This window comes from Candoia aspera, chromosome 2 (genome assembly GCF_035149785.1).
Source record: "Candoia aspera isolate rCanAsp1 chromosome 2, rCanAsp1.hap2, whole genome shotgun sequence".
NCBI classification, from domain to species: Eukaryota; Metazoa; Chordata; class Lepidosauria; order Squamata; family Boidae; genus Candoia; species Candoia aspera.
This window is the reverse complement of record NC_086154.1, coordinates 33,892,755-34,181,112: the sequence shown is the minus strand read 5'-3', so window position 1 is coordinate 34,181,112 and position 288,358 is coordinate 33,892,755. Positions and strand designations below refer to the sequence as shown.

Sequence of the window (288,358 nt, the reverse complement as noted above, 5' to 3'; positions counted from 1 at the left end):
CATCCCCAATAGAACCTAGTTTTTCCCTATTTTGTTTGTTTGTTTGTTTCTTATCAGTAATATACAACAGGGATAGTTTTGGTTTTGTTCATACATCAAATATGCTAAGCCTATTTATCACAATTGTTGCAGATTTCCCTTCTCAAAATGGTGGGAAACAATGTCACCAATTTATAGTAACTAGACCCAGAGGTGGCTGCAAGGCCAGGGACATCTGTGGGAGTGAGGTGGAGTGGGAGAAGAGGTCTGTTAAACAGTGGCTACAACTTTATGATTGAAGCCTGGTGTTGTTCAAAAGGTCACATCTGCCAGCTTGACTTTTTTGATATTTCCCTTTGTTGAGGCCATAAAAATTACATACAGGACTTGCATGTACCCAGGGGTAAGTTAATTAAATTAATCTTTAACTACCTTAATAAGACTGTAGCAGTCTAAAAGCAAGTAAATAAGTAAATAAATCCACAACAATTCCTACTCTAATCCTCATTAAAGCCAAATACTACATCTTTTAAAATCACTAAAAACTAGAGATTTTGCTTTGAAAATAATACATTTTTGCAAAACATCCAGGCACTGTATTTCAAACAATTGTACACCATTTCTAACAATGTGTTTTTAAAGATAAACAAATCAGAAAATCATAAACATGCATGGGAAAAACATATACATTAAAAAAAAACACGATCATAACAATAGCACAGGAGAAAAAAAGACTTATAACAGGATTCTATCCTGACATTTGTAATTCCTGAAGTTTTACAAACAAAAACTTGGAATGGAATGGATCAGGAATGATCCAAATGACATCTAAAATGCATGTGTCTAATGTTATTTATGACTTAAGACCCATTAATTTCACTTGATCTGAAAGTAAGTTGAATTTCAGTAGATTCTCTAAGACTAGATCTATGGGCAGATGAGACTGGTTTTGCAGAGCCATAGCTGGTCTCAGTATATAATTGCTCTACAGTTATTAGTTAAATCAGTAATAATAAAATAGTGCCTGCAAGCCTCAGGCTTCCTCTTTATCAGGACTGTACAAAAACAGCATACAACCCCAAGTTTATAGAATTTTAGTGCTAGTTGACAGCTTCAAACATGCAACAGCCAACAAGCATAGAAATGTTTATCATTCTAGAACAGACTGTCTGGAAGAATGTCTTTCCATTTTTCCAGCACAGTGATTATAAAGCCCATCAGAGTACTTTCAGTGCCCATGAATGTACAGTTGGGCTAGATCACTCTACCAAAGGATGAGATCACTCAGGACACCTGTAGCATTTTTTAAAAAAAAAATCATATTCATAGGCAGGTCTGCTTTCATGAGGAATAGACGCTATTGATGTACCATCTGAAGCTGGAAAACTGCTTTCCTAGTTATTAACATCTGATAATGTTTACACAACTCCCCACCCCAAAAAGAAAAAAAAAATCAATAACAAGAGTGAATGTTATGGAAAAGGGGCTTTCACAAAGCCTGGTACTCATAGAAAAGAATGGTGACCAACTTAATAATCATCAATGGGGGGCACAATAACCGCCCCACTAATTATTGTCCCATTCTCCCCAAGGTTCAGCTGTCCCTTATTCCATAATCCTCAATGAATTTTCATTTTCTAGTTATGATTGGACCATGCAAAAGATAATAAGCATCTACACCACATGCCTTTACATTTTCTATCTTTCTCCTTTCTCCTTTCTCTTTTCTTCTCTGTGCTTTCTAATAGAAAAAAAAACATGAAATAAATCTTTTGTTTATTTGGGCCTGGAACACAGTATGCTGATACAGCAATCTGAGGACCTAGTTCAATGCTGATCTCTAAAATAGGGTTTTCCAAGGCCAGGGAAACCACACTTGGAAATGTAATATATTTTTCAAGACTAATGTCCATTTAATTTACACTACTGAATCTGTGTAGAAAGAGCTAACACTATTGTCTAGCTAGCAATATCGATGCTTTTTTCTTCTTTTTATTTTCCATGTACCTTCATATAGTCACTTGTCTCTGTAGAGGACTCTTATCAAGTTTTATTTTGTCATTTCCTAAGAAGTTCTAGTACTGATTTATCTTCCTTAAATCCCTTTTCAACAGATCTTTGGAATTAAGACAAAGGTTACAACTAAAGGATTAAACCAATAATTTATTTGAGTCTTGGTGTGGATGGGTTGCTTCTTGTTGGTTTGGTCTTTTGCTGATGCCCTCAGTGTTTGAAGATTACCGAGATTCACTTGTGAAGGTTTCCATTGTCTTTTAAATCTTCCAGTGTCTTTTAAATCTCTTCATATCATCTTATCTATATTAAAAAATTAAACTTCCAGGATTTAATAATGATGAAGAATATTCATACTGGAGCTTAAAATGTATGAAGAAATATGTTTTCATTGTAGCCACTGATGGATATTTACAGTAAGTTGTGATTCCCAATTATATGGTTTTAGAACAAACTTCTATTTATCACTTATACTGTACTTTTAAAGAATAAACTTTTTCTTTTTATCTCATTCATCTTCATAACAAACATATTGGATATATAGCTACTATTAAGACTGTTTATTTTGAAATGAATACCCAGGGCTTTGAGGCAGTAGATTATTATTATTATTATTATTATTATTCTCCTCCTCCTCCTCCTCCTCCTCCTCCTCCTCCTCCTCCTCCTCCTCCTCCTCCTCCTCCTCCCTCTCCCTCTCCCTCTCCCTCTCCTTCTTTCATATCCAGATCAAACCTTAAGCTTCCAATATGACACTACCTTCTTGGCTTTGTCATTGGCCAAAAACAAGTCATTTTCAGTGCATACTATTCGTAATAACCGGCAGGTCAGCAGGTGGGCCATATTTAAGTACTAGTGGTTCAATGACTTGAAGGAAAATTCAAAGATCATCTAGTCAAGTCCTTTCTCACCCAATGTAGGAAATCCAGGTCTTCTGCTCCTCTAATAGATAGATACATAGTTTTCCACTCCCTGCTTAAAAATTCTAATGAAGGAAAGTTCACCATTTTCTAAGGCAGATCTTTTTTTGACTATTGAGGTAAAATTTCCTTTCTCATAATTTTCACCTATTGGTCTATGGTCTACAATGTGGAACAAAGCAGATTTATATTATCATTGCAATAATCTTGTCTACAAGCTAAATATGCCCACCTTTCAACCTTTTGTTATATGACCTTTTCTTTTTATTAAGAAATATGACTATAATATTAAAATCTAATACAAACTAAACTTAAAGAAAGAAAAGAAAATATAAAGAAGTAAAAGGTGCAAGGAAAAAGAAAAAAGAGAAAGAGAAAGAGAAGAAAGTGAAAAGTAAGTATATAATAAAGAAAAAGAAAGAATATAAAGAAGTGACTTTCAGCCTTTATCACGAGTATAAACAAATTTAGTAACTCTTCACCTTTTCTAAAGTTACAACATTTATCTCTTCATCCCATATCCCATTTCTTATCTATAAACAAATCCATAAAACATCACTTTTTCAGTCCTGGTATCAGCAGAAAGTCTATAAAGGGTTGCCAGAACTAGCAACATATTTTAACCTTGATCAAATAAACCAACTTTACATTCCTTCTTTTTTACTTCTAACAGTCTTTATCTTTAGTTTGTTCAAATATTGTCATAGGATTTGATTTCTCTTCATTTCTTCTTTGTCTCATTGCACAGAGTTCTTCAAGGATTTAACAAGCCTCTTTTGTAAATCCAGTAGGAAAAAATTGCCCAGATCACTTTCTTGGTTTATCATTTCTATTTCCTTTTTAAATTTTAAAACCTCAGCCAGTTTCTTTTGTAGATCCAGTGAAACAATCCTTTTCCAAGTCATTCTCTTGGCCTATCACTTGTAAATCCACTTTCAATACAATCTCTATCTTGTCAGATAAAATTTGTTCTACAGCTGTCATTTCTTTAATAACATCATTTGGACATAGTCCATCCATAGAAGCAGACATCATTACTGACATTGTTGATATTATGGCTACTCTTTTCTAATCCCTTTCTTCAAAAATATCCTTCCATATTTTTATTGTCAGGCCTGTATCTCTTTACCTAAAATCTTTAATGCCCTCTAGTGTCCAGTTTTTGAAATCATAAAATTATTTATCTATGTTAATCTTGTAAAAACCAAAACAGGATCTATTTATTATTATTCAAATTTAATTACTGCCCATCTCCCCCAAGAGAAGCTGTTTGTACTTTATAATTAATTCCAAAATCTCATTGTAAAAGTTCAAATATTCCAATTTTATCTGGACCCTCAGTCTGTTATAGCTAAGATGAAAATCTTATTTAGCTTTTTGCTGTGTATTTCAGATTCTTTAAATTCTTAAGCTTATGATTAAAATTTTCTTTCATCCAGGATTGAAGGCAGATTCACCTGGCATTTTCAGACTTGTTGGTCCAAAGGTCTCTAATAGCTTAGAAATAGTCAATGAACATTTTTCTAAAGTAATTAGAAAGTGAGGTTTGCAAACTTAGTGTCCTTTAAAAGGCTAATCTGAGAAGTAAGATAGTTCATCCTGTCATCTCCTGGTGCTCAAACCCATGGAAAACCACTGTCCTGTGGTCTCCTCCTGAGGAACAGCCATCCAGAGTACATGTGGTCAATCTCCCATCCTCTTGGAGAGGTTTCAAGGGACCGGTCTACTCACTGGTTCCTTGGTCTTTGCAGCAGTCATCAACTTCTCTTTCTCAGAGCCATCTTCAGTTCGTGAAACCTCCTTCAGAAGCCCCTAATATATGATGTTTTCTTGAGTTTCCCACCATCAATATAGTACTCCAATTTGTTGTTATTCTTCTTTAAAAGAATCCACCACATTGGATTGTTGACTCACATTTTTCTGTGGGTCTAGTACAATTCATACAACCTGAGTCAAGAAAGTCAAATTTCTCCAGAAATTTTCAGAGTTAATAACTAAATAACAATAGTAGAAAGTCTTCAGCAAAGGATTGTTACCTTGTCGTGGTGCTGGAGCTTGAGCACCTCAATGATGCCGTGAGCTAAACCATGAAGGGCCACCCAAGACGGGAAGGTCATGACAGAGAGGTCAGACTAAATGCGATCCCTGGGGAAGGTAATGGCAACCCACCCCAGTATTCTTGCCATAAAAAACTAAATGGATCAGTACAACCAGAGATATGTCGGTATACCATCGGAAGAGGAGACTCCCAGGTCAGAAGATGCTCAAAATGCTACTGGGGAGGAACAGAAGATGAGTTCAACTAGCCCAAGATGTGATGACTCAGCTAGCTCAAAGCTGAAAGGACTGATAGCGGTCGATGGTGCTGGTGGTGAACAGGGAATCCGATGTGTTATCATGGGAATGATAAAAAAAAAAAAGATGGCAAGGATCTCACAGAAGACAAAGTGATCAAAAAAAGGTGGCAAGAATATACGAAAGATATGTATAGGAAGGATAATTATATCAGGGATAGCTTTGACGGTGTGGTCAGTGAGCTAGAGCCAGACACCCTGAAGAGTGAGGTTGAATGGGCCTTAAGAAGCATTGCTAATAACAAGGCAGCAGGAAACGACGGTATCCCAGCTGAACTGTTCAAAATCTTGCAAGATGATGCTGTCAAGGTGATGCATGCTATATGCCAGCAAATTTGGAAAAGACAAGAATGGCCATCAGATTGGAAAAAAAAATCAGCTTATATCCCCATACCAAAAAAGGGAAACACTAAAGAATATTTGAACTATTGAACTGTGGCACTCATTTCACATGCCAGTAAGGTATTGTTCAAGATCCTGCAAGGTAGACTTCAGCAATTCATGGAGTGAGAATTGCCAGATGTACAAACTGGGTTTAGAAAAGGCAGAGGAACTAGGGACCAAATTGCCAATATCCGCTGGATAATGGAAAAAGCCAGGGAGTTTTAGAAAAAACATGTATTTCTGTTTTATTGACTATTCTAAAGCCTTTGACTGTGTGGACCATAACAAATTGTGGCAAGTTCTTAGCGGTATGGGGATACCAAGTCATCTTTTATGCCTCCTGAGGAATCTGTATAACAACCAAGTAGCAACGGTAAGAACAGACCATGGAACAATGGACTGGTTTAAGATTGGGAAAGGAATACGGCAGGGTTGTATACTCTCACCCTACCTGTTCAACCTGTATGCAGAACACATCATGCGACACGCTGGGCTTGAGGAATCCAAGGCTGGAGTTAAAAATCACTGGAAGAAACATTAACTATCTCAGATATGCAGATGATACCACTCTGATGGCTGAAAGCAAAGAGGAACTGAGGAATCTTATGATGAAGCTAAAAGAAGAAAGTGTAAAAGCTGACTTGCAGCTAAACCTCAAAAAAACCAAGATTATGGCAACCAGCTTGATTGATACTTGGCAAATAGAGGGAGAAGACATAATGACAGTGAAAGACTTTGTATTTCTAGGTGCGAAGATTACTGCAGATGCTGACTGCAGTCAGGAAATCAGAAGATGTTTAATCCTTGGGAGAAGAGCAATGACAAATCTCAATAAAATAGTCAAGAGCAGAGACATCACACTGACAACAAAGGTCCGCATAGTTAAAGCAATGGTATTCCCAGTAGTAACATATGGCTGCGAGAGCTGGACCATAAGGAAGGCTGAGAGAAGGAGGATAGATGCTTTGGAACTGTGGTGTTGGAGGACAATTCTGAGAGCGCCTTGGACTGCCAGAAGATCAAACCAGTCCATCCTCCAGGAAATAAAGCCAGACTGCTCACTTGAGGGAATGATATGAAAGGCAAAACTGAAATACTTTGGCCACATAATGAGAAGACAGGACACCCTGGAGAAGATGATGATGCTAGGGAAAGTGGAAGGCAAAAGGAAGAGGGGCGGACCAAGGGCATGATGGATAGACGATATTCTAGAGGTGACGGTTTTGTCCCTGGGGTAGCTGGCAGTGTTGATGACCCACAGGAATCTCTGGTGTGGGCTGGTCCATGAAGTCATGAAGAGTCAGAAGCAACTGAACAAATAAACAACAAAAGAAACTCAGTAGAATGAATATTTCAGCTCAGTAAGATTACCACCTCAGTGAGGTTGTTATAGAAGTTTTTAGAGGGGGAATATTGTTTTCAGAAAATATAAGCCTTGAACAAATGAGAACAACCTAATGAAAATGACTTGGCGTGAAAGCAATGAAACAAGGATTTTAAGAAATAATGTGCTCTTCAAGATCCTGTGAAAGACCAATAATTCTAATAGCTTAAATTCATCATTAGAAAGAAGTCAGGTGGGGACACGGTTAGATCATAGAACAGAAAGAGAGTTAAAAGAGAAAAAGGAGATTGCTAAGTGTCTGACATTTAAAATTGAGGCAGTCATCCAAAGGTAAACCATTTTTGGCCTATGTGGGAGACAGAACAATGAAAGATGTTCTACTGTTACCTCCCCCCCCCCTAACTTTCTGCAGAAATGTCCATGGTAAATTTATTCTCTCTGCTCACTCATTTCAAATCCCCCAAACTGAATGTTACCATTTCAAAGGAAGCACGCACACACACCCACCCTTCCTTCCTTCCTTCCTTCCTTCCTTCCTTCCTGCCTTCCTGCCTTCCTGCCTTCCTGCCTTCCTGCCTTCCTGCCTTCCTGCCTTCCTTCCTATGCTGCCTCTTAGGATTCTAGGAGGATCACAATCACACAGTCATAAAAGTGTTACTTGATGTCAGAATGTTGTTTGGCTTATTTAGCTTCACACTAATATGATTTTACTGAACTTCACATCTTTCATCCACCTTTTAAATGTAGCAATATTTCATAATATAGAATGATAGAATTATTGTTTCACCTCCTCTTCAACAGAATGATGAAGCTCTGATATTTAGGTGGGCATACAGTATATCGATGATTCCATGTCTCAGGCCATTATTTTGCACTGCTGATTGTCACCATATCAGGCACATAGCATTTAAGAAGAAGTGCTCAGGATGTTAGAGGCTGATTACTCATAATGCATCAAAGGAAGTACTCCTTCTCTGTAGCAGCCTTTGCCCTGTGGAATGCCCTCCCCTTAGATCTGGCAGGCCCCTACCCTCCTTGCCTTCCAGAAGGCCTTGAAGAGCTGGATCTTCCCACAAGCACTGGGATAACATGAGGCTGGAGCTCAACAAGTTGGTACATTGATGTGTGGGACAGTATTGCCTGGGAGTTTTTATTGTGGTTGTCTAAGGGCTTTGTTTTGTTTTGATGTTTTTATTGTTTTGTGAGCCACTCAGGATTATGGTTCACAATATGAGTAGCTATATAAGTCAAATAAATAAATGCACAAAATTGATGTTATCCAAAATATGACAGTTTCCTATTTTGTTTTGTTTTTTATATGGGAAAACTATTACCCGAGACAGCCAGTGTGACAGGATTCTTTAACTCTTTCTCTCTTGTCATCTGCTTCCCTCCAACAAGTGAAAATGTATGGATCTCTAACTTGTGCTTCACTTAGTGTCAGCCCTTTGGAGTAGACCAGACTTGAACACCAAAGTCATGAATACTAAAACTACTTTTATTATAGGGTCACAGTAACAGAACCTTGCAACTCTGAATGTGCCTCTCCCCTCCCTGCTTTTATCCTAAAGAGAACTAGGGTGCCTGAGACAATTCCTCAAATTCCATTCTTCCTTTGGGCTGAGATTTCTCTTATATGACAATTGCCTTGGCTGAGGCTTTTCCTCCTTTTCCTCAATGTTATTCTCACATTCATTACACATAGCAAAATGATGGTGGAGCATAGTTTAAGCAGCAACAAGGTAAATGTAAATGTAAGGCAATATGTTGGCATGTAGAACTGGAGCAGCAAGAAGCCTTCCTCTCTTGAAATCACACTGAAGTTTTGTTGAAGGGCTGGTCTCCATGGGAGCACCACAATTACCTGTAATGGGCACATGAATTCAAAGCTTCCACATCAAGGTCCCATCATAAGTGGAGGACTTTGCATCTACTCAAAGGCTTACTGCTGCAGACAGTTGTGGAATTGGGCTCTTCAGCAATATCTTGAGTAAGACTGAACAGGGAAGTGGCTGCTTCTTGCTGCTCACATGTTTCATTAGACATATCTGGACAGGTTGTTGATTATATGCTTTGGTAGGAAATAGTGGGTTTGAGTCTAACATGATATATGGATCAAATAAATGTTGGTAAGGTGCTGCCTATGTTTTGGCCCATTTCTCTATTCCATCACAATGCAGGAACATGCCTTTGATATTCTTGAGGTAATACATTCCAGCTAATTAAACATTTATCATGACTCCTTTTTTTGTTATTATGAATTTTATTAAGTTTGAAAAGAAAGATAAAAGCTATGGGGAAAAAAAAAACTACAAAAAAGAGAATAAAAAATTTAAAAGGTGTGAAAACTCAAAATATATTTTTTTCAACATTATAGAAGGATGTGACTTCCAACTTTTTACAGCAAGGATATACAAAGAATTTCCATAATCAATCTCTTACTCTATATTAAACCAAAATCACATTATTTCTATAAATCATTCCCCTTTAGCACATTATAAAAATCACTAAGTACAGTTACTCCCTCCCCTTATATTAAAATAAAGAAAATAATCATATAAACCTCCTAAACAACTTCCCTCCCAAAAATAACACTTACTTAATTGTCCCCTTCCTACTACTGTTCTATACATTTCTGTCTACTATAATAAAAATCAAACTAAGAAGCACATAAATTGTCTGCCATTATTCTAAATAACACAACAGTTTCAATAATCTTAATAAATACAAAAAAGAAAAGCAATTCAAATCAATGAAATCAAATTCTTAAAACCATCCAAATAAACATTTTAATACCCTAATAATCTTAATCCATATCCTTAGAAGCAAATAACATCAGTCAAACCCTAAAAGGGATCCAGATAAACGTTCTTCAATCCTTATCCCACTTCAAAATAAACCAAAGCGTTTACATATCCTCACAATGTGCACAGAGCTTTTCTCTTAAAAAAAATCAAACAGCCCAACTGCCCCCCTCAAAAATTCCAATGTCTCTTCAGAAAACTTCCCATACATAATGACCCCTTCTTTTTCATGGCATTTCACCAAAAAGTCAATTTTACTTGTTGCTTGCAGATCCCTCTCTCCATTAATTTTTTTCCAACTCCACTATCCAATCTTCATCCAGCATATCAACAGAAATCCCAATCTCATTCTTAGAAGAAACATTTCTGTCACTGTTGAATTCCTCAGTTTCATCTACTACATCCCCAACCAGATGGCACATTTTAGAGCACTTATTTTCCACAATGTCCTGAATGCCTTGTATAAAAGCTTGATAGGAGTCAGAAAAAATCTGTTTAAAATCTTGATGGACGTCAGAAAAAATCTGTTTAAAATCTTGATGGAAGTCAGAAAAAATCTGTTTAAAATCCTCCATGTCTCCTGTAGTAGATTATGGCACCCCCTAGGAGCTTAACCAGTGAAAGTCAAAGGTATAGAAAAGTTCCGAAGTATGTGTACACAAAGTGAAAGTGAGATAAGCAGACAGTTCCCAAGGGAAAATAGAAGCAGAAACTTGAAGGTTTAAATCAGCTGATTCAACATGTAGGAAAATGCCATCTTCAAATTTAATACCAAAATAATAACAGGAAGATAATTGTTTACTCTCAATCCTCCTTTATACTTGGAAGGAAAATGAATTCCAAAACTTAAAAGAGAATTTTTTTGAAAAGTAATCCCAAAAATAATGATAAGCACCAAGACAGCCAGCTTCTCCTTGCTGTAGAAAGCCTCTCTTAGGGTATGCATACTTAAAAATATATAAATTTTCTGATTTAGAAATGGGGTGGCCAGTCTTAGTGTCCCTTTAAGGCTACAGCATGGTTTGGAAAATGATGACGTGCCCGCCTCCCAGCTGGCTCTTGCCAGTTGAATGCGAAATGCTGTTTGTGATCTTCTGGCTGCAAGCAGCAGTCTGGAGGACAGATGGGGTGCTTCCAGGTGTTTTCTTTCATCTGGAGAATACTCCTGGGCTTCAGGAAAACCTGCCTGAGCCTGAAAAAAATTGCTGTGTTGTCAGTTCCTCCTGCTAAGCCTGCGGGCACAATGACTCAGTCTGCCATGTTCCCACTGGAAGTCTCACATTTATCATGACTCCTGATGTTAAATTTTAAAAAAAAATCTCCCATGTGCTTTTCTTGACCTGAATATAAAAGGGAATATTGATGGGCTATCTTCTTCTCTGAACTCAATTATTTGACACATTTTCTGTAGGTACTTTGCTATGTACTGAATATAGCCTTAACAGAGTAGCGTGGACTGAAGGTTAGATGGAGATTTCAAATCATTTCCTCTTATTTCTAGCCTTGTACTGTCTGAAGCCTAGTTGTACTAAATGAATCACAAACGCACAGCTTATTAAGCCTATCAGTCATCCAGATGCCAGGACGTTTTCATGCATTTTCTAAACTGATGTATAACAGAGAAATATTAGTTCATATGCACAATCCCAGTATTTTAATTTATTTATGTATTTACTTATTGCAATACACACTGTGTGTATGTGTGTGTGTGAGAGAGAGAGAGAAGGAGAGGGAGAGAGAGAGAGAGGGAAGGAGTATATATATGGAATATCCTCCATTTTACCAGACTCTGGATGATTCATAATCCAAAAAAACAAAAAAAACAAAACCCATAGGTAAAAACAATCCAGCAAACTCTATAAAACTCCCAAAAATATTCCATTGAAAATCTAAATTAAAAACACAAATTAAAATTGAAGTTTAAGATTAAATATAAACAATAAAATGTAAAAACACTTCAACCTCAACCATAAGGCAGCCTGCCAAATAACCTGTTAAAGCTCAAACTCCTAGCAGAAAAAAAGCATCTTCCTAAAATATAACCATGTGGACCACCGGATGTGAGCTATTCTGTGATAATGGGGAAGCCATGGAGAAGGCCTGTATGTAGGTTCTTGCCCCTTTCACCTCTTGGAAGGGGGAAGAGAAGATCTGGTCCTAGATAGAACACACAGAATGGACAAATTCTGTTAGGAGAAGATGATTCCTAATGGTAAATGGGAGCCAAGCCATCTAGGGCTTTATAGATTACCACCATCATTTTGTCTGGTACTCAGATTTCTGAAAGGACTTATGAGTTCTGAATTGGTGGCTGGTTTGGGTCCTATAGATAATGCTTAATGCTGCCTTATTCAGATAGAATTCAAGCCAGAGAGATATTTGTACAATTTCGAACGATCTGGACTCAGACTTCAGTTTGCCCTACTCTTGTGATGTTTTCCTTGGCTGAACCTAATTTCTTCTGGCTTGGCTGTGGCACAACTCAATTGGAAAAATGTCTATGTTGTGATTTATGGCATTGGAACTCTGCAGGGTTTCATGGTGGGCAGCTTGATTCTCCCTGCCTGAATTGGGAACTCTTTAGTAGATTTCAGGGGCAATCTTATTAGCAAGCTGATCTTAACCTTTTTAGTCAGTTTTATAATTCCATCATCATCATAACTACCGTCATCACCCTGGCTTGATTATCCTGTTTATATAAGCAGCATACAGTGAATTCTTGCCTTACCCAACCTCTGGGCTCAAGGAACTATTGCTCTCCTGAATCACCCCCTCGACCCAGACCCAGACCCAGACACAGACACAGACACAGACACAGACACCTGCAGCCATGTTCAGTACTTGACTATAGAATACCTGATTGTAATACTGTCATGCCATCACCAACCCAGATTTCAAGGGGAAAATCTATGGGAGAAGACTCTTGATAGCCAGGTATTTTCTTTGTATGCTGCCAACTCAAATTGGTTTGCAAAATCAACATATAAATGTTTATCCCTCTTTCTATCTGGAGTGGGAGTGAAGGGATTTTGTTACTTGGGGGATTGAGTCCTGATTAGATAACAGTTCCTACACTATCCTATTGGTTGGTCAGAGAAGCACTGCTTGACTCATGGAGTTCTGAACTGACAGAAGTGAAGGTGTTCAGTCAGCCAATTTCACAGTAAATTTTGTAAGGACTGAGAAAAGGTATGGTGTCATTTCTTCACTGAATATATATACAGTATATAGTCTGATTCTCAGAGACTGCCTGGACAAGTCCCTGCAGTTTTCTTGGCAAGGTTTTTCAGAAGTGGTTTGCCATTACCTCTTTCCTAGGGCCAAGAGAGAGTGACTGGCCCAAGGTCACCCAGCTGGCTTTGTGCCCAAGGCAGGACTAGAACTCATAGTGTCCCAGTTTCTAGCCTGATGCCTTAATCACTGCACCAAACTGGCATGCATATTAACCATACCCTCCCAAGTCCAGAAGGGAGATTCCACAGAAGGTTGTGGAGAATGACAGGGCTAAGATCCTGTCTTAGCCCTGTCATTGGCTAAGGGATGTGGGACTTCCAGATCGAGACAGACAGGCAGGTACTGGCCAATCAACCAGATATCGTGGTAGTAGTCAAGGACCAGAAGAGAGCGGTGGTGATAGATGTAGCAGTGCCAAGTGACAGCAACATCAGGAAGAAGGAGTATAAGAAGCTGGAGAAGTACCAGGGCCTGAAGGAGGAATTAGAAAGGATGTGGAAAGTGAAGGCCAAAGTGGTCTCAGTGGTGGTAGGGGCACTTGGGACTGTGACTCCCAAGCTGGGAGAGTGGCTCCAACAGGAACAACATCAGAGCTCTCTGTCCAGAAGAGTGTAGTGCTAGGAACATCTAAGATATTGCGCAGAACCCTCAAACTCCCGGCCTCTGGTAGAGGACCTGAGGTTGAGGAAGACACATACCACCCATAGGGGTGAGAAGGGAATTTTTTTTTTGTTTATAATTTTGATGTAAGTGAAAGATAAATATGAAAAAGAAAGAAAAAAGAAAGAAAAAGTTCAAGTAGCAGAACAGAAAAAGAAAGGTAGTTAAACAATAATCAGAAAAAAATAAGCAACTTCCAACCTTCTTTTCAACAGTTATAAACAAACTCATGATCCCTCCTCCCTCTTGGTATTACAAAAGTCCCTTTAGCCCCTTATTTAATCCTTTTTCAATCATCACATCCATAAATCACTTCACTTTTTTTTTTCTGTTTTCACCATTTCCATAAAAAGTTTCCAGTCCTTTATAAAAGTACTTACTGTTTTGTCCCTGACCAAACAGGTAGTTTTGTCATTTCTGCCAATTCTGACATCTTCACAATCCATTCTTCCACTGTGAGAATTTCAGTATTTCTCACTGACAATCTGAATAAGCAATTAATCCAGATTGGAACAAATGGAAGGAAAACTCATATATTCTGGTTACCTGTGTATATACAAACCATCAATATTTTTGAAAAATGCTCCAGATTCTTGATCCAAGGCAAACTAGGTATCAATAGGGACCACTTTTGGGAAAAAAGAAACAGGAAAAAAAATGAGAGAATGTATATAAGATGGCTCTTTAAAGGAAGTCCTCTTCATCCCCATATCTAAATTAAGGTTTTCTAAGTGACATATGCTTTTCTAGTATTAATTCATCCCTTTTTCCCAAAGCGCCTTTCAGGAGATAGCATACCCAATTACCTCCAGCTGCTAAGAATTATAGGGACATATATTAATTCATCAACATTTGAACACTATCTTTGATGAAACACAGTTATTGTTTTGTATGAAATAAATTTTTAAGTTTACTTTTGTGAAAGTGTTATTATGTAAGATAGTAGCAGGCATTTATTATTATTTATTTAAAAGGTTTATATGGCCACCCCCTTATACATCACACCTCTGGGCTGCTAACAATAACATACAAATCACAAATCACAAGAAAATTAAAATCATCTCATACAACCAAGACACCATAACATTCCTATCCTAAATATGCATGCTCTGAGCTCAGCTTCCATCCAGGCCCAATGCCTTCTATGGCAAAGGAATGAGGGAATTGGAGTACAATGCATTTGTCAGGTTACATTTTCCTGATATAAGTAATGGAGTTACACTTTTGAATCTGCCTTTATATGGAACACACTGCCTTGTCCTTTCTACAGAGGTCAACATGTTAGCGTAGTAGTGGGCTATGGAAAAGCCTCCAAGTTGCTCACATGAGGGCTTCCACACAGCCTGGATCCTTGCAGAGTCCGGTTCCTGATTATATTAAACACTGGCAGAATTAAAAGTTCTTAGCAGTATGGGAATACCAAGTCATCTTTTATGCCTCCTGAAGAATCTGTATAATGACCAAGTAGCAACAGTAAGAACAGACCACGGAACAACGGACTGGTTTAAGATTGGGAAAGGAGTATGGCAGGGCTGTATACTCTCACCCTACCTATTCAACTTGCATGCAGAACACATCATGCGACATGCTGGACTTGAGGAATCCAAGGCTGGAGTTAAAATCTCTGGAAGAAACATGAACAATCTCAGATATGCAGATGATACCACTTTGATGGCTGAAAGTGAAGAGGAACTGAGGAGCCTTATGATGAAGGTGAAAGAAGAAAGTGCAAAAGCTGGCTTGCAGCTAAACCTCAAAAAAACCAAGATGATGGCAACCAGCTTGATTGATAACTGGCAAATAGAGGGAGAAAATGTAGAAGCAGTGAAAGACTTTGTATTTCTAGGTGCGAAGATTGCTGCAGATGCTAACTGCAGTCAGGACATCAGAAGACGCTTAATCCTTGGGAGAAGAGCAATGACAAATCTCAATAAAATAGTCAAGAGCAGAGACATCACGCGTACAACAAAGGTCTGCATGGTTAAAGCAATGGTGTTCCCTGTAGTAACATATGGCTGCGAGAGCTGGACCATAAGGAAGGCTGAGAGAAGGAAGATAGATGCTTTGGAACTGTGGTGTTGGAGGAAAATTCTGAGAGTGCCTTGGACTGCAAGAAGATCAAAACAGTCCATCCTCCAGGAAATAAAGCCAGACTGCTCACTTGAGGGAATGATATTCAAGGCAAAACTGAAATACTTTGGCCACATAATGAGAAGACAGGACACCCTGGAGAAGATGCTGATGCTAGGGAGAGTGGAGGGCAAAAGGAATAGGGGCCGATGAAGGGCAAGGTGGATGGATGACATTCTAGAGATGACGGACACATCCCTGGGTGAGCTGGGGGTGTTGACTACTGACAGGAAGCTCTGGCGTGGGCTGGTCCATGAAGTCACGAAGAGTCGGAAGCAACTGAACAAATAAACAACAACAAAAAGTATTAAAATACTATCTTCTTACAGACGTGAATGTTTCTCTTAGACATTCTAGACAAAATCTATCTATCGTGTTTACAATGTTGTCTAAAGGAGGCGTGGGAAACCTTTTTAATCTCAGGGTCTGCATAGGCTATGAAGAAAAAAGGGAAGCAGGACAACTACAGCATCCTGACCTCCCTGGAGACATGGTGAAATAAGAAATGAAATGCATGACATCACAGCCAAGTCATGCGCTGTATGAAACATACACTATAACTATTGAAAAGTTTTCTTAATCTTTTCAAACTCAAACTCAAAATTTTCCTCAAAATTACTATAGCTGTTTGTATAAACAGGTTCTCCAAATATTAGGATCAGATTTCCCTGGTGACATTTTATGACACTCTATAAATGTGGAGACTTCACCTGAAATTACCTTATTATCTTTAAAGTATTTTTCATTTTCTTTAGCCTGGGAAATCAACTATCTGAATCCACCACATATTTCCTTTTCTCTTTGCTGGGGACGGTTTAGTGTTCTCTCCTCTCTCAAGCGCTCTGTAGAGACGGCTTCTTAATATGAATCTTACATTGCCCTCAGGAACTCTTGGTTTTGCAGAGCAATTCTACAGGAGAGGGAGAAGGAAATACTCATATTATTAGTTCACATCAGCAAGATACAAGGTTAAAGGGGGTGGAAATTTTTTTCCCTTCTAGTTGCCTTCATCCTTAATTGTCCCAATAATAGGAAAATAAATTATGCTTGCTTTCTGGTTAGCATTCTTGGAAAGGGAACATTCTTGGAAAGGGAACATTCTGAATTCTGTAGATTCCTATGTTAAGATGGGGGAAATTACAAATGTCATTGTTGGGGAGACTTTCTGTGATAAAAATGAATGTTTTGCCTAGAATGATGTTTTTGTTTCAGACAATACCAGTTCTGACAACTGATGCACCGTTTACACCATGGCAAAAAGATATATCTAAACTTGTATGGCAAGGGAAAAAAAACACAATTTAAAAATAAGGTGTTACAAGAGTCAAAGGAAAAGGAGGATTGGATTTAGCTGATTTGAAATTGTATTTGGCAGCTTGCTGTTTGGTTTGGATGAAAGAGTGGGTGCTGCTGAGAAATAGAAGGCTTTTGGAGTTAGAAGGACATGACCTGAGATTTGGGTGGCATGGATATCTGTGATATGGTAAAGTTAAGGTTAATGTATATTTTAAGAATCACTATGTTAGACGTGCCATATTGAGAATATGGAATAGATACAAACCCAGGTTGTGCCCAAAAACACCTTTGTGGCTCTCAGCACGAGAAGCACTTTACATACGAGAAATAATAGGAAAATACAAATGGCAAACATACCGTGAGATACTAGAATTCTGTCAAGAGGAATACAAAATAAAATCAAAAGAGCAACTGATGGCAGAGGGACATAATTGTCAATGGTTTTCCTATTTACAGTTATCAGAAAGATTCAAAGTAGAAAAATGTATTTATGGTACTGAATATTCTAAGACTGACTTGCTAAAATGTATAAACTTTTACTGAAATTTGAAACAAGCAGAACAAGTGAAAGAATGTATGATAAAGTGGGCTAAAATGTTTGGTTATAATACACAGATGGAACAATGGGAAAATATGTGGTTGAAAGGACTGAAATTTACACTATGTTATAATCTTAAAGAGAATTTTTATTAAATGATGACCATTGGTATAAGTCACCAGAAAAATTATGGAACACTGTTTTTATATATGATTACTGCAGCAATATTATTGTATGCACAAAGATGGAAAGATTTGGCAATACCTATGACAGAGAAATGGTTGGTAAGGATGACAGACATTGCTGAAATGGCCTTGATTAGAGAAAAGACAACATCTAGGTTTAGTAGTGACTAGAAACCCCTTATGGACTTTTTGCACTAAAAAAAATGAACTTATGATTTACAATTTTGATGATTAGGTAGGATAGATTACTGAAAGAAGAGACTCACAATTTAACTTTAGAGAGAGAGAGGTCAATTTATAATTGTACTTATACCTGCTGTAAAGAAGATCGTAAGCCACTTCTTTATATCATTTTTCTTTCTTTTCCATTTTTCTTCTATTTTTTTTCTTTTCTTGTTTTCTTTTTGCTCTTTAGCTTTCTCTTTTATTTCTTCCTTTTTCTTTTTTCTTTCTTACTTTATTTTAGTTTGTATTAATTTTTACTCTTGTTTTTAAAACTTTCAGTAAGATTATATTTAAGAAAAAAGAATGCTGCAGATTCCAAGGTTCTCCATGTGTGCTTTGCTGGTACATTGATGGAATAATGTATACATGCCCTTTTTTGCTCCTTTGTTTGCCTCAATTCTGACAATGGACTTGGACATCTTCTTAAAGGCTGTGGGATTTTATCCTTTCTTTTTAATATTCTGCTGGTAAGTTAATCAGAGTCTACAGAGTTGGCAGCTTGTTATCTAAACATTCTTAGATGTTTTCAGTAAGCAAGCAGCTGTTTGCAAGAAGCAATTAAGCTTAACCATTGAAATTATTTGGGGTATGATGGCAGTGATGGAGATGGTGATGGATAATAGAAACTGCCTAAGAACAAATCCAATATTTCCTTTATCTAGCTCAGTATTGGTTGTGGAGTCCTTGGTGCTCTCTAACCTTGGTTGCTTGCTTGCAGATGTTTCATTACCTGACTAGGTAACATCACCAATGACACTGATGACATTACCTAGTTGGGTAATGAAACATCTGGAAGCAAATAACCAAGCTCAGAGAGCACCAATGACCCCACAGTTCAACCCTGAGCTACAGGTATCCTCTTCGGTATTTATTTTGAGTGGCCTTGGCTCTCCAGAGGCTTAAATTTTCCTGAGAAGAGGAAACTTTTCTCCCACCCAGTTGCTAGCCTAAAATAAAAAAGCTATACTTTTTAGATTGCCTTGGTTCTACTGGACAGAAATTTCCTAGAATTACCAGTACAACCCTATTGCATGCAATTCTGTTTGTTCTCTCTTAACAGAACGTGTTTTTACAAAGAAAACTATGGAAGTAGTGGTGGGAAAAGGTGGGAGAATTACAAAAAAGGACAGCATTGTCTCTGGACCTCCTCAAAATAGGGCAGGGTGATTCTGAGTAAAACCTCTCTGAGAAAGTCCTCATCATTCAGAAAGCTGCTCTTTATCAATCCCTTCTTTGTAACTTGGTGTGTAAATGTAGAGAAGTGTGACAAAAGAGAACAGACTAGAGAGGCCTTGAGCTGAGCTTGACATGCCAGAGTAAAATGAGAAAGGTGATATTAGGCAACTCCTAATGCCCAAACCTCCCCCTGGTTTAGGACCATCACCCTCCTTACCTTTTTTCATTTTTTCATTTCCTCTGTTTTATAGGAGTTTTAGGAATATTTTAGGCCAAGCATGGATGAATTAAGTCAAGGGCAGATTGATGACTGTGGCCACTGTGCCTTGTGCTGAGTGGTGGGCGTTTAAGCCCCAAAGTCAATCAAAAAAAAAAAAAGGGGAAAGTCAGAGATGTTAGAAAGTGAGAAACTGAGAATGTAACTCAGAAGCAACTCCTTTTGACAGAGCAGAATAGCGATATGGGGAGGAAAGTGGGGAGAAGCCAGCAAATGTGAATCCAGGCTGCTTTCGCTGTGGGTTCAAACTGGGATCTTCATAGTGTTTGAGAACATTTAAACAAACTAGAAATGCTAGAAGGAGTAATAATAATGTGAAAAGGTACTGTCATGTTTAGACTCTTCCTGTCTTTCTCCAGCTTAAGGAAAAACACACATGCGTATACACACGCACAAATAAATTGTCTTTAAAAAGTTTCCCAAATAAGTTATTTTTCCCTGCCTAGCAGGCAAAGGAGGCTAATGTCTCCCTGCTGAAAGCATTAACTGATTGCATTGTTGCTTGAGCACAGCAGCTGTCCTTACACATTTAGACTCCCAGTGACAACAAAATTAAGGCAGCTTTCCCTCCTGTTAGGCAATAAAATTATTTTCTGAACTTCTCAGAGAACTAAGGACACTTTAGAGTTTTGGGGAAGCCTAGGTACAGGAGATGACTGAAGAAAATTAACCCCGGAGCAGACAAGGAAAAGGTCAGCTCTGTTGTTAATTTTTATTTTACAGATTTAGAAAAAGGCTGGAATACTAAGAAGACATTAGTGTACTCCATGCAGTCCTTGATTATGTTGTAATTATCTGATATAGACAGACATACAAATATATTCTGAGCCAAATGGGAATGGTGTATTTCTTTTTCCATTCTGCAAAAATATTGCTTATTTATTTATTTGGTCAGATACAGAAACGAAAGAATTACATGAATTGCATGGCCACAAATTCAGAACTCCCCCTGAAAACCCTCTTTTCAAGATTATTTCAAATCTTCATTCCATAAAATCCACATGATTATTGAAATTCAATTAAGTCCAATTTTGTTCTTTATTTTAGCAAAAAAACATATTTTTTCCAAACTAGATTAAAATAAATATTTTGTCTGAGACCCTGCATTATGTACATCTTGCCATTAAAATGAGTTCTAGTAATTTAGAATACTGAAGATCAAATATTTGGATGTTGTTTGTTTCTGAGTTATAGAAATTCTTTCTCCTACCAACATAAATCTAATCATGTCTATATTTATAATATTTTAATCATTACCTGACTAGGTAACACCATCAGTGCGAGCGAGTGTGAGGTTTGCTCCCTGTTTATATACAGTAGCTTGCCGTGCCAGTGTTGATGGGGGTGTGGTTTTCTCCTAGGTAGTTCCTTCATTAGGGTATTGTCTTCTGTTTGATTTAATCTGCTTGATTGAATAAAATATTATTCAAGGGCAAGCTACTGTATATAAGCAGGGAGCAAACCTCACACCCACTCACACTGATGATGTTACTACTTGGGTAATTAAACTTCTGCAAGCAAACAACCAAGCTCAGAGAGCACCAAGGACTCCAAAGCTAGTAGGGTTTACCAGTTGGATGGGAAATCTAAGGTCTATAGATGACAATGATGATGATGATGATGATGATGATGATGATATCTGGGAAAGGCAATGACAAACCACTTCCATATTATTGTCAAGAAAGCTACATAGATACTAGTTTCAGAATCTTCAAATAAGTAGCATAGTGCAAAAAGAAGTGCACAAACAAAGGGGAATACTTGAAGAGTTGGCTGAATTTGAAAATCTTATAACATGTAATTCAGAACATCTGCTGAGTCTTATTTATAAATTGCTGGTAAAGTAGGACTCAGCACTGGAACAAGTCAAAGACTACATGATTAAATGGATGCAGAATGCAAAGACAGTAAAGATATGCAATAATGGGTATTTCAATGGAAGAAAAACTTTAAACTTATTTTAAATATTACTTTTAGAGAAAATTGCTATTAGGTTTTTTTATTGTGGTTATATCTCTCCAATCCTGATTGTTAAATGGATAATTCATTCTGTAAAAATAGCTGGAAATGTAATAAGCAGTTTGGATAATTTATTCATATTTGGTGGCAATATTGTAAAGCTTGACAATTTTGGGAAATGGTTCATATTACAATAAAACAAATCTTAAAAGATGAATTCCCATTTTAACATCTGATATGCTTATTACATTTTACTAAAACATATATTCCTTCAAAGTTTGCTGAATTAGCTCTGGATATGCTAACTGCTGCAAATTATTATGGTTGATTGCACAGTCAGCCAGATGTTTAGACTGGATTTGGCATTTTTGTCCACCTATGAGTCTTTCTCAAGGGCCTGGGATAGGCAGATGTCGTTGTATAGAAATAATGTTAAAGGTATCACTGCAAGATGTAAGCTGTTCCAAGTAAAGCTGCCTTTTGTAATTGACTGTTGGTGATTTTGTCAATGTTGATGGTGTTCAAGTGGTTCTCCAGATGTTTAGGAATTGCACCCAAGGTGCCTATTACTATTAGTACTATCTTTGCTTTCTTTTGCCACAGTTGTTCTACTTCTGTCTGCAGGTCTTTATGTTGTTGTTGTTGTTGTTGTTATCATTATTATTTACTGGAAAAGTAATTTGATTCCCTCAACTGAAGAATTGCTAATTAAATTGTGAAAGTGTTTTTCAATATTCAGAATAACTTTGCATTTTCAAAATAAATCCAACAAAGACTTTGGTTCAAACTGGAAACTATTTCTAGATTACAGCTTAATATGTGGATTTGTACTATACCAAGTGGTGTGCTGGAGCTAGCTCATACCAGCTCACAACAGCCAATTGTGAACATCAATGCCTAGCGTGCCACAGAGACGTTCTTCCAGGCATAATTCAAGGTCCTGGTGTTTACCTTTAAAACCCTTCATGGCTTAGGCCAAGTTACTTACAGAATCTGTCCAGGTGGTAGTTAATTCCTTTTTAAGAATGGCAGGAGTCCTTCCATCTCTTAAGGAGGTGGTGGTGTACCCTCCCCTTATTCTGGACAATTTTCATCCAGTTTCCAACATTTCCTTTTTAAGGAAGGAGCTGCAGTTTCAGAGGACCCTGGAAGAAGCAGATTATCTAGACCTCTTTCAGTCAGGGTTCAGGCCTGAGTATGGGACTGATAGTACTGATACAGCATTAATCACACTCTTGGATGATCTCTAGCAGGAGCAGGATTGGGATGGAGCATCCATCCTTGCTCTTGACCTCTTAGTGGCATTCAGTACCATTGATCATGGTATCCTTTTGGATCAGTTCTGGGAGTTGGGGTGGATGGCACAGTGTTGTGCTGGTTCTCTTCTCACAACACTGACTACATCAAAAAGTTGGGGTTTTCCATGCATATATATTCTATATTTCAATTTTAAAGGTTATGTAAATCAGAATAGACTTTAAATAATATATCTTGAATTTACTGTAGTTTATAATCTTAGCAATTTGTACTGCATTGACCATTGTTCTTATTATTCATGCTTAGCTTAATGCTTAATAGTGATTTTTAGCATTTTAAAATAATATATTCAGTTACTCATAATTAACTGATATTACCTGGGAAAATTATGATCTCCATAAAATATATTAATCTCTTCTCTGTTAACTTGTAGTTTCTTCTTTTATCCCTTTTTCTTGTTCCTTTTTAAATGTTGCTTATGTGTCTTCTTTAAAAATAGTACGGAAGGAAGGAAGGAAGGAGGGAGGGAAGAAAGGAAGGAAGGAAGGAAGGAAGGAAGGAAGGAAGGAAGGAAGGAAGGAAGGAAGGAAGGAAGGATCTTATTCATGAAGCCACCAGAAGTTAAAAGAAGGATTTTTTTTATTTTTCACTAAAATCATCATCATCATCATCATCATCAGACAGACAGACAGACAAACAGACAAAAACCATTCTGCTGCTTACAAGAAAATAACTAATGTTAAAAATCAACATTGACTCTTCCTCAAAATACTTCTTTCATAGAATGTAGGGAGATTTATTTTCGGTTAATCCTAAGAAGCTGTCTTAATGAAAAATGAGGGTTGCATGCATAATATTTTGACAATCTTATTATAACATAGGTTGCAACAACATAATTCTGAAAAAAGATTATTTGCAGCCCTGTCTGCAGAATTATATTCTCCAATGTATTATTATAACTTTTATTCTTTATTGTGCAGAAGCTTTCCTGTCTAATTTCTCAGTTTGTACTTGTACTGGAAGAGAAACTTAAAGACACAGCTTCTAAGCAGATAAAAGTGGGTTAAAAGAAAATGTCACTATACAAACAAGAAATTGCAAGCATTATTTAAGTGATTTAATATTTTTACAACTTGCATGAGTGTTCATCTTTAGGAAATGACATACAGTAAACATATTTGTACTTCTCTTGTCTAGTTCTCTCAATAAGGTACTGTAATTTAACTAGAGTTTTCAAAATGTAATAGAGACAATTATTTTCTAAAACATAGAAAATACACAGAATTGTTCTATTCTGCTGTATATGAAAATGTGTATTAGTAGCACTGATGCAGCAAATACAAAACTGGTTATTATGTAAAATGCACATAACACTAAAAGTAATCAGCGCTTATTAGCCATGCTAAAAGAATATTATACTAAAAATATGCTATTTTTTTCTGTTAAGATTTATGTGAAGTCTGTTTTCATGGAAGAAAGAACGTATTTCAGTACTTGGCAAAACTGGTATTATTTATCAGATATGGATTTTTTTTAATGAAACCATCTATGGTTCTAAAATATTATTCACACAAAAAGGTACTGGTTTTTCATTTTATGATAGAAGAAAAATTCCTCTAATAATTTATTCATCCAGTGACAATCATAATTTTCTAACCAGAATAAGCTGGAATATACAATATCTGGGGTACTTTTAAAAGAAATGTGCCACAAAGATGCAAATAATCAAACCTTAACTTTTACTTAATGTTCTTTCTCCCCCACTCCCCTTTCCACAATCACTTCAGTTCAGAGGCTCCTAAGTGTTTTATTCACCCTAATAAAAATATATATTAAAAAAAAAAAAAGGAAAGGCTCTAATGATGGGAAAGGTGGAAGGGAAGAGAAGAGGATGACCAGCAACAAGGTAGATGGACTCAGTTACAATGGCAATGAATGCACCATTGGGAGACTTGAAAGAACAGGTTAGGGATAGGTCATTATGGAGAAGATCTATGTGATTGTTAACAGTAAAAAATGGTTTGATGGCACATAATCAATCAATCAGTCAGTCAGTCAATCAATCAATCAATCAATCAATCAATCAAAGATGTAATAGAGGGGCATAAAATGGTGAAGGAGGAGTTGATACGCTTTTTCTGTCTCTCAAATATTAGAATCTAGGTTCATTCAATGAAAATGAGTGGTGTAAGATTTAGTACAGACAAAAGGATATCAAAAGGGTGCCCACTTTCCCTCACAGAAGAAAGATATGAATATCACATTATGTCATGCCTCAGGTTATAGGGTTTTACATGACTTTTATCCCACCCCCCACCCCTGGTGTGAAATTTCCAGTTACACTGACCACTTGGATGTTCACCAGGTAGTTCCTGCCTCCTGGTGGACAGTGTAACTTTAGGCAGTACCATGGAATTCTATCAAAAGATGATGAAAGGTTGAAGTAGTTTTTATTATATTAGACAATGTCTTTGTCATTATAGCTCTGTCTTGGCTCCCATGCTAACATCCACGGAAAACCTCTGGGTGGGATCATTTGCAGCTTTGATGCTAGATGCCACCAATATGCTATCAATATTCCACAAAGTATTTAACAAAATTTCTTCTTTCTTGCAAGCTCAGGTTCAGATATCTCCAGGCCTCCATGTATCTCTGTGTCATAAAGAACTGCATGTAGAAGAATAAGGTGAAACTAGTCAGAAGAAATAGAGCAGTACTGATTTTTGGAACTGGATTGAAGGATGCAGGATATATATTTTACATGTTCTGGATGGAGCAGTACTCCCCATCAAGAATAGTTTTACAGTCTGGGAGTCCCCTTGAATTCACCACTGACACTGAAAAGCCACACCATATCAATCACAAGGAGTATTTCTGCTTTCCTACATAAAGGAGAGAGAATTGCCTTCCGCAATTCATGTGTCTGTTAGCTCAAGGGTGGATTATCACAATATGGAGTGGCCCTTTAAAATGATTCAGAAAATGCAGCTGGCCCCAAATGTGGCAGCAGAGTTGATAGGTAGATTCTCTCTCAGAACCTAATTTACCAAGGTGTGCTGAAACATCTTCACTGCTTATTAGCTGCTTTCTAGGTCCAATTCAAAGTGTTCATAAAGGTACTTAAAGTCTTACTTTAGGCCTAATCACATACAGAATCTATACCCCTGTATAGTCTTCTGTGCACTCTGAAGTCATGAATGGGGCATCTTTGATGCATCTCACTATGCATGCATTTAACATCAACACTGCATTCATTTTTTTTTTCCCATGTTGGGACCCGCACTGCTAGTGTGATCTGAATCTGAAGGATAAATATTGAGATTCGTGAACAAAGTCAGTTGAATGCTACAGGCCTTTTAATGCTTTTGTTGTCATTTTAATATTTTTTCTTATAGATATTTAGTACAGAACCATAAAGGGAGTGGGTAATGTTTTAAGTGTTTAAACAAATTAAAATAAATGGCTCCATAAAACCTCCAGGAAGCAGGATCCTGGACTAGGTAAATCTGTGGTTTGAGGTCCTCTAATGTACAGTGTTCTTCACCATTCTGATGCTTGGAACAAAATTCCAGTGTTAACTATACAGTGCTCCTACTTGGCCAGCTCAGTTGGACCATCTTCTGGCAGAATTGATCCAGAACAACAGATTAAAGTGGCTTTCCGGCATTAAAGTAATTCCTTATTAGCATGTATTACAGAAGGGATCTTTTGTATACCTGACAAATAAACATGTTCTGAGAAATCGTGGTAGACTTACCAATATGGTAATAGGATTTTACTGGCTGGTACCTCAGTGATCAAATGGCCCTCATTCATTATGTTAGTTGCTCCATTTGCCTACCACCTGGAGAAGGAACGCACTCAGTATTATAATATGTCCCTGGCAAACTCCTTTGTAATACAGATCTAAGAGGCATCTGTTCTACTGTGAATAATATAGGAGCTCTTATTAAAGACTGGACACATGTTGAAGATTTGATTTAAAACCAACAGGAAGACTTGGTCTGGGATATTTAAATGATATTAAATTCCAGGCTATGTATCAGTATAGTTTGGCGAGCCTATGAATCAATAAATGTTGGCAGTTTTATTTGGTTTAAGGAATGGACTGATACAAAATGACCAAAACATGGTTAATGCCTTTAATTTAAGAGAAAATCATGTCTCTGTGTGTAAGCAATAGTCCATGCTTTTTTTTTTGTATATTGTCTCTTTGAAGTTATATTAAAATGCTTTCTAAACAGTTATTAGAGTAGAGAATACATTGTCATTTTTTTTAATCCTCAGGATAACTGTAAAAGTCACTTCTATATTTATAGAAGAGATATTCTAGTAGCTGGCTCTGTGTAGAGAGAGGAATGAGAGATAATGCTTGAAAATGATTGGGAGCCCCTACATATGAGTTCCATGCCAGAGATAAATTAGATAAATTATTATGTTGGGACTTAGCTACAAATGTCTGCTGCTATATGCTGTCTAATAATTCAACTCCATTTCTTTGATTTTCCTTCACAGGGAGAGAGAGATAATGAATAATTTACTATGTGCATTTGTATACTCAGCTTCTAAAATAAATATTTTTACTTACTGGATTTTTCTTCCTCCAACTAAGCAAGAATATGCATTGCCTCCATGAACACTTAAATATGTGAGGAGTTGATAGAGTTAGTTATTTCTGTGGCAGTCCCATCAGGACCCTGTGACAATAATAGCATCATCAAAGTAGTGGAAAAGAAGTAAATGGTTCAATCTTGCAAGTCTTAGTTATCTCTAAGATAATTGGCCTGTAAGCATAGTACAGAAAATTGCTTTAGTTTGCTAAGTTTTATCATGGAAAGGGTTATATATCTGGGTCACAGCAGATGCAGAAGTTCTGAAATCCAGTTTCTAGCAACTACAGTTACTAAAGGGTGTTTGCTGGGCTGGAAAAGACCTTTTGTATGGGTCTGTGAATAGATGCTGCCCATAAGAGGGCACACTACAGAGCTATGGCTGAGGTTCCAAGGGCTTCTGGTTAGAGAAATGACTTGTGGATAAATGCATTTTTTTTATCTACTCCATCTGAAATTGACCCAAAGTCAACCTATTCCATCTCTGAGGCTAAGCGGCTTGTTTATATATGGGAATCGGACCCATCATCAAAATACATTTAAAGAATTACTATGTCTCCAAATATTCCAACAAATGAACTTAAGCAAGTGCTAAAAATTGGAAGGGAGGGAGGGAGAGAGGAAGGAAGGGTTTAGGTCATAAGATTAACACCTACCTTGTGGATTTCACAGGATCAGAGAATGTAAAAGTTTGAAGGGATCTTGGAGATCATCTCTGACCTACCTGGTGGAAAAATCCACTATAAGAACTAGCAGATTGTCATCCAGGATCAGGCCCTGCAAGTCTGGAAACCTCAGGAAACAAGAACCATGTGGATTTCTGGAAAATATCTTTATTGCTAGTATGTGACAGAATCTTGAGAGCCTATCAAGATAGTTCGGCACAATTTATACTTGGTGTAATTAAGGTAGAATTACCCTGAGTCTCTTTCTCATTCTTCCCTCCTACCCTGGTCTCAGAAATCTCTTCTGCAAATGGCCCTGTTTCCTCCCTTAATTGTCTTGCTGCCTGTTCAGGGTTTCCAAGGTCTGGTAAGCATTCTATCACATCTAGCCACTGTTTAAATGTCTCTTGCAAAGAAGAGTCCACCATCTCCTGAAACAATCTGTCCCACTGTTGAATGCTTCTTACCATTAGGAGATTTCCTTTTTTCAGTGTATATTCCACACATTATATTATATAAAAATCTTGTATACTGCAAATTCTACAGGATGTACAAAAATTAACATTTTTGGATCTTGTCTGGCTATGGAAAGTTGCCATTGATCTGAAACAATGACATATGAGATGTGTACTTGCAGTAATGCATAAAAATTATTGCATTGGAAGATAGAGGAATATGTTCAAATGACCCTCAAACTTCATAATTATGCTGGCCTAAGCTGTTTTAAACTTTTGCAGGTCCCAAATATGACATACACTTCTTTTTTCTTTATTCTCAGAATAGTCCTTTGGTTGTTGATTCAACTAGTTATGTGGAAATAGCATTCATTAAGGTGGACATTTGGCTGGACCGGATCTTCTTGTTAACCATAGTAAAACAGATGTTATTCCCCTGCACCTCTCTTGACCTTGAGCTATTGGTATGAAGTCCCAGTGCCCTCCTTTTGGCAGTTAAAAAAAGATGTAGGTAAAGCTGACATACATCTGGTTGTTGAAGCTTAGCAATATTCTTCTCAATTTTTTTTCCTACATGCTGAACAAATGTGAGAAGTGCTAACTTGAATGTAAGTTCTATTAACTATGGTGGTTTTCCTTGTTTTAAGAGTTGAGTAATCCACTGAACTGATCCAATGAAATAAACCAGATATTTTATTTCATAAATATCTGCTTCTTAACTGGATTCCATGTTATTCAACGCTCTTCAGCCAAGAAGTTATTGCTTCAGAAAAAGAGTGGATCAGAGAATTTCATTGATTATTTATAAAATGTGATGGACGCCTACCACTGATTTTGTTCTTGGCAGTCCTGTTCAGGGCTGCAACTAGAAGGGGGCAACTGGGCCACGTGCCCGGGCGCAACGCTGGTGGGGTGCCAAAATGAGTTCTGGGGGGCGCCAAAATGGGTGCGGAATCCATGTTTGCCCTGGGTGACACAGACCCTAGTTGCGGCCCTGGTCCTGTCCACCATAAGATAGGGCAGGGAAGAGAACAGTAGGGACTAAACATAGTGATTCAGTTTTGTTTGCATTCTTCCAAGAACACTATGTGAAGATTCTGGAGACAACAATGTATAGCTGGGCTTCAGGTACTGTAACAAGTAGAGTAGTAAGTCATGCAATATTTAGGATGCTTTTGCTGCTTCCTTCTGTGTGTTTTCCTCTTGCAATCTGTGGTCAAAAACTGGAATACAAAACAATAACATTTCTTCACTCAGTAGACTGGTCTAATTCAGGTCATTTTTGTCAATAAAGAAAGGAGTCAATCACTCCTGAAGGCAGTTTCTTTTTACATACCACTGAGCAGCAGGCTGGCAGTCATAGTGTAGCTCAGGAACCTCATCTAATCAACAGGCTCTACAATGCTGATTTCACTTTAGAAATTGTGAAGGATAAGAATGTGCCATTAGATAATCCAGTCATCTTTGGCATCATATTTGCTGAGGGAAGTGCAATAATTATGTAGTTTGAAATGCCAGGAGAATGCATCCTGAATGTAGCCTAGCAGAGACATTAAACATTCAAATCTTGTGTTGTAAACAACTGACTTCTACTGGAGTAGGGATGGTTATATTACTAAGTAGAGGGATTTGTTATGAAGGAATCTTTCTTTAAGGACAAGCCCTGGTCTTGGAATCGATTATTTCAGTCAAATGGGAGGAGGGCAAAAATAGGTTAGCAGTTTTCTATTCAGAGACGCAGTCTCCTCACAATTCATCACAGCTCAGGATCTAATTCTTTGCTAACAAACAGGTTAGAAAGGTTAGCACAAATTAGAACTTCTTAGGCATATGGGACTGGTTCTTTCATTGCTGCAACTATGTAGTCAATCTGGCAGAAAAGGGTTTGTTTTAGAACGGCCCCCTTGGACCCCAGACACAAATAATGCACAAAGGTCACTTCATTTCTCCCTGGCCCCAAAATGCAGAAAATGGCTCACTTGTGAAATAACATGTGGGGATGAGTTGTGAGAACATTGATACATGAAATTTCAAGCAGAGTAATATTCCATGGACAAAAATAAGCCTTTTGTAACAAGGAGCTTCTCATAATTACTGAAGCACTCTCTTGGTCCTCCCTTTCCATAGGCCCACACAATCCAGACTGCAAAAATCCAGACGACCCGTACATGGCAGGAAACATACAGAAAACTCTTTGTTCCTATCTACTTGTTGTTTCAAGTTTTGCAACCCAAATATGGCAGCAATACTGTCGCTAAACATTTTCTTCCACATCACACAGTGTCTACAACATTTAATTTTCAAAAATACTCTACCCCTAGATGCCCTCCAGGTGTGTTTTAATGGCAATCTCCATGAATCCTAGTGAGCAATTCTGGGATCTGTAGTCACTGGAGAGGAGAAAGCTATTCTGAGAAGACCAGTGGTATGTTTGTGTGTGTGTATTTTTGTCAGTACACTCCAATATGCCCACAAACAAAGGGAACTGTCTTTTATCTTTTTCCTTCATAATGATAATGCGACATCATTATGTAGGTTCTCCCCAGAGCACTATGTAGCCCACTTAGATTATGTAAAGGAGCTAGACTGCTAATGAGAAATCAGATGAATCAGAGCAACGCTTTAAAAGTGTGGTGAAATGGGGGAAGTCAGAATTAAGAGACAACTGGACTAAATCTGAATGCTTTCCCAAATACTATTACCTGTCAAGGTCTAACCTGACTGATATATGGAAGGGATTTTGGGTCCAATGTCCCCTAGCTCCATATAAAGAAACATGTGGAAAAGGGTTTCAAAAATTCAAAATCATTCTAATCTATCTATTTTCTGTTTTGCAATTCTCAACCCATATTCCAGCCTTTAAAAACCTTTGAAAGATAGCCTTCCCATCTCAATAGCATCCAGTGTTTCATTAGCTCTTGCAAAAGTTCATTAGCCTCAGCATAACTAAAAATCCATGGCAAGATCATTGTGGATTGATTAGATTCATGTCAACTTTACTCTACTGATGAAAGCTCAGAACCAAAGAAAACCAGCTTGTTGAACACTGATCTCCAGAGGGAATGTGGTATGTTGTGAACTGGCATTTCTTCATTCTGAAGTGACCTTGACATGGATTTTAAAGTACGATAAAAAGTTACACCAGAAATGCCCCAAGCACCTTCTGGAAGTCATGTGAGACTTCTTCTACCCTTTCCCAATGGAGGTGAAACTTAGAGCAGAGTTAATCCAGATACAGTTAGCTCTTCAGTTCCAGTGATGATGAAGCTAAAATGAGGCTACTGAGCAATGAGGAGAAGCATCGTTTGACCAAGAAATTCGAACAACAAGAAAATATATTGCAGAGGGGGATCTGCACAGGCAAAATACCCAAACAACTCAATAATGTCTATGAATGTTTAATGCATGCAGAACGTTAAGTATCTGCTTCAGGTGAAAGAACTGAATTGAATACGTAAAAAAGTGATGACTTGCTGGCTGGAAAAAGGAAGCTGTAGAGATTTTCACAGTGCAACATTTTGCTGCAACTCACTTCTCTGTCAGATCATCCCTTCCTGCAGGGTATGCTTTATGGTGCCGTACATAAAGATGGGTGGAACGTTGATCGAATTGTCACAGTGCCATCTTGACATTTTTAACCATATCCTGCAGATGTCACTGCCCTCTATAAGACATTAAAGACCTGGCTTATCTCTGAAGCACTGAGGCTAAATGGTTGGATGAGCTCCATAGGTTAGCTGTTTGTATGTCTGTAAGATGGAAGGGATTTTATTTATTTATTTTATTTATTTATTTTTTATTTGGATCCTTGTCCCATTGTCCACTGATTGTTACTGCAGTTGTTTTTAATGCGTTTGCCTTGTTGTTTTTCCTTTATTACTGTTAGTCACCTACAGTCACAGCAGCCAGATGGGTAGATGTAAAGATAGACCATTTAAATAAATAAACACATAATTCTTTTCATATTCCAGTAATTTTATTTTAGTCTCTTCCCTAAATGACCATAATTTCCTCCAATTCTGTGAGACAGTTGAACTTCAGATTAAAAAACAAAAGAGAGAATTCAATGTCACATTAATCTTTGTGGCTTCAATGCATCTAGAAATCCATACGATGGTTTTAAGAAAAAGAAACCACTTATGTGCATCCAAAGCAATAATATATAATTCTGCAGCTTTCTTGCTGCTGTCAACTGGCACTGTTGGTAAGAAGAAAAGTCAGTGTTTTAGAGGCTTTCCTTTTGGGATTGATGGACAGACAACTGGAAAAAAAGTCATGGAACTTTGTTTTTATATATGATAACTGTTTTATATATGATCACTGTTTTTATATATGATAACTTTGTTTTTATATATGATAACTGCAGCAAGATTATTAGAAGCTCAAAAGTGGAAAGACTCAGCACTATAATGGAGGAATGGTTGGTGAAGATGATGTAACTTGCAGAAATGACCAAACTGACTTCCTTGATTAAAGACAACATCTATTTTTATTGCTGACTGGAAACCCCTATAGATTTCTTGCATGAAACAGAAAAAAAAAAAAAAGATCTTATGATTTATGACTTTGATGATTAGAAAAAATAGAAAAAAAGAAAAAAAAGTAGAGCTTTTCTTTTTGTAACCATAGAGTAAAAGGTAATTTTGTAATTGTACTTATATTTGCTGCAAAGAAAATCAGAAGCTACTTCTGTTTATTTTCATTCTTTCTGTTTGCACCTTTTGTCTTTTCCTTTCTTTCCTTTCCTATGTTAGCTCTTGTTAGTTTTTTATCTTCTTTTCAAAACTTTTAATGAAAAAAATATACAAAAAAGAAGATAAGTCAGTGTTTTAAAAAGTAGCTTGTTTCAATAGCTGCAGGGGCTGAAGTAATAAAAATTGCTGTCAGTGATTCTTTCATACATACTGTTTGTAAACGTCATTATTTGGACAGTAACTGATATATAAGTGTAATTTTATGCTCTCCCTTGTTGGAATGTTTTAACAGTGCACTGTCATGCATTTTACAATCTGCTGTGAGCTGCTGCAGTTTCAGTGGTATACAACAAATAAATACTGAAATACATAGAATAAATAAGAATACTGCCAGAGTCTTTGGCAGCTATCTAAAGTGAAAGCGAGTCTTTTCCAAGCAAAATTATCACATGGTCTCTTAAACAAGATTTATTGAGATGGATCTGGTGGGGTTCAAAGAGTTCCAGCAGCTGAACTATTTACAATTTGATTATGATGATGATGATGTGTCATCAAGTCAGTGTTATCTGTTAGGGACCACATAGATTTTTTCCAGGATATTCTGTTCCCAACATAGTCCTTCAAGTCTTCTCACAGTGAACCAATCACTATTGTAATTGAGTCCATCCACTTTGCTGCTGGTTGTTCTCCTCCCAGCATTAGAACCTTCTCTAGAGAGCATTATGTCTTTGCATAATGTGTCTAAGGTATAATTTGAACCTGGTCCGCTGTGCCTCAAGTGAGAACTCTGAGCTGATTTGTTTGATGAACATATTTCTTTGTTTTATTGGCTCTCCATGGTATTCTCAGGAGTTTTCTTCAACACCAAAGTTCAAAAGCATCAATACTCTTTCTATCCTGCTTCTTCAAAGTCCAGCTTTCCCATATCATAGGGAAAACCACTGCCTGCACAATTCTGATCGTTGTAGATATGAAAAAAATCATTGCATCTGAATATCTTTTCCAAGACCTTCATGGCTACTCCATCAAGTGCTAGCCTGTGGCATATTTATTGATATCTGGTTGTTTGAACACTGTGTTAGCAATGAAGAAATCATTGGATTGGCAGAAACTGAAAAGTTATCCTGCTTCATTTTAGTTTCCTAAGCCATACAGCTCAATTCCATTTTCCTCCTTAGGATTTCCAACTTTTGCATTGCAATCTCCAACCATATGCAACACATCTTGCTTTCAGGTTCTGTTGATTTCAGATTGAATTTCATCATAAAACTCATCAATCTCCTCTTCCTCTGCCTCAGTGGTTGGAGCATAAACTTAAATCATCGTGTTAAAGGGTTATCCACAAAGTCCAATTGATATTATTTGATCATTGGTTACATTGTACCCTAGAGCTGGTCTTGCTGTATCCTTCCTAACTTTGAAAACAACACTGTTCCTTCTTTGTTTTTCATATCTTGTGTAGTAAACAGCATGATCTTCTGACTGAAAGTATTCAATTCCAACCCATCTCAATCTGCTGACACCTAAGATCAAATCATTGGAGAAAGACGTTATGCTTGGAATGGTCAGTGGCCAAAGACGACGAGGACACCAAAGAAAGTGCTGGTTGGATGTAATCAGAGCAGACACAGGCCAAAATATAAAGCGACTGAAAGAAGCTGTACAAGATCGGAAATCACGGAGAGAGCTGGCTTATGGAATCACCAAGGGTCAGATACGACTGAATGGATGATTCGATTCGAAGATGTCTATGTGTAGTCAATTCATTGCAGCTTTGACTGTGCTGAGCTTTCCTATGTTCATGCTTCTTACATTAGCTGTTCCCATTCTAATTCTGTCCTTGTGGTTTCAGCTTTTCTTTTTCTTCATGGAAATATTGTCAGCACTTAGATGTCCTGAAGGCTTTAATCTAGCCATGTTATAAACATCATTAACACCAAAAAGATTGTCAGCTTTTCCTCAGTAGTGTGTAGCATCATCTGTCACTTTATCATCAGTCATTATATATTTTCTATCCATGTGGTTTTCTTGGTAAAAATACAGAAGTGGTTTCCTATTGCCTTCTCCCACACAGGATGAATTGATGCCATTGCCACTGCCACTAAAGATGCCTCCGGCATCTTCCTATATCACTGCTGCCCAATATAGGTGCCTGCTTGCTTTAGTTGGGCAGCTGAGATGGCCTTTACACCTTGGGTGACCCTACTGGGAATATATACTTTCAGTGCACACTCCTGATGTTCTTCACTCATACCTTTTAGGGGGAGATGGGCGGTGATGGAAATGTGAATAATAAATAAATATATAAATACCTCTCAGGAACAATCCCCCTCTCACACAATGAGGCAGCAGAGCAGGACTTGTGTGTGTGTGGGTTCAATTAGAACCAATGTATCTTTATGTACATTCAGGAAAAAGTTTTCTAATTCTATGTCTACCAACTTTCTGATGAAATTTCAAGGAGGCAGGCTTCTTCACTGATAATGGGGACATTTGCAGCTGGTTATTGACATAACAGTCTCTTAACTCTCTAATCAGTCTGAAGACCTAACTCTTACAAATACAATGTTCAAGAATATATTCATATTTCTCAGAAGAATCTTCTGAAGTATGTCAGTAGGGTCGGGAATTTAATATAAATCCCAAAGAGAAATAACAACAACAACTTTACTAGGAACAGCTTACATCCTGTGACGATACCTTTAATGTTATTAAACAACATCTGCCTATCCCAGGTCCTTGGGAAGGATTTGACAGGTGGACAAAAATGCCAAATCCAGTCTAAACATCTGGCTGACTGTGTGATCAACCATAATAATTCTCCTATATAAGTCTCCTAAATGTATTATTTCAGTAATGAATCCATTCTTGCAGACCTTGTTTCAATATTCTTGCCATGTGAAACAAAGTCTTCTTAGCAATGACATCTTGGCTATGAGTCCATTCTGGCATCCTCATTTTTTGTCTCTAAATCCTCAGGTTCTTTTTTGGAAGGTCCTTGCTGATTTAGTATCATGTTTATCTAAGTTGTTTTATTCTGGTTTTAATTACTCTAGATTGTATTTGTAATATTGTACCTGTTTGGGGTTTTGCTTTGTTGGTACTTAGAGACTATGAAATGATATATTATAGTCATATAAATGTTATTAATACATAAATAACCTGAGTCTTATGTCTGCTCACAAGCAACATTTCCAATGGTCTTTCAGAGGAACTGTAGTATACTGAGTTGTACTGTATGTCTGGAAGTTTGCATGTAAAATAGAACTATTTCTTTCTAAACTTCATTGAGAATCAGAGCAATTTGTCCAAGGTGTGATTTTTAGATTAAGTGTTCACCTTGGAGCTGATCACATGCAAACTCTAGTGAATGTACATTTTGGGGAGTATTGTATATAACTGATCTGCAGTAGGGTGGAAAGTTGGAAGGAAGGAAGAAATTGTGGTATGTTTGTCTCCTGATATCCTTGGGCGACTCCTTGACCCTCTTCTGAGTTTGACCACATACAGTCTAATGGGAGAATTAGCACCTGCTAACTCCAAGGTTGGCAAAGATAGGAACATCCAAAACCTTCCTGGGTAATACAGGATTGCGAACAACCTATCAATAAGCAAGTTTTATCTATGAAAACTCTACACGTTGTACAGCAAATAGCACTTGACCAGAAGTAAGTAACTATTTTGGCCATCTCAAGGAGATAGTTCCAAATATATTTCTTAACACTTTTTTTTTGGGGGGGGGGGAGGTTGCTGTAAATGAAATGCATATTCATTCGTGTCCTGCCTAAAGATGATGTCTTTTTATTAGTGTGAATGCTACACACAGTTCAGGAGGACTGAAGTTATACGCTAGAAGTTATACTTGTACAGATTTCTCTGAACTGTTTCTTTCTACCTCTAGTGAGTTTTCATATCATAAAGTAGCCATCCAAGGAAGCAGAGCAAAGCTGGAGCTTCAGTCTATAGAGAAAGTATGTTCTTTGTGGGCTTCATTATTTATGCCAAAGAATACCAAATACATGAAACCAGCCCCAGCAGCAATTTTTGCCTGTAAAGGCAATGAGAGGTGAAGCTTCAGGCCTGGCAGCTTGGTGAGACAGCCAGAGGCACCCCAGACCCTTGGGGAAAAGAGGGTTACCCATGCTCAAATACAGTCAAAAGTGCCCGAAGAAGCCCTGTGGCAGATAGGCAGATGTTGATAACTATGGAGAGAAGGAACATATGTTGAGGAAGCCAGCCAAGCTGTAAGGTGGATTTGGGATAATAATTCCATACATACATTTGACAGCAGAAAACATTCAGCATGAAATACATATGGAGCCTGCAGAAAAAAGTGTGTACCTTGGATGCTTGGACACTTTGCTCCTAAAATAACTTGTACAAAAAATGTCTACATATTTCTACTTATTTGTTCCCTGTTTAAAACCTCAGTGTTTAAGCTGACCCAAGAATATGTGACAAGGACAAGCACAAGTATCGTCTGTGGATCTGAAAGTTCAATGATAAGGCAAGGATGGTCTGATTTTTTTTTAACATGTAGACTGTCTCTTCTGTAAAAATTTCAACCAAAGTAATTAGCCAGATACTATTTTTTTTTTCCTAGAAGGGGCTCAACTGAGAAAATAACACAGCCATCTATGCCTCACTCTGTTAAAGTTTTGAAAAACAGCATTATTTTGAATAGAAAGTAAATAGATTTCAAGAACTTGTGTCATCAGTGTAAGAAGGAGATATTCCCCCAGTGATGGCAATTAGTCAAGATAAATAATTGATGATAAATTAAATCAAGAATAAGAGTTCACAATTACAACTTCAAATATATAATGAGAAAAAAAAAGGTACTTGGTTGAATATAGTGTGCAGGAAACTATAGTAGACAAGAACACAAAACTTGACAAAACAGTGGGGGAAGGATTGGGTGGTGTATGTATACACTTTAGAAGAAGGTTTAAAGCATATTGCTTCATCAAGGCCTTCTAATGTGTCAGTGTTTTAATATTAAGCCTTCATTATTTTAGTTTTTAGTGTTTTATATTTGTTTTTAATGATGTTTATTGTTTTTCTTGCATTTTGGTAAGCCATGCATGACTATTAGAGGAATGGGTGGCATATACTTTTTTCTAAATACATACTCTAAATAAATCTCATGATGATAAGTATTTGACCTACTGTTTGTATAATTAAGGTCTTTATAAAGTGCATTTCTGCATCCTGATCCTATGTCACATTAATTCTTATTCTACAATAGTAAACATGACGCAGATGAGACAAATGATAATTATTCAATAATAGTAATAATAATATAGGATATTATTCCAGATCTTGAATCAAATAGATTTCAGAATTCACAATTAAGTCTATAAATTTTCCCATTAACAGACTTCCATATATGTTTGTCTATATGACACATTCAGATTACAGAAACCTGAAATTGTTTTTGGCAAGCTATATTGTGAATTTAAGCAGCTTGCTCTTTCTCTACATTACAAGGCATTCCATATTTCTGACTCTTCAAACTTGGTGGGATTCAGTTAGCACATTTTTCAAATGCTAACTACCATAGAATATTAACTAATAATGATGCTTTTAGAAGACTATCAGAGCTATACATCTCTCCAGTAATTTATTTGTATCCAAATCAGGTATGCAAAGCTGCTTTTACTAAAGCAGTAGGCTTATGCTTCTGTCAACACTGAGATACTAATTCTTAAAATTAACTGATTCTTGTTTTAATATATCTTGTTTCCTCTAGAATTAGAGGCATGAAGTTCTAAAACTTCAAATGCAGACAACCAAGTGATTTGATCCTCCCTGTTGTTGGAGGCAATAAGAAAAATGTCATTTCAAAACTATGCATGGGAAGATATATGCTGGCATGCCTTTGCTCCTGTCCTTACACATGATGTGGAGGCCATTTCTTCATATAGGCAACATTTTTTTTATATCAAAACCTTAAACAATATCAGATACCTATGCTTCCATTTAGCATTCAGTTTCATAATCCTAACTCACATCCTTCAGTTGTTATGAAAGTCACTGCCAAGAATTCAGCTCAAGTGTTTTTTTCAAGGGCATTTTTCTAATGTCTTGAATTGGCTATAAAAACCCTTATTCTGCTTTCTTTCTTCTGTTTCACATGTGAGTATCACCACAGGTTTACAAAATCCATGTGATTTCTCTTTTTGGTGGGGTAATACGCTGCACATTCTTGAAAGAGATAAATAAAATGGGTCATAGACTAAAAGCTCTTAATGTCTTCCTTTGTCTTCCCTCTAATCACTGTTTGACCATGTCCTTTTTAGAGATGTGAGAAATCTTTTGTTCTAGCTCATTCTCCAAAATGGAGGCAGCTGTTTATTTTCCAAAGAAACTGTCATTCAACACCCTTATTATTTTTGTGTGATGGTGGGGAAGATTAATAAAAAAAACATGAACTTCACTGCAGGTGCTCTCCTTAGCTAGAAGTAATGTTTCTGTGAATTCTCAGCTTCATTTTCTGCCAAAGATCACTGGGTCATGGTATTCTCTGCCTCTCTTCCAGTTCTGGGAGACTGATTCCTGAGGAACAAGAGCAGATGGACGCCAGAATAATTGCCCGAACTGCATTGGACTACTGGCTAATGCTGTGCCTTTTCTACTGATCAAACAAAAGATAACAGAGTCAGAAGCTGGATTTTCTGCTGAATCCTTTACTGAAACTTCTAGAAGAGCTAATTTCAGGGAGACTGTAAGGATTACAATATATGCAGGCATGTTTAATCAACAAATGATAGCAATAATGCAGTTCACTACAGGTCATGTTCTGTGCTTAAAAGGCTAATAGTACTCTGTAAATACTAGACTAGACCTGTGCAAATCCACACAATGTGGTTCAAAATGGAGAGGCAAGATTGGGAGAGACCTTGCCTCTCCATTTTGGATCCCAAATCCAGAGTTTTCATTAGAATTTGTGATTCAAGGTTCAAAGACAAATCATTTTGATTTGATCTGATTCAAGGTTCAGGATGATAAAATATTTGTCTGCAGATTATAATAGGGAAACATCAAAAGTCTTACAGCTATTTCATTTTTTTGGCAGAATGAAATAGAAATTGCAGTAATGGAAGACTTTTTAGAGGATAAACCAGTTTCAGTTTGAAATCTTTAAAGATTCTACTGTAATAAATTTTAAAGTATTTCCTCTGCAACTGGGAGCATTTACTGAGGTGGGAATGGGGCAAAAAGTTCAAGATGGCAGTCACCACCATATGTGATGAGCATCTATCACCACTAAGCTGACACCCATTTATTCCTAGTTGAGAAACTTATATCTGCCACAATTATGCAGAATTTGTAAAAACAACCCAAGAGTCTCCTATTGGACTGGTCAGCCTTGAGCCCACATTGTGAGTGCTGAGAGCTAAGTTGAATTCCAGTCTTGTTGGCAGGGCCAGGACAGAAGTCTAACATTTCATTAGCATAAGAGAAAACAGAAGTTTAAGTCCCTACCCCCACCCCCCGGCTGCAGGTAAGAAGCTGAGTGCCGAGAAAATGATTGAAGCATAAAGTTCTGTTACCCCAAAAGAGCTCTAACAGGCAGGAAGTTATATGAGGTGACAAAAGTCATTGTTTGGGTAATCATATCATTGTAAGAGAGCCCATCAGACCATCAACTCTTCCCCGACATTTTCTGTATGTACCCTATACTGTCTGTATAGAGTCAGGTTGGCCTAGTGGTTAAAGGCGCCAGGCTGGAAACTGGGAAACAGTGAGTTCAAGACCTGCCTTATACACAAATACAACTGGGTGACTCTCATTCAGTCCTTGGAAGAACCACTGACAAAAATGCTGCCAAGAAGACGTGGCCTTATCCAGGCAGTCGCCACGAGCCAAGACTGACTCGAAGGCACAGATATACACAATCAAAGCCTCACCAACATTTTTATGTTTGCTGCATGTGCGGCATATGTAAAAAAGGGGCAAGTCTTTGATCACATAGTTGCAGCTGTCGTCTTGATATGTTTAATATTTGATAGAGGTCAAAATATATACTGTATATTGTTTTCTGGTAACCCTTAATGGACTTTTGCTGTCTAGGACTGAATGATGAGGCTTTAAGAATTTGTTTATAGATAAGAGATGAAATATGGGAAGAAGAGACCATTTGTGGTAGTATCAGAGAAGGTGATAAGTCACTGAAATTGTTTGTACTTGTTGTGATGAAGGGGGAAGTCATTTCTTTACATATTTCTTTTCTTTTCTTTTTCTTTACTATATTCCTATTTCTTTCCTTCTTTTCTGTTTTTCTTTATATTTTCTTTTCTGCGCTTTCTATCCCTTTTTTCATTCTTTTATACTTTTTTTAAGTTTGTATTAGTCTTTTATCTTTGTAACTGAAAACTTTAATAAAAGTAATACAAACTACCCAAAGTTGGTGGAATAACTACTTGCCATTTGAGATAATTAACAAATGTGAAATATAGTTTAAATCCTAAATTTAGATTAATATTTTTTTTAAAAAAAGAAATAAATTCCAAAACTCCTACCACAAATGCTGGGTCAATCCATACATGACTCCAACCTATATCCGTCATTGCCCTCATGACTACAGCCCTCAGAATCCCCAAATTGTTTCATACTGAAAATTTCTGGGACTATAAAATGATGTATTGCTAGTATACTGTATATCACTGAAAAGATTGTCAAAAATGTATAATGAGACTTTTACAATTTTTTTTGTTGGAAATGGAACAAGAGGGGACTTTTTATCATCTTCGGTGGAGATATAAAAAAGCTAAAAATATTTGGACTCAAATACATATATTAATCCAGAAGATTTTAAAAAATAATATACAATTGAAACCAGAGACATTTCGTTTGGGACTGATGGGTAAATAATTGGAAAAATCTCTTGGAGCTTTGTTTTTATATATCATAACTGCAGAGACATTTATATGCTCAAAGGTGGAAAGACTCGATGTTACCTACAATGGAAGGATGGATGGTAAAGTTGATAGAGTTGGCTGAGATGGGAAAATGGACAGCTTTGATTAGAGAAAAGACACTGACTAATTCTATGGCAAATTGGAAGCCCCTTTGGGACTTTTTGTGTGAAACAGAAAAGAATGAAATTATGATATACAGATTCAATGATTAATAATATTAGTTGACAATAGAAAAAATGGATCTTATGTTGTAACCTTAGAGTAAGAGTTCAATGTAAGTTTTACTTTTAATTGTTGTAAAAGGAGTTGGGAGTCATTCCTCTTTCTACTTCAATTCTCTTCTCCTTTTTTTCCCTGCACTTCTGTTCTCTTTTTCTTTATTAGTTTCTGTTAGATTTAATCAATTTGTTTTAAACTTCAGCAAAGGATCGTTACCTTTTCATGGTGCTGGAGCTGGAGCACCTCAGTGACGCCATGAGCTGAACTGTGAAGGGCCACCCAAGATGGGAAGGTCATGACAGAGTGGTCAGACTAAATGCAATCCATGGGGAAGGTAATGGCAACCCACCCCAGTATTCTTGCCGTGAAAACTAAATGGATCAGTACAACCAGAGATATGTCGGTATACCATGGGAAGATGAGACCCCCAGGTCGGAAGATGGTCAAAATGCTACAGGGGATGAGTTCAACTAGCCCCAGATGGGATGACGCAGCTAGCTCAAAGCCGAAAGGACAGCTAGTGGCCGATGGTGCTGGTGGTGAACGGCGAATCCGATGTTCTAAGGATCAACACACCATTGGAACCTGGAATGTAAGATCTATGAGCCAGGGCAAACTGGATGTGGTTATTGGTGAGATGTCAAGGTTAAAGATAGACATTCTGAGCATCAGTGAACTGAAATGGACTGGAATGGGCCACTTCACATCAGATGACCACCAGATCTACTACTGTGAACAAGAGGACCACAGAAGAAATGGAGTGGCCTTCATAATTAATAGTAAAGTGGCTAAAGCAGCACTTGGATACAATGCAAAAAATGATAGAATGATCTCAATTCGAATTCAGGGCAAGCCATCAAACATCACAGTGATCCAAATATACACCCCAACCACAGATGCTGAAGAAGCTGAAGTAGAGCAGTTCTATGAGGATCTGCAGCACCTACTGGACAACACGCCTAAAAGAGATGTTATTTTCATCACGGGAGACTGGAATGCTAAGGTGGGCAGTCAAATGACACCTGGAATTACAGGTAAGCATGGCCTGGGTGAACAAAACGTAGCAGGACATAGGCTGATAGAATTTTGCCAAGACAACTCACTCTGCATAACAAACACTCTCTTCCAACAACCTAAGAGATGGCTTTATACATGGACTTCACCAGATGGACAACACCAAAATCAGATTGACTACATCCTTTGCAGCCAAAGGTGGCGGACATCTATACAGTCAGTAAAAACAAGACCTGGAGCTGACTGTAGTTCCGATCACGAACTACTTCTTGCACAATTTAGGATCAGACTAAAGAGATCAGGGAAGACCCACAGATCAGCTAGATATGAGCTCACTAATATTCCTAAGGAATATGCAGTGGATGTGAAGAATTGATTTAAGGGACTGGATGTAGTAGATAGGGTCCCGGAAGAACTATGGACAGAAGTTTGCAACATTGTTCAGGAAGCGGCAACAAAATACATCCCAAAGAAAGAGAAAAACAAGAAGGCAAAATGGCTGTCTGCTGAGACTCTAGAAGTAGCCCAAGAAAGAAGGAAAGCAAAAGGCAACAGTGATAGGGGGAGATGTGCCCAATTAAATGCAAAATTCCAGAGGTTAGCCAGAAGAGGTAAGGAATTATTTTTAAACCGGCAATGCATGTTTAAATGGAAATGAAAGAAGACAATAGAATAGGAAGGACAAGAGACCTCTTCCAGAAAATTAGAAACATTGGAGGTAAATTCCAGGCAAAAATGGGTATGATCAAAAACAAAGATGGCAAGGACCTAACAGAAGAAGAAGAGATCAAGAAAAGGTGGCAAGAATATACAGAAGACATGTATAGGAAGGATAACAATATCGGGGATAGCTTTGACGGTGTGGTCAATGAGCTAGAGCCAGACATCCTGAAGTGTGAGGTTGAATGGGCCTTAAGAAGCATTGCTAATAACAAGGCAGCAGGAGACGACAGCATCCCAGCTGAACTGTCCAAAATCTTGCAAGATGATGCTGTCAAGGTAATGCATGCTATATGCCAGCAAATTTGGAAAACACAAGAATGGCCATCAGATTGGAAAAAATCAACTTATATCCCAATACCAAAAAAGGGAAACACTAAAGAATGTTCAAACAGTGGCACTCATTTCACATGCCAGTAAGGTAATGCTCAAGATCCTGCAAGGGAGACTTCAGCAATTCATGGCGCGAGAATTGCCAGATGTACAAGCTGGGTTTAGAAAAGGCAGAGGAACTCGGGACCAAATTGCCAATATCCTCTGGATAATGGAAAAAGCCAGGGAGTTTCAGAAAATCATCTATTTCTGTTTTATTGACTATCCTAAAGCCTTTGACTGTGTGGACCAGAACAAATTGTGGCAAGTTCTTAGTGGTATGGGGATACCAAGTCATCTTGTCTGCCTCCTGAAGAATCTGTATAACGACCAAGTAGCAACAGTAAGAACAGACCACGGAACAACGGACTGGTTTAAGATTGGGAGAGGAGTACGGCAGGGCTGTATACTCTCACCCTACCTGTTCAACTTGTACACAGAACACATCATGAGACATGGTGGGCTTGAGGAATTCAAGGCTGGAGTTAAAACTTGCTGGAAGAAACATTAACAATCTCAGATATGCAGATGATACCACTCCGATGGCTGAAAGCGAAGAGGAACTGAGGAGCCTTATGATGAAGGTGAAAGAAGAAAGTGCAAAAGCTGGCTTACAGCTAAACCTCAAGAAAACCAAGATTATGGCAACCAGCTTGATTGATAACTGGCAAATAGAGGGAGAAAATGTAGAAGCAGTGAAAGACTTTGTATTTCTAGGTGCGAAGATTACTGCAGATGCTGACTGCAGTCAGGACATCAGAAGACGCTTAATCCTTGGGAGAAGAGCAATGACAAATCTTGATAAAATAGTCAAGAGCAGAGACCTCACACTGACAACAAAGGTCCTCATAGTTAAAGCAATGGTGTTCCCTGTAGTAACATATGGCTGTGAGAGCTGGACCATAAGGAAGGCTGAGCGAAGGAAGATAGATGCTTTTGAACTGTGACGTTGGAGGAAAATTCTGAGAGTGCCTTGGACTGCAGGAAGATCAAACCAGTCCATCCTCCTGGAAATAAAGCCAGACTGCTCACTTGAGGGAATGATATTCAAGGCAAAAATGAAATACTTTGGCCACATAATGAGGAGACAGGACACCCTGGAGAAGAAGATGATCCTAGGGAAAGTGGAAGGCAAAAGGAAGAGGGGCCGACCAAGGGCAAGCTTAATAGCTGATGTTCTGGAGGTGACGGACGCGTCCCTGGGGGAGCTGGGGGTGTTGACGACTGATAGGAAACTCTGGCGTGGGCTGGTCCATGAAGTCATGAAGAGTCGGAAGTGACTGAAGAAATAAACAACAACAAATTTGTTTTAAATTTAATAAAGTTATTATAAAAAAAAGTCTGGAACCATAAGATGAAGTTTGGGAGTTGCATGCAGGTGGACAATCCCATGTTAGTGTATTAATCCCTGTAAGTAGCTGAATGAAGGCAGCATGGCTGATGGTAAAATGAAACTTCAATATGTACAAATTTATTGTCGTACAGTTCTTTTTGAATTGAAGTTGAGTCTGTCGATGATTTCTATGGATTTTTAAATGTTTTCTGCTTTTCAGCCAGAATGTGGTGATTTTGGCTTGATTATATTTACTTCTATAGAATGCTAGCTTTCTTTCCACTTTTCTGATTGAAGTATAAGTTTGCTAATTCTTCATTTTAAGCATATGGCTTGCTGACTCCTGGCTCTTGGCTAACCTGTGAGCTGCAACGGTGTGGTCAGACATATGCTTTTCCTGCCTTCTGTTCACATGCCCATTTGCTATTTGCACATCTGACAGGTGCCTTTGGTGCTTGAGGTCATGTGCTTGAGATAATGTTTCTCTGTGACACAGAAAAACATGTTGCTTGTAAATCTAGACTTGTATGTATGTGTATATATCTATATCTACTTATATCACCACTTATTCAAGGCCTGAATCACTCAGTAAGACAAGAGGTTCCATCAGATTTCCATGTTCCAAAATAAAGAGGGAAACAAATAGCTCATTTCTTTTCATGTTTAGGAAAAATGGAAGGAGATATATGTATCTGATAGAGGCTGAGGTTTAGAGGAGTTTGTTGGCTCTGTGAACTATTAGATTACTTAAAACTGTTGCAGTTGATTGGGTATCTAGATTATATATCCCTGTGTGGTAAATGATAAAGCTTAGATCAAAGCAGGAAAACAATCTCAGACATGTGTACTGGGTTGAAAATCTTTTATCTTTCTAGAACCCTTTGTCATGTCTATGTGTTTGTGAGTGTTTTATGGGGGATTTGGGGAGAGTGAATGGTATTGCAGCTTGCCATAGATTAATTCCTGTGGTTGCATTTTGTAGAAACACAGAATTATGATGGGCTATTGATTGCATATCTACTGTGCTTGTCTGGTGGCAAAGTGTTGTGAGACAGAGACAGTCAGTTTGAAAAGCCTTGACTACATTATCTTAATATCAACCTCCATCAAAAGTCATTAGCATCTACACTTCTCATTCCCTTGTCCCTCCCTCTAGAACAGTATTTTTCAACCTAAGCAGCTTTAAAATGTGTGGACTTCAACACCCAGAATTCTCCAGACTGCATGCTGGCTGGGGAATTCTGGGAGTTGAAGGCCACACATCTTAAGCTGCTGAGGTTGAGAAACACTGCTCTAAAAATTAGTGGAGAGAAGCAGGGAATCAATGTATCAAGAATTTCAAGGCAGAGCTTGGAAAGACATATCATAGCCTTTAGAGCCCTTTTAAACAGTCTGAACTAAATGGATCAACAATCTTATTTGGTGAAAGTTTCCTGGATGCTTAGCACTGGATGTAACCTGAGATAGGAGAATAATGAATCAATTCCTCGTTTATCAGTTGCGAAATTGGAGAGGTCTATTACCTTTCCTTCAGTGACAATTCAAAACAATGATAATTTCTTGAAGATTCTCATCCAATTGTTCTATAGATCTCTTAAATCAGAGCAAATTCACCTTAAGTATAACAGTATGTACACTTCCCTGAGAATCATTTCAAAATCTGATGACAAGATATGTATATTGTGTCAGGGCACTTTCACACTGTAGCCAATCCCACAAAAGATGTCTGAAGATGAACACCATTGCCGTCTCTTCTGCTGAACTCAAAAGGCTGAGAACAAGTAACCAAGAATCACTATCACTATCCCCCCTTGAGTTGCTCCAGTACCTACTTCTCCATACAAAAGGAAAATAAAATAGATTGCTTGCACATATCCCTGCCACTCATGTCCTTATATTGTGCTCTGTGCACTTCTCTTATTTTATAGAAAAGAAAAGAAAAGAAAAGAAAAGAAAAGAAAAGAAAAGAAAAGAAAAGAAATCTGGATCTTATGAAGGGGAGCTGCAGAGCCATGAGGCCAACCTTTTCATCTGAAAGATCTGCTACAGTGTCTGAAGACAAGGAGCTGGGACTGAGTCAAGAGTTCCTGTAAATGGGGAAATGGAATTCCCACAAGCTGTGCAGAATTTAAAAAAAAAAAAAAATCAGGGAAAAGACTAGGTTTATTGCAGTTTCAATTACAATGTAATAAACCACGATATTGATGTTGATTTATATCTTGCATTTTTATATTTATGTTGTTGTTGTTTATTCGTTTAGTCGCTTCCGACTCTTCGTGACTTCATGGACCAGCCCACGCCAGAGCTTCCTGTCGGTCGTCAACACACCCAGCTCCCCCAGGGACGAGTCCGTCACCTCTAGAATATCATCCATCCATCTTGCCCTTGGTCGGCCCCTCTTCCTTTTGCCTTCCACTCTCCCTAGCATCAGCATCTTCTCCAGGGTGTCCTGTCTTCTCATGATGTGGCCAAAGTATTTCAGTTTTGCCTTTAATATCATTCCCTCAAGTGAGCAGTCTGGCTTTATTTCCTGGAGGATGGACTGGTTGGATCTTCTTGCAGTCCAAGGCACTCTCAGAATTTTCCTCCAACACCACAGTTCAAAAGCATCGATCTTCCTTCGCTCAGCCTTCCTTATGGTCCAGCTCTCGCAGCCATATGTTACTACAGGGAACACCATTGCTTTAACTATGCGGGCCTTTGTTGTCAGTGTGATGTCTCTGCTCTTAACGATTTTATCAAGATTTGTCATTGCTCTTCTCCCAAGGATTAAGCGTCTTCTGATTTCCTGACTGCAGTCAGCATCTGCAGTAATCTTTGCACCTAGGAATACAAAGTCTTTCACTGCTTCTACATTTTCTCCCTCTATTTGCCAGTTATCAATCAAGCTGGTTGCCATAATCTTGGTTTTTTTGAGGTTTAGCTGCAAACCAGCTTTTGCACTTTCTTCTTTCACCTTCATCATAAGGCTCCTCAGTTCCTCTTCACTTTCAGCCATCAAAGTGGTATCATCTGCATATCTGAGATTGTTAATGTTTCTTCCAGAGATTTTAACTCCAGCCTTGGATTCCTCAAGGCCAGCGTGTCGCATGATGTGTTCTGCATACAAGTTGAATAGGTAGGGTGAGAGTATACAGCCCTGCCGTACTCCTTTCCCAATCTTAAACCAGTCTGTTGTTCCGTGGTCTGTTCTTACTGTTGCTACTTGGTCGTTATACAGATTCTTCAGGAGGCATACAAGATGACTTGGTATCCCCATACCACTAAGAACTTGCCACAATTTGTTATGGTCCACACAGTCAAAGGCTTTAGAATAGTCAATAAAACAGAAATAGATGTTTTTCTGAAACTCCCTGGCTTTTTCCATTATCCAGCGGATATTGGCAATTTGGTCTCTAGTTCCTCTGCCTTTTCTAAACCCAGCTTGTACATCTGACAATTCTCGCTCCATGAACTGCTGAAGTCTACCTTGCAGGATCTTGAGCATTACCTTACTGGCATGTGAAATGAGTGCCACTGTTCGATAGTTTGAACATTCTTTAGTGTTTCCCTTTTTTGGTATGGGGATATAAGTTGATTTTTTCCAGTCTGATGGCCATTCTTGTGTTTTCCAAATTTGCTGGCATATAGCATGCATTACCTTGACAGCATCATCTTGCAAGATTTTGAACAGTTCAGCTGGGATGCCGTCATCTCCTGTTGCCTTGTTATTAGCAATGCTTCTTAAGGCCCACTCAACCTCACTCTTCAGGATGTCTGGCTCTAGCTCACCGACCACACTGTCAAAGCTATCCCCGATATTGTTATCCTTCCTATACAGGTTTTCTGTATATTCTTGCCACCTTTTCTTGATCTCTTCTTCTTCTGTTAGGTCCTTGCCATCTTTGTTTTTGATCATACCCATTTTTGCCTGGAATTTACCTCCAATGTTTCTAATTTTCTGGAAGAGGTCTCTTGTCCTTCCTATTCTATTGTCTTCTTCCACTTCCGCGCATTGCTTGTTTAAAAATAATTCCTTATCTCTTCTGGCTAACCTCTGGAATTTTGCATTTAATTGGGCATATCTCCCCCTATCACTGTTGTCTTTTGCTTTCCTTCTTTCTTGGGCTACTTCTAGTGTCTCAGCAGACAGCCATTTTGCCTTCTTGGTTTTCTCTTTCTTTGGGATGTATTTTGTTGCCGCCTCCTGAACAATGCTGCCAACTTCTGTCCAGAGTTCTTCCGGGACCCTATCTACTAAGTCCAGTCCCTTAAATCTATTCTTCACCTCCACTGCATATTCCTTAGGAATATTAGTGAGCTCATATCTAGCTGATCTGTGGGTCTTCCCTAAACTCTTTAGTCTGATCCTAAATTGTGCAAGAAGAAGTTCGTGATCTGAACTACAGTCAGCTCCAGGCCTTGTTTTTACCGACTGTACAGATGTCCGCCACCTTTGGCTGCAAAGGATGTAATCAATCTGATTTCGGTGTTGTCCATCTGGTGAAGTCCATGTATAAAGCCGTCTCTTAGGTTGTTGGAAGAGAGTGTTTGTTATGCAGAGTGAATTGTCTTGGCAAAATTCTATCAGCCTGTGTCCTGCTTCGTTTTGTTCTCCCAGGCCATACTTACCTGTAATTCGAGGTGTCATTTGACTGCCCACCTTAGCATTCCAGTCTCCTGTGATGAAAATAACATCTCTTTTAGGCGTGTTGTCCAGTAGGTGCTGCAGATCCTCATAGAACTGCTCTACTTCAGCTTCTTCAGCATTTGTGGTTGGGGCGTATATTTGGATCACTGTGATGTTAGATGGCTTGCCCTGAATTCGAATTGAGATCATTCTATCATTTTTTGGGTTGTATCCAAGCACTGCTTTAGCCACTTGACTATTAATTATGAAGGCTACTCCATTTCTTCTGTGGTCCTCTTGTCCGCAGTAGTAGATCTGGTGGTCATTTGATGTGAAGTGGCCCATTCCAGTCCATTTCAGTTCACTGACGCCTAGAATGTCTATCTTTAATCTTGACATCTCACCAATAACCACATCCAATTTGCCCTGGCTCATAGATCTTACATTCCAGGTTCCAATGGTGTGTTGATCCTTAGAACATCGGATTCGCCGTTCACCACCAGCACCGTCGGCCGCTAGCCGTCCTTTCGGCTTTGAGCTAGCTGCGTCATCACGTCTGGGGCTAGTTGAGCTCATCCTCTGTTCCTCCCCAGTAGCATTTTGACCATCTTCCGACCTGGGGGTCTCATCTTCCGATGGTATACCGACATATCTCTGGTTGTACTGATCCATTTAGTTTTCACGGCAAGAATACTGAGGTGGGTTGCCATTACCTTCCCCAGGGATCGCATTTAGTCTGACCTCTCTGTCATGACCTTCCCGTCTTGGGTGGCCCTTCACGGTTTAGCTCATGGCATCATTGAGGTGCTCAAGCTCCAGCACCACGACAAGGTAACGATCCTTTGCTGAAGTTATATTTATGTATTTATATTTATATTGTATTTATTTTAATGATATTTTAATCTTTGATTTTTAACTGTTTGTAAACCGTCCAGAGTCGTCGTAATACAAGATGGGCAGGGAAGAAATATGATAAATAAATTAAATAAATAAATAACATCATGAAGGTCTGAAGCTGGTTTAGAAATTGTGTAGGATCCTCATTTGACAGTATCTCAATAAAACCCTTTAGGTGGGGTCAATCATATATTTGAAAACTTTCAGATGAGTTTTTAACCATCTGTCATCTTTCTGCTTATTCTAGGAAACTGATTCTCCCTGCATGCCAACAGGATATTTCCACAAACTAAGTTAGAACCCAAGCTAAACTGGGAAAAAAACATCCTGGAAGAAGAGAGTGGCAACAATTTCTGTATTGCTGCCAAAAAATTAACATGGATATGGCCATGAAATCATCAGGAAATGATTTCAATTTAGTTGTGACTTTACTTTTTAATGTCTCTGAGTTTGGGGGGCAGGGGGGAACTGCTGTTTCTTGTGGAAATCTTGCATATTTGTCATAGTTAAACAAGCCCTCTTTCCCAACAGCAGGGCTCATACCAAAATACTGATCTGTTGGATCATCAAGATAACACTTTTTCAATTATGCATTCCATATGTACAATTCTTGAATCAAAAGAAGAAAAATCAATTGTTACAATAACATATACAAAAGTTTATAAAACCCATTTAATTTTTTGTTTATTCATTCAGTTGCTTCCGACTCTTTGTGACTTCATGGACCAGCCCACGCCACAGCTTCCTGTCGGTCATCAACACCCCCAGCTGCCCCAGGGATGAGTCCATCGCCTCTAGAATATCATCCATCCATCCTGCCCTTGGTCGGCCCCTCTTCCTTTTGCCTTCCACTCTTCCTAGAATCATCTTTTTCTCCATGGTGTCCTGTCTTCTCATTATGTGGCCAAAGTATTTCAGTTTTACCTTTAATATCATTCCCTCAAGTGAGCAGTCTGGCTTTATTTCCTGGAGGATGGACTGGTTTGATCTTCTGGCAGTCCAAGGCACTCTCAGAATTTTCCTCCAACACCACAGTTCAAAAGCATCGATCTTCCTTCTCTCAGCCTTCCTTATGGTCCAGCTCTCGCAGCCATATGTTACTTGGGGAACACCATTGCTTTAACTATGCGGACATTTGTTGTCAGTGTGATGTCTCCGCTCTTAACTATTTTATCAAGATTTGTCATTGCTCTTCTCCCAAGAATTAAGCGTCTTCTGATTTCCTGACTGCAGTCAGCATCTGCAGTAATCTTTGCACCTAGAAATACAAAGTCTTTCACTGCTTCTACATTTTCTCCCTCTATTTGCCAGTTATCAATCAAGCTGGTTGCCATAATCTTGGTTTTTTTGAGGTTTAGCTGCAAGCCAGCTTTTGCACTTTCTTCTTTCACCTTCATCATAAGGCTCCTCAGTTCCTCTTCGCTTTCAGCCATCAGAGTGGTATCATCTGCATATCTGAGATTGTTCATGTTTCTTCCAGAGATTTTAACTCCAGCCTTGGATTCCTCAAGCCCACCATGTTGCATGATGTGTTCTGCTACAAGTTGAGTAGGTAGGGTGAGAGTATACAGCCCTGCCATACTCCTTTCCCAATCTTAAACCAGTCTGTTGTTCCGTGGTCTGTTCTTACTGTTGCTACTTGGTGGTTATACAGATTCTTCAGGAGGCATACAAGATGACGTGGTATCCCCATACCGCTAAGAACTTGCCACAATTTGTTATGGTCCACACAGTCAAAGGCTTTAGAATAGTCAATAAAACAGAAAGATATGTTCTTCTGAAACTCCCTGGCTTTTTCCATTATCCAGAGGATATTGCCAATTTGGTCCCTAGTTCCTCTGCCTTTTTTAAACCCAGCTTGTACATCTGGCAATTCTCACTCCATGAATTGCTGAAGTCTACCTTGCAGGATCTTGAGCATTACCTTACTGCCATGTGACATGAGTGCCACTGTTCGATAGTTTGAACATTCTTTAGTGTTCCCCTTTTTTGGTATGGGGATATAAGTTGATTTTTTTCCAATCTGATGGCCATTCTTGTGTTTTCCAAATTTGCTGGCATATAGCATGCATTACCTTGACAGGGTCATCTCGCAAGATTTTGAACAGTTCAGCTGGGATGCCGTCATCTCCTGCTGCCTTGTTATTAGCAATGCTTCTTAAGGCCCATTCAACCTCACACTTCAGGATGTCTGGCTCTAGCTCATTGACCACACCGTCAAAGCTATCCCCAATATTGTTATCCTTCCTATACAGGTATTCTGTATATTCCTGCCACCTTTTCTTGATCTCTTCTTCTTCTGTTAGGTCCTTGCCATCTTTGTTTTATGATCATACCCATTTTTGCCTGGAATTTACCACCAATGTTTCTAATTTTCTGGAGGACATCTCTTGTCCTTCCTATTCTATTGTCTTCTTCCACTTCCATGCATTGCTTGTTTAAAAATAATTCATTATCTCTTCTGGCTAACCTCTGGAATTTTGCATTTAATTGGGCATATCTCCCCCTATCACTGTTGCCTTTTGCTTTCCTTCTTTCTTGGGCTACTTCTAGTGTCTCAGCAGACAGCCACTTTGCCTTCTTGGTTTTCTCTTTCTTTGGGATGTATTTTGTTGCTGCCTCCTGAACAATGTTGTAAACTTCTGTCCAGAGTTCTTCCGGGACCCTATCTACTAAGTCCCGTCTCTTAAATCGATTCTTCACCTCCACTGCATATTCCTTAGGGATATTAGTGAGCTCATATCTAGCTGATCTGTGGGTCTTCCCTGATCTCTTTAGTCTGATCCTAAATTGTGCAAGAAGAAGTTCATGATCTGAACTACAGTGAAATCCAGGTCTTGTTTTTACTGACTGTATAGATGTCCGCCACCTTTGGCTGCAACGGATGTAGTCAATCTGATTTCGGTGTTGTCCATCTGGTGAAGTCCATGTATAAAGCCGTCTCTTAGGTTGTTGGAAGAGAGTGTTTGTTATGCAGAGTGAGTTGTCTTGGCAAAATTCTATCAGCCTATGTCCTGCTTCATTTTGTTCACCCAGGCCATGCTTACCTGTGATTCCAGGTGTCATTTGACTGCCCACCTTAGCATTCCAATCTCCTGTGATGAAAATAACATCTCTTTTAGGCATGTTGTCCAGTAGGTGCTGCAGACCCTCATAGAACTGCTCTACTTCAGCTTCTTCAGTATCTGTGGTTGGGGCGTATATTTGGATCACTGTGATGTTTGATGGCTTGCCCTGAATTCGAATAGAGATCATTCTATCGTTTTTTGGATTGTATCCAAGCACTGCTTTAGCCACTTGACTATTAATTATGAAGGCTACTCCATTTCTTCTGTGGTCCTCTTGTCCACAGTAGTAGATCTGGTGGTCATTTGATGTGAAGTGGCCCATTCCAGTCCATTTCAGTTCACTGATGCCCAGAATGTCTATCTTTAACCTTGGCATCTCACCAATAACCACATCCAGTTTGCCCTGGTTCATAGATCTTACATTCTAGGTTCCAATCGTGTTTTGATCCTTAGAACATTGGATTCGCCTTTCACCACCAGCACCGTCGGCCGCTACCTGTCCTTTCGGCTTTGAGCTAGCTGCGTCATCACGTCTGGGGCTAGTTGAACTCATACTCTGTCCCTCCCCAGTAGCATTTTGACCATCTTCCGACCTGGGGGTCTCATCTTCCCATGGTATACCAACATATCTCTGGTTGTACTGATCCAGTTTTCATGGCAAGAATACTGGGGTGGGTTGCCATTACCTTCCCCAGGGATCGCATTTAGTCTGACCTCTCTGTCATGACCTTCCCGTCTTGGGTGGCCCTTCACGGTTTAGCTCATGGCATCATTGAGGTGCTCAAGCTTCAGCACCACAGCAAGGTAACAATCCTTTGCTGGAGATTTAATTTTTAGATCATGAATGTATATGATAAAAAAGACAGCATCTTTTCATATGGGATAACAGTCCTGCAACAATACATTACTTAAACTGCCCCGTTAAAAAAAAAAAAAACATTATAAATTATATTTGTAAAATACAGGTTTTGTGTTACATTCTAAAAATGCAGATTTCTGTCCTTCTGTAAAGATTTCAAATTTTCTTGGCAACATATTTAGTTGTTTGATCTCCGAGTTTTCCATACAAAACTTTGCCCATTAGTATTATTATTTGTTCTTTAAGCTGAATTATAGTATTGGAATAAAATTCATGTCCTTTGTATGATGTTTTTTTCTGCTGATCCAAGATATTGCTATAAAAAGGAAAAATGGTAAAGAAATGTTTTTATTAAATTTGAAAATGCAATAAATATTGATTTCATTTCAGACTGGTTCTGACAACATTGTACATCACAAGCAATTGGAAACTTTTCTGATATTGGTCAGGACTGGTGATTCTTAATATTTGGCATGTTTATGATACATAAAACAAACACTGCAATACAATCTAGTGTACTTTTTTTTAACTATTGCTATTTAACTCACAGAGATATTAAAAGCACAGATTTTCAATATGCTGTTGTTCGGTTTCAGTATAATCTTACATATGTCCACTCAAAAGACCTCAGACTGTCCTAGGAAACAAGGCAGAGGATTACAGCCTGAATTATATTTACATTTTAAAGGGCAGTTCATTATATTTTCTTCGTAGCTTCTATTTTCAGAGATAACAGATGAAACTGATATATGGAGGTGAAAGGAAACGTCCAATATTTCTGGCTGCTTATTGCTTTGTTCTTAAAAGTCCAGCGCCCGCTTACTGACTCCTTTCAGTCAAAAGTATCCAGCAGAATTGAAAATATAAATCAGAATTATAATTTTATTTGTGATTATGTCACCAACTGAAGGACAGGTGTGCATCCCCTTGGAGCTTAAACCTAGAGAGAGGGAGGGGGAGGGAGGGAGAGAAAAAAACATTGAAATTCATGAAGTAGAAGTATTGTTTCTGGTCTCAAAGAGATTCATACATATATTTTAAATGGCATGGGTTTTGACTCATTTAAGTTGCTATTGTTTTAAAGAGAATAAAAACCTCTTCCTAGCCAAGCGAAACATATATACTGTGACTGTATTTCAAGGAGTTTTATACTTACAGCTCTATAGTTATATTTAGAGACCACTTGAGAAGTTCAACCCACAGTCCAATAAAGAATATGGTGTCTAAATTCCAATCCAAATACCAGCTGAATGGCCCAAAAAGACCCATATGTGTTTGCTTGGCAATGAAATTTGAAAGGAAATCTATGCTGTCAAAATGTGGATAGGACTACTGGACTAGGGAAAAGGGCTACAGATTTCCTTGTTGCCACCTAATTGTCATATTTTTGCAGCTCAGTTCTAGTACCTCTTGGTTCAGGATCATGTGGAATACATGTGAAAATTAATTCGGGACAGACTTCTGCTTTGTACATGCAGTTACCAATCATAAAATGACATCACAGGCATGATATCAGAGGAGCTGGCCCTCTCATCTTTAAGCATATAGGGAATTTCACCTTTATTTATAGTGAAATCTTTATTTATATACAATTTTTGTATATTGTCCCAATCACTGGGATTCTGTATGATGCACACCAAAGAAAATCAGAGAATAAAAATGTAATCAGTCATAATGAAGATGGTTCTTATCATGAGAGAATTCTTGAATGGTGGAGAACCAAAAAGTTATTCTGTTCTGCTCTGTCAGGTTTTTCTCTAGCCCTTGGGAACCCCTTGAATAAAACTTGCGTATAACAGGGAAACACATCAAATGTTCCATTGTGTCTTAGATCTGCCACTCTTCTTCTTATTCCATTTTTCTTTCTACTGTCCTTCTAGTTCTCCCTGTTTATCAGACAATAACCCTGATGATCCTTTAGCATCTCTTATTACTAATACCTCTTCATGGAATTTCATAGTCTCAATATTTATTTTTTGTTGCATCTTATTAATCCATTTCCAGTTCTTATCTTACTGTTCATTCTCTTGCTCCCATATCCTCTGCCCTTCCCACTTAGGTCAACCGTGAGATACCTGTTGTAGGTCCAAATGTGGATGATTTTTTATATCAGCAGACATTCTGCCTTTCTCCATGGTGGGATCCATGTTATGGAACAAATTGCAGCTTGGGTTTATTAAGGAGGAAGCGAAAAATACACTTTTTCACTCTTTTTATGCCTTAATGCTTTAATGCTTCAAGTTTATTATTGTGGTTTTTAGAGCAGCCTTTCTCAACCTTCTGACCCTGGAGGAACCCTTGAAATATTTTGGGGGCCTCAGGAAACCCCTGCACAATCAAGCTCAAATATAGGCCAGAAGTTACGAAATTATTTTATTTGTTTCATGTGTAGGCCTGTATACTGTATATGCATTAACAGTGTTCTTAAATTAAAAATAAAGAATGAAACCTGCTTCTTTAATGTGAAGTTGCCCAAATTTTAAATAAATTTTTAAATAAATTGTGATCTCCCAGGGAACCCCCAGTGACCTCTTGCGGAACTCTAAGGTTCCACAGAACCCTGGTTGAGAAACCATGTTTTAGAGGTTTTTATCTGTAGCTTTTAAGTACTATTTTTAAATCACTGTAGTTTATCAAGTTACTTAGAGCCATGGATGACATGTCAGTTCTCCAGATCACTCGTTCATTCTTGCCTTTTTTTTTTTTTTGTTCTCCAATGTTTCTCTTGGATTTTAAAAATCATATGTTGCCTCTTTTTCACTCAGTGGCTGCACATTCACTAGGAATGCTCTTTTCAGCCTTACAAATGTTTTTCAATGGAAGTTAGCTCACAAATGTCATTACAGTAAACACACATAGACATACATACCAAGCCTTCACTAGCAATGTTTTTTTTTTCCCTCCCCTCCCCTTTTGTCTTTCATTTTCAGCTGATTGTGAGCCTGTAGGCAGGGATATTATATAGTTTAGCCTATCTATCGCACTTGGTATATTTTAAGCATTTCTAAAATAGTAGATAATGAGGATTATTGTGCTGAAGACTGATTTCAGTGCAGTACAAATTTCCTCACAGCTGCATGTTTCATTTACATCAGCAAACTGCAGAGCTTTACATCCCAACCACCCAGGAAATCCAAATGCACTATTTTAATATATCAGTTGCTTTTCCTTTTCCTAACCAAGAGATGGTCCCTACATTCAATTAGCTGCTTACTTAGATGCTGTCAAAAGTCCCTCCAGCATTTGTTTTTTCCGGAATTCAAGGTCTATAGCATCTTTTTGGAGGGAGGGGAGAGAACTCACTCGACTGGGTTGGAATTCTAATTTCTTCACTGCTGCTTCCATCTCCTCCATCACTTACAGTTCTTATTTCAATGAGGTAATCTCCTTCAAAAGGCACCAGCAGCTCAGCAGATGTTATGTTTGTCGTTAGGATATAAGTGATGCTTTGTCCATTCTGCCTGTACAAAATCTAAGTATAAAAGGAGAGAAGGGCAGAGCTTGTTATATATGTCCCTTTTTGTTTTTGTAGGGTTTTCATTTTTCATTTATTTATTTATTTAACTTTACAAAACAATATTATTGAAACAAACAGCAAATTTCCAAGTACCCTCTGGGCTCGTTCTGGGGGAAAATAAAATGTTCTGCTCCTGTTGCTTATAAGTGCTCTCTATGGAGACTTATCCTATGAAGTCAACGTGGCGATAAGGACCTGTTCAGAGTGCCTGCCTCTTGTTCATCCAGTAGCACATCTGTTTACATTGGCATCACAAGCCACCACAAGTATAAGAAGGTAACAATAGTCCACTGTTTGGACCATGCAGATTTGGCACATTTTGAATACATGCTCTGGACATCACAGGAATCACCAATCACAACATGTTGGGAGTGTCTCTCCTTTTTCTTTTTGTAAGTGAAAAGTTTTTCTCTTCCCAGTGACTCAGTTACAGATCACCCCGTTTCCACTCTTAAAACTTTCTCCACACTAGACTGATGTTTTCCCACTCCCATGCGTGTATGTGAAGTGGATCAGTGCCTGGATGAGCATGACTGTGTTTTTTTGGTATGTACTGTATTTGTATGTAAGTGGAAAATATACTAATAGTGAAAGCCAAAGTGAAGGTAGTGAAGGTAGCATTATCCCCGAAGAGCAAATTCTCTATCAAGCAATAGGGCTATTTTTGTTTTATGCAGATTTATAAGAGCCACCTCTGATCTGGAAAGTGTCATGGTTTAGTCACCCATTTAGCTCATTAAGAACTAGGATGTTTCGCTAATGTGAGCAACAGCATATGACAGCTTTCTCCAATTATGACATGCTCCAACCCTGTGAACAACAGTCACACTGACCAGAGAATTCTGGGAGTTAGGCTATCCAGATTAATGGTACCCCGGTTTGAGAAGGCTGTGGTATTATGTCTGAGTGATGCTGTAAAATGGGATAGCATATTTTGATGTATCTGTGGGTGATTTTCTGCGCAGCCCAGATTTTAACAACCACAACAAGGAAAAAGCTCCTCCCTCCTCCTTTTTTCTCAATTAGATTCTTCTAATTAATAAATTTTGGGGGGATGGTAAACCAGGAATGCAACTTTATGTGAACAGTATATTCACACAATACAGTTGCATGGATGTTTGACACCTGACACCTAGTTGCATCATCAGCAAAGTAAACCAGGAAGCCTGAAGTCTGTTGTCTTCTGGGAATGGGGTGCAACCAAAGATTTTTTTTTTTTTCTGTTCCCAATCTAATTTGTGATCTGTTATCTCCTTTGGGACTCAAGCTTCCATAAGCTTGGTTTCCTCCAGGTATGTTGAGACTACAATTCCTAGAATTCTGGGCCAGCATGGGTAGTTCCACCACATCTGAATGGTGTCAGGTTGGGAAAGGCTGCTCTGCATAGAGACTTTTGAGCAACATTTGCATTTTGAAACAATAGCTTTTTGTTATCACTATTTCATAAACTATGTTTTCTTTGACCATTAATACCTCACTTCGATATAGATTTTTGCATTGACAAAATTTATTTATTTGAAGTGCCTGGATTATAAACCAGCCAAATGCTGTTGTGTAACTTCATAAATTTCATACCACATGCTCCAAATATCAATATGTTACTATGTCCCCCGATGGGAGGAGATGGGCGGGGACAAATTGGATAAATAAATAAATTAATAAAAAAATAAAAAAAATAAAAAAATGTAATAAGCAACCTTTTTTAAAAATTTAGATCAAAATAATTAGAAGAGAGAGAGAGAGAGGAGTATTCAAAGTACCACTACTCATGTAACATTTACTGGGATCTTCATGACAAACTTACCTTGTAGCCTAGGACATCAGACTCATTTTCCATCGTTTTCACATGATCCCAGTTCAAGCATATTTTTGAATTGGTCAATTGCCAGACTTCATTTGCTGGGCACTGACTTGGAGCTATGATAAAAAGATAAACACAATATTCATGAAATACTCATTTTTTTCAGATAGTAACTGATGAACGGTTGACACAATCACTGCAAAATCATCTGAGTTACAGTAAACCCAGTCACTCTCTGAAGGCTTTAATTTGCAATTGTCTTATGCTATGCAAGGTGTTCCTAGTCCTATTCAGAACTGGGGAACATACCGTTGATATGAAAATTGCATAAAGATATGTGAACAATTGTCATTATTGCCCACAGTTCGGCAATTATTTCTTTTAGTACACATATGTTGGGTTTCATTAAGAGATTCACATACCTTTTCACTTTCAGTACATATCAGGCCAGAGGTTATTGCTGGTGCTGACCTGCTTTAATGGGGAAAGGGTTCCACTCTCATTCATGGCTTTTCACTCACTGTGTTGAACCTCATAGCATTTATTCTTGCTTGGACATAAACGCTTGCAGATGACAGCATCTCCTGACTGTCCCAGGAGAATGAGGTTGCCAGCATAGGTCATAAAGGCAAGATAAAATTATTCAAGAAGCTGGGCAATTCCCACTGGGCACTCTGTGGATTTAACTAGGTCTGTTTTAGGACACCACAAGTAAGATGTTGATTCAATATTAACTTTCCTAGGAGATATTAATTCATTTCTGATACTTGGATGTTATTGAACTTTATTCATGCATGGCTTGATCCTATGCCCCTGTGTTACCCGATTGAAAATAAAAACAATTGCATCTCTGCAAATAATTAACCAGGAGAAAACAAACATGAGCTGTACACTACTGAAGAAACTATCATATAATCTTAACAGATCTAAGGAGTATTGCTTCCTGCCAATCCATGCAGCTGGGAAACTGAGGAGGAAAACAATTTAAAATGACTGCCAGCTCTGGCTGTTGTTTCCATGGTCAGTATTTGGAATGTAAATGAAGGAAGGGGAACTTGTTTATTTATTTATATTGTTATGGTGTATAGGAAACTGTGACTTCTAGAAATGCTGATAGTATGGTACAGCAGTGTAGGTAGCAGCCAGGAAGTCTCCTACAGATGGATATCAGTTGAAATGAAGAGGCTTTTTAATAAGCCTGCATGGTCTGATATTGAGCCAGAGCCTAGCAAAGTCTTCCCGTATCTACTTACTCCCAAACTGTCAGAATGCTAGTTTTCTTATGCAGCCACATCTGCCTTTTCTTGGGATCTAGTCCAAGATAAATTGATGCTAGATTTTTATTTAAACATTTGTACCAACAATTGAAATCAGAATAGCATGTCTTTTTGTAAATTTATGGATATTTCTATTATAAATATATTTGGACCATTCTGTACATACTCCTAAGTTTAGGTTTTCTGAAAAGCCTATAGAATTGGATAAGACAAAATTAGCCAAAATGGCCATTAAAACAATTCCTTTTTGTCCATTTGAAGACTGACCACAAGTTCACAGCTGGAAAAAAGAAGGAAGGAAGGAAGGAAGGAAGGAAGGAAGGAAGGAAGGAAGGAAGGAAGGAAGGAAAGGGTGTATAACTAGTTTTTAAAGAATATTGTCCCAAATTGTATAATACATAGTTTGTACATGGTTTTTTTTTCCCTGAAGGATAGAATTGACTGACAGGATAAATATTTCAGATTTATGAATCTCATAGTAGATATCTTGGCACAGGATGGCTGCTTGTACATTATTTAAACAAAGAAAATGCAGTTTTATACACAGTTACACAAAATTGTGTGCACACACATAGACACTCACCCACAGAGAGAGAGATGTATACATGTGTGTGGAAGCATGAACATATCTATTTATCTATCTAACAAATTTTGAAATACTTTAATTAAAATAATGTAAAAAATTAGACCACGGACTGTGACCAAGTTGTTTCTGTGGGTGCCATTCAGCTATAGTTTATGGGTAAAGCTCCTGTTTGCCATTTTATATTCTTAACTGCAGTTGGATCAGACAGTCACTCATTCATTCATTCATTCATTCATTCATTCATTTTTCAGATTTTATCACCACCCATCTCCCCTGAAAAGGGGGAGGACACACAGCCACCCTGTTCAGGCACAATCTCAGCCAATAACAATGTTCCCATGAAACCCCTATCTGAATTATTTAAAACTTTCCTACCTGGATCTGAGTAATATTCACTTCTTCTTTCAACATAAGTACCCTTTTAACCCAGTCCTCAGCACTCCCAATCTCCATCATTTGGAAGAAATGTGGAGTCTTTGCACACTGAACATCTCATATAGAACCCTGTATGCAATAAATATTTTTGGTTGCATAGAAGATCCTATATAACTGCATATAACTGCTCCTGCTCTGCTGTTAACTGCAGTTGACAAGTTACATATGAATCCACAAATATTTCAGAACATTTATCATCATCATCATCATCATCATCATCATCTAGCTTTGACTGATGATGATTCACACTTCTGTATCCTTCATTAAAATATAATAGATTCAGCCTTAATGTAAAACTTGTTTTTTGACATTCTTTTTTATCCTCTCTTTTTATATCATTTTTTTAAAAAAGTTATTTCCATGGGATAGATGGAACAGTAGATAGATAGGGATAATCTATTCCTGTTGCTAATCTATTTTTATGTGTAAGAATGAGGTAATTTTGCTGATATGATTCAGAGATTGTCTGGAGACATTGTTATGGATCCAGAAGTTCAGAAATCAGACCAGGTTGCAATGTTGTTGATTTTCATATACATAGTGTCTCAATAAAGTCCCCAAAGAGAAAAAGGAGATATATATCATAATCCAATCTTAGTTGTTCTGTTAGTATTTTATCCATCTAAAATCAGGAATAAATAATAAGCAACTTTAAATGAAGTGCAGAACCACTGAAGTCATTTTCCCATAATATATTTTCAGATATATGGCCAAGATTCTGCATATCTGAAAATACATTTAATATGCGTCTGCCTTAATGTGGTACCTGACTAATATCTTGGGACTACAGTGATCATGCAATCTATGAATTCTTGGACATGTAGCCTCAACACATCCAGCGAACATCGGCTTGAAGAATAGTAATATACATAATTTCAACTTGGATATGCAAAATAGGATTCTTTTAGTTTAGGGCCCTATGAAGAATTTTTCAGACATAAGGATGTTTCTGTTGCCTTAAGAGTATTGGGTAGTTACTTCTGTATAGTAAGGGATTGGTTCAATCTATAATCTTTACCCCACTCTCTTTTTGATGTGCACTAAGTTGAAGAGTATTTATAAGGACTCAGCATGCATTAAAAATAAAGAACCAGAAAGCACCCTTTACCTTTGTATTAGAGGCCATCTTTCCACACGTAACCTAAAAAGGAGAAAGAGTTAAAAAGAAAAAGGGCAAGGTGATATTCCAGTGAGTTAACCATATTTATTGGGGGCCAGTCTCATAACCTAAAGAAGATTATGAATGAACAAGATAAACAGTAGCTGTATCAACTTCAGATAAATGGGAGATAAATGGAAGCAACACTTCTTTTTTTCTTTACAGAGGACTGTAAACAACATTCCAGCTTTCATGCATGTCCAATTCTCCTTAATCAAAGAGGGAATCTGAGTGTGAAAATGTTTGCATTATGAAACTTTGATCTTTCTGTCAGAGTTTTTTAGTTTCCTCAGTTTAGACTGTTTACAGAATATCCCAGTTCAACCACAATGTGATTTTTCTTGGGTATCAGTACATTTTACCTGTCAGCCACTTGAGGTTGTCCTGACCAGGAAACAGGCTCTACAGGAAAAGTATGTCTAACAGAACTGAGCAAGTCTGCTTGTGTTTTTCTTCCTCTCCCTCTTACACCCCAGTGAGGCATGGAGGAGCCAGCCTGAGTCTCTTCCTACCTCCTTTCCCAGGACTCAAGGAAAGCTTCGGCCCTTTTTTGTTTTGGTAAAGGCTTCTGAATATTTCCCTCAAGGACATCTCCATGGCTCTCTAGACTATCTTAGACTACTACTACTACTACTACTACTACTACTATTATTATTATTATTATTATTATTATTTTTTTTAGCCACCCAACTCCCAGTGATTCTGGATACTTTACAAATTGTTAAAAACATTTAAAAATGAACAACAACAACAACAACAACAGGAACAAAGATGGCAGAGAAAACAAACCCAGATGGGAACAAAGAAAAAGAAGAAAAGGGGGCATCAATTATCCTCTCCAAAGGCCTGGGCAAAGACCCAGGTCTTCAGGGCCCTTCGAAACACCAGTAGGGTGGGGGCCATTTGAATCTCAGGGAAAACCTCATTCTGGAGGGTAAGCATTGCTGCAGATAAGGTGTACTTCTGGGGATAGACAACTTTGTTTAATTGAAGGAACCTGGAGCATGCCAACCCTGCAAGATCAAAGTGGCCAGGCAGATACTATGGGACACATGTGGTCCCTCAAGCAACCAGGACCTACACCATGTAGGGCTTTATAGGTAGCAATCAACACCTTGAATTGCACCTGGAAACAAAATATATGGGCATATCAAGGCATGCCCATCACCATCCAAGCTGCTGCATTCTGGACCAGTTGAAGCTTCTGGGTGGTTTTCAAGGGTAGCCCCATGTAGAGTGTGTGGCAGTAGTCAAACTCTGTGGTGACCAGGGCATGAATGACTGACTGAAGGGCCCACCAATCCAGGAAAAGATGCAACTGGCACACCAGATGAAGCTGGGCAAAGGTCTTCCTGGCCACAGCTGCCACCTGCTCATCAAGCAGAGCTGTGAGTCCAGGAAGACCCCAAAATTGCACATCACCCTTGAATGGGTAAGTGCTACCCTGTCCAAGGACAAAGTTCTAAATTTTGAAAGTACATCTTATGCCAGTGAAAATAGAAATGGATTCATTAATGCTGTAAAAGAGTCTGGCAAATAATGCCCCAAAGCCACCTGAAATGAATGCATTTAAGCATACCTAATTCCTTTATAGATGGTGGATTTCTCATAGTGTGTTATAATGAAATAGCAACACTCATTTTCTCCTAATACTTTTATCAATGAGAAAATAAGCACATGCCCAAAGGCCAAAGCAAACAAAAAGAGGACTATGCTTCTTTTTCTTTATCATATTATTGTTAGATGCTGAAATTTCAAATGTTACAAGCACACTTTTTAAACAAAAGGTTGGCAGAAATTCCAGCTGTAAATGTGATCAAGCCTTCAGAATGGCAAAAGGACCATTTCCTTTTTTTAGAAGATTTTGTTAAGAATTTTATTTCTATTCCCAAATTATACACTGTATGGAACTTGGTGTGAATAAAACATTAAAGTGTTGATTTATTTGGCTTTTTGTAAAGTAGAAATGTGCAACCAAGGCATCTGCAGAACCTAATGGTCTTGGTCACAACGAAGAAATGAGCTTTATGACTCAGGCTCCACCCCTCACCCCTCTGTGCAACATCAAAGTATAAATATTAAAAGGGGTGGAGCTTGTATAATGATGTCACACTGCTAGTTTCATTATTTGCCCTCCCCCCAGGGACACGCATTTACTGTCCTTGTACTGTCTCATTGTGAACTTGTTAAAAAAGTAAATGCCCAAGAGATAGGTGAAATAAGAGGCAGGAAAGTTTCATTTAAGAATATTGACCCCCACACAAATATATTTCATAATCCATGGAATACAAGCATTACCTGGAAGAAAAGAAGCTGTTTTTGATTTTAATCATTCATTATAATTTAGAATCCATGTCATGGCTTGCTTTTCAGATAATGTTGTGGATGCTCTTATACTAGATTGAAAGGGTTCTTCCTTTACTTTGAATCAAACACATTGTGCTTTTCAGTCATTGGTAGCTGAAGATACTCACGTGATTTTTTTGTAGTTACATTCACTGGAACACTGGATGGTCCAGTTCCAGCTGTGTTGTAAGCCCTCACTGTGGCAAAGTACATGGTATTGGCCTTAAGGTTGGTCATGTTTTTTGCTGTCATGTTGCCACTGACTCTAATTTTACCAGTTGTTGAGTCCTTCGAATCATCCATCCAATATAAGACCTAAAATTTAATAACAGAGACAGGATTTTTCTCCCTCAGTTATGACAAGAAAAGTTGAAAAATAAAGCTTCAGAAGGGACAAATAATTTTATAAATGTCACCAAGATATAAAACCAGTAGCATGCATTACATATTACAGTAAATATAAAATACATGTAGGCACACAAATTAATAATTTCCTTTTTTAGACATCAAAATGTGATTTTTTTAAATCCATGCAGTTCTAATTAAATAGCTACTTAGACCTTTCTCTGAGCTCTAACAAATGTTTGATGAAGACTAGCTAGTAGTCTATGAACTATATTAGCTATACTAACAACAAAGTCATTTTCCAAGTGTGATTTATTCACACAAAGTAGGAGATAGCAGCCAATTTGGCAGAACCCCAAATTTTGAAGAACTAAAATTAGGAAAATTAGGAAAAATATCCTAGCAGACGACTGACAGACATAAGATCCCAAAATACTACTGAGGTCTAACCCTGGAATGGCAGCTCAATCTTGCAGAGGAAAATAACAGAAAATAATTCTTTATAGCTATCATTCAACCTAGATATCTATAGAAATTATGCCTTTAGCGAGATGCAGCAGATTTAAAGATGTGTAGTTATTACTTTGTTATCTGTCGTCCTTCTGCTGTTAAGTACAGGGTCAACTTGTTAGAATAACAGTTCTAATCTTGGCATCTCTCATATATCAGAGTGCTATGCTGCATTTCAGAGGATACAACTGTAGTGTCTTCACACTTTGAATGATACCTATGTTTCCAGTCTTGCTATTTTGCATCCTTAATCAGTTGTACAATAATTCTTCTCTGTATCTGGCATGCGCATGTTCACATTGCCTTTAATCAACATTCTATGTAAGTTCTATATAACCCTGTAGCCTTTGTTTTTAGCATTTCTGTGTGCAAGAAACTAATCACTCACTGTGAAGCTTTGAAACAATTAAGTGATTGTTGGATCTTCTCCAGTTATTGGTGAATTTTCTGGGTAAAATTTTCACCACAGTACTTAATGGAGTAAGCTATATGGCTTGCCAGTTTGCTACTGGAGATAAATGTCTTAAACCTGGGTGCCATCTTCCTTATATCTTTTTTCCTTTTCCATATTTATTCATTACCAGAGGCCCTTCTAGAGATTCCTCTCCTGGGGCCTAGCAGGCAGTAATGGAGAGTAGTACCTTTTCAGTGGTAGTGCCCCAACTATTGATGCCTTCCAGTTCCTAATACCTAATCCTATATTCCGTTTTTAGGTGTTTGGTCCATAATCCAGTTTTTTAATTTCCTCCCTCCCTCCCTCCCTTCCTTCCTTTTTCCAAAAAAGGGATATAATTGTTTTAAAAGTAGTGTTCTACATATAATGGCATAATGAGATGGAAATGACTTAAGCTGAAGAAAGGGTCACTAGCTGTCAAAAGTGAAACTCAGATGGTGAAAAAAGCACACTAGAGCTAGAGCAAAGAACACATGTGAAATTAGTGAACAAAGTTATTTTAGAGAATAGCAGATGGGTACAGAGGGGAAGCATATATTTTGGCTAGGGATATCTAATAGGCTTTTAGCAACAACACCTCATAGCCAAGAATCCTTCCAGTATGTTTGGTCCATGCAAGAGGGTTCCAAGAGACTCCCACTTCAGAAGATGAGAAGCTTTGTACTGAAATGCCAGCTGGTGCTATCTGGGGCTCTAGGAAAAAGAAGAGGCCCAGCAAACCTTGTTACTTAATGTTTTAGCAGACTATTCCTGAAAACATTGTGAACACAGTTGCATAGTTGTTAAGATGAAAGATAGAAGAAACTGCACCATAGGTCTGAAATAATAAGATTTATAATTTAATCTGTAAAAAATTATGTCTTAATTCAAAGACTTCCTATAAGTATTAAACCACCCCAACCTCATGCTCATGTTGCACCAAATATATTACTGACAGCATTTCATATGGGTTTCCAAATTCGGTTTCAGATGACATAAATAGATAGAAACAGTGAGATATGTAGTATTTTACTTACCATCCTCTCCAGAGTACACAAGAAATACTGGGCTCAGGGTGCCTATTCCTTCATGATTAAATACACTCACTTTTACTTCAAAGGGAAATAGTGGTGGGATGCTTTCATTTCTGTAGACATATTTGGATGCCTCCACTGAAGTCACCACTGCTTTAGTCCAGCTCAAGGAGCCAAGGGGCCGAAACTTAATAAGGTATCCAAAACCTTCCCCATTTTGTAGTTCTTCAGGAATTGACTGCAAGAAGCATAATAATCACTTCTAGCCACTGTACCTGCTCTCATCATCCCATCAATATATTTTAGGTGTATTGACTTGGTTGACTGGACCTTGAAGAGAAAATGTTTGTTCCACCAGTCAACTTAATATTGAAAATAACAATTAAAAGAAAAATCTATTGAGACAATCAATTTAGAGACAAAAGACATAATCAGCAACATTAAAATTATATACTTAAAAGAGAGAGAGAGAGAGAGAGAGAGAGAGAGAAGGGTCAATGGAAAAAATAACCATAATATGAACCAAAGCAATTAAGATCTGAACCAGCATTTCTTTATTAAAATAACCCATAACAGTGATCACTGGGCTCCCAGCCAAACTGACTGAAAGACCCAAAAATAGATTGACAAAGGATAATATAGGAGATAGAAAAAGTACATCAACAGTCCTGAATAACTAATTACATTGCATAGAGAAGGGAAACAACAACAACAACAACAAAAAACCTCTATATCAGCAATAAGGTAGTCAACCAGACCCAGCCTTGGCACTTTGGTCTTGTCATCAAGATCTAAATTCCTTTGTATTTTAGAATAAGGTGACCCTTTTCCATACTTCTCGCTAAAATGTAAGTCCACACCTTATTATCCACTTTCTACCTCATTACCCTGGGTCACCTTAAACTGAATTCCATTATCAAAGGGCATCCTGATTCCCAACCACTTTCTTAGTTCTACACAATCTTCTATCAACACAGAAGATCAACACAGATTTAAAACTCTGATTAAAAATCAGTCTTAACTAAGAAAACCAACTTTTAAAGAATTTTAACTTTTAAACTCAAAAGAAGACTGTCATTATTATCTCAGATTCAGATTGACTTTTCTCCCCTTTCTTTTCAACACACACTTTGCAATCTTAAGCAATTAGCTTTGAAATCTTACAATGGAAGAGAAAAAAATGCTGCAGCTGAGGTATGCACTGACTGCATGAGAACACTTTTCTACCATATAACACAAGATCCTTGAAAGATCCTATCTCGTCTAGATGAGGAACAACAGGCTTCAGCTGAACCCTGGTAAGATGGAGTGGCTGTGGGTTGGGGGTTCCTTTTTATCTGGGAATTTATCATCTTTGGTTCTGGATGGGGTTGCACTACCCCAGACAAACCTGGTGCAGAACCTGGGGGTCTTCTGGACTCACGGCTCCTGCTCAAAGACCAGGTGGCAGTCTTGGCCAGGAGGGCCTTTGCTCAACTTCATGTTGTGTGCCAGTTACACCCTTTCAGAAGGCCCTTTGGATCAGGAGGCCCTTTGTTCGGTCACTCATACCCTAGTCATTTCCCAATAGACTATTACAATGTGATACATGGGGCTACCTTGAAGAGTATTCAGAAGCTACAGCTGGTTCCCCAAGAATGAGACATGTAACACCTTTGCTGCGAAAACTGTATTGGGTGCCAGTTTGCTTCTGGGTCCAATTCAAGGTGTTGGTTATTAAAGCCCGATATGGCATGGGTCCAGGTTACCTGAGAGACCATCTCATCCCCATTACATCAACCCATCCCACCTGGTCAGGCAGAGAGGGCATGTTACGGACCCCGTCCATGACAGACTGTCGATTGGCATGGCCCAGCCCTGCCAATAAGGGTGACTACCTTATTGCTGATATAGAGGTTTTTTGTTGTTGTTGTTGTTGTTTCCCTTCTCTATGCAATGTGGAACACTCTTCCCCCAGAGGTGAGGCAGGCCCCCACTCTTGTGGCCTTCCAGAAAGGGGTGAAGACCTGGCTCTGGCATCTTAAGTGGGACAGGAGAGGGGTAATAAATCCTGGTGGTAGTTAGTGCCTTGAAGATGCCCCCATGAATTACATGAATTTAATTAAGAACTTTTTAACATCCCCATCTTTGATTTTATATTTATATTGCTATTTAAGAATACTGTTTTTATTGTATTTTAACCTGTATTTATTTTAGTTTTATTGTAAACCACCCAGAGTCACTCTTGAGTGAGATGGGCAGTGATGAAATTTGAAATATAAATAAATAAATATAAATAAAACATGTTTATTTTATAAGAAATGGGTGGGTAATAGAATTCAGATTGGTACTAGCTCAGGCCTGAATCTGCTTAGGTTTTTTTAGATCATTCAAGGTCAGCTAGCTTCTGTGACAATCGGCATCTAAGTAATTATGAATTCTGCTGTCTGAGTCTTATGGAATTAAAAAAAAATTATAAGTACCAATGTTTAGTTTATTTATATCCATAATTTATTAGATTTTTTTTTTTTTTTAGTTTCTTAGACTTGAAATATTAACTGGTAGATGATGGATGGCCAGAAAATGAGTGTGTGAATGGGTATTGTTTACATAATTTACATTGTTTCTGATGATCCTGTAATCTCAGATTTAATCAGCTGGCTATTGCATTCATCACAGTAAAGCAGGATTATGATGTTGTGTTGTGTTAGCTAGTTCCTAGAAGTAAAAGCTTCATGTCAAATTAAAATTAATTTGGAGCCTCTGGGGAACTTGGATGTTCTCTATTTTATTTTTTCTTCTTCTTCCTGGTATAAAGAAGAGAGAGATTATGAAAGGATGACTGCAGTGTATGGTGGCAAACACATTTTAAAAGCCATTATTTACTGCATAATGTGCTGTTATTTTTGGGTCTGTAGTTTATATTCATTTACATTAAAAAGTTTGGAAATGGTGGAAGGTAAGAAGAAGTATTTTATATACATAAAATCTCCTGGCACACCACGTATCCATTTTCTTTCTAATGAACCAAAATGCCCATTTTGTTCTGAGTTTTTCTTTCTTTTTTCCTGGCATTACGCACAGAAAGCAACTGTCAGCTGTCAAGTCAATGGGAATAAAGGATTAGCACACTTTATGTGTTCCTTGTCACATGCTGACAGAGGAACATTTTTTCTCAGAAAGTTGGGTGTCATGCAGCTGTTTCTTAAAATAATACAGCTGAAATGTTACATTGGACTTATGCCATAGCTATAGTTTAAAAATAAATAAAACAAAATGAAATAAATTCTTCCTTCTCACTTGAAGCATATAATGCGTAGACTCATTTCACACATACATACCAACGATACGTTCATAGTTTATTTATTTATTGCATCACAACACCCAAAGCAACTCTCAGCAGTTTAGAATACAGTTAAAAACAAAGCATACCATAAAAATTTAGAAAAACAGAAATAGTAATCTATAATGATATAACAATATACACCCTGAGGTACAAACCCAAACTCAATGCCCAAAATCATTAAGCCCTATGGTAAAGCTGTCTTCATAGCCTTTCAGAAAAATTCCAAACTGGGTGCCAACTGAACCTTGGGGTGAAGCTGTTCCACAAGTTGGATATCACCACAGAAAAACATTTCAGAGATCCACTCCTCTTACCTCACATATGTGGGAACCTTGAACATCCCACCAGGATGTGCAAACAAGATTGGCCAGTTCTAACCTTTGCATGTGGTCCATTGTTCATGGTATTGAATGCTGCCAAGCATTCAAGTAGCATGTGGAGGGGACATACTCCCTATATCAGGTCCTTATAAAAGAGTAATCAATGCCAATAAACATATCTACTTTCTGTAGTGTTTCTGGAAAAATCATTTATCCTAGTTTTTTAGTTTTCTGCACTTTATTCAGTCTGACTGGTTTTTAAATCGGAATGTTGTTCACATCGAATGGAGAGGATGCATGATAATGAAACAAAGATTTCTGCCAATCAGTTTGTAATGGAATTTAATCCTTCTGCAAAGTAGCCCTTACATGAAGACCTAGCTCTCCAGAGAAATCTATACTGTTGGGAAAGTTGAAAGGAAAGAGAAGAAAAAGATGCCTAGCAGCAAGGTGGATGGACTGAATTACAATGGCAATGGATGCACTGTTGGAAGACCTAAAGGATCTGAAGGATCAGACTGGAGACAGATCATCCTGGAGAAAACCTGTATGTGTGGTTGCTAATAATCAAATTAGCCCTGGGGAAATTGACATTATGAAGCTTATTAAAAGAAATATACAATGTAGGCTTTTAATTATTTTGCCAGTACAAATGTAAAGTTTCTAGACCTTTGGAAGCAGTGGGAACAATATGTTTTTCTGCCTGATTTTCTTTTGGAACTGCAAAAAATGGGGAAAAATGGAACACATATAAAATTTAATGTTTTGTATCCTTTACAGATATAAAATGGGTTATTCCTGAACCCATCATCCAAAAATCCATAACACCTTCACCTTACCAGGATTCATTCTCCTTTTATTGGCCCTTGTCCAGAAAACATTACTTTTCACTTTTATTTCTATGTTTTTATTGTTATCCATGTACATGGAGATTGACGGAATGTAAAATATCAGATCCCTGTCCTAAGAAGCATATTTAACACAGGGAAAAATTGAGCAGAATAATGAAGGCAAAAGTAGATGAGAAAATAATATGTAGTTATTTCAATTGTTGTTGTTCATAATTACATACTTAATCATAGTAGGTGGGGGTAAGGAACTGTCAGTCTCAAATTGCTGCTGAAATATAACTCCTAGCAGATCCATCCAGGATGACCAAAGTTGAGAGAGGTTTGGTATCATAATTTGTTTACTTTATTATGATTGATTTTTTGTTGTTTATTCGTTTAGTCGCTTCCGACTCTTCGTGACTTCATGGACCAGCCCACGCCAGAGCTTCCTGTCGGTCGTCAACACCCCCAGCTCCCTCAGGGACGAGTCCGTCACCTCTAGAATATCATCCATCCACCTTGCCCTTGGTCGGCCCCTCTTCCTTTTGCCCTCCACTCTCCCGAGCATCAGCATCTTCTCCAAGGTGTCCTGTCTTCTCATTATGTGGCCAAAGTATTTCAGTTTGGCCTTTAATATCATTCCCTCAAGTGAGCAGTCTGGCTTTATTTCCTGGAGGATGGACTGGTTTGATCTTCTTGCAGTCCAAGGCACTCTCAGAATTTTCCTCCAACACCACAGTTCAAAAGCATCGATCTTCCTTCGCTCAGCCTTTCTTATGGTCCAGCTCTCGCAGCCATATGTTACTACGGGGAACACCATTGCTTTAACTATGCGGGCCTTTGTTGTCAGTGTGATGTCTCTGCTCTTAACTATTTTATCGAGATTTGTCATTGCTCTTCTTCCAAGGATTAAGCGTCTTCTGATTTCCTGACTGCAGTCAGCATCTGCAGTAATCTTCGCACCTAGGAATACAAAGTCTTTCACTGCTTCTACATTTTCTCCCTCTATTTGCCAGTTATCAATCAAGCTGGTTGCCATAATCTTGGTTTTTTGGAGGTTTAGCTGCAAACCAGCTTTTGCACTTTCTTCTTTCACCTTCATCATAAGGCTCCTCAGTTCCTCTTCGCTTTCAGCCATCAAAGTGGTATCATCTGCATATCTGAGATTGTTAATGTTTCTTCCAGAGATTTTAACTCCAGCCTTGGATTCCTCAAGGCCAGCTTGTCGCATGATGTGTTCTGCATACAAGTTGAATAGGTAGGGTGAGAGGATACAGCCCTGCCGTACTCCTTTCCCAATCGTAAACCAGTCTGTTGTTCCGTGATCTGTTCTTACTGTTGCTACTTGGTCGTTATACAGATTCTTCAGGAGGCAGACAAGATGACTTGGTATCCCCATGCCACTAAGAACTTGCCACAATTTGTTATGGTCCACACAGTCAAAGGGTTTAGAATAGTCAATAAAACAGAAATAGATGTTTTTCTGAAACTCCCTGGCTTTTTCCATTATCCAGCGGATATTGGCAATTTGGTCTCTAGTTCCTCTGCCTTTTCTAAACCCAGCTTGTACATCTGGCAATTCTCGCTCCATGAACTGCTGAAGTCTACCTTGCAGGATCTTGAGCATTACCTTACTGGCATGTGAAATGAGTGCCACTGTTCGATAGTTTGAACATTCTTTAGTGTTTCCCTTTTTTGGTATGGGGATATAAGTTGATTTTTTCCAGTCTGATGGCCATTCTTGTGTTTTCCAAATTTGCTGGCATATAGCATGCATTACCTTGACAGCATCATCTTGCAAGATTTTGAACAGTTCAGCTGGGATGCCGTCGTCTCCTGCTGCCTTGTTATTAGCAATGCTTCTTAAGGCCCACTCAACCTCACTCTTCAGGATGTCTGGCTCTAGCTCACTGACCACACCGTCAAAGCTATCCCCGATATTGTTATCCTTCCTATACAGGTCTTCTGTATATTCTTGCCACCTTTTCTTGATCTCTTCTTCTTCTGTTAGGTCCTTGCCATCTTTGTTTTTGATCATACCCATTTTTGCTTGGAATTTACCTCCAATGTTTCTAATTTTCTGGAAGAGGTCTCTTGTCCTTCCTATTCTATTGTCTTCTTCCACTTCCACGCATTGCTTGTTTAAAAATAATTCCTTATCTCTTCTGGCTAACCTCTGGAATTTTGCATTTAATTGGGCATATCTCCCCCTATCACTGTTGCCTTTTGCTTTCCTTCTTTCTTGGGCTACTTCTAGTGTCTCAGCAGACAGCCATTTTGCCTTCTTGGTTTTCTCTTTCTTTGGGATGTATTTTGTTGCTGCCTCCTGAACAATGCTGCCAACTTCTGTCCAGAGTTCTTCCGGGACCCTATCTACTAAGTCCAGTCCCTTAAATCTATTCTTCACCTCCACTGCATATTCCTTAGGAATATTAGTGAGCTCATATCTAGCTGATCTGTGGGTCTTCCCTAATCTCTTTAGTCTGATCCTAAATTGTGCAAGAAGAAGTTTGTGATCTGAACTACAGTCAGCTCCAGGCCTTGTTTTTACCGACTGTACAGATGTCCGCCACCTTTGGCTGCAAAGGATGTAATCAATCTGATTTCGGTGTTGTCCATCTGGTGAAGTCCATGTATAAAGCCGTCTCTTAGGTTGTTGGAAGAGAGTGTTTGTTATGCAGAGTGAATTGTCTTGGCAAAATTCTATCAGCCTATGTCCTGCTTCATTTTGTTCTCCCAGGCCATACTTACCTGTAATTCGAGGTGTCATTTGACTGCCCACCTTAGCATTCCAGTCTCCTGTGATGAAAATAACATCTCTTTTAGGCGTGTTGTCCAGTAGGTGCTGCAGATCCTCATAGAACTGCTCTACTTCAGCTTCTTCAGCATTTGTGGTTGGGGCGTATATTTGGATCACTGTGATGTTAGATGGCTTGCCCTGAATTCGAATTGAGATCATTCTGTCGTTTTTTGGGTTGTATCCAAGCACTGCTTTAGCCACTTTACTATTAATTATGAAGGCTACTCCATTTCTTCTGTGGTCCTCTTGTCCACAGTAGTAGATCTGGTGGTCATTTGATGTGAAGTGGCCCATTCCAGTCCATTTCAGTTCACTGACGCCCAGAATGTCTATCTTTAATCTTGACATCTCACCAATAACCACATCCAATTTGCCCTGGCTCATAGATCTTACATTCCAGGTTCCAATGGTGTGTTGATCCTTAGAACATCGGATTCGCCGTTCACCACCAGCACCGTCGGCCGCTAGCCGTCCTTTCGGCTTTGAGCTAGCTGCGTCATCACGTCTGGGGCTAGTTGAGCTCATCCTCTGTTCCTCCCCAGTAGCATTTTGACCATCTTCCGACCTGGGGGTCTCACCTTCCGATGGTATACCGACATATCTCTGGTTGTACTGATCCATTTAGTTTTCACGGCAAGAATACTGGGGTGGGTTGCCATTACCTTCCCCAGGGATCGCATTTAGTCTGACCTCTCTGTCATGACCTTCCCGTCTTGGGTGGCCCTTCACGGTTTAGCTCATGGCATCATTGAGGTGCTCAAGCTCCAGCACCACGACAAGGTAACGATCCTTTGCTGAAGATTATGATTGATTAGGTGCCATAAAGTTGATGTTAACTCTTAGGGACAGCATAGATGGACCTTCAACCAGAATGATCTAACCCCAGCCTGGCCCTTCAGGTCCTCCAATTTAAACTAAATGACATTTCAATAGAAAGTAACTTTGAACAGCAACTGCAGATCCTGTATACAGTTTAAAAAAATATGAATCAGTAAAATCTATAACACAATGTTGCTCTGAGATAAACTAACAACAATCATTGCAAGCACTTTTCTCAAGGAGGGATTTGTTCATATCAGTTCCAGCTGTGTCAGGGCTGCTTCTGAGACAGAAACAAAGTCCTAGAAAGGCCCTTAAACAATTTTTCCCCTAAAAAGTTTTAACACATGGTGACCACAACAGAAGTGAAAAAGAGGCAGAAAAGTGAGTGTGGGTAAGTTCCTCAATTCTGTTCTCAGTGGACATTTTTTTTTAATGTCAATAGCATTAAATTTTAGCAAAATTGGGAAATATCAAGAGAGTAACTATCTGGCTCAACTGTATTGTGCAACTGTATATGTACAGACAGTAAGTATTCAGCTGGTAGCACTATTTAAAAGCAAGCTTGAAAACTAAACCCATAGATTCTATAGAGAACATGTACTATGCAGTTGCAGAGATGATTATTCCTGTTTTGCTGGAAGTAGTCCATACCGACCATTATATAATGCAAGAGAATTGCTTATTTGACTTTGGCAGGCAAGATTCAGCAGTGAGATATTGAAGCATGAGCTTGTGGATGGCATGTTCCTCCTAAACTATTTTTTTATCTTCAGATGTGATACAGAACACTGTCCCATTAGTAGTGAAAAAGCCAAATCTAATTATGAGTCTAGTCAGCATATAAAAGGAGTAAGAGGCAACATTGGATCTTAGGCATGGAAAGACTTTGGGTTATCCTTGCTGTGGTGTTTCTTCACTGTCCTCCAAAGTCACTGTTAGCTAGAAATCAATGTTGATTTCACTGGAACTTACTCGTAATATAAATAAACGTAAATAAACCTAAATTGGAGTCTTATGTATGAATTATCTATTTGCCAGCTAAACATTCATACATTGGTACTTGATACTGTAAGGCCTAATCCTTTTTCATGTATGACAAGATATAACTTACCAGCATTATATTCCAAAATATAAAGGGTGGAAGGACTGATAAGCAAATAAAACTGTGTAAAGTGTTTCATGCAGAAAACACTCAGATTGGAATGTTAAGCTGCCTTCTGCATAATAATGATAAGAGGGCTATATATGACTTCCAAATATCTTTACAACATTTCTCTCAGTTTACTCTTTTAAATTGCTAGCCAGGGCACAACAAAGTGATTTTGTTAGAGCTGTTTTATAGGTTCCATTCATTATCTTGAAGAATTGAGATTGATTTACAAATTACCTCCCATGTGATGACAAGTTCAGCTCGGCTTCCTCCACCTCCACTCACATTTGTGGGTACCACTGTAGGAACTGACAGAAATAAACACACACACACACACACAACAGGCATTTATATATATATTTTAAAAAATCTGTCATATGCATGCATGGCTTTGTGAAAGGAAGGGAATAATGTGACATTCAAAGTCACAGAGAGATTTACATCACCATAGCTACAGCTATGGGAAAAGAGTAATAGGTTACTGAATTCCATTACTCTCTGGCCTACTGTGTTCTTATTTGAACTGACCATGACTATATCTACATAACATGTAGAAATTGTATGTTGAGTCTGAGAGGGGGATTATTCTGGTAGTTTAGCTTGGTCAAGATTTGGGGCTTGGGTCTGACATACACTGGGATAGCAGTTCCCAGAAACTCCAGCCAGCTGTCATTGTGATATAACTAATGTCTCTGTCATAGATCATCTCACTGAAATCAATTGGAAGCAATAGACATCCAGAGGTGACTTCTGGATAGGCTGGAATCTTGTACCCACTTACTTGAACTCATGGGATTTACTTTTAAGTAGATATATCTGTTACCACCAATGCCACAAAATTATCCACATCACGAGCAACTGGATACCTTATACTTCTTGTATAGTAATGCCTCAATATATCTTTACTTCCAATCTACAGTATTGGCAAGAAACATAACCTTTTCATTTTTGACAAATTTTTGATTTCTTTTACTGCTGTATATTCTTTATTCATGAAAATAAATTTATATCTTATTTTTGGATGGAAATATGTTGCCAGATTTTCTTGTTATCAATAACTTTGAGTGAATTGCTTTGGAGTTGCCAAACATAGGAAAGGGGAATGGGATGATTAACTAAAATGAATTAAAATGAGACTTTTAAGCCAAACACAGCTAACATTCCACTGTCCAATGAACTAGTTAATGCTCAATTAGAGCTTGCGTTAAATAAGTTAAGTATTCACTGTTTTTGCATGGAAAATAAATTTATACCACTGCTCAGCAAAACCTCAACTGGGTCATAGTTGAGAATCAGAAGAAAATTTACAGTTAACTGCACAATTAATTCTTACTTGCATTTTAATGAAATGAGTAGGGCTCATTTGCTTCTAGAAAAACTATCAATGTGCGATCAGGTTTTAGTTGGCAATGTAGACCTTATGAGACAGACTCTCCATTCCCCCTTTTATTACCATTTGTCACACCTGTTGCTCTGAGGCTGACTTTAATTAGCAATCTAACTATTTAGCAGAGAGCTACAAAACAAAATTGCTTCCCTATTGTTTTGGAACAGTTATATAGCTAAAGTGGGTAGGGTTTATCCAAATCTCCAGGTCCTGCACAGTATATGAAAGCCGCTATTTTATTTCTGTATCTTCCATACTGTAGATTTCAACACTCCAACAAAGGAGATAACTAACATGAATAAAGCTGTTCATTAAAGGTAATTTAATTTTTTTTTTAAAAAAACTATTCCTTTCTGCTTTCTCTTTAGAATTTTTCAGCATATAAAATACTCTAAGTAGCATAAAAAGGAAAAACATTGAGATAGTTTCTATTTAACACATTGAAACTATTAATTATATGCTGAGAGTATTAAGCTTTCTGAATATTTGGGATGTATTCAGTATTGGTAATCAAGGATGAGATGGATTCCCCCTCTCTGATAAAATATACTGCTGTAGGGCAAATTTGATGGATGCTCAGGTTCAGAGGAAGGAAGGACAAGAAGGGTAAGTCCAATAACAGATAAAATTACTTATTTAGTTTGCAGTTATGATTAAAGAATCAGCAGAACCACAGATATACCCTTAATTGATGTTAAAAAAATGAAATAGGGTGGAGTGACTTTTATATTTGTTTGTAGAATCCAATTTATTTATTTATTTATTTCATTATTTCATTTATATAGCTACCCATCACAGCCAAGTGACTCTAGGTGTCTCACACAAGAAGACATAAAAACACAATGATATAGGAAGAAAACCATTTGATCACAATAAATTGTCGTAATTCCATACATTGCTGGGCTCAGTTAATAACCTGGCCTCAATGCCTGAGGGAGAAACCAGGTCTTCAAGGCTTTCTGGAAGGCAAACAAGACTGGGGTGATCCAGATCTCAGGAGGAGATGTTATTCAATTGGGTAAGTCCCATGACAGAATAGTCATACTTCCTGTGTTCCACTACTGGACATTGTTTCACACAGGGGACCTAGAGCATGCCTAGCTTGCTAGATATGTTAGGACAGACAGAGAGGTGGTAATGCAAATAATCTGATCCTGTGCCATGTGAATGATTATTTGCCATCAAATCATTTTTTACTCCTAATGACCGCATAGATGATGATCTATTTCTAATTTGGTCTTTCAGGTCTTCCAATGGTGCACTCATCACCACTGTAATTGAATCCTTCCACCTTGCTGCTGGTCATCATCCACCTTTCCCAGCATTAGAGCCTTTTCTATAGAGCTAGATCTTCACATAATGTGTCTGAAGTAGGATAACAGCCTGGTCATCTGAGTTTCAAGTAAGACCTCTGGGTTGACTTGCTCAATGATCCATTTGTTTGTTTTCTTAACTGTTCACATTATTCTTAAGAGTCTTCTCCAACACCAAAGTTCAAAAGAGTCAATATTCTTCCTATCCAGCTTCTTTAAAGTCCAACTCTCTCTTCCATAGAGTGTCACAGGGAATACCATGGCTTGCACAATATTGATTTTTGTAAATATAGAGATAGCATGGCATTTTAATATCTTTTTTAAGGCCTTCATGGCTGCTCTACCAAGTGTAATCTGTAGCATATTTCTTGACTGCTTGTTCCTTTACTGTTGATGGTTGATCCTAAAAGGCAGAAGCTATCCACCACTTTGATAACTTCATTGTCAGTTCTAAGCCTGGTTGTTCTACCTGTTGTCCATCTGGCCTTCTTTATATTTAATTTTAGTCCCATTTTTTTACTGTGCTCCTTGACTTTTATTATTAGGGATTGCAAATCCTTTGCATTTTTGGCTATCAGAGTAGTGTCATGTGCATAGCACAGGTTATTGATGTTTCTTCCTCTAGTTTTAAAACCATTCTCATTTTCTTCCAGTCCAGCTTCCCTTAATATATATTCAGCATATAGGTTGAATAAATAAGGGGGAGTATACAGCCTTGTCACACTCCTTTGCCAATGTGGAGCCAGTCTGCTTCACCATGTTCTGTCCTTATTGTGGCTTCCTGACCTGTACATAAGTTTCTCATGAGGGCAATGAGATGTTCTGGGATTCCCATTCTTCTGAGCCCTTTCCACAGCTTGATATGATTGACACAATGAAAGGCCTTTCTACAATCAATGAAGCAACAAAGGTTATTTTTGGTATTTGTTGGCTTTCTCAATTATCCAGTGGGCATAAGCAATAATGTCTCATGTTCCTTGGCCTTTTCTAAAGCCAGCTTGAAATCTCACATCTCTTTTTCCATGTAGGGCTGTAATCTGCATTGGATGATCCTAAGAATTATTTTGCTAGCATGTGAAATTAAGGATATTGCATGATAATTTGCACACTCTGTTAAGTCTCCTTTTTTTGTATTGGAATGTAGATTGACCTCTTCCAATCTGTTGGCCACTGTGTGGTTCTCCAAATTTGCTGGCGTAGCTTGGTTAGACCCTTGACTGATTCTTCTTCTGTTGCTTGCCATATTTCAGTGGGTATTCCATTAGTTCTGTAGCCTTTGATTTGGTAATGACCAGAGTGGTGATCTAACTTCTTCTTCTAGTAGTAGAGCTGCTAGTTAGTACAGAATATCTTCTAAAGTATATTGGATGTTGAGGTCTTCAGTGTACAGTATTTCAGTATCCTCCTTCCATCTTAGTTTGATCTCCTTTGAATTGGTTACTAACTCTCCATTGGCATCCTTTAGCATACTAATTCCAGGTTAGAGTCTCTTTCTGAGTTCAGAGGTCTTTTGGAAGACTTTCTTTGTTTTTCCACATCTGTTTCCATCTTCAGTGTCTTTATGGATGTTATTGTGATACTGCTTTCTTGTATCTTCTAACAGCTCTCTGAAACAAGTCTACTGGGAGCAGTGCAGCTTGTAAAGCAGTGATATTACATGGGCATACTATGATGAACTCCAAACTGCCCACACCTTTGCATTCTGGACCAGCATGAGTGACCAGGAGCACAGTCCCCTGATCTATGAATGGGCATAATTGACACACAGGATCAAGTTGTGCAAAGACCCTACTGGCCACAACTGCCACCTACTCATTGAGAAAGTAGCCACAAATCTAGAAGGCCCTCCAAATTGGGCACCAGCTCTGTATAAGGGAGTGCTACTCCATCCAGAGCCAAAGGTGATAGATCACCAAAATCAGATGGTCCTAAAACCCACAGCCACTCAGTATTTCTGGGGTTGAGTCAAAGCCTGTTCTTCCCATCTTGTCCCTTCCAGGCACTGGGAAAGAATCTTGACAGCATCACTTAGCCAACCAAGGGCAGTTGAGTGTCATCAGCATACTGAATATATTTAACCTTGTGTCAACAAATGACATCACCGAACAGCTTTATGTAGATGTTAAATAGGAATGGGGAGACAGCAGAACCTGTTGGCACCTCATATTGCAGGGGTCTAGTGCTAGACCTCTCCCTCTACCAACATCGACAGAGCAGCATTGAAGCAAGGAGAATTAGTGTAAAATAGTGGCCTCTATGCCCAAACCTCTAAACAGTCCAAAATAATACCATGACTAATGGTATCAAATCACTGAGAGATTAAGGAGGGCCAGGATGGATGCACTACCCCTGTCCTGAGTCCATCAGAGGAAATCTGTAAGTGCAATCAATGCTATCTTGCAACTATAACCAGGACTGAAACCTCACTGAAAAGGGTCTAGGTAATTCATTTCCTCCAGGGCCCTTTGAACCTGTGATCCTGCCACCTGCTCAACAACCTTCTCCAAAATGGAAAGGTTGGAGACTGGATGAAAGTCACCCCATTCTGTTGGATCTGGTGATGGCTTCTTCAGGAGATGGTGAACCACCACTTTTTTTCAAAGTGAGCAGAACTCTCTAGCTGCCTCTGCCCCTCAGTATCCAGTTTGAAGTCCCCCAGTAGCATAAGTCTGGGAAACTATTAGCAACCCAGCCACATCTTCAAAGAGCTCAGGCAGGGAAGCCACTATGCAGTAGGGAGGCTGCTATAAATGCAGTAGACCCAATTAATCCCTTGAGCCCAAATTCACAAACAGGGTCTCACATCTAGTTATCTCCAAAACAGATATTGGCAGTTTATTTATTTATTAAATCTGTCCCCGCCCATCTCCTCACATCGGGGGACTCTGGGTGGTTTACAATAATCGATTAAAACAACAACCATACAATATAAATAGAATATACAAATATAAAATTACTCCAAGAAATAAATATTAAAAAGGATAAAAAAGTAAAGAAGTCCAAGTGGCAGGAGAATCTGATACAGTCCATACGTGGGAGGAGTGGTCTAAGATAGCAGCCATCCCCACATAGATCTATTCCCCTCTCTGCCCCAAGTGAGGTGGCAGAGCCAGGTCTTCAGACTCCTCTGGAAGGCCAGAAGCAATGGGGCCAGTCTCACCTCTGGGGGCAGCATGTTCCACAGGGCAGGAGCTACTGCAGAGAAGGCCAGCTTCCTGGACCCTGCCAAATGGAATTCCCTTACTGATGGGGTCCACAGCATGCCCTCTCTGCACGATCGGGTGGGATGGGCTGATGTAATGGGGAAGAGGCGGTCCTGCAGGTAACCTGGACCCATGCCATGTGGGGCTTTAAAGGTGATAACTAACACCTGGAATTGGACCCAGAAGCAAACTGGAATCCAATGCAGTTTGCGCAGCAGCGGTGTTACATGTGCCTTTCTAGGTGCACCGAAAACAGCCCATGCAGCTACACTCTGGACCAGCTGAAGCTTCCGGATACTTTTCAAGGGTAGCCCCATGTAGAGCGCATTGCAGTAGTCTATATGGGAGATGACCAGGGCATGAGTGACTGTTTGAAGGGCCTCCTGATCCAGGTAGGGGTGTAACTGGTGTACCACACGTAGCTGCACAAAGGCTCTCCTGGCCACGGCTGCCACCTGCTCTTTGAGCAGGAGCCATGAGTCCAGGAGGACCCCCAGATTACACACCGGATCTGTCTGGGGCAGTGCAACCCCATCCAGAACCAAAGATGACAATGTCCCAATATGGAAGAGCCATTAACCCACAGCCACTCCATCTTACCAGGGTTTAGTTGAAGCCTTCTATTCCCCATCCAGACCCCTACAGCCCCCAGGCACTGTGAGAGGGCAGTCACAGCATCACATACCTCACCCGGGATGGAGGTGTACAATTAAGTATCATCAGCATATTGATGATACCTCATTCTGCGGTGATGGATGATCTTACCCAGTGGTAAGCAATGGCTTCTTGAGGAGGGGGTGCACCAACGCCTCTTTAAAGGCAGCCAGGAACACCCCCTCTCCCAAAGATTTATTAACCATCACCTGGATGCAACCACATGTCACCTCCTGGGCTGCTTTTACCAGCCAGCATGGGCATGGGTCTAGATGACATGTGGTGGCATTTACTGTCCATAGGATCCTGTCCACTTCCTCAGGTCCAACAGGATCAAACTGTTCCCAAATAACTGGGTAAGCTGTTCCCCTGGTATCTCTCTAGACCATGACTCACACCAGGAATCTAACTTGGAGTAGATCCAAGTTATTTTGTCCTGCAGATGCCCAGCAAATTCCACTTCATGGCCCTGTAGGTGGGTCACTGTGCCCACCTTCCCCAGAAGGGATCGAGTGATCTTAAACAGGGCTGTTGGGCAGCATTCTGCAGTTGCAATAAGAGCGGAGAAGTATTGATGCTTCACCGCTTTTATCGCCTAAAGGTAGGCCTTAATAGCAGCTCTAACCTGTGTTTGGTCGAATTCGGTCTTTGTCTTCCTCCAGCAGTGCTGTAGGCATCTCTTAACCCTCTTCAGAACCCTCAACTCCTCCATAAACCACAGGGAGTGCCGGGTTTGATGGGACAAGAGAGGCTGCACAGGTGCGATTTTGTCCAAGTCCCCAGCCACGGCAGTATTCCAGGCCGTGGCTAGGACCTCCTCTGGACCCTCAGGAATAACCCCCAGCTCCCTCTGAAACTCTGTTGGGTCCATCAGTCGCTGGGGTCAGACCAATCAACTGGTTCCAGCCTCCCTGCGCAGCGGGGTGGCACAATAGAATCTCAGGGTCAGCAGGGCGAGGTCTGACCATGACAATGGGGACAGATCTAACTCTCCCCTCAGATCACATTGCCACTGCTTGACAAGAAAACTAAGTCTGGTGTGAGGCCACTGTCTTGAGTCAGGTCCCGAATTATCTGGGACAGACCCATGACCGCCATGGTAGCCATGAACTCCTGAGCTGCCTCCAAGGCCTGCCCAAGGGACAGCAGATTGAAGTCACCTAGAACCATAAGCCTGGGGAACTCCACCACCAGCCCCAAGGTGGCCTCTAGCAGCTCAGGCAGGGAGGTTGCTACACAGCAGGGAGGCTGGTACAGCAGCAATGCTCCCAGCTGTTCTCGGGAACCCAACTTGATGAACAGGGTCTCACAACTGGTCACTTGTGGAGCAGCACTGCTGAAGGCCAACAGAGACTCCCGGATGACAACAGCCATCCCACCTCCCCTGCCCTGGGATCTTGGCTGGTGCCATACCGTAAACCCATCTGGGCACATTTCTGAAAGGGGCAACCCCCCTTCGGGGCCCAGCCAGGTCTTGGTAATACATGCCAGGTCTGCCTCAGTGATCAAATCACATATGAGGGGGGTTTTGTAACTGACCTGGCATTAATAGTAGCTCCAATATCCAGTAACTGCATATTGCAGCTACCAGTTTCTTAGATGATAGTATCCACTTGAATCTCGCTTAGGAGTTGCAGCCGGGTGCCACACTCAGACCCAGATGGGCACATCCCCGCTGTGCCCAAGCAAGTTTCAGTAATGCATACCAAGTCAGCCTTCGTATCCATGATTAAATCAAGGCAAGTTTTATTACAGACTGACAATGCATTAAGCAGAATCAGCAATCAGAGACTGGGGCATAAACACTCCAAACAGCAGGCATAAGGGTTGAACATTTACTGGAATTGGTCATGTTACTGAGCAGTGTGTTAAGAAACTCTTTTAAGTATTTCACATTTCTGAACAAGATGGAAAAGCATGTTGCTGAAATAGAGCCACGGACAGTGTCAGAATAAATTTATATAAATTTTAAATATTTTTCTAAATTTTATAGTTTATACTTTATAGTTATATTTTTATGATGTATTTGTTTTTATGTTTTAATCTCTTGTTATTTTAACTAAATTGTAAACTGCCCAGAGTCGCTTGCGAGATGGCCGGTGTAGAAATATGAGAAATAAATAAACAAACAAATAAATAAATAAATAAATAGATAGACAACTGTCTTCATATACCTATATGTATACATATATACATACAAACAAACACATATATCTTCTGATACAAAACTATGAATAGAAAAGGATGTAATTTTTGCTGTTAATTTGGTAAAAGTTAAAATAACTGGAATGCGTGTGTGCTAAGTTTTAAACTGGGATGCCCGTTTTCTTTTTTTAATCAATGAAGTCTGCACAGCAGCATCCACTGGGGCCACTAAACCAGTTAGTCTGATGAAAGCAGAAGCCCCACCCCTTTTGTGTGTGCATTGCGGTACATCCTAAAGGCACAGAGCTCGTGGGATGATTGCATCACGCTGCCTTTGCCATTTTAATGAAAGCAGCTGGGCCTGAAAATATTCGTGGGTTTGCAACTGAAAAAAAAAGTATTGAAAAGTATGTATAAAAACAATGCACATTTTAGGAAATGTATATGTGAAGATAATTAGGGAAGTCTTAGCATTGTATGCATTCATCAAGTTGCCTGCATGTTAGTATTGTGTAACTATGCTAATAATTTTATACATAACAGTATAAATGTGCTGATTAATATCCAACAGAATTTACTGATTTCCCCTTCCTTCCTTCCTTCCTTCCTTCCTTCCTTCCTTCCTTCCTTCCTTCCTTCCTTCCTTCCTTCCTTCCTTCCTTCCTCAGTACTGTTCTATACATCTGTACAGAACTAAGTTTCAGTGAGTTCAATAAGGCTTAGACCTAGGAAAATGGATATATAATTATACCCTTTAAAAAGAAATGTTTCACTGAAGAGAGATAATAATACCACAAAGCACTTTTCCTTCATGGCTGGATCTAGCAGCAGTTGAGAACCCCCCTCCAATATGTGATAAGTGATCAAAAGAAAAAGAGAGCATTGTCTGACACCTGGGGCATCCTCACCCCCTGCCCTGAATTTTGCCCCCATTATGGAAGATTTTATATTACAGTTTAGCTATTATTAGTCTTAAATTAATGTGAAGTACTTTAGCTGCCAATATTTAGCTGAAAAATGGGGACAGAGGAATATAAAGAAATACCAATAACCTTCAAATCCCTTTATTGTGCTTTGAAGGTTACTGAAAGGTAAGCCATTATGATTTAATGTTATAATGAGTAAAGCTGCATTTTAAGAGTTTCTAAACACATCAAGAATATTTTAAGTAGCTTACGAGATGCTTTAGTTCTTAGTAGCTCAGATGGTGTGCTCGGTTCCCCAATTCCAACACTGTTGGCAGCAACAACTCTAAACTCATATTCAACCCAGGGATTTAAGTCAACCACCGTAGCTGTGTGGGTCTTTCCATTAATCACTTCAGGAACTTAACAAAAACAACAACAAAAACAAAAAGGGTTAGAGACAGAACAACTGAAAACAGCATAGAATGTATATCAGAAATATGTACCTGTTGAAACTGCTTGCCATCCAATTGAAAAAGGGGTCCTTGTCTGAACTGTGTATGTGTGGACAGGACTGTTATTATCTGCTCCTGGTTTCCAATTCAGCACTGCAGTTGTACTAGAAACATGTTCAATACTAACTTCTTTTGGTGGGCCAGGAATTCCTTATTGAAAGAAAAAACCCATGTTATTCTAGCAGAACTGTTTGAAATTCTGTTGCTCTTTAGAGTTTACTGGTGAATTTAGTACTAATTTACCAGATTAAAGGGGATTGTTTGTGATGAGGTATTCCCTTGAACATCTAGTATGTGCCCTAATGGCTAAAATATCTTACATCAACATGTGTAAGACTCATATGTTGATGAAGAACTTATACAGTAGATATAATTTGGAGAGATTCTTTAAAATTGAGGCTTAGGAACTTCCTGATAGTGAGGAAAAACAATAACCAGCATATCTCAAAAGTAGTCATGCTGACTGGGAGGTGTAGTTCAGCTGACTCTGTTGCCAGAAGTTCCCCATCCCTCTCAAAGTCTAAGCTGCACATAGGACTTTTCTCTCCACTTTTTAGGCAATCGCACAAAATGATTCCCTTCTGTCTGTAACTATCAAGTCCCGTAAATGGTCTTATGACTGGAATCAACAGATTATATAAATGAAATAAACACTAAAATCCAAACTTCCATTCCTATTTCACTTTGCTACTTCCAGTTGATATGGAATGAACCAACTATTGCCATATCTGCTAAAATACATGGTATCCTATCTTCTAATAGCTGCCTACAGGATAAATGAATCAATTCCAGCCAACAATGGGAACATGGCAAATTAAGTTTCCAAGATCAAATCTGCCATGCAGCCATTATCAACTGTATTTATGTTCACACCTATTTCACCCCTGGGAGTGGCTTTCTTTCCCAATCATATCTAAACAATCATATCTAAGCCAGGTAAAATCTTAGTTTCCCTTTTCATTCCAGCCTTTATCAACTGATTCAAGATTAAATAGTTCTTGGCTCTAATATTTATAGGTCAGCCTTTAGAACAACATACATTCTCAAAATAAGAGACTGAAAATAGCAGGAGGAAGAAATCATGTTTACTAGTACTTCCATCTGAATTAGTCAATTGCCTATTGAACAAATTTAAGTTTCAAGGGAATATATAATAGTAGGACATATATCTGAATACAGATCTTCAGTTATGCACATTTCATTTAGCCAGCTTTTCTGAAATTTAAGGGTATCACGCTCTTCTATATAGTTAGCTGAATTTTTACAGTTTATAGACTTACCCCTTACAATTATTTCTGCTGATTCTGATAGAATGTCCATCGAGGTTTGCACAGTGCATGTATATTTTCCAGAATGATTTAGTTGAATATTTCTTATCATAAGATCCCCTACAGATTCCTTAGATAAAAAGAACACAAACATCTAATCACACACGATTTATTTCCCATAATAGATTTTTTTTAATTTGCTAAATATTAATAAAGATGCAGTTTTTAAATTGAATTATACATTACTGTTATCCATTTATTTCATTCAGACACTTTTATTACAGCTTTCCACAAATAATGCCAGCACTGGAAGCAAAAACTAAAAGGATGTGGCTATACAAAACAATAAAGTTTCCACTGAGTAGATTTGGGAAACAGATTCAAAACTAAACCGTATGACTTAGAAAAAACATGCCCATGCAGTGTATTTTGGGAACTCAGGATAAATTACAAGCACATACATAGTATAATAAGATTTTATCAAACATGTTTTAGAAGGAGGTGCTCCATTCCTCCTAATGGCGGGACTGAGTCAACTCGTCCTTAGTTGTAGGAAAGAATACTGAGATACCTGGACTGAATATATCCTTGATTACTGCAGCTATTCAGAGACCATGTGCTGGAAATCTCCTCTAGAAATATGATACCAGTAGATGTTTGCAACTATTTTTAATCATAAGTTCTCAGCTGTACATTGGGAGGCAATGCCTTCTTTAAAAGAAGTCATAACAAATCACTTTGAATCTTTGCAAGTTTTCAACTTCTTCCATCGTTACTACTGGCACGCCCTGCCCTTGCCATGGAAAAAAGTAAGTGCTTCTTTAACAGCTCAGTTTCTTAAGGCATCCAAAGCACAGAGAAAGCACAACATTTATAGAAATACTATTTTTTATTATCATTTAGGCCTGGTGATAGATTCAAATAATTATGCAGTGCTAGACTTAATACTAGAAGATAATTGGATAGATGATAGATACCAATCTATACATCTCTCTCAGACATACATATATTTTACAAACAGACATTAAAAAATGTCCCTTTATGTTTTTTTTAACCACAGAGGAAATTTTCAAAACTATTTTTCATGTGATTTCAGAATGAGATGTTTTTAAAAGTGCACACAAACATATATGTACATAAACAATTAAATTAAACTTACGCTTCCAGCTCTTTCAAAATGAGTCATTCTTTTTTTAAAATCAATAAGATCTCCATTGACTGACCATGAAAAGACAACCTCAATGGATGGATCTTTGGATACTTGACAAGGCAGAACAATACTTTCTCCAACAGTAACATCCATATCACAAGGTGGGTTAGTGAAGACAGTTTTTTCTGTAGGACAGAAAAAAGTCCTTCTTGGTTATACATGAAGTATGTATGAGTATCAGTTATTTCAGGAATAACTACAAAGATCCCAAAAGTCTTTTTCCAAAGATACCAGTTCAAAAACCCTTTCAAGTCATTTCAAGCATGCCCTCAACCACTTAATTAACACCTTCTAGTTTACTTAAGAGGCAAGAGAATGAGCGACAGATTTGATTCCTGCCCTTTTTGCTATTGTTGAAATGATTGCCTGATAAATTAGAGATAACAGTTCCCCTGTTATAAGCAGTTTAAGGGAATACAGCTTATGTTGATGAAAGCATTATGCTATCTTGGTAATTCGTATGCATGTAAATAAATTGCACTAGGAAGCCTGGCTACTGTGATAAATACAGTATCAATTATGTGAATTGGTAAGGAAAAAAGAGCCAGGGACAAAAAGGATGAAGGATGTAATAAGAATATAATGGCCATCAATCTGGACAATAGTATAAAGAGAACAGTCCAGTATTTCCAGCTTGAAAGCTTTGAAAACATCTGTTAAAAATGTAGTTACACACCACCCAACCAGCACTTATTTTGGGAAGCTAGCTAAAAAGCATAATGATGTTTTTTTTTTCCTCCAGATATAGGGAAAAGTCTGATTTTGAAAATGAATTGACACTTTGAATCAGACATAAAACTCTCCTGAAAATATGAGAATAGATGCTACCCTTTTGCCCACCCTGACTGACCCTAGATAGAACACTGGAAAACAAACCTTTGTCTGTCTCTTCCTGCTTGTGTGAACCAAAGCTCAGTTGAACAGGCTATTTAAGTTGAAATCAGTTGTATGAAGGCAAGTAACATGCACTTTTAAAAATGTATATAGCTTCTCTGCCTCTTTCTTTCTCTCTGTATTGCAGAATCAGGGTTTCATCTCACCAAGATTAAGGCTTACTCTTTCACATCACAATCCCACTTTATCTCTTTTTACCTCTTTAACTGCCCAGGGTGATCAACAGGTTAGGCTGCATGATCTGAATATGAATTTCCAGCCAATTGTTAGGCATGAATACAAAAAGACACCCCCCCCCAAAAAAAAGTATATAATTTTCCATATGTTTTTCATGCATTTAGTATACATGGATGCTATTATCTGATAGAAATAATTGCAGCATCTGAAATATAATCTCTCATTTTCTTAAGCATACCCACTAAGAGGCTGGGGAAAGGCCTACAAATCAACCTCTGTTTTTGAAGAAAATGGATCTGGAAAAGGGAATCCAGAAAATACCACACACCATTGTTCCATTTTTGTTCTATTATGCTATGCTAAGCAGTTCAACCATGCATTCCATGAAATATGCATTCTTGCAGCCTTAGCAGAATAAAAAGTATCTCTTATGGCAGACTGAAGTAAGGTCTCCCTGGAAATATCAGTCTAACCAGATCACATCAGCTTCTATGGGTGATGCTGAAATGATTGCTTCATTTGACCCAAGCTCTTGTTGTTTATGAGACTTTCTTAAAAATGTCCATGCTGAACTTTTTAAGTGGCTCTTAAAACTTCAATTTTCTCATTAGCTGTCTGTTTTGCTTGTTGTCTGCAGGAATCTATCATGAAGTATAACCTTTTTCCAAAAAGAAGAATAGACAAATACTCCGTGCACTTGAAGTATAGTAGAGATTTATGTCACAAAGGATAAACAGCCCAATGAACAGCAGTAAACATTATATTTGTTTGTTTTTAATTCTGACATTACAGTTGAATACAGTAAAGAAGCAATGAGGCCTGTAATTGAACAGCCAAACCTTCTCCAGAAGGGAACCAAAACAAATGTTCTCTGAAAACACTGTAATTGTGATTTTGTTTATTCCTTTAGTCGCTTCTGACTCTTCGTGACTTCATGGACCAGCCCACGCCAGAGCTTCCTGTCGGTCGTCAACACCCCAAGCTCCCCCAGGGTCCGTCACCTCTAGAATATCATCCATCCAACTTGCCCTTCGCTGGCCCATCTTCCTTTTGCCCTCCACTCTCCCTAGCATCAACATCTTCTCCAGGGTGTCCTGTCTTCTCATTAAGTGGCCAAAGTATTTCATTTTTGCCTTTAATATCATTCCCTCAAGTGAGCAGTCTGGCTTTATTTCCTGGAGGATGGACTGGTATGATCTTCTTGCAGTCCAAGGCACTCAGAATTTTCCTCCAACATCACAGTGCAAAAGCATCAATCTTCCTTCTCTCAGCCTTCCTTATGGTCCAGCTCTCACAGCCATATGTTACTATGGGGAACACCACTGCCTTAACTATACAGACCTTTGTTGTCAGTGTGATGTCTCTGCTCTTAACTATTTTATCGAGATTTGTCATTGCTCTTCTCCCAAGATTAAGCGTCTTCTAATATCCTGACTGCAGTCAGCAGCTGCAGTAATCTTCGCACGTAGAAATACAAAGTCTTTCACTGCTTCTACATTTTCTCCCTCTATTTGCCAGTTATCAATCAAGTTGGTTGCCATAATCTTGGTCTTTTTGAGGTTTAGCTGCAAGCCAGCTCTTGCACTTTCTTCTTTCACCTTCATCATAAGGCTCCTCAGTTCCTCTTCGCTTTCAGCGATCAAAGTGGTATCATCTGCATATCTGAGATTCTTAATGTTTCTTCCAGTGATTTTAACTCCAGCCTTGGATTCCTCAAGCCCAGCATGTCGCATGATGTGTTCCGCATACAAGTTGAATAGGTAGGGTGAGAGTATACAGCCCTGCTGTACTCCTTTCCCAATCTTAAACCAGTCCGTTGTTCCGTGGTCTGTTCTTACTGTCCCTACCTGGTCGTTATACAGATTCTTCAGGAGGCATACAAGATGACTTGGTATCCCCATACCACTAAGAACTTGCCACAATTTGTTATGGTCCACACAGTCAAAGGCTTTAGAATAGTCGATAAAACAGAAATAGATGTTTTTCTGAAACTCCCTGGCTTTTTCAATTATCCAGCGGATATTGGCCATTTGGTCTCTATTTCCTCTGCCTTTTCTAAACCCAGCTTGTACATCTGGCAATTCTCGCTCCATGAACTGCTGAAGTCTACCTTGCAGGATCTTGAGCATTACCTTACTGGCATGTGAAATGAGTGCCACTGTTCAATAGTTTGAACATTCTTTATTGTTTCCCTTTTTTGGTATGGGGATGTAAGTTGATTTTTTCCAGTCTGATGGCCATTCTTGTGTTTTCCAAATTTGCTGGCATATAGATTTTGAACAGTTCAGCTGGGATGCCGTCGTCTCCTGCTGCCTTGTTATTAGCAATGCTTCTTAAGGCCCACTCAACCTCACTCTTCAGGATGTCTGGCTCTAGCTCACTGACCACACCATCAAAGCTATCCCCAATATTGTTATCCTTCCTATACAGGTCTTCTGTATATTCTTGCCACCTTTTCTGGATCTCTTCTTCTTCTGTTAGGTCCTTGCCATCTTTGTTTTTGATCATACCCATTTTTGCCTGGAATTTACCTCCGATGTTTCTAATTTTCTGGAAGAGGTCTCTTGTCCTTCCTATTCTATTGTCTTCTTCCACTTCCGCGCATTGCTTGTTTAAAAATAATTCCTTATCTCTTCTGGCTAACCTCTGGAATTTTGCATTTAATTGGGCATATCTCCCCCTTTCACTGTTGCCTTTTGCTTTCCTTCTTTCTTGGGCTACTTCTAGTGTCTCAGCAGACAGCCATTTTGCCTTCTTGGTTTTCTCTTTTTTTGGGATGTATTTTGTTGCCGCCTCCTGAACAATGTTGCGATGTAATTCCAGGTGTCATTTCACTGCCCACCTTAGCATTCCAGTCTCCCATGATGAAAATAACATCTCATTTAGGCATGTTGTCCAGTAGGTGCTGCAGATCCTCATAGAGCTGCTCTACTTCAGCTTCTTCAGCATCTGTGGCTGGGGCGTATATTTGGATCACTGTGATGTTAGATGGCTTGCCCTGAATTCGAATTGAGATCATTCTATCATTTTTTTGGATTGTATCCGAGCACTGTTTTAGCCACTTGACTATTAATTATGAAGGCTACTCCATTTCTTCTGTGGTCCTCTTGTCCACAGTAGTAGATTTGGTTGTCATTTGATGTGAAGTGGCCCATTCCAGTCCATTTCAGTACACTGATGCCCAAAATGTCTATCTTTAATCTTGACATCTCACCAATAACCACATCCAATTTGCCCTGGCTCATAGATCTTACATTCCAGGTTCCAATGGTGTGTTGATCCTTAGAACATCGGATTCGCCGTTCACCACAAGCACCGTCGGCCGCTAGCCGTCCTTTTGGCTTTGAGCTAGCTGCGTCATCACATCTGGGGCTAGTTGAACTCATCCTCTGTTCCTCCCCAGTAGCATTTTGACCATCTTCTGACCTGGGGGTCTCATCTTCCGATGGTATACCAACATATCTCTGGTTGTCCTGATCCATTTAGTTTTCACAGCAAGAATACCGGGGTGGATTGCCATTATCTTCCCCAGGGATTGCATTTAGTCTGACCTCTCTGTCACAAGCTTCCCGTCTTGGGTGGCCCTTCACGGTTTAGCTCATGGCATCACTGAGGTGCTCAAGCTCCAGCACCACGACAAGGTGATGTGATACCATGTTATTATTTTGATTTTTATTGAAATTTTCAATTGTCAAATTAAGGCTTTCCATTACTTTTAAAAAACATAGTTGTAACACTATATACAGTTAGGATCCATCTCTACTGTAAATAGTAAAATGCTATTTACTAGTAATCACTAAATGCTGGTTGAGATCCAACAAGTACCCTTTAATACACAGATGTAGTACCCTTTAAATATAAATCATCACCATCAACAGGTTGAAACATTCCTTTGCCATATCTCTCTTATATTTCGAAGCTCTCCCAAGTCATCCTAGTGACTTATAAGTATTTCAGGTTATGTACGCTATTTTATATAAAAAGATCTGCAAGCATTTTGTATTCTGAGTGTGTGTGAGTACACTGCATGTATTGCCTAGTTGGTGGGATGGAAGCAATAACAAGGCCTCCCAGCTAGTCTACAGAGGAGAGATTCTAGCTAGGATAGAATAATTTAAACATGCTTAAGGTATGTAAGGTTTGAGTCTGACTCTGACTCTAAACAAGGGGAAATCAAAACCTATGCTGAGCCAGAGGGGGAAAACAAAACTTATCTGGAAGGAACTGGGGAAATAGAAACCAGGAGTGACTCAGCAGAGTGGGAAAATTCAGAGAAGCTGACTGGGCCGAAACCAGAAGGAGGTTTGAGTCCTCCAATCAGTGCTCATGAGAGGAGAGCTGAGATGCAAGCCAAGCAAATGGCAGCCTAATTGGCTACGGAGAAAAAATGGCATGAAAAGGATTGGATAAAAAGGTACCAGCACAAGGAGCAAGCCACCAAAGACAACCGATCCACTGAGCTAACAGCTTCTTCAGGAGAGTCCTTTCTGGAATCCAGAGCCTTGCCTGTAGCTGATGCGGAACCAGTGCCAACTCCTTCCATGAACACAAACTTACCTCCCTTGCATTCAGTTCGTAGCCTCATCTTGCCATTCCAGCCGAGCCCAGCCTTGCCTCCAGATCCGAGCCTTGCCTTGTAGCTTCAGCAGAGTCTTGCCTTGCTTCCATCACCAAGCCTAGCCTCATCTCCTTGCTGTGCCCTTCAATCAAACTTCAAGCATCATTCCTGCAACGCGCCCTAGCCACACCCGGCCTTGCTACTTCATTGCAAGGATTAGCTGAGTTCTGCCTTGCTGTGTTGCCACAAATTCCTTCTACTCCTGATCTTGCAGCCTTGCCTCATTTTCCTCCACTGCCTGGGTGGACTTGATTGAACTGTACTGTCTAACCTATGGACTCTTATCTATTGTAAATAGTTAATTGAAAATAAAGAACTTCCTTTTGTAATCTGCCTGGCCGTCTCTTAGTCCAAACAGGACAGGGTAGAACCAGGCTTATTGTTATGGTATACTAATTAAAATGTGCCAAAAATTGATCAGTATCATGTCCTTACCATTATCAGAGAAATGTTGCTTATGGCATGAACATTTCAAAATCTGAAACCATGATGGGCAGTACAGACAATATTCAAGTCTTCACCTATTGATAACCATGTGTGGAAGATGGTGCCATGGAATGTTAAGATCAAGACTTGACAAATAAAGTGAATGAAAGTAAAATAGACTAGTTATGTGTTTCAATAATTAAGAAAAAGGGAAAAGATATAATGGGACTGAATGACAGTGAACTGATTTTGCAGAGTAAATGAATACATGTATGGAGTTGAAGGTACAAGCTTATTTATAAATAAAAGAGCTAATATGTAACAGAAAGAATGAAATGGTGTCCTCTAGATTGTCAGGAAATATATGAAGTAGGAATTAATTAGTTGGCAATAGTTACATGCTACACTCTGGTAAAAGGTTATGATAATAACCTATGATAAAAAGGTTATGAGAGTCCCCCAAAGGGAGGAGATGGGCAGGGACAAATTGGACAAATAAATAAATAATAATTAAAAAAAAAATCAGGGGTGAGTTTTTGGAAAACTGAACATAATCTGGTGGTGTGATTCTCCATTTCTGGAGGGTTTTAAGAAGAGACTGAACAGCCAGCTCTCAGAAAATGGTGATTACTGAGTATCTGCTTAGAAAAAATAAAAGAACTATTTGTTTTGAATAAATCGTTTACGCATAAGTCTGTCCATGTGTATACATAGCAAAACAAAACAAAAAAAAAACAAAAACCCCTTTGAAATGTATGATTTACCTGATTGTTTAGATGAAACATTGGAAAAAATAATGAAATATGCAAGGGGGTTGAGAGGTTCTGAACATGTAGTCTCAAGAGTGGATACTGGAAAAATTAGACATGAAAGAAAAAAGAAGAATATGAATGAAACAAGGATGAAGCTAGAATGAATGGAGGGAGCAAAATCCTATATTGGGGGGCGGGGGATTAGAAGGTAGATTAATCTCCCAGCAGAATGGATGGAAAGTAGACATATACAGAGAGAAAGATGGTTGGGAGCTGCTCAGAACAGAATGAAAAGAATTATATTACAAATTGTGTCAGAAATCTGCAACATTATGCTATGAGGAAGAATGAAAAAGAATGCTTGGTAGGATAATGAACTCAAAGAGGCTGGGGATATGAAATAGGAAAAAATAAGATATACAAATGCTGGGAGCAAGATAGTGGGTAGCATATGGTCTGTTGTGATGTAAGTTTGTCAAAAGAAGCAAAAGTCGCTGTGTAGAGGAGAATACTTCTGTCCATTTAGCCATATGGAAATAGAATTGAGAATGTTGGGAGAAATATAAATATAATTTGAATGCAGTGAGAATGGGTTACCTAAAAAAATGTCTGTGAGAATACAGGAAAAGATAGGTTTAAGAATGAATGGGTACTGAATGAATGTGAATTGAATTCAGGCATGAGTGAGCAGTATGAAAATAGTATGTTTAGGAAGTTTGGTCACGTAAAGAGAGTAAGTATCAAACCACAAAACAAATATAAGAAGGAAGAGTGAATGAATTGAAAGGAAGGGGAAGACTGAGGAAGTTACAGTTGTGTGGAGCTGATGAGGTCCTGAAAGAGAGGAGTGAATAGTTTAAAAAACAGATTGCTGCGAATGAAGCAGTGTATGGACATTGTGGAATCAAGAGTGCTTTTGCAAGGATAGAAAGGGATAGAGCGGTGGTGTATGTGTAAACTAGATTAAGCTGTATTTCCTTTTCTTTTTCTTGTGCCCATGCCTTCTATTCTTTATATGATGTTGCTTACTTCAAAAAGGAATAGCATAATGGGAATGTATGTATATATGTATACCAACACTTCATTTCTGGTAAAATATTGTTGTGATCAGATGCATGGATTTCTTGTTTCAGTTCAATTTTTCAACTTAGTTCAGTAGAGAATTTCAAAAGATCAGTAAAGAAAGTCTGGTGAGCAGTTGCTTAATTTCAACCACAGTCAGCTTTTATAGACTGGAGTGGGTAGCAATGGAAGTAGGCAAAGCAGTAACATCTCAAGAAAAATGGGTAAGAAAAGTATACAATGATAATTACATTGTTATATATAAAGCACAATAGAAAAACTGAAGTTCTGATTTTTAGGAAAAAATATTGGTGTAACATGTTGAAGAAAAAGTTAGATTTTTCTAACAGGAAAAAAATGATTATAATACCAGACAAAGCACCTGAATGAGAGATAGGTACCCTTTTCATCTTTTATTTATTAGATATATATCATACTTCTCATACAGGAATTCAAGGAGCACACATCCTGCTGTCTCCCAACAACAAAAACCTTGTCATTGTTGGCGATCACTTGTAGCCAAGTAAGATTGGCTTCCAGGATTAAAATCTTAATGGTGGATCTGTAAGTGGCTGTAAAGGCCAATTCTGGATCTGCACACCCTCCCACAATGAGGGCATAAATTTCCAGGTGGAAGACAGTCATGATGAGGATTTGGTTGACATGGCTTCCTCTTAGCTCACTTCTCCCTTTTGCCCTGTACTTGTGCTTCTTCAAAGTCCGTAGTGCCTTTAATAAGGGCTGATCTCCAATTTAAATGCTCATGAGTTAGGACTTCCCTATTCTCAGTGCTGATATTAAACTTTTTAAACTTTTTAAAATTAGCTTTGAGAATGTCTTTGAATCTCTTTTGCTGTCCACCAATATTCCATTTTCCATTCCTAAGTTGGGAGTAAAGTAGCTGCTTTGGAAGACGATGATCAGGCATTCGAACAACATGGCTGGTCCAGCGAAGTTGATGTTGGATGACCATTGTCTCAATGCAGGTGGTCTTCGCTTCTTCCAGTATGCTAACATTAGTCTGCCTATCTTCCCAAGTAATTTGCAGAATTTTACGGAGGCAAAGTTGCTGGAATCTTTCAAGAAGTTGGAGGTGGTATTTGTAGAAAGTCTAAGTTTCACAGACGTACAATAGGGTTGGTAGTACAATGGCTTTGTAAACAAGCATTTTGGTCTCCCTGCGAATGTCCCAATCCTCAAACACTCTGTGCTTCATTCTGGAGAAAGCTACATTCGCAGAGCTTAGAAGATGCTGAATTTCAGTGTCGATATTGGCTTTTATAGATAGATGGCTGCCAAGATAAGGAAAGTGATTGACACCTTCAAGCTGAATTGATGGTGCTGCGGAGGGATTAGTTCGAACTTGCTGGTGAAGCACTTTGGTTTTTTTAATGTTAAGCAAGTGGCTGAGCTTATTGTATGCTTCTGCAAAGATGTTTAGAATAGTCTGAAGATCTTCTGAGTGTGCGCAGACTACATTATCATCAGCATATTGGAGTTCTGTAACAGAGGTTGTAGTTACCTTATTTTTTGCCTTCAGCCTACCAAGATTAAAAAGCTTTCCATCTGTTCAATATATAATTTCTACATCGGTAGGAAGCTTCATTTTTGTAAGACAGCCATCATTGTCTTGAAGAATGTAATCTACAGCCAATCTCTCCTGCAGAGGGCTGATAATTACATTTAAATAATTTGTCCTTAAATCCCATTCTTCATCAGTTATTGTACAATTTAATATCAGAATGCAGAGATATCCATAAAGAAAACCAATTATTTTCTAATGCCAGACAAGATCAGACTGTTGAAAAACTGAAGGTGAGGGATCATCACTTAAGTTGCCCTTCTGTATCTGAGTTTGCTTACACTTGAATAACCTATTCATGGATTCATTACTGGGGACCTAACAAAAGCCATTATAAATGAACTCATGTTACTAGCTCTACAGCTCGCTCGCTCGCTCGCTCTATCTATCTTTACTGTAAGCCATGTAAGATTGTCCCCTTCCTGTTAATAAATAAATAAACACACACACATTAAACCTGTCTACAGTCAGACTTCACCCAGCTCTAGTACAGAGTTCCTGTATGAATATGTTTCTTATGTGTGTGATACAGCACTCAGAAGACTGTCCAAAGATTCTGCATATTGTGGTCATATCAACTGATAAATATCAGAATTAGAAAGTATAATATTGGGAAGGGAAGGGAAGGGAGGAAAGATTTAAAACTCAGAGCATGCTTCAACGCAGTAACCACTGTGTGCTGAAGTCAGAACAAGCAAAACCCGGATTTTAGTTGATCCTCATTCCACTGAGTGACTTTGAGCCAGTCACTCTATCTCAGCCCAACCTACTCACAAGGCTGTTGCTATGGGGAAGAATAAGGGAACAACCACAATGTATACTGCCTTGAGCTCCTGAATGTAAAGTGAGATATAAATCTACTAATACATTAAATAAATAAGTGGCCTTCTGAATATCCACTAGAACATTCCCATAGAGCTTTTTCTTTTATCAAAGTGATTGTGGAAATCTGTGTAGGCAAGAAACTCTTGTTCATAGTATATACTATTCATATTCATATAATTCATATAAAATTCATAGGTATACTAGCAAGGTTTTATTAATTCTAAATTGTTTAATTAATTCAGAAGTTGGTCATCTAGGTATCCTGGTATAAGACTCCTCTCCACAAATTCCATCCCAGAACTCACTGTTCTTATTTCAACTAATCACAATACTTCTGTATTTTTATATATTTATTTTAGTAAAAATGAAAATTATTATAACTATTTATAGTAAGCATTTACAATCCTTAACCTCTCATAACCTTTCCCACCTAAGGTTACAAGTTGCAAACACCTGTGATGGTATCACATTCCTTCCTTGAATTCTATTAGTTACAAAGTCCTTGAGATATGTTGATTTCTTTAGAAGTTAGTCAATCAGCTTTAATTCTTGACCTTTTTCACATTGATTAGAACTTTGGCTTCATGCCAAAGTTCTAATCAATTCCTTGTGGATTGGCCTCTGGTGTTACATATTACAGAAGACACTATGATACATCATGTTGTAGAAGCTTTTTCTGCTTTGAGAGCACAGATGTCTGACTTTACAATTAGGTACATTCTCTTTAAGAGTCATTGCTTGGTAACAATTGGGGCTATTAGTTTTGTAACAATTCCAGATGACCATTTGGGGGACTGAACTACATCAACACGGAGGCAGCTTAGCTTCAAACTGAAAGGCCTCTGATCCATTTACCTCCTGTAATTGAAACCATGGTAGTAGAAATACACAGGTCTACTGTCACTAAATATAGGGACGCGGTGGCGCTGTGGGTTAAACCGCTGAGCTGTCGATCGGAAGGTCGGCGGTTCGAAACCGCGCGGCGGGGTGAGCTCCCGTTGTTAATCCCAGCTCCTGCTCACCTAGCAGTTCAAAAACATGCAAATGTGAGTAGATCAATAGGTACCGCTTTGGCGGGAAGGTAACGGCGTTCCGAGTCGTCATGCTGGCCACATGACCCGGAAGTGTCTATGACAACGCCGGCTCCAAGGCTTAGAAACAGAGATGAGCACCGCCCCCTAGAGTCGGATTCGACTGGACTTTACGTCAAGGGAAACCTTTACCTTTACCTTACTGTCACTAAATAATGTGTTGGATATCTTATAAATGGAAAAGTATGTTTTTAGTTTTGGAGCATTATTCCAATCCTGTATCTTGCAGATTACCAGTTCCCCAGAAGTTGGAATATATTTGTAAAATTCTGCTTTCCTTTAAAAATAAATAGATCTATGCTCATCTTCTCTTGCAGGATGTCCATTTAATAAAGCCTATTTTAGTTGCTGATTGCCACAAGAATGGCATGCATTACACCTTTCCATACAGACTTGTATGTTTTCAACACAGGTCAATACCCATCATCTGCAAATGTCAATTCTTCTATTTGAAACAACAATCTTTTCTGTATAACTTTTGTACAATAAAACTGGAATAACAAATACCTGACCACGATATGTAAGTCCATCTTGACATTTCCTTAAACTGAAAATATGCTTCTATTCCCATATGCCAATTTTATATTTCCTTTAGTTTAGCTGTTTTAACTGGGAGACATTTCCGTGCTGGTCCAAAGCATGGATAAACAGGGAGACTGGAGAAAGACCTGCTCCAGTACCATCATCAAAGCTTTATGGAAAAGTTCTTGAAGAAAAGTTCAGAGATGGTACTAGAAAGTAGGACCCCGGGCTAGAAGGTCTCAAACATGTCACCGTGGAAGAGCAAAGACCTGCTATGAGTAGTCTAGGAAATAATGATGCAGAAAGGGGAACTCTTGGGAGCCTGAATGTTGATGAAGCTTTCCTTGACAAAAGGAACTATCTGTGCTAGGAGAAAATGAACAAGACTGGCATGTGAAATGTATGAAGCATGAATTAAAAAAGCTGGATATCATCGAGAAAGAAATGTCAAGGACCAAAATAGACATCCTTGGTGTCAGTGAGATCAAGTGGACTGGAAATGGCTACTTTCAATCAGATGATTTTACAGGGTAAATGGAAATGCCAACTTCAGAAGAAAATGACAACATCAGAAGAGTACTATTAATTAACAAACAAGAAAATCAGCAAATCATCTGAAAGCTCCTAAATGACAGAATAATGGTTATTTGAACTACTGGATATAACAATTTTCCAAATTTATGCAGCAACAGATGCATCCAAAGAAGAAACAGAACAGTTCTACTCAAGTAGCACTACAACACACACCAAAATGAGATAATATACATCATGGGAGATTTCAGTGCCAAAACTGGAGACTAAGAAGCAGCAGCCAGCAACTGTTGGTAGAGTTGCCTGATGTGGGAAAATGCCCACCTAAATAAGAAACCAAATCATTTGAAGATAGATGCAACAAAGTATCATAAGGCACAAAATTACTGTGATCGCTGGGCTCCTAGCCAAACTACCACCAAAGAGCCCTGAAGCCTACAAGCTCACAGATTATATACCCTCAGAAGATGACACAAAAAATTACAAAGGTAATGCAAATTATTATTGAAGTGCCCCTCCTACATGATGGTTGAAGAGATCATAGCCATCTGGATTTTATGAGCTGGAGTAGTTAAGAAATTGTTTTGGTTTTAATGGGATTTTATTGGAATTTTATAGTGTATTTATTTGAGTTTTTATTGTATATTTATTCTGTGTTGTAAACCGCCTAGAGTCCCTCAGGTTGGAGGAGATGGGCGGTGACAAATTTGATAAATAAATAAATAAATAAATAATATGGGTCAAGAATGCAACATCAGATAAGGAAAGAGGGTGACCTGACTACTAGGTCCATTCTGATACCTCTGAATTCTGCATTTCTAAAGATGGCTTTCTGCCCTCTCTTTCTGATATCAGCACCAACTAAAATAAATAATGCTGTTTTATTATGGTCATCAAGGATATATTTTTAAACAAGCAATGCATGGAAGTGGAAGAAGACAATAGAATAGGAAGGACAAGAGACCTCTTCCAGAAAATTAGAAACATCGGAAGTAAATTCCAGGCAAAAATGGGTATGATCAAAAACAAAGATGGCAAGGACCTAACAGAAGAAGAAGAGATCAGGAAAAGGTGGCAAGAATATACAGAAGACCTGTATAGTAAGGATAACAATATCAGGGATAGCTTTGATGGTGTGGTCAGTGAGCTAGAGCCAGACATCCTGAAGAGTGAGGTTGAGTGGGCCTTAAGAAGCATTGCTAATAACAAGGCAGCAGGAGACGACGGCATCCCAGCTGAACTGATCAAAATTTTGCAAGATGATGCTGTCAAGGTAATGCATGCTATATGCCAGCAAATTTGGAAAACACAGGAATGGCCATCAGATTGGAAAAAAATCAACTTATATCCCCATACCAAAAAAGGGGAATACTAAAGAATGTTCAAACTATCAAACAGTGGCACTCATTTCACATGCCAGTAAGGTAATGCTCAAGATCCTGCAAAGTAGACTTCAGCAATTCATGGTGCGAGAATTGCCAGATGTACAAGCTGGGTTTAGAAAAGGCAGAGGAACTTGGGACCAAATTGCCAATATCTGCTGGATCATGGAAAAAGCCAGGGAGTTTCAGAAAAACATCTATTTCTGTTTTATTGACCATTCTAAAGCCTTTGACTGTGTGGACCATAACAAATTGTGGCAAGTTCTTAGCGGTATGGGGATACCAAGTCATCTTGTATGCCTCCTGAAGAATCTGTATAACAACCAAGTAGCAACAGTAAGAACAGACCACGGAACAACAGACTGGTTTAAGATTGGGAAAGGAGTACGGTGGGCTGTATACTCTCACCCTACCTATTCAACTTGTACACAGAACATGTCATGCGACATGCTGGGCTTGAGGAATCCAAGGCTGGAGTTAAAATCGCTGGAAGAAACATTAACAATCTCAGATATGCAGATGATACCACTTTGATGGCTGAAAGCGAACAGGAACTGAGGAGCCTTATGATGAAGGTGAAAGAAGAAAGTGCAAAAGCTGGCTTGCAGCTAAACCTCAAAAAAACCAAGATTATGGCAACCAGCTTGATTGATACCTGGCAAATAGAGGGAGAAAATGTAGAAGCAGTGAAAGACTTTGTATTCCTAGGTGCAAAGATTACTGCAGATGCTGACTGCAGTCAGGACATCAGAAGACGCTTAATCCTTGGGAGAAGAGCAATGACCAATCTCGATAAAATAGTTAAGAGCAGAGACATCACACTGACAACAAAGGTCCGCATAGTTAAAGCAATGGTGTTCCCAGTAGTAACATATGGCTGCAAGAGCTGGACCATAAGGAAGGCTGAGCGAAGGAAGATCGATGCTTTTGAACTGTGGTGTTGGAGGAAAATTCTGAGAGTGCCTTGGACTGCAAGAAGATCAAACCAGTCCATCCTCCAGGAAATAAAGCCAGACTGCTCACTTGAGGGAATGATATTCAAGGCAAAACTGAAATACTTTGGCCACATAATGAGAAGACAGGACACCCTGGAGAAGATGCTGATGCGAGGGAGAGTGGAAGGCAAAAGGAAGAGGGGCCGACCAAGGGCAAGGTAGATGGATGATATTCTAGAGGTGACGGACTCATCCCTGGGGGAGCTGGGGGTGTTGCACGACAGGAAGCTCTGGCGTGGGCTGGTCCATGGAGTCACGAAGAGGCGGAAGCGACTAAACGAATAAACAACAATTATGGTCATATACTCGATTTCTTTCATACTTTGAGGAAAGATAACAACCTGATTTTTGTTATCTTCCTTCCCTCCAAGGTCATCATTTGCAAGGCCTTTAAAAGCTGGCTTTTCTCTCAGGCATTGGGATAAGGTGAGGCTGGAGCCCAGTGATTGCAACTGTGGACTGGTTGGGGAGCGTTGATTCGGATGCCAGGATTTGTTTTTTTTTTTTTTTTCCTTTTCTTTTTGTATCTTGGTTTTACTATTCTGATGGGTTTTATTATGGTTTCATGAGCTGCCCGGAGTTGTGATACATAAGAAGGGTGGCCGTACGAGTCTTTTAAATAAATGAATAAATTCATTTTCTGCAACACCAAAAAGAATATTGCATTCAGGAAAAATGATACTGACAAAATTTCAACTCTATATGCAGTCAAAATAAAGAACAGATTCCACTTACTAAACTTTATGGAAAAGCAACCATATGAACCATATGAAGAAATGGGGGAAAAAAACATTATCAGTGAAATAGGCAAGAATCTTGTCTGTACAAAAACTCAATGAATACAAGCAAATGGTTGTCAGAAGAAACTATCCAAATTGGTGAACAGAGAAGGAAAGCTGAAGTTAACAGAAATGAAGGTGGTGAAATACAGAATTTCAACATCAAGCTGGAAAAGGCAAAATTACTGGAATGAGCATTGCAAAGAAATAGAAGAAAGACACCCAAAAGGACACACTAGAGAACTTTTTTGCCTAACAAAGAAAACTTGGACACCTTTATTGCATGCAAAGGGACAATAGTGGGAAGAGGTAGGAAAGGATTGAATGATCAGAAGCATTTTTTTTTTTTTAAAAGGAAGGAATACACTGAGGAATGGTATATGACTAATAATGTGATTTAACCATGCACAGAGGTTTGAAAGAGAGCCAGATATATTGGAGGAAGAAGGAGCATGGGCAATGAAACAACTACCCCCCCACCCCCAAAAAGGCTCTGTAAGGCGTGCCATCAGAACTGTTTACATCAGTGCTAACAGCAGCAATTACAAAATGATGGGGCTTCTATGAATGGCCAAAAGATTGGAAAAGGTCAATGTTCATCTCAGTCCCAAAGGAGGAGGATGCAGACAGCTGCTCCAACTATCTCACAATAGCCCTGATATCAGCAAATTTTGTTCCAAATCATACTTTTGGGCCCAATGATGGAAGAAGAGATGTCTGATATATAGGATGGTTTTAGAAGAGGAAGGGGCACTCGAGACCACACTACAAATATTTGATGGATCATAGAACAAGCACAGGAATTTCAAAAGTATGTATATTTGTGCTCATCAGCTATAGCAAAGCCTGCAATGTACATGAAAAACGATGGACATATCTGAAAGAAATGGACATTCCAGAACAGTCGATTTAGTTAATAAAATCACTGTACAACAATGAAGAAGCACCTGTCAGAACAGTTTATGGAGACACAGACTGGTTCAAAATTGAAAAAAGATGTGCTGCAGGGCTGTATTCTATTCCCACTTCTCTTCAATTTATATACAGAGGAAGTTTTGAGAAAACATAACTCCTCTTAACTTAGAGGAATTGGAAATTGGAACAAAAATTGGTGGCAGAAACATTAACAATCTAAGTTATGCAGATCATACCACTCTACTAGCAGAAAATGAAGAAGATATAAAACAACTTATCCTAAAAGTCAAGGCAGAAATGGCTGGATTGCAGCTAAAATTAAAATAAACAAACAAAATTAAAGTAATGATAATAGCTGAAATTGTGACATCAGGATACAAATTGACAAGGAAAAAATTGAATCAGTCCAGAAATTTATTTTCCTTTCTTCCAAAATCAACTGAACAGGAGACCCTGGACCTGAAAATTAAATTTATTATATCACTGGGGCACACTGCAATGACTAGTAAGAAGAAGATCTGAAAAACCAAGGACCTCAGTCTTAAGACTAAATGCAGAATAGTAAATGGTATTGTTTTTCCTATAACTATGGTTATGAAAATTAGGCAACAAGAAAGTACATAGAAGAAAACCAAACTCCTTCAAATTATGGACTTGAAGACAGCTACTGCTCATACCTTGGAGGGCAAAAATAATGAATGAGAGTGCTTTAGGCTTCATCAAGCCAGACATATCACTGGATGATAAAATTACCAAGCTAAGGCTTATTTTGATCATGTCATACAATCAAATTCCTTAGAAAAATCAGTTATACTAAGAATGGTTGGAGGTACTAGGAAATGAGGCCAGCAAAGCATATACTAAATAGATACCATGAAGCAAAATACTGGTTTAAACCAAGGAACATTAAACAAAGCTGTAAAACTTTGGGAAGAATGGAGAAAGCAAACCTATGAAGTCCCTGAAAGTAAAATGTAACTGACAGGGTACATCATGGTGATTGACTCAAATGTCCTGATCTCCCTGGATAGCTTCTTCAACACCTGGTAGAAAGGTTTTATGGTAGATATTTTGTAGAGTTCTTGGTGCTCTCTGATCTTGGTTTTTTGCTTCTAGACATTTCATTACCCAACTAGCTAACATCATAGTTGGGTAATGAAATGTCTAGAAGCAAAAAAAACAAGCTCAGAGAGCACCAAGAACTCCACAGTTCAACCTTGGCTTAATTTCTCAAATTATTTTTTTGTGGTGACCTGCCCAGTCTCACTCTACAGTCTGTTTTTTTTTTTTTTTGTTCTAGCTTTTATGTTTGCCATACATTGGTAGAATTTAGCTAGGAAGCAAGGCATGCATACTCAGGTAATGTCCTTTGGTGGTGCCCTGTTGTTCCAAATTGCCTCTGCCTTTCTAAATCTGATTTTATTTTATAGCTGACAGTATGTGTCCTATGTATGTCACCTATCTGTCTGAGACTCATTTTGTCTGGATTTAATTTGACGTCCTCCTCTGCAGTCTGAAGGAAAGACTGTACTTTCCAATAATTGTTTTTTTTTTTCTGCTTCTGTATCATTTGTCCTTTCTCCAATAATCAGGATATCATTTGCTATTTCCTTTATGGTAGACAAAATTTCAAGTGCCTGGCTGTTTCCTCTGAAATATGCTGGGACATGCTGATTGGAAGAAGTAGCAATTTCTATCAAACAAAAGCTGTAGAGAATGTTGTCTGTTGGCTTGACTTTTTATTCTACTTCACATGCTAGGAGCCATTGCTAACATCACAACAACCGAATATTCAAGCTCTGGAAAGATTGGGCAGGATGTTATGACTACACCTATTAGTTAATCACATCATCTGAAGGCCCAGTTTAATGGCTGGGGGTTATGCATATCTGTAATTTCCTTGAAGGGTTCTTTACTATGAACAGGTTGCTTATCCAGGGAATATTAGATTTTGCTGCTATAAATATATCCCCTTTTTGCAAGCATCTGAGTTCTTTGCAAGAAGAATCATACAATGCTATTGGAACACATTTTCCTCCATGGGAAACACATGGGTGTAATACGGGTCAATTTCTAGTTGCAGTTCACTTTCAGAACATCTTTGGTATAGTCTCCATTGCTCTGGAAGGGAGTTTTCATGCCCTGGAATTTTGTATAATACAGATAAAATTCTGATGCTGTATTCTGATTCATTGCTTGAATAACTGTGTTGCCTAAAAGGACAGATTAATCCCTTTCTTTCACAACTACAATAGAAATCTGTAAGTTTTATTCTTTTTGGGACTTGTAAGTGTCAGATTACATTTCCCTGCTGTCTGCATAATGCTCTTATGGTACATTTTCCAAAGGCAGCTGCTCGACCAAATAATTATGGTAAGGTCTGTTTCATTATTGTGGAATTTATTAAGTCCACTGACAATTATCCCTTCCTGTTAATCCTTGTCAGTTAAAATGATACTGCCAAAAGCAGCTACAACTCTATCACTACAGATTCAAAGATTGAGGAGAGAACCTCAAGAGCCTGGAGGCTCAGGTGGTGTTCTCATCCATCTTGCCACTGAAAGGAGAAATTAAAATATTGCAGATGAATGATTGCCTTCAGTAATGATGTCCGTGGGAGGTATTTGATTTCTGAGCTATGATCCAAGTTATTTGGATGAAAGGCAGCTGGTACAAGATGGGCTGCTCTTTACAAGTGTTTGGGTGAAGTATGGCAAGCTGGATTATCGATTTATTATTACATGTATTCTACTGGCCAACTCTCTAGATGCTATGCAATTAATAGCCTCCTGAAAGCCCCAATACAGCAAAATACAACAACAATCAACAACATCGTGTAACTAAACACTCTATAAATATAACAGATACAAAAAAAATAATAATAATAAAATGGCAGTCTGGGTAGAACCAAAATAAAAATAACCTCTCCCCATTCAAATCAGTAGTCAATCTAGATCAAATCACTTCCCCAAAACCCACTCAAAGAAAATCTATTGACAGCCAATGAAGAAAGTACCTGGTAAACCTCCAGACGCAAAGCCTATCACTAACGGTTGTACCCAGGCCCATGTTTGCCCAGTAGCAGGGATAGGTTACTAAGTGAACAGGGGATGGAAAGAATCACTTTGGAGGAGATGGTCCCTAAGAGCACCTTTAGACCAAACTACAGAGGTCAAAGCCAGAATTTTGAATTGGACTTGGAAGTCTATTGGTGACAAATTCAGCAACTGAAGAACAGGTGTTATATGTTAATAGCAGCTCACCCCATGATAGCTTAAAGGTAAAGGTTTCCCTTGACATTAAGTCCAGCCATGTCTGACTCTAGGGGGTGGTGCTCATCTCCGTTTCAAAGCCAAAGAGCCAGTGTTTGTCCATAGACACTTCCGTGGTCATGTGGCCGGCATGACTAAATGGAATGCCGTTACCTGCCCGCCGAAGCGGTACCTATTAATCTACTCACATTTGCATGTTTTCGAACTGCTAGGTTGGCAGGAGCTGGGACTAGCAACGGGAGCTCACCCCATCACGTGGATTCGAACCGCCAACCTTCCGATCGGCAAGCTCAGCGGTTTAACCCGCAGTCCTGCCAGAAATTGGTGGGAGGGGAAAATAACATAATCATATATCATGAGACAGCAATCAAAGAATATACAGAAATACTGAAGAATATAACATTACCCAAGACAGAAATAAAAAAATATCAACACAAGTAATTAAAATTATAAGAATACAATAAGACAAAGGAAAGGAAGACCTTATGCCACATCTGCCAAGGTCTGCTTTGAAGTCCCAATCCATGTTTTTAATAGTTTATATAATAATAATAATAATAATAGTTATCAGCACACTAGATGCCATTCCAAAAAACCTTGGATTATACTTAGAAAATGTCCTAACAGTGAGACACATACTGAGACGAGGAGTAGTTCTCTAGTGTTTATTACTGCTACACAAACAGAATCCTAACAAACTGAATAAGCGTGGGAAAAACCCAGACATATAAACCCCAAAAGCTAAGGCGGGCCTGATCTGTGTCTCTTTGAATGGCTGCTTAATTCCTCAGTACTACGCATGCGTTTTCCCCCCTGGATAGAGGCCCCCTCCTTCTCACCGTCATTACTCATGACAGAAAATCTGCACATTGACAAAATTTCTATCTGTCAACTACAAAAGGCCACATTGCTTGGACCCGCACATATACTACACTGATAGATTATGACATCCTAGGTTCTTGGGAAGAGCTCAGTTTGAATGAAGGCCAACACCAGCTAAAGAACTGGCAGCTGTGATTTCACATTGTTGTGAATAACAACAACAACAACAATAATAAAATGTGTATGCTGCCCAACTCTCCATGACTTTGGGTGAAATATATAGGCTTTAAACCCTAATTAAGCACACCTGGTTTTTACCAAGGACAACGAGGATCTTGGAATACTTTGCCCTTCTACCAAGAGTGAAACAATTAAGATTAACTTTGAGGATTTCTGCCAAGAATAAGACCATCAAGGCTAAGGAGTCTTCCATATGAAGATGAAAAAGATCATCCTATTCTACACAGGTGTGTCACCAAGGACAGGACAAAACAAAGCATGACCCTTTAATGTTTAGTGTTTTTTGGTCCCAGACCTAAGGTTGATGTTTATTATTTGTCTACGGCCCATTTTGTTTTGTTGATTCTGTTGTTTATTAGATCATTTTAGTCTGGGCTATTTATCTGATTTAATGTTTTTAGCTGTTATGTTTTTTTTCTAGTTTTGTACGCTGCCCAGAGTCCATTGGAGTTGGGCGGCCAAATAATAATAATAATAATAATAATAATAATAATAATAATAATAATAATAAATTGCTTAATTCTGCACTGCATTCTGAACTATTATATGAATATATAAAATCATATAGAGTTCTACATACCATGTACCAAAGAGAAAGAGGTACTCACCGCTATTCAGTTTTTTCTCACCAATCTTCTGGTAGAATCACCACCACTACAATCTCTTTGCCTGTCATCATGGATATATGGCATCTGCCCATATCCTCACCATCAGTTAGCCCAATCTTCCAACCCTGTCCCCATTTAAGCCCAGACCAGCTCACCAACTACCAACACACACACACACACACTTTATTATGGTCACAAACCAGAATACATGCAAATAAAAGCAATTAGTCATAAAATGTAGCATCTACTATCTAATAAAATGTCACTGTACAATACCCTTTATCTGCTTCAGCTGACATCCCTGAAATATATTATACTGCTACAAACATGTGTTGCTAGATAATAAAATTTTGCAACTGGATATGTCAGCTCTGGGTTTTTATCAGACAAAAGATAAAAGATAAGAGATTCACCTGGGCAGCCAGGCTTTTTGTTCAGTAAAGGGATTAATAACCTTGCCCAATTTTTATGTAAAACTTACATCTTAAAATAACATGTTCAATCAGTTCCAGATCAAATGGCCAAAATCTTTGAGTACCTGGTATATAGTTTGATATGACCTCTAGGACTGCCCAGTGGAGGGCATCAAAGCAGAAAATACCCATTGATAACTAGCAAAGGCAAGTGATTTTAAATAGTCTCCTGGGAGGTCAATTACCAAAACACATCTAGCTTGATACTTGGGGAAGGGGTGTTTAGCCTTTTGCGAGAACACCCAGGCAAACTCCCAACACATACAAACCAGCCTTCTACAAGTATTTTAGCTGCCTCTTAACATGGGTCTCTTATCAATAACAAGTATCTAACCCATTCCACTCTGGAGAATCCCCACCTCTGAGCCTTACTCCACTTACTACAATTTCTCACAGGGGATTGCAGAGTCCCTCTCCTCTCATTCAGGGAGGGCTTTATGTTCTCTCTCCATTTCTCATCCAAGGAATCTCTATCACCAAGACCTCTGCCACACCCAGACCTCCTTGGCTTTGCAACTACTGCTGATTTTTTGGAAAGGATTATTTCTATTACTCCCGGAGACCATAGAGTTCCCTCGTTGCAAAAAGCTAAATACAGATAATCTGACAGGTAACTTTCTTTTTGTGGTTCTTGCAAGTGATCAGTCATTTACTTCAAAACCCAAACAACCCTTTCAGAAGAGGCTCAGTTCTTAAGCTAGCTGCCTTCTACTATAAGCAGACTCTATGGTTGATGATCACTGCAGAAATAAGAGCGTCCAGAAAACTAGCAGTGGCAGCAGCATTGGTAAAGTCAGGAAGAAATGGAGAGGGAGGGAGGGGTGAGGAGACAATACATGGTGATGGACAGAAGTGTCTATGAATGTTTGTTCATTTGTGCATCTCCTAACCAAACACTCAGCAGCTAACACATCTTACATGGCTGAGAAGGTTCTTACATGGCTGAATAAGGGATTCCCAAGGGAAACCGAAGCTCAAAATCTTCTTCATCAGTGAAAACTTTGGGGTACTTGGCCAATTACTATCTTCAGCTCCAGCTATCCCAGAGAGGTACTAGGGAGACTTTCAGAGGGGAAGGACTACAGTATATACTACAGAAGCTGGGGAATAGGCAGGAGAACACTGAGCTGTCTGAAGAGCTGCAGAGTAGAGGAACAAAAGACTGAACAGCTGCAGCTATGGTCAAAAGGAGGGATAGGAGTGAGCATGGTTGTGATTGTGTGTGTCAGCCTGCACAGAACAAAATCTTCCATGTTTGCAAGGATGGAAGCCAACCCAGCAGCACTTGCTATACTGACTAAGTAGGAAAGGAGAAAGAAGGCTCATTTCAAAGGATCAGGTTGGTGGGGCTGAGTTCATAGGAAAGCCTGCCTGTCCAGACACCTACTCCAGCATTCCCAGAGCCCATAACCTTGCTCTTTAAGAAAGGCCTCATCAGCTCGAAGATAAGGCCTCCCCCTCTGCCTTCTTTGACTTTGAGTTAACTTCATCCAATGGCAGATATGAATAGAATGCTGCCACTGGAGTTTTCAGTTTCTCCTTCTTTTATCCCCCATTATTAAATTTTCCTTAAAGCACAGGTAGTAAATATTTTTATTCTTATTATTTTATTTTATGTATTTTCTAACAGCCTTGTGTGGCGCAGAGTGGTAGGCGGCAGTATTGCAACCAAAACTCTCCCCACGACCCAAATTTGATCCCAGCAGAAGCTGGATTCTTGGGTAGCCGGCTCAGGTCAACTTCCATCCTTCTGAGGTCGGTAAAATGAGTACCCAGCTTGCTGCGGAAGATGACGACCGGGGAAGGCAATGGCAAACCACCACGTTTTCTTGGTGTTTTCTGCCAAGAAAATGCCACAAAAGCTGTGTCCCCCCAAAGGGTCAGACATGACTCGGTGCTTGCACAGGGGACTTTTCACATTTCTCACCATTTATTTTCTATCCCGCCTTTATTATTTTTATAAATAACTCACGGTGGGGAACATGCCTATTACTCCTTCCTCCTCCTCTTTACCCCACAACAACCACCCTGTGAGGTGAGTTGGGCTGAGAGAGAGTGACTGGCCTGAGGTCACCCAGCTGGCTTTCATGCATAAGGCAGGACTAGAACTCTCAATCTCCTGGTTTCTAGCCCGTTGCCCTAACCACTAGCCCAAACTGGCTCTTCCCCCTCTTTTAGTAAAGTCCAGGACTGACAGGACCCCACTTTTCTCTTTGTGGGATCTGGGCTTCCAGCTCCAGGTACAAATAATCCCTGATTTCCACTCTCCTGGAAACCCAGGTAACATTTGTGACATTTGGGTATCTATTGTTTTGTCATAAAGCAAACTATTAATTATGTCATGATATTCTGATATCTGGAGGGCCTGTTATATTTGTTTTGATTTATCAGCTACTTTGGGCACATCATGGTGAATAAGTATGGATACAGATTAAAAAAAAAACCCAATAAAATTTGAACATGGCCAATTCATAGAAGCTGCTATCCTAACCCACCCCAGACTTCAACTATTTTTCTATGCCATACTCTTCCATTAAGTCAAATGCATCCTTCAGATGAATATATTTGCATAACAGGTTGAACCTGGCTTAGCAGTTACAATGGACAGAGTCACCAGGATTCAAGCTTAACTCGAGGATATCTTCACCCATTTTGGGGTTCAACTGACAGATGAAAACTAGATTTGTACAAGATGCTAGGTTGTTTGTGATTCAGCACATTATATTCTGTGAACAAAACTACCATGCTAAGCTGTAATACGGCTGATTAGTTTGACATAGCATGTAATATGAACACAGTAACTGTATTTCGTTACCCCAGTTTAGTGCATTGTGTGAGCCCAACTTTCCACAAATAATAACTAAAAAGTTCGATTAAGCAACTCAACTTATCACAACTTGATTTGAAATCTAAATTCACACAACAGCATATGTTTTAGCTGTTGAATCAGGTCACTGAGTGGCATATTCATTCTGCTAAATAGGGGCATCTTTGGATCGAAGCAATCATTCCAGTAAAAAGCTTTATGCTTATATATTTATGTTAATATGGTATAAAAATCCTATATAGTGAAAAAAGTCTTAGTGGGTGTCCAAAGTTTTTCAAATATAAGACTTTTCCGTGCCATTAATATGGTTAACAATTGGATGGAATAACTGGCTTGGCCATCATAAAGTTCTTGCTGCAATAACCATTAAGAATCCTGGGAAACTTTTTTTCCTCATGTTAACCTGATGGAAATGTGTTGATAAATCTCCCAGGTTCCATTAGTCATATTCTTTTAAATCACTTCTTATGAGACTGGTTTTAGTGGAATTGGATGTATACATACCAGTAGTGATATGTCACAAAAGAGCATCAAGTCAGTATTTTCAATGATAATTCAGGTAATTAACATGCTAAATACATATATTTCAAATAAACTGGAGGATAGCAGTGATAGAAAAAATAATTTTCAGCAAAAAGCAAACAAACATGACTTGATTGAATGTTGTTTTTCTTGCTATTTAGAATCTTTTCATAAAAAAATCTACCCATCCCTATTAATATAGGGATGGATAGAAGATGTGAATTTCTGATGCCTAGTAGCAACAGGAAACTCTCCTTTTCCCCCATCCATATTCTAAATATGCTACTAGTGTTAACATGACTTGGGTAAACGGTAAACTCCGTTCAGGTTTGGTACACAGAAAAAAAAATGATAAGCTTCAGAGTTCTCTAGTTCTAGATATCTTCTGGTTGGTGGATATCTAGAATATTAAGCAAAAGGGAATAGATCTCTCAGCCTTAAAACCAATGTAACTTGTGTTGAAGGGGGATAGACTTTAGTTCAGTGAGTAAATGAAGCCACTCTATGCCATCTGTTTTCCATTCTTGTGTGGCCTTTTAATTTAATTCTGAGATTTTCCCAAGACTAATCATGCTGCATGAATCTAGAACAATTGCCATTTAGTGGCAGAAACTGGAATTCAAAACAAAGGACAGTCATAAGTTCAAATACTGGTTCCTGGTAAGTGAAAATGGTGGCTGTTCCATGTTTCTCAACTAGCTGTAGATAAACCTCAGAACTTAGCCACATTTATAGTGGGTAAGATGGCATCAGGTGCTGCCTCAGTAACTAGGTTGTTTGGCTAAAACTGTTATATAGAATATGCCAGTGGTCCTTCACTTACTGTTGCCTGAATCTTGATCTTTTTAACAAATACGAATACATCAATGTGTGTCTCTCTGCCTGGCCCATTGAAAAATTAATTTTCCAATGAAATTATCTTCAAATAAATTACTTTTCTCACCTCAATCAGGTAAAATATCCCAGGTTATATTCTAGACAGGTATGATATATGTGCCTGAAAACCTGGAGCTTCAGGAATATACATTTGCATGAACAGTTTTAATTTCTGAGACCGAACAAGGGTTGTATAATCTCTCCATATCTTTCTACCGCTCAGAGCAAAGCAGCCATTTGCTTGACATGTTTCATTATCCAGTCTGAAACCTGGATACTAATTTTGAATTTGTTGTCTACACCTCCCTCTAAGAATGGTATCAAACCACAGGTATTGCCTGTACCTTGGCCAGGCACCCTCTGGATTGCCACAGGCATCTCAGCAGCTTTGTCCCGCTAAGAAACTAAGTTTCAAACCACGTTCACAGAGTACTATATTCTCTGACATCACAGCGTGATTAATCAAATATGCATGTGGATTTCCAATATCCATAAAATGCAAATAAAGACAAGAAAGTACCTTTCACAATCAGGTTTCCTGAATTCCTCGCAACTCCAAATTGATTCATTGCTATGCAGCTGTATACACCTGCATCAGATTTGTTAATATTATATATCTTCAGACTGTTATCTTCTAAGATAAAGATTCTGAAGGGGGAGGGAAAAAATAAACAAAACCATGCAAACCATTTATTAACATGATATTATACTGAAGACTTAACAGCAATAACTGTGATATAATGTTATTTGTAATATTTGGACATTAATCATAGTTGCTGTTGATTACAGCACACTGAGCACATTTCAGCCAAATTTTCATTTCAGGGTATCATTGATCGTTACATTAGATACAGATTAGACACAGCAGAATTTACTAATATTCCATCTTTACAACTAGTCTGCATCTTTCTCTGGTCAATTTATTCCCACAGAGGAAGAAATAAATCCACAATATGAGGTCTAAGTATGGTGTGTTTCTTCATGGAGTAAAATATGTTTTCAGTCTTAGATGGTGAGCTGTTTACAGTATGAGATGATGCAATTCTCAGCAGTCTGAAGAAAAAATATTCATCATGGAGGTGGCTGCATCAAGTCCTAACAGTCAGATAATGAAAGGAATGTAAGCTGATTATTAAAGGAAGGTTAATAAGACACATAGTTATAAATAAACAGTTTAAGGCAGTTTATTATTAGTAGTAGCAGTAGTAATAATCAGCTGAATAAGACAAACATGGATTACATCAAGGCAAGCAAAGATTTTAAAGTTATAATTTTCAATTTTCCTGAATGTGATATAACAAGATTTTTTAAAAAAAAAAAGTTGTTGAAAATGATAATAAAATTTAAGTGAGTATTGTAAAGTGATCACTATCTAGAACACAACACACCAGATATAACAATAATTGAAGAGAGAGAGAAAGAGGGAGAGAAAGAGATTTGCGGGAAAAATACCCAATTAAATTGCGAATCAAAATGATTGCAAATAGACACAACAAAGTACCTTATATTGGCATGCACACCTACAGTGGTCACTGGGCTCCGCATCAAAGGAACACCGAAAAGCCTCAAGACCCACAAGGCTACAGGTTAGGTACCCTCTGGAAATGATACATGGGACTTACAAAAGCAGTGTAAATTATAACTTGACCTTTACTGCATGATTGTAGGATCTGATAACAATATGGGCGACCTTACTATGGGCTGACCTGGAGCCCCTAGAGTCTGCTCTTCTAAAGAGACTTCAAGCCCATCATTTCTCCTAATACTAGCATCTCCTAACATAAACAATGCCATTTATTGTATCCATATATCAACTCCACCACACAGAAAAGACAACAACCTTGTTTTTGTCATCTGTCTCTTTCACCTCCAGGGTTATCAGGCAGCTTCAGTTTGTCTGCTCTGTCTAATATTCACTTCGGTATCATATAAGTAAGGAGAATATTAGTTGCCCGCACAACCCAGGGACAGTAGAATGGAGGAAAAAGAATTGGAAACCATTACAAAACAGAGAGTTCTAACCATCCAAATGGATAGATCTTGCAAAATCATCCCTATAGTTGTTGGAGCATGAGGCAGAATAGAAGGTGAAACAAAATTTTACAAGCACTAAATATTTTAGTCATATCAGCTGTGGATTTACCAAACAACCAAAAAAGGAAAAAAAAAAAGTATTTTGCTGGGCTCATATTATATTTTAAAACATTACTTAGATTATTCCTAAGTTTCTGGATGGAATTCAAATTTCCAAAGGACATCAGTCAAAGATGTGATTCTTTTTCTACTGTGTTTTTCCAATAATATTAATGCAGATATTCAGGTCTGGGAGCAGAAGTGTATTCTTCAGAACATATGTGACAAAAAGCACTATGTCATGGTTTTGTTTCAGGAGAAAACCTATACCAACATCCGGTTAGTTTGTTTGTTTTTACTAGTCATGTATCCTTACAGGGAGCCCTTGCTTAATGACCATTTGTTTATCTATGGTTCGGCAATACGACGGGGCTAAAAGGGTAACTTGCTACCCATCTTTGAAGTTACAACTGTTGCACCACTACCATGGTCAGGTGATCGCAATTTGGGTGCTTGGCAACCAGCTTTCATTTACAACCAGTTGCAGCCTCCTGCGGTCACATGATAGTGATTTGTGACCTTCCCAGCTGGCTTCCGACAAGCCGAATCAAGGGGAGCCATGTGATTCACTTAACAACCACAGTAAAAATGGTCATAAAATCAGGTCCAGTCACATGATGCCTCCCTTAATGACCACAACACTTGGAGACCAAAATTCCAGCCCCAATCGCAGTCATTAAGCGAAGACTACCTGGAGTTCTTTTGCTTATTTATGCAGAATACCAGAAATGCTGCTGTTACAAAGGCACATATACTGGCTCTATGTTCATATTAACTTTGAGTTTGTCACTTCTTCCCCCATGCTTCCCAGTTTCACAAAAAGTAGGTTTCCACTGCTGTGGATCTCTTGATGTATTTCTAGTGGTACCCTCTATATCATATTTTGCAAATGCTATTCTCCTGCTTTCCCACTATGTCCTTAATTAGGATATTTAGGGTTAGTGTACTGGTGCTGCAGAAGGAAAGGAAACCCTATGTTCTTCCAGATTGCAAGATTGCAGCTCCCATCATTTCTTACCACTGGCCATGCTGGTTAATATCACCAGGAGCCACATGCTGCCCATCCTTATGTTGGGGGTTGCATTTTCTCCTTTGTAAAAGTGGATGATTGTTTCCAAGTGTTTTCATCTACATTAATACTTGTCTGAGCTAATTCTTTTCCAACTCTCAAAAGTTGAGGCTTTCGTGACCCAGCTGCTCCCCACTGTTAGTACATTTTAATGTCACCTTTGAGCTTTACTTCTCCAAATAATGAGCCAGAAAGAGCTAATCCCCATATAGGAAAATAAAGAGTGTAATAGTCCCTTAGTTTAAAGCTCCTTTAGATCAGCTCCTGGCTGTACATGATTGTTACCTCAAGGTGAAAAGGTAGAAAGAGAAGAGAAAGAGGACCTCTTGCAACTTTGGCCTGATGACATAGATTCTTTTAAAAAAATACACACATATTTTGTGCTAGAAAAACAACAACATTGTGTTATTCCAAGTGAAAAAGAAAAAGTTCAGTTTTAAAGAATTAATTTAGGTAAGGCTCAGCTGCTATGCTATCTTTTTTATATTTCAATTTTTAACGGTTGGAAATAAATTCAAGTGATGAAAAGAAAAGAATCTGGGCAACATTTTCCTGAAGAAAGAGAAGGAATGGCAAAAAATAAACAAAATAAAAACAACACCCCCCCACCCCCCATAATTACTCTTTGTATAGAACTGCTGTGCCATCTGCAAAGTTCAAGAGCAAACTATGATTTCAGTGGAGCTAAAGATGCTGATTCGGAGTTAATTATCACTGACTTTGTTCAACCAACTGTCAAACACAAGAGAATTATCACACCTGTACTCAGTGTTTGAGGTGATCAGGTATCAAGGTAAAACAGAAACAAACAAAAAAAGGAAAATGCCTTGGGATTTGCTTAGCATGAAGGCACTTTTTTCCTCTCCTCAATTTGTTCCCACTGCTGAATTAGTAGGTTCTTTGTTGGTCTGCCTATATTCAGTTTGAACATCTGTAGCACCATCAACTGAGTTTTAAGACTTCAACAGAGATGGATTTTTTCATAAATGAGAACTGGAGACTGATTCTACATGTGATCAGCTATGCTCCCCCAAATATCTCTATAGAAGAGATTTCTACGGCATAGAAAGACACGTAAGAATGGAGAAATATTGTTATAATTGCATTGCTGCTGAAGTTTTAGAAGCAACCTTTGGTATCTACTGTGACTTTGACAAATAATTTTGATGAAATTCAAATTGGAATGAAGAAGTAAACCAGGTATTTTACATGATTATTCCTGAATGCTCTGTCCTGCTAAGAAAAGCAAAATAGGCTCCTTTGTCTTTCATTCAAACATACATACATATATCAAATTTATATGGCCACCCACCTCATGAAAAAGTAACTCTGGGTGGCATACGATAAATCTATAATACAGTTATTATCAAAAACAATTATTTTTTATATTTTATTTGATATATAAATAAATACATATAAATATAAAATAATACAAAATATTTCAAATTTTATATAAAAACAATTATTCTTCAGAAAAAAATAATTTAATTTCCTTTTCAGGAAATGAACTTAATTTAATTTCCTTTTCAGGGAACTGGTCTGAAAACTGAGTTGGATGGTAGCTAGGTAATCTTTTGGGACTAGTTACTCTGCAGATACAATCGTATGTGTACTGATTTTCATTCATATTTAGTACAGATTAAGTGAATGGGAACTTGGTACCCGCTTGTCCTATTATGGTGGATATTTCTCAGCATACAGCTGGAACAGGGTGAAGTTATGGGCAGGATTATAAAAGAAGTGAGACCTTGCCAAATAATTGATGGGAAGAGGGAACAACTCTCTACAAAGGATATGAAACCATTATCTCTAAAAATAGCAGTGAAAAATCTACCAGCCTGGCACTTTATTAGATAGTGTTATGTAATACCCCATTCTCTGGCAAAGTCTTGAACTGAACAATTTGAAGGAAGGTGAGATAAAAACGTTAATAAACCCTAAGGCATGTAATAATGTCCCTGATCTTTTGTCCCTGATCTATGTCTGAAAAACAAACTCATACAGATATTTTTTAGTCTTAAAAGAAATGGGTTATTTATTTTTTTTAAGTTAAGTCATGAAACCTTTGGAATAATCCCTCTGGTTCTAATGTTTGATTTCCAGTAACAAGGTTTTGTGCTATTCTGGCACAAATAGTGTGTGCAAGAGAAGAAGACAAGCAGAGGTCAGACACTACATAACAAAAAGAACTGTTTTCTACAAGTCAACAGTTAGTGAATGTTCTGGAACTATTATCTTGGAGCTATGTCACAGGGTGAATGAGTTGTGAAGGTTTTATCTAGCTGAGAATTCACTGAGTAACAAATCCAAGTAAAGTTTTGTTGCAGTTTATGGTGCCTCTTGTGTGAAGATTGAATATAGTTAGCACTGGACAATTATATTTTTTAACCTTTTTTTTCCCAAGCAATTATTTCAGATCAATGAAAGAAAATGTCTTTTAGAGATTCTTTCCAAACAGAAGAGAATTTCAGAGGATTTCCCATGAGTGGATCATAGTGGCTTTGCACTTACTTTGCACAAAGTAGGCAGAAAGTATATCTTTTATGTATAGACACACACACACAAACATTACACCTGATTTATACCCTATCTACTTTGCACTTTGGTAATAGTTGGATTTCTCTTTCCTTTGGAGAAATGGTCCACTCACTTTCTCTGCCTATAAATGTGATGTGGACTTTCAAAAGACCATTTCTGTAATCAGCAAAAAATGTAATACTTTTCAACAATGCTGCTAAATAGGTTTCTCTTTGCTGTTTGCTTCTAAATGAATTGGGATTTAGCTGTAAACCAAGTGTTTTCAGACTGTGGGTTAGGACCCTGCAGGATGTCTCATGCAATTTAAAGGGGCTCCTACATCTCTTAAAAACCAATCAGATTTGCACAGGCCAAGTGGGAAGACTGTTAAAACTCTGGATTTTGTTCCTTGCTTTGCTGTGCAAGCACACAGTAGGCAGTTGTGGTTCTACAAAGTATGAGAACCCTTATTATATAGAAACTGAAATTTAATCATTCAAAGTGAATATACAGGTAGTCCTCATTTAGCAACCACAATTGGGACCGGCAACTCTGTGGCTAAGTGACATGGTCACTAAGTGAAAAATAACGTGACCATAACTATGCTTAGGATTTTAGGTCAGTTTTCCTTTTTCCCCACTCCCCCACCTTTTGGAATGCCCACCCTGGTGCTGGGATAATTAACAAGAAGGGAATTAATGTTTATATTCATTGGAGAGGAAGGCACACAAGAGAGTAAGTGGGAACACAATGGAGAATACACATGAAAAGGAATGCACTGGCACTGGCTGTTTGCCTAGCTTACTCTTTTGTAATCCTTTCCTCTTCAATCTCTCTGCTCTGCAAGGATAGGGAGAAAAAAGGGGTCAGCCACAGGACAACACATACTAAATGACTAAAATGGCGAACATGTGACTAAGAGAAAGACACTGTGAAAGTTGTAAATGTGTGCCTTGGTGACACATTTTATTTTTTCAACACTGGTAATTTCAAACAGTCACTGAACAAGGCAGTTGGTAAGCAAGGTCTACCTGTAGTTCTTTCTTCCCAATCCTAATTCCAATTTGTTTTAATTATGAAAGGGTAGAACACAAGTTCATTTATCATTTTATAGAGTCATGGTACTGAAAATAAGGAATGCCTGCTCTAAGTAACAAAGAAGTATGCATACAAACACAGAGAGAATAGAGACACACATTCATAAGAATATTTCAATCATATGCCACTGTATAGTTTTTTTTTTAAAAAAGCATCTGTATCTTGATCATCGGCACATCACTAACATTAGCTGTCCAGAAAGGCATGTGAAGTTAGACCAAAAACCAATTTTCCCAAATAAATTTGTCAGTCTCCATTACATTTTCTAATTGTACCCAGGTACAAAACTTTCATTTTCTTATCTCAGTCCATCTACTCATGCCTATTCAAGACATCTCACAAAAGAGCAATTAACAACCAATTCACACAAAAGTTTTAATTACCTGATATTATTTCTACAATCAGTTGATGAACTTCCATTTGATTTACTATTAGAAGTCAAGTTGAGGAATGATACAAAAATAGCAGGTAATACTATGTATGTTGTTCTAGAGCTGCATAACTGAAGCTAATCCCAGCCTAGATTATTTGATTTAGTCCTTATTACATCCTACTGAAATCATCTTTGCATTTAAACATATAACAATATTATCCAGTTAAGTAGTACAGGTAGTCTTCGACTTACAACTGTTAGTTTAATGATAGTCTGAAATTACACCAACCTTGGAATGGGTGCTTTATGGCCTGTAAAGCACTTCTGAGCTTCGCAAATGTTGCACACCCCCGCCATAGTCATATGATTGCACTTCAGGAGCTTGGCAACCAGCTGGCCTTTACAACTGCTTGCAGTATCCCGTGGTCATATTTTGTGACTTTCTTTGCTGTATTCCAGCAAAAAATACCCATTGGGGAAACTGGATTTGCTTAATGACTATGGTGATTCACTTAATGACCCATGATTCACTTAAAAACCACCATAAAAAAGGTTGTAAAATTGGGTCTAGTCATGTGGTGACTTGACTTAGAACTGTAATGACTTACAATGGAAATTCTGGTCCCAAGTGCAGTCGTATGTCGAGGACTACCTGTACAGCAGAAAGACATCTAGTGTGTTCCATTCTGTTCTGCCCCTCCAATGAACATATAGAAATATTGCATTTTGAGGCCACATACTTGAGAAGATGATAGGACAGCAGCTTCAGGAATACCTTGGAATTCAATCTTGGCCAATTTAAAAATATGAATACTATCACATACCTAATAATATAGACTTTAATGTTATCATGGGGAAATTAATTTCATACTTAGTTCTGTTGCTCTATGTATTTTATTTGGATTTGAGTCCTAGATGACTTGTATGTTTTGTTGTGCATGGCAAGAAGCATTACTAAGTTCAGATTATCTGGGAAAATCTCACATAAGCATAATGTCATTATTATGTGTAACTCTACTGTTAGTTGTCCATGCTTACAGTGGATAGTGAATTGAAGCAGTCTCTTATGAGCCTAAATTAATGCAGTAATTAATGTACTAATTAAATGGTTTACAGATAATTTAAATGGATGTTTGTGACCTTCTGCCTAGGATAAATTACACCTAATCCATCTTTACTTTCTGTTAATGCCTTCTGTCCTATATACAGAACAGCAGGTATACAACAGAAGAAAAATGAACAGACAACTCTCTTGTTGGATCAAGAATGTTATTATTTGCAATGCAGCAACTTTATTTACAGTACATATAAGAAGTGCTGGGAGTACATGAAGGAAATTTAGGTAAGAACACATTTGGAATACTTTGTAAAATTGTAGTTATTACATTTTAAAAAAGGAGATTGTAGAAATGGAAAACATGCAAAAAGGGAACTAGGAATGATGAAAGTTTTTAAACATTTTAGAATAAATAGAAGATATATAAAATCCTGCAAGACATGGAAGATATAGATTTTGTCTGTTTCTCACAATATTAAAACATTAAAGCTAAGTGCAGGGAGATAGAAGACTGATAAACGGAAGTACCTCTTTACACAATTATAATTAATGTGATGATGGTCAACAATTTATTTAATATCTTGATAAATGCTGTGAGAGTGAGAATCAAATCCATCTCCTTGAAGAGTTCATTTCATAACCTGAGCTTTCCCATGCAACCTACTTCAAGCTTTCCCATGGACTTCTGGAACCCTGGACATCTTCAGAAGGGTCTCTTCTACTGATCGATATAACCAGGCAGGTTCATAGCAAGAGTGGTAATCAGGCCTAAGCTACTTAAAGCTTTAAATATCAAGATCAGTGCTTTAAATTGTACATACTAGACAACTTATACCCATTGCAGATCTTTCAGTACAAGTATTGTATGATCCCTGCATCTTTTCAAGGCAGCCCACATAAAGTGCATTGCATTGTAACCAAGCCTGGATAACTGTCGTAAGGGCTTTACAGTGTCACCCTCCATTGATTCCCCATTCACCATCAAAGTGATCTGAGGACATGTTTTTCTGTTCTACTTTCAAACTACACTTTTCCATGTTGTGTCACCTCGAGTGCTCCTATTGATTTTGGAAAGCACAGGTTTTGTAAACTAACTCCAGCAGTTCATTGGCTACTTTACACAGGCAGGAACACTCATTCAGTTGAGTCAATGCTTACCATAGTCCCTAATACCATTTAGAGTTATCACAAATATTATAAAAAAACATCAGAGTTATAAGACCTGTGTTTAAGAAGAAGATTGCTGGTTCACAACACAGCAGACCCAGCTTGGTCAGCCTTCTGCTTCCTCAGTGACTTTAGGCCAATGTCTTTCTATCAGCTCATCCAACTTCAAAGAATAATTGTTCATGGGAAAAATTAAAGGAGTGCTATGTATGCCACCCTGAGCACCTGAAGGAAAGACGGGATATAAACCTAACAAACAGGGCAATAGTTAAAATTATTAATTCACATTGTGTTGTTTACAGGGATTTGTACCTAAAGTTGCTGTTTTGCTACTGGGTAAACCCCAATTTTAAATTATTTTTACAATCTTGAGAAGTGAAAATAGAACTGTAGCAGAACTACAGTGACAGTGCCTATTAGTACAAGACAGTGTTAAATTTCAGCTGGCCAGAGAGGCAGTTAGAAAAAGAAAATGATTCTGCTGAATAGGCTAAAAATTTGCATACATCTCATATCTCAGGACATGATGCAATATGTGATGCCTTGAAGCATGAAGGGAAATCTATGGCTTTGATTTCTGTCATTTCACTTTTTAATCAGAAATAAAGTTGCAGTATTTAATTAAAGTTAGATGATGAAGAATCAATCCCATTGGTCCACTAGTAAGTTACTGTATATTAGTTAATACTAGCATGACATCAAGAGAAGAGATCAATTTGCATTAATTTCGTCTTGACCCTGAAATTTCCAGGGTAACTTGAAGAGTCCTGATTCTAAGCCCAAAGTCCATTTAAATCTATTTTTTTAAAAAAAATCTGGAAATGGAGGAGACATTTCTGCTGAGATGAGAATAGAGTAAGAAGGTCTACTGCTACAAATGTACATGCTACTAGATAAAAAAGGATCAAAAGAGAAAAAGGAATCTCAATAACTCTTTTTTTCTTTTTGCAGATAAGAAAATTGAAAAGAACAACTTAGTTTTAAAAATCCAGTTGTATATTCAGGCACCTCTCTATACCATTTCTTCTCTGTCAAAACTGAAAGCACAATATAGTATGGAAGAAAGCAACATGAAAAAGCCAACCATGCTCTAACAGCAGCAAAAAAAGAGTAACCCTTAGGAGATGGAAAAATACTGTAACTGCAGATATAAAGTTACTGGATTTCAGAGATATGAGATTTAGCCATTTTTGAGAAAATTATATATTCTGCTAATCAGAAATGGCACTTTATCCTTCCCTTTGGAGAAAGTTCTTGGGGAACATTGAAAGCTTCATTTCCCCCTTACAAAATCAGGCAGACTTGGCAGATAGTTGTAATTTCAATTTTTTTAAATGTGTTTACTTGTTGTATGATTTTTTTTCTTTCTTTCTTTTTTGTGGGTGTTCATTTTTATTTTATGTATGACTGTTTCAAAATGAATTAATAAAAACAATTTTACATTTTAAAAAATCCTGGCTCCCAAGCCAAAAAAAAAAAAAAAAAATGGAGAAAGCCAACAAAATGGAAATGAGGAGATTAAGTGTTTATCATCTATCCAATAGCCTTTAGTTGTATTTATAAAGCGTACTAAACTATGTGAAGCCTTTCTGTTATTTTGGTCACATTTGTAATTTTGACTTTACTGCCATTTTAAATATTTCCTGAGATTTTGTAGTGCAACAGTATAAAGTACAATGGCAAAAACAAGCATTGGGTAGCACCATCCATAGAGAAGTGAAAATTCAACTCTGTTTTCCCATGAGTTTTACCTCAGTACATTTTACATTAAGGTTTCTTTTTCTCCAAGGCCAATTAATCATTTGTTATTATGCATAACCATTTGTTTATTCTCTCAACTTTTTCATGATACAAAATCCCAGCATGGTGGGCCTATCAATCAGGCATCTTCTTATGTTAATGAGAACCCAAACTGAATGTTTATTTTAAATTTAAAGATTCCACCCCCTATTTTCATCTTTGTCAGGGCAGGACCAAATACTTGCTGCCAAGGAATGGCAGCAATTGACACCATCTTCTATTCCCCTCAAGCTGACATGCATAACACCCAAGACTTGGTGAAAAACAAAACAAAGCAAAAGTTAACCCAGCAAATGCTTTGCCTCACTCAAGTGGTTTAAACAGGAATGAGACACATCAGTTAACTATCAATCTGTTGTCCTAGCCCGGCACTTAAAATCTATTCTTCCTTATTTGGAATCAAATCACTTCTGTACCCAAATTGCTTCATGGGCCCTTTCCTTATTCTTCTACTTTATAGCCCTCACAGTAGTGAAGCAATCAAATGAAATAATTATATCATTATAAAGCAAGTGAGGAAATAGTATCCTGTCCTGAGGAATGTGGAGCAAATGGGTAGTACTGGTGAATTACTTAAAGGCAGGCTAAGGCCACAATTAGAGGCACATTTTATTTCAATGGATTTACATTCTTCTGGATTTAACCCAGATGCATAGTCTTGGATTATTCATATATATCTTCAGAATATCTGTAATCCTGATATCCCCAGTGAACCTGTTGCCTTTCTGTTCAGACTGAACAAATAAAGCAGCTTCTGGAGAACAAAGTGAAGATTTTCCCAGTCTGCAGAACAGGCAGAACACACAACAGATTTTTTTTTCCCTTTGCTTAGAGGAACAGGCAGTGCTAGAGAAACATAGACTGATGTAAAGACTAAGAGATTCTGGTCCATTTTATCAAGATTTTGAAGGCATTTAGCACATTCTCACATTTGATCTATTATGATGCTATGAAGTCTCTTTTGTACTTCCCAAAATATCCTTCCCTCTGTTGCCAGAGGTTGCCAGATGGGTTCTTTGACACTAAATTTGATTTAGGCTTTTGGTTTGATTTAGGCATAGGAACACTATGGCCCTACTTTTGAAACAGATATGTATATCAGCTGTTTGAAGACAACAGAATTTTAAAATCTCATGTCTGGAACAATCTCCTTCTGTTTGGGCCCTGTCAAGATTTGACATGTAAAGGTTGCAAAACTGCTCACATAAAAAGTAAAATATATAGGCATACCTATATATAGGCATACCTTTTACCTTGCTGTAGAGTTTCAGTGCCTTTTTTCCAACTAATAACAGCCCTGGGAGAGGCATTTGGTTTGCATCCAATGGTTACTTCACCTCCCACATGGACAACTGAAGTTTTTTTCATGGGATGTTTAGAAAAATCAGGAGCTGAAGCTATAAATAAGTAAAAAAAACAACAACAACAACTTTGGAGCTGAGGAGCAAAGCCTGAAGTATGGTCCCATCAAAAGCTAAAGAGAATCCATCTTAACTGCATTAAATCAATACATTTGCAACAACGTGTACATTTCTATAGTTTACACCACATAGGGATGTAGCCCTCACAAACCATCCAAAGATAAGATGCAGTCCTTGACCCCCAAAAGTTACTCATATGTGCTCTATAAACATGTTTTGACACTTCTTAGAAATGGATGGGGCTGCAATCCTACACACATTAACCCTCTAAATTCAGTTAGATTTATTTTTGAATAGGGCAGTACATAATACTTTCTTTTTTCCTTAAGTTATGCATACATTCTTTAAGATTGTCTTCCTAATCAACTTTTAAGAAATTTTACTTGTTTTAAATCTCTGTTGTCCAATTTATTTTTTTCAGCCTTAAACTTACCCATGACTCTTAACTCAGCATTGGAATAAATGGAGTCATATCTGTTTTCTGCAGCACACTGGTAGAGATCGGAATCTGAAATGTTCAGCATACTTATAGTAAAAGTGCCATTTTCAATTTGAATTCTTTCCTTCAAAATAAGAAAGAAACAGTACATAAGCAAATAACTCCAATGTCTGCATTGTTGTTGACAGAGCTTTTATTATATAACATTTGGGGACTGTTGTTAGCAGCCCAGAGTTTGTATGTAAGATGGGCAGCCATATAAATAAATATGGGGGAGATGGGCGGTGATGGAAATTTGAAATATAAATAAATAAATAAATTAAATGAATACATGTTTAAAATGGGAAGAGAAGAAATGAACTCTGCTTGAATGGGAAGGAAGCTGCATTTCAAATTCCCCAACCTCTTGTGAGATACTTTCATAATTTTACATAAATAAATAGTAATTCCTTGTTCTATATTTTCCCCACAAACATTGCTTTTAAACAAATGTAATACCTTCTAGGCAAGATAATATAATGCTTTTAGATTTTATGATTTTATGATTTATAATTTTGCACAGTCTTCGGTGGCATAAATGGAATAAGCAAATCTGAAATGCATGTATTATCATACAATAGGCAAATTAATTCACATGCCACATTTATATCCAACGCATAGATAGGGCAATGGGATTATGCTCCATGAGACTTCTGTATGGAGCATAACCCCATTGCCCAAGCTTAGAAGTCTTTATATATGTAGAAACAACATGCCATCACACGGGGTTCCTAATAATGGGCATTCAGCACATACAGATGAATGTCTTATAGACATCTATTTCAAATGCTTTACTGAATGTTGTTGTTTATTCGTTTAGTCGCTTCCGACTCTTCGTGACTTCATGGACCAGCCCACGCCAGAGCTTCCTGTCGGTCGTCAACACCCCCAGTTCCCCCAGGGACGAGTCCGTCACCTCTAGAATATCATCCATCCATCTTGCCCTTGGTCGGCCCCTCTTCCTTTTGCCTTCCACTCTCCCCAGCATCAGCATCTTCTCCAGGGTGTCCTGTCTTCTCATTATGTGGCCAAAGTATTTCAGTTTTGCCTTTAATATCATTCCCTCAAGTGAGCAGTCTGGCTTGATTTCCTGGAGGATGGACTGGTTTGATCTTCTTGCAGTCCAAGGCACTCTCAGAATTTTCCTCCAACACCACAGTTCAAAAGCATCGATCTTCCTTCTCTCAGCCTTCCTTATGGTCCAGCTCTCGCAGCCATATGTTACTACGGGGAACACCATTGCTTTAACTATACGGACCTTTGTTGTCAGTGTGATGTCTCTGCTCTTAACTATTTTATCGAGATTTGTCATTGCTCTTCTCCCAAGGATTAAGCGTCTTCTGATTTCCTGACTGCAGTCAGCATCTGCAGTAATCTTTGCACCTAGAAATACAAAGTCTTTCACTGCTTCTACATTTTCTCCCTCTATTTGCCAGTTATCAATCAAGCTGGTTGCCATAATCTTGGTTTTTTTGAGGTTTAGCTGCAAACCAGCTTTTGCACTTTCTTCTTTCACCTTCATCATAAGGTTCCTCAGTTCCTCTTCGCTTTCAGCCATCAAAGTGGTATCATCTGCATATCTGAGATTGTTAATGTTTCTTCCAGAGATTTTAACTCCAGCCTTGGATTCCTCAAGCCCAGCTTGTCGCATGATGTGTTCTGCATACAAGTTGAATAGGTAGGGTGAGAGTATACAGCCCTGCCGTACTCCTTTCCCAATCCTAAACCAGTCAGTTGTTCCGTGGTCTGTTCTTACTGTTGCTACTTGGTCGTTATACAGATTCTTCAGGAGGCAGACAAGATGACTTGGTATCCCCATACCGCTAAGAACTTGCCACAAGTACTGAATAGCCAGTAGGAATTGTTGGCTAAAGGTGAAAGAGAGACCTAGCAACTTCTCCCTATTAATATTCTTCACCTATCCCTTCCCATTCAATGAATGAGACTAGATTTCATGTGCAAGATCTCTTGGTGATCATTATATGTGTTCTAATTCTGGGTGTATGAATTATGAGTAAATGTATAATTATTTAAGACAAAATCAACTGCATGAAATCATCATATGCTTTCTGAAGATAGTAGTATCATCAAGGCATTTTTTAAAAATAATTTGCTTAGTACTCCAGATGTCCTTTAGAGAATTATCCCCTTAGAACTGACCCATTCCAATTCTGCTTAGCTTAACATTTAGATGAGAACACTCCCTCAGGTTGCATGGCTGCTACAGAAAAAACTAATTAACATCGCTCTAGTAGTTTTTACTGTTAGAGAACAGGCTATTTACTAAATATCTTCTCCATGCTTTATTCTACCTCCAAGCTTAGAATGTCCTTAGAATGAATTCACCTCTCTCTGTCTCTCTTACACATAGACACATCAAAACATTTAATTCTGGTGTTTAATGTCATATGAAACTCAACCTCCCAGTCTTTGTCAGTTGATTTTTTTTTCAGCTAAATAAGCAATTTGGTGAATAAACATGCACAGATAAAAACAACAGGCCAATGAACAAGTTCAGGATGATCTGAACTGACAAAAGTAGATACATAATAAATCTATAATAAATATTTTATTATACCGTTACTGATAATTGATACCTGAGGGACTGTCTCATCCCCATGACATCAACCCATCCCACACATTAATGCAGAGAGGGCATCTTATGGACCCCATTTGTGAAAGAATTTTGGCTGGCGGAGTCCAGAAAATGGGCCTTCTGTGCTGTGGCACCTGCCCTCTGGAACATCCTGCCACCGGAGGTCAGGCAAGCTCCATCCCTCCTGACCTTTCAGAAGTCCCTGGAGACCAGAGTCTGCCACTGTGCATGGGATGGGGAGTGGGGGAGTCATTCTTGGGGATGGCTGTCACCTTAGAGTGCTCCCCTCATATTTACAATCTTCATAGCCATCTGGATTTTTATTTTTTAAAATTTATATTGCATCATATTGTATTTTAAACTTTATTATGATTATTGTTTTTAATGCTTAATTGATTAATTTATTGTAAACTGCTCAGAGTCCCTCTTTGGGGGGAGATGGGTGGTAGTACAAATTTGAGAAATAAATAAATAAATAGATCTTTAAGCTGCAGGAAAAGATGATAAGGGATTGATCACACATTCATATAATTCTAAAACTTGGGATCACCAAGCAAACTGATCATCAAACAAACTGATTTGTTATAGATTCAAGAGTATATTCCTCTTCAGACACTTAACTTTAGGCTTCAAAATATGGATTAGGCACTGCATAACCCCACCCCCAATATAAATAACTATCAGACATAGTTATTTATCAGGAATCCATGCATTGAGTAGAATAGAGGTGAAGTTTCTATATAGTGCAGAACTCCATGCTTTCAGGAATTCTGGATAGCATAGAAGCCTCTGTAGGACAATGTAGATTAAAGGCCTTCTTCGTGCAGAAATTCATATTTATCATGAAGATACTTACAGGAGAAGCTGTCTTGGTTGTGCTACAATGGAGATGCACTACTTGATCCTTACTTTGCATAATTATTAGTGCATAATTACAAGTGCATAATTATATTAGAAGGCATATAACCACAAATATAATAAGTGCTGATGGTTTAAAAAGCTTTGCAAACCCTGATGGTCTTTTTTGCTACTTAGCTCACCACCAAGCATTGTACATTCTCAATGCTTTTGTTCCATTCTGGAAGAGCTGTAGCAACAAAGAGAAAGTTATTGTAACTATTTTTAGTGTATGTTGTGTTAATGTTTCCTACTACAGATTAAGGTTGCTATGGTAACTAATCATTTTGGCTGGGTGAAGAGGTTGAATTTAATTGTCTCCTTTTCACGTGTTAATGGTTGCATCACCTGGGGGGGAGGAACCTGCCCAGACTTGTTTGTTTCCCTTCTGTGCAGACATGTAGAGAGTCAAGCTGCTCTCACTGAGAGCCAACAGGTTATGTACCCAGTAAACAGCCCAGTAACCCAGTAAAACCCAGAGAGAATAGAGAGATCAGCTCCACACCTCATGCACAATTTAAAGGCAGGTAGCAAAGACCTGTGAAGATTTTCTTTGGAGCCACCTGGAGATTTTCCAGCAACTGCCGGTCTACAGGACAAAGAAGCTAGCTGAGGTGACTTGCAAAAGAAGGAAGAAGCCATGGCTACCTCCCAGCCCTCAGCGATGCCTCTGGAGCGCCTATCAGAAACCAACTATTTGAATTGGGCCCTGAAGATGGAGATGTATCTTCACAGAGAGAATCTTTGGCTGCCAATTGGTGAGCAAACCCCCCAAAATCCCAGTGCTGAATGGCTGAGACAGGATGAGCAGGCTAGAGCCACCATTATCTTGGGAGTTGAGGACAATCAGCTAGTCCACGTGCGAGGCATGCAGTCTGCAAAGCAACTTTGGGACGCTTTGAGAGACTTATATGTAAAGGCAACAGCAGGGAGTAAAGCTACCCTGATGAAAAAGCTGTACAAAGCCTACCTTGCAGGAGGAGATAGCCTTCCTGAGCACCTGCATCATATTCAGCAGCTGTTTGATGAGTTGCAGGAGAGAGGAATGGAATTTACACCTCTCACAAAATCATATATCCTCCTGTCCTCACTAAATGAAACATGGGACACACTGATTTGTACCCTGGAGGCTATGCCTGAAGCAGACCTCACCCCATCGCATGTTACACAGCGCTTACTCGCTGAATGGGAGAAGAGAGAGGAAAGATCCCCCCCCCATCTCTTCTGGAAAGCTGCAATACCAGAAAACAAGGGAAAAGAAGGGAAAGGAAGCTGAGGCCATAGCGCTAGCCAGCCAGCGATGCTTCACTTGTGGTTCAGCTGGACATTTGCAGAAAGACTGCGCCTTGAGACCCAAGAGTAGAAAGACAGAGAAGAAGAACACAAGGACAACACAGAAGAAGGCTCTTCAGACAACCCAAATTGCACAGGTTGCTGAGAAGGGTAATTCTGATGTATGGGTGTTAGATTCTGGGGCCAACTGTCATTTATGTAATTGTAAAAGCTCTTTTGTGTCACTGTCTAAAACTGAAAGACAAAGTGTATCTTTGGCTGATGGGTCTGTGACCAAAATTATGGGACAAGGTGACTTGTATTTATCCTGCTTAGGAGAAACTGTAAAAGGTGTGTTGTATGTGCCAAATTTACAATCAAACGTTTTATCTGTGGCACAATTGGCTGCAACAGGGTATGTCATAACATTTAAGAAAAATGGTTGTGAGATACGTAAAAATGGAAAATTGTGTGCTACTGGTATGTTAAAAGACTCCTTGTACATTGTGCAAAATGCAAGGAAGCCAAGCTGCAAGGCTGCAGTTGGCAACACACCATATCATGACCAATGTGTACACCTGATGCACAGGAGATTTGGTCATGCTAATTTCAAGTAAATAGCACAAATGCCACAGCTGTGTGCTGACCTAAAGATAAAACCCTGTGATAAATACTTAGACTGTGTAGTTTGCAAAGAATGCAAAACACTAAAAGCTCCTGTGAGGAAGCACAGTGACAGAGTTACAACTAGACCTTTGGAAATTGTACACTCTGACATTATTGGTCCTTTTGCTCCAAGTCTTGGACAAGCAAGGTATGCAATGACCATCATTGATGATTTCTCAAGATACACATTTATCTACATCTTAAAACATAAAGATGAGGCATTTGAGAAATTTAAAAGTTTTGTGTCATGGGCAAATGGAAAATTCCCTAGGCCTGTATCTGCACTCCAATGTGACAGAGGAGGAGAATACCTTTCTCACAAATTTAAAAGGTTCCTAGTGAAAAAAGGGATAGAACAAATTCTTTCTAACCCTTACACCCCTCAGCAAACTGGTGTTGCTGAAAGAAAGGGCAGAACCTTGCAAAATGGAATGTTATGCATGCTTAAAGATTCACATTTATCTTTTAAGTATTGGGGAGAGGCCATATCTACTGCCTGTTATGTACAAAACAGATTGTATAACTCTGTGATTCAGGACACTCCATTCCATTTGTGTTATGGTGTGAAACCAAAGGTAAACCATCTTAGAGTGTTTGGTAGCACTGCATGGGTTCACATTCCAAAACAGCAGAGAAGGAAAGGAGGCCCCACAACAAAGAAAGCCATCTTTGTTGGCTATGAACAAAGCCAAAGGAGCTATAGGTTCATAATGGGAGATAAATTGATAATTAGCAAAAGCGCTTCTTTTGCTGAACAAAACTGGGGGAGATTAAACTCTAGCTCTCCAGTTGATCTGACCACCACAAGAGAACAGCAAGGACTTGCTGATGGTGATCTTTTGCCTGATGAAGACATTAAACCAGAAAAGCAAACTGAAGATCTGATGAGACAGATGCTTCTCAGGAAAGTGATAGGAGTCAAAATTTAAGCCCTGTATTACCTCGCAGATCTCAGAGGAGTAATAAAGGCGTTCCTCCATCACGTTTTCAGGCTGAAACAGTAAAGGCTTTTCACATATTCACAGAACCTGAGTCCTTAGAGCAAGTGAATGCTTTACCACCTGAGATTGCACAAAAGTGGCATTCTGCCATGCAACAGGAATTAGCATCCTTGAAAGAAAATAAAACATGGAAACTGGCAAATCTACTTCCCAATGAACGCTGTCTAGGTTGTAGGTGGGTTTTCAAACTGAAAAGGGATGCTGATGGCAAAATCCAAAAATATAAAGCAAGGTTAGTTGCAAAAGGGTTCACTCAAAGGAAAGATTTAGTCTTTGACAAGACTTTTGCACCAGTTACTAAAGGTGAATCAATTAGATTACTGTTAAAAGTTGCTGCACTGAAAGGAATGTCAGTTCACCACTATGACATTCAGACTGCATTTCTCTATGGTGATTTAGACCACAAATTATACATGCAGCAACCCCCTGTCTATGAAAAAGGGGAGAATCTAGTCTGTGAGCTGCAGAAGTCAATCTATGGGTTAAAACAAGCTGCTAGATCCTAGAACCAAAAATTAGATGAAAAACTGCAGAATTTTGGTTTTGAAAAAGGAAAAGCAGATCCATTAGTATATATGAAGAAGGACAAACAAGGCTGTATGTATCTGTGCATTTATGTTGATGATTTGCTGCTGTTCACATCAACAGAAAAACAAAGGCTTGATTTTGAAGCCTGCATGAAAAGCCATTTCACATTAAAAGGCCTTGGAAATATAACAAATAACCTAGGTTTGGAAAAACACAGGAAGAAGGATGGTAGCTTTCTGTTAAACCAAAGGGGAGTGTCATGAGTGAGGATGGCGAGCAGGGGGCTCCCATCCAGGCTGTAAAGTGCATGCATAGTACTGAGGAATTAGGTGGCCATTCAAAGAGACACAGATCAGGCCTGCCTTAGTCTTTGGGGTTTATATGTCTGGGTTTTCCCACGCTTCTTCAGTTTGTTAGGATTCTCTGTTATGTAGCAGTAATAAAACACTAGAGACCTATTCCTTGTCTCAGCGTGGTTCCTGGCTGCTAGGACAGGGAGATAATGTTAAAATAATGTGAATGGAAAGACATACAGAGTTGTCAAAGAAGATTGGTTGCCATCTTAATCTGTAGTATAAAAAGGGGTGTGTTAATGTTTCCTACTACAGATTAAGGTTGCTATGGTAACTAATCATTTTGGCTGGGTGAAGAGGTTGAATTTAATTGTCTCCTTTTCATGTGTTAATGGTTGGATCACCTGGGGGGGAGGAACCTGCCCAGACTTGTTTCTCTTTCTGTTTCTCTTCTGTGCAGACATGTAGAGAGTCAAGCTGCTCTCACTGAGAGCCAAGACTTTTAAATATGTTTTGCTTTCGTTTTGCTTTCTGTAAATAAAAAAATATTTTTATAGAAATGCCTGGTGTGTGTGACTTTTCTGATCTCTCCTGGGCCAAAGGCTTTCCCAGCAATCTGCCAACATGTCCCAAAGTTTTAGCAATGTAACCAATCAAAAACATAAATTGACATTAAAATCTAATAAAAAAGCCATGGCCACATACATTTTAAGGAGGCAATTGGTAATGAAAGTCCACAATTAGAATATAAAAATAGATTCCCCCCCCCCCCTGTGTCTCTTCTAACAATTCTGTCCTTTTTGCAATCTAGTGCATCTATTTCACCCATTATTCCAGCTCTGATCCATTCATCCTAGTCTGAACTATTGAACGCTGGAATTTTGCAAGTGTTCACACATTATGCCAATCAAATTATGTATTTCTTCCTTTTGGTTTAGTGTATTGCATAAACTCAGCTATTGTTTATGTTTTCACATCTTCTGTGTACCTAGTCAGTTGCAGTATATTCAATAAATCATTAATAAACAAACTATGATTTGAAGTGAAATGAGAATCCAGCCATGATATATAATGCTACTTGTTCAGAGTGGCAAATTCAGATAGTTTGTGCTGAGTTCTTTAAAGCAGTCATTACCTCTTTATATTAACCTTTATAATCTCCACTGATGTACAGTATCTTACAGTATATTCATTGAATTCTAAAATGGATTTTTAGTTTCAACTCTCCAATAATTTTAATGAGTTCAAATATTTTCACTCTTGATGATATGCTGAGAGAACTAAAGATTGAAATACTTTCCCCAACTATCACTAGTATTCTGACTGCAACCAAATCTATTTGCTCACCATATGTAAACAGTTGGCCCCGTGCAATATTCCTTCCCTGTACATTTCTTGCAATACATTCATAAGTAACTTCATCTTCCTGTTGAAAATCTGGGATTTCAAGGATTCCCTTGGATGTACTGATTTTTCTGGCCAATGGTATGCCATCAGATCTCTTCCAAGTGATACTGGGAACAGGACTAAATGAACACAGAACATTAGTAAATGTAGGACCAGACACGGTTAAAGCAAAACTATTTATGTAAGATTGCACTCTCTCAAATGGTTGAATTATCAACAGCTAAATATTGAACAAATTCTTTTGAATGAAAGTAAGCTTATCAATGAGTTTTAATAAATGTAGAGATAAAAAATAATTGATGAATGTCTTGAGGAGGAATTATTCTAGGCCTTCTTGGAGAAATTCTAGTGACTATAGAAGCATGCTATGCATATGATGATGAGGATAATCCATCTCTGAACATTGCTTGCTATTCAAAATAGAAGGAAAGTGCTACTGATTTGGCCCCATGCTTGATAAATGTTCCATCCTTTCTTATTTATAAAAGCAGAAGTATTTACAGAAGACCTGGTATTATTATAGCTTGATTTAGATACTGAATTTTGATGCTGTATTTTCTACAGATGCTGGAAAGAAGATCTAGGGTGAAATGTATCTACATTAGCCAACATAATCTTTTGTTCCAAATATGTAACAGATTTGCATCCTAGAATGAACTGATGCTGTGTAAAGTGGATTGTTGCATTCATAGGGGCTGGACTTTTTCTCTTTATTAGATTATAACAAGAACACATTTGATACAATTTGGAAATGAGTGTTTCTGAAGTAAGTGTGCAATCAGGCAGATTGAAATTCAAGTTTTCATCCACAGGACAAGTCTTTCTCCTGTCACCCACTTCAGCCCTCTTTCATGTGCATTCCCCAAACCTGCAGCTTCAAGATTGGGTATTTGAAGATGGTGATACTGTAATGATTGCCTATTCTGACAAACTCAGTCTCACAAGCAGGTGCTTAAGGATAACTGATTTATTGAAAGAATAGTATGCAAATACAAAGAAAGCTGAGAATGAGCAAAAGCGCACCAAATACAAACTAAAAACCCTCGCTTCAAACCCGGTTCCGTCCTCGCTCACGCTTAGCAACCACCCCCTCCCAGGTGTTAGCAACCGTTGCCCACATCAGCCTGAGAAAGTAACCTTGAACACATTCCATAACCCAAACATACATTCCACAGTTACAGTAAGGAGATTACAGCCTGGCACGGCTGGAAATCTCCACCCAGCAAACACGGATCAGGAAAGTGACATGCGAAACGTTACGATGTATTCAGAACATTGGAACGATGAACATGACAGATACCTTCTACTGTTGGATCATTTTGCAACTGTTACGAAACAAAAACCAGGTCTGATGTGTGACCTCTGGTATGTGTCAAGCTCTTAAAAACTTGGGTCAGGTCCATGGTTTCCATGCTGGCCATGAATTTCCCCAGACTCCATGCCATTTAGGGGCAAGTTGAAATTTCCTCAAAATTAAAAGCTTTGAAGACACCACTGCCAACTTAGTGATGGAACTAGCAGCTTAGGCAGGAATGCCACTGCACAGAAGGGAGTCCAATATATCAGGAAGAAATGCAACTACTCCCTCGAGCCCAGCTTCATCCAGAGTGTCTCATACCCAGCTGTCTGAAGCTCATAGCCTCTGAAAACTATTATGTTCCTGTGGATGAAAACTGCCTTCCCACCCCACGCCCCTGCCCTGGGCTTGTGGCTTACATGAAGCATACAACCCAGATGGGCATATTTCCAAGAAGAGAACTCTCTCCTTCAGCCCCACCCAGACCTCAGTTTTATATGCCAGGTTGGTTGCCTTATCCTGCATCATGACCTTAATGGAACTGCCTGTCCCCTCTTTTACCTGTCGGTTCCTCCCACCCTCACTACTCCCCTTCCAGGTCATAGAGTACATCCAGTTATCTCATCCTCACCCTTAGTCCTTATAAAGGTTACCTTTCTCTTTTTGGAATCTTTAAACATCTTTTGCATCTACTGTTGTGGAATTATCAGTGATTTACAACACTTGAAAGGAAGCCCATAATCCTCAACTGCAAATATATTCCCAGCTGCATGTTTATCTTTCCTTAAAACTTTTAAATGAGACTAATTATCCATAAATAGAACTGCTGCAACACAATTTCCCAACTGTAGATTTTAATATAACAATTTAAAATAAATTATTTTTAGATGCTTATAAAATATATTGGGTACTTGATTCATGCAATTGTTTTAAGTATGGAGATGACCCTCTTGAATTTGGACTTTTAAAAAGCCTTGATAAAGTTCCTTATCAAAGGCTCTTGAGTAAAGTTAGCAATCGTGGTTTAAGAAGAGCTGTCTTTTTATGGATTGCTAAAGTACTAAAACAAAAGGAAATAAAAAGCAAAGGAAGAAACAGGCAGTAAGAAATGGAGACCCTCAATGTTTTGTTTTGGGACTGGTCTTTTTAATGTGTTCAAAAATTATCTTAATTTAGGAGTAAACTGGCCAAGTCAGCAGATCATCATCACCATCACCATCACCATCATCGACAAAGATCTGCAAATAAAAGTAGAGCAACTCTAGCAAAAGAAGCAAAGTTAGTACCAATAGTAATAGGTGCCTTGGGTGCAATTCCAAAATATCTGAACACCGTCAGCAGGGACAAAATCACCACCAGTCAATTGCAAAAGGCAGCTTTACTTGGAACAGCTTACATCCTGTAGTGATACCTTTAACATCATTGAAAAACAACATCTACCTATTCCAGATCCTTGGGAAGGACTTGCTAGGTGGAAAAAATGCCAAATCCAGTCTAAAATCATCTGGCTGACTGTGCGACCAATAATAGTAATAATTGATTGTGAATAGCTTGAGAAAGATCTCTTTAAACTGGCTGAATGGTCAAGCAAATGGCAAATATGGTTTAATTTAAACAAGGGGAAAGTGATGGAACTTGGGGGAAAACCAACCCCCATCCTCTAACTTCAGATATACACAGAGTTACAGCATGAACCGTCTATAACTAACCAAAGAAAAGGGTCATAGTGGATAATTCTATGAAAATGTGCAGTAGATTTGAAGAATGTAAGTTCCATACTAGTGATCATTCAGAAAGAAATTATGAATCAAAGAGCCAGCACCGTAATGCCCTTATATACATTTTCTGGTATATCTGCATTTGAAGTATTTGCTACAATGCTGGTTGCTACATTTGAAAAAGGATACAACAGATTTGGAAAAAGTTCAGAAGAGGACAACAAAAATGAACAGCAACTCAAGCGTGAGAAAAACAATTGGAAAGTTTGGGACCTTTAGCTGAGAAAAAGAGTGTTTGAGAGGAAACATAATGAAGATATAAAAAATGATGCAAGGCATGAGGGAAGTCAACAGGGAAAGGTTTTTCCTCTTTCTCTCTCAAAATACTAGAAAACCGATTGGAAGGAAATGTCGAGCAGACAAAAGAAAACATTTCTTTCTAAAGTGCATAATTAATTTGTGGATTTTTTTTAACTGCAAGACATGATGATGGCAACTAGCTTGTTGATTGATTGATTGATTGATTGATCGATTGATTGATTATGTGCCATCAAGTTGTTAGATAGATTTTCTTCATGAAACGAGCTTGTATGGGTTTAAAATTATGATGATGGTGTAACTTAGTTTCAATCTTACTTCCATTTGCAGGGGAACAATAGTAGGAGAGAGGTGTACATTATATGCTCTCTATGAGTACCTGAGCTGTAACGAAAAACAAAGTGTTGAGCTAATAAGAGCTTTGGTTAGATCCAACAGACAATTCATATATTCTGTGTGGAATGAAAGTTTTTTCCATCCAAAGTACCCTATCAAAAAAGTGAGTCATTTTGAGAACCCAGTCATGTGCACAAACAGTGTTAAGGAAATCCTATCTAAGTTCACCATGGATGATCTCATAAAAAAGTAGGGTTGGACTTGATTTGTGCTTAGATGAGGGACTACCAAGAAATCTGGAGCTGTTAACTAGACTGGGTAGTTGGAAAAAAAAAATCTTTCATTTTGCCACCAGGGTGAAAAAAAATAAATCAAGATATCTCTATGTTCACCAGGGACAAAGCTGATTTGAAGGGGAATTTTAGAAATGAATGTGCAGAAAAAGGTTCTATTAAATAAGACTTTCACCCAAGTGAGTGAGTATAGGGCTACAGCCTCATAATGTTAAAAAAAAAAAAAAGGAAAATAGCTTTGTGTAAATTTGCTGCATGGAAGAAGCATAGGAATCAATCCAAGAGGGAGAGGTATACGCAAAATATATAATTCAACAAAGTGATGTACTTTGACTTGAAACAAAACAAAACAAAACAAAGAGTTCTGTGACATTTTAAATGTTTCCAAGTATATTATGGTTTGTGAATTGATGGGCTAAAGCAGGAGTGCCCAACCCAGTCTTGCAGGCCCTCCAAGTCTGCAGGGCTCTTCCAAAAAGTTGCTACTGATTTATCATTTTCATTTGACAGGGAAGGAAATTGCAAAATACAGAGAAGTCATCATATCCACTGAAATTAAACTAAATTATTATTTGTTTCTTTTTGCCCTGTCTTTCACCCCTTTTTGCTGTGTGGCCCCTTCACATGATATACCATTTGAAGATCAGGTGCAGCCTTCAGCCCCAAAACTACTGCACAGCCCCAGGTTGTACCTTGTTTGGTCAGATCCAGTCTGCAGCAGATGGTATTACTCACCCCCACTTCTCATGTGAAATCTTTTTATTGTAAATCTGCTAAGGAGTAAAAAGAGGGAGAGCACAGAAGTCGTGCTGCCTTTAATGGGACCCACTGAAGTACCTGAGAAACCGGAGACCAGTAGAGCTGAAGCTGCATTAAAGATAATCTAACACTAATCCTTTCCCCAGGCAAGAAACAAGAAAGGTGATGCAAAGAAAAAATAGCCTGGAGAAGACCACACAAACAAACTGCTCTCCAACTGATTGCATTTCAGAACAAATACAATATTCCATGTGAGCGGCTTAATACAAATCAAAACATTTGACATAAAAGTGAAAGGAAAGCTGACAATTATAAATTGCACGCCAAAAGCAGAACAGTGACCAGAAGAAAGGCATGGTAGAGAAGGCTGGCCTTGTTTTGCATTTTTAAAAGCTTTTTACCATTGTTATTTATGTCTAGATCAGTGTTTCTCAACCTGGAAACTTTAAGACCTGCAGACTTCAACTCCTAGTATTCCCTAGCCAGAATGGCTGGCTGGGGAATTCTGGAAGTTGAAGTCCATGGCTGGGGAATTCTGGAAGTTGAAGTCCATGGCTGGGGAATTCTGGGAGTTGAAATCCACACAGCTTAAAGTTGCCAAGGTTGAGAAATCCTGGTCTAGATCAGTGGACTTTATACAATAAAATACTTCAGAATGAACAAGGCTATAAATACTTTCTGAGTTCCTGGTAACATCAGAAAGCATAGAACATCAGAAAACATAGATAATATACATTTTTAAATTTATTACGCTACCAGAAGACTGGGAAATATTAATAGTTAACCATTCCATAGGAAGCTGTTGTGCTGCAGCAAATGAAAGCAATCTGCTTGGCCACACTTGAAAGATAGTGAACATTTTGGAACAGCTTTTAACAGAGTTTTGTGTTTATGGTTTACCATTGCTGCAGATGATGTTGTGGAAAGGTATACAATATTGACATTTCAAGACTTCAGTTTGAAAAACAAATATTTCATGATGATGGTGATGATGTTTCTTCCGTTGCTTGGGAACACACCCTTTTTTCCAAAGGAAGTACATGTTCACTGGAAAGCTTTCAGCTTGCACAATTCATATGCTGCCATCTGACATTGTGTCCTGTTTGATTTTAGGATTGGTAAGTACCATTGGCTTTGAGCTGGTTTCAGAAGCCAGTTCATGGGTCTGAGTTTTACTATATTACATGTAGCAAGGCAGATGGACTATATGTAAGAATGTCCCTTTCTCCACTAGGAGCCTGTGTGAAATTTTCCAACTTCCTCAAATGCTCCATTGTGAGAGTTAAGGCCTACTGAGGTTAGAATGGTTCCAACTGTGCATGAATGTGTAACCATTTTTTTTTTTAAGCACTAGATATCAATATGTTTCTGGCCATGATGTGAAGTGTGATTTAGTAGATGAAAAGCATACATGTTTTGTATCTGCAACACTTAAGGATATGCTCTTTTCATTCCTTCTGAGTGCACTTTACATCCTAGTGAAAGCTGTTGCTGGGCTGATGAAGATGCACAAGACTATATTAGATGTAATTTAGATTTTTTTTCCCCTTGAAGTTCAGTTGTTCTCTCTCATTATACCTTCTAGTACTGATAAAAGCCATTATTTTCGGCAGAGTTTTTCATTAGCTTATGCATTTTTAGTGGAGCCTGAGGTTTTAATTACTTACCATAATATGTCTATTTTTAATTTGTAAATGGTTGTTTATGATTTATGATGAGTTGTTTATTATTTTTGTCTCTACTAATGAAATATTATTTTAACTGTTGACAGCCATTTGAACGCTAGCTTCAAAGAGAAAGGTGGAATACAAGTTATTTTAATTTTAAAAAGAAGCCTAAAAGTATGGCATTTTGCTTGAAGAAATGCAAAAAGGAGAGCCAGTTTGGTCTAGTGGTTAAGGCTCCGGGCTAGAAACCAGGAGACTGTGAGCTCTAGTCCCGCCTTAGGCCTGAAAGCCAGATGGGTGACTTTGGGCCAGTCCCTCTCTCTCAGCCCAACTCACCTCACAGGGTTGTTGTTGTGGGGAAAATAGGGGGAGGAAGGAGTATTAGGCTTCTTCCTCAGGCTTTGCTCTGTCCTTGGTCCTTTATAACAGAATATGGTGATGCAGTAAGTGAGAAGTTTGTAGAATGTTGAAAATACACTAATTTGCTATCTTTAACTTTGCCAGTTCAAGGACTACAGACAGCTGTAATAAAAAATTACCCAGTGAATCCCAATTTCTAATGGAAAAAAAAAACACTCCATTCTCCTTAATTGGAAATAACAGGGATTGGAACAGAGACTTATTCATGCAAAATGTGTATTCGGCCACTGAATTCTAAGCAGCCCAGGCCTTCCCTGTCAGTTGCTATTTTTCATTTCTAATGTGGTATCCATACTTTGTTAAGTATGGCTCTAATTGGGACTTTTTCTTCAGACTTCCATCATCTTGGGCTCACTGTGAAATATTTTGTGATCAGGTCAAAGATAAGACATAATTGGAGTAGACATGCTGTAGATTGATAGAGATCATGGATGGCATTTGTGAGAGCATCACAGGCTTTTAAATTGATACTGCATTTTTAGCTATGGGCAAATGTCTCCTGTACATCTGATGTCAAAAGAATAATCCACTTCTTCAGAATTATTGTCTAAAGGTTATTGATGTTTTTGTTACTTGCACAAAAATAAAAAAAGCAAAAAAGCAGAATCCTCATAGAAAATACTTATTTTAGAAGAGAAAGGGAGAATCAGAGGGACTTATTTATTCCATGGAAAAGAACCATTTACTTGTTTTCTAGTCTCTTTTCTCACCTTTTGGGATACTTTGGGAACAAGCAAAAAGTTTTGGCACAAAACTTCAAAATAGAGACAGCATTTCACAAGGAAAGACTCATCTGTCATCTGTCAACACATCAGTTCTAGTTAATTATGACCTGGGTAATGAGGCTGCCCCTTATTTTCTTTCTCCAGACCAAATATTTATATCTATTTCCTCTAGGATATTTACCAATTAGGACTCAGCAACAAAAATCCTTTAACAAGAAAAAACAGACTCCTGTAAAATGAACACATAAAAAATCCATACCCAATGACTGCTTTTGCTACTGTTCACTTTAATAGAAGAGTTGGTGTTTGATGTGATAATTCAAGCACTATGGAAAAATATAAAGTTTGAAATAATGGTAGAATCCATGTGACCTTAGTTTTACAAATATAAATGAGCAAAGGGTCCTTACTCACTTGTGTTTATGGTCCAATAATATAATCAGAAATGTATCCTTTGTATACAGAATCATTTTCTATGTTGTATCCAAGTCAGTGGATTTGATTTCTTGGTGGTTACTAAAATCTTATGAACATGAATAGTAATGATTTAAAAAGGCAAACTGCAATTGGTGCAACCATATTAGAAATAAATAAACAAATAAATAAGTAGTGTGTGTGTATGCAGAATTTAAACTTTGAATTATATTCATAATTTTTAAGAAGGAATTCCAAAAATAATTTTGCAATTAACTGTTTGAATGTAACCTTTTAAATATAAATTTGAATGCTTCAGAAGCATTTGGTTGGACCACCACAAAATGCTCTACATGGAGACAGCCCAGAAGCTGCAGATGGTACTAAATGTAGCAGCAAGATTACGACAGGACATCCCACAAATAGAAAGACACCTATAATAAAGTCACTGCATTCATTGCTAATAGGCTTCCAGACCCAATTCAAAGTGCTGGTGATTACCTTTAAAGCTCTTAAAAAGCTCTGCACTGGGATACATCAGGCAATGCCTCATCAGAACATCAGATCTGTCTGTCTAATCAGATCATCTGGGGAGAGCCTGCTTAAAGCTCCCTCCCCCATGAGGCCATGGAGCATAGGTGAAACAGCAGGCCTTTTCTTTAATAGACCTCTCCTTATAAAATACTTCCCCACCAGAAGTATATGCAGCCCCCACCTTTTTTATTTCAGTGCACTCTTGGTCCCAGTTGATTGCCTGTAAGTCAGACTGTGTGCCTTCCTGGGAATTTATTTGGGGTTTATCTTTGCTTTTTTGCTTTTTTTATCATGATATTGTTCTGATTTACTTATTTATTATTATTAGGTTTTTGCTTTTCTTTTTGTTGATGTTGCATCAACTCGAGACTCAGTGGGGGCCTTGGTTGGGCTCCCATATTATGTGTAGCCAACTCTTGTTATTGGAAGTGGTTTGATTTTCCAGAGAACATTGTGTTATGTTATTAGTCATGACATGCAGACCCTTTGGATTGTGAAATGTTTAGACATAGGAACAGACACTCTGGGTGGTAAAAGTGTAAAACAATAGGTCTGTGTTTCAAGAGTGTTGTTCTTTGGAACAAAACACAGTATTTTATTCTTACCATGAAACAAATGGCATCAGTTCATGAGTTCTGGCACTTCCAGATATGACGACTGGGCTCTTGTTTTGTGATTTGTGATTGTGTTCCTTTTTTACCAATTTTTTCTCAGCCCAGCTAGTACACCAGCAGAGGAAAATCATGCTGCTAATGGTTTAGATTGGGTGGAGGGTGTGAGAGCAGCCAGACAGAAAAAGGTGGCTCTCAGACATGTGCCAGCCACTCAGCCTGCTGATAATTTATTGTGGTTTAGAAAAAATAAAATCAATCAACTTTTGCTGTAAGGTGTTGGATACATCATTCCTATTCACCAAACAATTTCCTTTACAGTGCAGAATACAGGAAGCATCACCGGGCATCCTGATTTCTGTCTCTATTCCTTCCTGTTATGTCAAAATAAAAGGGTTAAGGCTGGAACAGCCAAAGGCCATTCCCTTTGGGGCTGCCCATGCTAATTACCGCTGTATTGTTCCACACCTTTTGGTATATAGATAATGTAAATTCTTGCCTGTTGATCATGCTTGTCTATCCCTGTTTTTAGAGCCAGTTTAGCGTAGTGGTTAAGGTAACAGGTTAGAAACCAGGAGACTGTGAGTTCTAGCCCTGCCTTAGGCATGAATCCAGCTGGGTGACCTTGGGCCAGTCACTGTCTCTCAGCCCTAGGAAGGAGGCAATGGCAAACCGCTTCTGAAATCTTGCCAAGAAAACTGCAAGGAATATTCCAGGCAGTTGCCAGGCATCAAGGATGACTCGTAGGAACAAATATATATAATATATCCCTGTTTTTGCCTACCTTTTATCCAGTTTTTGCTAGTTAAATATTTTTTGTTGAAATTTATTGATGTTTAATAAATAAACATAATGTATTATATATCATATACATACACACATGCATGTATTCTAGCTGATCTGAGTGGCATATACACCTGTTTTGATCTGAATACAGGGACTGACTGGGAGTGTGCTTGGTGGAAACTAACAGGAAATTACTGATAGTGATTTTTCAACATAAAGAAATTAAAAGTAAGGAAATGGGTTGCACAAATGTTATTCTGTCTTTGATTTGTGTGTGCTTTTGTCTGTGTGTATGTATATCTTTGTATAGCAGGAATTATTAATAGTTTTAGTCACTGCTTTCACTAAGTAAATTAAAAAATCCCGAATGGTGCAGATATCATCAGGTCATGATGAATCCTAGCAGAAGTTACAGGAATATCCTCAGGAAGCATAAAGTAAATTTTAAGAGCCCTAATCTTGTCTGAACTGACCACTGATAACCCTTGGTTGTCGGTAATCCTACTACTTTTTTTCTTGAAGTTTTTAAATGCAGTCACTTAAATAAACAGAGCAGGGAAACCCCCTTACTGAGGGTTTTTGCAGCAAATAAAACCCCAACTTTTGAAGTTACTGTTTGCCTTTGGAAAACCTACATATAGTATTTTCGATGAAACCTTTAAATGAATATATTTTGAGTGTTTTTGAAGTAAATAAAATCCTACTGATGGTTTTGTAAATGCTTTTGGCACTTAGCATATGAAAAAAGAACTTCTTAAAATTGTCATGTACCTTTTGAAGACTAAAGTGGCCTTTTTGGGGGGAGATGGGCAATGATGGAAAATTAAAATTTAAATAAAGTAAGTAAATAAATAAATAGCTACTGGTGACCCCATAAATGCACACTGATGTAATCCTAGTGAAAACAGCAACGAAAAGCAGTAGCCACAAAATTTAATTGAACAGAGTGAGCTAGAACTCTAGGCATGCACAGAGTGTATTCTGCAAGATACATGTTTATCAATAGGTAAATTGGGGGGAGGTTATATGTCAAGGCACTTTCTGGTGCAATTAATCTAGGCATGTGCAGAGTAAGATTGGCAGACAAGTCAAAAAATCAAGTTGGGATGGGGAAACACGCTACATCTGTTGCTTGATTTTCTTTTAAAGTAAGTGAGTAACTACCTATAGAAAAATTAGGTAGGGAGATGATTTTTTTTTTAAGAAATGAAAATTTAAACATCCCCCCCACACACAACACACACATATTAATGTTTTCAGAGTCTGGGAATTATCTTAACTGAATATAATGTATGCAGTTTAGCTCTTGTCTTTGCCCTTATTTGTTGGTTGCACACTAAAAGTTTATTTAAGAATTTGAAAAGCCTTCTCTTTTCCCTCTTATGGGATTTTCTGGTAGCTAATTCTAATCTAAGATGATTTTTTTTTCAGTAGTTGAAAATAGAGAGGTGTTCTTATTGCTTTCTATCATGATTTAATTGAATGTTTTCTAAATATTTTACCTCACCCAAGTTTTCTATTATTTGGGTGGTAGACAGTACCCAGCCTAACTGCCATCCCACTCATTCTTGTAATCCTGAGGTGAAAAATAAGGAAGCAGCAGGAAGTCATGAGTACCCACTATTTCCTACAATAATAATACTCTAAATATGTTGTGTTTTGTTACACTGAAACATTCAAACAGGTGTGTAAATTGCAATGATTTGTTCAGAGTTCAAAACAAAAGATGTTTTTGATTTCATGCACACCCTGAATTATTATGATGAATATATAGGAATGATGTATGCATTCTGGGAGACAGTCTATTCAGCGGCAATAAATATAATGTGAACCTCAAAATCTTGCATAGTTTTCATGGTTTGATGCTAATTTGGAAAGTTTCTTAAAAGGACAAAATTAACAATAAAAAACAAATGTGACATCAGTACTGCATGATTATTTGTCACATATGAATGTCCACACTACTTAAATAAATACCACTGGATGTGCACAACCAATATGTTATCGAATCCGAGTGCCATGGCAGTATCATCTGCAAGACAATTTCAACAATTTTAAGGGATACAGGAATTGGTTTTCATGGATAAAGTGGTGAATTGTGGTATGATATAGAGATATTTTCCTCTATAATATTGGCAGAATCCACAGATTAAATGATAGCTAGCAACAGATAAAATGTACTTAGTATTTTTTTTTAAAGAAGAATAGTCTCAGGATTTTGTACCCCTCACCACTTCCATAAAAATGGTCCAGAAAAAAATGCCCTCTCAGTAGTTTCAAGCACCAGAATGTTTTTAAGAAGAAATGGTCTGAACATTTTTTTTTACCTGGGCTTGGTAGTTAGAGGCCCTTAGAAATACACTTTTAGCTCTCAACATTTGGTCTGGTCAGTAATCATATTTAATGATTGCAGAATTGTCCTACAGCAGACATAAGATCTCTGCCCTGTCAACATAGATAAATTGTAATCAATAACCCAGTTTTCCTGTCATATACAAACAGATCTTCTTTCTGGAAATATTTGAGCAATACAGGGCATTTCATACACCTGAGATAGTGATACTATTATACATTTTGTTGAACCTCTGAAATGGCACAACACATGTCATCTGCTGCCTCTGGTTTTTCATTTTTATATGGAGTGTGAATACATGTTTAATACAATTATACATGTAATTGTAGTCGGATCATTATCTCATGTTAGAAACTATATTAGAGTTACTACCTTTTTTCTTTAGTAAGAGATATATCCTGGGGTTGTACATTGCACGGCAGTGTCACCAAAGCGACAGATGCAAACTTTGTGCCATGTTACAGGAAACAACAGATTGTCAGATGTGTTGAGCTTAAAGCTAAGGTTCTCTTGTGCCTTGCATAAATAAGTGGGCTCAGTGCACAAATGTGCATCTTTGTGAAGATAAATCTCGACTTAGTTTGTCTGAAAGCATCAAAGCACAGGGCTGCAGTTGGTACTTTTATTTATATTCTGCAGAACAGACAGCAGGCGTATGGATCCATAAGTTCCCAAATTAAAAGCGAAGAAGAAAAATATTTTCTTCAAAGTGACAAGTTGAGACATACTTGGCATCAATTTCAGTTTGACTGAAACAACACAAGAATCACAAATAAGAAAATAAAACTCTTTCTCAAAATGAAGCCTTGGGCAGAGCATTTCTCAGTCAGTCATATAATATATCACTTAGTCTTTGCAGAACATTTCTTGATAAAATTTAGTTTACAGCTCAGATAATTAAGATCATGCCTGGTTAAACAGATGAGACAAAGAAGAAATCAAAGAGCTACTGCTGCTGCTTTTTTGCATCAAACCGTGACATAAGAAAATAATTACGTCCCAAAAGAGTATAATAATTATGTAGGTCAGTTTTCTATTGACTGCTTTGGCCAAAGACCTACACAATCTCACATACATGTTCTAATTAAAGCAGTAAGACTTACTTTCAAGTAAGGATTGTGGCATTAATGTGACAGCAAATCCAAAGAAAACATCAGTGGTGGCACACATAATATTCTCTTTCAGGTGGAAGCAGTTAAGAAGGCAAAGAAGTAAGGTGTGAGGAAAATAGCAGGCTAGAGGCTGCTGGCTGCAGATCAGACAGGAATGAGTATAACTCCTTGTTAAAAGAGAATATGTGGGCCCAAAAATGGGTAAAACAGTACTGAAAAAGCTCAAAGATGAAGGTTCATATGGGGCAGCTGTTTCAAAGCATAATGGAGTCCAGAAGAAGTGAAGGATTAGTTGGCAATATATCTCTATTTCTATATCTTAAAAAAACAAACAAACAAACAAAAAACTATAAACATAGCAGTGTGATGTGACTGCAAAATGAGCAAATGCAGTCTAATTTCTATATCACAAGAGGTGTGTGTAGGTTTTATGTTTAGTTCTAGGCACCAAAGATTCACATAACCTTGAAAAGATACAGAGAAGGGCAACATGGATGATGAGAAGACTAGAAAGTAACAGCTGTAAAGAGAAATTGAAGTAGCTGTGTATATTTAATTTTAAGAAGAGAAGACTGAGGGATGATATAATAGCATTCTTCAAATATTCAAAAGGCTGCCACCCAGAAAGAAGTCACAACCTATTATCCATAACTCTAGATCGTACGGCAGGAAATAACAGGATTAAGTTAAGGCTGACTCCAGTTGTTAAAAACACAACAACAGTTTGAGGCTGGAAAGCCATCTGTTTGGGATGCTTTGATCTGGAGTCCTGCCTATACAGTAACGGATTGGACCTGGTGGCTTGGGGTGGCTCCTTTCAATTAGATGTTATTATAGAACAGTCAAGATAATCATAGCAATACATTGCCACATTTAATTTTGCATAATTAAAATGGATGGTTGGCAAGCAGAATGAAAGCTATTTAACAGCACAGTGAAACTGAGGTCCTATTTCAAAATGGTCCAGGGGGGAATTGATTATTATGGGTGCAAATAGCAGGAGACAGAGGAGATGTTCTTGTCACTGTCTACCCAATAATGGAAGGAAGTTCCTTGGGATAAACAGAAGAATAATGCAGCACACAATACAGTACACTGAAAAGAATGTTTTAGAAGAGTATTTTACTAAATATTAATATTTGTACAATTTTTGATATTGTTAATATGTTTCCCAGCACTAATTTAACCAAGTGTTTTGACAACAGGGCAGTGGTGTTGAATAATGGTTGGACTTCTAGTTACAATGCATTGTCACTTTGGTATAAAGAATCTGATTCAGTGCCAGTTTTGCAATCTTGAGGACACACCAGATGACTGGTAGATTCTGACTGGTTTTCATGGGACACAGGATGCTGTTCCATCTGACAGTGCAGGGTTCTCTTTATGTTTTGCTGAATAGAACAGAAAGTGAGCATAGGGTAAGTGGTTGACTGAGGAAGAGAAATAATGTCTTTGTGAAGACATTATTTTCTTTTTTCTAATTTATTTATTTTGATATATGCCTTTTGGTGGACCCTATGCAGACATTCCCTGGCACATGATGGGAAGAGCACATGGACATAATCTAATTTCTGTACATTTGCATATTCTGTGTTTCTCTCTGGAAAGAAATCATAAAATGGATGGTTGGCAAGCAGAATGAAAGCTATTTAACAGCACAGTGAAACTGAGGTTCCATTTCAAAATGGTACAGGCGGGAATTGATTATTATGGGTGCAAATAGCAGGAGACATGGGTTTTGGTATCATCAGTATGCTGATGATACTCAATTATACATCTCTATCCTGGGTGAGGTAAGTGATGAAGTGACTGCCCTTTCTCAGTGCCTGGAGGCTGTGATGGTCTGGATGGGGAACAATAGGCTTCAACTGAACCCTGGTAAGATGGAGTGGCTGTGGATTGATGGTGCTTCATCTTCTGGGAAATTGTCATCTTTAGTTCTGGATGGGGTTGCACTACCCCAGACAGACTCAGTGCGTAATCTGGGGGTTCTCCTGGACTCACAACTCCTGAAGAGCAGGTGGCAGTCGTGGCCAGGAGGGCCTTTGCGCAACTTCGGGTTGTATGCCAGTTACGCCTGTTCCTGGATCGAGAAGCCCTCTGAACAGTCACTCACGCCCTGTTTATCTCCCATATAGACTACTGCAATGCACTCTACATGGGGCTACCCTTGAAGAGTATCCGGAAGCTTCAGCTGGTCCAGAATGCAGCCACGCGGGCTATTTTTGGTGCCCCTAGAATGGCACATGTAACACCGTTGCTGCGCGAGCTGCACTGGGTGCCAGTTTGCTTCCGGGTCCAATTCAAGGTATTGGTTATTACCTTTAAAGCCCTACATGGCATGGGGACAGGTTGCCTGAGGGACTGTCTCATCCCCATTACATTGGCCCACCCCACCTGATCATCCAGAGAGGGCATGTTGCGGACCCCGTCTATAAGAGAATTTCATCTGGCGGGGTCCAGGAAACGAGCCTTCTCTGTAATGGCCCCTGCCCTCTGGAACATCTTGCCCCTGGAGGTGAGGCAGGCCCCCTCACTCCTGACCTTCCGGAAGGCCCTGAAGACTTGGTTCTGCCGTCTCGCCTGGGGCGGGAAAGTGAATAACCATTCTTGGGGGTGGCTTGCACCCCAGAGGCCCTCCCACCAGCTTGGAATTTTATACCTTTCTTGGATTCTATTTATTTACTGTATTTTATAATAACTGTTTAATGAGATTTTAATGTTTATATTTCATGCTTGATTTTATTATAAACTGCCCAGAGCCCCTCTTTTGGGGGAGATGGGCAGTGGCTAACTTTGAGCAATAAATATATAAAAAATAAAGTGTGCCTGTCTGTCTTATGGAGGTCTTTAAATAGTAAACCTCCCTTTTCAAGGCTTTGCTAACTAAATTACATGACTGAAAATCATAATGAATAACCAGTTCAAGTTTCCTTAGGTGGGTCAGAGTCCCAGACCTGGGATAATCTCAAATTTTAATTGTGATTTTTGTGGACTATTTCAACAGTTAGTAGTGTCTTTTTTTTTTTTTTTTTCCTTTTTAACTTAAACTCTGCTGTAGTTGTAATATGACTCCATTTTTTCTTCTCGATCCCTACCTGGTCTTTTTTTGGCAGGGAAGAGGCAAGTACTTCACTATAATTGTGCCATCTTCTGTCAAATAGTATAAAAGACAGCAAAAGCTAAATTAGTCCTTCGACCTTCATGTTTTGAAACTAATCCCCCTAAAAGATGATGCACACAATTTGTGTTTCCACCTACAAGAAGAAAAATGAAGATGATCAGAAGGACTTAAGTAACATTTTCTTTGCTGAGGTAACTTTTCCAATTCCTCATCTAAAACATAAAATACTTCCCTTAGGTAAATTGCTTTCTGCTTATTTATTATTCTAATAAGCAGGGTTTTGTTTTTTTCATCAAATGCAAGTGTTCCAAAGCAAATTATTATTTTTTTTTCCAGAGTCCTCAGAGCTTGGCACCCCTAGCTATATGCATTTACAACTCTTTTCATCTTATTGGCTGAGGAAAATGGAAATTTCAGTTTAACATGAGCTGGAAGACTCCAAGTTGGATAAGGGTACCCAAGAAAAATGATAGAATAAAAATGGTATTAAAAAAATGAGGGGTGAGGGACAGAAACGAGAGTTTTCAGATTTGGCAAAAACTATTGAAAAAGGTGGCAGATGGGCAATTTATTTATAAGTGTTTATATTTAAGATTTTCATATGTGACAAAATTGGGCCCACTTCTCTACTGGTAATTTATAGTGTCACCGTGTCATCACTATAATGATATAAGGCCCATCTACACTAGAGATCGATTGTCAAAGTAATGGCTGGGTAACACTACAAGATGCAAAAAGTCATATTTATCTATTGGCCTAACTATGCAATTCATTTTTTCTTCTTTTGGCTTTTCCTCCATAGGTTAGGTATTGAATATTACTTATGAAATAAGGTTTAATGTAAAGGAAATTGCATTAAATTTTCAAAATCTAGTTTAGTTTTAAGTGTATGGGCCCAATATACAAATGAAGAGACAAAGCAATATAGAAAAAGTGCAGTCATTTCATACTGGCTAAGAAGGTTTCCAGAAGCAACTTGACAACTTTGCCAGGCTTTGACACCTAGTATGTTGGGTTGGGAATAAAGGTATTACAACTACTGTGGAGTCTTTGGTGCTCTCTGAGCTTGGTTGCTTGCTTGCAGACATTTCAGTACCCAACTAGGTAAGATCATCAGTGTGAGTGTGAGGTTTGCTTCCTGTTTATGTACAATAGCTTGCCCTGCCAGTGTTGGTGGGGGTATGGTTTTCTCCTTGGTAGTTCCTTGGAAGAACTACTAACTACCTCAAAGGAACGATCAAGGAACTACTAACTACCTTATCCACACACCCACCAACACTGGCAGGGCAAGCTACTGAATATAAACAAGGAAACAAACCCCACACTCACAAGCACTGATGATGTTACCTAGTCAGGTAATGAAATGTCTGCAAGCAAGCTCAGAGAGCACCAAGGACTCCACAGTTCAACCCTGAGATAGATTCTGTTCTATTGGTATTACAAATATCCCACTTTGTGAACCATTTGTCCTTCTAAACAAGCATGAGAGGAGACAGTAGCTTTTTTTTTTTTTTGGAGCACTTTATAGGAATTTTAGTTTGGGGTATAAGTTTGTCATATTTCAACAAAGTGGCCAATATTTTTTAAATTAATCTTTGCAAAAAGCCTTGTACCAGCTAGCTTCATTCTACCTAAATGTACTTGGGTATAATCCTACATACCCAAGTACATTTGGGTAGAATGAAGCTAGCTGGTACAAGGCTTTTTGCATAACATTGAATCATTCCCACATGTATTTTACAACAAAAAAATGAAGTTGATAGCTCTAGAAGTCTTGCAATGCTGAGACTGGCCAGCTAATTTATTTTCCTCCAAAAGTAAAGAAAAAGATTGATGGAGACCAATGGCTATTAGCCTTGATGGCAGGGTGATTACCTCTGAAGGCCATCTGTTGAGAATCTAGGAGGCTTCCTTGTTCAGTTGGCCACTATGAGAACAGATGGACTAGATAAGTAGGACACTGCTTATATTATTATCTTTATGTTTATGTTCTTAAAAGAAGATCCACGTAGCCACCTTATATAACTCAATAATCATTGCACAGCCCATACAACTGTAATTTGCCTAATCTTCTAATGGAGGCATTCTGGAAATGAGAAACTATCTATAGGAGGGAAATATGTCACAAACATGTAATGCAAGTCTTTTAAATCTCATCCTGGAATGACCCCTACTACTGAGTTCCAGGGTGTCTGGATATTAACTGTTCCTCCAAATGGAAAAGGTTCCACCACAGGTATATAATTAAGATGTTGCCACTTGTGTTTGACTTGGGAGATGTTCACTTGCTTATCTTACATTTTGGGAGGAATCAACATGCAGGAGAAGCCCCTTCCCTAGAACTAAGCTTTCAAACAAATGTATCCAGTTTTTCCCTTTAAACGAAATGACCAGCCTCAAGCCATTTTGGAATGTGTGCTGCTAGCACAAATCCAGCATTAGAGTTACAATGAATAAAGGGTTTTAATTTTAATAAAGGCAACAGAGTGAATTGTTGCAGAATAAAATAACTGATATAAGAGGTCTAAGTACAGACAGGAGCTAGCAATCAATAATCAGCACACAAAGAAATGAAAAACAAACCAGAAAACTAAACAATTGAACAAAAAAAGCATTGAAAAGAAGTAAAGCACCTGACATTTCTGCCTATACCTGCCCACCAGCTTTATTCTATGGGCCCCACTTTTCCCTGGGTTTGGCGCAGAAGCCTTGATTTATTGGCCCAATCAGTAAACCTACTTCTACATTTCTTGCCATTCTGAGAACATGCAACTAATAACTGACTAGGAAAAAAAATCCAGCTGCTTCTCACTGGAAGAAGACTGGGGCTTTATAGAGCTATAGAAACCTTAGAGTCACCAGCTAGCCTGTGGCTCTTTATTCATTAGAGAATCAATTCAGCTGGTGAACCCAGCTGGCACTGGCCACAGTGCAAAGAAGAGGAAAACGTTGGTAAGGTATATTAGTTTCCTTCAGTGGGCTGTAAGGAGAGTACATCTCTTTTCATTAAATATTGTTATTGGGGGTGTTTGAGGCCCCAATGTAGCATCACATAGGACTCAGAGGTGTTATTTTTCAGTGCTGGAGTTGGGTTTGTTTGTTTTAAGGTATTGCTGGCATCACCCTGCCCATATTATAGGTATACCTGTTAAGTAATAAATGGAAAATAAGTAGAAAATGGCCTGTCTCCTAAGAAGGAAGTCAACAAAGACACTGACTTAGCCCATTTTTCTTTCAAATGGATAGCTCTGCAGATTAGAAGGAAAAAGCTTGGACAGGTGCTGGATTTCAACATTAAGGATTTACTAAAAAAAAGTGTTTTTTTGTAAACTGTTTTATTGTAAACTGTCCAGAGTTGCTCTTTGACTGAAATGGGCGGTGATGAAATTAGATAGATAGATAGATAGATAGATAGATAGATAGATAGATAGATAGATAGATAGATAGATAGATAGATGGGCAAGATGGCTGGAAAACATCCTTAAATTAGTTATGTTTATAACAAAGTCAATTTTAAAATACTTATTTAATAGTCACTGCCTTTACAGGCAGAAATTACAGAATCTGTAGACTACATGTCATAGTAACTGACATGTATCAACTTTTTATGTTGTTTGATACCAACAGAAATTTGGTTGCAATTTTATTTGTCCTTTGTTATTAAGTAAGGCTAATAATTATGCATTATTTAAAAGCAGGTATCTGATGAGGAATTTTAATATTTTAATCTGATGAATCATATATATTATACTTACCTTGAACAAATCTTTTGAAAGAACTCTTTATATACACAGGCATAAGAGAACAGATATTAAACACATTCTTAAGGGAAAAAATAATCAGCTTTACATAAACTGAACTTTGAAAAATGTAAATGGTTGCAATACTAACATAAGCTTTGAATATTGAAATACCTTCTATGGTTAGGAAGTGTGTGCAAAGGTGTTATGTACATAAACTCATTAGGCTTGTTTATCAGAAAACTGGTGTCAGTTCAGTCAATGCTCAAATGAAAATACCTTGAAATTTAATCTTAAGTATGCAGCCTGAAGACAACTGAACAGGTAAGCAAAGTTTAAACCTGAGTGTTTCATGTCATTTGCACTGCATTTTTTGAAATATTTACATGAACATTAGTATGTGTTTTATTACTATGTCTTCTATAATATTCATTTGTTTGTGAACTTTCCCTAATGGATTTTTGCAGCATTTGGGGATGTTGTATAACATCCCCAAATGCTGGGGTTTGCATATCCTGTGGTGGAGGTAGGAGGTGAATGTTCATATTTTTCAACAATACATGCATGATTGCATACAGAGTCCCATAACATTATACATTATTACATGCAAGTGTGGGGGGAAGTAATCTGCATTGCAAAAGTATGCACTGTGAAAGTCAATTGCATTTTGGTTTGCATATCTGTTTGATAAGTGCAGGTTTGTATTAAAATGTGAAATGAATGAATGTGGATTTCATCCCTAAGACTTTTTACACTTGTCTTTTATAAGGCCATGTGAAAATCCAAGTAAAATAATTTTTGTGACCTGAGTCAGCTTTCACATCCAATGCCCTATTTAGCCATGTGTTTGAGAAACACCCTTATTTTATTACAAAAAAAACATGTTTGTTTTTTTTTAAGAAAAGATGAAAATCCTTACTTTCCAAGGGCAAAACATTCCAGTTGAATGGATGTCCCTTTTGCTGCCTGCATAGTTTCTGGAAAACACACTTCAATCTTTGGTTCATATTCCCCCATCACAGCTGTTGAATACCAAAACAGCTTGCAATCCAGTTGCGCTTCAAACCTACTACAACAAAATAGCAGCATAAAATTAAAAACAAAACAAAACAAAAACCTGTGGCCTTACTTGTTCCCATGGAAACTGACAAGTATCTTCCAGTGAAAGCAGAAGTGGGCCACTATGGAGAACTTCATCATTGTACAATGACTAACATGAATTTCATAAATAAGCTCACAACAGTGAGCTCACCTTTACCTCTTGATCCAGATTATCAAGCGAAGCCAAGCCTTGGCAATTGCTAGAAAGCACCCTGCATTCTGTTCCAATTCATAACATAATACATAAATAAACAAATCTAGTCTTAAAGTCTTGCCAATCAGCCAGAAAAAAAAAAAAAAACATATTAAAAAATATCCTGTCAAGTGCTTTTCTGACTTAATTTTGAAGAAGTCAGAGTTGAATAAACTGATTGATGTTTATAGGAACTGAAGTGAAACAACTCTTATAATGAGCCTAATATAGAAACATATTTGGAGAGCACAAGGTTGGGAGAAAGCTGCTCTGTAGCATGAATTCAGGCAGCTATAGTCATAGTTCCATGCTGGACCATCAAGGGTGAAACAAATTTCTTTAAGATCTTTAGAATGTTAAGCAACTGTCAGGGGCACCATATTGAAATGGCTGACATGAAGGCAAAGCCATTCACAAAATTGGGAACAACCAAGTCAAATGCATTTAATGTCAATTTTAACTAATTAAATGTTGTACAGTAATTCATAAAATGCAGGCATAGACCTTTAAAATAATTAGATTACTTCCCAACACACGTTCTGATCATAATTCTACTAATAAATTTATTTCCTCCTTCCAGTTGTAAAATAAATTTATTACCTGCTCCCAGTTATTAGAAAATGGGTTTTCCTCAACTACAATAGCTTACATTAAATTAAATTTACTAATTGATTCCCCAGTCCAGCATCTATCACCTTTACAATGAATTTTACGATTGATTTTCCAATTGATTTCCCTCCTAATCCAAGAGAAGTCTAAGAAGTTTCAAGGAGAAGTGGGCTGTCCTAGTAAAAGAGCCAGTTTGATCTAGTGGTTAAGGCAATGGGCTAGAAACCAGGAGACTGAGAGTTCTAGTCCTGCCTTAGGCATGAAAGCTGGCTGGGTGACCTTGGGCCAGTCACTCTCTCGCAGCCCAACCTACCTCTCAGGGTTGCTGCTGTGGGGAAAACAGGAGGAGGCAGAAGAATTAGGTATGTTTGCTGCCTTGAGTTATTAATAAAAATAATAAAGGCGGGATAGAAAATAAATAAATAAATAAATAAATAAATAAAGCAAGCAAGCAAGCAAGCAAGCCAGCCAATGAAAGCCAATGAAAGCCAATGAAAGCCAATGAAAGCCAATGAAAGCCAATGAAAGCATATCAGCAGGAATGTCTTTTCTGTTCTGGCCAAAGCATCAAAAAGTGATATACAGTCAGGCCCCCTCACCCCAAAACCTCCCCCCATTCCTCTAGCTAAGACAGGCATACACACAGGCCCAGTTCTCCTTCCTAGGGAAGAAAGACATGTCTGTTCTTCCCAGTGAAAGTGATGATAATCCCTTCATTTCTGCTGCTGTTGGCAGCAATAACACAGCATTTTACTTGTCTTGGCTTTAAGAAACAGGCCTCTTGTTTTTGTCTCCCTGACCATTCTGGTTAAAGAAAACAGAATTGCTTCATTTGCCCTGCCATTTTTATTCCCTTACCCCAGGGTTTCTCAACAAGGGTTCCATGGAACCCCAAGGTTCTGCTGGAGGTCCCTAGGGCTTCCCTGGGAGATCATGATTTATTTAAAAAAATATTTCAAATTCAGGCAACTTCACATTAAAGAGGTAAGTTTCATTCTTTATTTTTAGTTTAAGAACACTGTTAATGCAGATATAGGTATTAAGGAATGCCTATAGGTAAAAGTAAAGGTAAAGGTTTCCCTTGACATTAAGTCCAGTCGTGCCCGACTTTAGGGGGCGGTGCTCATCTCCATTTCAAAGCCGAAGAGCCAGCGTTTGTCCGTAGACATTTCCGTGGTCATGTGGCCGGCATGACTACACAGAACGCTGTTACCTGCCTGCCGAAGCGGTACCTATTAATCTACTCACATTTGCATGTTTTTGAACTGCTAGGTTGGCAGGAGCTGGGACTAGCAATGGGAGCTCACTCTGTCACACGGATTCGAACCGCCGACCTTCCAATTGGCAGGCTCAGCAGCTCAGCGGTTTAACCTGCAGTGCCACCCTTACAATACAGGCCTATACATGTAAAAAATATAATCATTTTGTAACGTGTGGCCTATATCTGAGCCTGAATGTGCAGGGGTTCCCCAAGGCCTGAAAAATATTTCAAGGGTTCCTCCAGGGTCACAAAGTTGAGAAAGTTTGCCTTACATTAAGAAGAGGGAAAACTCTGGCTTCCAACAAAGGCAGGAACTTTGAGACCCTGCATGGAAGACATGAAGCCTATGGGGTTTCATGGGGGAAATGTTGGGGTTTAATGAGGGAAACAGAGACCCCACAGAGAGGGCTGGAAAAAGGCACTGTTGAATGGGCAATGCATAGGCATCTGTAGGAACTACACTGATGACTCACTGATGACAATCAAAAGTCACTTAATTGTGAGATGGGTGGCTATATATAAATGACAAACAAACAAATGAGACTCTCTACTTACACAAATGATTTGGCCACTAGGGAACAAATATTACAGACAAATGCTATCTGTTGTTACCTAAAGAAAATATATACTGGGGAAAGCAAATAATTGAGTGCTGGGTCTGGAGATGTTAACAATGTGAATATTATCCATCTAACAACATAACCTCTAATTTATAATGTAGCCACATTGCTCACATTTTGAAATAGGGGAATCAATGGAGTGATCCAGTCAAGCTTCCATGAAACTGGATCACTTCACAGCCTTACTCTTTAATAGAGGATTCTTGGCATCTTCTCCCAACAGATTTCCAGACTTATTCGGAAGAATAAATGGCACCATATAATTTGAAGCCAGTTGTGAAGTGTGTTCATCTACCATTCATATACCTGTAATTTAAAGGATTCCACAATGTTCCTCACCTATATATCTCATTATGGATATAGCAACCATCCCAAGCTCTATGTTATTTTATTTTTTTAGCATGAGTATAAAAAGCTCTGCATTTTTGTTGGTATTTCATCAGAGCATTTTGTGTACTCTGTTTAGGTCCATGGTTTGGAGGAAGCAATTCATTTGTTAATGGAATTTAGAGCTATGTATTTTCATTTGTGAACATTTAATTAAAAAGCTTCCTTCAAAAAGGAAGCTTCTCGCTCTTCAGAGCCTAAGCTGGATTAGATCTATTTCGATGCATCTTACATCTGAACAACAAATGCCTGTCACATCTGAATTTGAAGATTCTTGAAAGAATTCAGTTAATATGGGAATTAAGATTTGGTTCAGTCTGCTTTTTTCTACTGCAATGAATTTGGGTTATGTGGCATTTTTTCTTTGCATGACAGTTTAAACATGATAGAAGAGAGTTTCAAGGCTGCTATCTAGGATACAGTTAGATGACCCTAGTCTTTTGTTGGTGGCATTGACTGTCAGCCATTCAGGGCTAGTTTAAACTGATGGCTTGGAGCCATATCTACAAAAATATCCCAATATCAACAAAAGTGGCTCCTGTCAATTGTACTTCCCTAGGTACTCTGGGTGCCATCTCCAAGTAACATTAGGTAGGGACCTATGAGAATGAGGTCCTTTTTATTTGTGGGATCTCCCCCTTCTGAATGCCCTCCCTATAAGACCAGTGTGATACTAATTTATTTTTAATTTTATTTATTTATTTATCCGATTTCTATAGCCGTCCTTCTCAGCAAGTGACTCAGAGTGGCTTACAACAATAAAAACTGTTTAATTGAAAACAGTTAAAACTATTTCAATTAAAATAATTAAATTACAAAATGAATATACGTGGCTACCAAGTAAGCAGTGCATAGATGTTAATATAACCAAGAAATGGGACCATTCACACGTTTGGGGCCCCAGACCCGGGCACATAACCAGGTCTTCATGGCCTTATGAAAGGCCAACAGGGTCAGGGACATCCAGACCTCTGTAGGGAGAATATTCCAGAGGGCAGGCCTTTCATCTAAACTAAGACCTTCCTCTTCACCCAAAGTAGGTAGGTAGGTAGGTAGATAGAAGATAGTGTTAGCTTTAATTTTAAGTTCCCATTATGGTAGGATCTCTCTCTCTCTCTTCTCCTATATTGTTAATGAATGTATTTCTTTTATTTTACTGTTTTATTGTTTACTATATCACCTCTAACCCTCCCCCCTGCCCCAGAGAACTCTGGTTATTAGGTTGAAATAGCAGTAGTAATGGCAATAACAACAACAATGATTTGTTCCCAGGATAGGGACTAGCAGTCTAATAAATCTGAGCTGGGATTTCCCTTGATGAGGCACATTGCATCACAGAGACAACACATTTTCCTTATCAAGGCAATGGGATTTACCTCAGTAGTCACTTGATATATCTTGAATCCTCGACCAGTAGTTCTAATACTACTAGCACCCTAAAGTGATCTTTGATGGACCTATTACACTCATGGACTGATTAAAATCTTTTAACCATTTAGATTCTATTCTATTCTATTTATTTATTTATTTATAAATTTATTCACCGCCCATCTCCCCCTCACAGGGGGACTCTGGGAGGCTTACAATAAAACAAGGTTAAAAATTAAAACCATTCCAAATACAATAATACGATAAAATAGAAATATAATAAAATGTAAATGACAAAAGGTTTTAATCAGTCTGTGAGTGTAACAGGCCCCTCAAAGTCACTTAGGGTGCTAGCCATCCCCAGGTATAACTATTCCCCCTCCCATTCCAAGCCTGCTGACAAAACCAGGTCTTTAATCTTTTTCGGAAGTCATTATATCTCTATTTTTATTGTATTATTGTATTTGTAATTGTTCTGAATTTTAATCCTTTTTATTGTAAACCACCCAGAGTCCCCCCAGGTGGGGGAGATGGGTGGTGATAAAGTTTGATAAATAAATAAATAATAGATGGAGGAAGCTTCTGCCTATCTTACTGGAATTATTGGAGCCTATTGGAACTGCTGGAGGAGACATCAGAAGAGGGGAAGCAACCAAGGCAAAGCAGAGTGATGTAGCTACGTTGCTCACAATTTGAAATGGGCAAATCAGTGGAGTGATCCAGTCAAACCTCCATTAAACTGGATCACTTTACAGCCTTACTCTTTAACAGGATTCTTGGCATCTTCTCCCAATAGATTTCCAGACTTATCTGAAAGAATAAATGGCACTATATAATCTGAAGCCAGCTTTGAAGTGTGTTCATCTACCATTCATATATGACCTTGGGAGACAGGAGGAAGAGCTGCAGCTGAGACAACCATCATGCAAAAGGTATCTCAACCCACAGAAGGAAAGAGGGTGTGGAAAGCATCTCAGAGGGGACCCTTCCTAGTTTTCTGGAAAGTAAAAGTAAAGGAGCAGAGAAGCATTTTCAGATTTCCAACATTTGTTACTATAACCTTACAATAAAGGTAGTGCTAGTACTCATGGTTGGTGCTTCTTGTCTGGACTACCTTGAAGGGCTGACAATATCATCCTTTACACATTCACTGAATTCCTTCATTTTACCAACAAAAATTAGATAGGAAGCAAAGATCCATTAAATGGGTAATGCAAATCTACCAACTTTCCTGCAGAGATTGGATACTATTTCAGAAGTAATGTAAATATATTAGGATAATGTTTAAAAAAAAAAATACCATCGCTACGAAGCACAAGTGGTGTAGGTGGCCCCTGCACACTTCGTTTTATTTCTCTGTTTGATACAACACAAGTGCAGATGCCCACATCAGAAGCTTCCACTTTGGCAATATATAGGTTTCCTGTCTCTTGAGAGACAAAGCGACGATCGTCTTCCTGAAGGTATAAGGGGTTATTGTTGAAAATCCAAGCGTATGATAAATCTGGAAAACATCAAACATTTATTGCATATATTTTCCTATCGAAGTTGGGAAAGTTAGCATGTTTAGAACATTTTTTACCACCTTTGCAACAATTGGCAAACGTAGAGAAGGATTGCATCATGAAATGACGTAAAGAATACCAGCTTTTCTTTCCATTTCACCTTATAGCCTCTCACTGCCACAGTTAGTAGGCTGCTATTTGGTTTCACAGACTTGAGGGATATGGGAAGACCCTGGTTTTAAAAATGGACTGTCCTACTACCCAAGGACGATTGGCTCTGGAAAATAGTGCACAGTCTGGAGAGCAGGTGGGGTGGCATATCTGCAAACGCCTACAGTGATCAATAGGTGCTAGGCTGACCTCAGCCCTGTTGGATCACCTTAGTGTAATATTGACCAAAGCTCATGAATGTCATCAGATTGCACCCACAGAAAGACTTGTTGCCTGCTTAAGAAGAAACATCCATTTTAGAGTCAAAAGTAACTCTAAGCTGCCTCAAGTAGAGATTGGGGATTAGTTGAAGGCAACATCATGAGAAGAGCTAATTTAATATAGTGGTTAAAGGTACTGGACTGCAAGCTGATAAGACCATGAGCTTTATTACTGTCTTAAGGACAAAATCCAGCTGGGTGACTTTGGGCCAGTCATTCCATATTAGCTCTAGGAAGAAGACAAGGGCAAACCATTTCCAAAATTCTTGCAAAGAAAACTGCAGGGACTTCTTCATTTAGTCACCAGGAGTCAAGACTGACTGAAAGGCACACAAAACCTAATAATAATAATAATAATAATAATAATAATAATAATAATAATAATAGTGATGATGATGATGATGATGATGATAATGATAATCCTAAATGCATCATAGGGGGAGGGGGAGGTAGTCAGTTTGTGCCGTGTAAGTGGGGAGAGGTACCGAGTATGTTTTCTGAGTTAATCAGAAAAAGCTTTGGCAGGGGGAAAGGAAGTGAAGACTCATGCAGAAAATAGTGTGCAAGATTAATATTTAAGGCCAACATGACTAAAACTGAGATTCATATTTGGACATGTGTCATCTTCTTTCCCTAAAGCTTCTAATTTCCCCCTTGGCTTTGCCCCCTTTATTTGAACTGATGATTTTGTTTTGTCCTGGAGTAGGACTTTGCATGAGATATTGAAATGCTACCACTTCTCACCTGATGCAGTTCTGATGATGGGAAACAAATGCACCTTGGCAGCCGTTAAACAGCATTCCATGGATCAGGAAACCTGATTAGATCTGGCTGCTGTATCTAAATATGGATTCATAGATAGTTGTTCTCCTTTTTTTCAAGCCAGGGAGATATTTAAGCCAATGTACAGTTTTTAAATTCAGAAGAGTCCTAACTCTGGCATGATTTAATGCCTATCCAACAGCTGCTCTTAAAGGGAAATTTCAAGATATTCAATTCAAACAAAAACTTTGCCTCTGTGGTGAAGAAATTATTGAAACATTAAGACATGTTTTGTTATGACTTCCAGGGAAACAATGGTGAACTAAAGACAGTGGAGCTGATGACTATGGCAGAATGAGGAGTCAGTGAATGGACTGGCTTCTCAAAATTCCTCTCTGGATAAGGAGAGGACTCAGGATAGCCCACACATGTTCCATTCAGCAGCTTCTTGTGAGGAGACTGCAAGACAGCAATCTCTAGGGGCTTTAGAGTTCTGGGAGCTGAGGGATTGCCCAAGCCATGGTTGGTGACTTTTAAAAAGACACTGGGTCCACATACTTCCTTTCTTAATCACTTCTGGAAATTGCTTGTTAATGGTTATTTGGCTATTAAGAACCTTCAGAAAGACAAGTTTCATTACACCTGGTGAATTTCAATCTTTGACAAAAGAAGTTTTATGCAAGTTTAAGGACTTAAAAAATTCTTATTTTGGAATAAACAGCAAAAGGATGATTAGAATGCTGCATTTGGAAAGTTATAAATGGACTAAGGGGCCAGACGGATTTGAAATAAGATTTTGAAATTAATTACGAGAATCCTTTCTGTGGGCTGTTTAGAATTATACATACATACATACATACATACATACATGGATTTTGAAATTCAGTATAAGAAACCTTCCCATAAGAAAATGTTGTTGATTCAGAGAAAAACAACAACAACACATAAGATGGGACCTTGAAGGTTGCACACTAAAGGGAACCAGAAAGGACAAGAGACTCAATAATATAGAAGGGACCAAAATAATCTGAATTAGGATGAATTCAAGGATATTTAGCAACAATGGATTCAGAAGTCAAGATTGTCTGCTATCATAGATACATTGGATTTAAAAGAGGTTATAAAAGAGGAAAAAGTTTTATTGGACAAGATGGACTGAAGCTGACTCAAATGTAGATTTAAATATAACAAGTTATAAGAATGATATGGAAAAAGATGTTACACTGGATATACAAATGGAACCAGCTGATGTCTTAATAATTAAAAGTGATTTATAAGTAACAAACAGAAGATGACTTGGACAGCTTTCTTATTTTAGAATTACAAAAGAGATGTCTTAAAATTTTGAAGTTGCGTCTGAGAAGAGATGAAAAGAAAATGAAAAGAACTCAAGTTTTGGGACACTATTTAAAGAGATTAAAGATCAGGATTGTTAAAAGCATAGGGAAGAAATATAAAGTCGGTTTATTTGATCAAGGTTAAAATATATATGTTGTTGTTTCTGGTAACTTTTACTGATTTTTTGCTGACCAGGATGCTTGATGACACTTTAAAGATTTGTTTAGAAACAAGAGATGAGATATGGGAAGAAGAGATAATTTTGTTGCAGTTTTAGAGAAAGTGATTACTGTGTTGAAAGGAAAGGAAAGGAATATAGAGTGGGTTTATCTGATTGAGGTTAAAATATATATGTTGTTATTTCTGGTAACGCTTAATAGACTTTGGCTGACTAGGACTGAATGACGAGGCTTTAAGAATTGTTTATACATAAGAGATGAAATATGGGAAGAAGAGACCATTTGTTGTAGTATCAGAGAAGGTGATAAGTCACTGAAATTGTTTGTACTTATCATGATGAAGGGAAAGTCATGTCTTTATATATCTCTTTTCTTTTTATTACATATATTTTCCTTTTTTTTGTTTTTTTTCTCTGCACTTTTTCTTTTTTTCTTTTTTCTTTTTATATTTTTTTCTTTTTATATATTTTTATATTTTCCTTAGTTTGCAGTAGTTTTCTATCTTTGTATCTTTAAACTTTAATAAAAATTATTATAAAACAAGATTTTGTTTTGTTATATTGTCCTTATTACAAAGACATCCAGTTGCAGATAATAATTCTCCATCTCAGATGTCCAGGCCACCCATATTCACTCTATTTACAATTATTATTGTCTAACCAATGCGATTTTATTTCTCTGAATGTGACTATGTCTTGCTTTACTACCTGTAAATATGTGCACATTCATCATATCAGTTTCATAATTCGTTTTATTATTTTTGTATTTGCTTTCTCAGAAATTGTCATATTTTTTAAATTGTTCAATGATTATAATAAAGTGTATTGATTGATTGATTCATTAATACTGCAAAGAAACTCCAAACCACCTCCATAATGTTACCTTCAAAAATTGTTACCTTTAAAATAAGAACACGTGTGACTAACAGGTTCCATTGCAGGTTCACTGTCGAAAATTATATCTCTCGCTCTCTCGCTCTCTCTCTAGCTCTATCCAAATGTTCAGTAAAAAGAAGTTATCATCTTTTGTCCTTCCCCACTGCTTAGTCAGCAGAAACTATACTGGTATAAAATGGACTGTCCCCATTGCTGATCCTATCCTTCCTCTATTACCTTTGTTTCAGGTCACTGCAGTCACCTAACTTCCCACTAAATTGATGGGCAATAAAGCCCAACAGATTTTGGGTGCCTTGAGGCTGCCCTTGGATGATGTTGGAATACAGGGAAAACTTATTTTAAAAACCAGTATAGCTAAGAATGACTTAAGTGTGCTTGACTTTGTTGGTGATAAGATGGAGGCATAGGAACACAGTAGAAAAGAAGACATTGTCAGAGTAGGTGCAAGTAGGGAAAGGCTGTACATCATGGGTGTCCAACCTTTTGGCTTCCCTGGGCTACATGGAATGAAGAGGAATTGTCTTGGGCCACACATAAAATATATCTGGCGTGGGTTTGGGTTTGTTGTTTATTTGTCTAGTTGCTTCCGACTCTTTGTGACTTCATGGAACAGCCCACGCCAGAGCTTTCTGTCAGTTGTCAACACACCCAGCTCCCCCAAGGTCAAACCTGTCACCTCTAGAATGTCATCCACCCATCTTGCCCTTGGTCGGCCCCTCTTCCTTTTGCCTTCCACTTTCCTCAGCATCTTCTCCAAGGTATCCTGTCTTCTCATTATGTGGCCAGAGTACTTCAGTTTTGCCTTTTGCCTTTCAGTTTTGAAATATAAGCTGGACCGTGCCTTTTAATCCACCCCCAAGACCCCCCACCTTCTCCTGCCCCCTCCCCTGCCAAACTCAGCAGTGTCCCCAAAAAACCCTTGAACCCCTGCCTCCTGATGCACAGGACCACAGCTCCCACCATCCAGATGCAGCCCCCCGTGCGCCCTGCAAGCCACACAGCGGGTGAAGGCTGCCTCCCTCTGAGGATGGTGCAGTGTGATGGACACGGGCTCGAGGGGCCATTGTCAGAGCCCTGCACTCTCCCTCCCATCGGCAAGGGAGGGACATAGGGAGGGTACGCACTCCATCTGCCCCACACCCAGGCCAGCCCCCTGCCTGCATGCCTGCCTTCCTCTTCTCTCCTCTGCTCACTCGGTGATGCCTTGTGTGCACAGGAGAAGGAGGAGCGGCAGCAGCAGCAGGTCCCTGCTGGGGTGGTGGGGGGAGGAGGCTCAGCTGCCCACTGCCAGTCTTCCTTTACCTCCCCTGCTTCTTCTGGGAAGTGGCTTCCTCTGTGCTCTGCTCTCTCTTTTGCTTTCTGCCCCATTTTCCCTTCCCTCTTTTCTCCCTCCTTTTCTTTTTTCCTCCCACTTTCGGGCTGCACTTGGCTCTCGCTCCCAAGCAGCAGTGGCGGGAACAGCAATTCCAACAATAGGTGCTGGTGGTTCAAAAAAAAAATTGCAAAATAATGTTAAAAGTTTACGATTTTGGGGGGGGGGCGCATTACTAGCTGTTCGGGGCCACATGTGGCCTGTGGGCTAGACACGTCTGCTGTACATGGTCAGAATAAATCTCACTACTCAGATGAAGTCCATGTCCACAGGACATTCGCCTATGTGTCCAGTGGGCATTTGCAGATAGAGAAGTATGTGCATTGACTTCCACATGAGCAAAAACTCTGTCTCATCATAGTTCCTTGTACATGCAGAAACTAATGCACATTCAATTATATGTCGAAAGCCACTTTTTTTGTTAAATTAACAGATTTCCTGTGGATTCTGAGATTGTCTGAGCAACATTATATGATATTAGGAACATTCACATGGTGAATGCTTTCAGGTACTCAGACGGCTATTATGAGATACAAATAGACCGTTTTGTTTTATTTCCAAATATATTTATATGTAGGCATTTTACATAGGTTTGCACCAACGTAATCATCAGAAGGTTTGCATGACCTTCTGATGATTTGAGGACCAACTAACCTTTATGCTAACTTTTTTGTGGGCCTCTCCCCTTCTCACCCAGCATGGCTGTCTACTTTAGGCACTGTTACTTCGCCTGCTTCCGGATTTCCCGGCTGCTCTGATCTGTGTGACTCACTGCCCTTCTGTTCTGTGGCTTCTCACCTTCTGTCGTGATTTTCTTTCTTGCTGCCTGGAATCTGACAGCTGATGGTGGAGCTCTCTCATTCACGCTCCAGCAGTGGTAAGAGTGGCATGGAAATTATTATTATTTTAAATAAAGTGCAGTAAATCAGAAGTTTTGAAATCTAGCATCCCTTAATTAAATGTATAATTCATGGGTTTAGAACTTTCTGCCAACAGATTCATTTCCAAACGTTGCCTCTTTTCTTCACCCCAAAACTCCTTGCCATCCTTAATGCCATCCATTTTACAAACATTATTTATGTTTTCAGTTGCAAAACCCATGGGATGATAATGACTCTGTAAACAGCAGCACTTTCTGAGGAACTTTATGCTGACTTCCTATAATATTATGTGACTATAATTAGAACAGCAAGTCACTTGGGACCTATCAAAGTTGTTTTTCTTTTGAAAACACTTGCCTCTCTGTCTAGAAAAGCCCATGTAATACAGTTAATACAAATGTAGCAATAGGATGTTTGTGAAACCATAACTGCAGTATTTTGGCTGAGAGATGTGCCTAACATTCAAAGCGTGGCTTCTCAAAAATGCAAGCAGTGAACTGAGCAAACAAGCAGGAAGAACAAACAAGAATTTGGCAAGGGAATTAGAAAAGGCAGAAGAGATAAGGGAATCAAGAAGGGGAGAGACTGATCATGTGGACTTCCCAGAGTCCTGGACAATGAGCAGTGAGTGGAAACTACCAGGAAATACTTGAGGTTCAAGGTAGATGTTAGGAAGAACATTCTAACTGTAACAGTTGTCAGTGAAACAAATTGCAGCATGACATGATGAGTTCTCCTTCACTAGGGATCTTCACACAGAAGTTGGGTGGTCATTTGTCAGAGATAACTGCAATGGATCTTACACCAATCAGGGGCTTGGATTAGGGTCCCTTCTAGCTCTAAGATTCTAGAATTATAAGGACTCTTGCTTTAATAAGTGAAAGCAGAAACTGATACCAGCAAAGCTAACTGGCTCAGTTCTTCTCACAGTTACTTTTCAAGAGTCTCCCCTCCCTTAACCTGTACTAGTTAATTACCTTTTTCAGATACTCCAGTCAGAGCCAGTAACTTTGGGCTCTTCTGTACTACACAGTAATTTTCAGTTTATCTGTTCAGTTCAAGGTTGTCTTTCATGCTAATTCGGTCTCATTAGACCACTTAAAGGTTTTGGAAGTAGATCCTTCAGAAGATAACTTTTGGTTTTGGTTGCTTTTGGAGCATGAAGCTGGTTTATAGGTTTCTTCTGAAACTGAGAGAGCACAGAGGTCTCCATAAATTTCATAGGCAGAAGACCTGTTTTCCACTTGAAAACAACTTGTAGAGGCAACCCCCCCCCCAACTATTTATATAAGGTGAAACTCATAGAGGCAAAAACAACAACAGCAATCCTATTTATATATTCAGATATGGGTTACCTACCCACTTATTTTTAGAGTATTCAATTGGTTTACATCTGCATTTTGTGAAATTACAGGCAGAGTAGGATTTTGGGAGCTCTTAGCTTTTTCTTTTTGACTAATTGAAGCAAGGCTTGGAAATAGTCCATCGTTCTAGAGCCAAATGTGGAGAGGTTTAGTCATCCTCATTTTGGAAGTCATATTCAAAATAATCCATGTTTGCCAAATTTATTGAATAATTCACCTTACTGTATGAAAAATTGGGAACTTTAATTCAGTCCAAAAACAAAATGTCATATTAATTAGAAAGCATCAGCTATGCAGTACAGTTAGAATTATGAAAAATTGCTTGTGATGTAGTTTTTTTATCCATTATTTGATAATTGTACATTAGATGCATAATCCATCATAGTATAAGTACAGTGATGATATGTACATACATAATAATAGGCTGCCATAGAATTCTATTTTCCCTTTCTTATTCAATGTATCCAAGGCCATGATAAGCTGCTAAAAGTCTCCACTGGAGTCTTAATTATTGTATCTGTATGCAGCTTGCTCTAGATAGATGTATTAAGTTATCATTACACAGCACAGTGGATAGGATGGGATCAGAAGGAAAGAAAACAGCATTTTCTTATAATCCTACCATAAATGAAGAACTGGAGAATATTATATTCATTCTGTGCTTTCATAAGCACATAATTAAAATTTGCCTATTGCTTTATAAACAGGACGGAAAGAACATTGTATGTCTTCACAATGTGGAAATGACCATATTTACTGAATCTGACTGGTTCAGAAAGATGAAAATGTTGTTTGGTTCGTGACTTATTTAAAAAAAAAAAGCATTCAAATTTGCAAACTTCACCATAAACCATGCAGATGGAAGAAAATGAAAAGGACAGATCCAGCCATCGCTATCATAAATCATAGGAGGCATGTTTGTGCCCTAAATTATAATTTGTCCCAAAATCTTATACACATAAACATTCATAGGACTGTCTACACATCTGTTCTTTATGCTGGCAGATACTGAAGAACATCATGCAGAATGCCTTATATTACCTCCATAGTGTGGTGGAGGTACACAGAACAGAACAACTCCTTGTCCTTCTCTGACTGATACAACGCTTCTTGCTTTAGTTTCAAAGTTGTCAAGATCTTTGGGGGGCAGGGGGGAGAGAGAGAGAGAGAGAAGTGTTAGAGGTATCCATTTTGAAACTACAGAGTCAGTGTTGTTTCCCATGCTGAGATGACTCCAGCCTAAGTTTGTGAATGGTGTGCTGTAATATTTTTCATCTTTTGCTTCTTGTGTTCCATATTCTGAAAAGTTATTATCTATTTAGAGGTGGCTGAATTGGATGGCAACAAATTACAGCCTCACATAAATACACTGTGCACTCAGGTGGTATGTGTGGAGATTAGAGCCATGAATTTAAACAGCAGGAAAACATTTTTGTTTCTATGGGAATAAAATATTTTAAAAGCATTTGATTGCATCTCTTCCTCTGCCACTGGTTCTGAAAACTCAGTGGATTTTTCCACTGGGAGATTATTCTATAAAATGGTCCGGTTTCTGTGTGCCTGGATTAGATATGCTAGTGACTTCTTCTATGAACTTCCCACACCTGTCTTATTCCAGAAATCTACAGTACGGGCACAAGATTACTCAGTTCATTCCTAAATGATGTCTATAAGTCCCCAAATTAAACATAAAATCATTTTTAATTAAAATTTAAAATAGCTGAAGAGATTAAAAATCTCAAGAGAGTTCAACCAATATTTTTGCATAAGATCTCATAGCAGATCTTATGGAACATCAAGAGTCAACAGAGGATGGGTTTGAATGCATGAGAGTTCAGGGATGAAATTACCAAAATCTCATGAGATTTGAAAATCTTGGCAAACTTTGGTAATTTTATTTTTTTTCCCAAAAAATAAGTGGGAGTGGCATTCAGCCATTAGAAGATGACATGATGGAATCCGGTACCTGGAAAGTTTGCAGTGTTTTATCCTATCTTCAGTATAGTCAATCAGACTAAAGTGAGGAAGAAGAAAAAAACAACTTTTTTTAATGTAAACCAGGCTAAAGTCCTATATATTAGCACAATATAAGCCACATTTAATTTAGTGGGATTTGCTTCTAATGTCAGCCTAAAAATACACCAAGATTACACTGGAAGCAAAAATATGCTTTTTGTTAGTAAAGTTAGTTTAGTTAGTTAGTTAGTTAGTTAGTCAGTCAGTTTATTGGATTTATAAACTTCCTAATCCAAAAGTACCTCCAGGTAGCATATCAGAAAGTTTAAAACACATTATAAACAAATATAAAGGCAAAGGTAATTACAAAACAATAAAATGGTACCTCAGGGAAATACAAAAAGATTAAAGTATCAGAATCTAATGTGGGTTCATAAGTTGCCCTGACCCCTAGCCTTTTGGAAAGGCCAGGGTTTTAGAACTCTCATAAAAATAGGATTGAGGCTATTCTTAATCTATGACTTAGAATTTATATGCATATTAGAAAATATAGTGAAATGGAATGTACTCTGTTCATTTTTACAATATTTTTAAATTATGATAAGTTAAAACTGTGTCTTCACTCATATCCCATCATGCCGCCGAATGGCCAAATTAATTTTTGGAAAAAATAAAAATACCAAAGTTTACCAAGATTATCAAATCTCATGAGATTTTGGTAATGTCATCCCTGACCTCTCATGCATTCTAACCCATCCTCTGTGGACTCTTGAAGTTCCATAAGATCTGCTATGAGGTCTTATGCAAAAATATTGGTTGAACTCTCTTGAGATTTTTAATCCCTTCAGCTATTTTAAATTTTAATTAAAAATGATTTTATATTTAATTTGGGGACTTATGGACATCATTTAGGAATGAACTGAATAAACCTGTGCCTGTATGATAGATTTCTGGAATAAGACAGGTGTAGGAAGTTAGTCAACTCAACTGCTATCTTAACAAGAAACTAGTGTTTATACATCACTGAAATGTTATAAAGTTCAGATTCAAAATCTTGTTCTAACTCCACATTGTTCTCAACTCTAGTCTCAAAGTAGTGATCAAGTTTTGAATATCTCAGAATATCAAGCAACAAAATGAAAAGTGGGGAGGAAAAAGATTGGCTGAAATTGAGTTTCAAGTTAATCGTTCTTTTAAAATAAAATATGTAGAGGAGATTGCATATGACTAAATTAGACTGTAGTTGTGCAGATTTCAGATTGCACTTGCATATTTTGTTTCTTTGTCTCAGAAATCCTATGGGTAGTTGTAGAGTCAACCTCCATGACTCCATGAGCACATCTATGCAGGGTTGTTAGCTGTTGTTTTGGCAACAGAATGGTTGTAGTTTGCCATTTCCTTCTTCTGGGATATATTTTCAGTTTTCTAATCTAGCCTATGTTCTTAGTATTCCCTGTTCATCTCCCACTGAAATACTAACCAGGCTTGACACTGCTTTAAAAGACTGATAAGTGACATTCCCCTGTGAGAGCTTCCCTTCAGATTTCATTGAAGTGTGGGAAATCAGGGAGGTCTTTGAATGGATGTCCTTATGATTCTACACACATACACAAAAGCCATATGTGCAAGAATACTATACTCCACAAAAAAAAACCTTATCTGAAACAAAATCTTAAACAAATTATTTTTCATCAAATTGACTGAAGACTGGTACAAAAGACAAAATAATTTCTTTGCCCAGCAATAGATCTAAGAGCAACACTAGACCTAAACACAATCTGAAATCTGGCCAGTACCAAGCTGAACCTAGTATCTACCTATTTGTCTATCCATTTAACCATCATCCATGCATCCATCATCCATATATCCATCTCTAGCTAGCTAGCTATCTGATGTATGCTGCCTATCTTAAGTGCATAACTCTGGACAGCAAACAATACATACAAATCAATAACAATCCATGAAAAAATACAGTGGAAGGAAAATGAATGAATAGATAAATACATACATACATACATAAGTGAGGCATCACATAACAATTCTGTAAAACACACAAATGTATTGGGCTCCCCTAATATGCTATACGGAGAAAGGAAGACAACCTTGATGGAAATATGCAGCAATCATTATTTAGGCAAAGGAGTTGAAACATTTTCTGAGTCCAAAAAAATGAGATAACATTTGAAAGTGGCTCAGGAAGACATCTCCTTAATTCACCAAAGTATAAGAAGGAGGAGAAAAGCAATATTCTGTTACTATAGCAATCTCAATAAAAGTAGTTTTAGCCCTACGGTGGAGAGGATTTTCTGGTCTGGTCTGCCTAGTGAGGCTGACACAACTTGGCTCTAACATTTTGGGAGGAAAGCCCAGTTTTAACATCCTTACAGAAGGCCAAGAGTGTCAGGCCCATCCAAATCTCAGAGGGGAGGCTGTTCCTCCTTGGTTCTGCTAAATGACATTATTTAATAAAAGGGACCTGAAGCAGGCCCTCCATGCCAGATCTGGTGAAACAAGAGATAGACAGCCTGCTTGTAACTAAGCTTTAAACCTGGGCTTTAAACCATAAATAAATGAAGGGCTTTAAAGCACTTTGAATTTTACCCAGAAACATACTGGCAGCCAGTGCTGCTTGTGCAGCAGTGGTGTAACATGGGCAAACTTTGAAGCACCCAAAACTGCATTCTGCACCACTGGAAGTTTCTGAGTGTTCTTCAAGGGCAGACCCATTTGAACACATTGCAGTGTTACATGGGAAGTGACTAAAGGATGAGTGACAGTGAGAAGAACCTCCTGGTCTGGCAACTGAGACACAAGCATACCTGTGCAAAGAAGTGTTGGATCAACTGATACACCACCTCAGTCACAAAAGTAATTCTAGGCAGCTAATCTAATTGTAAGCTACAGAGTTCCACATTTCATCTAACAACAGCCCCTCTTACTTCAACTTCATCAAATGGCTCTCCCCCCCACCCCAAAATGTGTCTGTAAGAGGGGTCAAGGGTAGGGTCAAATGACAAGCATTTCAACCATTGCAATGAAAGATCTGCCCCCTTGGTATGCACATTGAGACATCATGTACTTGTACGAAAGGGGCAAAACTTGTGTCAAAATGGTGCAACACTGCTTTTATCACCCCCTCCCCCCCCTCATTTTAGCATCTAATGTATTCAAAGTGTTGTGGAGAATTAAAAAAAAAAGCCTCATTACCTATGACATTGTGATTAGCCAAAGAACTGTATTCATCTGTTTGGGATGCTGGCATATTTTCTTATTGCTCAATATGTCTGCTTTTGTGTTTTGCAGATATTGGGGTGGTGGGGTGAAAAAAATCAGGAGGGTATGTGCAACTGTGCAACTGAAGCTTCCCTCTTTTTTACATGTGTGTGATGCCTGAACACATTTATTTATTTATTCATTCATTCATTCATTCATTCATTCATTCATTCATTCGATTTCTATAGCCGCCCATCTCAGCAAGTGACTCTGGGCAGCTGACAACAATAAAACTATAGAACAATTAAAACAATTACAATTAAAACAATTAAATACAAAATAAGTATAGATGGCTGCTAAGTAAGCAATGTATGGATGTTAATATAACCAACAGATGGGACCATTCACACACTCAGGGTTCCAGATCCAGGCACATAACCTTACAAAAGGCCAACAGGGTCGGGGACATCCTAATTTCTGGAGGGGGAATGTTCCAGAGGGCAGGTGCTACAAAGACAAGTCACATCTTCTAGTTCCTGCCAACTGGCATTCCCTGGCTGACAGGACCCGTAGCATACTCAACCTGCCAGATCAAACTGGACAGGTAGAGACAACTAGGAGAAGATGGTCCCTTAGGTAACCTGGTCCCAAGCCATGAAGGGCTTTAAAGGTGACAACCAGCGCCTTGAATTGCACCCAGAAGCACGCTGGCAACCAGTGCAGCTCACGTAGCAGTGGTGTTACATGTCTCGAGTATCCGACACCATTTACTATCTGTGCAGCTGCATTCTGCACCAGTTGAAGCTTCCAAATGCTCTTCAAGGGCAGCCCCATGTACAGTGCATTACAATAGTCTAGACGGGAGGTCACGAGGGCATGAGTGACTGTGAGCAAAGACTCTTGGTCTAGGAATGGACGCAGCTGGCATACAACCTGAAGGTATGCAAAGGCCCTCCTAGCCACGGCTGCCACCTGCTCTTCCAGCAGGAGCCATGGGTCTATGAGGACTCTCAGATAGTGCACTGGGTCTGTCTGGGGTGGTGCAACACCATCCAGGACCAAAGATGATAAAACCTTCTCACCAGAAGGCCCAAATACCCAAAGCCACTCAGTCTTGCTTGGGCTGAGTCGAAGCCCATTGCATTCCATCCAGGCCCTTACAGCCTCCAGGCACTGGGTCAGGACATCCACAGCATCACTCAGGCGGCCCAGGATTGAGATATAAAGGTGGGTATCATCAGCATATTGATGATACCTCACCCCAAACTGTTGGATCACCTCCCCCAATGGCCTCATGTAGATGTTAAATAGGAGAGGGGAGAGAACTGAGCCCTGAGGCACCCCACAAAGTAGGGGACATGGGCTGGACCTCTCCCTCCCATCAACACTGACTTGGACTGACCCCAGAGGAAGGAGGAGAACCAGCGCAACAGTGTGCTGTCCAGCCCCAACTCCCAAAGCTGGTCCAGGATACCATGATTGAAGGTATCGAAGGCTGCTGAGAGGTCAAGAAGAGTGAGGATGGTCACACTGCCCCCATCCCATTCCCGCCAGAGGTCATCTAAGAGTGTGATCAACACTGTCTCAGTCCCATAACCTGGCCTGAACCCTGACTGAAAAGGGTCCAGATAATGCACTTCATCCAGGGTTGTAACGATTGCCTAAACCCAAATACTCAGTCTCACAAGCTCGGGCTTAAAGATAACTGATTTATTAAAGGAATAGTATGCAAATACAGAGAAAGCTGAGAATGAGCAAAAGCGCGCCAAATACAAACTTAAAAGCCTTGCTTGTGGGCAGGTCCCGCCCGATCGCCCGTCAGGACGCTCCCCCTCCCAGGTGCTGAATGCCGTTAGATGCGCCTGGGAAAGTAACCTTGAACAGGAGCGCAAACCCAAACATGCATTCCAAGCCCTCAAAACAAGGGAGGGCAACAGAATGGAAAAACCCCGGGTGAAGGGATACGGAACAGAGACTGACATGTGAAACGTTACAATGTTAACCAGACATTAGAATGTGAACATGACATATTGCCCCCCCAAAAGACATTAGGGAGCCGGTTTGTCAGGATAGGCAGAGTGAAATTGGGCTACAAGACGAGGAGAATGCACGTCTGGAGCAGCAACCCATTCAGGATGAGGGAAATGTTTCCAGCGGACGAGGTATTGTAGAGTAGAGCGCTGGCGTCTGGAATCGAGAATAGATGCCACCTCGAAGTGTTGCTGGTTGTCGATCATGAGGGGAGGTGGAGGAGTGGGTTGTGGATGCCAACGGTCCGATGACAGGCAGGGTTTGAGTAAGCTGCAATGGAAAACAGGATGTAAACGTTTAAGGTTGTGAGGTAAATCGAGTTTAAACGTAACAGGGTTGAGCTGCGCAACAATTGAAAAAGGACCGACAAATTTAGGAACAAGTTTCTTAGAGGGTTGTGGGGACTTGATAAATTTAGTTGATAAGTAGACTTTATCCCCGACTGCAAAGGATGGTTCTGGGGAACGCTTTGCATCAGCATGGCGTTTATAGGCAGCTTGGGCATGTTGAAGGGCAAGTAGAATATTAGACCATGAGTCCTTGAGAGAGTCCGCCCATCCAGCGAGGGTGGCTGGGAGCGGTTGAGGATGAGGAAGTTCAGGAATGGGAACAAATTCGCGTCCAAAAACTGTTTTAAAGGGAACTTGACCAGTGGTTTGATGAATGGAATTGTTGTAAGCGACCTCAGCAAATGGGAGTAGATCTACCCAGTTGTCTTGCTGGTAGTTAACAAAAGCTCTGAGGTATTGTTCTAAGGTAGAATTAACAGCCTCTGTAGATCCGTCCGTTTCCGGATGCCAAGCAGTAGAAAGTGATTGTTGCGTACCCAGAAGTTTCAAAAATGCGCGCCAAAATTGTGACGTAAATTGTGTGCCTCTGTCACTCACCAAACGGGCGGGGATACCGTGGAGACGGTACACGTGGATGAGGAAGAGGCGTGCCAGCTGTTGCGCGGTAGGGATAGAAGCGCAGGGGATAAAGTGGGCTTGTTTGGAGAAAAAGTCTTTGACGACCCAAATGACAGTTTTGCGTTGACTAGGGGGTAGATCAACGATAAAATCCATGGAGATATCCTGCCAAGGGACCGACGGAGTGGCTACGGGTTGAAGGAGACCCTGGGGTTTGCCCGGTTTGCGCTTTATCGCCGCACATACAGGGCACGCAGTGACATATTCTTTTAAGTCCTTGAGTAAAGTTGGCCACCAGAATTGTCGGCGAACGAGGTGCAAAGTTTTCACGTAGCCGAAATGCCCAGCTAGCTTGTCATCGTGGCAACGTTGTAGTATGGTTTTCCGCATAGCTGCGGGTACATAGAGACGATCGTTGCGCCAGGCAAGATCATCGGTGAAAGTTAACATGTGTCGGTTGGCTTGCAACCAAGTATCCGTTTTAAGGTGGGAGAGCAACTGTTGTTGCAAATCGGAGGGAATTGACAAGGGAGGTGAGCTGCTGGAAGGCGGAGCGACTGGAGGCGGAGTCGGTTGTGCTCGAGTCTGGCTGCGAGTCACTGCTGCCAGACTTAATTGTTTGTCGGTCCAGACGGTGCCTTGGACCGTTGGCCCTGGGCCATCATCTTGGGGTCTGCGCGAGAGTGCATCAGCCAAAAAGTTTTTCTTGCCTGGTATAAATTTAAGAGTGAAGTCAAAGCGGCTGAAGAACTCAGCCCAGCGCAGCTGTTTGGGACTGAGTTTTCGGCTGGTGCTTAGAGCTTCCAGGTTTTTATGGTCAGTCCAGACTTCAAAAGGGTTGGAAGTACCTTCCAGTAGGTGTCGCCACGTCTCTAAAGCCGTTTTTACAGCAAAAGCCTCCTTTTCCCAAACGTGCCAACGTCTCTCTGTTTCAGTGAATTTGCGAGAGAGGTAGGCACAGGGTTTTAAAGCGCCCGATTGGTCAGATTGTAACAAAATTGCTCCTATGGAAAAATCCGAAGCATCGACTTGTACAACGAAGGGTTGAGAGGGGTTTGGATGCTGTAAGATTGGTTCGGTGGTAAAAAGTTGTTTGAGCGTTTGGAACGCTTGCTGACAGGCTGGAGTCCATTTAAGGAGCGCGCCTGGGTTCTTCGAACGTCGCGTATCCCCCTGTCCTTTAGTTTTTAACAGTTCAGTAAGGGGGAGGGCGATTTCTGCAAAATTTTGGGCGAATGCCCGATAGAAATTAGAGAATCCAAGGAAACTTTGTAATTGTCTCCTGGTACGGGGAGGCTCCCATGCTACAATAGCTTCTACTTTTGCAGGGTCCATTTCAATGCCCTGAGCTGAAATTCGGTAGCCTAGGTAATCAATTTGCGATTGATGAAACGCACATTTTGACAGTTTTGCGTACAACTCTGCTTTTTCCAATTTAGCCAGTACCTGACGCACCAAATGGATATGTTCTGACATGGTTTCAGTATAAATCAATACATCATCCAAATATACTAGTACTCCCTTAAATAGGTGGTCATGCAAGACCTCATTGATTAACTGCATAAAAACCCCGGGTGCCCCAGATAAACCGAATGGTAAAACTTTATATTGGAAAGCCCCAAGAGGACAGTTGAACGCTGTTTTCCACTCATCCCCCTCTCTTATGCGAATGCGAAAGTAAGCTTCTCTCAAATCCAGTTTTGAGAAAATTTTACCTCTGGCCAGATGTGATAACATATCTTTGATCAGGGGCAAAGGATATTTATTTAATATTGAGACCGCATTGAGCCCGCGGAAATCGGTACAAAGCCTTAATGACCCATCCTTTTTTGGCCTGAATAGGACAGGAGCTCCTACCGGGGAATTAGCAGGCTCAATGAAACCCCTAGCCAGATTTTTGTCAATGAACTCCCTTAGCGTGGTAAGCTCTTTGGGAGACATGGGGTATATTTTTGGGTGAGGCAATTTTACATTTGGTAAAAACTCAATGGCACAGTCCGTTTTTCGATGGGGTGGCAAGCGATCTGCTTCCTTTTCCCCAAATACTTCAGCAAAATCTTGGTACTGATTGGGTAGCCCCTCAAGAGGTTGAAGTGTTTGTACAGTGGTATACGCTACCCCTCCACCCTCCATGTCCTCCAATAGGTCCTTTTCGGGCACTTTGTAAAATCCATCCGCAAACGTCACAGTTCTATGCAGCCAGTTGATGAAAGGGTTTTGTTGCACAAACCAAGGCATCCCCAAAATTACCAGAGGACCCCCCACTGGAGCTACCACAAATGGCAGCTTTTCCTGATGGGAGCCCATCTGCAAGGCGACCAGTCCCGTGGAAAGATTAACTGCTTTCCCTCCCGCCATAGTTCCATCCAACTGGGTGAAAATCATGGGTCTTGGCAAAGGGAACGTGGGCAGTTCTAGAGCCGCTACGACATCAGGGTGCATTAGAGAACGGGAGCAACCCGAGTCTAGCATGGCCCACACTTCCACCGTTTTGGTTTGTGAGCCCAGCTTAAGTTTAACAGTCAGTGTGGGAAAGTTTCCACTCACCGAATCATGGTTACGCCCGGTTTCTTCCACCTGCCCTAGGGCGCCCTTCAGGGCAGGTGGTAGGCTTTTCCCGCCGGCTGCTCGAATTGCAACTCTTCCTCCTCTTCTCCGAAGGGTAGGTCGGGGGGGTCCAGTTCCGCGAGGGCTGCCTTCAGTTTTCGCGGTGGAGCAGGAGCAGGCGTCTTAATCGCGGGTTTCGTCTGTCGTTCCTCTGGACGGCGTCTCGGGCACGACGTGGCTCGATGCCCTTCTTTTCCACATCGGAGGCACTGACCCTTGGAGAACCGTTGCTCCCTCTCTTCTTCCCAGGGTTTCGGTTTGGGGCGGCTGGCAAGTCCAGATGCGCGTGCTCCTCTAGCGAGACGTGTTTGTCTAAGCTCTTTGGTATGGGCATAGGTTCGTAGGGCATTTTCTGCGCTTCCCGCCAACTGAATCCACCCATATAGCGTTTTGGGATCATCTCTGCCCAGAGCCCATCGAAGGATTTCGGGTTCAAGCCCCTGCTTGAACAATTCGATGATTGTTGGCTCAGACCAGTCTTCCACTTTTCCTGCCAAGGCTTTAAACTCCAACGCATATTTGGCAACTGAGAGGGACCCTTGATAAAGTTTCCGCAGGTCATTTTTAGCCGTTTCTTGAGCTAGGGGGTCTTCGAAATGCTCTTTAAGTGCCCACAAAAATTCATCGAAGTCCTCTAACTCAGTTGCCTCAGCTTGGCATAGTTGCACATACCAATCCGCTGCCCTTCCTCTCAGCTTGTTGGCAATGAAATTGACCTTGCCGTGTTCAGACCGAAAGTTCCGACCCCAATCTTCCATATAATGCTTGGCATTCGTAATAAAGAAGGAGAGCGTTGCGGGATCCCCATCAAACTTCACTCCAAATGGTGGGAAGGTTCTTGCCGGCTCAGCTGGCTGTGGCGGTGCCGCGAATGACAGCGTACGCCGAGCCCCCACAAGTGGTCGATCCCTAGGAGGTCTTGCCTCTCGCTCTCCCCTTTGATGGGCTGATCGAGTCTTACTTCTCCCCCGGGTCGACAGGGTGCTGTGCCTGGGGTACTGTGACGGCTCTTCCTCCCAATCCTCCGGGGTGGGCTCTGCCTCTCTGGGCTGATCCTCTCTGGGTAGATCCTTGAGGATCGTTACTATTAAATCCATTTTATCTTCCAATGCCCTCATACGGGCCGGAGTGACCGGCTCCTCCTGGGGTTGGTTGGTTATCACCACCTTCGGTGACAGAGGGACTTCGTGCTCCCAGGCCAATTGGGGAGACCCCCTCCCCGTGGTTCTTTCCATAACAGATCTCTGTTCACTCCTGAGACTCTCCTGTATGGATGTCAACAGCTCGTCCAATTGGGTATCTCGCAACTCCCGACGTGCTGCTCTTTGCGCTCTCGAGGTTAGCGCTGGTCGGCTTTTGACCACCTCCCGCTCTTCTTCGCCTCCCTCACTTACGCGAAGTTGAGGTTCTGTCATCGCTAGCGTTCCCTCTTATCCAAGGATTGGATGGGGCCAGCGGAAAATGGAAAAAATGATTCTCAGCTTTATGTAACGATTGCCTAAACCCAAATACTCAGTCTCACAAGCTCGGGCTTAAAGATAACTGATTTATTAAAGGAATAGTATGCAAATACAGAGAAAGCTGAGAATGAGCAAAAGCGCGCCAAATACAAACTTAAAAGCCTTGCTTGTGGGCAGGTCCCGCCCGATCGCCCGTCAGGACGCTCCCCCTCCCAGGTGCTGAATGCCGTTAGATGCGCCTGGGAAAGTAACCTTGAACAGGAGCGCAAACCCAAACATGCATTCCAAGCCCTCAAAACAAGGGAGGGCAACAGAATGGAAAAACCCCGGGTGAAGGGATACGGAACAGAGACTGACATGTGAAACGTTACAATGTTAACCAGACATTAGAATGTGAACATGACAAGGGTCCTCTGTAGCTGCCACACAACCACTCTCTCTACAATCTTCCCTAAAAAGGGGAGGTTGGAGACAGGACAGAAACTATCCAGGCTGGTTGGGTCAAGTGATGGCCCCTTTATAGGGTGCACCACTGCCTCCTTAAGAGCCGACGGAACCACCTCCTCTCTCAAGGAGTTGTTAACTACCGCCCAGACCCAATCATGTGCATCATCATGGGCAGCCCTGACCAACCAGGAGGGGCACAGATCTAATACAGAGGTGGCTGAACTAACAGCTGCAAGGGCCCTGTCTACTTCCTCAGGTGCAACCGGCTCAAACCCACCCCAGATAAACCATGCCAGACTTCTCCCCCGTAGCCTCCACTGGCCCTGCCTTAAAGCCGGAGTCCAACGTAGAGCGAATGTGAGTGACTTTACCTGCTAGATGCACAGCATATTCCTTATAGTGACCCTGTAGGTGGAACTCGGTACTACTCCCTCCAAGGAGGGACCAGGTCACCTGAAATAGGGTCGCCAGGCGACAATCTGTGGACACAATAAGAGCGGAGAAATACCAATGTTTCACCGCCCTTACCGCCATGAGGTAGGCTCTAATAGTGGCTCTAGCTTGTGTTCAATTGTCTTCGCTCCCTGTCTTCCTCCAGCAGCATTCCAGACATCTCTTAGCCCTCTTAAGCCCCCTCAGCTCTTCTGTAAACCACAGGGAGCCACAGGGAGCCATGGGCATGGAGAGGCCGCTCAGGTGTGATCCAATCCAAGGCCATGGCCATTCTCTCATTCCATGCAGCCACCAAGGCTTCAGTTGGACTGTGCAGCAAACTTCCCAGAATAACCCCAAGCTCCTTCTGAAACCCTACTGGGTCCATCAGTTGCCTAGGGCAGGCTGATCTAATAGGCTCTGCCTCCCTGCAGAGGGGGGGTTGTGCTAGAGAACTGGAGGATCACCAGGCAGTGATCTGACCATGAAAGGGGAGAAACCAAGATCTCCCCCAATTTCAGAGCACTTTGCCACTGTTCCGACAGAAAAACCAGGCAAATGACCACTATTATGTGTCGGGCCCTGGATGACTTGGGACAGGCCCATGGCCGTCATGGTAACCATGAACTCCCAAGCTACCTCCGCCCCAACCCCTAAGGAAGGCAGGTTAAATCCCCCAGGACCGTAAGCTACAGAGCTACAGAGCCAAGGAGCTCAGGCAGGGAGGTTGCTATACAGCAGGGAGGCTGGTACAATAGCAACAGTCCCAACTGATCCCTCTTAGAGCCCAGCTTAACAAATAGTGTCTCATACCTGGCAATCTGAGGAGCAGCACCCCTGGATGCCTCCCAAGGGTCTTGGATGACCCCCCCACCACCACCCCTACCCTGGGGTCTAGGCTGGTGCCACACCTGGAAACCAGCTGGGCACATTCCAGAAAGGGGGACTCCCCCTTCCTCACTCAGCCAGGTCTCTGTAATATAAACCAGGTCAGCTTTCTCATCCCTGATCAGATCATGGATGCAGATGGCCTTATTACAAACTGCCCTGGCATTCAGTAGCAGCAGCCAACAGTCCAGGGCCTTGAAAGTCTGCCAACCAGGGCCCGGGAGTGAGTCCAAGGGGCTGGAATGTGCCACAGGAACAATATACCTGTAACCCATTCTATGTAAAGGCCTTGCCCCTCGTCTCCTGCCATTTCTCCCTCTACCCATCACTACTGGGATATTATAGCCTGCCCTCATCCCTTCAGAACCCTTCCCCCTCCCCTGTCTATCAACATCCATGCCCAGGCCCATACCCCCACCTCACAACTGTTGGCAGAGTGCTAGGAAAGCATTTGGCCCAGGAGAGAACAGAAAAGTCACACACCAGGCATTTCTATAAAAATACTTTTATTTACAGAAAACAAACATATTTAAAGGCTTCTGCATTCTTACAGGCTCTCAATGAGAGCTGCTTAACTCTCTACATGCCTACACAGAAGGGAAACTGAAACTAAAACAAGTCCTGGCAAGTTCTTTCCCCCCAGGTGCAAAAATTAACATCCGAAAAGGGGACAATTAAATTCAACCTCTTCACCGGGCCAAAATGATTAGTTACCATAGTAACCTTAATCTGTAGTAGAAAACAATATGTTAACAACAACAACATAAAATTCCCAACAAAAGTTCCTTAATACCTGAGGCGCTTCTTCAACATTAGCATTCAGCACCTCAAGTTAATCAAGGGTCACCTCCTTAAGCCCCATCTACCAACCATACCAACCATTCCTTGCCATAAGCCAGTCTCCTCTCACCAGACTGCTCAGGCCCCAATTACACAATCCCTGTGATTCAAAATCCCTCCCAGGTTCTGACCCATAGGCAAGGGACAGAATCCCAGGGAACAAACCTAACCATTCTAATCACAGTTCTTCAATCAGTCCTCTTGGGTCATGATGACTGTCACTTAGAAATAGTTCTAAGTTCTAAGAAATATGCGGATAGTTATTAACAACTCTCTGCCAAGGAGGAAGCAAAATGGCTGCCCACCCCTGTGGGGGAAGAAATTGCAGCTGAAGGCCCCCAGCAGTTGCAACCAGCCTGGTCCAGCTCTGCCTCCACCATAGCAAAATCCCTCATCTCCACATGGCTGCAATAGAAAAAGGCAGCCCTCATCCACACTCCGGCAGCCTCGTCCTCCTGGCCTCCTGGCTCTTCAGCACAGTCCCTCCTGCAGGCCAGTAGGGGCTTCCTCCATCTTCCGTGCCAGCTTCCTTCCCTCCACCATGTTGTCAATTAACGTAAAAAGCCTGAAGCACTTCCTGAGCGAGGCTGCCAATCCACATTCCTGGCGGTTCTGCAATCCAGCTGCCACCAGCTCTTAACCCCAATGCCAGTTCTCCAAGCCACGATCCAGCTGTGGATCCAGGTAAGAGAATGGTCCCTGGAGGCCACACACAATCCTGTTTCAAGCTGCCAAACAACCCAGCAAGAATTAAAAGCTGCATGGGCCAGATGGAAAACCAGTCCAGTTTGTTCCGATCGAGGGACAAACCCAAGGGACTCCTCCACCATAAAGACCAAATAACTGATTCTCTAACCCTCCACAACATACTAAAATCCTTCAACAAATCGTTCCCATTCTGGACACAGATGCTAACTCGGCGCCATCTTAAAAAAAATGTTAAAAGGGGTGAGGGTTTGACTCTGTAGTTGCATCCACCATCTTGACTTGCCTTTGGATATCAGTTGCTGGCTTCTGTGTGTGACTCGATATGCCCAACATGTTTGCCTAGGCTAAGATGGGTCTGGTTAGTTGGCTTCAGTGTGCTGTACAAGCCCACCATTCTCTTGTATGAAGAAGATCATTCCATTAAGCCATAATAGGGCATTTGGGCATATAATGCTTTGTGAACAAAACCACTGTTGTTGTTGTTTTCAAATTCAGGTGTAATGTTTTGCATGTTGTTCAAACCTACCCTAGTTTTAGGAAGATTTATTTATTTATTTTTATGTTCAAGATTTATAAGGCCTCCTAATTTGAGCAATGTGACTCTGACCAGTGTATAGTGTGAAAAACAACAAATCAAGAAAGAAAAAAAACTGCTATATAACAATAAAGAAATGCAAAATATAAATACAAAATATAATGTTCTCAGAACAACTGGTTAACTAGGGTTGGAACAGGATGCTGTCCCCAATGAACTGCTCCACTGATAAGCAAGTTTCTTCTTTTATATTAATATTGTCATTAGGTCCTTTTATCACCCCATGTGTGTTTGTGTGTATGGGTGTGTGCATTTGCGCTAGAGCTAGGCATTTTGGATGCATGGATTGACAGTTCATTGGGAATAACATAGTCCTGTATCCCTCCCTTTTACTTTGATATGTTTAACTTTTGGGCGCTTCTTATCACCCCAGTCAATTTCAGAAAAACAATGTAGACATACATGAAACCCTATAAGGCTTGCATTGATTCACACTGTATATGAATTAGTACTTTCTGTCACCTAATGCCATAATTTAACATGACATAATCTAATGAAGGCTCCCCCCCACCCCCGCCATCATCAAGAGCAAAGCAGAGGTCAAGTGTTCAACATGGGCTGTATTTGCTAATAGACATTTTAGTCACAGCAGCTTCATTTCACAGATGGCATATTCACTGTGTTTCCTGCAGAAACCTATGAATAAATTATCACCTGACTTGCCTTAATTCTCCTTTTCCTTCCCCTGCCAGCATTTGTCTTCCTTTGTGAGCATGGGTGTCCCTCAGGCTGCATTTTGCTATGGGCTGCAATTTCCTTCCAATTTCCTTTCCACAGCCCCCTCCCCATCACTCCTCATTCCTCATTGCTTTCTGGAAAATAACTATCGGCAGGCTGCAACTAATCAGTCAAATCTGGAATGATATCATGTTGACTGAGCAGAGTCCTCAGGTGTACTTTTGATCCTTCTGAGAATGGCATGGAAAAGCTGGACTCAGCTGCATCTGGTGGCAAGTCATCACCATCTGCAGGAACCATTCACAGACCACAGCAAGCCCAAGATATGCTTGTGGCAAGGAAAACATATGTTCCCCTGTGTTAACCAAATTAGATTATCTCAAGAACATCACCAATATATACTGAACCATATGGGGACATTTCCAGAGAATGCTGGGAAGCAAGTGGTTCAGTTGGCGTTAATGCCTGCTCTTAAAATTTCACCCTGGACTTTCATGATAAGCACTACTTTTCTTAAAGCACCGTAGTAGCATTTCATGCAGAGACAACTTATATTTTCATGCCACAGTTGATAAAGGACATACTGAATGCTTATGGCTCTTATTAGGTATGGTATCCTCTTGTCTGCCTCCTGAAGAATCTGTATAACGACCAAGTAGCAACAGTAAGAACAGACCACGGAACAATGGACTGGTTTAAGATTGGGAAAGGAGTACGGCAGGGCTGTATCCTCTCACCCTACCTATTCAACTTGTACGCAGAACACATCATGCGACGTGCTTGGCTTGAGGAATCCAAGGCTGGAGTTAAAATCGCTGGAAGAAACATGAACAATCTCAGATATGCAGATGATACCACTCTGATGGCTGAAAGTGAAGAGGAACTGAGGAGCCTTATGATGAAGGTGAAAGAAGGAAGTGCAAAAGCTGGCTTGCAGCTAAACCTAAAAAAACCCCAAGATTATGGCAACCAGCCTGACTGATAACTGGCAAATAGAGGGAGAAAATGTAGAAGCAGTGAAAGACTTTGTATTTCTAGGTGCGAAGATTACTGCAGATGCTGACTGCAGTCAGGAAATCAGAAGACGCTTAATCCTTGGGAGAAGAGCAATGACAAATCTCGATAAAATAGTTAAGAGCGGAGACATCACACTGACAACAAAGGTCCACATAGTTAAAGCAATGGTGTTCCCCGTAGTAACCTATGGCTGTGAGAGCTGGACCATAAGGAAGGCTGAGAGAAGGAAGATCGATGCTTTGGAACTGTGGTGTTGGAGGAAAATTCTGAGAGTGCCTTGGACTGCAAGAAGATCCAACCAGTCCATCCTCCAGGAAATAAAGCCAGACTGCTCACTTGAGGGAATGATATTAAAGGCAAAACTGAAATACTTTGGCCACATCATGAGAAGACAGGACACCCTGGAGAAGGTGCTAATGCTAGGGAGAGTGGAAGGCAAAAGGAAGAGGGGCCGACCAAGGGCAAGTTGGATGGATGATATTCTAGAGGTGACGGACCCGTCCCTGGGGGAGCTGGTGGTGTTGATGACCGACAGGAAGCTCTGGCGTGGGCTGGTCCATGATGTCATGAAGAGTCGGAAGCGACTAAACTAATAAACAACAATCCTCTTCCCTGGATAAGTGTGAATTTTCAGTAATGCAAATAATGAGTCTTCAACAGGCCATATCGCAGCTACAGTGTTTGTGCACAACACACCTCTTAGAAAGAGCTACTACTCCTGAAGGCAAACAAGTAACATGAATGTGAATTTAAAAAATGTACATGTGAATAAAAAGAAATGCCTGTCCTATCTCTAGACTAGCCCAATTTCCTTGGGCTTCACCGCAGAGATTGGGAAGATACATACTCTAGAAGAAAGATAATAGTGTATAATACCAATATTTCTGTTGTTAAAGTTCCTGTTTGATATGCCTAAGAGAGCAGACATGAAGAGTTTGTATTTACTTAAACACAGATTCCATGTCTTGCTATGGAAATGTGACTGCACTACACAAAGCTTGTTTGCATTTGTGTTAAAATATGCATACCTGTAAAACATAGCAAGATGTGTATGCAATCTTAACCTGTGTGTGTGTTTGTGTGTATGAAATAAAGTGCATATGTGCCACATTCTCTCTCTAGTTACATATAAACACACACCCCCACACATCTCTGTCTCTGCGCTCTCTCTCTCTCTCTCTCCCTCTATCATCACCATCTCTATCTCTCCTTGAAAGAAGCAGAGTCTTTTCCTTGGATAACACAACTGCACAATCCTAGAAAAAGATTTGGCAGACAGGCAGATAGGTGAGCGGTCCTCTGCTCTCCCAAACAAAAATTTTGCACTCAATTCCAAAGCCCGGCTGAGCCCTGCTAAAAAGATTCCTCTTGCTTAATTTAGATATTCCAAACAGTGAGTATAATAACAGAAAATGGCAAGAGCAAAGAAGTTAGAAAATGATAAACAATCTGCTCTAATCGCCTTGCAATGCACTTCCCAAAAAGATGTGCAAATCCACCGTGATTGCTGAGGTGTTTAGTTTAGGTGATGAAAAATTGTATCAGGAGAGCTGTGCTAATGCAATGTACACAAACATTTGTCTCCTCTGTGTGCTCATGTGGTTCCATAAGCATTAATGGAAATAACAAACTGACATACAATAGAGAATATATTTTCCACCTCCTCATTCTCTCCACCCCCGTAGCCTCAATATTTAATGCCCACAATTAACATTAAACTGATGGCTTAGGAGTTTATCATTCAGCCTTCAATTAATTGGATTGCAGAGTGCTGAAAGAGTAAAACAGGACAATTCTAGGAAGGTTTGTAATAAAGAGATTTTTTGCAAAGGAACCTCTCCTTCCTAGGCCTCATTAGCTTGAGCCAGAAAAGGGCAACAGGTAAGGAGATAGTTAGGGTTTCCCTGTTGGTTTCCCTTCAGCTAAGTGAAATCACCATGCTCCTCCATAGTCCTTCTCACTTGACAGGGGCATACTAAGGGAATGGGGGTAAGGTTAATCCTGGACCTCTCAGTCCACCCCTGAGGTGGAATGGAACAGCCCCTGGAACATCCTTCCCAACTGCTGATCAAGCTCCCTCAGTGTCATCTCCAAAGATGGAGCTTTTCACTAACTGGGGATTCCCAAGGACTTCTTCTAGGTGCAACAGCTATCCCACCAATAAGGGCTTTCCCTGCTAGTGGAATGCAATTTATCAACAACCTCCAGCCTGTTGCTACCAGCTTGCAGCACTGCAGCCAACTTTTTTTTCCCCTTTTCAATATAGAAGGATATTTATTTTGTGTAGATTTTTAGGGTATATGTTTAGGAAACCATGTTTTTCCTTGAGCCAAAGCCATTTCCTTTGATGTGTAAAACCCAGCCTTTTCAGGGACAGTAATGAGAGCAATCAAACAACAGGACTGCATTGTAAAGTGGAGTCCTTGGTGCTCTCTGAGCCTGGTTGTTTGCCTGCAGATGTTTCGTTGCCTGGCTAGGCAACATCTTCAGTACACTGAAGATGTTGCCTGGTCAGGCAATGAAACGTCTGCAAGCAAACAACCAGGCTCAGAGAGCACCAAGGACTCCATAGTTCAACCCTGAGCTACAGAAATTCTCTTCTATTTGTATTCTAAACTCTTTGATCAGAGCTAAGAAAGAAACAAACCTGGGTGGGAAAGGAGGAGATGCACCATATTTTACAAAAGACAAAGGGATTCCTGAGTCCATCAGCTATCTCAAGACACTTGAGGAATTTTATCTAAGACATAAGTCTTAGATAAAGACTTTTTAAATCATAATTTTATCTAAGATATAAGTCTGTCTTACCTCACTTTAACAAAAACTAACAAAGCCTTTATTGCACATCAATGATCTGTTGCTTTTTCATACATCTATCATATATCAAATGTATGTAATCGTTTGTTTCTGTACCCTACAGTATATAAACACTTGACCCCACCTTAATAAATGCCTTTTTGCTTTGCCTGGAATACTTCTGGTTCATACTATTGGGGAGCAAAAAAGCCACTTTATTAAGTTATTGGATGTTTCTTTCTCAAATTCAGGGACTAGGTTCTTTCCAGCTCCATGCCAACTTTAACCTATAAAGGTGTGCTTGGTCATGTCAGAGTGGGTGGCTACAATTTCTTCTGCCTCTTTAGGGTACTTGTAATTTCAGGATTAATTTGAAGAATGTGAGATGTTTTTCCCCTTAATTTTCAGTTTAAAAAAGTCAGCTTTATTTTGGGATGTTTGGGGAGGGGTTAAGTGTTGAAATAGATGCCTTAAGTCTCTACAAGGCTGAAGATATCTATTTCACTCTTAAAAATTTCCCACCCCACCCCCTCCTAGCTGCAGGATGGTTCTTTTCCATCTGGCCTGTTGGTTTTGCACCTCCATAACTAAGTCAAGTCAAATCAAATGCTATGATATGACCAGCATATCCATGACTATGTTTGCTACATTTGCCAAGGAGACAGGAACCTTACTGACAGCCTGTTTCTGCTATTTCTTTGTTGTTTGGATGTGGAAATATCAACCTCATGGAAGAATGAAAGTGTTGCACCATTAACTGCTGGGAAAAACTCATGGGGGTCCTGCAGGCAGCAGGATCCTGCAGGGCGTCACACACATGCTTACTTCCATCATGACACTTCTGTTCTTCCAGGAGCTGTCTTTTTTTATCCTTTCAATTGTGTCCAATTCTTGGACACTGCCTGGAGAAGTCCCTGCAATTTTCTTGGCAAGGTTTTTCAGAAGTGGGTTGCCACTGCCTCCTTCCTAAGGCTGAGAGAAAGGGACTGGCCCAAGGACATCCAGCTGGCTTTGTGCTTCAGGCAGGACTAGAACTCCTGGTCTCTAGCCTGATGCCTTAATCACTACACCAAACTTGCTCTCTCCAGGAGCTGTAAATCATATCTTTTACAGTTCTGTCTGTTAGAATATCAAGTGGTCAATATTCCTGTGGGTAGAGCTTTCTTATAAACATGAGTCAAAATGGCTATTCCAGTAGCAGAATCTTCTGGTAAGGATGGTGGGGGAACTTTACATATACAGAGCTATGTTTTTTTCCGGCCCAGACTTTGAAGAGGAGAAGCAATCCCTGCCCAGTAGCAATCTACATAGGTTTCTACATAGGTTTCTGGGATGGCAGCTCAATATAAGGTAGGCTGTGGGGGCAGTAGTTTTTCTATCAGCATATTAAAGTGGCTATGTGATTGAGGGCTTAGATAAACTTACAAGGAAATAGAAGAACTGAGAATATGTGGCTGAGAATAATTTCAGCAAGTAACTTTAATCAAGAATTAGCCTTATTTATAAATATTAGGTACCAATATTCTTACATGTGGTTGTTCATGTCACCCTACTAATGGACTACCTGACTCCTTTTTGGGGTGTTTCTGTCTGCTCTTTGTTAGTGAAGTGTTCAGATTTGTTTTTTACTTATATTGTAAGATCAAACTCTCGTAGGTGTGGCCAGTCATAAAACTCCGTGTTATCAGAAAGCACACTGGTGAGGATTTTCCAACACCTTTTTTAGTATGATAAGGTGTGCCCTTCCACTTGACTTTTATCTTTTTTCTAGGTAAGTTGGCACTGAAAGTCTGAAAGGCTGGTAGTGTGTCATGGAATGTGCCCTTGTTCCTAAATCTTAGAGGTTGTGATCCTTAACAGGTGTACCTGGAAAATGCCTAACTCTAACATCAGTTGGGCATATTCCTGGTTAATTTATGTTGGCAAAGTCAAGTGTGGGAACTGCAGCATGAATGCAAATTATAAACTAAATGGGGAGATTTACCATTTATTTTACTAGTGACAGCCACCTAGTTCTATATGGCTGTGGGCATCAATCCATTAATCAGACAGCCTAACTGCTGAGAGTCTCAGTTGTTTTCTCCAATCTCTTGCCACTGTTTTTAAAAATATATAATGAATATAAAAAAGAACAAAAGTTGTTCCTAATGAAAACCTTCCAAATGATTAATAGCCAGAAACCAATAATAGATACATATGTATTGTCAAGTAAATTTTAAGAACTATTAATGTAATAGTAATCGGCCCAACCAATAGCAGAAATCTCTCATGTGATTTCAGTATATAATTAGCAATCATTAGGTCATGAAGTCCTCCTTATGATTTGGTGAGACTTTCTTGGCAGGGGATTCCATAAAGCATGCCATAACCAAAGGGTCTGTTGGTATTTGTTTTGGTACTGCCTGGAGTAAGACTCAGAGATTACCATGGTAACAAATCACTTGGCAGGGTGAGAAGGTCAGACTTAATTATCCTCAGGTTGGGGTATAGAAAAGGATGACCAAATAAGCAAAAGCTGCTGTTTGGGGAACTTGCCTGGGGGAACTTGCCTGGACTTGCTACCAGAAGGTTTCAGTTTTCTGGTTTGCAGCTTCACTTCCAGTACAGTTCAGCACATGTGCGTGAGCTTGTAAATGTGTAAGGAGCTTTTGTGCCTATCCAGGGCTCTGGATATGGAAACTGTTTATGTTTTATGCTTTCTTTAAATACATTTATTTTTATATAAATGCCTGGTGTGTTTTTTCTGATCTCTCAGGCCAAATGTTTTCCAGCACTCTGCAACAGGGTCAGCATCAGCTAATACAAAGTGGTCTGGATGCTAGACCTTTGAACCCCAGAGGGTTGAATGGAATTCCAATTCTATCAAAGTATTAGATGCCACCCTAACATCTTCATGTCCTCAGAGTGATTCCAGAGCAAAGATGGCTGATATTTTGCCATTTTCTAGTCCTGGGCTAGATGTTGTTTTTCTGCCACTAGGCCTGTTAAGGTGCTGGGATAGTGGCAAGGGTTAAAGTCTTTAGGAGGAGTGGACAATGGTAGCAATAGGTACAAACACCATTTCAATGAATTGGCAAAAATATACCTTTTATCCAAGTTAAAAAAATAATTCCAAGATAACTTTAGTTTTTGGGTCCCCAGCTGTAATGGTTGCCTATTCTAAAACACTATCAGACTCATGAGCAGGAATTCAAAGATATCTGATTTATTAAAGAATAGTATGCAGGATCACAGAGAAAGCTGAGAATGATAAAAGCGCGCCAAATGCAAACTAAAAACCCTCCGTGTAAATGAGATCCCTCCCCCCTTAGAATCTTCCCAAGTTCACAATCCCAGGTGCTCCTAACGGTTTCTGATGGTCTGCGGGAAAAGTCCTTGAACAGAGAACATAACCCAAACACATTCCATTGTAATGAACACAGATACAGAGCTTGGTACAAGGTCTCACAGCAGCTCCCTCCCAAACAGAAACACACATCAGCGCCATGGCATGTGAAACGTTATAATGTATACTATACATTGAAACAGTGAACATGACACCAGCACAACTCAATTTCCTGGGCATGGTAGACAAAAAGCAAGAAAAAAAGAAACCTACCTTGACTCAGGATGTCATACGTCTGTTTGCATATAGGATCTCAAATGAACATTTTCCCTTTGATGTTTTTGTTTTTTTAAATGAGCATAACCAGTTTAAGTGGAACTGCAGTGGGCAGGGCCTTTTTAAGACTCTGAGAGGCCCTGCAATTTTTCCCTACATTTTTTTGTACTTTATAGTAAATCAGCCTGGGTACATATGGAGAAATACTGAAATACTATAAATACTGACAGTATCCTTCCAATAATATTTTAACTTTAATTTTGATGACTTTAATAGGGAACATTGATCCATATGTTAATATCAAATTCAAATCAGATGACCCCCCTCATGTGGGAGTCTTGGTGATTGCCCCTCCCCCTCATAAATGTCCTAGGACCTGGCAACATGACTATGGTAATCACCACCTTCCTTTTATGGTTTGTGGAATCCTTCCCCAACTGAGAAGCCCTTGGCCACCAACAGCAGTGACACAAGTTCTTAAATGTATTGAAAAGTGAGTGTAAAGACACCTATTGCTATTCTATATTTCACTGGTTATAAAATCTGTCATCTACAGCAGCAAATATACATTGTAAAATAAGTTTTGGCACAAACTTGCAGCAGGATACACCAAGTAGAAAAGTAGATCAAAAAGAGAAGAGATGGTGTTGTAGATATTTTGGGGGCTACAATTCCCATAGATCCTTTCCATTGATTACATCGGTTATAGCTGTTTGGAGCTGAAGGTGTTTGGAGGATCAAACTATCTGCTGAGTAGGGCTACCATATAAGTTTTCTGTACAGCCACTTCTATCTCTAAGTTTATGTTATGCATAGTCTACTGGGTGAAAGGCAGAATAAAGATGAAAATAGCAGTGGTGACAGTTGTTTTATCCAAATCATGTCACTTAGAGAGGAATAATTGATAAATACAATTAGTTACTTTAGGAATTGGCTTAACTTATTTAGAAGGGATTGTTAGACAGCTTTGTCTTTCTAATACGCATTATGGATAATTAAAGCAAGCTGAATGTATCACCTTGCATAATAACAAACAGTTGTTCAGAATAAATGCAATTTCACACTTTTTTGAACTTTGGATTTTATTCTATAAATATTTTGACATTCTAAATTTTTAATTATTATTCTTGTAATTATACTCCATTACTGAATAATGCAAAAGTGGAAAGAAATAATTGCCAGATAATTTTATTTTCTGGAAGGAGGAAAGGAGGAATTATCGGAGGACTTCTTCAAATTTCTTTGATTATGTTCTGGTGTATTTTGCTTTTGCTATGTTATGACATGAATAATAACCCTGGATATGCTGGCTTATGCTACAATTTTTCACTGAAGCCTATGTAACAGGAAAGTATGAAACCTAGCAATTTTCTAAGTGTGCCTATTGTTAAAATGTGCATAAGCATCTCACCATCTGTGTTCATGGGGGAAGCCATTTATAACTTATGCTACCTGGTGATGCTAATTATATACTGTACAAATGGCCCTTAATCAAGAAAGGTGCTCTTTGCTGACTGACACAGATACAAACACATATGTACTCTATCTCACATGTACACTAGTTTTCCAACAATCTCCAGTATATTTTATAAGGCATTACTTTTAAAAGGTACAAAGGTTTCATTAATTCATTAATTCATTAATTCATTCATCCATCCATCCATCCATCTAATTGCATCTGAGTATGTCTTACCTAGAGAGCTGTTGTAGTGGTTAAGGTGTTGGACTGGTACCGGTTGTCGGACTGGACTGGTACTGGGGGGACCAGGTTTAAGTCTACCCTCAGCCATGGAAGTTTACTGGATAACTTTGGGCTAGTCATTCTCTCTTAGTCCAACCTACCTCCCAGGGTATTTGTGGGGAAAACTGGGAGAAAAGAACACTAGGTATATCATTTGATTCCTGCTTGAAAGGTGAGATGTACATCCAAGAAATAAATAGCAATAAAAACAAAATGTAAACCCATTAAACCAAACATTGTGGTGTTGTTGTTATAATCATCATGATCATGATCATGATCATCATCATCATCATCATCATCATCTCCTAAAGGGCATGGCTGAAAAGAAAAGTCTTTTTGTCAGAAAATAAATGACGGACTGCAAGAAAAACCGTGTTTCCATAAGACTGCCAGCATTTTTAAGAGTGCCTTGCCTACCTAGTACAACACCGAGTCCACTAAAGAAACATGCAGCTTGGAGGCCATGGACTACATTCTTGGAAATCAACTGGCAACCAGACAGGACCAATAGCTTTCAAGTCTTTTGTGCATTTTGCATGCACTAAACTTTTCAGATATTCTTCAAGAATAGCCCCACATAGAATGTATTGCAGAAATAACCATGTCACATTGCAAGTGGATAATACATATTAGTTATAAGCAGTGGGGTTAAGTGGTCCAAATGATTTCAGTGAGACATAATACAGTTACTGCATCTTAAGCCAAATCTCAACCATAATATCAGAAAGGCAATATGTTTCCAAGATGAAGTCTGAAGGCAAGAATCCAGAAGTGGAATCATATCTGCCTATATTAATGTGCACTTGAAATGACAAGTGCAGAACAAGGGTTCTTAAAACAACTGTGCAGTAACTATGACATTCATGGTACTAGCAATTAGTATAATCACACTGAAAGAACCCCAAATAATAATCTCTTTGAGACTTGGGCATATTTGCACTTACTGCTTAAGCTGCTCCGATTTTATGCTCAAAGTAGCTTGACTCTACACTGGTTTAAGAAAGGTATGCAATCTGGACACAGACTATTACATCCTCCCATTGGAAAATTCCCCTGCTTCTGTGCCCTCCCGCCTTTCCGTTCTAGAAGAGCATTTTTCTGGGCAGGAATTCTGGGCCACATATAGTTTTATATATACAGTGTGTGGGTGTGAGAGTGTTTGTGTCTGTATTGTACAAACATGTCCATTACAGCATAACAAACGTTTTCTTTCTATGCTTAAAACTGTTGATTGTGTCGTCATCAATTATGTGTACTATGCTAGTTGTCTACTGTGTAATCACTTTGAAAAGGCTTTAATGAATATTGTATGGAATTAATTATAATTATAATGAATTAAAGATCAGTTAGTGAATTTGTGCTTTGTGTGTAGAAGGTCCTAGGATTCATGTTTTGTGTGTAGAAGGTCCTAGGATTAATCACTGTCTAAGGCTTGGGAAAAATATTGCTCTGAGGCTGTAGAAAACTGCTTCTATGGAGTGAAGAAAGTATCCTAATATCTAATTATTATCTTATTATTATCTAATAACCTTCTAATGTAAACTCCTAAGGAAAGTCTATCTGAGGAAGAATAGCAGTTAAAATGGTTTTAAGTGGACCATTCTACATGTGTTGGACTATAAGCTCCATCAAGTTGGTTGGAGTTTGGGGTAAGTGAAACTGAACCAACCTAGATAAATCCTTGTTTGGGTAAAACTCCACTTATGACTATCAGGATGCTTCTGTTTAATCATTTAATTTATCATGAGATATAGACCCCACCCAATTTTCCAATAATAAAAAGATAGCTATCACTCATTATTGATTTCTCCCCTCCTTCATTTTAGCTCTCAAATCTTTTGTGTGTTGTACCAAAAATAAAATGAAAAGCTCTAGTGGATATGGGGATATTACATTCAAGAATTTATTGGAATCTAGGACAATAAAGGGAACTTTACCACACAGCAAATAAAGAGACTGGTTTTAACCTTCAAAAATATTAAATTTTATCAATAAAAATCTAACTGCTTTGAGACTTATATACGTTTTCTTCCTAACAATATCTAGAGAACACCTATTGCTTTTTTAAAGAGAACTTTCTTGAGACTATGCTATGATTTTTATGGTAGGATATTTTTTATATAGGATAAATGTTCCATAACTCCCTAAGGTCCTTATATAGGATAGATGTTGTATACCTTACTAAAGTCCTATGAACTGTAAGATGCTCTGTAGCTCAAGGGCAGTATTCATGGATGGTGCATATACTTTTCATGTATATCATCACAGGTTCAAATTAGACTACATATTGGACTTCAGAGGATCTCAGGACAGTCCAGCCCCAAGCAGCCACAACTGAATACCATCAAGAGACACAGACATCTTCCAAATGTTGCCAATGTCTCTGATTAATGCTCCTGCAATTCATGCTCCCTCAAACCCACTGTGTCTTCTTTACAGTGGAAAGGAAGTCAATTTCTATTTATTTACTTGTCTTTGAGTGAACCTTGTGCAGCACAGAGTGGTAGGTGGCAGCATTTCAACTGAAACTCTCCCCATGTCCCGAGTTCAATCCCAGGGGAAGCTGGATTCCAGGGTAAACGGCTCAGGTTGACTCAGCCTTCCATCTTTCTGAGGTTGGTAAAATGAGTTCCTGGCTTGCTGGGGAAGGTGGTGACTGGGGAAGGCAATGGCAAACCACCCCACTATAGTCTGCCAAGAAAATGTCACAAAAGCGGCATTCCCCCAAAGGGTCAGACATGACTCAATGCTTGCACAGGGGACCTTTCACCTTTTACCTTTGCACTTGTCTTTAGAAGGACAACACCTAGGCATGCCCTCCCATATAGTGCCTTTTGGGACTTAAACACACACACACACATACACACACATTTTAGTAAGTCAGAGAAATGTTAGTTAAAGTCCCATGGCAGGAGAAGCTATGGGAAGAGGAGCTCAAAAGGAGTTGGAATTCCTTAAGAAATAATATTAAAAACATACTTGCAAACAACTCCAGTCAGGAGAAAAAAAAGATAGGAAAGGGAAAAGCTGAGAGCAGATGTGAATACAAAAAAGTGACACCTACAGTAAATGGAATTAACTGATCATACAGGCAAAGCCTTTTGTAGTCTTGAAGAAATCCTGAACTGGTGAACTTCCTAATAGTAAGAGCAGAGGGAAAACAGCCACCTGTTGGGGATGCTTTAATTTGGATTCCTGCATTGAACAGGGGGTTGGACACAGTGGCCTAAAGGGTACCTTCAAACTTTATGATTCTTCCACTCACCAAATAGAGAAGTAATTGTAATTAGCAGACAGCCACAGGGAAGAACTTCTCTGTGTTTGATTTTCCCTAAAACAACTGTATTCTCTGATCCAGTCTTCTGAACAGCTGTTTGATGGACAGAGGGCGAATGTGTCTCTGCTTTTGATCCCAAAACCTTAATATTCAACAGTTATTGTAGGGCTAAACTATCATAATTTTCAGAAGAAGGCTGCTGCTGCTGCTGCTGATGATGATTGCCATAAGACAATTGGCACCAGAAGACTAATACAAAACTTAGGATTAATGGAAGTTTCTGACATATTAAATGAGCAAGTTAAGAAGAATACTATTTCTCATTATATCCCTAATTATATAAAACAAATTAAAGAAAACTGAAAGAAAGTTAAATGCAGGGAACATAATTAAAGCCATAAATACTTGGGCTGTTCATGTTATTTGATATAGTGCAGGTATAATTGATTGGCAACAAGCTGAATTAGACATACTTGATAGAAAAACAAGAAAATCAACAGCCAGGAATCATGCTTTCCACTGAGGAAGTGATGTTGACAGGCTCTACTTTGCCAGAAGTAAAGGTGGGGAGGGATTGCTACAAGTAAAGAAAACAGTGAAAGAAGAGAAACACATCTCAAATGATTATATCAGGCACAGGAAGGGACCACTGCTGGTGGAAGGTTGCAAAGGAAAGCTACTGAAGACTACAACATCAAAAGATTACAAAAAAGGAAGCCGTTGAAATCTGAACTGATGCCTAGAAATCTAAACCTCTTCATGCTGAATATATTTATGATAGTGAAGGAAAATCAGATTAAAAAATGATTTTCAGAGAGTTTCTTAAAAAAAGAAACTGAAGGAACAATCATGGCAGCATAGGAACATCATCAAAGCCAAAATTGAACATATTTAAACTGATGGAATGTTCCAACTATGTAAGATCAAAGAAGAAACTGTAGATCACCTCATTAGGGGCTGTAGCAAAATTGCCCAAGCTGCATAAGCATCACTACCATAGAATTGCAGAAATTGTGCATTGGAGTTTACATTAAAAATGTGGCTTTGTTATTTACAAAATCTACTGGGACCATGCACCTGACAAATGTTAGAAAATGAGAAGCTCAAGATCTTATGGGATTTTTCAGACACCTGAAACACAACATACCAGACATTACTAATGTTGAAAAGAAAAAAGCATGCTTCATAGATGTAGCAGGAGGCAGTGGAATTAATGACAAATGAACAAAATAGCAGGACTTACAAACTGAAGTTGAAAAACTTTAGAAGAAAAAGTCAACTATAATATAATAGTAACTGGAGCTCTTGGGGTCATACCAAAGGGATTCAACAAATATTTGAAAGTTTTATATTTACTGGAATTTGCAAAAACCACCTTACTTGGAACTTACTACTTATTACAGTGAGGCTCTTGGTTAGAACCCAAATCATTGGAAAATATCCAATCTAAAAACTGTGATATTTGTTGGACGGTTTGATGAAGATGAAGAAGATGATGATGATGATTCTACAATAACGTTTCTTCATTTTCACTTCTAAAATCCCTGAAATACATTTCATTGTCTTGATGGGTTTTATTCAGTAAAGTGATCGGTGTATCAGCCTTTAAAAGCTCAGCATCACTGAAAAACATTTATTTGAAGGAAGCAGATCTTGCATCTTGGGCATCTTACAACTGTGATAAAGCAAGATGAGATTAAAATATGTAGATACCCTTCGAGCAACCAGGCCAGATGTATAAGAGGCCAATTGGGAAGATACCCATAAATGAATTTCAGAATAACTGATCTAACTGTATTTTTCTATTTTTTATTGCTAAGTACAAGTAAAAATTACAAAGCAGAATGGCAGTTAGCATTTGAAGGGTGCCTAGGTTAGAAATGGTTGCTCTATGACTAACATTTTAACTTACATCTAACACAGGTAGAAATGATTGCATTCATTGAGAAAGGCTCACAACAATTCACAGCTGAACAGCAATTTACTAGGACAAATACTACCAAGTTTGCTGTTCTAAACATAGGTTGACTGACTTTGTCTGGACTTGGAAGCTAAGTAGGGATGGACCTAGTTAGTACTTGATTAGGAAATTAACAAAGAATAGCACAGCTTTGGGGAAGTTTGACAGCATCTTGGAAGAAGGCAATGCCAAATCACGTCTAAATTGTTTCTAAGGAAACTACCTGGACATATCCATGAAGCCACCAGGAGTCAATTCTCTTTTCAAATGTCAGAGGATAATGTGTAGAAACTCTAGAACTCTTCCAAAGGTAGTTGATCAATCAATCAATGTTTTTATTGGAAGATTTTTTTCCTCCAAAGGGGGAAAAAAAAAGATGTCTGCATTTTAAATGCAGTCTCAAGGCAATTCTGCACTGCAGCCTAAGCTGCTTGTTTCCCATGCTGTTTCCAGCTTTTTCTTAAGCCAGTTTCAGAAATTCCAGTTTGGATTGTAGTGAGTTGGGAACTGGACTGGGTTGGTGCATTGTTTGGACTGTGGCCACTGCTAGACTTGAATGGTTGTTCCCCTGTTTTTTGCCCTTCCCATCTGTTCAGGAAAGGCAACTCTTGATGGCTGGCTTCCTTGTGGACCTACCAGTGCCTGCCTTTTCCTTTAGGGATTGTTCTCTCCTCAACTAGTCCCTGTACCTTGCCTTGTCTTTCCTTTCCCAGATGTTTGTACACATGAGGGCCTTCACCGCCTTCCCACATTATTTGACGCTAAAGCAAAGTATTTTCCCCTTATGGGACCATAAATGCTCTGCTTTATAGTAATTAAACCAACAGGGGAAAATGTTGTTTTTGTCATTCCTACATTCCTCTGTAGGCCCAGGAAAATTTGTAGCAAGGAAGAGGTAAAAACCAGCTTCATAGAAATAAAGTAGCAACATAGTCTATAATGGTGTTTCTCAAGCTTGGCAGCTTTAAGATGTGTGGACTTCACCTCCCAGAATTCCCCAGCCAGCCATGCTGGCTGGGGATTTCTGGGAGGTGAAGTCCACACATCTTAAAGCTGCCAAGCTTGAGAAACACTGGTGTCTATATTGCAGTGACTACTATCTCCAGGGAGGGTGTGTGCAAGGCACTATAGCCAGTCAGAGCTGGGGCTGCCACTAGATTGGAATGAAGTATTGGAGAACATCCACTCTGAAGGATTTAAGATGGCTCAGATTAAAATAAAGTTTCAAATCAAGGCTAGAAAACCTGGGTGCGGAATACATTTGCAATGGGCTGGGAGTGAGAGAAGGACAATGTCCTCTGTTTCTGCACTTAGGAAATGATGGGTGGCCCTTACTACCAAGGGGTGGTACCAAGCAGAAAGTACCCCCAGGATGGAAAAAGTGATTGTAGGCTGAAGCAGTTACTCTCTGCTAGATTTATTTATGTATTTATTAAATTTGCACACCACATCAACTCTGGGAAAGATCTTGCAAGTATCAGGATATACCTAAAATTATGGGACAAAGATGCAGTAGTTGACCTCTATAAATTACCTTTAGCTAATAGTCTAAACTCCAATAGTCCATGGCTGAAATCCTGAGATCAATGTCTCAGTGCTGAACATTTACAAACTTGGAACTTTAACTTTAGGCTCAATTATTCATGTCTTAAAGGAGGAGATAAAATCGTATGTCTGGTAGCATTCACCAGGAACTTCTTACCCACTGAGAATGTAACATTCTCTTTCTCTCCTCTACCCCCGTGGCCTCAATCCTACTTGATGGCCACCCTCTCCCAATAAAATCCAAGGAAAGAGGCAGAACATACACAAGGTGCCACACCATATATGAAGGAAGAGGCACAGAGTTAAGAGCTAGAACCTTGACATTTGGATATGGTGCTTAGACCCTTTAACTAAACCCAGTGCCCTTCTTATCCCCTTTAATACCCTTCTTTGCTCTTTTCTGAGTTAGGGAATAGGAAGAAAAGAGATAACTATGAATTGAGCTCTGGAAACTCTTGACAATGTGGACCTGTGATCAATCCAGCAAGATTCAACCATTTCAATTATTTTGTTTTATTTATTTATTTATATTTAATTTATATAGCTGCCCATCTCAGACCAGTGACTCTGGGTGGCTAATAATAATAATAATAATAATAATAATAAACAGTCAATTTTTCTTCTTGCTTCGAGGTCTAGATTACAGAGTGAACAAATGGCACTTTAACAAAAAGTGCTCAGATATTAGAATCTGCAACATTTCTCCAACACATGTGGTAAAAAAGAGATACCACCTAGTCTGGCCCCCAAGCACCACCACCACCACCACCACCACCACCACCTCTTCTTCTTCTTTTTCTCCTTCTTCTCCTTCTTCTTCTCCTTCTTCTACTTCTTCTTCTTTTTTGAAGAAAGCCTGCCTTCTGCCTTGAGAGTTTGGGACCTATCAACAACTACAAGTAGTGAAAAAACTGAAAGTTCTCTGTGTCAGCTCATCCATATTTTGCCACCTCATTTGCAGAATGGAAGTCAAGTTTCTGCAAAGCCCTTGTATTCAATGAAGTTTCTGCTATCCATATATTGTAGACCAACTATTCCCTGCAGCTCTTTTGGTCTTTGGGTATGATCCAAGCTTCACTGAACATGTTTGGCAGCACTACACTGAACATATCTGGGGGAAAAAGAGGGAGGATTGTTGGGGAACTCCATCTGGTTTCCTGATGAGCAATTAGCAACAAGCCTCAATACAACTTCCTCTCAGTGAGGAATGTTTCTGCTTACTCTGCAGGCCAGCCCATTGAAAACTCACCCTGAGGTGCCAACAAAAGCTCCTTTTTCAAACAGCTCCAGCCCTGTTTACAAGAGAAGAGAAAGTTTTTTAAAAGGTGGACAATTTGCAAGTGTGAAAGGGTTGTCTGACTCTGGGGTATTGTTTCCCTGTGAAGCCCATTAATCTTGCATGAGAATTAAAGCACTTGTCAATATCTCTTGAAATTAACAAGCTAAAATCACAGTAGGTGACAGACAAGTGCCTTTCATATGGCAATAGAAGTGAACTGAGTTAAACAGGAACCATCATCCCTTCCTCTGATTAGTGATGGAGCCGGAGATAGAGTGATTTGCATGTATTAGCAGGAGCTGCATTTCCCATCCCTGACAAATTGGTTATTTTAAACAATAGCAGGTTTGCTGTTCTTACCCATCACAAATAGTTATGAGTAGCAGTTTTGTTTCATTCTTATATCCCTCCTTCCATTTCTTATCATTATTTCCCTGTACTTATTTATACCTGGAAAAGATTCATCATATTTTTAATAACCACTGTCTCATTTAACTGAGTCTTTTTAATGTATGTACTGTGATTTTAGATCACCCAATAACCACAGCTTGAGGACTGGGGACAAGTTTCTTAACCTCTTAAAATAATTTCTAACCTACTTTTTTGTCTATTTAGATACCAAGGGAATGCCTAATAATTAAAATTAAATAAACATCAAGGGAGTGCCTAATAATTAAAACAATAAAATATAAAATGCAAAATAAATATTAACTTGTCATGATAAAAAAAGAAAAGGATTAAAAAAAAAAGATAGCAGGAAATATACTTAGCAGAGGAAACTAAACTTAAAGGTACCCAGAAATAAAATATATATTTACAGTCTGACAGCAAACTGTTATAGAAGGATTCAATTTGGCTTCCTGGGGGAGGTTGTTCATATGGTTATCAGCTCAATATGGCAATTTCTTGCAAGTACAGGGGATCTGATAGACTGGAAGACTTCTCAGATGATTTACATGAAAGGAGGAAATGTGTATGTTCATTCTATTCTTGCCATGAATACAGTAATAATGTTCTGACCATTATTAGTGAATGCTTTGCATTCATCAATGTATATTGCAATTGGAATATATCTGTATGTATGTATGTATGTATATATATATATATATATATATATATATATATATATATATACACACACACACACACACAAACACACATTGAAATTATACAATAAATGACAACATGGCTGCAAAGGACTTTCAGAAACAAGTTCTGACAAAATCCTCTATCTACCAAAGCATCAAGGGAAACCCGAAGGCACATTTATTAAAGGTGTCAAAGTCCACAATGCTATTAGACTTTTTTTTTTTTTTTGGTATCTTGGCAAGATTATAACATCTAAGACAAACTTTGTATTTCCTATCTGTCACCCATCCCACTCTCTCTCTTCTATTTTTTTCCTCTATTATCATAGAGGCTATATTAAGATTGGCAGGTGGACAGTACTACTGCTCTATTCAAGGTACACAGACAAAACCCATCCATGAATAAAGGCTGAAATCTTGCCTTCTTTAATTCTTAGAAAATCGTTGTTTTATTGTATGCCTTTTAAATAGTCCAATGATATTTATTTTATTACGAAGTTTGGGTTACTCGAATCATTCTGTTTACCTGTTAATCTCCTGGTCAGACTGCAGTTTAACTATATGGAAATTAAATCAATTGGCAGCTGTCCCTTACACCAGGTTATCATTAATAGCTTTGTGGCTGGCTTTATTCTCTTTGAGTTCCCTTCTACACTTTGACATTACATGACGCTGTCCCTACAACTTTCTTCAGTGGGGGTTCATAAATATGAACATTGCTGGATAAACATAAGCAACTTAGCTGAACTACTGTCAAGAGCTTGAAAATATTTAGCTGGCTGGAGCAATGATTAACAACCGAAGATAACTTGGTACCCTCCAGATATTGTGGATAGCCTTTGTGCCTCAAGAGCAATTAGGCATATGTGGAAAACTGAGCTCCATGATGAAACTGGGATCATGTGGAAACTTAGACACTTTTTTCTGTTGAAGCACTTATACGGCTGGAAAGGACCTGTTGCTGTATTTTCTGGAGCCTGTGCTCTGCTAGTCCTTGAGAAATGGTTCCTGTTAAATTTTAACATGAAATTTGCATCCTTGAATAAGTTACTCTAATTGAATGAATGTAATAATTGTGGATGGGTTAAGAATTTATTTTTTAATGGTGAAAACAAAAAGTGGGTTAACAGAAAATTGGAAAAAGACAACTTTCTTATGTGCCTGCCTGCTATCATGGAGAATTCACCACTATATAGAATAAAGGTACCTAAATATGAGTGAGAGTTTTTATGGAACTCTTTTATGGAAGCTGTTTTGCAATGCATCACATCCTTTTTATGGATTTACATTTCCATTATATTTATTCTTAATCTTAGTTTTATAGAATCAAATGAAGGAATATGATTTTTATCTATAAATTAAGTTTTAAAATGTTCTTGTGGGCAGGAGCAAAGGAAGATTTGTAATCCTTAGAAGCTGGGTCTTTAAAGTTGTAGGAGATATATCTAATTGTGTTCTAAAACAATTGGTACAAAAATAGTTCCATTCCATAGCAATGTCTAGGATTTCAGTTTAGGATTTTAGCCAACATGCAGTCCAAAGTATGGAGAGTACTGGATAACTCTAAGTGCAAGCACTTTCCAATATCTTCTGTTCCTAAGACATGACTGGTTGACTTTTTTTTTTTTTTTTGGTAAATGTTTTGATAGTTCTCCTTTTGGTTTTATACAATTTATTTTACCCAGATTGATGCTTATCTGAAAAAGAATTGGTAAGTCTTTAATTTTATCTAACACTTTCTAGCTGTGTGCAAGTGATATCCATTAGAAAATCCTCTTATATGAAGAGGTCCTGATGACAATATCCAATTACTTTAATTTAATTTAATTTAATTTAGTCACTGCTTAACTCCAGATTACTCTGGGTGATTCATAATATAAGAACAACAACAACAACAAAAATAAAATAAAATATGAATAATGGAAAACAAAAGAGTAGGAGGAAGAAGATGGGCATTCTGGCCAACAACACACACACACATGCACAAAATCCTGCAAGAGACAGCGTCCACCCTAGCTCGAGGTCTGGGAGAACACCATCAGGGTGGGGGACTGCACAGATGTCAGGGGGGACCTCATTCTAGGTTTTATAACTGTCAGTAAAGAACCTGCTTATATAGAAGGAAAATGCTTTCCTTGGTTGTGCTAAATATATTTTCCTTGATTTTATTGTATCTCTCATTCCACTAATTATGACTCCCTTTAAAACTTCTCATATGCTATCTAGGTTAGCAAGTAATATTCAAAGTTCCAACTCCATCATAACCTACTGTAAATACCAGGATTGTGAGAATTTTTGGCCAGCATGCCAGAAATGCATGTCTGTGAATTCTTGGAATTGTAGAAAAGACCAACATATCTCTTAGGATTTTGTTGTGGGGAAAAATAGGAGGAGGAAGTACATGTTTGCCACCTGGAGCTCCTGTACAAATGGCAGGATATAAATTGACTGACTGACTGACTGATGGCTATTATGCTGGTCTTTTTCCTTTCTTATTTTGTCTGTACACTAATCCTTAGTTTATGGAAATAAATATATGACAGAGTACTCCATAATGTTCTGATCCTCATGATTATTAAATGTGAGTTTGATGGAATAACAGTTCCATCAATAACAGTTAAATTGATACATACTGCAGCTGTCTTGACTCAGTAGTCAAGTAGACTCAGAGAGTGATAATTAATGGTCCTTTACCAAACTGGATAGCTTCAAACTGGAAGGTGATAACAAGATACAGATTAAAGGGAGGTATCAGGTGGGATACCAGAGGTTTCAGAACTAGTAGGAGTAGGTTCTTTGATTGAATGCATTCCCACTATCTGAAACTGAACATGAGCAAGAGAGAGAGATTGTTGTATTCTATCCTGGAATACACTACTGTATTGAACCTTATTTCTGTTTTCAGGACTGCCACCTCTCAACCGTGATAGTGGTAATGAACCTAACAGTCGTAGCTGATGAAGGATTTTGTTTAAAACTCATCAATAAAACCACCCACTCTTGTAACTTTCACTTAATGAATATTCACGGGATCATCAATTTCATACAATGGAGATGACAAAGAAGCTGGTTCAAGTCCTGTCTCATATGTAGACTGTTGAAGTAGCTTGTTGGCCTGTTGAGGATGCTCATGTTAACTCATGGGGCCTTGCTCATGGGAACACCTAATTCTCTGGAAAATCTGCTTGTAGCTCATGTACCGATGCACTCAGCTTAATAACCTTGCCAGGTACCTCCCTATTCTAAAATAGCCATATCAAGTTTGGCTGCTTTTTCCCATCTAGCACCAGTCCTCTGGAATCATTTTCCAGCAGAATTACGCCTGCAGGCTGATCTTTCAAAAATTAAAAAGACATTAAAGTGCTTCTTTTTTATGGGCTTTGGTGAAGCTGGTATATTTATTTTATGCAATAATATATTGCTATAAAGATACAGTTTTTAATGATTGCTTTTAATGTTATGGGCCATTCAGGTTACTAAGGCTTTATATTTTAGTTACAATTTTAAATTGGATTGCAGTGAATTAATTTTTGATGTTATATTGCACTTAGTTATAAGCTATTCAACTACTACTATTACTACCTAAGCTATGTTCTCTTCAACATCCTTATTGGATGAGGTGTTTGAGGAAATAGTTACCGTAGATGACACAAAATAGGGAAGGACACAATATTGTAGAAGACAGAAATAAAATTCAAAAAGGTGAAAGAAATGAGCTAAAAATAACATACATAAATGCAATGTTATAGGCTTAGGAAAAGAACTTCTACCACACATAGTTCATGGGACATGACTGATTCATTGATTAAGTGTTATTAAGTTGTTGTCAACTCTGAGCAACCACATAAATAGATTTTCTCCATGAAAATCTGTCCCTAACCCAATCTTTCAGGTCTTCCAATAGTGCACTCATCACCACTGTAACTGAGTCCATCCACCTTGCTGCTGGTCTTCCTCTTCTTGTCTTTATTTCCACCTTTCTCAGCCTTCTGCAGAGAACCAGGTCTTTGCATAATATTTCCAAAGTAGGATAATTTGAGCCAGGTCATTTGTGTCTTGAGTGAGTACTTTGGGTTGATTTATTCAATGACACATTAGTTTGTTTTCTTGGCTGTCTGTTCTCAGGAGTCTTCTCCAAAACCAAAGTTCAAAAGCATCAATACTCTTCCTATCCTGCTTTTTCAAAGTCCAACTTTCATTTTCAGAATGTCACAGGAATAGCATGGCTTGCATGATTCTCATCTTTGTAGATATAGACACATCACAGCATTTGAACACCTTTTCCAAGGCCTTCATGGCTGCTCTACCAAGTGCTAGTCTGTAGGATATTTCTTGACTGCTTGTTCCTTTACTGCTGATGGTTGATCCTAAAAGGTAGAAGCTATCCACCACTTTGATGTCTTCATTGTCAGTTCTAAGCCTGACTGTTCTACCTGTTGTCCGTCTGGTCTTCTTTATATTTAATTTTAGTCCCATTTTTTCACTGTGCTCCTTGACTTTTATTACTAGGGCTTGCAATCCTTAGCATTTTTGGCTATCAGGGTAGGGTCATCAGCATAGCACAGATTATTCTTGTTTCTTACTCTGGTTTTAAAACCATGTTCATCTTCTTCTAATCCAGCTTCCCTTAATATATATTCAACATATAGGTTGAATAAATAAAGGGAGAGCATATAGCCTTGTCTCACTCCTTTGCCAACCTGGAGCTAGTCTGCTTCACCATGTTCTGTCCATACTGTGGCTTCCTGTATATAAGTTTCTCATGAGGACAACGAAATGCTCTGGGTTTCCCATTTTTCTGAGCACTTTCCACAGTTTGATAAGATTGACACAATCAAAGGCCTTTCTATAATCAATGAAGCATATAGTGACTTCTTTTTGGCATTTATTGGCTTTCTCAATTATCCAGCGTGCATCTTGTGTTCCTCAGCCTTTTCTAAAGCCAGCTTGATCATCTGGCATCTCTTTTTCCATCTGTAAACTGCATTGTATGATCCTAAGCATTATTTTGCTAGCATGTGGAATTAAGGATATTGTATGATAGTTTGCACACTCTGTTAAATCTCCTTTGTTTGGTATTGGAATGTAGATTGACCTCTTCTAATCTGTTGGCCATTGTGTCATTCTCCAGATTTGCTGGCATACCTTGGTTAGAACCTTGACTGATTCCTCTTCTGTTGCTTGCCATATTTGTGTGGGCATTCCATCAGTTCTTGGAGCCTTCTGATTAGATAATGACTAAAGTCTTGATTTAACTTCTTCTAGTACTAGACGTTCTTGTAAGTAGGGAATATCTTCTAAGGTATCTTAGATGTTGACATCTCTACTGTACAGTGTTCCAATATACTCCTTCTATCTTTGTTTAATCTCCTTGAATCAGTTAGTATCTGTCCATTGGAGTCATCTAGCAAACCAGTTTGATATAGTGGTTAAGGTTCTGGCCTAGAAACCAGGAATTCTAGGCCTCCCTTAGGCGTGAAAGCCAGCTGGGTGACTTTGGGCCAGGCACACTCTCTCAGCCCAACTTACTTCATAGGGTTCTTGCTGTGGGGAAAATAGGAGGCAGGAGTATTAGGTATTAGGAATATTAGTATTAGCAGCCTTGAGTTATATATCAAAAAGGTAGCAAATAACAACAACAACAACAACCGCCTAGGGTCCCCCATGTGGGCAATAAAAATATGATAAATAAATAAATAAAATAATAATAATAACAATAGTAATAATAATTCAAGATCTGAATCCCCTTCTGAGTTCACAGAACTTTCCCTGTTTTTCCATGTCTGCTTTTTCAATGCCTTTACAGTTGTTGGTGTAATATTGCCTCTTCTAACAGCTCTCTTAAAGTCTTTGTTAAGTTCCTTTCTGAGATTTTTGTCTTCCTTGGCCCGCTCCCCTCCCCTCCCCTCCCCTCCCTTCTCCTCTCCTTTCCATGATTTGTTCTGATATCCAATTTGCTTTGTCTTGTTTCTTCATTTTTGGCAGTCTCTTTTCACATTCATCCTTAGCACTTCTTAAAGGATATTCCATAATTCCTCTGGTTCTCTATCAATGAGATTCAGGACTTCAAAGCAATTCCTGATGTTCTCATTGAAAATGGTGGGTATATGTTCAAGATAATATCATGGAAACTGACTGGCTTTTTTTCTTCTTTTTTAGCTTAACTTGGAGCTTGTACATTAGAAGTTCATGATCTCTTCCCCAGTCAGCACCTGGCCATGTCTTTGATCCTATAATTGAGCTCCTCCACCTCCTTTTAGCAATAATATAGCAAGTCTGATTTCTCTATACTCCATCTGGTGATGTCCATGTATAGAGGCATCAGTTTGGTTGTTTGAAGACTGTGTGAGTTATAAAGAAATAATTGGATTGGCAGATACTGAAAAAAAAAATCCTCCTGTTTCATTTCAGTTTCCTAAAACATACAATCCAGTATGTTTTACGGTGCTAAATTTTTTTCTTTAATGTTTCCAACTTGGGTATTCCAACTTGGGTTGATTGTGTATTAATCACAATCAACACATCTTGCTTGCATGTTTTGTCAATTTCAAATTGAACTTGATCAACTCATTCATCTCCTCTTCTTCTGCATCAGTGATTGGAACTTATGAATGATTGTCATATTAAAGGGTTGTCCACAAAATCTAATCAATATTAGTTGGTCATTGACTGCATTATAGCCAAAGGCAAGATGTGTACTGGAGGTCCACATTTGTGGCCCATCAGCTGACAACCATGGCATATAGAAGAATGTGATTTGGAATGTAAGGAGAGTAGATGATGAAGCCAAAAAATAAGGACTTAAAGAAAGAAAAAAATAGAGTTACTTATTTAATGTATTTATTGCATTTATATCCCACCTCAATCAATTTACATGTTATGTTCTGTATCTGTGAAACAAAGAAAAGGTAAAAATGCAATAGACCTGAATGAAGGTATTTTATTCTATTGGAGTAGAGTTGATTAATGCATGCAAGGAAGGGAATGGAAAGTGTGGATTTAATTAGGAATGAAATGGTAAAAATGTATGTCAGAAAATATAAACTAGTGAAATCTAGGTGATTGCATAGTGAAAATAGAAATCTATAGGGCCATTCAGAAATCTAAGAATGAATTAGAATGGTGACTATTTGGTGATATCTGTTAGAAAAAGCTATTTTTGTTAGCATTACATGCATTAAGCCTAAGTCTTTTCAGATGCATGCATGACAAAGTATTGACTATAAATCTAAAAGCATAATTGATTTCATTGATAATAATAACAGATTGACAGAATTAATGAATATTATTAGGATGAAGAAAGGTTCTGAATGAGTCACATAACTATATCACAGGGTAATATGGGTGGTAAAATACAAAGAGGTAAGACCAGTGTCACCCAGTGGAGCTTTTCCAAGGAGGCCTGTTGCAAAGAAAGAGTCTGGTATACCCTTGATAGCCCACTGTGAGAAATTTGAGAGACACTCTGAAGATAAGAAAGGCTGAGTGCTGAAGAATTGATGTTTTTGAACTGTGGTGCTGGAGGAGAATTTTAAGAGTCCTTTGGACTGCAAGGAGGTCAAATCAGTCAATCCTGCAGGAAATCAACCCTGACTGTTCATTGGAAGGACAGATACTGAAGCTGAAGCTCAAATACTTTGGCCACCTAATGTGAAGAGAGGATTCACTGGAAAAGACCCTGATGCTGGGAAAGACTGAAGTCAAAAGGAGAAGGGGATGGCAGAGAATGAGATGGTTGGATAGCATCACTGATGCAATGAACATCAATTTGAATAAACTCCGGGAGACAGTGGAGGATAGGAAGGCCTGGTGTGCTGTGGTCCATGGGGTCATGAAGAGTCAAACATGACTTAACAACTGAACAACAGCAACTGAAGATAAAGTTGTTCATATCTGTCATGACTTAGCCTCTGCAATTAATTCCAAAAGTAAAGGTACTTACAGCACTTTTCTGTTCTGTTTTATTGGATGAGTTTCAGCTGTTGAGGCCTGAGGTGGTAGATGAGTTATTTGGACATCATCACTCTACTACTTGTGTGCTCAACCCTTGTCTTCTTGGCTTATTAAACCTAGTAGGGAGCAGCTATCAAGCTGGGTCCAGGTCTCAAAAGCTACACTGAGAGAGAAAGTGGTTCCAGTTTCTTTAAAAAAGGCAATGGTCAAAAGAAACCAAATAAGAAGAAACCAAATCTGGATACAGAAGATGAAAAACAACTATAGGCCATTGGCCAATATTCCTTTCCTAGGCAAGGTGTTTGGATGAGTTGTGGACAATCAACTCCAGGCTGTTTTGGATGAAACTTATTTTCTAGATCCATTTCAATCCAGATTCAGACCTGCTGTGGATCAGAAACCACCTTGGCTGCCCTGTGGGGTGAACTGTGCCAGGAAAAAGAGATGGGGAGTGTGACCCCCCTTGGTTCTCCTGGACCTCCCAGAAGGTTTTGATACCACCAGCCAGCAAGGATGATCTGGGATTAGAAAAATAAATTCCTATGAGAAAAAAAAAAAGATAAATGCTTAACCTTGAAAAGAGATGGCTGGAGATGTGGTAGCATTTGTACCTGTTACAGAGAAATGAGCAAAGATGCACCTTTTATCATCTGGATGGCAAGACGTGGAATAATGGACTTAAGTTACAGGAAGGCAGATACTAGTTGAATGTTACAAACAAATCCTAATTGCCAGAGCAGTTCAACTGTGGAACCAATTACCTCAAGAAGAGGTGATCGCTCAGACAACTAGAGACTCAATTTCTTTCATTTGGATTTCTCTATGGAGTGGGCGATAGACTTGATGTTCTAAATTGCTGTTTCCAACCTTATCATTGTCTGATTTAATTAGGATCTGATTTAGGAGCAGATAGAGAGTGGTTCTTAGTCAGTGGTGAGCAGCTGTGAGTGGTGATATGATAGTTAGCAAATAAAGATGTGCCTTTTTCCTAATTTGTGCTTATGCCTGTGTGGAAACCTTTACAGTAACATTGGCCATGGGAACGGGTGCCTCATTTCTTGCTTCTTAGCACAATGACCACAACAATCTCAGATTCTAGTTGTACAAGGTAAATGGGATGGATAGATAGATAGATAGATAGATAGACAGATAGATAGATAGATAGAGTAGATAGATATAGATAAGACATCTTTGTCTTAGCTTCAAGACGTTTATTTAGGGAATGTCTACTTTGGCTCTGAGAATAATTCTGACAAAGATGTCTTACCTATCATCCTCCTCCTCCTCCTCTTCCTCATCATCATCATCATCATATCTATCTTCTAACCTTATTCTCTTTCTCTTTCTCTCTCTTTCTCTCTCTCCTTATACCCTACCTTTTTCCCTCATAAGATGTTAAACAGACCAAGTCAGCAAATATTTAAAACAGTTTGTAAGAATAATTTGTAACAAGCGTTTAAAAAGCACTCCAAGGGCTATTAAAATTAAAACTTTTGTTTTCATATTAGATAAAACAGTGCACTACTGGGGGCTAGCTACAACCACAGCCTTCTCCAACTAGTAAAAGGTTACATTTCCTTTGAGTTGAGCTTGACTTTTGGTCACTCTGTGGACATTATTTTGCAACAATATGAAAGTCATTTGCCCATGCCTTCTTTTAGTGTGTTTTTCGGGAGTTTCTAGTTCTAACCTGCAACTCTAGTATTCCCTGATAGTGACCCATCTAAGTACTAACCAGCTCTATTCCAACTTAGCTTCTTAAATGAATCAGCCAAGTATGGCCACATTTTGAGAAATCTTCCCTTTGGATGTATTACAGTAGGCTTCAGCTCCCAGTATTCTCAGGCAGTGAACAGATTTGTGGAGAAGACTGTAATGCTGGGAAAGTTGGAAAGAAATTCAGAAAGAGGATGACCAGCAGCAAGGGGAATAAGACTCAATTACAGCAGCAATGGGGGAACCATTAGAAGACCTGAAGGACCAGGATGGAGACAGATCATCCAGGAGAAAACTGAGAGTTGACACCAGCTTGATTGTACATCATTAATTGTCATTATTATTATTAATTAATTGCCACCTGTATGTTAGTTAGTTGAGTATGGCCTCATAGGAGGTGAAATCTAGCTGAGTTCAAGGGGTAGTAAATGCCTCTTTGTGGGAAGAGATGTTCCATGTCCATAAAAGGAACCAGTGGTTTGTTCCCTCCTCAAGAGGTCATTGCTGGACCTGACTGTACTGGGAAGTTTTCATCCAGTCTCTAACCTTCCCTTCAAAGGGTTCTGGTTATCTGGTTATCCAACCATAACCCATTGTAGTCAGGATTCAGGCCAGATTATAACATCAAGATGACACTAGTTGTGCTTGTAGATAACCTCTGGTAAACCTGGGATGAGAATAGTGTGTCCATTGTAGTTCTCCTTTATCTCTCAGCAACTTTTGTTACCATTGATAATTCTGGGCTAGCTGAGGGGGTTGGGAGTGAGGATTCTGCAGTGGTTCTTCTTCTTCCAAGCCTGTTCCAGTCAGAGTTTTTTTTAGGGGGGTGGGGGCAGAGAACTTCCAGCCCTGGGCCTTGCTTTGTGGAGTGCTGCAGGACTCAGTTGTCTCCCCACTCCTGTTTAACATCTTTATGAAACTACTGGTGAGGTCATCTATTGGCACTGTGATACATCTCTGCCCTGAGCCATCCTATGCTGCTGAAATGCTTTTCCAGTGCCTGGAGGCATTATGGGTCTGGATGTGGAAAAACTGTCTTTGGTTCAACCTTACATATCCAAGTAAGGGCTCCTGAACTAGTGATTTTCCATCATAATTCTGAATGGGATTACATTCCCCCAAGCCGAGCTGGTGCATAATCTGAGAATACTCATGGATTTGTAGCTCCTGCCCAAGGAGCAGGTAGCAGCTGTGGCCAGGGGAGCCTTCACACAAATACATTTAATGTGCCAGTTGTGCCTTTTCCTAGATCAGGAGGCACTGCTCATTATCACTCATGCCTTAGTCGCTTCCCAATTGGACTATTGCAATGAACTCTACATGGGCCTGTCCTAGAAGAGCATTCAGAAGCTTCACCTTGTCCAGAATATAGTGGCACATGTAGTATTGGGCGCACCATATAACACATAGCTATGTGAGCTGCACTGGCTCAGAGTGGGTTTTCAGTGCAAATCCACATTCTAATTGTCACCTTTTAAAGCCCTACATGGCATGGGACCAGGTTACTCATGGGTCTGCCTATCCCCAGTGGTTTCTGCCTGTCTCTGGTACTCTGGATCCCTTCAGTGAGGCAGTGTCGTCCAGTGGGTCATAGGAAGTATGACTTTTTTATCATGGCATATGCCCTATGGAACAGTCTCCTGCGCAGAGACACAGATGGCCTCAACTTGTCATTTAGAAGGCCATGAAAACATGGCTGTCCCCCAGCCATAGAGGTCAGGATGTTTAAGTTACTGGAGCACTGGTGTGGGTGTGTGTGATAAAAATACATTAAAAATCAAGATTTCTATAGTGCTTCAACTTGATCTCTTTCTTGGTTTTAATGTATTTGGTTTTATAGGTAGTTCTTGTTTAGTGACTGCTTCATTTAGTGACTGTTCAAAGTTACAACAGTGATGACAAAGTAATGTTACAACCAGTCCTCACATTTATGACCTTCACAAACCTGAAACACAAAGGAAAGCTGAAGTAAGATCATAAGCACAGTTGTGGTTTCACTTAGTGACTGCTTTGCTTAACAACTGAGTTGCTGCTCCCAATTGCGGTCACTAAACAAGGACTACCTGTATTTTGTTTGCCGCCCAGAGTTTCACTGGATAGATGGGTAGTCATATATATTTGAATAATCATGGCCAAGGTTGTTTTTGAAATGCTATTTTTTGATCCTTCCCCCACCCCCTCACACATATGCATACATTAAGCTGAGTATTGTCTTAATTTTCTTCATGTCCAAATGAATCTACTCGGATTAGGGAATTACTACATATAGCATAATTGTGATTAAAACTACAATATGTATATACAGTACATACACAGCCACCCACCCAAACATACACTCCCTTACTTCCTCCTGTTTTATAAATGTAATAATGTAATATAGGGACATTTAAAATTATTAAATAACTAAGCTTTTCTAACAGGCTGATGCATAAAGAAGTTCAAAGACAAATATTTATTTTTAAGTACCCTATTGAAAGTCACAGTTCTGCACATGTAAAATCAGAAAAGTTTTTCTACTACCTTCAAAGATCTAAATTAGAAATCCAAATAGGATGATTTCCCTTTGCTTATTACTGTTCACACTTGGTTGTAGAATGCTTATAGTTGTCGTTTATCAGTTCTGTTTATCTTGTGACCATACACTTATTAAGGAAGCTTAAACTCTGTCACAGATGATAACATTTAATCCTGAGCATGGAATCAATGCATCTATACATTTATGGAGCCGTTGAACATTATTGCACCGCAGAGGACCATTATTGTGATACTGGCTTGTGTTACCTAGTAATTCAAAAACATGTAGTTGAAATTAGCTTCTAAATATAGAGTGTAAGTTTTCACAGCTGCTATTTATTTGTGAAATGACATCTGGGTAGTGGTATGAAAGGCAATGAATAAGTGCTGATGTTTCAGTAGCTGTGCTACTAGCTTCTTCAGAGCAGATTTGAACTGAATGCAGCAAAAGAAGCCTAGTCCTACCTGTGTTCAGTGGACTGGAATGACCACAACTAGTTGCTAATCACCAAGCAGGTGACAGTGGATAACCTTCCTCCTCATTTAGATTATTAGGAAGCTTATTAATTTCTATTGCCTCTGTAAGAATTTTTGGGGGAAAAAATCTGCTGCATTGTGCCAGGATGTTGACATTTTGTAGATCTTTTTTTGTGATTAGTGTTTAGCCAGCACTGGCTATTCAGCTTAATGTTCCATTCATGTTTCTTAATTCTGTATTCTATGGGAAGTGGACATTACAGTGGGCAAACATGATATTCCATACAATGCAGAATTAAAGAATATAAAGTGAATGTTTAGCTTAAAAACAGGACAGTCAGCTTTGGCTGAACACCAGTCACAAGGACAAATACTAACTCCATAACATTATTATTCAATATTAAATCTATAATGAAATAACAATAATCTGATTCAAAAATCCTTAGCCAGTTTTTTTTTTTCTTACAAAAATAATATGAGAAAACATATCATATAGGAAGTCCAAAGACAGTATAGAAGAGAAAGAAAAAATATCACTGAAACAGGAGACGATATCAAAAGATAAAAAAAAGTGAAGAAGAGAATTCAGATCCCAGTATCTGAGTTCAAAGAAAGAGTGCTACTATATTCTGATGTTATTGTAACTGCATAAGAGATGCTGTAATATGACTCCTTCTTCCACCAGTGGCAAATTGATATATGGAAGTACTCTAGATGTGATTCTTTTCTATGCTAATATTTGCTCTGCTGTACAGCATTATTCTGCCTTGCTCATATATGCCAGAACTAAACATTAGTCTCTTCCCAAATTAACTGGCTCTCAATGTTATTGAAATAGTGTGGAAAGGACGTTTTACAGCAGTATCTGAGCACCACTGCAGTGCCATCTGACACTGAATGGCAGAACAAGTCCAAGGATTTATCAACATGCAGTTGACTTTCTATGTATCTCGTACAGTATCAAACATTTTCATTTAATGCCAGCTTGAAAGCTGCCTTTTTCTCCGGGTCTGTTTTTGAAAAAGAAATCTATTCCTAACCTAGTTAATTGGGAGAGAAAACAAACAACCACATTTATTGATTAGATACACTCACCCTGAATGCACTCTTGAATACAGATTTATCACCACTTGGCAACTTGGAGAACAACACATTACAGCCACCACAGAAATTAACATTCCTGCAACTAGTTTTCTATAACCAAGCCAAGCTATTGAGCAATGTGAATTATGGCAGTGAGCTTCCCTGCAAGCAATAATGTGGAGTGGCAGTGGAGAAATTAAATTTGTGATGGCCAAGTATAAAACATTAATGCAGATTGTTAGTTAAGCTCTATTCCTGTTTAGGAGAAACTTTTCATGAAGAAAACAGAACTGAACATAACATGATTCTGGGAAAGATGTTTTCCATTACCTGCTGCCTGAAGCCTTGAACTGCAGATGCCCAGGACTGTATCTGGCACTTTTTAAGAGCTATCATCTCCAATACATAGTGCCAAGTGAGAATACAGTTAGAGTACTTGGACATTTTATCTAAGGCAACCTTTTCAGATGAATTATTTGAAATTCCTACAAAGAAAAAAAAAATGATGCAACCAGAAAGAATAGCAGTAAGAGTAGCAAAAAAGACCACTACCACCCCCCAAAAAGGTGATAGTTCTGTGACTATCTTAAACATTAAAACTTACAGAAAATTAGAATAAAACGTAAGTTAGGAGGCTTTTGCCTTAGTAGACTATAATCAGATATAGATATCATGCTTAGTATACAAATGGTCCTATGTTCAATCTCTGTTACATTCAGGTAGGAGTAGCAAAGATGGAAAGATGGAGAGATGGTGATGATGATGATGATGATGATGATGATGATGATGATGATGGTTTTCTACACTGCTTTCCATACAGTCCCTTTTGAAGAAACAAAATTAAATATAAAGGAAGATACATTTAAATTATATAAAATATGTATTTAAAATGTGGGTAGGGGGAAATGAAAATGAAATAAAACCCTTCATAAAGGGAACTCTGACGTAATAGTAAGCATCCCAGGGATTTCAACAGGGAAAACATTCCAGAGATCAGGTGCCACCACTGAGAAATCCTGTCCACAAGTAACTACAATATTATATTTGTCAGCCATGACCCATGCAACAGGACCTTTCTTGATGAGTTTAATGATCCAAACTGTAATGACAAAGCTGGACCTCCAATAGCAAAGGTGACCCTAAGAACCCCTCCAAACTATAAATGGAGTGAAACTCCATTTAGAATAGACAAGCTCCTAAATTCTCATATGTAGGAAATACCCACCCACAAAATCTTCCTGTCATGGTGAACCTCAATTTATTTGCCCCCATCCATTCCATCTCTGTAACCAGACACTGAATTAGAACATGAACAGCTGTCTTGATTCAGATGTTAAAGCTCATTTCCCCATCTCTGGGTTTTTCTAGTAAGAATTAAGATCAGAAAAATAAGGACTGGATTGCTCCTTGCAGGAATGCTCAAACAAGATGGCCTGGAAGGCTGGATGCATAAAATTCTTCAGTTTATTGATGCACTCCGTCTCAAACATCAGACAAAGGAGGTGAAGAAAGTCAACAAAGCCAGTTGAATTGAGTCCCCATTTGGTTGTTTTTATCATGGTGCTGGGTCGCTATTGTATACTCTGGATTTCATATTTAAGAGAGCCACTTTGGTGTGGTGGTGGTTAAGACATTGGCTAAAAACTGGGAGACCATGAGTTCTAGTCTGGTCTTAGGGACAAACCAAGCTGGGTGACCTTGGGCCAGTCACTCCTTCTTAGCCCTAGGAAGAAGGCAATGGCAAACCACTTCTGAAAAACCTTACCAATAAAACTGTAGGGACTCATCCAGGCAGTCTCCAAGAATCAGATATGATTGAACGGATTAAAAAACAAAAACCATATTTATATTTTGTATTTGTTTTAACTTTATGTGTGTGGGGGTGGGGTGGGGTTGGTTTATGTTGTATGCCACCCAAAGCCACATTGTTGAGTTGGGCAGCCTTATAAATTCAGTAATAAATAAATAGAGTAAAACAGGACACAAAGAAGGGATTTTTTTAAACTGCTTGTTCTGCTTGCATATAAGTGCATTTTGATGCTTTAACTTTATACACACACATCCAGGAAAACACTCACAGGAAGAAAAGCAACTGGCAATCATTTTCCTGGAACAGAAATGTGGGAGGGTACAGAATCAGGGCCACTGTGCAGTGGGAGATTGTGATGGCCTGCAATAATTTTTTTTTTTAAATATGTTTTCAAATTTAAGCAGTACTTTCGGAGGAGTAGACAGTGATGTATCAGACAAGGGCTGGGCTGTCTGACCTATAAAGGTCCCTCCAGTCTGATTGTTCTAGGATATTCCTTATTCTACCCTAGTCAGCATACTCTTATTTGGGGGAGTCCAATTAAAATGCTCAAAAATACAGCAGAAACAGGCAGAAGGGATTGCCTTTACACAGACCCAAAAAATCTAAGAATCATCTCATCCTCTACATGCTTTCTTTTGTCTGACCTTTGCGGGACAGGAAAATGTATAATAGAAACAGAAAATGATTAATAATTAATATCTTACTGATGACAGAGATAGCAACATAAGACTGATTTGAGAAGTATGTTTTATTAATGAGAATTAAAACCATTTCTGTCTTAGTGTAGCAGGTGGCACACATAGGAATGGAAATAGAAAAAGAGGAAAGAGGAAAAACAGAATGACTTAGCTCAAGTTGCTTTTGAATATGACTGTGTTTAGGTATCTGTGAAAAGTATAAGGAGATGTGGTCTGGGGTTGATCCTATGTGATCTAGGTTTTTCCTCCCTCTCCTCTCAGAATGGCTGCATTATATTTTAGAAAATAAAAATGGGTAATGCTTGAAACCTAGTGCTTTTGGTAGTCTGCCTATCTGTCCAGGATGGAAAGGAGGGTTCAGCCTGTTTTGTGGTAGGGAGCATCCTGGGATGTTCTGTTAGGCTGAGAAAGTAGCAAGGAGCATCCTAAGCTGTTGCCTTTGGGTAAGTGACCATTTTGTGAATGGCCATACTCATCATGGTGGTCCTTTTATAACAGTGCTCATAATGTGCTCTCAACATTCTAAATGAGAAGTTTCCATCATTTCACTGTCCTATAGATGCTCACTTTACAAGTAGGATGGATTCACTCCTCATATGGCCTGCTTGTTCTGAGTCTATTGATATGGTAGATAAGCAACTTATGTGGGTTTGGCTTGAGGTTGTTGGAAGATCTTTGGTCAAGTCAATCATCTAAAGAAACACATTATTTATTTAGCTTTCCCTAGCTCCCTTAGCAATTTCTGTGTTACAGTTTTCAGAAAACTAGCTGCTTTAGACTTTTCCAGCAAGAACAACAAACAGCCCCATCACACTTTAAAGGCTAATCAAGATACTATTGCATATGTTTCTGTGGATATTAGTCCACTTCGTCAGACACATAGGTTATAATCCCGAAAAATAAACATTTTATATAGATAGCTAATGTTTGGTGGGAGGGAAGCTGGGGGCAGGGAGGAAAGAGTTACAGAAGTTGAGAAAGCCAGTGAGAAACAAAGGAGTAGTTAGGTATGACTCAGACATTCTTGTTTTGATGACCTGGTTAACATATGTTGCATAATTAGGAACCCTGGTCTTTGTTTAATCCATGAAAAATGGTGTTAAATCTTCTAATGAATCGTAACTAGCTAATATCAGACTCCACATCTCCTTTTCCCTCTAACTGCCACCTCAGTTCACGGACTGTATCATAAGTATGAAATACCAAAAGGCAATTTCCAGAAATCAGTGGGGGAGAGCAAATCAGTTCCCCTGAACACTCTGTCTCTAACCTCAAGGTCACTCTCCTTGAGAAAAGAAATTACAAAGACCAATTTACTTCTGAAGCAATTGAGCTAGAATGTGCTAATTTTAATATGCCTTCTTGTGACCTTCCTTATCTCTGTTAGTACTGTTGGAATTAGTATACAGGGCTGTGTGCCTGAGCAATTTTACCTTTTTAAAGATATTTGTGCTAAAGTAAGGTATGCAATATTGGCAGGTGTTCTGAGCAAATATTCACCAATCTGAAGTAGATTTTTCCCAACTCCATTAAAGTATGGGATGTAACCTAGCTTTCATATGCCACAATCTCTGGTAAAAATATATTCACTTTCTGTTTATCATGATATGTTCATCATTTGAATATGTAATTAGTGATATGTGGCAATACAATGGAAAAGAACATAAAAACAATTGATCTCATTGCCAATTTCAGTACACAATGGCTCATACATGTGCACACACACTCACATGCATTGCGATATCTATGGTTAAAGGACAACCGCATATTTTAGCTGCAAACCACAATGCTGTGCCAATTACAAAGCAGAGGTGAAGAGGTGTATATGCCTGTTAATGTGGCTAAATGTCAGGAAGGTGATTACAGCAGGTGACATTTATGGGACTATGCTGGACATCATTATTCTTGTGATTACTTTTCCAACCTGTAGCTTAGCATGGAATGGATATTTTACAAACAGCAGTCTGGACATGGAAAAAACTCTTTCCCCAAAAAAGGGGGGCTGTCACAACAACTCTATTAAACCAAAAAGTAATTTGTGTTCATCTTTCTTGACCTTTCAGTCATCTGTGGATAATTATTTCAAAGCCCTGAATATCTGTTTTACTAATGCTATTTACTAGATGAAAAGATCTTGGAACTGAGCATGAGAAAGATAAAATGAGCAAGTTCATCCAATTTGTAGCAAATCTTATTGCTATTTTAATTGCCTAATAAATTGTTTTCAGTACACAAAATAATTGCATAAAAGTGATGTGGACATCAAATGTGCTTTTTCCAAACTTACATGCAAACTGGAGCTTTGCTTTTCTGCTCAGAATCGTTCCAAATGAATTTGTGACCAAACATTGGTATGTTCCAATATCCTGTTTCTTACGTGGATTATTGATTGCCAAGCTGCCTCCAACCAGCCTGTAGTGATAACTCACGTTAAGATCAATATCTGTGCCATTTTGCTTCCACCTTTGAGGGGGGAAAAATCAAATTATACTTATAATTTACAGAGGCTATTCAAGTTTCATTTTTATGTAGTTGCTGTAACATACCTGCAACAATGAAAAGCACAGTTAAAATATTAGAATATTGTCTCATGTTTTACAGCAGACCAATTTTTATATCTGTCTTGTAAATTCCACTGTAAATTTTACAGTCCGACAAACCCTCTTTTTAATGGTGCATTCTATACAAACAGCCAAATCTCTACAAAAATAATTACAACTTATTCCTTTCATCCAAGCTATACATTTAAATAGCAGTACAGAGAATGACATTGCCACAGATACATTCATTTCTTATATGCTATAAAGGGTACCTGGAAATACTCTATATTTTACAGCCCATGCTACTAATGCAATAAATTTGCTTATAGTAAAGATTTCAGAGATATAAATCAGAACAAATTATACTTCAGAAGGCAAGAAGAAAGCAGGAAAGGAACGTTTATACCACTAGTTTGAGATTGATAATGTGATAATGATCACACTGTTATTTTAAAACATGATCTGTCTCTCTTAGCCTGTTAGAGAGAAAATGAATCGTGTCTGCAACATATCACAGCTATTTACAAATGTCAGAATAACTTCTGTTTCATAGATAATCATATTTTCCACAGGAATAATAATAAAACTTCAGGCAGATTAGCCATTTGCTGTCGTGAAAAAATATGTTACCTAAAAACAAGTCTACTGTGTCTGGGCAGCAACATTCCGCACAACAACTAGAAATAAAGGATTAAAATTGTCTGTATCTTCTGCTCTCATCTAGTGGTCACCCAGATGTTTTTACAGTCCAAACATGGTAGCATTTCTTAAAAACTCTGTAGCTATAGAACTGAAGACTCTGGTCCCAAGCTCAACATTAGATTCGCCTTTTGCCTTCTGGTTGAATTCTTTTGACAGAATGGCAATCCAAACTTTTTGGATAGACCAATGTTTTCTTGTGGGGAGGAGGAGGTAGACAACGAACAGTAGCATTTGCAGTAGTCATAGAAAGTTGTCAGAAATAGCCCACTGTATGAAAGATATGGCAATGACAACAAACAATCTCAATTACTAGAAAAATCCATCTAATCTAAAGCCCAGTTTAAAGATGTTGACGTTAAGTGTAAAGCTTACACTTTGGAATAATTTCATTTTGAAAACAGCAGGCAAACTTTTGGGGAGTAGGGAAATTCATTGGCAGTTGGGGCTCTTTAGATCAGTTTATTGCCCATTAAGACTTTGGATATTTCAGTTGCTGCAAGAAGAATTTTGTTTGCCTAAATCTGCAAAATGGCAGTATAGCCTAAGCAGAAGAGATGGTGCCTTTGCTCCAAATTCTCCTTGTTCTCTTGGAGTGCCCTTATTTTACCCAAGTTTCCTACATCCAAGGTAACATTAGTGAAAGCAACTTATGTTTAAAGTAGGCAACCTGCTACCGACATGGTATATGTGGTCTAATGTGCAAAACCTGCTTTGTGATTGCCATCAAAATATTGTTTGACAAAGCTTAACACTTGGAAAATGTTATATTTAAATCTAATTCCACAAGGTATTTTAGATTTATTTTTTTTTAGTGTTGGGGCAGGATTTGGGGAATTTTTCACCTTCTTCCTGTTCCTTTTCAACCTGGTATTCCACTCAAAAGGCAATGTGCCAACAGTCCAAATATTTGCCTGCCATTGCCATAAGGTAAGATAACCACCTTTTTGTCTCCTTGTATCTCAAGTTTACTACAGTAGTAAAGTGGTTTTAGAAGGAGTTGTAATAGAGAGACATTTGGTGCAGCTACTTTTGTGAGTGGCAGATGAAGAGGAGACCTCACTGAGAGGGCCTTCCATTCTCTCCCTGGGAATGTGAAACACCTTAATATACACTATTTGGAACCTGACTTGTATTCAGTCAAGATCTATTCCAATGGAATCCAAGCCAATTTAAATTTAAATTAAATTAAATTACCTTGCCAATTTGTTAGACTGCATAATTAGTGTGTGCAGACTTCACAATGGGAAGATACCTCCTAACTTGATGTTTAACAGGCATAAGATAACTGACCTGACTCTACTGCAAAATAAATAATTAAATAATAAATAATGCTTAATCTGAAGGGCTTATTTTTAAAATGGAAGTGTCTGTAGATATATCTATGCATGGAAAAGTCATTCATGTCAAAGGCTGAGGGGGAATTCCAGAAAGATATAGTGGAAAAATAGCTTTTAAATAAATACATATTTTTCAGGATGAGTGAAACTGAATTGATATTACATCAATTGAATTCTATAAACAATTGCCTGTAGCTCAGAATCATTTCTTGGATCAGTCCTTCAAAAGTTTGCCTTTATGCAGTCATAAGGTATCAAGGTCTTGCTAGCTGGATGTTGCTGCTCATTTTAACTCTTTGATTCTTATGTTCTTTATCTAATTTCACATTTTATCAGGTCTAATGGACCTGTTGGGCATTCTGCAGCATTTCATAACTCAATCCTCTGGATTTCATTTTATTTTCTCCTCACCATCCATTTAAATCTATATAAAACGTATGTCCTCTGGATCCAAAATTTTATAATGCTGGAAACACTAGTGGTTAATTTGCCAGCTCACTTTAATTTCAGAATCAATCACTGAAATAACTGCTGTCATCATTACATGGATCCCAATTAAGCCCTATAATTGTTTCTCAACACAGATGCAAAGTTGTTGGCTTACTTGCAGAAGATGAATTTTTCACAGTGTCTCTATAATAATTCTAATCACACAGTATTATTATTAATAAACTGTGCATATAGATAAGGAACTCAGCTCCTGGTTATGGTCTTCTCTTAATTAATATGTTTAAATCAATGAAGGAAAGCTATTAATGGATGCATATGATTGCCAGGTAAGTCTTTAATCAGATCATGCATACCCTGATGAATTACTTAAAATTCAGCAAGGAACAAAAACTTGGAAATGATTTTAAATAATGTAAATTCAGTACAGATTAATTATTTCAGACAGGCTTTAAAAGGCAAGTATAAAAACCTTCTTGTATTTGTGCAAAATATACAAAACATACAAGAATGTGTGAAAGTTCAATGTGTGTCATGGAGAAAGCCATTTATATTGACTCTACTTCATAAATCTTCCATAATAAACAAGGCCCCATACACATAGAGAGTTCCAGCTGTGTTTCAGCTAAAGTGAACATGGTGGCTCTAAGGTAGTGCCGGGTGATCAAGAACTGAAAGGGTGAGCATTGGTACATTGGTATGACCCTTTTCCACTCTACTAGGAATATTCTTGCCCCATTTCTCATGTGGGCTGGTTTTCCCCTAGGAAGATGATTTCAGAGGGTGGAAGAGTAGCTTGGATTGTTTTTATTCAGATTAGATATGCTGTCTCACAGGCCAGATTAAACCTGCAGACCAGAGGTTCCCCACTGCTGCTCTGTGTGTTTTGACTGCAATTCCAAATAAAGAATGTGGCTACAGTAAGGACAAAAATCAGAAATTATGCAGAGCAGGAAGAGGGAATCTGTTCTGGAAGATCTGTTCTTGAGCAGTTGGATGCAACTGAAGAAAACCCAGTGCAAACACTGCTATGAGAACAGAATATTTAAAATTAATACTGGCTTGGCTACATTCTATATTTTTCATTTTAGCAATCCTGTATCCTTCTTTTCAAGGATAAAAAGTTCTACCAAAACGTTCAGGTTCAAGACCTTCCTTCCTTCCTTCCTTCCTTCCTTCCTTCCTTCCTTCCTTCCTTCCTTCCTTCCTTCCTTCCTTCCTTCCTTCCTTCCTCAAGGAACAAGAGAAAATAGACTTCAGACCCAAGGAACTTTTATTATAAAATTTGATATGGGGAAAATAATGTTGAGGGATAGGTGGAGTTGCCAAAATTTTGGCTAATTTTGAATTAGAACAGATAATTTTAATTAAATGTAATTTTAATTAAAGTTATTTCAGTTGTGCAAATCACAAGTGTGACACCAGTCTTGTGAGCATGAATTCAGTAGTCATATTTTGTGGCTAATTAGGATCATGTTCTAGAACTAGTATGGGCAAGAGAAGTTGATTCCCTTGTAGCAGCATTAGGTTCCTAAGCTCTTAACACCTATTTCAGCTGAAATATTTTAAATCACTCTGATCAGAGGTGCATAGCTTCTTGAACTAAACAGCTGGTTGGTAGTATGAATCAGTCAATCAATCAGTCATAGGTGTACTAAGAAAACTTTGTCCTTCCTAGTGATGGATGAATTTCCCTCAACAAAATGCAGACTTTGTCTTGGCAGAGCAAGGCAAGTTCTTTAAAGTCATAAAATAATTTGACCAGTACTTTCCAAATATAGAAACTCTGTCACGTTCATCAGGAACAAGAAGAGATCCAAGCACCTCAGCTATTGCCATATTATTTCACCATTACAATAGATTATTTTGTGGGAAGAGAAAGATGAGGAGTGAAAACTGACTTGAGTTGGAGGAGGGATTGAAATCCAGCATGAGCTTGCCCCCAGATTTAACCTGAATCTGACTTTTTTGTTTTTGAACCAGGATAAATTAAGCTTAATTACAGTATCTTAGAAAATGTGTACCCAATTAATAAAACAGGGGGCATTTTTTCTTGGTGAGTGCGTACAGCAATATGTATGTCCTTGTATTTAAGCCTATACTTGGGCTTACCTTAAATTGTAGGTGGGGATAGGTCCTCTTGGCCTCGACCTCTTGGGGATAGGTCAAGCCAACATTTTCCTTTCTTAAAAAATTGCTTTTGCACAGAAGACCTTTTTTACATAATAGTAAACCAGCTAAAACAATATAGAAAAGTAGTGGTGCACAGTGAAACAGTATCTTTAATTAAAGTTCAGTGAAGGCCCAGATAATATTGGGAAAATTTTTTCTAAGCTTGTTTAATCAATGATATACAATATTTTATGTTTCTATTTTAAATCAAGGCTTAATGTTTCTTCATTTCCATGGGGTAGTTGTTAAAAAAGTAAATTTATATACACTACTGCAATCAACAGTCTTATCTTAATGATAGTATTCCAAATAACATAAATTTTCATTATTTTTATAGAGTTGTACCTAGCTAAATCCGATTATTTCTATACAATGTTAAGGATTTGGATGTGTGTTTGGAAATCTGCATAAGGGTGTGATTTTCTATTGTCTTAAGTGTTCTGTGTGCTATATAAACAATGGAGCAATAGCAATTTACATTTTTACTATGTATGTATGTGTCATGAGTGCCGTTGAGCTAAAGTCATCAGCGCAATGGCACACATGACAATGACAAGGAAATAGGTGAAGGGGTACAAGTTAAGTAGCCATCAACCTACAACGACTAACGGCCAACAAACAATAGCCAAATGAATCACGGAGCCACCCAAACCATCAGCGGCAATACAACGGGGATCGCCCAGCTGAAAGCAATCAGCAGAAGAATGGAAACCTGATGATGGGCGATCCCGGAAACCCTCACCCACCGGCAGGGCAACGCATGGGACAAAGGGGGGTGACGTGACCGTGAGCGAGGGGGCGCTGACCGGCGCGGGGTATTTAAACCCCGCACCGGCGCGCTCCTGTCACTCTCAGCTTTTTTCTACCAACGCTGTACCTGCCCTGCAATAAACCAGAGCCTGATTCGCAAAACAGTGTCTGAATGTTATTCAGGGGAAGGCAGTGCATGACATAAAGCTGAGAGTCATAAACTCAGCCTCGCCGAGCCCCACCGGACGACAACGAGCCGCGGGAGGAGTAGACGGCGAGAAGACCAGCAAGATGAGGCCGGAACGGCGCGGGCAAGGAGGGCGAGCCGCGCGGCAAGAGACAGAGGAGGACCGACCAAGGCCAGAGGCACCGCGGACTCCCGGAGCCATGGACGCCCACCCCACCCGACCCGAGCCTCAGCTCCAACCCCAAGGGGAGATGGCGACGGAGGCAACCCGACCGCGGGAGGGAGCAGCACGACTTCCGAAACCAGCGGAGGACCCCGCGCCCCACATCGCACCCCAGCAACGGGCGTGGAGCGACAGCCCCACGGCGCTCGACACGGAGGAGGACGACGGAGACACCCATCAGACGGCGGAGGAAGCGGACCCGCGGCAGAGGGACGATGAACCCCGCCGGCAACCCACCCCCGAGGACGCGCCAACGGAACCGGCCCCAGCGGCGGCGCGGGCTGTGGACGAGGAGGCACGAGCTGAACTCGCGGCCATGCGGGCTCAGCTGACGGAACTCCGGACCATGCTCCAGGCGCTTATGCCCCCCGCGCCACCCAACGACGTCCCCGCACAAGCCCACACCCCGAGCGAAGCATCGAACCCACACGGGCCAGCGGAGGGCCAGCAGACGGCACAGGCGGCCGACACCACACCCCGAGAAGCGAGAGGCGGGGCCGCACAAAACGCCCGGGCCCCAAAGGACTTCCCCATCTTCTTCGATGGGACCCCCACAAAACTCTCGTTTTTTGTGACCAACGCTAGGGAGTTCATGGGGAGGCACGGACACTCCTATGACTCCGAGGCCGACAAGATCGCCGCCGTGGCGATCAAACTCCAAGACAGGGCGGTGGACTGGTATGTCCAACTGTACGAGTCCAGCTCCCCCGCCCTCGCCACCTTCCCTGCTTTCATCAAAGAGATGAAAAACTACTTCGAAGACCCCCTAGCCAAAGTACGGGCGAAAAGCGCACTCCAAAGACTTAAACAGGGCACCCGCACGGTCCCTGACTACGCCCTGGAGTTCAAAGCCCTCGCGGGGAAGGTCAGCGACTGGTCCGAGACCACCCTGCTGGAAATCTTCAAAAGGGGGCTCAACCGCGACGTTCTCCAATGGGCCCTCTACCGCGACGACCCAGAAACGTTACACGGGTGGATCCACCTCGCGGGGAAAGCCGAACACGCGCACCGCACCTTCCTCATGACAACCACGGAAGACACAAACGATGCCGGGAAAAAGGTACCCGCACCACACGGGGGGATGGCCGGCCCCATATACCCTAAAAAGAAGTTCAACCGGGAGCCCTGCGGGAGGTGTGGCAAATTAGGGCACAAGACGGCGGATTGCTTCGCCAACCGACCGCCGACCAGCGCGCCCAAGCCCACCCCGAAAATTAGCCCCAAACCACCCAACCCGGGGCCGCCGCCTCACCGCCGAATGACCGTGGCCACAGCGACACCGAAAGAGGGCTGGGACGCTTACTGGGGGGAAGAGGACAATACCGACCCCGACCAGCCGGCGGGAAATGCTCCGCGCCTGCTCTGAGACGCGTGGCGAGGCAGGCGGTGGGACAGCAACGCGGACCACCTCAACGAAACGACAAAAGCTCCGTAATATTGGCAGCAATTCAACTCTCTACCGGAAACGGAGCCACCACGGCCGCGGCACTAGTGGACTCGGGGTGCTCAAAAAACCTCATCCACCCCGACCTAGTCGCCAAACTCGACCTCCGCTGCTTCCCCCTCCCCACGCCGCTGGCATTCCACCAGCTGGACGGCTCTACAGCGGGAGGGAAACCAGCCACGCTACAAACCGAGCCGGTCACCCTGCAAATGGGCACTCACACTGAGCGCACATCGTTCGTAGTCACGCACATCGGACGGCCCATTGCAGTCCTGGGGATGCCATGGCTCGCGACAAACAACCCGCGGATCAACTGGGCGACCCGCACCTTCACATTCGGCGACGGCGAGTATCGAGCACCAGTTCCAGCCGGCAAAAGCAACCCCACGGTAGGACGAGCGGAGGCGACCACACAAGACAACGCCGCTAACACAGCAGACCTACCAGAACAATACGCCGACTTCTCCGAGGTCTTCGGAGAGGCAGAGGCTGACCAACTACCCCCCCACCGCAAGACGGATTGCCGGATCGACCTACTGCCCGACGTCCCCTTACCTCGACCAAAAATCTATTCGATGACCCCGAAGGAGATGGCAACCCTCCGGGAGTTCATCGATAAAAACCTAGACAGGGGATTCATAGAGCCAGCATGCTCACCGGTCGGAGCCCCCGTCTTATTCCGGGAGAAGAAAGACGGGACCCTACGGCTCTGCACCGACTACCGGGGCCTAAACGCGGCTTCCCTGTCCAACAAATACCCCTTACCCCTGGTGAAGGACATGCTCGCCCACCTGTCCACGGGCAAAGTCTTTTCCAAATTGGACCTTCGCAAGGCGTACTATCGCATCCGAATCAGGGAGGGGGACGAATGGAAGACGGCCTTTAACTGCCCCCTAGGCGCTTTCCAGTACAAGGTACTGCCCTTCGGACTCGCGGGGGCCCCTGGGGTGTTCATGCAGCTCATCAATGAGGTACTGCATGAACACCTGTTTAAAGGGGTCCTGGTCTACATCGACGACGTCCTTATTTACACAAAAACACACGAGGAACACGTAACCTTAGTCAGGCAAGTCCTCGACAAGCTCAGAAGGGCGCAGCTCTATGCGAAGCCTACAAAGTGCGAGTTTCACAAAGAGCGCCTAGACTATTTGGGGTATCGAATCTCCGGGGACGGCATCGAAATGGACCCCGCAAAAGTCGAAGCGGTGCTAAACTGGGAGCGGCCCCGCAACAGACGGCAACTACAGAGCTTCCTGGGATTCGCGAATTTCTACAGGTCATTCGCCCGGGGGTTCGCTGAGATAGCCCTCCCCTTAACGGACCTCCTCAAAACCAAAGGGGTGGGGGACACCCGACGCGCCAAGAACCCAGGCACAGTGCTGAATTGGACTCCCGCGTGCCAGACCGCATTCGACAAGCTGAAAGCGCTGTTCACTACGGAGCCAATCCTCGCGCACCCGGACCCAGAACGGCCGTTCGTGGTCCAAGCCGACGCCTCAGACTTCTCCCTGGGAGCCATCCTGCTACAGAAAGACTCCACGGGGCTCCTGAAACCATGCGCCTACCTGTCAAGGAAGTTCTCCGAGACAGAGAGGCGATGGCACGTCTGGGAGAAAGAAGCCTTCGCGGTGAAATCGGCACTAGAGACATGGCGACACCTACTCGAGGGAGCCACCCAACCATTCGAGGTCTGGACGGACCACCGGAACCTCGAGGCCCTACGAACGCCTAGACGCCTGAGCCCAAAACAGGTCCGATGGGCCCAATTCTTCAGCCGCTTTGATTTCCAGCTGAAGTTCATGCCGGGCAAGAAGAACTTCCTGGCCGACGCCCTCTCCCGACTGCCCCAAGACGAAGAGCCCGCCCCAGACACCATTGGGACGGTCCTATCCGCCTCGCAACTGGGGATGGCCGTGACCACCCGAAGCGGCGCACGGAGGCAGCTCGACGCTACGGCGCAGCCAACGGCGGGACAACCGGCGACGGAAAGAAGCCAACCGCAACTACCAGGGGGAATGCGCACGGACCTCGCCGCCGCCCTCAAAACCGACCCCTGGTTCCTGGCGAACCCCGACAAGGTAACGATGGCGCAAGACCTGGCATGGGGGGAAGGCAGAATCTACGTCCCGGACTCGCAACATCAGGCGATCTTGCATAGGTCACACGACGCCAAGCAAGCGGGACACTTTGGGTTCCTCAAGACCCTACACCTAACACGGCGCCAATTCTGGTGGCCCGCGCTCAGGCGAGACGTAAAAACCTACGTGGCGTCCTGCCCAACGTGCGCTAGGGCCAAACGGGCACCAGGCAAACCCGCGGGGCTATTGCAACGGGTGGCAGAACCCTCCCGCCCATGGGAGGAAATCTCTATGGATTTTATAGTGGACCTCCCACCCAGCCAGAAGAAAACGGCCATTTGGGTGGTGAAGGACTACTTCTCAAAGCAGGCCCACTTCATCCCCTGCACGTCGGTCCCATCCTCACAACAGCTAGCCAAACTCTTCCTCATCCACGTGTACAGGCTACACGGATGTCCCGCACGTGTGGTGACCGACAGGGGCACACAGTTCACCTCCAAATTCTGGCGGGCCTTCCTGAAGCTGACGGGGACCCAACAGGCCCTATCTACGGCTTGGCATCCTCAGACGGACGGAGCCACTGAGGTTCTTAATGCCACCTTAGAGCAATTTATACGATCATATACGAACTACCACCAAGACGACTGGGCTGAACTGCTCCCGTTCGCCGAAGTCGCATACAACAACGCCGTCCACACGAGCACGGGGAAAACTCCGTTCGAAGTAGTCTCGGGGCGCGACTTCGTCCCCATACCGGAGCTACCTCAACCCCCGGAACCCCAGGTGGACGCCAGCGACTGGGGACGGAAGATCGCGGAAGCATGGCCAGTAATCACGGCGGCGCTGAAGGAGGCACAGGCTGCTTACAAAGAGCAGGCCGACAAGCACCGGCGCCAACAACCGACGTTCCAGGCGGGGGATATGGCCTATCTATCCACCAAGTTCCTAAAGTCAACCCAACCCTCGAAAAAACTGGGGCCTAAGTACATCGGGCCGTTCCGAGTCACGCAAATAGTGAACCCGGTAGCAATACGCCTGGACCTGCCACACAACCTCCGGAGACTCCACCCGGTGTTCCACACCAGCCTCCTAAAACCGGCAACCACCTCCCGATGGCACCCAAGCACGCCACAGCCCGCACCGCTAATGATCGACGGGCAACACCACTTCGAGATAAGGGACATCCTCGACTCCCGCAAGCAACGAGGAACTCTACACTATCTGGTCAGGTGGAAACACTTCCCCCACCCGGAATGGGTGGCGGCGCACAACGTTAACGCGCCTGACCTGACCAGAGCATTTCACCGGGCATACCCCGACAAACCGCAACCAAGGTCAGCAAAACCAAACCCCCCCCCCGCAGGCCCCCCCGCCTCCCGTGCCCCAAGGGAAAGGGCCCCCCCCAAGCCCGCGACTTGGGTGGACCTTCCCCCCCCGGGACTCACTCCCCCCGCCCCGGGCCCACGGGGTGGTGACAAACGATCGCCAGCACCCTCCCCCCGCCCCCCGGCCGCGGGGGAGTGGCAAGCAAGTCAACAGGGCAACCTGGGGTCAACGCCCAGGAGACACAACAAAGGCGACGCACTCTAAATAAGAAAAGAAGGGCCCTACCTGGAGCTGAGAAGCACCCGACCAGCCACGCCTCTCGCCTCGCCGAACTGAGCCAAACAAACAGGGTGTGGTTGGAGCATGCGCACGCCAGGTCAGAACCCGAGCATGCGCACCATGGACACACCCTGGGAAGGCACGTGGTAGAGGGAGGAGCAAAGGGAGGGGCGACAACTACTCCGGCGGGAACTTTGAAAAAAAAAAAAAAAAAAAGGTGGCGTTTTGACAGCTCCACGGGGAAAACCCAGAAACCCGGGGGAGAACACTATTCGAAAAGGGGGCAGTATGTCATGAGTGCCGTTGAGCTAAAGTCATCAGCGCAATGGCACACATGACAATGACAAGGAAATAGGTGAAGGGGTACAAGTTAAGTAGCCATCAACCTACAACGACTAACGGCCAACAAACAATAGCCAAATGAATCACGGAGCCACCCAAACCATCAGCGGCAATACAACGGGGATCGCCCAGCTGAAAGCAATCAGCAGAAGAATGGAAACCTGATGATGGGCGATCCCGGAAACCCTCACCCACCGGCAGGGCAACGCATGGGACAAAGGGGGGTGACGTGACCATGAGCGAGGGGGCGCTGACCGGCGCGGGGTATTTAAACCCCGCACCGGCGCGCTCCTGTCACTCTCAGCTTTTTTCTACCAACGCTGTACCTGCCCTGCAATAAACCAGAGCCTGATTCGCAAAACAGTGTCTGAATGTTATTCAGGGGAAGGCAGTGCATGACAGTATGTATGTATGTATGTATGTCACTCAATAGTTGGAATTGGCCCTTGGCATACAAATTTAATAGCATTAAAAGCATATGAAAAGACATTAAATAAACTTTTTTTGAGTAAAATATAGAAGGTAGAGCTGTACTAGTTATTCCAGTAAATAACAACAACAGCAAAGTTTGTGCCACTTTAAAGACTAAAAAAAAAATAAAAAAATAAAATTACCTGTATCTCTTTCACGCCAAATTCTTACCTGTCTCTTATCCTCTTATGCCATCCCAAACATGTCTGTCTGTGTATTTCTCATTATGGATAATCATGTTTGGGATAAACTCCAAATTCTATTCTATTCTATTCTATTCTATTCTATTCTATTCTATTCTATTCTATTCTATTCTATTCTATTCTATTCTATTCCAGTGCCAGGTGACTGCAACATCAGGAAGAAGGAGTATGAGAAGCTGGAGAAGTACCAGGGCCTGAAGGAGGAATGAGAGAGGATGTGGAAAGTGAAGGCCAAAGTGGTCCCAGTGGTGACAGGAGCACTTGGGGCTGTGACTCCTAAGCTGGGGGAGTGGCTCCAACAGATCCAAGGAACAACACCAGAGCTCTCTGTCCAGAAGAGTGCAGTGCTAGGAACAGCTAAGATACTGCTCAGAACCCTCAAACTCCCAGGCCTCTGGCAGAGGACCTGAGGTTGAGGAAGACACATACTATTCATAGGGGTGTGAAGGAATTTAAATATATATTATTTATATTAGAAAAACTAAGGCATACATACATACATACATACATATCCTTTGTGATTAAAATTAAATACTATAATTGCATTTATCATCATAATGTAAATATTTATCTCCTGTATTGCTTGCTCTTCATTTGAAAATTATAGAGTTTTCCCATTGGCCTTTACTTAATAATACTCAAAATAATAACGTATATACAAGATATCTTACCAATAGTGTAGCAAAGGAGTACCTTTTGCTGTACAGTTCAAAAGCACATCTGAATTTTCTGAATTCTCTGAATATATGACATCAGATGGCTCTTGAATAAAAACAGGACCATGGAGAATTTGTTCATCTATGGAACAAAACACATTAAACAGATTTAAAACATAATATTTTACTTAAAGACAATTCAAAATGTATCTCTTTTTCCAGCCAGACCTTAGCCATCTTTTACAAATTGACACTTTCTTGAAAAGAGTTTTATCTTAGTTCTGCATGAAAGAACTAAACAATTTTGAGGTACCTGTTTTTACCTCTCTATTCCAAAACAGCAAACATGGCATTTATCATCAAAAGAACTCTATGTAATAATAATAGTAATAATTACAACAACAAAAGCAACAGCCAAAAGTGGGAAGTACCCCTTCCTTCCTTCCTTCCTTCCTTCCTTCCTTCCTTCCTTCCTTCCTTGAGGGGCTTTTAACTTAACTAGCCATGTGCTGAGGTATCCATCTAGTGTGAGGTTAAATACAATTTAAATACACAATATTTGTGTGCCCTTAATGTTCACTTATCATCTTGCTGCTTTATAGTCAAGGCTATAAAAATATAAGGTACTCTGTTCCCTTCATTTATTTCAAAACCTTATGAGGGGAAATTGTCTTCAGTCTTTCCCAGATAGTCTGCAGGCAATTTCCTCTTCCCACACAACAGCAAACATTTCATGTCTGTTTAATAATAACACCTCATTTCTTGAAGATTTGTGGAGGCTTATTTACATAATTAAGGTGAGGAAATGCACTTGGTTTTATCCCTGCTTCAGAATCGTGGATGCTTGTTGCCTTCACCTTGCCTATATCTTACTTATGTAGAGTAAGAAAATACAGTAAACTGTGGTGAGTGGATTACCATAACAAGATGAACTGAATAGAACTAGGCAGATATAACAGTGCAGACTGTTCTGACCAAAAAACCCATGTTACCAAGTGTCCTGTCTCTTTCCTCTTTATGTGTTCATTTGATGACATTCACTTAGCAACAACATCTACAGTCCACAGGACAACAGTGTTATCAGCTTAAAAAGCAAGCCAATTTAAGAATGTACACTTCATTAAGTAATAAAATCTTATATCTGGATAAAATTTACTTGGACCTACCTCATTCTGAACAGTACATGGTGTCAGAATCCATGATCAAATGATTGATGAATCATTTGACCATGTTCATCTGCCATGAGGAGTCAACACGTGTCAAGAACCAGTGGGGAGGGGGAACCATCAAGGAGTGTGAAAGTATGCTGTTTGGGCTAATAGGGAAAGTCGAGGTTGTACTATCAGAAGACATCTGTGCTTGGCATGCATGGCTGTTGGAATTAGGGAGAAAGAGTGAAAGGGCCCTGTGCCATATCAGGACTTAAAGGAGTTGTTTGGGGAAGCAGAATGTGATCAATTGCCACCCCATCATAAAACAGACTGTGCTATTGAAATTGAGCCGGGGGCGAAGCTTCCCAAACCAAAATTGTATTCCATGTCATTGAAGGAGAAGGAGGTGTTATGGGAGTCCATAGACAAAAACTTGGCACGGGGTTTCATTTGGCCCACTAATTCCCTGATGGCTGCTCCGGTACTCTTTAGAACAAAGAAGGATGGCTCATTGAGATTATGCACTGACTACCAAGGGTTAAATGTAATATGCACAGAGAATCAATACCCTCTTCCCCTAATAAAAGACATGCTGTCCCATCTGTCAAAGGGAAAAATCTTTACAAAACTGGATTTGAGAGAATCTTACTTTCGGGTTTGCATTCGTGAGGGGGATGAGTAGAAAACAGCATTTAACTGCCCTTAACTTATGAGTTATGAGTACCTGGTTTTACCTTTTTGGATTGAAAGGTGGTCCTGGAGTGTTTATGCAGTTGATAAATGAAGTTTTACATGAACATTTATATAAAGGATGTTTAGTCTATCTGGATGATATTTTAATCTACTCAGAAAATGAAAAGGAGTGTGTGTGGTTGGTGCGTGAAATGTTAAAAAAGCTCAGAGATGCCAAGTTGTATGCTAAGTTGTCAAAGTGTGAATTTCATAAAGAGCAATTGGACTACCTAGGTTATAGAGTGTTGAGCCAAGGCATTGAAATGGATCTGGCAAAAGTGCAAGATGTGGGAGCCTCCCAGAACGAGGAGGCAATTACAGTTTCTTGGGGTTTGCAAAGTTCTATCAGCAGTTCATTCTAAATTTTGAACAGATCGCACTTCCACTAACAGACCTATTAAAGACCAAAGGAATGGGGGAGTCAAAGAAAGCTAAAAGTCCCGGGGCAGTATTGAACTGGACAGCCAAATGTCAGGAGGCTTTTGACAACCTGAAACAACTTTTTACAGCAGAACCCATCTTAAGCCATCCAGATCCCACTAAGCCTTTTATCATACAAGCAGATGCATCAGATATGGTGACTGCGGCTCTGTTGTTGCAGAAAAGTCAAAAGGGCGAGTTGCAGCCATGTGCTTATTTGTCATGCACATTCACAGAGACTGAGCATTTGGCATGTATGGGAAAAGGAGGTGTTTGCTGTGTGCTGGGCTTTATTGACTTGGAGGCAGTTATTGGAAGGGGCTGCAGAACCTTTTGAGGTTTGGGCTTATCATAAGAACTTAGAAGCATTGAGAACTAGGGGAGAACTAAATGCTAAACAGATTCACTGGGCTCAATTCTTTAGCTGGTTCAATTTCACTTTAAAGTATCTCCCTGGGGGAAAAAAACTTTCTAGCCAATGCTTTATTAAAAACTTCAACATAATAGCCAGAGGGATGAAATAGTGGATATAGTGTTTCCAAATCAGCAGCTAGGTCTGGTGGTGGTTACCCAAAGCCAGAAAAAGACAGAGAAAGCAGAAGCTCCAGCTGATTTAAAACAAATGCTGAGCCAAGAGCTATCCAAAGACACTTAGCCACAAGAGAATAAAACCTCCTTGAAGAAGAGTGATGGACTGTGGTGGGCAGAAGGGAAAATTTATGTTCCAGAGACTTTACACAAAGGAATTTTAGCACGTAGCCATGATGCCAAGTCAACTGGCCATTTCAGACTTGTGAAAACTTTGCATTTACTTGCACAGGCCCAGCGGCAATGGTTCCCTTTTGTCCTTCTGCCCCTCCTTTTCCTTTTCTTTTTTTTTTAAATCTTTAAGGTGCAACACAGGCATGTTGAAACAAAGCTACCAAATTTCAGTGAATGCTACTTTGCTTTCATGAAACTGAGCAATCTTGCTGAAAATTGATTAGCTGCTAAATCTGAGGATTCAGATGTGAACTTATGAAATTAAAGGACTTGTGTGTGGAAAAACTGCAGCCCAGGAGCCACGTGTAGCCCACAACCATCCCTTTTCAAGTCTCAGAACTGCCCACATAAATGAGACTCAAATTTCCATATGCCTTTGGGTGTGTTATGGGGTTTGTTGAGGATCAAGAAAGAAAATGGATTCCTTAAATTGCCATTAAGAACTCATGGACCTCTTACACCTTACACTTCCCAAAATTGGACCAACTGTTCCCTTTGGGATTATTTTAAGAGGCAAAATCTTCATCCTTGGATTAAATGATGAAGTACCATGAGGCTCTTTTTAATCAAGTTACAACATAGAGTGCTTTTCCAAAGACATCTTCCATTTTTGTAGATACTTTTCCTTTTCCCAGTCATTGAATTAGTGCTTCAAAAAATACTTATAAGATCCTTGTAGGGTTTTTTCCCTGTCTTTTGAAAATGATAATAAACGAACAAACAAAAAAACAAACACATAAAAGTTGTGCAACAAGCTGGTCATATCAGGAGAAGTTTAGATTTTCTTTTTTTCCATAAGAAGCACAGAGATGGAATAGACAGATTGCAGTTAATTTAGCATTCATGTAACTTGGGATGATTTGCTTGGTCTGGGACAGGAGTGAACCATCAGTAGCCAAAGCTGGCTGGGTGACCTTGGGCCAGTCACTCTCTCTCAGCCCAACTCACCTCACAGAGATGTTGTTGTGAGGAAAATAGGAGGAGGAAGGAGTATTACGTATGTTCACTGCCTTGAGTTATTCATTAAAAAAAACAATAAAGGCAGGATAATAAATAAATAAATAAATAAATAAATAAATAAATAAATGGTGCATGGAGATCCTGACTCCCCTTTGTCAGCCTCAGTGCTCCCCAAAATCACACTACCAATACTTGGGATTAAAGAATGGTGTTGTGATCTGTGTATAATCTCAGCAGGACATTTTAAAAACAGAAAATAAAAAACAGGGTGTTAAATCTGGGATAGTTTAACACATATAGAAAGGATTATTCCATTTTCCTCCCACACAGACACACACAAGTATGGAAGAAATGAAATGAAATTCTCATCCTTGTCCTTTCAATGACAACATTTGTGATCACCATAATTGCTTGTGCCATCTGCTTTTTTTTTTTTTAATGGATGGTGCCTAGCTGCTGTTATTGAATAAGTTAGTTATTAGAAATGTATTGCAGATATCTGGCTTATAGGTCAAAGCATGGAAATAATCCTTTCCATGGTGGATCTCCATCATGATTTTCCAATCATCCTCAGTGGGCAAAAGTCAAGAACAGTTGGTTTGGACAAGTATGGCTGTACTGCCCAATCTAAAGCATAGTTAATGATTCTCAGATTTTGCAACCAACAGACAGAGCCAGCCTGGCAATTCAAATATCTCTTAAGCTCAGTTAAACTTTATACAGAAGTACTCACTCAGCATACTGCCAGGGCTGATTTTAATGCATTTTCCTCTTTTTAACAAAGGTGTCCAAGCCAGAGGACCCAGAGACTCTATGCAGACTATGACAGCCTTAATTCTCAGAGATTTTGAAAAAAAGTTGCCAAATTGTGATTTCTATTTTCTGTTATAGTAAAATTTACATATGAGTGAGAACTTTTGGAAGTCCCTGGGGGCTGGGCCTAAGGGCTCTTAAATATGCGCCTCTGTTCCACTGGAGGAAAACTAACAAAGCAAACAAAAATCACCCAAGAAAGGGCTGAGTGCTGACTCATGAATGAAGAAAAAGAAATGAAAAATGGGAGAGATGAAATGGAGTGGTTCAAATCCTGAATATAAAATACAGCACTTGTTACTGCAGCTTCCCCCCTTTTCTCCATTCTCTAGGTCAGTAGAAAGCTAGGTTAGTAAGAAATGTATAAGGCGTTCCACACAGAAAATCAGGAAACTCACGTTCATAGAAAACACATTTGTTTTTTTCTCATTTTTCTTTGCAAATTTCCATCCAAGCATAATTTATACAGCATAACAGTTTACAATTGGCAATAGTTACATGGCAAAAACCAAGAAGATGCTGTTTGGACAGGTACTACTGACATCACTTGAGTTGCTTTGGACTGCTATTATATTACGCAATAAGAGTTTGATCTGTCAACCAATATGTGAAATTTGCCCATCTCTGCTTTTGACTGTCCACCCAAAGAGCACACAGAAGAGGAAATGATTTAGCTGTATATCTGATTCCACCATCTGTAAGAAAGCCAGGCTGCTCTGAAATTACAAGCTATAACTACATTTCCTTCATGGTTCTTTTGTACTGTTGTGCAAGATACATGAAAGATCAATTATTTTCTTTTGTGCAGGTGATTTGTTTTATATCATGAACTTGGCCATGTCCTTCAGACACCAAACTATTGCAGAAGCAGATATTTAATAACAGAGACAAATATCTACCACAAAGTTAGAAGGATGTGTCTTTATGATATATAGTGATCTTGACATGCATGCTATTCAATGAAATTTCATTAGTCTTGTGTTCCTGGGAAAGACAAATAAATAATAATGAACCTTTTTTTTTTTCCAATCTACTGCACAAGCATTTTGTCACTGTGATTTGAGTTATAAGTGAATTCTAGATATAGTGGCAGATACTGTTTCTGCCTCATATTGTCACAGCATTCATCTGCCATTATTACCAAACTGACTGAAGGTTTCATTTGATGATTTACAGTGGAAAAGGAGGTAATAGCTATATCACTTAATATCCTGTCAGTTAAATAAATCCAACACTTTTACTACTATTACTTTTACTTAGTAAAATACTGAACTTCGAAAGCAGTGATAATTAAAACAAAAAGCCTAATAGATTAAGGTCGCCATATCACTCATAAAGAATGGATTTAGTTTCTTTAGAACTCAAATGGTTCTAGAATGTACTGATGAAAGGAAGGAAGGAAGGAAGGAAGGAAGGAAGGAAGGAAGGAAGGAAGGAAGGAAGGAAGGAAGGAAGGGGGAGGGAGGGAGGGAGGGAGGGAGGGAGGGAGGGAGGGAGGGAGGGAACAGAATGCTGTCCATCTACAAATACTTTGCCATATATTGCTGGTCTAAAAATAGTGTACAGTTTGTAAAGAATAAACTAAATTACTCTGTGTCTGCTGGATGGGATCTGAAAGCACACCTTCCTAGGATATGAAAAATGTATGGAATAGGGAGACTTGTTCCAACAAATAGGATTTTACTCAACATGTAAATTCCTGTGTCAAGTTGTCTTCATCTTTTCTGTTAATGTAATGTGAAACATATTTTTGGAAACCATTGTTTTTATTATGTGAATGAGCTACATAACATCTTTAGCTCTCTTTCTCTATACAACACTAGAAGCATCTGTCTGTTTTTAAGTAATTTTTAGGGATATATGAACTTAATGTTTTGGGTTTTTTTGAGAAAACGCTATGATTGACAGCCATGTTTTGATTCAACTTGTTCTTGCTGACTATTGGTTAAGCAATCCTTTTCCATGTATAGAAATGCCACCCTTGTTAAACAAGGCATCAGAAGCTTTTGATTTCTTTTTCACAGAGATGAACAAATAGGACCTCTTTGGGAGAGCATATGAGGCTGAATTTTTTTTCAGCCAGAGAAATAGGAAATCTATTTTTTTCCCATTACATATCACTTGGATACTTCGTTCTGATGCCATCATATTATGTTTTTCTACCCAGATTAGAAGCAGCCAATTACTTGGAGTAGGGAAGATAGGCAAGTTTATTACATGTTGCTGATTAAGAAAATTTGACACATAAGTTGTTGAACTCAGGGTAAATGAACAGACTAGGTCACATACTTAACTCCCATTGATGACATGTATTATCTTTCTAAAGGACTCAGCAATCCTGTATTGTGTACACAATTGGGAATTAAGTTCAAGTAACTCCATCTAGCTGTAATCCACTTTTTTCACTAGCAAAATTTCTCATAATAAAGTGAATTTATTTTATTTTATTTTATTTATTATTTTATTTTATTAAGACTACCCAAGTCCAGAATGTTTCTGGGTGGTTTACACTAAAAAATAGAAAACAATAGAAAGAAAATCTTATGTGTCTTCGTAAACACAGCCCCTATAACATAACACAAACCATAGGGATTCCACAATACCTTACCATAGGCCTGGGAGAACAGCCAAGTTTTTAAAGACTTGCCTGGAAGGCAAATGGATCTTGGAGGAATATCATTCTAGAGGGCAGGTGCCATGACAGAAAAGGCACACATCCTGAGTCCTGTTAGGTGACATTTTTGATTGAAGAGACCTGAAGTGCAATAACTTTGCTTGACTTACTGGACAGAAAGAAACCATGGAGATAGGTGGTCCATCAAATAAGCTGGCCCTATATCACAAAAGGCTTTATAGGTGATAACTAGCAACTTGAACTGCACCCAGAAGCTCAGTGGCAACCATTGCAGCTTGTAGGCTAGTGGTGTCACATGTGCATACCAGAACATGCCCAACATTTCATGTGCCATTTCATTCTGGATCAGCTGTAGCTTCCAAGTAGTGTTCAACAGCAACCTCATGTAGAGTGCATTGCAATAGTCTGACTGTATGAAGGACCTCCCAGTTCAGGAATGGGAAATAGGTACACCAGGTAAAGCTGTGCAAAGATCCTCTTGGCCACATCTGCCACCTGCACTTCAAACAGTAATTGTGACTCCAGGAGAAGTCCCAGATTGCACACCAGTCTTGAGTGGCAGAGTGCAGCCCCATCCAAGACTAAAGTTGGAAAGTTCTACCAAATCAACAGTTACTTGGTCTTGGTAGGATTGAGCCTGAATCTTTTCCTCCCCATTCAGAAGAATCATTCTCTTTCCAATGATAATTTTTTTCAATTATACATAGTACTTCAAATGAAATGTGAAATTGTTCTGACTTAATTATCAATGTATCTGAAATGATTGAATGATTATGACATGATGCCTGCCCCTGTGCTAGTCCAAGAGATAATGCCAGGACTGACTTGGAATTTTCAGTAATCTTAATGTTTGGGAAAGTTCAATATGACACCATTTGGAGGCAATTATTTTTATAGCATGATGTATGACTGTTCAAGAGAAATCTTCAGAATGCTCAAGTATACATTAAAGACTGCTCAGACAGTAAGTTGCTGATTGCTTGCAGATAATTGACAACTGGCTGTGAGAAACTTGAAAAATAAATCACTCCAAGCAATTAGGGCAATGTGAAACTAAGCAAGATTAAAGGGAAGAGTATATTTTCACCATCTATAATTGGAAAGAAGTGCAAGTGATATTAATTTAAAACACAGCACAGGACCCTTAAGATTAATAGATAAGTATGTTCTATGAATATTTATTTGAGTAATAGGATGTTTCTTACGAGTCCATCGATATAAGATATGGATTTTGTCTGAAAAATAACTCAGTTGATCAAGCAATCAGAATCCTTTTGTGTGCCAAAAGGGGAAAAGGAACCCCAAAGCAATATGCTCACAAAGTAGTCACAGCCTGGTTAAAATGACTTTTCACCAAATAAGTGCATTGTGTCACAAAGCATAACTGTATGTTACCAGGTCAGTTAAGGGAAAAAGAAAATGGATAGAGAGGACAGGAAGTAAAGTTCAGAGAATGCAGATGAGGAGAACATCTCAGCAGAAAGCACTCATTCAACCATTGCTCAGACAGAAGGATTAAGGAAAAAAGAAGTATGGGATATGGAGAATATGGAGAGAAAAGGGTTAAAACAGCAACCCATGGAAACAACAAGTGACTTCTAAGAGCTTGGTCATTATACCCTTCCTGTCATCCACACTGGTGAACTGAAGTCTTTGCCTTCTGGGATAGTTCTGGTCCTTATTCTGCATATTTGTATATTCTTTTTTGTTTTTATATTTCCAGGGAATTATTATTTCCTCCTCCCATCTCAATAGAAAGGTGCTGTCTCTCTCTCCCTGGATCTCTATCAAGAGAACAATGCAGTTAATAACAGGTGCATGTACGTCTTCAGGTAGTGTGTAACTAATAGCACTTTGCAGCATCTTGAAGGAATGCTGTGCTCCAACCAAATTTCAGTTGATGCACTTGGACACAGAGAACAAGGACCCTGTTTCTAAGCAGAACAAGAGTTGTATTGCTTTGCTCAATAAAGTTTGCTTCTGTGCAGTCAGAAGCCCTTTTCAAATGGGTAAAGAATGTATATGCATATTACAGTAAATAGGGTATTTTTATTTTATTGCTGAGCCAATTGTAACAACATTTCATTTTAATGTACACTTTGGTGTACAGTGAAATGACAATAAAAGCTATTCTATTCTATTCTATTCTATTCTATTCTATTCTATTCTATTCTATTTTTCAAATGAGACAACATCAGGCCCATCTTGCTGCTTCTGATTCAAGCACTGAGACAGAATCCACCTGCTTCTAATTACAAATACCTCCTAAAAACTAGTTTATGTAATTCTATTGCCACAATGTTTGTTAGTGGACATTAGCTTAGAGAACTTTGTAAATGGCATAGAAGTCCAAGGCTTCTAGAAACTCATCTAAAGGCTTTAATTATTGTCTTCTCGATTAAAGTGTAAGTGCAATTATGTCTGGATGTAGGTATGATCAGAAGCTGATTTTAAAGACCCATTAATGGAGGAGTGTCTTGCATACAGTGTGCTTTTGGTTCTGCTATTTGGAGGACCAATTTTTAACTCTCATTTGGGGAAAATTAATTCAACAGTCAAAACTGTTGGAGAAAGCTGTGGAAGAAAGCATTCTTTTTACTGAAGAAACAGTGGTTGTACTCACAAAGGGACTGACATATTAATTCTACATACTCTTCTAGATAGAAAGGGTAGAGAGAGGATGAAAAGTATTAATCAGTTATTGGGAAATAACAGGGCTGGTTTTATACAAGGTCTACTGCTGGTGAAAACATTGAGTCCAGGATAGAAATTGATAGATTATTGAGGAAAAACATAGAGCAAAGAAAGTATATAATTACTTCGTTTACAGAAGTGATACATCATTCTAGATTGCCCATGGGCAATTTAAAATAGTTGTTTCATTTGGGCTATTTTCTACACTTTCACTTGAATTCTAAAATGTATGTAAGATCAAGCACCATAAGTCTATGGACAACACTGGCATTTAAATAAATGAATAAATAAACCCAAGAAAAGAAAGAGAGAGAGCTATGAGCCAGGCACCAGTTATGGAGAAACACAATGAAAATTAAGATGAAGATGAAGATAAAAGATCCCTGAGTTTCAAATAAAGTTGTTAGGAACCAAGTGAAACACACTCCACAGTTGTATTCAGTGTAGTGTATTTGCATAGATTTTTTTTTTAAGTATGCTAATAGAATAATTAGTCTCACTCTAGAAATTCACAGTGAGAATGTACATGTGGATCCCAGAGATTACAAGGGGTTCAAAACAAATTGACATGCCTTAAGCCTATTGGGTTTATTCTAGGAGAATATACAAGAAGGTAGTGAAATGTCAAACAAACTTCTGTTTGGGGAAAAAAAAAAGGAGTAGATCTGGTTCCGAAAATAGAAGTATCACATTAAAATGGTGATATTTCTAGATAAAATCATGAACAACAACAACAAAAAAACCCTGAGTCATTTCTGAGCCAAATTGATATCTAAGGATTCAGAACAAGGTATCAGATGAGCAGCAAACTGATGAAGTGTCACAAAGAAAAATATCAGAACTTTTTGGATTTAATGGAATCTTTCTTAAGATATGATGCCCCAAACTACACATAATCCTTGAAGTGGGGTCTGATCTATGAAAATATAGTGGCAGTATTATTTTCTGTGATTTGGAAATTATATTTCTACTGATGCAACCTAAAATTGCATCTCTCTTTTTAGCAATCTGGCCACACTGCTAATTTATATTCATCTTGTGATTAGCTGCCACTCCAAAATCCTTTTCATGTGCACTATTGCCAAGCCATGAATTCCCCAACCTATATTTGATTTATTTGTTCCTAAGTACATACCTTTGAATTTGTCTCTCTTAAATGTCATTCTGTTATTTTCAGCCCCTTTCTCTAACTTATCAAGATCAAAGTGTTAGGCATCCCACCAAACTTTGTGCTATATGCAGATGTGTTCAGGGTTCCCTCCAGCTATTCATCCAAGCAATTAATGAAAATCTTGAAAGGTATTGGTCCCAGGATGAAACCTTTTGTCAGTGTTCAGATAATAGTATTTATTCTACTATATCTTAAACTTATCTGCTTAGTAGAGGAAGATAAATACTTTTCTTAACTCAAATAAGTCACAAGCATATGTGGACAATAACAATCAAGACATTTCGTTCTTGCTGTTTCCACCAGTGTCTGTGCTAATGTCCATCTGGAAACTGAATGGAGACTCTGAATCAGGTTTTTGGGGTCATATCTAAGCAAACACAAGGTCTCATAATTTATGTATACAGACAGCTATCACACCCAAGCTTTTTTGTAGCAGTAATGCAAAATAGAATAGATGTGGAATATTCTAAGTCCAAGCTTTTGCCTATGCAAGTGGTTACAAAGACATTCAAATGGCAAGCAAATATGAATTGAGAAAGAGGTCAAATTTGGGGGTCACAAATTTGCATTATCCTGCAAGAAACTACCTATGAATTACGCACGGGACAAAAAACTAGAAGATTCAAATCATGAAAAAAAATCATAATAAACATTAAAAATAATTCAATTAATATTTGAAGTGAGTTTCACTACTGAAACTTAAAATTAATATTTGGGGAAGTATTCACATCACATCTTTGTACTTTTCTAGCCAAATAAATTATATCTCTATGATGATTCTATTGAATGAAGGTTTATACATTTTGTTTTGATAGGCGACATAATGAAGATGGATCCTAAAACCTCTCTCTGATGTATAGATAAACACTATTTTTAATTACTGCCCAGATGAAAATGTCTTATATAAGAGAGATTATTAATTTAAAAAATGCTACAATTGGATCTGCTCATTTTATTTTAGTATGCTAAATTAAACACCTAAAAGCAAAATACTATGTTAACATAGATGCATTGATAATTCCTCACATGAGAGATTCAAATACTATCTTACTTACTTTGTTTTTATATAGGTCACCATATAGAACAATATTGCATTTTAAAAATAATTAAACAGCATAAATGATCAGGGCTAATTCTTCCAAACCAAATGCCTTACATAAGCTACTAATAGATACAAAGCAGCTACATAAAATAATTAGTTCTGCAGCATTTCAACACAGCTAAGACATGCTTCTCAGGATGAATACAGCTATGCATATGCCCACAACAAATGTACAATTTGAATTTTCTTTATTAATTTAGATAATTTCTATGTTTTGTTTTGTTTTAGACTAATATATGACTATATGCCAAAATAATTTAAAATGTATTCTGATCCAGCAAGAGTGCACGCAGATAGGCTTCCATTAGTGAATTGTCCCCAGGCTGCTGCAGAAATTGAATTATTAATATAATACGATATAATAAATATAGTTTTCTACCCCAATCCAAAAGCTCATGATTGATGTTGTGATTTTTCACATGCTTCAGCAATGTGTGTGTGTGTGTGTGTGTGTGTGTGTATGAATGAATGATACATGACATGACATACACAGGGCACTGAGGAGAAATATGCATATTGCTTAAAAAGTGTTTCATGTGTTGTCCAAGCTAGTATTAAAAAAAAAAGAAACAAACAAACCACAAGCTGTTGTTTGTTAGGGAAAGAGAACCCTTATTTATACAAATGTTCTCTTTGCAGATTTATACTATTGTGTTAAGCTTATTAGAAATGTGCCCTAATAGGAATATATCTGATATACCAAAAAAAAAAAAAAAGACAACTTCATTTTCTTAGTTAGAAGATAGAATGCCTTTAGCAAAACTGATTAATTAACGTGCTTCTATCCCTCTGAAGTGCCATTAAAAAAATAAAATTGCTCAGCAATTAAAACATAATGATGCAACTAATATGATGCGACATCGGAGCTTTCTTTACTGTCATTTCTGAAGGATGTCAAAGAACCATTTGGGCAGACTTGTGATTTTTTAAAACATAAAATATTCACCTCTGCAAAGGTTAAATTCTGTCAGATGAAACCAAATATTCTAACTGGGAGATAGCAAAACTGAAATACCAAGGGATATCCTATACATGTTTGTTTTATAGGAAGTCTTGAAAATTAGGTATAAAACTGCTTTTTCTACTTCTGAATCAAACCAAAAATGTTGAAGTCTTCAAACATTTTGCAAGATACACCAGTTTGTATGTTGACAGATGATTTCTTATCCCCATTATATTCGTTAGATAGGTTTGCTGTTGTACAGACATTAAGAGCAAATTTATTCTAGAGCTCATTCATCTAAATAGCATTGTCCTTAGAGCATTTTGCATGTGGCACATGTGTGTCTTACACTGGTGACCTAGACTACATAAGACTTCTCTATCTTATTTAAAAGTATTATCTGGAACATCAATTGAGCAAAACCATGATGGGCAATGGATGTCAATATTTATGGACCCATCTGTAGATCATCATGCAATATGAACATTATAACTTGGAATATATAAAGAATAAATGGCAAAGAGCATGAATTAATCAATAAAATCAATGAAAAAATAGATATGTTCTGTCTTCTACTAAAGAAGTTTGTGGAATTATATTAATGGGAAATATGAAAATAATAATAATAATAATAATAATAATAATAGGTAAAATGATGAAGTGAAAGAGGCTGGGGATGAGGGGAAAGATGCAGATAACAGTGCTGCAAAACCTGAGAGAACAATTTGAATAATTTGTATAGAAAGAAAAAGATAATTGCAAATAATATAATTCAAAAGGACAAGGAACAGTTATTATTAAAAGAAATATAGTATTTTTATTAAAATAATAAAAAAATAGTTGTGGAAGTGGGTGAAGATTAAAAAATGCAATCAAAGCAATATTGTTGTTGGGCAAAAATGGATGAAAGTGAAGTCAGAACATTGTGACATCTGTGTAAACACCTGTAATGACATTGAAAAATGGTTAGGCTGCAGGTGGTATGACTCAAGAAATGTTAAAATATGGATGAGATTTGCTTATGGAGTAGCTGCATGACTTATTTAATGTGAGTGTGAAGGCTATATTCAGAAATGTCAGTTGAAAGTACGTAATTACAAAGAGAAAGGTAGGAAGAGAAAATGCAAAAAATAGATTGTATGATAGAAAAAGTGTGGTTGTCAATATTAATGTATCAAAGACCAAGTAGTTGTGTTTGCCATGGACAATCAAGTGAGAAATTGCAAGTTATAGTTAAACAACTAGAAAATGTAGATGAATTTGTGTACCTTAACGTGACATTTATTAAAGATTGGGATATGGAATTTCTGGTAGAAAAATAGTGAGTAGTACAGTATCTGCTGTCTTGAAAAGAATGAACATCAAAAGAAGTGGAAGTGGCTATGCACAAGAGCATGCTTCTTCCTGCTTTGTCAAATGCAGTGAGAATGGGATGCTTAAGATGGTGGATGAAGATATTAATATACCCATCAACATGAAATCGCAGCTGCCAGTTCTCTAGCTGGTGCTGGCCTTCATTCCCACTGAGTTCTTCCCAAGAACCTGTAATGTATTGCTGTAGTATATGTGCTGATCCAAGCAGTGTGGCCTTTTGTAATTGACAGATGGAAATTTTGTCAATGCACAGATTTTCTAAGTGCCATCCAAGATGTTTTGGAATGGTACCCAGTGTACTGATAACCACTGGGTGGTGGTGGTGGTGGTATTATTGCTGTTCTTGTTGTTGTTGTTGTTGTTGTTGTTATTATTTTGTTTCCAGGTAGAAGGATCTTACCAAGATGAGAGTAGGGAAGGCTTTTTACTTTTTTAAATCTGTTCTGCCAGTGTTTGTGGTAATATATAAGCAGAAAAGGAACTTTGACTGTAACTATCCCTCCCTCCTTCCCTCCTCTTTTTAAACAATGAACTGTTTTTAAATGATGAAAAAAAGATAAAAAGTAAAACCCCTCCCTTCCATAAAACAATTCTAGCATTTAGTTTCCAGCATTCCAATCTTTCCTTTTCTTTGTGGAACTCTAGGTTTTTTGTTCTACTCTTGAAATCTCCTTTTATTTTATATATTTGATTATTTTCTTATCTCCATTTTCTCTCTCTTCACTGTTTCAAGTTACCTGAGTTTCCTGCTTTGCCTATCAACTTTGCACATTGTCTCTCACTTCCCTTATTTCAAGCACATTCTTCCTGAGCACATCTGCTTTGTCACCTCGTTTAGCCCTCAGATCTTTTTTCAAGTGTGCTTCTTGTGTCTTTCTCAAATCGTGCCTGACACAAATAATCCTGTTTTCAAAATGCTATATACTGCACAAATGTCTTTCCCCATCTCTTGACTATGCTGCTAGTTTTCCATGAGGGAACACATGCCAGTGAATTTCACACTATACATTATAGGTGGTGGATATTTTTCTTCCTTCTTGTTGACATTCAATTTCTGTCCCATTTTACTTTAAAGCACAATTTTTTAAAAAAGCCCAACAACATTATAACTCATAATCAAATAAAAATCAATATGCTGCACTTAATTGTCATAGCCGATTGAAAAATAACTTAGTGGCAAGGAAGGCCCTTTTTAAAACTTGGACTGATAAAGCAATTGTGGCCCTAACAGGAAAGGAACCCTGGCTTGTTGACTCATGCACTGGTAAAGTCAATGCTGGACAATTGTGAAGTTTTCTTTATGGGCAGCTCTTGAAGATGGTCTGGAAAGTGTGCTGGCCCAAAATGTAGCAATAAGAGTGGTGATTGACCTCACCTTTCTTGCGTGGGAGTCTTTTCCTTTATTAACTTTTTGTTCTGCTGCCACTAAACTCCTTTCCTTTTCTGCTTTAAATATTTTTCTCTAAGGTGATATGACTGGGTGGAGCATGGGGGAGACTCTTCATCAGCATAGAATCAAAGGAATGAATTGATTTTTTAATCAAATAAATAAAAATGTTTTTAATGGGTTCTATAGTTCACAAAGTAACTATAGATGATCAATACAGTAAAGGTAAAGGTAAAGGTTTTCCTTGACGTAAAGTCCAGTCGAATCTGACTCTAGGGGGCGGTGCTCATCTCCGTTTCTAAGCCTTGGAGCCGGCATTGTCCCTAGGGACACTTCCGGGTCATGTGGCCAGCATGACGACTCGGAACGCCGTTACCTTCCCGCCGAAGCGGTACCAATTCATCTACTCACATTTGCATGTTTTCGAACTGCTTGGTGAGCAGGAGCTGGGACGAGCAACGGGAGCTCACCCCGCCGCGCGGTTTCGAACCGCCGACCTTCCGATCGACAGCTCAGCGGTTTAACCCCCAGCGCCACAATACAATACAAGCTGACCCTAAAATTATTCCTAACTCTTTCTCCCTGACAAGAGGATGTATTCCCAGGACTCCTTCAGATGTGACCTTCTACCTACACCTCTCAAATCCTCCTCCTCCCTGTATTGCCATCTTCTGACTTGCCCTTCCACCCTCCAACTATATCCCCAATTTAGCATCCTCATTCACGACTGGATGACACGGCTAAGCCTCAAAAAGTGGCTTTTTACAGCTTCCAACTTTATTGGTTACCCAATATTATATGCAGCCATATAAAATAAATGCTTACATATACATTAGATCATCCTTCTTGATAGGGCATCTGCAACCAAATTTTGTTTCCCTGGAATATATTCAGTTATAAAGGAAAACTCTTTGCAGATCTTTGCAGCTGGGTGTTGTTATTGGACCTAGTCTGTAACCACACCAGTGCCTTGTAATCTATTAATAAAGCGAGTTCTTGTCCCCATATTTAAGGCTTAAGCTGATCAAAAACTATACCACAGTACCTCTCTGCTACTGGTGCCATTCTCAATAATACATTGACATTATCAGTGCCTACCTTTTCATTGAAGAAATAGCATGCACATTATAGCAGCAATAGTTGGAACAGTTCTGTTCTAATGAACACTAACACAAGGCAACAGACCAGTTCTTTTTTACAATTACAAGATGACAGTCAAGAACTTTTAGAAAGCTAATAGTGAGACGTGTTCATTTTTTAATTGGGTAGAAAATTTTAAAAAAATGAACCTATTTGTTTCATTCATGTTAATTATGAAGACAAATGATTATTCAAACTAATAAATCATGAATTGAAATTTGTTCCTTTTTCTGTTGTGCCATTGTTTTTCATTCATTTGTGTTGGAACAAAAAATGGAAACGCCCTGTATAGGTCAAAGGAATGGAAGTAGATGGAGACAGTGAAATTGACAGAAATAAACTGTGTTCTGTAACATGGGAGTTCTTTGACTATTCTATCTCAAATGTGGGAAATCATATGCCCTAAAAAGTGAATAATAGACTGCTGCAAATGTCATGACATTTGGATGGATGGCCCCAAAGTTACAACTGGGAAAACAGTAGCTGGTTTTCTCATTAAAAACAAAATAAAGCAAAACAAAATAAATGCAGAGAAAGCTTATTGGACGGAGACCTTTTAAATAGCCCATAGAATTGAAATACTTTATTCAGTCTGTCTGAAATTGAGCAGAACTGCTGTCCTGGCAGGACTATAGAAAGATATTTTAAAATTACACCATTTGTCTGGAAACTCTGAAATTTAAGTATGCCAGTAGCAGAAGGCTGGCTGGGCTTCCCACCAAAATCAATTGAAGAATGAATGCGGCAGTACTGTAGTTCAAATAGATATTTCTTTAATTCTTCCATCTCTAAAAAGCAGTCCTTTTGAGAGTTTTTCTGCCTCTTTAAAGGGAGTTATATCAGCCATAAACTATAGATTAGGGCAATATTGTGGGAAATGCTGTGGGAAATTCTGTGGGCATGAAAGCCAGCTAGGTGACTTTGAGCCAGTTATACTCTCTCAGCCCAACTCACCTCACAGGGTTGTTGTTGTGGGGAAAATAGGAGGAGGAAGGAGTAGTAGGTATGTTTGCCGCCTTGAGTTATTTATAAAAATAAAAAGGCAAGATTAAAAAAAAATCTTTTAAAAAAGTTCTATACCTAAATAGAATCCTTATGTTCATGAAAAATCAGGGATTAAAGATTACCTTAAAGGAAGATTAGGCTTTTTTTCCCAAAATAATTTACATTTATGAGATACAGGCAAACTTCCTTTCAATCTATTTTTCTTTTCTGTTTCGTTTCGTTTTGTTTTGTTTTGTTTTGTTTTGTTTTGTTTTGTTTTGTTTTTTGTTTTGTTTTGTTTTGTTTTGTTTGCCTTTCATTTCCCTTAACTGAACATTAAAATCATTCAACTGTGGGTTAGTTTTGCTTTTTTTCCCCTGCTGTTTCTTAAAGATTCTCCTTAGGCTACAGTACATTATGAGGCATTTCAGTCTTGGAGAACAAGGGCTCCCCATAGATGATATGGTACTGGTACCTGTGGTATTTGCGATATTTGTGGTTTCCAGTAGTTCCTATATGAGCAAGAATAAAAAGACTTCAAGATTAAATCATCCTATCCATCAGAAATATTCTATTAAGGGTCTCATGATATATAGGAATGCTGGAAGTTATAGGAATAAATAATAATAATAATAATAATAATAATAATAATAATAATAATAATAATACAGGACATCCAGTCCTTATCTCATATATTCTTTTTCTTATATCCTATACTGGTATGTGGGAATGACCTTGGGAGACTGGGCCCAGAGACGCTGCCTAGGGAATGGTCAGATAAGAGACAGCATAGCCTGCATAGTAGGAGGGGCAAGAGGCTCAGAAGAGACCCTCCCTAATTTCTAGGGATGTAAAGGAGACAGGGGGAGAATTGTACTTTCAGACTTGCAAGATTCTGTTAATGTAGCCTTTTAATAAAGTAGAATTAATTCAGCTGGTTGTATTTCCTTTCTGGTCCACCTAGTAAGGCTGACATATCCTATTGTCTCATAAGTATCAACATGCAAAAAAGAGACAGTCATTATCAGGCCTAACTATAATTAAGCAGAGCCACATGTAGCCCGACAGCCACACAGGGCCTTCCCTGCCCTATCTCTTCTTCACTCCCTCACTCTGCAATTTTTAAGAGGGCTAGATGGCCGGCCTTTTCTGCTGTGGCCCTATGCTGTGGATCATCCATCCCTGGAGGTCCATGAGGGAACATCCCTCTCAGCATTTTGTAAAATGTTAAAATAACTATGGCGTCTTTTGCTTTTAACCCTATTTAAGCATTATGAGTCTTCATTTGTGGGATGTGGTTGATTATATGCTGTACCTTCTCTGTATGCTTTGTTGTATGCTGCTGGATGTCTTAGGATTTGGCTAGGTTACAGAACTTGCAAATAAATAAACTAACACTGGGGCTCTTTGACTGCTGAATGTCGACATCTTAATAGAGCTATTAAGAATAGAGCTAATAAGGAGAGGAGAATTCTGTTAATGCTGACCAGTAAGGCAAGAATCTTGTCATGTTGACAGAAAAGGGAATGTATTTCCTACATTTATTATGGCTGAATTGGTTCGAGTAGAACTGGGTGGTATCCAGCTTGAAAAGGACTCTCAGAAACTGAACAAGGCTACTGACTTTTACAAACAACATTACTCAATATTTCATGATAACCCTACTAGGAGGCCTTCTAAACTGAGGGCAGAAGTAAAACCAAAAGTGTTCATGATTTAGCAACCTTGTGGATTGTTTATAAAATTTTAGGAGTATAGAAATGGAAATTTGCCCAGAAATCAGAATAATGCTCTTCAAAGGGAGAAAAAAAGATTATCTCATTGTCCACATTGGTGAAAATATAAATTTATAAACAAACAATATATATATTTGACAAAATACCCAAAGAAGAAGGGTTCTGAGTAACACATATTCTATTCTTCAGGGTAGAAGATCAAAGAATATTCCCCAAAGCAAAGTAGTGACCTACTCTTGATTTAGGATATCTTGAACTGGGCTTGGAAATATACTGATAGTTCTTATTTACAGCCTAGTAGCCAGATAGCTTCATTTTGTAGGAACTGAAACTTGTGAATGATTTAGATCAGTTTCATATAAACTGTACTTTAATAGTCCAGTTTGGAGGTTACTAGAGAATTAACAAGTAAGGATAGTTTTTTCTCATTGTTGGTACAAATATTTAAGCTTCTTTAAAAAATCTTCAAACCTTATATCTGCACAAGAGTGCACAGTTTTTCAGATATGCATGTATATACACAATATTGTGTATATTATACCAATTCAGATTGATTACTCTAATGAGTTCAGTTAGTTATTGAAGAGAATGGATTGCATAATACAATTTTGTCAGTAGTCTAGGAGCCAAAGAGTAGGACAGAATTAATTCAGGTTTGAGATAGAAGATAAATCATCCATCACTATCTTCTAAAGATTATAATCTATTCAGTTTATTGTACTTTCTGACCTAGGCCAGACTTAGAAAACAGAAGGCTGCCATGGTCAAGAGTGTCAAAAAACCACTTACTCTTCTGTCATTTGTATTCTAGAGATTAACTCTATTATTTAATTAATATTAACTCTTCAAAATTGCCTGAGGATGCTTCCATATTATCTGCCTGTTCAAGAAGGAAGGTAGGTCTTCAACACAGTCACCAAAGCCATAGGAAAGTCTTGTAAATACTCAAGAAAACTTTTTGAGGCTACCAATATAGCTTCAATCTCCTGAAGGAGATTCCATCTCCTCTTGGATTTTATATTTATCATATTTATGTTTTTAAACTGTGACTGAGGCTTAGATGTTTTTACTATCCTTTTTATTGTAAACTGCCCAGAGTCCCCCATTGGGGGAGAGGGGCAGTAATATAAATCAAATAAATACATCAAATCAAATCTAATCTAATAAATAAATATTGGAGAGTTGGACCTTTGGAGTGTTGGAGCAAATCACCTGAAGGTCTAATTGGCCAGCAGTAATCTAGCCTTGATAAAGAAGCATTGCTGGATTTCCCACTCACAGGCAAACATCCTATATAATTATTCTGTATCCTACAATGTAGATCTGGCAGGTGGCTTATATAAGTGCTTGGTGGTTTATATATTTCTCATGGTAGTTTATATATTGCTCATAGCAACCATAAAGCCAAAATGTCCATAACAACATTTTGGTATAAATGTTGAAATCCTCCCCACAAAGCCACCTTGGGATTCTCCGCACCAGTTTTAAAAGCAGTGTCAGGTCAGGAAGGGAGGCTATAGTATCGTGAGGTGCATCGTTTGCCACCCGAGTCTTGAAAAATTCAGCCTGTATTGACTTATGCATGTACTGTAATTTTAACCTAGAATAAACATTTTTGTTGTGTTTGCAGACTGGGTTTTTTAATTTAATTTAATTGAATTTGACTTAGGAATACATTGCAAAATATTGCAGCATTCTGATCCACAGGTGAGCCTGAGAACTATAATCAGGTTAATTTATGTTAAAATATACTGTAAAAGTTGACTGAATAAAGTCTTTATCTGTAGTACTGCACTTGGTAGCCACTTGGGAGAGGCACATATCCTTGTCTTCCACCATCAGGTTTTGATTATAGAAAATTAAAACACTCCTTCTGGACGAGGTCACTATCATAATGCTTTCTCCTGAAGCAACTTGGCATTTATTAATAGCACATTCAGACCAAAAGATTCTGCAGACTAATCACCAATATTGTTAAGGCTGGAGGGCAGGCTGGAAGGAGACTACATTCATATATTGAATTTGCCTTCCCTTTTACCTTTATTCTTACCCTTACATCTATCACTTTATAATGACCCTCAGAACCCTCATGTAGTGGTCAATCTATGTCATACTTATCTCAATATTACATATATTTATATCTTATTTTATTCCATCTCATTTTATGCTTCTCTTTACGTGAACATTCCTATTTGTTTTAGGATGCAGCTTTCCCAACTGACATATTTTTCTATGGATCTTTTTCAGATTATATGCATTTTAAAGGCTAGAAAAATGAGATAGCCACTAGAGAATCCCCAGCAATTATATTATATCCATGCTGCACCATATTCCATCTTGACAAATTCTACCATTTCTCTTTCAAAGAAACCCAGCTTCTCCACTGTTCCTACTACTGCTGGGATTCTTCAAAGGTGGTCTTTGGTGATCTTTTGGTGCTCACAGTGGTTTATAAGCTAACAGCTTTGCTCACCCAGCAAAAAGTTACTTGTTTTCTGTTATAAGATACTCTGCCAAATAAATAAACATGCTGTAAGAATAGTTGCATTTTCCTTTTCTTTTTTCTTTTTAAAACATACAGTCTGCCATATATATATATATATATATATATATATATATATATATATGTGTGTGTGTGTGTGTGTGTGTGTGTGTGTGTGTTGTGGCTTATATACAAGAAAACCAAACCATAAAATGCATAAAGCAGCCATGAGAAGGAAGAAAACAACCTTCTAACATCATAAGAAGATCATACCAACATCATAACACATACATGCAATGCAAATCGAACTCACTCCAACGAAACCGAAAGGAAGAAAGATAATAGCATCAATATATTCATAAGTGGGGTGGGGTGTAGGCAGAGTCCAGCCCTGATCTAAAAAGTAAAGACGTTTCATTCATGGAATTGCACTCCCCAACCAAGAATCCCTACATCATGCCTTTTTATTTTTGTTAGTTTTTATCTAAGTTTATAATTGTTCTTGGATATGGGACATGGAAAACTTCATACATACATGCATACATACATAGGTAGTATTTTATAGACCCAAGGGGAAAAATTAATTGCAGTTCCTGGGAATGCTATAGGCTTTTCTTTAAAAACTGCACATTGCCTTTAACAAAGATTTTAAGCTAATCGTGTATTTAATTATACAACTGTATTGTTTCCTCTTAAAAGTAATAAAGACATTTAAAAAATAATTCTTGATCATTTTGCTTTCCATTTTAATAAAAGAGATTATAAAAGCAGAACTGATTCTTTGAATCTGTTATGAAGCTGAATGAAAACATAAAATTATTTCTAAACTGCTTGGAGAATGCTCTTTTCTCAAGATAAAAAGTTTTTTATAGACAGAGGTGAAATTATTTAACATTTAAAAAGTGGAGAACATTATAAAAAATCATCAGAAGAAAAAGCCTATTTTTTAGATAAACACATAAAAGGCTTTATGATATCACAATTATTTAAAGGGTTTGCAATAGTTTAAATTAGAGGCTACAAAAATGAGGACACAGCTTATGAAGCAAATCTTGTATGTATACAGAACAAATTAGAAAAAAATGGGTAAAAAAAACCCTCTGGGGTACTCACTTAACTTTTATAAGTATCTATAATATTTTTCTGACAGATAAATCAATTTCAGCCAAAATTAAAGGAAAGATTGACCCAAACTCATTCTTTTGAACTGATCGGTGAACATTTTTCAGATATGATGAAAACATGGTGCAGCAGTATGACTTTAACTGGATTGGGCATCCATAAAGTTTAAAAGGTTGGCATTGATATATATCTAACAGCACTTCAGGTAAGTGCTGAAACAAGTCTTGCAATTTTGTGGGGGAAAGGGGGCTGCAGGATAAGAAATTTGAGAATAAAAATCCAAATTTTTTTAAAGCTCATTGCAGAAGGAAATCACAGAAAAAGACAGAGCCAGAAGGAGAGTTTGATAAATCCCCACTGTGATTTTTTGATTCATTATTTTAATAGCAAAAAGTGAATCTATGATTACATGTTAATGAAGAGAGGTCTATACCATTAAACCTGTTGCAGATGCTGGGAAAGCCTTTAGCCCAGGAGAGATCAGAAAAGTCACACACCAAGCATTTCTATAAAAATAATTTATTTACAGAAAACAAAAACAAAAGCAAAACATTTAAAGTACTTAGCTCCGTTTGGAGCAAGCCTTGCTGAGCTACATTTCCAGCAGAGAGAAAAAAGAAGTGAGAAGACAAGTCCGGGCAGGATTCTCCCCTCCCCCAGGCTATTTGCATGAAGCACGTGAGAGGAGACAATCACTTGCAACCTTTCACCCGGCCAAATGATTAGGTATAATAGTAGCTTAATCTGTTAGTAGGGAAACCTTAACACTCCCCTTTTTACACTACAGATTAAGATGCAAACCAATCTTCTCTGACTTTATATGTCTTTCCATTCACATTACCATTATCTCCCCTTTGGTTTAACAGAAAGCTACCATTCTTCTTCCTGTGTTTTTCCAAACCTAGGTAATTGGTCACAACTCCAAGGCTTTTTAATATGAAATGGCTTTTCATGCAGGCTTCAAAATCAAGCCTTTGTTTTTCTGTTGATGTGAATAGCAGCAAATCATCAACATAAATGCACAGATACATACAGCCTTGTCTGTCCTTCTTCATATATACACAGGGATCTGCTTTTCCTTTTTCAAAACCAAAATTCTGCAGTTTTTCATCTACTTTTTGGTTCCAGGATCTAGCAGCTTGTTTTAACCCATAGATTGACTTCTGCAGTTCACAGACTAGATTCTCCCCTTTTTCATAGCCAGGGGGTTGCTGCATGTATAATCTGTGGTCTAAATCACCATAGAGAAATGCAGTTTGAATGTCATAGTGGTTAACTGACATTCCCTTGAGTGCAGCAACTTTTAACAGTAATCTAATTGATTCACCTTTAGTAACTGGTGCAAAAGTCTTGTCAAAGTCTAAATCTTTCCTTTGAGTGAACCCTTTTGCAACCAACCTTGCTTTATATTTTTGGATTTTGCCATCAGCATCCCTTTTCAGTTTGAAAACCCACCTACAACCCAGACAGCGTTCATTGGGAGGTAGATTTACCAGTTTCCATGTTTTATTTTCTTTCAAGGATGCTAATTCCTGTTGCATGGCAGAATGCCAATTTTGTGCAATCTCAGGTGGTAAAGCATTCACTTGTTCTAAAGACTCAGGTTCTGTGAATATGTGAAAAGCCTTTACTGTTTCAGCCTGAAAATGTGATGGAGGAACACCTTTATTACTCCTCTGAGATCTGCGAGGTAATACAGGGCTTAAATTTTGACTCCTATCACTTTCCTGAGAAGCATCTATCTCATCAGACAGATCTTCAATTTGCTTTTCTGGTTTAATGTCCTCATCAGGCAAAAGATCACCATCAGCAAGTCCTTGCTGTTCTCTTGTGGTGGTCAGTTCAACTGGAGAGCTAGAATTTAATCTCCCCCAGTTTTGTTCAGCAAAAGAAGCGCTTTTGCTAATTATTAATTTCTCTCCCATTATGAACCTGTAGCTCCTCTGGCTTTGTTCATAGCCAACAAAGATGGCTTTCTTTGTTGTGGGGCCTCCTTTCCTTCTCTGCTGTTTTGGAATGTGAACCCATGCAGTGCTACCAAACACTCTAAGATGGCTTACCTTTGGTTTCACACCATAAAACAAATGGAATGGAGTGTCCTGAATCATAGAGTTATACAACCTGTTCTGAACATAACAAGCAGTCGATAAAGCTTCTCCCCAGAACTTAAAACATAATCGTGAATCTTTTAACATGCATTCCATCGCATTTTGCAAGGTTCTGCCCTTTCTTTCAGCAACACCATTTTGCTGAGGGGTGTACGGGTTAGAAAGAATTTGTTCTATCCCTTTTTCCACGAGGAACCTTCTGAATTTGTGAGAAAGGTATTCTCCTCCTCTATCACATTGGAGTGCAGATACAGGCCTAGGGAATTTTCCATTTGCCCATGTCACAAAACTTTTAAATTTCTCAAATGCCTCATCTTTATGTTTTAAGATGTAGATAAATGTGTATCTTGAGAAATCATCAATGATGGTCATTGCATACCTTGCTTGTCCAAGACTTGGAGCAAAAGGACCAATAATATCAGAGTGTACAATTTCCAAAGGTCTAGTTGTAACTCTGTCACTGTGCTTACTCACAGGAGCTTTTAGTGTTTTGCATTCTTTGCAAACTACACAATCTAAGTATTTATCACAGGGTTTTATCTTTAGGTCAGCACACAGCTGTGGCATTTGTGCTATATACTTGATATTAGCATGACCAAATCTCCTGTGCATCAGGTGTACACATTGGTCATGATATGGTGTGTTGCCAACTGCAGCCTTGCAGCTTGGCTTCCTTGCATTTTGCACAATGTACAAGGAGTCTTTTAACATACCAGTAGCACACAATTTCCCATTTTTACGTATCTCACAACCATTTTTCTTAAATGTTATGATATACCCTGTTGCAGCCAATTGTGCCACAGATAAAAGGTTTGATTGTAAATTTGGCACATACAACACACCTTTTACAGTTTCTCCTAAGCAGGATAAATACAAGTCACCTTGTCCCATAATTTTGGTGACAGACCCATCAGCCAAAGATACACTTTGTCTTTCAGTTTTAGACAGTGACACAAAAGAGCTTTTACAATTACATAAATGACAACTGGCCCCAGAATCTAACACCCATACATCAGAATTACCCTTCTCAGCAACCTGTGCAATTTGGGTTGTCTGAAGAGCCTTCTTCTGTGTTGCCCTCGTGTTCTTCTGCTCTGTCTTTCTACTCTTGGGTCTCATGGCACAGTCTCTTTGCAAATGTCCAGCTGAACCACAAGTGAAGCATCTCTGGCTTGCTAGCGCTGTGGCCTCAGGTTCCTTTCCCTTCTTTTCCCTCATTTTCTGGTCTTGCAGCTTTCCAGAAGAGATGGGGGGGGATCTTTCCTCTCTCTTCTCCCATTCAGCGAGTAAGCGCTGTGTAACATACGATGGGGTGAGGTCTGCTTCAGGCATAGCCTCCAGGGTACAAATCAGCGTGTCCCACGTTTCATTCAGTGAGGACAGGAGGATATAGGATTTTGTGAGAGGTGTAAATTCCATTCCTCTCTCCTGCAACTCAACATACAGCTGCTGAATAAAATGCAGGTGCTCAGGAAGGCTTTCTCCTTCTGCAAGGTAGGCTCTGTACAGCTTTTTCGTCAGAGTAACTTTACTCCCTGCTGTTGCCTTTACATATAAGTCTCTCAAAGCGTCCCAAAGTTGCTTTGCAGACTGCATGCCTCGCACGTGGACTAGCTGATTGTCCTCAACTCCCAAGACAATGGTGGCTCTAGCCCGCTCATCCTTTCTCAGCCATTCAGCATTGGGATTTTGGGGGGTTTGCTCACCAATTTGCAGCCAAAGATCCTCTCTGCGAAGATACATTTCCATCTTCAGGGCCCAATTCAAATAGTTGGTCTCTGATAGGCGCTCCAGAGGCATCGCTGAGGGCTGGGAGGTAGCCATGGCTTCTTCCTTCTTTTGCAAGTCACCTCAGCTAGCTTCTAAGTCCTGCAGACCGGCAGTTGCTGGAAAATCTCCAGGTGGCTCCAAAGAAAATCTTCACAGGTCTTTGCTACCTGCCTTTAAATTGTGCACGAGGTGTGGAGCTGACCTCTCTTTTCTCTCTGGGTTTTACTGCGTTGTTTACTGGGCACATAACCTGTTGCAGATGCTGGGAAAGCCTTTAGCCCAGGAGAGATCAGAAAAGTCACACACCAAGCATTTCTATAAAAATAATTTATTTACAGAAAACAAAAACAAAAGCAAAACATTTAAAGTACTTAGCTCCGTTTGGAGCAAGCCTTGCTGAGCTACATTTCCAGCAGAGAGAAAAAAGAAGAAGTGAGAAGACAAGTCCGGGCAGGATTCTCCCCTCCCCCAGGCTATTTGCATGAAGCACGTGAGAGGAGACAATCACTTGCAACCTTTCACCCGGCCAAATGATTAGGTATAATAGTAGCTTAATCTGTTAGTAGGGAAACCTTAACAAAACCTACTACTAGATGGAATGTAAACATTTCTCCTGTTCATGGGTGGCCTGAGATCCAGCAGGAACTCTGCTGAAGAAGGCAAGGAATGACTTCTGCTGATCCAGCCCCTCATTCTTCACCACAGCTTCTCAAGAGCAGAAATTCAAAACCATTCCACCAGAGGCCTTTGGAAGCAAATTTGTCTATTTCAATGGTACTGGATCCATGGCAGGATGAAGGCTAGCTGAAAAAAATCTGACTTCTAGTCATCCTTCCACAGTGGGGGGGGAAGAATCCATGATGGAAGCAGACAAAGGTTGCACTTACCTTTCTAAAATTTAAGGAGTGGCCAAACAATTTCTTTAACTTTTAAAAAGTCCAGCACATCTACAGCATGGGTTGCACTGTGCCAGTTTCTTCCCCAGAAGTTTTCTGAAGAGCCAAATGACCACATACTTTTGGCCATGCTGCCAAATTGTTGTATTATGGTGTTCTTGCTGTAGTTTCTAAGCCACTTTCAATTTTCAGCACTGCACTCACTTTATTTTATCCCATGATCTTGGATTATCTAATTAATAGGACCCAATATAACAAAAATGAGGACTTTTGCCCAAACCCATGTGTTGTGAACCAGTGACCTGTCTTAAATAGATAATCCTCATAAGTCTATTTGTGACTTTCTCAAGCTTATAAAATAGGTAACATGCCATATTTCTTCCATTTGTTTCTAGTATTGTTTAGGAAAGGAATATATAAAGCAACACGTATTTTCTTCTCAAATTCAGTGTGAACTTTTCTATTGATAACCAAAGCATATGAATTTGCAGACATTTTTAATCTCTGGATGATTTTTCTCCCCCTTTTATGTAGAATTAATATATAAAGAGCATTTCCATTTTAACAATAGCAGAAAGAAACTGCCAGGATGAATATTAATACAAAATATTCAGCTGTTAAAGTAAGGATCTCAGATTTATTTCCATCATATCCCTTGCCTCTGGTTATATGTTTACATGAGATTACCTCATTTCAACAGTGCTGCTTTTTTCATGAAAAAGTGGGGAAAAAAAGATGGAGTTGATTTTGCTGCCATGTAATGTCATTATCCATCTATACATTATTTATTCCTTTTGGCATAAGCAAAATGGCTTGTTATGACATAAAATGTTATAGCTGAGAAAATGAGAAGAACAGTGAAGCATAGTCTAATGAGATGCATTTTTCAAAGAGAAAAAAAAAACTAGTTGTGTTTATTAAATTAAAATATTCCTTGAAGACATACTGCACCTTATTTTTGCTTCATTGTTCCATTACTGGGAAATAATGCTCTTCTTCAGGAATCAAAATATTGTTCTTCTCTGTTTATTATTGAAATAATAAGAGATTTCAGATCAGAGAGGAGAAATCCATTCTGTGGCTTGGAAAGTAAAAGAGATACACTACCGTGTACTTCCAACTCAAGCTTGTAATCATATACATATAAAATTCCCTTCTCACCCCTATGGGTGGTATGTGTCTTCCCCAACCTCAGGTCCTCTACCAGAGGCCTGGGAATTTGAGGCTTCTGAGCAGTATCTTAGATGTTCCTAGCACTGCACTCTTCTGGACAGAGAGCTCTGATGTTGCTCCTGAACCACTCTCCCAGTTTGGGGGTCACAGCCCCAAGTGCCCCTACCACTCCTGGGCTTTCACTTTTCACATCCTCTCTAGTTCCTCCTTCAGGCCCTGGTACTTCTCCAGCTTCCCACAGTCCTTCTTCCTGATGTTGCTGTCACTTGGCATTGCTACATTTATCACTACCACTGTCTTTTGGTCCTTGTCTACTACCACGAAGTCTGGTTGATTGGCCTGTTTGTCTGTCTCGATCTGGAAGTCCCACAGGATCTTAACCCTGTCATTCTCCGTGTCCTTCTATGGAATCTCCCATCTGGACTTGGGAGGGTCTAGCCCATAAGCTGTGCAGATGTTCCTGTACACAATGCCAGCTACTTGGTTGTGCCATTTAGTGTATGCTGTTCCTGCCTGCATCTTACCCCCTGCCACTGTGTGTTGGACTGTCTCTGAGGCCTCTGAGGCCTCTCTGCACAGTCTGCACCTCGGGTCCTGTCTAGTGCGGTAGACCCCTGCTTCTATGGATCGGGTGCTTAGTGCCTGTTCTTGTGCTGCTATGATCAGTGTCTCAGTGCTGTCTTTTAGTCCAGCCCTTTCCAGCCACTGGTTGGATTTCCCAGTGTCAGCCACGTCAGCTATCTGTTGATGGTACACCCCATGCAGGGTGTTGTCTTGCCATGGCACTTCCTCTGCTTGAACTTTCTTCCATGTCTGCAGCAGCTCATCTTTAGGTGTCATTTTACTGATGTACTCCTGGATGCTCTGGGTCTCATCCAGGACAGTGGCTTGGACACTCACCAGACCCTGCCCGCCCTCTTTCCAGCTTATGTACAGTCTCTGGGTGTTGGACTTTGGGGTGAAAGGCTTCGTACATTGTGAGGAGCTTCTGGATCTTCACATCAGCAGCCTCCATGTCCTCCTTTGGCCAGCTCACTATACCAGCAGGGTATCTGATGACTGGCAGAGCATATATGTTAATGGCATGGATCTTGTTCTTCCCATTGAGCTGGCTTTTCAGGACCTGTCTTATCCTTTGGTGGTAATTGGATGTTGCTGTCTTCCTTGCTTCCTCCTCATGGTTCCCATGTGACTGTGGGATACCAAGGTACTTGTAGCTGGTCTGTATGTCTGCTATGTGACCTGCTGGTAGTTCCAACCCATCAGTCTTAACTTTTTATATATAAAAATTCCCTTCTTACCCATATGGGTGATATGTGTCTTCCTCAGCCTTGAGTTCCTCTACCAGAGGCCTGGGAGTCTGAGTGTTCTGTGTAGTATATTAGCTGTTCCTAGCATTGCACTCTTCTGGATAATGCAATGCTAGGAACAAGAATAGCATATATGTATGTGTGTGTGTGTGTATGTATATGTGTGTATGTGTGTGTATGTATACACACACACGCACACACACACATACTACACACACACACACACACTGTAAATGGGAATGAGTTCTATTGAGCACCATGGGACTTACTTTTGATTAGGAGGAATTCTAACTTTATTTCTACTTAGATTCTCCTTGCTTTGACTTTAAGGATATTTTTTAAAAAAAATCCACATGTGCCTTCCATAAAATGCACAGATTTTTGTATGTACTTTTTCAATGTGTAATTTTGCAAGTATTTTTGATATAATAAAATACAATGTATACATTTTGCAAGCATGCAGTACATGTTTTTGTTTGCTGCTTGTTATAAATATATGCACAAGCCAATTCCAAATAATTTTAGAAAGAGAACATAGACATATTTTGAAATAAATAAAAAATTAAGTGACACATTTTCATGACTTAAACAAATTGGTACGCATGGTATTGCTGTTCAGAGAATAACCCTGTAAAATTTGGAGCAAAGTAAATATTGAAGGATAGCTGCCTTTTGGGCTGGGGACAGAGCCTGTAGGTTTGGGAAGTGTGAATTTGAAAATTTCAGTTTGTTGCACACAGTTTCATAAGTTAAACGTGCTCTTGTATGCCACCTGTAAGATAACTCCAATTCTGGCTTCCAACCATCTTCACAACCTTTACACATAAAGTTTAGATTCCTCAACAGGTTTTAGCATAACTGCATTCCTAATGAATGTATTTCCAGGTTTAGTATACTTCAGTGAAAATCAGTGTCTCTAATGTATTATTTATTTATTCATGTCAGAAGCATCACAGTTAAAATAAGGCATACTGTAAAACACAGAATTTAAATATAAAAGTTAAAATATATAAAAGTTAAACAGATCTTGCCCAGAAACTGGCAACATTAATTGCATTCTGTTGTGCTGTCATGAGGTCCTCAAATGTGCATTAATCAGGGCACAAAGGACAAGTGTACATATGTATTGTTGTCTGCATGTCTCCACAGTCACAAAGGGCAGAGGCCACCAGATAGCCCCATTTGTTCAGAGTATCTCTGGAACTTGTATGCCCGTGCGCAGTCTGTTCAACGATTTCCATACTTCCCAACTTTTGCCAGACCCAGGTGCCAGCTCCTCTGCTGGTTCCATTCAGTGTTGGTTCTTTGTAGCTTTCCATAGGTCCACTCTACTTTTAAATTTATCTAAATCTTCTGTAGACCTAAGGAAACTTTTCCTGGATTTTAATCTCTGAGGAGCTGGTTGTAGGCCATACAGAAGGTGTTGTTTGGATATTGATGATTTAAGCCTCTCTCTATATGCTGCTGCTTCTCTATGGACAGCAGGCGGGGCAATGCCTGCTGTCATATGTATGTTAACTGTGTTTATTTACTTGCTACATTGAAACATTACCTTCTCTCAAGGCAATTCAACACAACACAAAAAGGAAAAGAAATTCACACTGAAGCACATAGAGATCATATTCAGACACACAGTTCAAGAAGAAGAGTTGCCGTGCTAGGCTATTTCACAGCCCCTCCAACTCTAAACCAGTAACAACTGTAAAATTAGAATAGAGAAATTTAATGGCAGCTTGTCCAACTGAGTTAATGGGGATGAATTTTTCATTTAGAGACAATGAGATGGAATGGCTGCTTTAAAACATTGGGCTGATAGAATTCAATTATATGCCTTCCCAAGTTAGTTATTCGCTCAGCTCATGTTCAGATAGAAAAGATTTCAGTTTTGCCCATACTCTACTTAGGAAAAATACTTGTTTTAATTTGCTCCAGAATGTGCTTGCATTATTTTCTGTTTCATTATTTTATATGGTGCTGAGTCATGAATCAGATGATTATTTTAAGACTCCCTAGTTGTTGTGATTAGCATAATTGTATCATGAGAATATGACTAAGATGAGATCAGTAGCTAGATAAAGGAAAAAGTCAGACAAATTGTTACACCAAGGGATTGGATAATTATTTTATAAAACTCAAAGTGACATATTTCAGCTGAATGGTCCATGCTGACATCAGAACACTATGCCATCTTGGACACAAAGGGATATTGAAGCTCAGTTCTCACCAAACTGTGACTCTTTGCAATTCATGATAACTCCCTTTGTGTATATTATTTTTTGTAAGGACTTTCTACAGTTTGACATCATCAACACAATCAAGGGCTTTTCTATCACTAATAAATCACATATTGACTTCTTTCCAGTATTCTTTGACTTTCTCAATTATCTAGTGTGCCTCAACAATAATGTGTCTTGTTCTAAAGCCAGTGTGAACATCTGGCATCTCCCTCTCCATGTAGGGCTTTAATCTGCAATGGGTGATTGGTGCACTGTTGGAAGACCTGAAGGGCCAGATCCTACCAAAGAAGATCTAAGATGGCACACAATCAATTAATCAGTCAGCTAATTATGGGTAGCCCAAGTAAAAACACAAAATGTTTGCTGACTTTACACTATATCTGGCTGGATTATCCAGATGAGGACGTAATAAGTAGGGGCTTGATAAATATTAAAACAAAGCTAACAAAAGTCCTTGACAGTGATGCAAAATTCACATATTGCTACTCAGAATTTTGGGAGCTGAACTGAGACACAGTCTTAAGGGCCAACGTGTTAACTGTAGGTCCAATGAGGAATTGATTCAGAAAGTCCTCCCTTAAACTTTAAATATATGGTGGTTAGAGAAGAGGTAATTATAGGATTGCTATCAACATAGGAAACATGTTGAATTATCAGGTGGCTTCAGAGTGAATAACAAAAGCTCTTTATATACTTCATGCATTGTTGCATCATGATACAATCCCCTAACCTTTTCTACTGCCATAATGTCATACACACATGCCCCAAAGAGCCACTGTGACATTGTGATGCTGCTTCTGACATTCTAATTAAAGCAGCAAGTTCCTGTGGAGACTGTTGATACCAGGTCAAAATAATGTGGACAGCGAACAAGATTCACAATGCTATGCATTGTTAATTTATAAATATAAGGGGTTTATTTTGTCTCAAAATGCCAGCAACAAGATGGTTACTATATCATCTAACCAGACAAAGAATCTATCCCAATTTCAAATATCCCAATTGTGAGCATAAAATACATTTTAAAAGATTGTAACTATGCTATCTTATCCATTATAATGAGAAGGAGCCAGAGTGGTGTAGTGGTTAAAGTAACAGCCTATAAACCTGAAGACTGGGAGTTCTGGTCCTACCTTAGACACAGTGTCAGGTGGGTGACTTTGAGGCAGTTACATACTCTCAGCCCTAGGAAGAAGGCAATGACAAGATACTTCTTAAATTTTGGCAAAACAATTGCAGGGACTTGTCTGGGCAGGAGTCAAAAAAGTGGCCTGAAAAAACAAATTCCCTGTTATAACTAAGAATGGAAATCTTCACCAATTCCTGCCATTTACTGAGTTTATTATATTAGTGTGCTGTGATGAGTCCAGCATGATGTAGTAATAAAAGTGTTGGAGTAGAAGTAGATAGATGCAGGTTTAAGACCATCCAGAGACGTGAAGGTTCACTGTGTGTATTTAGCCAGTCTTGCTTTCTCTAAGTACAATCTACCATACCAGTTTCTTGTTCAAAAAAAGTGGAAGAATATAGTGCTATATATACTGCTTTGAGCTCCAGTAGGTAAAGAATGATGTAAATCAATCAAGAGAACCAAATAATTAGCAAAATAAATGTAGTGAAACTCTATTAGGTTTAACAATATCTCTTTTTCTCAATAATCTGCCCAAATTATCATTTCTACTCCAGTTTTCCAGTGTGGCACTGCATTACTGCAACATCTTCTTCAGCCTTTGATATGTTAGTTTTTTTTTAAAAAAAAGAGGTATTTTTCCTCCTCCCCAAGGTTTCTTACCTGTAACACATTGTTATTCCCAGCATTTTGGGGGGAGAGAAAACTATGTTAAAGTTGATAAACATGAGGTCCTTTCATAAGAGAAGAGATGTTAACTCTAATTCAACATCATAATCATGTTTGAATATACAGGAATTCAAAGTCAGTCTTTTAAGTGAGAAGCAACGTCTACCTAAATATGTCCAATTCACTTTCACCTTCCATAAAAATTTTAAAAACATGAGTTCTTTTCAACCTATTTATAAAATAATTGTTTATGTAGATTACCCCATTAGAATGCATGCATTTACTTTAAAAATAAGATATGCTACTATATATTTACCAATCAAATCCAAAAGCTTAAGAATCAAACACTTTACCTGCAAAACAGCTTATAAATGAAAGCATAAGTATGAGTTTCCATAGCATCATCATCTCCACTTTCCAAGGTCAAAAATTCTTCCCATCCAATCATCGGAGAAAGATGTAGGACTATGCCAATCTTCCTGACATTATTTTACAAGCTGTAAAATAATATATATATTATAATATATATATATATATATATATATATATTATATATATATATATAATATATATATATATATATATATATATATATATATATATATATATATTGAGAGTATATACAAACATTTATGTGGCATTATTTGGTTTAATTTTTAATTTGATCATTTTTATACTATTCAGTATCAGGTTGACATTCTCAGTGAACTTTCAACTATGTTTCTAATGCTTTTTTCACACATGGCTAGTCATATAGCATGTATTAACTACCAGCAGATATCAATTGGAATCATTTGGCACTTGCTCAAACTGAATTTCACTAGTATTCTCATGACCAGTCATCCTATTGGCACTTTGAGTCCCACTCAAATCATTTGCAAGAGAACCAAGATAAATATTATACCAATTCATTGGAAGTACACAGTTGTGTTTCTAGAAACACACAATATATAACCCCCCATACAACATGCTACATAAATCATTCAAGTTCATAAAATGTTTTGTAATCATTCCTTCAGAAAATATTAATGGAATAAATTCCTGGGCTGTGTAATTCAGATCCAGATTACAACTTCAGTTTGAAAAACATAAAGGTAAAGAAAAATATGACTCTGATTAAAACCAATTAGTCCAATATTAGCAGTGATGGATGATAATGTTAGAAAATTGTATTTTAGCAGGAAAAAAAGTAAGATTGGGAAAAATTGGTGTGGAAACTTTGAAAGAAAAACACATTTTCTTCCATATGTATGTACATTCTTGGTAAAACCATATGCTCAGCAGGAGAGGCTTGGATTATCTCAAAGGACATAAGAATGAGACTTCCTGACTAATATGTGAAGTGAAATACAAATATCCTTTATTTTTTTATTCCTTTTTGATTTTTATACCTTTTCAAAACATAATGAAATAACCCACATGATAATGCAATTTGTAAAGCTGGTCAGTTAAGCATTAATATCTCTTTTGAAAATCAAAAGTGTGTAGCTGCACACATGTGAATTTGTTTGCTAAAATGGAAAATAAAAATCAGTAGCAGTATTAAAAGAGTTAGCCTTGCTTTTGATTGCCAGACATATAGATTTAGGGCCTTGGGGTAGGATGGGTGTGGAATTAAAAAGAAGGTCCATTTTTCTCCAATGTTTTTGTTGCTGTTTTGCTGTTTCCAAAGAATTGAAATCTTTCTTCTAAAAAGGAAGGTGGGTTAAGATATATTTTCGTTTAAATATTGAATGGTTAAACAAGGTGTCCACATTTCCAATTCCCTTAGACAAATGTTATCTAAAAGCAATACAGCGGGAATACTTTTATATAAAGGATCATTATAGCCCACATTCTGAAGACAATCAGGTTTGCAAGAATTGGCATTTCTGCCACTATTAGAACACTGCCATTTTCACAGAAGAGAAAATGATGTTCTTTGCCAGTGGAATCTCAGGTGGATAGGCTTTTGATTCCCTCCATTGGATGAGGCATGAAAGTACTGGGGGTGCAATGAAATTGGCATTGTCTACATTCCGCTTATAACAGATCTTAGTAGATGACTGAATTAACCACTATACTAAATATTTCTTAAAACAGATTTCTTTCAGCTGAAAAGGCATTCTTATGTTTTATACCTCCTCTATATTTCTCTTTATAGAATCCATGTAAGGTATGTGGATTGCCTTGCTTCCTCTCTTTAGAACAGAGAGGGATTTTTACCCACAACATGACTAGGGAGAAGAATCTAAGAGCCTAAAACAGCCTTTGTCAACCTTTTGACCCTGGAGGAACGCTGAAATATTTTTCAGGCCTTGGGGAACCCCTGCACATTCAGACTCAAATATAGGCCAGAAGTTACAGAATTATTATATTCATTTCATGGGTAGGCCTGATTATATGCATTCACAGTGTTAAAAATAAAGAATGAAACTTACCTCTTTAATGTGAACTTGCCTGAATTTGAAATACTTTTTAAAATAAGTTGTCTCTCCCAGGGAACCCCTAGTGACCTCTCACGGAGCCCTAGGGTGCCACGGAACCCTGGCTGAGAAAGCCTGGTCTATACCGTTCCAGTCCACAAGAAATAAGGAATTGATCAGCCTGCTTGATCAGGAGTGCAGAGCCAGCCTAAAGTACTAAAGCAGGGTTAAGGTTAGAGATCCTACTTCCTGGTCTATTGGATGGGCTTGAAATTCACAAAGATAGGGCAGCACAAAGGGACTGAAAGAAGATGACATCACTTCTTTACTGATTTGCTGTACAAGTTGGGAATTCAGCATATTAAATTAGTATACATTTGTAAATTATATAAACAATATTTGAATGTTATTGATGGAATTTGTTGTTCACTTATGTACCTAGCAAACCAAGTTATGCACAGTACATTATATGGTTCTAAAATAATAGTGACTATAAAATATGTTAAAGACATTATTTAAATTTTTCTCACATTTCTTCCTTCTTCCTACCCTTGTGCCAAAATACCCTTGCCTTAGAGAAAACCAGTTTTTCCTAGTTTAAAACATTCTGGAAATATTATATATGTAGTTGGATTGAAATTTAATTATCTGGTATAATTTGTAGCTTGGGCCCAAGTCTGTATATTATATAAGGGAAAAAGAGAATGTAAATCAGTGCACTTGAACAAAAAGAAAGGAAAAATAATAATGAATTCAAAAAGGGGGCAAAAATGGTGGAAGAAGGGGATGAGTGGAGTGGAGGGGATGATGACGGTGATGATGGTGATTTGGTCGTCTTTTAACCTTTCAGCAACTCTTGCTTTTGCTACCAACCTGTTTTTACTAACTATTGAATTCAACCTCTGATTTATCTATTCTTCTCTCTCTCTCTCAGTCTCTGAATACTCAGTTTGCAGGCAGCTAATGTGAGTTTCCTTATGAATGCCAATTGTATTCAGCTACTCTTTTTCTTCTCAAACTTCTTCCCCCTAAGGCAGTTTCTATACCTGAACTGTAAAATAAAGGCACAGGGCAGGTTAACACTCCCTAGGGCGATTTACCAACATATTTTTCCTTTTTTCTGCTTTCTAAATTAACAGTACAATCAATCAGGGGTAAACAGACACACTTGTTAGTTACCAGAATTCACAGTCATATAATTTTTGCAAGTATGAATAGCTAGACTTGGTTATAGGCCCTTTGCACTAAAAGCACAAAGCACATGAGAGCCAGCAGGCTGGACAGATGACGATGCAGGCTGTTGCCAAAATGTCTCAGTCTGGAAAGTCTGGAAACAATTTTCTTAAATGGGTTGAGAGTCAAACCACCATGAACCCAGGACAGGAGCAGCATAAATGGTAAGTGTAGATATGGCTTAAGTCAAGTGTGGACAACCTATAGATTGTATACATCTACCCCATTAACTCATGTGGAATGCTCTGCTCATCATTCCACTGATTTTCAGAGACATGACTTATGTCTCTGAATCCAACATACTGAATTATGTTTCTTGGTGTCTTGGAGGTTTCTTTGGACTATGTTAAGTTATTATTTCCTGGTGCTATCTTCATTATCTCATTGACCAGCTACTTTTGTATCATAGCCTTGTCTGCTGAAATGCGGTCTTCAGCATTGAAAAGAAAAGAAATACACATGGCCATCTTTCAAGGGTGTGCTTAGATCATCTTTCTACCATCCAAGCTGTATGAGCATTTTTGTTAATCTGGCAAATCTTGTGCTCCCTCACTTTAAGGCTTGGAGTAGCATTCATTTTACACCAAATGAGAATTTCTCACCACATTTCTTCTAGTATTTTTTAAAAATCCTATGCACATATCCTTAAGTTGTGACAGCTTGTGCTTCTCCGGTCAGGGAGAATCATCTTTGAACTAGCAGGTGTGATAAGCAACAGCTGTCATCATATGGGATACATTCATAAGAAATACTTGTCATATGAAGTTGAAAATGTTTTTTTTTTTTAAGAATTTTATTAAATTTCAAACAAGGGTCCAAGATGGATCCAAGATGGCGACTAGATGCTGGACGCCACTCTAGGGCAGGAGACTCCCATTTATTTTTAAGTTTACTCTTTACCCCCAACTTTGGCCTCGGGCTAGGGTATTGGGGGCGTTTGGAGAGCTTGACCCCCATACCTGATGTGTGGGTGGTGAGAGTGGGAGAACCCTCATGGACAGAGTGGCAGCGGTGAGCAGCAGCAGGCGGCAAAGAACCCTGGTTGGCCCCTTTGGACTGCGGCTTGATAGCGGCTACCTCTAACATCTTTGGAGGTGGGAGCTCCCTGCCTTTGCTGGAGCGTTTCCTCCTCTCCAGCCTGGCGGTACGACAAGCAGCAGAGCAACAGGCCAGTCCTGTTGGAGCTACTTTTGAGTAGCTGTGTGGCTCAGGAGTGAGCCCCAACGAGGGCCCCCCCCAGGTGGAAGTTCGATCCCAGCGGTGCGGTGTGAGGAGGGCTGATCGGGGTGGTGTGACAAACTGCTCGTCGAATGGTCGGCCCTGGCAGAGATGGAGTGGTAGACCAGACCAGTCTTGGCCACCAGACGAACCCCATGACAGCAATTTGGCTGGGTGTGGTGGACGACGGAACCTGGACCTTGTCATTATCCTGGACTTTGTGGACAGCTGGCTGCATAGAGGGACTTTTGAGGTCTCTGTTGGCAACATCATGGACAACGCAGGGGGAACTGCCTGGGGCCTTTGCTATAGACTGTAAAATCACTAGAGTTTGGCTATCCCCTCCCAATTTCCTTATTCTTTCAACAAGGTGTGGTAGAGATTAATAAGGTCCCTCCAAGGTGAATGAGGGCTCCTTCCCTGTGTGTGAGATGGGGGTGGAGTCCAAGTGTGAATGCACTGGTGTGTTAGACCACTCCCCCCTTGAGTGAGAGACGGGGGGAGGGGTAGTGGATGTGATGCCCCCTGCTGCCTAGTGAGAGAGGCTTGGGGGGGCATAGTGAGTATCTGGGTGATGGTTGGGCCTAGCAGCTCCGAGAGTGAGAGCTGATGTGATTGTGGGCCCACCGTCCCCTCACAGTTGTGGGAAGTATGTATGGTTGTATGACTCTGTGAGAGAATGAAGGGACCCTTACTTCAAGTCAGGAATTCTAGAGGTCCAGAACTGGAGGCAGTTGGACCGGTGGAACCTGGGGGATATAGGCCGGGACATTCCACTGAAGTGGTAATGGACAGGGGATGTTATGACAGAAGCCAGAGGGTAAGTCATCATAGAGGAAGACGCCCCAGGTGTTTATTACCTGTGGCATGTTCTGACCCTCCGGGCTTAAACCCAGGCCCTGGACAGCAGACTCATAGGGGCCCTGGCCTCCAGCTGCTGCTTCTTAATGCCAGGTCAGTGAACAACAAGGCCCCCCTCATATGTGACTTGATCACAGAGGAGGGGGCAGACCTGGCGTGTATTACTGAAACCTGGCTGGGCCCTGAAGGAGGAGTAGCTTTCTCAGAGATGTGCCCGGTCGGGTTTTGGGTGTGGCACCAGCCGAGATGCCAGGGCAGGGGAGGAGGGGTGGCAGTTGTCATCAGAGAGTCTCTAGTGGCCTTCAGGGGCACTGCTCCACAAGTAGCTGGTTGTGAGACCCTGTTTTTCAAGTTGGGTGCCAGAGAGCAGTTGGGAGTGTTGCTGCTGTACCAGCCTCCCTGCTGTGTAGCAACCTCTCTGCCTGACCTGCTGGAGACAGTCTCAGGGTTGGTGGTGGAGTTCCCCAGGCTTATGGTTCTGGGGGACTTCAACTTGCCATCCCTGGGCCAGGCCTCGGAGGCAGCTCAGGAGTTCATGGCCACCATTGCAGCCATGGGCCTGACTCAGATTATTCAGGACCCGACTCGAGACAGTGGCCACACACAAGACTTAGTTTTCTTGTCAGAGCAGTGGCAATGTGATCTGAGGGGAGAGTTACATCTTTCCCCGTTGTCATGGTCAGATCATGCCCTGGTGACCTTGGGATTCTCCTATGCCACTCCCCTCCGCAGGGAGGCAGGACGTGTTCGATAGGTCCTTCCCCGGCAACTGATGGGCCCAATGCGGTTTCAGAGGGAGCTGGGGGTTATACCCAAGGATCTGCTGCATGGTCCAGTAGAGACCCTGGCTGCTGCCTGGAATAGGGAGACAGCTGGGGCCTTGGACAGGATCATGCCTGTGTGGCCTTTCTTATCCTATTGAACCTGACACTCCCCGTGGTTCACAGAGGAGCTGAGGGTTCTGAAGAGGATTAAGAGACGCCTGAAGCACCACTGGAGAAAGACAGAGACTGAACCCGACCAGACACAAGCTAGAGCCACGATTAAGGCCTACCTTGTAGTGGTAAGAGCAGTGAAACACCAGTATTTCTCCACTCTTATTGCATGTGCAGAATGCCACCCAGTGGCCCTGTTTAGGGTCACCCGATCCCTGTTGGGGAAAGGGGATCTGGAAAATCATCTACAGGGCCATGCTGAGGAATTTTTGGGGTATCTGCAGGATAAAATCACTTGGATTCACTCTAAGTTGGACTCCAAGCATGGGATGGAGTCTGGGGAGATGCCTGGGGAGGGTACTTACCCAGTTATCTGGGAACAGTTTAATCCTGTTGGACCTGAGGAAGTGGACAAGATCCACCGGTCTGTAAATGCCACCACCTGTCAATTAGACCCGTGCCCCTCCTGGCTGGTGAAGGCAGCTCGGGAGGTGAATGTGGTTGGGCCCAGTCGATGGTAAATACATCCTTGCAGGAGGGGGTGTTTCTGGCAGCCTTTAAGAACGTGTTGGTACACCCCCTCCTCAAGAAACCATCACTGGACCCTACCGTGCTGGATAACTTTCGTCCAGTCTCCCACCTCCCCTTTATGGGGAAGGTGGTTGAGAAGGTAGTGGCACTGCAGCTCCAGAGGATCCTGGAGGAACCAGATTATCTAGACCCCTTTCAGCCAGGTTTCAGGCCTGGAAATGGGACAGAAACTGCATTGGTCACACTTATGGATGATCTCTGTCGGGAGCGGGATGGAGGCAGTGCATCTATCCTTGCTCTCCTTGACCTCTCAGAGGCCTTCGATACCATCGACCATGGTATCCTTTTGGGTTGGCTCAGGGAGTTGGTGGCGGGTGGCGTAGTCTTACGCTGGTTCATCTCCTTCCTCCAGGGCCAGTCCAAGTTGGTGTTAATAGGGGAGGAGAGATCGGGCTCATGGCCCCTCATTTGTGGGGTGCCGCAGGGGTCAGTACTCTCTCCTCTTCTTTTTAATGTCTACATTAAACCACTGGGTGAGTTCATCCATCTCCATGGGATAAGGTATCATTAATATGCTGATGATACTCAGTTATATATTTCCATCCCGGGGGAAGTAAGTGATGCTGTGACTGCCCTGTCCAGGTGCCTGGGGGCTGTGGGGGCCTGAATGGGGAACAACAGGCTTCAGCTGAACCCTGGTAAGACAGTGTGGCTGTCGGTTAATGGCCCCTCTGCTCCAAGGAACTTGCCATCTTTAGTCTTGGATGGGGTTGCACTGCCCCAGACAGACCCGGTGAATAACTTGGACTCACGACTCCTGCTCGAAGAACAGGTGGCAGTCATGGCCAGAAGGGCCTTTGCACAACTTGGTGTTGTGTGCCAGTTACGCCCCCTCCTGGAGTGAGAGGCCCTTCAAACAGTCCCTCATGCCCTGGCCATCTCCCATATAGACTACTGTAATGTGCTTTACATGGGGCTACCCTTGAAGAGTATCCGGAAGCTACAGCTCGTCCAAAATCCAGCTGTGCAGGCAATTTGGGTGCTCCAAGACCTGGCACTGGGTGCCAGTTTGCTTCCGGGTCCAATTCAAGGTGTTGGTTATCACCTTTCAAGCCCTACATGGCATGGGTCCAGGTTACCTAAGGGACCGTCTCATCCCCGTTACATCAACACATCCCACCCCCTCATGCAGAGAGGGCATGCTGCGGACCCCGTCTACACGAGAATTCCATCTTGCAGGGTCCAGGAGGCGGGCCTTCTCTGCAGCTGCTCCCGCCCTTTGGAACACTCTTCCCCCAGAGGTGAGGCTAGCCTCCTCTCTTTTGGACTTCAGGAAATGATTGAAGACCTGGCTTAGTCACCATGCCTGGAGTGGGGAGAGGAAGAGCTACTCTTGGGGTTGGTTGGCTCCTTAGTCCTGCCAAGGCTGATCTTGCTCCCCTCTGGCTGATATTAGATCTCCCATTAATTGGATCTCATTACATTTTATATTTATTTATTGATATAGATATTTGTAGATTAATGATATTATTATAATTTTTATTAATTTTAAACTGTTTTATTGTGAACTGCCCAGAGTCCCCCATATGAGGGAGATAGGTGGTGATAAAAATATGATAAATAAAATAAATAAATAAATAAATAAGGGTAAAACCTACAGAGAAATTTTAAAAAAACCACAAAAAAGAAAAAAAAAACCCTAAAAAGATGTGAAAACACAGAAAAAAATATATGTATATTTAGAAATTACAGAAAAAGATGACTTCTGACTTTTAACAGCAAGAATATACAACAATTTCCATAATCAATCCCTTACCCTGTATTAAACTAAAGTCACATTATTTCTATGAATCATACCATTGGCACATTATAAAAATCACTAAATACAGTTGTTTCCTCCCCTTATATTAAAAGAAAAAAGAAATATATATATACACCTCCTAATGAACTCCCCCAAAGATAACATTTATTTGATTATTTCCTTCCTACTACTATTCTATACATTCCTGTCTAGTATAGTAAAAATCAAACTAAAAAACATAAATTCTCCACCATTATACTTAGTAATACAGCAATTTTAACAACCTTAATCATGACATACCCAAAACTAACCATCATTCTTTTTGTTGTTGCTGTTGTCACATCATAATACTCTTAATTTAAATCATTAAAAGTAAATGAAGTCAGCCAAACCCTTAAACAAATCCAGATAAATATTTTTAATTAATTAATTTATTCATCAAATTTGTCACCGCCCATCTCCTCCCACCAGAGGGACTCTAGGCGGTTTACAATAAAATAATCAATAAAACAATAAACATACAATATAATTGCAATATATAAAAATACAGTATATAAATAAACAATAAATATAGGCAGGAATAAAATCCAGATGGCAAATGATCTAATTCAGTCCTTGTGTGCAACGAGCAACTTAGGGCACTAGCCATCCCCATGTGGGACTATTACCCTCTCTGCCCCAGGCCAAGTGGCAGAGCCAGGTCTTCAGATTCCTCCAGAAGGCCAGGAGCAATGGGGCTAACCTCACCTCCAGGGTAGGATGTTCCAGAGGGTGGGAGCTACTGCAGAGAATGCCCATCAGATGGAATTCTCTTACTGATGGGGTCCACAGCATGTCCTCTCTGCATGATTGGGGAGGATGGATTGATGTAACAGGGAATAGGTGGTCCCTCAGGTAGCCTGGCCCCATGCCATGTAGGGCTTTAAACATGATAATCAACACCTTGCATTGGACCCAGAAGCAAGCTGGTACCCAGTGCAGTTTGTGTAATAGAGTTGTTATATGTGCCCTTCTAGTGACACCAAAAATAGCCCACATGGCTGCATTCTGGATCAGCTGAAGCTTCTGGATACTTTTCAAGGGTAGCCCCATGTAGAGCACATTGCAATAGTCTGTGTGGGAAATAACAAGGGCATGAGTGACCATTTGAAGGGCCTCCTGATCCAGGAAAGGGCATAACTGGCACACAACACAAAGCTGTGCAAAGGCCCTCCTGGCCACGGCTGCCACCTGCTCTTCCAGCAGGAGCTGTGAGTCCAGGAGGACCCCCAAGTTATGTACCAAGTCTGTCTGAGGCAGTGAAACCCCATCCAGAACCAGAGATGACAATGTCCAAGATACAGAAGAGCCATTAACCCACAGCCACTTAATATACTTAAACCCTTATCCCACTTCAAAATAAACCAAAGCATTTACATATCTCCACATTATGGACATAGCCTTTTTCTTAAAGAAATCAGGCAGCCCAAATGCCCACCTCAAAAACGCCGACTTCTCTTCAAGAGAACTCCCATACATATTGACCCCTTCTTTTCCAAGGCACTCCATCAAAAGATCCATTCACAACCTGTCCCTTTAATTTCTTTAACTCCATTGTCCAATCTTCCTCCAGTAACTCAGCAGGTCAAATAGACATTCCTGACTTTGTTAAATTCCTCCATTTCATCCACAACATCCCCAAACAGATGAGACATTTTAAACTCATATCTTCCACAATGTCCTGAATGCCTTGCATAAAAAGTTTGTAAGAATCAGAAAGTGTTTGCTTAAGGTCTTGATGAAAATCAAAGAAGGTCTGCTTGAATTCCTCTATGTCTCACACAGTAGATTATGGCACCCCCAGGAAAGCTCCTTAATCAGAGAAAGTCGAAGATATGAGGATGTTTGAAAGTTGTTTACATGAAGTGAGAGTGAATGGCAGACTGCTCTCAAGAGAAAATGAACAGGAATCTGAAGGTTCAAATCAGCTGATTCAATGTGTAGGAGAATAGTAATTTCTTCAAATCCAATACAAAAATAATAACAGGGAAGCAATTATTTGCTCTCAAATCCTCCTTAATATTTGGATGGGAAACAAGTCAAAACTTAAAAAGAATTTTAAAAAAATTAACCCCCAAAATAATGATAAGCACCAAGAGAGCCCACTTCTCCTTGCTATAAAAAAGCCTCTCTTAGGTTATATAAACACACACACACACACACACACATATATATCTATATATCTATATCTATCTATCTATCTATCTATCTATCTATCTATCTATCTATCTATATCTATCTATATCTATCTATCTATCTATCTATCTATATCTATCTATATCTATCTATATATCTCTATATCTATCTATATCTATATCTATATCTATATCTATATCTATATCTATATCTATATCTATATCTATATCTATATCTATATCTACATCTATATCTATATCTATATCTATATCTATCGAGATATAGATATAGATATAGATATAGATATAGATATAGATATAGATATAGATATAGATATAGATTGGGTGATGTAGAAATGGGGTGGCCAGACCTAGTGTCTCTTTAAGTGCAGCTTGGAAATGATGACATCCCAGCCTCCCAGCAGCTCTTATCAGATGAGTGTGGATGCTGTTTCTGATCCTCTGGCTGCAAGTCGCCATTCCAGAGGACAGATGGGATGATTCTGAGTGTTTTCTTTGTCTGCGAAAACACTCCCGGGCTTCAGGAAAAACCTGCCTGAGCCACCAAAAATGCTGCATTGTCAGTTATGCCTGTGGAGCCCACAGCACAGCTGCTCAGTCCGCCATGTCCCCACTGGAAGAGAAGTTGAGAATGTTATGTAAAGTAAATGTGGCATAAGAATAAGGTTTCACTCAAAGATTTTAAATAAGATAGGTGAGCTCTGTAGAGTATTCCTCTTCCAATTAACAAATAAAGAGATATTTCAGATGATTCCATGTTATTTCTACTGCTACAAATATTTTACTATTTTCTCCTTACAACAGACCCTCAATATTTTGTGATGACTGAACACATGAAATCTCACTGGGCAAGGGGTGGATGGGTGGGTTGGATTATAATTTTCTATTTTCTTTTCTGTATTTCTGCAAAGATCCACATCCTATGTTATTAAAGTAGCATACTCATATCCCTGAAGTATACTAGATGGTCTTCACATCAGACTATGTTTCTCCATACAGCAATGTTGGGATCTGAGCATCATGGGCAGACCCACATGGGGATTTGGGGAGACAAGGTTAGTGGTATCCACCTCCATCCTTCTCCACACTTAGAGGTCTCATGAACTCAGGCCTGAATATAACTTCTATCAAAAGCAAAATGTAATGTAAACCAAAAGATTGCTTACCCCACCAAGACAGAACTGGAATCATATACAGAATCAACTGCCAAAATTGTAACCAACACTACAAAGGGCAGACAAAACACAATTACAGCAAACAATAAGATTACATAACTGCAACAAAGAACCCAGACCAGAACTACTTAATAGCCACCCATGACCTCAGAATGAACCCGCACATTTGACTGGGATACTATAGAAATAATCAACCAAGCAAACAGCAGAAGAGCCACAGAATTCCTGAAAGCTGGGCACTCAAATAATGGACCCATCAACAGAACAATAGCAGATATGATTTACCACCCAATCAGGTGCAAGATCCAAATGATTTAAAACAGACCATCAAGGTAGATGAATCAGAACAGACCTAACAGCACATCCAACCACTAATCAAAGGGCACTTCCCAAGATGCAACTAATCACCATCTAATCCCACATAATTCAAACCCTTATAGATTCTAAATATAGCAGGGCAGCTCCCACTTCTGGACCCTTGCACTGATGAAGCTTAGCTGGAATGCATAGCAAAATGTCTGCAGCACTTGTGACCTACACTTCAGATCTTCCTGAGCCCAGATAACCTCAAAGCATATAGACATAATATCAGTAGCTACATGCTAAAATATGGGCGTAGTGATTAAAGTCTTGGACTGAAGTTAAGAGGATCCAGGTCTGAGTCCCCCTTCAGCTGTGAAAGCTCACAGAGTGACTTTGGGCCAGTCACTCTCTCTCAGCCCAGCTGATCTCACAAGGTGATAGCAAGACATACAATAATCTTCTTTAACTATTCAGAAGAGAGGCAAGTGGGCTCCCTTCCAGGTAAATGGACTTGAAGTCTGGAATAAGGGAATAGTAATCTTATCTACAGTATTTCCTCTGCATTCTCTAGGGCACAGTCTGTTAAAGCACCTGGTACAGTTGGCATAAAAAGAGGTTAAATTGTTCATGTAAAGTAAGTTGCTTTTCACAGGCAAATATATAAACAACTATTTCTTCTACTGGAAAATCATTTGTAAACAAGCAGTAAAATCATCTTTAGTCATAACTACTAAGTCATGTAATGATTATAGTCCTAAGTAAAAATGGGGAAATCCAGCAGCAGCAGCAACAACAGCATGTTCTTTTGGCATAAGTAATTATTGGGAAAGACACTATAAAGACAGAGAATTATCTCAAGTTAATGCTCAAGTTCTGTGGAGCTGATTTTATTTCCCACTCACTTTTTATTTCTTACAGTTTATATATGGTAGTAATAATTCTGAGCACAAAACTTCTTGGGCACAATAACAATTTCCTTCAGGTATTTGGAATTCATGGCCAGTTTAGTTTCCAGCCTTATTCTCCTACCATCCATGCCTTTTCAGGAAATGGGCATGTCAACACAACAGGGACAACAAATGGAAGTTCTCACAGTTTCTTCTTTGTCCAAGTTTAAAATAGTTAGGGGGATATGAAGCAGGCATAAGTCATAGTAATGAAATAGGAGAGAAAGTTTTGTTTAATACCTACTGCCAAACAATTTCCCAGATCAGATAAGTCATCTCAGTGTATACATTTCATTCCTCCTCTTGTTCTCTTTTGAAACATGGGGTTGTGACATTTGTATTTCTCTGACAGCAGAATGGACACTGTTAGCTGATTAGAGTCTTCCTCTCGCCACCTTGACGCTCTGGGTGTCCAGAAATTGACGCCAGGTTTGGAGAGTGAAAAACAGCCTTGTACAAGCAGAAAATCATTT

General features: G+C 39.2%; 1 protein-coding gene across 1 annotated transcript; it reads right to left on the bottom strand.

Annotated features, from left to right (window-relative positions):
* Positions 1-56,011: 56,011 nt before the first annotated feature.
* Positions 56,012-279,344, bottom strand: CNTN6 (contactin 6). Its single transcript, XM_063292836.1, has 22 exons — positions 278,879-279,344; positions 239,397-239,523; positions 226,512-226,687; positions 173,945-174,040; positions 165,476-165,679; positions 159,556-159,658; positions 138,370-138,548; positions 133,406-133,452; positions 129,725-129,920; positions 129,117-129,267; positions 117,177-117,304; positions 90,415-90,590; positions 89,268-89,385; positions 87,979-88,137; positions 87,745-87,894; positions 78,103-78,173; positions 68,622-68,856; positions 68,183-68,298; positions 66,425-66,611; positions 60,497-60,609; positions 58,479-58,647; positions 56,012-56,115 (listed from the first exon to the last, which is right to left on the bottom strand). The coding sequence occupies exons 1-22, from the start codon at positions 279,342-279,344 to the stop codon at positions 56,012-56,014; spliced, it is 3,471 nt and encodes a 1,156-aa protein (XP_063148906.1).
* Positions 279,345-288,358: the final 9,014 nt, after the last annotated feature.

Bases quoted from the DNA above. Each gene is read 5' to 3' on its own strand.
- CNTN6 (XM_063292836.1), bottom strand. From the start codon at position 279,344: ATGACAAGGTCCAGGTTCCGTCGTCCACCACACCCAGCCAAATTGCTG. The intron at 174,041-226,511 runs GTAAGTTTGGAA...TGCCCCCCAAAG, and splicing joins AGCAAAGCTCCAGTTTGCAT to ATCTTGACAACTTTGAAACT. The intron at 56,116-58,478 runs GTGAGTTCTCTC...CCCTCTCTCTAG, and splicing joins TAGAATTCCAACCCAGTCGA to GTTTAAGCTCCAAGGGGATG.